Genomic DNA, 288,358 nt, shown 5'->3' with positions numbered 1-288,358 from the left:
TGTAATTCCACCCACAGCACCACTTTCCCAGTCATCCTTACACTCCCAGGCCAGTCTGCAGCCATCGTTAGCACAGGCATGGGAGAAAAGGCGCCCATACTCGGCAAACCACCCCCGAGCACAGGCTCTGAATGCTGGCATTGCTAAACTACTGGCCCTTGAAATGCTATCATTCAGGCTGGTGGAGACTGACACATTCCGTAACTTTATGGCATTGGCAGTCCCACAATACAACGTGCCCAGCCGCTTTTATTTCAGCAGGCAAGCCGTCCCTGCCCTGCAACATCATGTGGAGGGAAAAATTAAACATGCGCTACAAAACGCCGTCAGTAGCAAGGTCCACCTGACCACCGATGCGTGGACCAGTAAGCATGGACAGGGATGATACCTTTCCCTCACTGCCCATTGGGTAAATGTTGTGGAGCCGGGTACAGATCTTGAGAGTGGCGCTGTACGTGTTCTGCCAACTCCAAGGATTGCAGAAATCCAGTCTGTGCACATTGACTCCTCCTCATACTCCAGTTCCTCTGAATCAGTGCTGCAGGAGCCGTCACGGTCTACCTCCACATCGACCCGTGAACGGTTACCTGTTATGGTGACCAATATGAGCACAGCCGTGGCCAAACGTCAACAGGCCGTATTAAAATTAATTTTTTGGGGAATCGAAGCCACACAGCGCAGGAGCTCTGGAATGCCATCAAGCAGCAGAGCGACGTATGGTTTGTGCCAGCGAATCTCCAGCCAGGCATGGTAGTGTGTGACAATGGCCGAAATCTGGTGGCAGCTCTGGGCCTAGGCAACCTCACTCACATCCCATGTCTGGCACATGTGCTCAACTTGGTCGTGCAGAGTTTTTTGAGGGACTATCCAGATCTTGATGCACTGCTTCACAAGGTCCGCATAGAGTGCGCTCACTTGCGGCGTTCCAGCAATGCAAGATCACGCATTGCAGCTCTGCAGCGCCGATTACGTCTTCCGGAACATCGCATCATATGTGACCTACCCACAAGGTGGAATTCAACGTTACATATGTTGGAGAGGTTGTGTGAGCAGCAGGCAGCAGTAATGGAGTACCAGCTGCAGCAGGCGCAAACAAGTCGCAGTGCGCGCCGTTCACACTTCACCACCACTGAGTGGGCCTCTATGAAGGACATTTGCCACGTTTTGCGTGCCTTCGATTATTCCATGCGGATGGCGAGTGCAGATGATGCACTAGTCAGCATGACTATCCCCCTTATCTGCCTGCTTGAAAAAACACTGCAAGCACTAAGGGACGAGGTTTTGGAAGAGGTGGAGGATGAGGAGTCACAAATGCCATCTGCTTCTCTACAGTCTGCGCATCGTGGTTCCTCACAAAGGCCTAGGCAGGGGACACTTTGTGAGGTGGATGAGGAGGAGTCAATGGATGAGGAAGACATCTGTCCAGAGGAGGGAGGTACACAATGCTCTAGTAGTCAGTATCTAGAGCGAGGGTGGGGTGATGCAGAGCAGGCAGAGATCACGCCTCAAGCAGGGGACAGCGTTTCTTGGCCAGTTACCAGTCTGCAGCACATGGTTGATTTCATGCTGCAGTGCCTGAGAAACGACCACCGCATCGCCCACATTCTCAACACAGCTGATTATTGGGTGTCCACCCTCCTAGATCCTCGCTACCGGGACAACTTACAAAGCCTCATAACACCGTTGAACCGGGAGCGTAAAATGCGGGAGTACCAAGACGCACTAGTGCATTCCATCATGTTCTCCATTCCAACCGAGAGCAGTGCTGCTAGTGCTTTACAAAGCAGCTCAGTGCGTCGAGGCAGTGGAGGAAGCTCTGCACAAAGTGGGAGCAGAAGCAGCGCCTCAGCACAAGGCAAGACCAGTATGGCCGAAATGTGGCAAAGTTTTGTGTCCCCACCGCCACAAATGTCTACACCATCACAGACGGCTCCAGTCAGCAGGAGGCAACGTTTCCGTCAGATGGTGACAGACTACATGTCTTGCCCTCTTAGTGTACTCCCAGACGGCTCTTCTCCCTTCAAGTTTTGGGTCTGTAAGCTGGATACATGGCCAGAGCTTAGTCAGTATGCATTGGAGGTGCTAGCTTGCCCTGCTGCTAGTGTATTATCGGAATGCGTCTTTAGTGCCGCAGGTGGTGTACTAACAGACCGTCGCATGCGACTATCCTCCGATAACGTTGACCAGCTTACTTTTCTCAAAATGAACAAGGCCTGGATCTCTCATGAATTTGCCAGTCCTCTTCCAGAATAAATAATTGGTTGGCAACAGTATCCAGGTCTCCTGTTCTGTTCATGTTTCTACCACCTGAACTGTAATCCCTGAGCTCCAACACCGCCAGTTGGCGCTCGGAAGTGCCGTCTGCACAGTCAACACTTGCTGCCATGTTATTGGGGTTCAGTAACGTCAGCCGTTCCCCTGCTGTGCGGACGGCAATTTCTCCTGCTCTGTCCACATTCTCACTACTACAGATTTTAAAGTTGCTCCAATTACACCTCTGGCTCCTCTGTTTTTAGTATTTACCCTGGGCTCCAATACCGCTAGTTGCTGCTCAGAAGTGCCGTCTGCACAGTCAACGCTTGCTCCAGTGTTATTGGGGTTCAGTAATATCAGCTGTTCCCCTGCTGTGTGTCCGGCAAATTCTCCTGCTTTGTCCACATCCACTGTACTACTGATTTTATACTTGCTCCAATTACACCTCTGGCTCCACTCTGTTTTTAGTATTTACCCTGGGTTCCAGCACCGCCAGCTGGTTCTCGGTAGTTCCATTTGCTCTTGTACCTTCTACTACCCATCCGGGTTCCAGTACCGTCAGCTGGTTCTCGGCAGTGCCTTTGGATTAGGTGCCTCCTTCTCGGTATCCAAGTTCCACCAACGTCTGCTGGTCCTTGGTAGTGCTTTCTGGCACAGGTACCTCCTGCTTAGTAACCGAGTTCCAGTACCGTCAGCTGGTCTTCGGCAGTTCCATTGGCTCTTGTACCTTCTACTACCCCTCCGGGTTCCAGTACCGTCAGCTGGTTCTCGGCAGTGTCTTTGGCACGGGTACTCCCTCCTGCCCAGCCTGGTTCCAGCACGCCAGCTGTTTCCGGGTAGTGTCAATGTCACTTTGCCTCCAATGCGTTGTCCTGTCGTGTTGCGGTCGGGTTAGCCGACTCTATGGTGCCTGCAGTTTAGGTGACTCCTATGTGGGCTGCGGGATCTGGCAATGAAGGCTGGTTCCATAGTGCCAATAGGACAAGCACCCCCTGTAGGACTGTGGGTTTTGGTAACTGCGGCCGGCTCGCAGCCTTGAACTTTTTTTTACATGGGTACCTTCTGCTACCCATCCGGGTTCCAGTACCGTCAGCTGGTTCTCGGCAGTGCCTTTGGATTAGGTGCCTCCTTCTCGGTATCCAAGTTCCACCAACGTCTGCTGGTCCTTGGTAGTGCTTTCTGGCACAGGTACCTCCTGCTTAGTAACCGAGTTCCAGTACCGTCAGCTGGTCTTCGGCAGTTCCATTGGCTCTTGTACCTTCTGCTACCCATCCGGGTTCCAGTACCGTCAGCTGGTCCTCGGTAGTTCCATTTGCTCTTGTACCTTCTACTACCCATCCGGGTTCCAGTACCGTCAGCTGGTCCTCGGTAGTTCCTCAGCTTTCTTGTACCTTCTGCTACATTTCCAATTTCAAGCTTTTTAAAATGGTTCTTGGTAATCACTCTGGATCTCCCTGACGAGGACCCTGAAGACGAGGACCCTGAATACCAACCCTAAGAAGACGAGGACCCCGAAGATGAGGACCCTGAAGACGAGGACCCTGAAGACCACCCCGAAGAAGACGAGGACCCTGAAGACCACCCCGAAGAAGACGAGGACCCCGAAGACGAGGACCCAGAAGATCAACCCAAAGAAGACGAGGACCCCGAAGACGAGGACCCCCGAAGACGATGACCCTGAAGACCACCCCGAAGAAGACCAAGAAGATGACCCTGAAGAAGTTGACCAAGAGGACAAAGAAGAGAAGACAAGCACCAAGATACAGAAGAACAAGAGACAGAAAACCAAGAAGCAGAAATACAAGAAGCTGCAGAACAAAAAGCGGAAGAACATTAAGCATAAGACTAAAAATCAGAGCAAAAGATAATATCTAAATTATAAGCAGAAGATGACTAAGCAGTGTATGGGGGTGAGTCCGTTCCTCCTCGTGGTGGCCCTGGAAAAGACCTGCTGCTGCAGGCCAAACTGAACGCGGACAAATCCTGTTGTAAATCTTTTGTGACGGGCAGAACGAAAGGTGTAATGTCCAACCTTTTATAGATAACAACTACAGGAATGCCTGTCACAAATAAGAATATGATGAAGAAGAAGAATATGAAGAAGTAGAATATGAAGAATGAAAAAAAAAGAATAATACGAAGAAGGTGAAGAAGAAGAAGATGAAGAAGGTGAAGAAGAAGTGGATGAAAAAGATGCTGAGGATGATGAAGGAGAAAGTGTGGGAGAAGTAAAAAAGAAGGTGAAGAGCATGGAAGTAGTGAAACATAAATATCTGACAAAATATAAAAATACTTAACATAGTCAATATTTCCGTAACTCAGAACGTCTTAAAAAAAATATTAATTCCTGCTATTCCATTTGATTGGGCTAAACCTCTATGCCTTTATTGTCTCCCCCACCTCCCCCAATACATTCTACATTATTCTTAGTTGTTTTCCTTCATGTAGAATTAACCTACAAGGAAAGAAAGGGTTTATTTTCATTCCGAGATTTCTGTCCCATTGACTTGCATTGGTTTCCGGTATCGGAATCGGCAATATCCGATACTTTTTCAGTATCGGTCCGATCCAATCCGATATTTCCCGATATCGGAAGGTATCACTCAACACTACTTCTCTGGCATAACGGCAAAACAAAAGATAATTGATAGCACAGTCCATATGTGTGTGTTGGCTTTGCCTGCACAGGTTATAGCACACCCTTCAGCTTATCGTTTTCTGGAGCTTTGCAGTCTGGAGACTTGCCTCTCCAGACACACAACCACAGAAAAAAAAAATAGTGACTGAGCATTTAACCTTGCTCAGCCACACCCTGAGGTGGAGGTAGGGTGAATGACTTCCCTCCTATCTCTATGTCATTCACACAAACTACTCCTTTTAGGTGATTTAACCCCCCAACACATAACAGGAAAGTTGTAGGTTCAGTTCTCTAAGGCTAGCAGCCATGGCAAAACATGCCTCCCCTCACATATAACACCAGTGACTCTGTCACAATATATATATAGTAGGAAAGACAGTTAGGTTAGGGGTAAATCCTAGCAAATACAGATCCAGATTATATGCACCTGGATAGCTATGACTAGAAGAGGCCATTACTGTTCACTGTTGTCAGTCAACTGAATGAAGCTGTGCGAAGTAGGATGTGATGGAGCGGGAGATATTAGAGCCAGAATCTCTCTGAGAAGAGACTGTACAGGTTGTGTACATCAAACTGAAAGTATCAGTGGTAGCTGGTTTGTGTGAACAAGCTGTGGCTAGCTGAGCAGGGTCTATATTGTTTAGTTAGTGCCTGGACAACGCTAGGGATTTTATGTTTATGGTTTTGTTTTCAGTACTGTACAACCAATGGAAATAAACACTATTTTGTTTGTGATATAAAAAAACCCTGTGGCTTCAGTTTCCATGCTGCCACCTGAGAGAGTGAACTCCTACACTATATATGTACAGTGTGTGAAATAATTATTGAACAATTGACTAATTTTCTAAGCAAATATACAGTGGCGACCAAAAGTTTTGCATTTTTTTTGAGAGTGTGATTACTTATGTCTGGTTGTTGTGATTAGAGATGAGCGTTGTTCTACTCGAACTGTTCGCCAATCTCAAATTCGAGCTGTTTTGGGCGGTGTTCGAACCGTTCGGCGAACACGAACAATTTGAGAAAAATTCGGCTGTTCGAGGTTATGTTCGATAACTGTTCGTGCACCAAAATCATAACTGGATTTTTTCTCAGTAATGATGAAAATTAATGTTAATACGCAGTTTGAGTGTACAGCGGGGTGAGGGGAGGGGCAGGGGATGGATCTCTGCAGGAACAATGAAGATCTCCATTTTTTTTTCTCTTTCCCGCATTTACAGTGGGGAGGTGGAATCTGTCAGCCTAACAGCAGCGCACACACGGAGCGAAGTGCTTTTTTTCACACAAGCAAGGGCATGTGTCATTGGCAGTGTATGTCACATGTCCTTGCCCTATAAGACCAAGCCATTTTCCCCGTCGCCACCATTTTCTCACTGCTGCAGCTGCGTGTTAGACGGCACCGCTGTTGCTGTGTGCGCTATACCTTGTTAATTTCAAGCCAATTTTCGCACAAATATACAGATAGCTTGGGAGTAGGGAATAGTTGTGATTGCAGTCCTTTTAAGGACTAGGTTACAGCATTTCCTACGACTTTTATCAGGCAGGTCTGTGCTCTTAAATAGATAGGTTGTGGGAGTAAAGACTAATTGTAATTGGAGTCCTTTTCAGGACTAGGTTACATCAGTTCCTATCAGTTTTTGCCAGGCAGGTCTGTGCCAGTGCTGTGCAAGTTTTTTTCACAGCATTTGGCTGAATCTAGCAAAGCTAATCCTTTTTGGCCTATTGCAGAGTGTGTTAGTCAGTGGAGTAGCCTATCTGTGTTGCAAGATATACCACCTGTGTATAGAATACCAATTTTTTTACTGCACCTAGTGAAGTAAAATCTTTTGGGCATAGCATCATTCTATTAGTCCATCTATACTGACCTCCATCAGGTTGCAAACTGAATCTAATTTTTTTCTGCATCTAGCTCTGAAAAAATATTTGGCCTTCTAGCAGTGTGTGGGACTTGTTGTATTAGTCCACCTATACTGACCTCCATCAGGTTGCAAACTGAATATATTTTTTTCTGCATCTACCTCTGAAAAAATATTGGGCTTCTAGCTGTGTGTGGGACTTGTTGTATTAGTCCATCTATACTGACCTCCATCAGGTTGCAAACTGAATATATTTTTTTCTGCATCTAGCTCTGAAAAAATATTGGGCTTCTAGCTGTGTGTGGGTCTTGTTCTATTAATCCATCTATACTGACCTCCATCAGGTTGCAAACTGAATATAATTTTTTTCTGCATCTAGCTCTGAAAAAATATTTGGCCTTCTAGTAGTGTGTCGGACTTTCTCTGTTAGTCCATCTATACTGACCTCCATCAGGTTGCAAACTGAATATATTTTTTTCTGCATCTACCTCTGAAAAAATATTTGGGCTTCTAGCTGTGTGTGGGACTTGTTGTATTAGTCCATCTATATTGACCTCCATCAGGTTGCAAACTGAATATATTTTTTTCTGAATCTACCTCTGAAAAAATATTGGGCTTCTAGCTGTGTGTGGGACTTGTTGTATTAGTCAATCTATACTGACCTCCATCAGGTTGCAAACTGAATATATTTTTTTCTGCATCTACCTCTGAAAAAATATTGGGCTTCTAGCTGTGTGTGGGTCTTGTTCTATTAGTCCATCTATACAGACCTCCATCAGGTTGCAAACTGAATATAATTTTTTTCTGCATCTACCTCTGAAAAAATATTGGGCTTCTAGCTGTGTGTGGGACTTGTTGTATTAGTCCATCTATACTGACCTCCATCAGGTTGCAAACTGAATATATTTTTTTCTGCATCTACCTCTGAAAAAATATTGGGCTTCTAGCTGTGTGTGGGACTTGTTCTATTAATCCATCTATACAGACCTCCATCAGGTTGCAAACTGAATATATTTTTTTCTGCATCTACCTCTGAAAAAATATTGGGCTTCTAGCTGTGTGTGGGACTTGTTGTATTAGTCCATCTATACTGACCTCCATCAGGTTGCAAACTGAATATATTTTTTTCTGCATCTACCTCTGAAAAAATATTGGGCTTCTAGCTGTGTGTGGGACTTGTTGTATTAGTCCATCTATACTGACCTCCATCAGGTTGCAAATTGAATATAATTTTTTTCTGCATCTAACCCAGCCAATAGTTTTGGCCTAATACCACAGTTTGGCCACTCAGCTCTGCTCGGTTACCATCCATTGTTTTTTTGTGCAAACAACTCCAGAGTTGTGAATTAGTTAACCACCAAAATGAGTGGAAAAAGGCCTGCTGCTGGTGGAAAGGGAAATAGGCGTGTTGGGAAGGGGAAAAAAGGTTGTGTCCGTGGGGTAGGTGTTAAAGCAACAGTAACATCTGCAGAAGAAAGACCATCTTCCAGCCAAACTAAAATGTCTACTTCTTTTAGCGGACAATGTGATGAATCCCTTTCTTACGGCCACGCCAATCGCTACAAATTCCAGATGAGGCACAAAAACAGCAGGTGCTTCAACGGATATCAAGTGCTCCTTTAAGTGGGCTCTCCTCCACATCAACTTCAACATCACAAATACTCCAGTCCTCAAAGGTGTCACCCAAATCGCACTTGCTTCCTCACAGCTCCCAAATCTCCAGCTGCCCGTCTGAGTATGAGGTAGAACAGATGGTTGAGTCTGCAGAGCTGTTTACTCATACTATAGCCTGGGAATCAGAGGTCGACTCCAGCGCTTCTGTGAATCCAGACGAGGAAATGATCTGCACTGATGCCCAGAATCTTTATGAGTCGGATCCAGGACCAGACGCAGAAGGTTCTGACCATAATGTAGACCCTCATTCCCAAACTGTAACTCCTGTTGGTGGAGACAATGAGGAAAACGATGATAAGATTCAAATACCTGATTGGAGCGACAACTTTAGTTTTTTGTCAGGGCAGGAACAGGTTGGCTCTGAGGACGACGGGTGTGATAACACACAGGGTGATGATGATGAGGTTGGAGATCCCACTTACTGTCAACCCACAGTCAGCCAAGAGATGAGGTCAGCAGAGGAGGTGGAGGAAGATGCTAGTGACGACGAGGTCAGGTTGCGCCTTCCTGGACAGAGACGTAGTACTGGAAGCACGTCAACAACTGCATCCTCAAACACAACTCTGCCTCTCACCACAAGTCGTGGTGGCTCTTCAGGTCGCATGGGTGCTAAGACTTGCATAGCCTGGGCATTTTTTCAGATCGATAAAGATGACCCAACTCGTGTTATCTGTAACATTTGTCAGCAAAAGCTAAGTAGAGGCCAAAAAATACATAGTTTGAGTACTTCATGCATGAACCGGCACATGGACATGAAGCATAAGTTGCAGTGGGAAGCTCAGTGTGCTACAATGCGGCCTAGCCGGCCGGGCCAACCACCGTCTGCCATATCTTGTGCATCCGCGGCCTCTTCATCCTCTGTGACTGGGGGGACAGCAGTCACACCTGTTTTGGGGCGCAGACCTGCCACCTCTTTACCCGCAACAGGCAGCGTGATTGGCAGGTCATCATTTTCTTTGGAGGTGGTAACACCAGCTGGTGTTGAGCGCTGTCCGACATCGATAGCACCACCTTTGGATCAAGGCAACCTAACATGTCCGCCTGCATCTTCCTCACAGACCGGCAGTTTGCCGGGGACACCCTTATCAACCCCGTCTAAGCACAATAGCCAGCCCTCGGTCCCTCAGATGTGGACAAGTAAAAGACCATTTCCTCCTAGCCATGAGAAAGCTAAGAGGTTGAATTTCACCATCTGCAAGCTCTTGGCTACAGAAATGCTGCCTTTCCGCCTGGTGGACACAGAGGATTTTCGAGACCTTATGTCCGTCGCAGTGCCCCAGTACCAGATGCCCAGTCGGCACTATTTCTCAAAGAAAGGTGTGCCTGCGCTCCACCAGCATGTCGCACACAACATCACCGCTTCTTTGAGAAACTCTGTGTGTGACAGGGTGCATTTCACCACAGACACTTGGACGAGTAGGCATGGACAGGGGCGTTACATGTCGCTGACTGGGCACTGGGTAACTATGGTGACAGCAGGACAAGGGGCTGCTGTCCAAGTCTTGCCGTCCCCACGAGTTGTGCGTCAATCCTCTTTATGTCAAAGTTCCTCCACTGCTTCTGCCTCCTCAACCTCCTCTCGGTCTTCCACCTGCACCCAAAGCCTGTCTGGTCATGCCACAAGCTTTCTAACTGCGCAGAAGGGATCCTGCACACCTCCTTACTATGCTGGCAGTAGGGCTCAACGTCATCAGGCGGATTTTACTTTGAAATGTCTGGGAAATGTGAGTCTCACAACTGAGGAGTTGTGGTCAGCTCTGGAGAACCAATTTCATGAATGGCTGTCTCCACTGGACCTGAAACCAGGGAAGGCCGTGTGCGACAATGCTGCAAACCTGGGTGCGGCCCTTCGCCGGGGCAATGTCACACACGTGCCTTGCATGGCTCACGTGTTGAACCTGGTTGTCCAGCAATTTTTAGCCCACTATCCCAGACTAGATGGCCTTCTGCAGAGGGCACGGTCGCTGTGTGCTCACTTCCGCCGTTCGCATCCTGCAGCTCAGCGACTTACATCTCTACAGAAGTCATTGGGCCTGCCACTTCACCGGCTAAAATGCGATGTGCCTACCCGGTGGAATTCAACTCTGCACATGTTGCAGCGACTGTGGCAGCACCGACAAGCCCTGGTGCAATACGTTCTGACGTATAGCCTGGGCCAACGAGATCCAGAGGTGGGGCAAATCACGCTGGAGGAGTGGTCTCAGATCAGGGACCTATGCACCCTTCTGCACAGTTTTGAAATGGCGACGAAGATGTTTAGTGCTGATGATGCCATTATCAGCATGACTATTCCGCTGATTTACATGCTGGAGCACATGTTAAACAGAATTCGGAGTCAGGTGGTGGCACAAGAGAAGGTGGAGGAAGTAGAGGAGGAGGAGTTGTATGCGGAAGGGCTAACATCTGCAAGGTCCAGACGGTCGGCAGCACCAAGGCGGCAGGCATGTGAGGGTGGGGGAGATGGTTTTACCAGGGCGCATGGTAGCAGCCAAACTAGTGAGGAAGGTGCAGGAGCCCAGGAAGAAGTGGAGGACGAACTGATGAAAGACTCATCAGATGAGGGAGACCTTGATCACATTTCTGTTGTGCGAGGTTGGGAGGAGAGGACAGAGGAAGGAATCATGATTGTTACCTCGCCACCAACACAACAGGGACTTGGTGCTCCTGGATGCGCAACACACATGAGTGCCTTCTTGCTGCACTACCTGCAACATGACCCTCGAATTGTGAGAATTAGAAATAATTCTGACTACTGGGTTGCCACACTGTTAGATCCCCGGTACAAAAGTAAATTTGCCGAAATTATTCCTGCCATAGAAAGGGATGCACGCATGCAGGAGTATCAGCAGAGACTGTTGCAGAATCTTACATGTGCTTTTCCACAAAACACCAGTGGTGCACGTAGTGAATCTCACAGTTCCAACTTGCCAACCGTGGGACCGTCAAGTGTTCAGCACTCAAACCGTAACAGAACCACAGTATCTGCTGGTAACATCAATTTTGCGGAATCATTTCACCACTTTTTTAGCCCATCCTTTGCAAGGCCACAGGAGACAAGAAGTCTGACACATAGTCAACGCCTAGAGACAATGGTACAGGAGTATCTCCAAGTAAACATTGAAGCCACGACTGTGTCACTGGACCCTTGCTCTTTTTGGGCTTCCAATCTGGATAAATGGCCGGAGCTAGCCACTTACGCCTTGGAGATCTTGTCATGCCCCGCAGCCAGCGTTCTGTCTGAACGTGTGTTCAGCACTGCTGGTGGTGTGCTGACAGATAAGCGCACGCGGCTCTCCACTGATAATGTAGACAGACTCACGTTCATAAAGATGAACAAATCATGGATCCGAAACGACTTTTCTACCCCTGTGTCATCCTGGGGAGAGTAAAAGCTTGATGATTGGTTAAAATCACCCTACCAACCGTTTTAAGCTTTCAAATTACTAATCATGTTTATCTGTATCTTGACTGGAAAATAATTTGGGCTTTGTAGCAGTGTGCAGCACTGATCCTATTAGGCCATCTATAATAAGCTCCACCAGATTTAAAATTAAAAATAATTTTTAGCTGCATCTAGCCCGGAAAATAATTTTGGGGCTCCGAGATGCGCAAGACACATAAGTGCCTTCTTGCTGCACTACCTGCAGCATGACCCTCATATTGTCAGAATTCGAAGTAATCATGACTACTGGGTTGCCACACTCTTAGATCCCCCAAACTTTTCGATCAACCTTTTCATTTTAATAAAGACCAAAAAAATGGTCATTTTTGAAATTATAAGCATTAGCAGGTTGTTAGAAACTGAAATCAAACAGTTTTCAACTCAAAACTTTATTCTAGGTGATGTTACATTTTCACATAGGACCCCTTGTTCGAAAGGAGCTTCTGAACTCTCTCGTCCATTGAATTTGTCAGGTTTTGGATGGTTTCTGCTTCAATTGTTTTGCATGAGGACAGAATACCCTCCCAGAGCTGTTGCTTAGATGTGAACTGCCTCCCGCCATCATAGACACTCCTTTTAATGATGCTCCAAAGGTTCTGAATGGGGTAGAGGTCAGGGGAGCATGGGGGTCACACCATAAGTTTGTCCCCTTTTATGCCCATATCAGCCAGAGATGCAGATGTTTTATGTGCAGCATGAGATGGTGTATTATCATGCAGAAAAATGATCTTGCTGTGAAATACACGGTTCTTCTTCTTGAACCATGGCAGGAAGTGCTGTTTGAGAAAATCCACATACATTATGGAGTTCATCTTTAGCGCCTTCAGGGATCCTAAAGGGGCCGACAATCTCTCTCCCCATGATTCCAGCCCAAAACATTACTCCACCTCCTCCTTGTTGGCGCTGTAGCCGTGTTTGCGTGGGGTGTCCATCAACCAGCCATCCTCCACTCCATCCATCTGGACCATCGAGCGCTGCACGGCACTCATCCGTGAACAAAACAGTTTTGAAATCAGTCTTCATGTAATGTTTGGCCCACTGGAGCCGTTTCTGCTTGTGTGAAGTGGATAGAGGAGGTCGACAGGATGGCGTATGCACAGCTGCAAACCTCTGAAGGACCTTGCATCTTGTTGTTCGGGGGACGTTGGAGGCACCAGCAGCTTCAAAAACTTGTCTGCTGCTATGACAAGGCTTTTTTGCCGCTGCTCTTTCAACCTGACGTAATTGCCTGTAGGAAAGAGTCCTCAATTTGCCCTTATCAGCACGCACACGTGTGTACTGTGAATCAGCTACATACTTCTTGATTGCCAAGACACTTCATTCTGATCATCGCACAATGTTGATTGTAGTCATGCCTTGACCTAAACACTCCACAATTTGTTGCTTCTCAGCAGCCGACACATCCTTTTTCTTTCCCATTTTGGCAGAAAATGTAGGCTGCTTAATAATGTGAGAGAGCCTTCTTAAGTAGTCTTGCCTTTCATTGGACACACCTGCCAAACTAATTAGCACAGGTGTCTGCAATTGCTTACAGTGATATAAAGAGCCTTGACACACATCACCATCAATGAGTTTAACTGACAAACAAATTCTTCCCTTATCACTCCTAAACACTTTTTGCATAATAATTTGGAACGCATTGTACATGTGCTTTTCCACAAAACACCAGTGGTTCACGTAGTGAATCTTACAGTTCTAACTTGCCAACCGTGGTCTGTATGGAATTGTTCAATAAAGGGCCCAAAATTAAGATAACATAGATGGGAGAGGTCTCTATGAATAGGAATTCCTAAGTATTTGATACCCTGTGAGGGCCAGGCAAAGGGAAAGTTGGACTGGATGGAATCCTATATGGATTTGGGGAGGGAGACATCGATGGCCTCAGACTTCGCTGCATTGATTTTAAAATTTTACCATGTAACAAAATGATCTATTTCAGCCATAACAGCAGGGATGGATATATGTGATTGAGTGATATATACTAGGACATCATCAGCAAATAGAGAGCACTTGTACTCGGTGCCTCCCACCTCAATCCACCTAATATTGGGGTTATGGCGAATTGATGAGAGCAGGTGCTCCGTCACTAGGATGTATAAGAGAGGGGACAGAGGACATCCCTGCCTTGTCCCATTGGTGATTGTGAAAGGTGATGAAAATGTTCTGACGCACCCCCTGGGCCTTGGGACACCCGGAGCCGGACCCTTTTTGGTGGATGCTGGTGGTTGTAGTCTTCGTGGCGGCGACCCGGTTCCGTGGCTCAGGGCGGTCAAACCAGTGGCGGAACTATTTATGTGGTTTTGATGTTTAAATGTCCTACGCCACCCGTGGATTGCGGTCAGAGTGAACCGCCGCTACAGGGCAGACCTCTGAGGCTGGTGTTGTGGGTGCAGCAGAGCGTAGCATAACACCCCACGGGAGGAGTATAGCCTCAGGGCAGTGTATGCGGAGGATGGGGGTGATGGTGCAGGGCAGCAGCAGTAACGACACGGAGTCAGTGATGCAGTCCAGGGCCTTTACTCACAGTTCTTATTATCCAGACCACGTCTGCAGGTAACGGCTGCCCACGTCGTACTGTGCTCACCAGGTGAGGGGCTCAGACAACTCCCAGATAACTTTGGAGCACTTCACAGGACCCCCTTTGTGTGTCCTTTGTCTGGCCTTTCTTACCAACACTTCTGTCCGGCTGCCTCGGGCCTCCTCTTGGTAAACTTGGCGCCAGTTTCCCTGACCCTATGTGGTGCCTTCCTAGCGGGTGTAGCGAGGGGCTGCGCCACATAAAATGTCAGAGCCTCCGGTTTCTAGCTGAGGGTCGTTTCCTGCCTCCACTAGTTCGGGGACCGGTCTCCCCCTTTGGCCTGACCCCTCCACGCAGGTGGATTCGGGCGTGCGGTGGCGACTCGCCCGTCCGCACCCCTGGGATCCCTTCATTCCTCGTTCCTGGAGCCTTCTCCGCTCCTCTTCCTTCCTTCTCCCTCTTCCAGGCCTGGGCCTCTGTTACTAGGCCCGCCTCCGGAGCAGAGCTCATGCCACTTCTGCTCAGACTTCTCTGCACTGAACTAAGATGGTGCCCACCTTTTATACTCCCTTCTCAATGCACCCAGGAACTGCTTCCTCCCTGCTCCTGCACTACAGGGTTCCCCTTCCTCAGTGTTCCCTCCCCCCACTCCAGCCAGGGACAGGGACTGTCGTGCCCATCTCAGGGGCATATTGGTCGCCCTGCCCCACGGCAATGTGGTGTAATGCATGCAGGTGTCGGGTCCTGATCCACACTCCATCCTTACCTGAGAGTGAGATATCACACCTCTGGGTGAGGTGCAATACGTCTGTAGCAACCGAGCCCTCAGGGTGCTACAGTTCCATTTATCTTCAGCCTAGGTGACGTATTGCGATACAGGGCTGTGATTTTGGCTATAAAAGGGTCCCCTAGACCCCTACCCCAAGCTTTTTAAGAGAATCATATATGGCGTGCCAGGAGACTCTATGGAATGCTTTCTCAGCATCCAACGAGAGTATCTAATTACAAATTTTTAACTGCATCTAGCCCAGGAAATACTTTGTGCCTAGTAGCAGTGTCTGCTAGTCAGCGGATTATCCCGGCTGTTAAGCAAGCTACACCACCTGTAGTTTAGACACTTAATTTTTTCAAAGGAAATGCTTCGGGACCATGGGATACTTAGTGAAGAGCATCAGGAGGCACCCCAAGGCATAGGGGCTGGGACTGGCAGTAGGATGCCTTGCGGTGGACAGCCGAGCTCGATTCTTATAAAAGCTTTTTAACTGCAGCAGCTTTAGTGGACGCTACTGGAGCTGGAATTACCGCGGCTGCTGGCATGAGACTTGCCCTCCAATAGATCCTTGTAAATGGATTTAAAGTGTATTCATTCAAATTAGAGAGACAATTTAAATTAAAAAGCTTAGAGCTGCCTCCACCACAGGGGGGCTCGCTCGACCCACCAGCGGACAGGCACCAGTATTGGGAGAGGGGGGCTGGCCGTCAGGGTTTACCGCGGCTCTGGCACAAACCCGGCGACACGGAGGTGGCACGGGCAGGAGCGGACTGGCCGTGTCGGCTTCTCACTTTTTGGATTTTAGAAGGGCATGACATGCCTATATCTGTGTCTCCACCTCCTTTTACTCCTCCACCTCTTTTATTTTCGCATGACTATATGTACTTGTCACTTTTCCATGTGTTAGTTATGTCTTCTGAGCAGTTTGTCAGCTTTTGGACACCTTTGAAGGTGTTTTCTATGTGTTTCTATGTGTTTTTGTTTGCCTGCCATTGGTTTTAACGGTGTTCGACGAACAGTTCGACGAACAGTTCGGCGAACACACGGGTGTTCGACGAACCGAACCGAACTCGAACACTACGGGGGTGGCTCAACACTAGTTGTGATGCCATCTCCCTGGTGATGAATTGAAAGTGCACTAAGTTGTCATCATGCAAGACCTTAATTTTAACCAAAATGCTTTTGAATATAGGTATGGTCATTTAATTAAAGAAAACTGACTGCCAAAAGTTTAGCATCTACTGTTTATTGATCACAACATAGAGAGTAATTCATTGCTTACAATTCCTTAACTTAGTATTTTGTAGCATAACCTCTTGCTTTAATTACTGCACCACACCGAAGGGGCATTGAAGCCACTAGGGTATTTGAAGACATTTTGAGGGATCTTGCTCCATTTCATTTGCAAATCTGCAAACAATTCATCTTTATGGCTATGGGTACGGGCCCCAACTCATCACCCTGACTCATACCAGATGTGCTCTGTAGGGTTTAAATCAGGTGACTGGCTTGGCCATTGTAATAGGGGAACATTTTTATTTCCTAACCAATTTTTTGCTAAATTGGATGTGTGCTCAGGATCATTGTCTTGCTGGAATTTTCATCCCCTGCCTACTTTGGTTTTGCCATGTGGCAGTGTAGCACCCTGAGGATTCGGCTGCTACAGGGGTATTGCACCTCAACCCAGAGGTGTGATATTCCACTCCCGGGTAAGGATGGAGTGTGGAACTGAGCTCGGTAGGCTGCATGCACTACACACATCCCATTTCCGAGGAGCAGACCGACGGTACTCCCACTTAGAAATGTGCAGGTACGACCGAGTCTGTTCCTGGCTGGAGTGGGAGGGGGGTGGTACATCCCAAGTAGTGTAGGGGCAGATAGGGGGAGCAGCCTGGGTAAAGATAGGAGCTCATTGGGTGCTGGTCACCTGAGCTCACACATAGAGGGTGTATATAAGGTGAGCACCAACTAAGAACAGGGTCAGTTGCAGAGAGAAAGTCAGCGAGCAGAGGAGAAGAGAGACCCAGAGTGAGAGAGGAGAAGAGAGAGAGACCCAGAGGGGGAAACAGAAGAAGAGGACTCTAAGACCCCAAACTAAATCCCCGGGTGAAGAGTCGGCACCGGGTACCGGAACCCAAGCTGGTGGGGGCAAAAACACTCCCCAGCCAGAGACCGGAGACCGTGGGCAGCGTTTGTCACGGTCACCCACCACATCCACCACGAAGGCATACCACAAGGAGGGTCAGGGAACCCAAGGCCAAGGGTCTCCCAACAGAAGGCCCGAGGGAGCTGGACCTGGGTGGATCAATAGTGGGGACAGCCAGAGAAAGGACAGAAGGAGAGCTCAGGGTCACGCTCCGGACTTATTTGGGGGTTGGCTGGATCCAGAACCTGGTGGACGCAGCACGGCTCGGGAGGTCACTCGAAGCTGGAGTGACCAGAACATCAGCAGTGAGTAAACATCCTAAACTGCATAACCCGACTCTGTCTCTGATTGCCGTCTACACTGCATCACCACAACTCCCATCCTCTGCACCTGATCCCCCTGAGGCTATACCCCACCCGTTGGGGGTTATACCATCAATAGCTGCACCTACACCATCAGCCTCAGCGGACCCTGCTGCAGCGGCGGCCATAGTGACCGCAATACAACGGGTGGCGTAGTCGACATTAAGAACTTAGTAACATCTGTAGGACTGCCACATACAACTCAGTTTGACACCCTGGGCACGGACCGGGTCACAGCCACTCGGAAGACTACAACTCCCATCTGATCCGGCTCCGGATATTCCCCCAAAAGAATATGGCCCAGGGGGCGCGTCAACTTTGGCGTAGTCGGCAGGATTACGTGCCCACAACACCCGGGTACTGCGTGCCTGAAGAAAAGTGCAAGTTTACCTCAAAAAGAAGTCTCCTGCCGGTTCCGGAGGGTCCCCGCCATCGGACCCCATCACCAGTCGATTCCTGCCGGTTGTCCGCCATTAACAGCGTTTTCCCGCCATCTGCAGAGTTTCCCGCCACTGGGAAGCGATTCCCGCCATTTCCTAAGGTTTCCCGCCTTGGAAGAGCGGACGCCATTATGGGCGTGCCAGAGGGTGGCGAGAGGCCACCTCCCATCGTGGGCCAGGACCGAAAATGGCGCCAAAAGTGGAAACCGCCCCCACCAACAGAGACTGTGATGCTAGAGGTGTCTGTCAGCGTGAAAGAACCGCCCCTGGAGCTGACAGTCACCCAGTGGCCCCGGGACCGCCCTCGAAGTGGGAGGAGACGAAAGAAAAGAACGAAGATGGGTGCCGCCTGGAGCAGTCTGGAGCGAGCGCACCCGGAGGCAGGAAGCCTGGAGAAGAGTAGCAGAGAAGCTCACCCGGAGATGGCGAGAGAGCAGAGCAGCACCGGCCCGCTGGCCAGGAGCCTGCTGGAAGAAGAGCAGAGCAGCACCGTCCCGTTGGTCAGGAGCCTGCTGGAAACCACGACCCCACTAGGCCTAGTGGAGGTCCTTGCACAGCTCCCCCGAGACCGGGAGTGTGCACAGACTGCCCTGGAGGGCCTCGCACGGAGGATGGCCCGGGTACAGCGAGAGACATTGGCGGAGTGGAGCCGAGAGATGGCCCAGCAAACCAAGACCCGGAGCACGCCAGCCAAGATGAGGAGACAGACCGCCTCTGAGGATGGCGCGGGAGGACCCAAGGCCGGAGACGGCGCCGAGAAGGGAGCCGAACGCATGGAGGCAGGTAAAGGGGACGTCTATACCCCAAACCGGGACACCGCGTACCTGCCCCAGCTCCCCGTCGCAGAGCCCGAAAGTCCCCCTGCTGTGCCCGAAAACGCCATGTCACCGACGCAGACTAGGCCCCAACCGGAAGCCGCCGCCGCGACCCCTGTGACGCCATGCGCACCGACCCCGAGCGTGGCAAAACAGGAAGCAACACCAGCCTGGTCGCAGGGCCTAGAATTTCCGGGCGTCGCATCACCAACAGCGCCCCCTACCTCCGCGGAGCCTCCGGCCTGGCCGCAAGGCCAGGTAGCCCAGGGCGCCGCCGTCCTAACGGTGCCCTTCACCTTCCAGGTGCCCCAGGCCTGGCCGCAAGGCCTGGGCAACCCGGGCGCCACCACCACCGCGCCCGCACCCGTAAAACCAAGGGTGCCGCGTCTGGGAGAGGACTTGTTTGCCCAGCACACGTGGCCGGACGGGCAGCCTTTCATCTGGCCCCAGAAATATTATGAACTGGAGCACCAGAGGAGAGTTGGGGCCATGTGTGCACCCCTGATTCCGGCTCCGAAGCCCGTGATAAGGATCTCGCCCCCGCTTGAAGAGACCCAATTTGAGTGGGACCCCACCGGAGAAGACCTAATGGGGTTCACTCAAGAAACCAGGGCAGCTGCAGCGGAGCGTGCTGAGTGCTGCCGACAGCAGCTCGAGGAGTTTGCGAGGGAGCGGAGAGAGAGGCGGGTCCGGGAACAACAGGCCCAAATAAGGAGCGCTGAGCAGAAGAGCCGGACCAGGAGGGACCCCCGTGCAGCGCACAGTCCCCGCACCACCGGGACTGTAATTAAGTTCAATATGCAGCATGGGTGGGGCTTCATCAGAGACCACAACACCCCCGGCGACGTCTTTGTCACGCGCAGAGATGTGGAGTCCCATCTGCCGGAGGGGCACAGAGGTCGTGACCTTTATATCGGGGACGAGGTCACCTTTACCCGGCACAAGTGTGCCAAAGGACCTTACGCCCTCCATGTGCATCGCCTGACAGAGGAGGAGCTGCGATGTGAGGAGGAAGAGCAAGAGGATCCGGACGGGTCTGAAGCTGAGATCCCCAAAGAAGGAGCAGGAGGAAGACGTTGTTGAGTACAGCGGAGTAGGTGCTGTAAATAGTTACCCGATCGGGGTATAAAGAAACTGTTATTGCTAATATAGTCCCCGTTGGGACCAGCTGAGTGAACTGTTTACCCGTTTACCTTAATCCCACAGGCTGAGGACTGTGAGCAGCCATTCCCTTTCCCTCCTTAACTGGCCGAGGACTGAGAGCGGCCATATCCCTGTATATAGTTGCGCGTCCTAAAGCGCCCCCTACCGGTTTTATAGGAAAACCATTTTTCTAGAAAGACTGTCGCACTTTGCCCGGTCAACAGTTGCCCAGTGACCGTAGGAGGAACAAGAGACGACGAGAATGTTTATTATAAAAAGTTTTATTGATGCTGCTAATTTATATGATGTTTTATATGTTTTATATGTTTATGAAAAAAAAAAAAAAATGTATGTATGTGGTGTTGTTTATGTCTTACAGCCCGAGGACGTGCTGTGATTTACCAGGGGGGAATGTAGCACCCTGAGGATTCGGCTGCTACAGGGGTATTGCACCTCAACCCAGAGGTGTGATATTCCACTCCCGGGTAAGGATGGAGTGTGGAACTGAGCTCGGTAGGCTGCATGCACTACACACATCCCATTTCCGAGGAGCAGACCGACGGTACTCCCACTTAGAAATGTGCAGGTACGACCGAGTCTGTTCCTGGCTGGAGTGGGAGGGGGGTGGTACATCCCAAGTAGTGTAGGGGCAGATAGGGGGAGCAGCCTGGGTAAAGATAGGAGCTCATTGGGTGCTGGTCACCTGAGCTCACACATAGAGGGTGTATATAAGGTGGGCACCAACTAAGAACAGGGTCAGTTGAAGAGAGAAAGTCAGCGAGCAGAGGAGAAGAGAGACCCAGAGTGAGAGAGGAGAAGAGAGAGAGACCCAGAGGGGGAAACAGAAGAAGAGGACTCTAAGACCCCAAACTAAATCCCCGGGTGAAGAGTCGGCACCGGGTACCGGAACCCAAGCTGGTGGGGGCAAAAACACTCCCCAGCCAGAGACCGGAGACCGTGGGCAGCGTTTGTCACGGTCACCCACCACATCCACCACGAAGGCATACCACAAGGAGGGTCAGGGAACCCAAGGCCAAGGGTCTCCCAACAGAAGGCCCGAGGGAGCTGGACCTGGGTGGATCAATAGTGGGGACGGCCAGAGAAAGGACAGAAGGAGAGCTCAGGGTCACGCTCCGGACTTATTTGGGGGTTGGCTGGATCCAGAACCTGGTGGACGCAGCACGGCTCGGGAGGTCACTCGAAGCTGGAGTGACCAGAACATCAGCAGTGAGTAAACATCCTAAACTGCATAACCCGACTCTGTCTCTGATTGCCGTCTACACTGCATCACCACAACTCCCATCCTCTGCACCTGATCCCCCTGAGGCTATACCCCACCCGTTGGGGGTTATACCATCAATAGCTGCACCTACACCATCAGCCTCAGCGGACCCTGCTGCAGCGGCGGCCATAGTGACCGCAATACAACGGGTGGCGTAGTCGACATTAAGAACTTAGTAACATCTGTAGGACTGCCACATACAACTCAGTTTGACACCCTGGGCACGGACCGGGTCACAGCCACTCGGAAGACTACAACTCCCATCTGATCCGGCTCCGGATATTCCCCCTAAAGAATATGGCCCAGGGGGCGCGTCAGCAGCATTACATTCTCCAGTGTATCCTTCTCCATGGGAGCATTCATGTTTTCCATCAATTCTATGCAGAGGGCCAATGGCAGATGCAGAAAAGCAGCCCCAAACCATGACATTGCCACCACCATGTTTCATTGTATGTGTTTGGTAATTTACATCATTATATTTTCCAATTGGGCGGTATATATATTGCTTGCCATCACTACCAAGCAAATTGAATTTGGATTCATTTGACCACAAAACTTTACACCAATCTGTCTCTTTCCATTGGCTGTGTTATTTGCCAAATTCAAGTCAGACTTTCTGGTTCTTTGCAGAGATTAAAGGCTTTTTGACTTGAACTAGTGCATTCAATCCTACTACTTTTAGCCATCGTACCACAGTTTGGGAACTCACCCCATATTCTTTGTTCATTTTGAGCGAAATCTGTACAGCACTTCTATGGACATCAGATACTGACTTTTTCTTAATAATGTGATCAACTCTGGAGGAAATTTTCCTTGGTTGTCCACTTCTAGGTTTGTCAGCTGTTCCATAACCTTCTTTATCTTTCTTTAATATATGTGACACTTGACTTTGAGAACAGTTGAATTCCATAGTTACCTCTTTTTAGCTTTTTCCTGATTTCACTCTCAGAATCATACGTTTTCTAACATCTGGTGATAAATTTGGCTTTGTGTTTGCCATGTTTTAACCTAAAAAAACACATAACAAAAAATATATATATTTTAGGCAAAATTTGAGTACCCATGACAAAATATGCAAAACATTTGGCCCAGCAAATGTTGAAAACTAGCGCATAAAGGGATAAAACAATGTCAAACACAATTTCCGTCCTTATAGCAACAATTTGCCGGTTTACTAAAATCACTAGGAAAATGGCATCACAACAACCAGACAGAAATAATCACTCTTACAAAAAAAATCCAAAACTTGTGATTGCCACTGTATGTCTGAAGGTGCTATTGACATGAAATTCTCAGCAGATGTCGGTAACAACCCATCCAGTCTACACAGGCAAAGAAATCAATCTATAGATGTCCATAAATTAAATTATGTGTAATAATGAGAAATGATGCCATTGGTTACAGAAGAATTTCTAAACTACTGAAGGTTCCAGAGAGCACTGTTGGGGCCATAATCTGGAAGTGGAAAGAACATATTATTTCACCATAAACCGGCCACGATCAGGTGCTCCCCGAAAGATTTCAGACAGAAGAGTCAAATGAATTATTACAAGAGTTGTCCAAGAGCCAAGGACCACATGAGGAGAGCTACATAAAGACCTGCAATCAGCAGGTACAATTGCTTCAAAGAAAACTTTAAGTAATGCACTTAGTCTCCATGGCCTGTATGCACTCTAGCCCGCATGACTCCATTGCTGAAAAAAAGCATGTTCAAATGCGTTTAAAGTTTGCTCAACAACATTTAGACAAGCCTGTGAAATGCTGCGAGAACATTATCTGGTCCGATGAGACCAAAATTGAACTCTTTGGATGCCATAATACATGTCTAGTTTGAAGGCCAAAAGGCACTATATATCAACCCAAAAACACCATACCTACAGTGAAGTTTGGAAGTGGAACATCATGTTGTGGGGCTGTTTCTCAGCATACGGCACAGGAAAGCTTCATATAATTGAAGAAAGGATGAATGTACAAATGAACTGAGACATTCTTGATAAAAATCTACTGCCATCTTCCAGGATGATGAAGATGAAACGAGGGTGAACATTTTAGCAAGATAATGATGTTAACAACACAGTCAAGGAAACTCTCAATTTGCTTCAGAGAAAGAAAATAAAGTTGCTTGAATGGTCCAGCTAATCACCTGACCTAAATTCAATAGAAAATCTATGGAAGGAACTAAAGCTTAGGGTTCATAGAAGGAACCCATGGAACCTTCAGGATTTGAAGAGTGTTTGTGTAGAAGAACGGGCCAAAATCATACAAGCAATGCACACGACTAATTTTTCCATACAGGAGGCGTCTTGAAGCTGTCATCACCAACCAATTCCTAACACCGTGTTCATCAGACGTGATCCGATATTACTACCATAATAATCATGACATTTTTGGGAGTGTGCCAGATATTACACTCCATTTAAAGTTTGCCAGTTGTGTGTTGTTCAAACCTATTTACACTTGGCCGCTGATCAATAGCATATCTGTGAACAATGCTGTTTTTCCTGGAAGAAATGTAAAGAAACATTATTTTCAGGGTCATTACTTGTATATAAAGCCAAACAAAAAGAAAAGAAAAAGGTATGGACTGTGGAAGAGATTTATGGGACCAGAATGAACACTCATCTCGAGCTGATTATATCACCTAGCAAAACTTGTCCCTATTGTAAATGCATCTGACAGTGGTATCAATAGGGAATAGAATAGATTTGTATTTTTTTCTGCAGCACCAGCAGCACGCAGTATAAGGCAATAAGACCTGGCTGGATTGGTGTAATATGCTATCCATACTGCGATAGCTCACCCATAAATGAATTTCAGATAAGATAGGTAACATTCTAGACTATAGAATCTATTTAAATTGTCCTTCCCATTATTAAGGAGTGGGTCTCTTATACTGTTATTGCATATGCAGCAATTTCAAAGGCTGCCAAAAATTAGGACGCACTCCAATACACATTTGAAGAGACATAAAAAAACCCCGATAAAAACACAGCAGGATCTTTAGTAAAAAAAACAGACATGCCAATGTAACCTATTAATCCTTGCAAGCTTCAACACAATGTCCAGAAGGTGGACAGCAGCAGTGGTCGGTCTCCTAGACAACGAGCAAACTCCTTCATGATGAAAAGGCCACCATCTCCTTAGCTTACTGATACTTTTCTGTGGGAATGAGCTTGTCTCCAACCTGCCAGGAATATCAAGTGAATGGCACACCATGGTTTGGCATTAACACCCAGTACCAGAAGCGAAGCCATCCACAATTTCCATATCTCAGGAATTTTATTTCGTAGACTGGCTGCCCAAACATTAGTTTTAGTAGGTGAAAGTTTCTCCAGCATTACTTGTTTGTTAGATATCAGAGGGAGAACAGAATTGGCTTTTGCCAAGATGCCATATTGCCTCTTATGTCTTATAGATTGCTGGAGCTAGTCCACAGTAAAAAAGCAGCCTTAGAGTGTTCGGGAAACTTCACACAGACTTTTCTTATCCAGGGCTGCTTCTCGGTGAGAGTTGTATTTCACCACAGATATATTCTTTAGGTCCGTGTTCTCCTCCTCATCTTTCAACTCCTCATTACCCTCAATCTGCGTTGAGATGAGGCAGAGCTGTGTAGCATCACCCTGTTTAGTTCCTTACTCCGCCTGCAATGCCTCTTCTTTAAAGATGAGCAGCAAGCATTTCAGTAGACAGAGAAACGGGATGGTGATGCTAATTATGGCATCATCGCCGCTCACCATCTTGGTGGAGTCCTCAAAGTTTTGGATGAAGGCACAGATGTCAGACATCCATGCCCACTCATGTGTGGAGGCTGACCTGAATTCCAATGGGTGTGTTGAAGCTGGTACTCAACAACTGCCCTCTGCTGCTCACAAATCCTTCCCAATATCTGCAACAATGATTTCCAACGTGTAGTGACATCGCACACCAGTGGGTTAGCTGGAAGCTGCAAACGCTGCTGAAGCACTGCCAGGGTGGTGGAAGCTGTAGCTGACTTTCTGAAATGGGCACACATGCAGCATACTTTCACAAGCAGCTCTGGCAGATCTGGGTAGGTTTTGAGAAACCGCTGAACCACTAAGTTGAGCACAGGGGCCAGCCATTATACATCTGCGAGGTTGCCAAGCCTCAGAGCAACCACCAGGTTCCGGCCATTGTCACACATGACCATGCCGGGCTGTATGATCAGCAGTGAGAGCCACAGATCTGCCTGCTCTGTTACAGCTTTCAACAACTCTGCAGCAGTGTGCAGTTTGTCACCTAACTATATTATCTTCAGCACAGCCTGTTGCTACTTGGCCGAGGCAGTGCTGCAGTGCTTCCAGCTTGAGACTGATGTGGTCATTTCGGAAATGGAGGCCAAAGAAGAGGAGGAGGTGCAGGAGCTGTAGAATGTGGGGGCAACCCTGATTGACCCAAGGCCTGCAATCCTCTGCGTCGGGAGGACGTGTTCCATCCCAGGGTCCGATTGGGTCCTGGCTTCCACAATATTAACCCAGTGTGCCATCAGTGAGATATACCATCCCTGGCCACAAGCACTTGTCTAGGTGTCTTTGGTTAGGTGGTCCTTCCCAGTAACTGCATTGGTGAGGGTACGGATAATGTTCTGGGACTCGTGCTTGTATAAGGCGGGGACCGAGTACTGAGGGGCAGCCGCCACCATGAGGTTGCGGAAAACTTCCGCCTCCACAAGCCTAAAAGGCAAAATTTCTAGTGCAAGCAGTCGAGAAATGTGACAGTTTAGTATTGTGGCCGTGCTTAGCTGTGTATTTGCTCTTGCTTTTCAAGGACTGGGGTAGGAATAGCTGAATGCTGCGCTGGGACAAGGACGTGGACAAGGTTGCTGACTGTGATGGTTGGAAGTGTGCAACGACAGGTGCAGGGTGGGAGGCATCTTTGCCTGCATCCTGGACGGAGGCTTGGAGTGCACGCACAACAGTGGACCAAGCAGTGGTGTCACCCGCAGACACTGTTGCTGGACCCTGGCGTTTGGCCAAACTAGTCAGGTGCTTTGCTGTCATGTGCCTGAGCATTCTGGTCAGGCTGGTAGCTTTGCTGCCCCTGCTGATGCTGGCATGGGAGATGTTGAAAATGGCCTTTTTTTGGTATAACTGGAGAGTCTTTAAAAAAGACCAGACTTGGGAAGACCTAGCAGTTGGACTGGCAACTTCCCTGGTATTGGTTTTTTGGGGAACAGTTGCCCGCCTTGAGTCTGTGGCCACTCCACTTCCTGCCTGTTGTGGTGCTACCTCTCCCTCCCCCTCTGCGCTGCTTTACTCGCTGTGCATCTCACCTTACTAGGTTGGGTCGGTGAATTCATCACCCACCACCTTGTCTTACACTCTCGCACCCTGGTCCTCCTTCCGATTTTCTGTGTATTTTGTGTCATCATCATCCACCTTTTGCGACAGTAATTGCACTTTCCCACCATCACCTATGGCTGCTGAAATATTTGGGCATTTCTACATGTGATCTCCTGTTTCCCCTGTTGAAGCGGACCGAGCAAGAGGCCAGAATCTATAAATAGAAGATGAACAAAACAGCTCTTCGGAGTGTCCAAGTGTGGGATCAGTTTCTCGGCATGGTGGGAGGAAGGAGGATCAGGGTGAGGAATACGCCGACTCCAAATAAAAAAAATCTCCAGAATCCGCACATTCCTAAAACAAGAATTTGCAAAAACAATTGTGCATGCCCTCATCATCTCCCACCTTGACTACTGCAACCTCCTGCTCTGTGGCCTCCCTTCTAACACTTTTGCACCCTTCCAATGTATCCTATACTCTGCTGCCAGACTAATTCACCTGTCCCCCCTCTATTCCTCAGCCTCTCTTCTCTGTCAATATCTTCACTGGCTCCCAATTTCCAGAGACTCCAGTTCAAAATTCTATCCTTTGCATGCAAAGCCATCCACAACCTGTCTCTCTCCATACATCTGTGACCTAGTCTCCCGGTACTTAACTGCATGCAACCTCCGATCCTTACAAGATCTCCTTCTCTACTCCCCTCTTATCTCCTCTTCCCACAATCGCACACAAGATTTCTTTCATGCATCGCCTACCATGGAAACCTTCAAAAACCTTCAAAAGGAACCTGAAGACCTGCCTCTTCCGACAAGCTTACAACCTGCATTAACCACCGCTTCACCATACCGCTGCACGACCAGCCTCACCTACTGTTTCCTCACCCATCCCTTGTAGACTGTGAGCCCTCGTGGGCAGGGTCCTGTCTCCTCCTGTACCAGTCACCGTCACTTTTGTGTTCATGATTATTGTAATTATTTTTGCTATGTATACCTCTTTTTCACTTGTAAAGCGCCATGAAATAAATGGCACTATAATAATAATAATAATAATAATAATAATAATAATCTGGTCCAGACTCGTGACTACTGAGACTAGACAGTGAGGAAGACAGGTTGGTTGTGATGGTTGCAAACTGATTGGATGCATCATCTACTTATCTGCTATCCTACCAACAACCTTTTCACACTGGGCTGGCTTCAAGAGTGGTTTTCAGCGGCCCCCTAGAAAGTGGGACAGGAAGCTAGATCGACATGATGTGGGTGCTTGTTGCGCTCCCTCAGCAGGTACAGTTTCATCTTGCTCACGGCCTCTGCCTCTGCGTGCACCATCACCATAACGTCCACATCCCCGTCCCTTGCCACACACCTTGCCCATTTTAAAAGTAGTTTAATATTTGTCACATCTGAAGACCACGGTTTTAGGCAGTGACCTGGGATGCAGATATGCTTCCAAGGGTCTTCCCCATGCTGTTCCCATGTTATTTCAGCACTGTTTGGATGTGTTTGATCATGTCTCACACACCACATGACTAGATAAGTTAGTAAAATGTTAAAATTACATTTACTGGTGAATGTATTTTTATTTATTTTGCTCCATATACAAGTCATTACCCTGGAAAGAATGTTCCTTAACATTTTTTCCACGAAAATCCATTTTGGCTTTGTTTTTGTATGTTTTATTGTGAGTCCATAAAAGTGGCGTAATACTCTGATAACATTGTTGACAGCAGTGATCTGAGAGTCAGAGATGCTTCCAGGGGTCTTCCCCATGCTGTGCCCATATCATTTTAGCACTGTTCCCATCGATTTGGCCAATTTTTAGGCCCTCTGCAGACCTCCGGGGGCCGCCGGAAAAATGCTTGAGTATCCCATTGACTTAAATTGGGCTCATTGCTCAGGTCGAGCACTCGAGCATTACGATTTGTTCAACCTGAGCAACGACCTCCTGAGAATTCTAGTTCATCACTAGAACTGCTCCATGTCTGATTATTTTTGGCAAATATAGAGCTTTCCAAATGTGTGTAGGATAACCTGGTCTACTTGGGCGTGATAAAGCCACTGGCCAAACTAAAGACTTTGTCTAACAGTATTCTGTAGGCTGGAGATGACAGTATGCCAATAGCAAACTGTGCCAATTCTTGCATCTGGTCCGATCTGCTGAGCCAGATGTCCATGGGATCATGGATCAGGGTATCTGCTAGAAAAATGATAAAGCCCAGGTACAAATGAACCTACTGTGACAAAGTCACTGGCAAAGTAATAGAGGGGAGTTTTGTGGCACTGATCTTTATAGAAACAGTAATTGTACATAGGAAAAAGGTCCCAGCACACAAGTGGGTTAAACAGCCATCTTTGGTGCTGGGATGATTGATCATCTGTAGAGAGGGAGGAACTCAAAGGATAAAATTCACAGCCTTTCAGAGCATTTGGTGTGGGGAGGGCCTGGAGGTGAAAGCTTTGAGCTGTTTGTATCACACGTGCTGGATGTATGGAGATTGCAGGTCTCCTGGTTTTGAATCCCTTTGTTAAAGGACATGGAAGCAGGACTCTAAGCCAGATGGGCTAAATAGCACTATTGTATGGACTTGTTATTTTATGTTTACCCATCTGCCGGACAAAGGCTGTATTTATGTTTTCTGGTGACGTGGTTTGTGAAGATTTCAATAAATCAGCCCCACTTTAAATAGAAGCGGTTCCTGTGTCTACCTCTTTAAGAAGCCGAGTGAGTTAACCTACCACACTACCTATTTAGCCCATGTATCTCTATTTGCTGATGTGCGTCAGTTGGCACAGCAGTAGATAAAACATTTCACAAGTGACTGCTCGGTAAAAACTTCATCGACGAGGGAGCACAGCTTATTCTGTAATATGTCAATTTGGACTCTTTTTTGATGAAGGTTTAAAAGCATAGCCATTCAATTGTGATTCCTTTCATTTATGATAATGATAAATATGTCATCTCACAAGCATTCTAACATACAGCTTGCTATTCTAACCAGCGCAACCAAAGGTCTTGTTGCTTCACATTCTGCACCTCATTGCAATGCTTGATCATCATGATCAGCATCATCATTGTCATCTTCATTTTCACTGTTTCTGTCTCTATCCACGCATGTGCCTGGGATAACTTGATGTTTCTCCACACATCTACCTGGTGCTGCTCATCCTCCTCCCCATGTAACAATGGTTGAAATGAGAGGACACTTTCCAGGCAATAGCCGACTCCTTTGCCAAGCATTTATAAAAGTGCATGATTAAATTTTAGAAACATGCCATGCAGGAAGCATACGTTACCTTGCTCTATCATAAGGAAGCCAGGATATATGGGCATTGTCACTCACAACAGTGCCCAGCTGCAGTTGACAGTCAGCCATTAAGCGTACACAATAGCAACTCATATTTTATGTCTTTTGTCCAACATGCTTTCAAGCTATATAGCCATGTGACAATGCTTTACTTTGCATAAATGATGAGATTAATGTGTGGAATCAAAGCTGTGATCTTTCATTGAGATTTCACTACCTGTCATGGTTTATGTCGTGCATCGCTGCTGCTAAACATATTAACCCAGTGGGCCATATAACTCATGTACTGTCCCTGACCATAGTTGCTGCTTGAGGTGTCAACATTGCAGTGCACTTTGGAGCTCAAAGACAAGTCGAGAGAGTGGCTTATGTTCTTCTGCATGCGAGGCCACAGAGCAGCAACCCTTTCTCTTAGAAATTATGGCAGGTAGGTATTTTCCATTGCAGCTGAATGCACACCATCATTTCTCGAAAAGCAGCATACTCCATTAAGAGCTACAGTGGGGAAAAACGTATTTAGTCAGCCACCAATTGTGCAAGTTCTCCCACTTAAAAAGATGAGAGAGGCCTATAATTAACATCATAGGTAGACCTCAAATACGAGAGACAAATTGAGAAATCAAATCCTTAAAATCACATTGTCTGATTTGGAAAGAATTTTTTTTCAGATTTTGCTGGAAAAAAAGTATTTGGTCAATTACAAACAATCATTACCTGTAGTACTGGCACCTGTTTGAACTTGTTATCAGTATAAAAGACACCTGTCCGCAACCTCAAACATTCATACTCCAAACTCCACTATGGTGAAGACCAAAGAGCTGTCGAGGGACTCCAGAAACAAAATTGTAGTCCTGCACCAGGTTGGGAAGACGGAATCTGCAATAGTCAAGCAGTGTGAAGAAATCAACTTGGTGTGAAGAAATCAACTGTGGGAGCAATAATTAGAAAATTGAAGACATACAAGACCACTGATAATCTCCCTCGATCTGGGGATCTACAAAAGATCTCACCCCGTGGGGTTAAAATGATCTCAAGAACGGTGAGCAAAAATCCCAGAACTACACGGGGGGACCTAGTGAATGACCTGCAGAGAGCTGGGACCAATGTTACTCAGGCTACCATCAGTAACACACTACGCCGCCAGGGACTCAGATCCTGTAGTGCCAGGCATGTCCCCCTGCTTGAGTTATTACATGTCTGGGCCCGCCTGAAGTTTTCTAGAGAACATTTGGATAATCCAGAAGAGTTTTGGGAGAATGTCATATGGTCAGATGAAAACAAAGTAGAACTGTTTGGTAGAAACACAACTCGGCGTGTTTGGAGGAGAAAAAATGCTGAGTTGCATCCAAAGAACACCATATCTACTGAGAAGCATGGGGGCGCCAAAATCATGCTTTGGGGCTGTTTCTCTGCCAAGGGACCAGGATGATAGATCCGTGTACGTGAAAGAATGAATGGGGCCATGTATCCTGAAATTTTGAGTGCAAACCTCCTTTCATCAGCAAGGGCATTGAAGATGAAACGTGGCTGGGTCTTTCACCATGACAGTGATCCAAAGCACACAGCCATGGCAACAAAGGAGTAGCTTCGTAAGAAGCATTTCAAGGTCCTGGAGTCGCCTAGCCAGTCTCCAGATCTAAACCCTATAGAAAACCTTTGGAGGGAGTTGAAAGTCTGTGTTGCCCAGCGACAGCCCCGAAACATCACTGCTCTAGAGGAAATCTGCATGGAGGAATGGGCCAACAGACCAGCAACAGTGTGTGCCAACCTTGTGAAGACTTCCAGAAAACGTTTGACCTCTGTCATTGCCAGCAAAGGATAAATAACAAAGTATTGAGATGAACTTTTGTAATTGACCAAATATTTATTTTCCACCAAAATTTGAAAAAAAATTCTTTCCAAATCAGCCAATGTGAGTTTCAGGATTTGTTTTCTCATTTTGTCTCTCATAGTTGAGGTCTACCTATGATGTTAATTACAGGCATCTCTCATCTTTTTAAGTGTCAGAACTTGCACAATTTGTGGCTGACTAAATCCCTTTTTTCCCCACTGTACATCAGTGACTGCACCACCAGCAACTTGAGCAGGTGTGAGTTTAATTGACGCACAAGCAAATAACTGGAAGAATATACCTGTTCCTGAAGTGGGCGGTTACCCGTAGCAACAAGGACTGTGCAATTTGCTGTGTTTAGCGAACGTGCTCTCCACTACTCGGTACTCACCCGAGCATCAGGATGCTCGATAAGCTCAGCGCTGGGTATTTCTGGGTTGCTAGGGCGGGAGCTCGGATCCCCGCCCTGCATGTTTGACGCTCTTAAGAGAGCCAATGAACATGCAGGGATTGCTTGCCACGCACTGTAATGCAGTAGCAATGTTGGTTGTGGGCATTACAGTGATTGGCTGGCCGCACAGCGTCATCGCTAGGCTCGTCACAATCTACCCTGGAAACAGGCAGAGTAGGGAGAGCTGCTGCTGAGTCAGGGAGAGATTTGCTTGTTTATAGTTAGTAAAAGTATTCCACAGCATATCTAGAAAACCATCTGAACTAACAGTCCTTCTGAGGACTAATCCAGCTGCATATATTCAGTGATGATAGCAGGAGTTAGGTAGCCAAGCAGAGTTTGTGGCAGACCGCAGTGCATACAGCACAAGAGGGTCCATTGCACGTTCTGTCTGCTGCTGCTGCTGTTGTTACAGATATTTGTAGACATAGCCCCAGATATCAATCCAGAGTACACCATTTTTCTTCTCCATTTGCTTGTTTGCACTGCAGAATACAGCCAGATTTTTTCCATATTACAACGATAAAAAGCCATAAATTTCTAATGAACATGGAAAATATTTACCTCCATTTACAGTTTGTTGTATTGAGTCAGTGAAGCTATTCATATGTGGTCGCTGTGAAGAATAGTAACCTAGAGGCCCGCTATTTAAAATCGTGGTTGTCCGTCAGACGTATCACATATAACTGCAGTACAAAATCAGCCATTTCTGGCCTTCATTTATATTTTGTTGCAGTGTGTCAGTGAAGCTATTCACACGAGGTCGCTGTGAAGAATAGTATTAATAAACTACAGGCCCTCTATTTAAAATCATTGTTGTCCGCCAGATGTACTACATATAGCTGCGTTCCAAAATCAGCCATTTCTGGCCTCAATTTAGATTTTTTTGCAGTGTGTCAGTGAAGCTATAAACACGATTTCACTGTGAAAAATAATATTAGTAAACTACAGGCCCGATATTTAAAATCGTGGTGGTCCGTCAGGTGTATCACATATAACTGGGGTTCAAATCCAGCCATTAGTAGTGAACATGGAAAATAATGTCCTTTATTTAAAATGGGCAAGGCGCATGGCAAGGGACCGGGAAGTGAATGTGATGGTGATGGTGCATGCAAAGGCCGAGGCTGTGGGCTAGCTGAAATTGTGCCACAACAAACACTCATATCTTGTCGCTCGACCTTCCTGTCCCAATTACTAGCAGACCGCAGAACTCCACTATTGAACACAGAACAGTGTCAAAAGGTTATTGTTTGGATAGCAGAAAATGCTTCCAGTCACTTTGCCACCACCACCCTGTCTTACACACGGTCAAGTCTCAGTAGCCGGGAATATAGACCGCATAGTCCTCTCCCTGATCCTCCTTCCTCATGACCAGCTCATATAATGGGTGTGTGCTATTGCTCTTTTTTGCCAAACACTTCTTCTGAATTCTTTTCTCCACTACCGCCTCAAAAGTGGCAAGATGGCGTCTAAGAGCGGAGCTTGCCTTCTTGATAAGCTTATTTAGCTTATTAACCTCAGATACCAGCATATTACTTCCCCAGCATATGATAGTGAAAAAAATGGCACTTGCCACTATGAACTGGTAATTATAAAACCCAAACAACAATTGTGGAATTTTACTGTTTTTGCAATGTCACCGCATTTGGAATTTTTTTCCATTTTCCAATGCATTATATGGTAAAACAATTGTTGTCATTCAAAATTACAACTCATCTTCCAAAAAAAACAGTCCTCATATGACTATATTGACAGAAAAGTAAAAAAGTTATGACTCTTAGAAGAAGGGGAGGGAAAAATGAAAAATAAAACGGAAAATGGCCCATTGGTGAATGGGTTAAACAGAAACTGCAAAGTTAAATTGTAGCAGGCAGAAGGTAGGAACTGAATTCCCACAAGCACCTTTCACCAAATTATTCATGTTGAACTGGATACACAATGTCATGTTAGCTGCAGAGTGGAACAAGGCTTTTTTTTTGTAATTTCGCCTCTCCATTGCAGAGAAACAGTATAAGGCCATGGCCCCACTATCAGTATGTAGTCAGTATTCGGTCAGTATTTTTTTCTCAGGAATGGGAGCCAAAACCAGAAGTGGGTGATAAATGCAGAACTGCTGCACTTGTTTCTATTATAACTTTTCTCTGATTGTTCCTCACCTTGTTTTGGCTCCCACTCCTGAGAAAAATACTGACCGAATACTGACAAAATACTGATAGTGGGGCCGTGGCCTAAGGACTCATACCCATCAGTGTTAAAAAAATGGTGCAATATTGTTCCTGAAAAGTTGGCCGAGTGTCATGCAAGTGTCATGTGAGTACAATGTGGTTTTTCATACCTAGCATCCGAATGACATGCAAATGCAATCCATATTCAATGCGATTTTAACATTCGCTTTTACATACAGAAAGTCTCTATGGCATTAAAAGATAATTTTCAGAGGAAATATTTGTCTAAACATAGATAGATAGAAATGTGTGAGATATATAATACGTGCTTTGAGTGTGTAGCTTACTGTACATGTATTTTATTATTAAATTAATAAATTTCTGAAAAAATGGGATCCTCCAAATTTTTATTAATCAGCAGAGGGAAAGCGGACAGCTGAGGGCTTGTGTTTATAGCCTGGGAAGAGGGTAATACACATGGAGCTTCCCAGGCAATTATTATCAGCTCACATTGTATACTTAGCCTTTACTGGTTATTAAAATGGGGGACACCAAAAAAATGACTTGGGGTCCCCCTTATTTTAATAACCAGCAAAGGCTAGGCAGCCAGCTGGGGCCTGATATTAAAAGCCTAGGAAGTGGCCAGGGATATTGGCGCCCTCCCAGACAAAAAACATCAGATCTCAGCAACCGCAAAAAAGGCGCATCCATAAGATGCGCCAATTCTGGCACTTATCCTAGACTTTTCCCACTTTGCCTTGGTGCATTAGCAAGTGGAGTAATAGGGTTGGGGTTAATGTCAGCTTTGTATTGGCAGATGACATCAAGCCCAGGGGTCAGTAATTGAGAGGCATCTATAAGATGCCCAAATTACCAACCCCATAGTCAAATTGTAAATTAAATCCACCCAGAATAAAGTATTTTATTTGAAATAATGACACAGACTACTTCACGGAAATAAAAATCAAAAATAACAGTTATACTTACCGTTACACATGTGCCCATGTTCCCTGTAAAAGAATAAAAATAATTAACCATCATAATCCTCACCTGTCCGATTTGAAGATAATCCTCTGATGCCCTATCTATCATGCAATCAATCAGCCTTCCATCTAGATGTAGTAGAGCTAGACGCATCAAGAGACAAATGGAAAATCTTCTCGTTGGACAGGTGAGGATTATGACGGTTAATTATTTTTTTTTTTTACAGAGGACTTTGGCTTCAGTGGATTATCTTCTTGTCGCAAAGGTGAGTATAAGTTTGTTTTTTTATTTTAAATTTTTCAAATTAAATGGGGAGAAGAGGGATGGGGAGTGTTTATTTCAATAAAGGTGTCTGTGTCATTATTTCAAATAAAGGACTTTATTCTGTTTTTTTTTTTTACAATATGACGATGGGGTTAGTAGTGGGGGCTTCTTATAGACGTCTCTCCATTTCTAACCCCTGGGCTTGATGTCAGCTGTCAATACAAAAAATTAACTCCAACCCTATTACCCCACTTGCCAATGCCCCATGGTAAGTGAGAAGAGTGGAAGCTAAGTGCCAGAATTGGCGCATCGTATGGATGTGCCTTTTCTGGGGCAGCTGAGAACTGATGTTTTTAGTCTAGGAGTGGGGCAATATCCATGATGCTTTCCTAGGCAATTAATAACAGCCCGCAGCTGTCTGTGTAGCCTTTGCTGGTTGTTAAAATATGGGGGAACACATTGTTTTTTTGGGGGGTGTTTCCTATTTTAATAAACAGTAAAGGCTAAGTATACATCTGTGAAATGATATTAATAGCCTGGGAAGCTCCATGGGTATTACCCTCTTCCCAGGCTATAAGCATCAGCACCCAGCTGTCCGCTTTCCATCATCTGGTTAATAAAAATTTGAGGGACCCCACGCCTGTAATTTATTTATTTATTAATAAAATACATTTACAGTAAGCTACACATACACTGTACTAATTATATATGTCACTGACATATTTCTGTCTATCTATTCTATGAATAAATATGTATTCTATCTACTCTATTGTGATGGATGACACTGTGATTTTACTGTACACGGCTGATGAATTGTTGGGTTTCTATGAGATGGATGAGTAAAAATGGGATGGCACTCGCATGGTTCAAGTACCATGCAATTTTTTTATCGCACCCATTGACTTGCATTAGCGAGTCCCATCCGTTAAATATGGCAAAACGCAGCATGCTGCGATTTTTTTCTCAGTCTGATTTGAGCTGAGAAAAAAATCACAGATGAGTAGGCAATCATAGATTAACATTAATCAGAGTGCAATCCGATTTTTTATTGGATTGCACTCGTCTGTTTTTCTCACAGATCAGTATGAGCATTTAGCAATCAAATTATTATCAGATAGCAACTCATACAGTGAGAAGTACATGTTCTTCATTAAAAGTATCTTACAAAACCCGTTTGGACTTAGCTAAAGTTAACTCATTAAGTGTCCCTAATACTTTGATTGATAATATCTATGGAATGGAGAGGTGAAATTTAAATAAAACAAAAAAAAAACATTTAATTCTGCTCTGCAGCCACTATTAGATCCTGTGTCCAACTCCAAATAAAATATTTGGTGAAAGGTTTATTATGGGTGTCTCTTATCCATAAATCACATTGCAGTAGATGCAACATTTTGAGTATATCACCCTTCATCAGGCAGGACACAATCCTACATCCTGTTTATTTAGAAAGATTCTGTCCTGTCAGATGAAAGTTGTAATAACTGAATTATTGCACAACTTTTTGTCTGTAGCTCCTGCAGTGTGATTCATGGATATGAGATTCCCACATTAAATTATATTTAAAGCATCTCTTGTGTGTGCCTCTTAGTGTGCAGTTCCTACCGTCTTCCTGCTACAGCCTAATCTACACTAATTCCTAAGGTTGTGTCACATACTCTACAATTGATTTAACAATGTCTTTTGAGATTTTTGGCTAAGTTGAATAATTACCCTTGCCAAAACAGGATAACAAATGCAAGATATGTACACAGATTCTAAATTCAGCAACAGCCCTCAGCATAGTTTTGAGTTGGAATCGAAAGCAGGTATGCGAAAAGTAATTTGTAAAAGGGAACCTAAAGTGCCTTACACAGCCCAATTGGCTGTGTAAGGCACAAAAAATAGCTTTTATTACACTTACATCCGTTCCGATGGGAGTCTTGGGTCTTGATTCGGTGTCTCCTCACTTCTTAAAATCGCCGTCCGCCTTCCCTGCTTCACGTGGATGACTTATCCTACGTCATCCACACAGTGTCCTCTATTGTGCTCCTGTACAGGCGCACTTCTCTCTGCCCTGCCAAGGGCAAAGCAAAGTTCTGAAATTCGCAACGCTCGGTTAAAGGTCAAAGAGATCCGGCGTATGTACACTGCATTATTTTGCACTGCCCTGGGCAGTGCAGAGAAACGTATGCCTGCCCCCTCAGGCTAAAATTTGCCATCAGAACCTGACCATGATATCTGAATCAGCAGATTGGGCTAGTAGTGAGAACTAGCCCAGTTTGCTATAGGTGAACTGTTTTGTTTGGCCTCCATTAAACTGTCAGTGAGGGCTTTTATGATTACATCTAATGGCATTTACATCATATTCTATACTTTTTTGCTACTGCCAGGGCTGCCAGTAGAAGTCCTACAAATTCGCACATCTTCTGCCTGTCCATCGGATTGTATACTGTAAAGTTGCTGTCACTACCATCAGACAGCCATACAGCCCGCGTCTATTAAGTTCTTTAAATATACTGCACTGTTACTGCTCAGGCTGCCAGTGATGGTTCTATATAGCGGGTCTTCTCCTTGCCTGTCCATCATATTCTATACTGTGCTATTGCTACCAATGCCACAAACACTCCCATTAGAGAGCCACACATCTCCTGCCTACCCTTTGTGTTCTATATCTATTTTTTACTACTGGTGAGAATTTTACACTGCACAGGGAAAATATAAGAAACTTGAAATTGCTACCCAAAAAGGAATAATTTTTGAATGACTTTATTTTCCAAACAGCAAACCTGTTACTGATCCCCAAAAGAGATAATTTGGGAAAGCTTGCTAAAAGCAATTTAATTTTGACTTTTAAAATAATAAATATGTTGCTAATCCTAAAAAAAGAACATTTTGGAAGGTTTGGTAAAAAACATTGTTTTTTTACTCATTATAATAGTTTTGTGCTGTGGGCAAGAAATTTCACATTTTAACAAAAAAAAATATTACTCCTGCCGAAAAAATGCTCAAGTATGTTTTTACTGCTGAATTAAGCTATGGCTTCTTAAATTCTTTCACCCACCAAAACCAAACTACAAGTTTGCTTTCACTAATTTTTGTGAACTTACTGCTTCTCAAAAACGTTTTTTAAATGCTCTTACAGGCTGGCTAAAATGAGCTATCTGTGCTCTTGACACACAAATGGTGATTTCCCATTACTTTTTCACCAAACCTCTCGCTATTTCAGAAATACAACTAAAAAGTGTTTGGTGGTTAAAAGAAGCCAAGCCATTGCTTCTTCAGTTTGCAAACACTAAACCAGTTGCTTCACCCCAAAAAGGGATAATTTTTGGACCACCCCTTATCAAAAAGCCATGACTTCTTTCTTATACTTTGGTATGTAAACATTGGAATAGCAGATGTCTGCCTCCAAAAAGAGGAATATTTTGTGAATACTTTTTTAATTTTTTAAAAGCATAACATGTCTGGAAGTGCAGTGATGTTGGATTCCATTGGTCACCATCCATTTACCCACAGCCATATATGTTAACATCAATTTTATTTTACTGTATTTGCAATAAAGAGCTTAAAAGAGGTTGGATATCATTCTACAAGACCCCAGAGTGACGTACACATATTTTCAGAGCAATTAGAGACTTTGCAGTACTTCAGATTTGCAGAGAATTTTTTGCAAAATATTTGGAGAAGCTAGTAATTTTGAATTTCAAAAGATTCCATGATTTCTAACATATCAAAGAGTAGCCAGTCACTCACCATGTAGTATGATAAGAAAGCTGATTTTTTTATTTGCATTGTCGAAAAGTATCCAAAAAAAACAACCTACGGCCATTTCACGTACAAATCACTTTCTCAAGATGAGTGCCAATCTACTTTTTGATAAGTTACATTTAGGCTATGTGCCCACAATGCAGAAATGAAGCATAACATTTCTGCAGCGTTTCTGCATGATCTTGGCAGTCAAAAACGCTTGCCGATTTTTCATGCATTTTTAACCCGTTTTTGCAGCGTTTTAACATGCGATTTGACTTGCGTTTTTCAAGTCCATTGGGACCTCAAATCCACATGCAGAAACGCACAAACAATGGACATGCTGCGGATTTTTCTGCAGGGAAAATCTACAGCAGAAAATTCTGCAGCATGGGCACAGAAGATGCAGATTTTCATTGGGGATCATGGGGCATTCCGCATCAAAAACTCTTGAAAAATGCATAGTAGGCACACAGCCTTAAACTCTCTCAGATATTGTGCACCACATGTGTGAATATTGTCTCTATCCCGATCGTTTTTGTTCTGTCTTAGGGAGCAGTGCTAACCGTATTTTCTATTATATGGACTTTTTGCTCATCTTTACTGCTCATGCATGAGTGGAACATACATTATTTAGCATCAGATAAAATAATATTACTAATTTTAATAACTATTAATTATATAAATAATTGAGATTATAAACACAAAAAAATGAACAACAGCAATCTTTATACAATTCAAAACTCACTGCCTACTCAATTATAGAAAAACAGCTATTTTTAAATCTTTCATTACAAAAATGAATATTGCCAGATTGCTTTGTATATAACTACAGCCTTGAACAGACTTCAGTTATTTGTGGATAATCAATACCGTGACCAACCTTGAACCGCTTCCTCCTTTATCATGTTTCATAGCCTATTACTTTTCTTTGAAATGTTTTATTCCTCTTTACGTTTTATTAGCCTTGGACTGATGTTTTGAAACATCCAAATTTGATCTTTCCTTTTCGCTGTTCAGTATATATATATATATATATATATATATATATATATTATATATATCCCTGTGTTTATAATTGTCCAGTCAAGTTAAAAGTAAGTTTATATTCATATGGCTCAAAAAAATAAAGCAAACACTTCAATCACATATCAGATCTTGTTGAATTATAGATTCAATGTGAAAATCTTTACTGATATAAATTATGTAATTCATTGGGAACAAAAACAGTGGTTAATGAAAATAAAAAGCATCAACCAATTGAGATCTGGATTCCACATCACCCCAAAAATTAAAGTAAAAAATTTAAATCACAGACTGAATCAATGTGTGAATTTCTTTACAGCAACTCATAATGAGACTCTGTTGTGCATATAGCCCCAATTAGCCTATATGCAGTCTCAACAATGTCTGTGCATGCTCCTAATGGATAGAATCTTATGAGATCTCTTCACAGACTGGGATAATAGCATCAACAAATGCAGAAAAGTCTGTAGTACTACTTGGTGAAGAGGATGAACTGATACATATTGTCCCAGTGAGTCTCAATAGGATTGAAACCTGGAGCATGAGAATCAGTAAATAGCATCAATGCCTTCTTGATGTGCTCCCAGGAACCATGCACATACTCTAGCCACACGATGTCTGACATTGCTCTGCACCAAGAGGATTACAGGGTTCAGTACACCAGTGTAAGGTCCAACAATGGCTCTGAGGATTTAATCGCAGTACCAAAATGCAATCAGGGTACTGTTGGCTATAATGTGGAAATATATGCAATTCACAAACGGTATGCTTCCCCATGTCATCACTAACCCACAAGCCAACTGGGCATGCTGGATAATATTGTGACTAGCTGGCAATGTTCCTCATGGAGTTGCTAGACTCTTTATTAAAGAGTCTTTAATGTCTGCCACATGTGCTCAGTGTGAGCTTACTCTCATATTTGAAGAGAATACAGTGGACCTAGCAATTCTGGTGTTGTTTGGCAAATTGCCATCAAGCTGCAAGTTGCTGGACGGTGAGCATAGGTTCTACTACAATACATCATGCCTTCATACCACCATCAAAGTCACTGCAGTCTTCTCCCTATTTCTCCTCAAAAAAAAGAGGAGAAAATGGTCCTGCTAGTGGGTTAATGCCTGTCTGTAGCTCCCTCTGGTTTTTCTCGAGTAACATCCCATGTTCTGGTATCTGCTAAATTCCATTGAGAATATGTTCAGAGACACAACAAATCTTGCAATAATATACATGGATGTGCCATCCTGGAGCCACTGGACTAAGTATACAAGTATCTGTATGGGCTGCAGGTAGACTTAATACTACCCGTAGTGACACAGTAGCTAACAAAATGCAAAGCTAAAGAAGAATTAGTGTAATAGTTTCATAGTTTTTAAGGTTGAAGGTAGATATAGATCCATAAGATAACCTAACATTTTGATCCAGAGAAAGGCAAAAACCCCATGATGCAGTTGCTAATTGCTCCATATCAGTGAGCAAATTCTGTTACCACATAAAGCAATTAAACTAGTAACTAGTTCACTGAATCAATGTCGCATCACCGAATCTAGTACTCATAAGCTGTAATATTATATTGTTCAATAAAGACATCCAGGTCCTCCTTATTCTTTTTTATTGAATTAACAATAGAGATGAGCGGTGTTCGACTAGAACTGTTCGCCAATCTCAAATTCGAGCTGTTTTGGGCGGTGTTCGAGTTGTTCGACGAACCCGAACGATTTGCAAAAAATTCGGCTGTTCGAGGTTATGTTCGATAACTGTTCGTGCACCAAAAGCGTAACTGGATTTTTTCACATCATGCAGGGATTGTCTTCCACTCACTGTAATGCCACAGCCATGGTGGTTGTGGCATTACAGTGATTGCCCAAATCGATGGGAACAGTGCCAACAGTGAAACATGAAAAGCCGGCAATTCAGCAGCGGCATACACCGGTACCCGACAATTTAGAACCGAAAGAATAGAGCTTCACACATAGATTAGATAGATATAAACATGTCAGTCACATATATATGAAGTACAGTGACAATGTTGCTTACTGTACTTGTCATTTAGCGTAAAGGATTTATCAAAAAAAATAATAGTGTTTTCATGCACCGTCTCTTTAAAAAAGCCGGCCGGCAATTCAGCAGCGGTACCCGACAATTTAGAATAGAAGGAATAGAGAATCACACATAGATTAGATAGATAGAAACATGTCAGTCACATATATATGAAGTACAGTGACAGTGTTGATTACTGTACTTGTCATTTAGTGTAAAGGATTTATCAAAAAAAATAATAGTGTTTTCATGCACCGTCTCTTTAAGAAAGCCGGCCGGCAATTCAGCATCTGTACCCAACAATTTATAACAGACAGAATAGAGCTTCACACATAGATTAGATAGATAGAAACATGTCAGTCACATATATAATAAGTACAGTGACAGTGTTGGTTACTGTACTTGTCATTTAGTATTAAAATAAAGGATTTATTATTAAAAAAATTGGCGTGGGGTTCCCCTTAATTTTAGGCTCTAGCGGAGGTTAAGCAGACAGCTGGGGCAGATGTTTGAAGCCTGGGAAGGGGGTAATACCCACGGAGCTTCCCAGGCAACTAATATCAGCCCCCAGCTGAATACATAGCCTTTACTAGCTATTAAAATGGGGGACCCCCCAAAAAAAATGACGTGGGATCCCCCCTAATTTAATAGCTAGCAAAGGCTAGGCAGACAGCTGGGAGCTGATATTAATAGCCCAGGAAGGGAGCCATGAATATTGGCCCCCTCCCAGGCTAGAAACACCAGCCGTCAGCCGCCCCAGAAATGGCGCATTCATAGGATGCGCCAATTCTGGCACTTAGCCTCGCTCTTCCACGCTGCCCTGGTGCGGTGGCAGGGGGTAATAGGGTTGGGGTTGATGTCAGCTTATCAAGCCAGCTGACATCAAGCCCAGGTTAGTAATGGAGAGGCGTCTATAAGACACCCCCATTACTAACCCCATAGTCAAAGTTAAAAAAAACACAAACACCCAGAATAAAGTCCTTTAATTGAAATAAAGACACAATTCTTTATTGTTCTAAATTAAACCATACTTACCATCACGCCCATTCCAGCTGAAGCCAACGATCTCCTGCAATAAAAGAAAAATAATAAAGCAACCTCATCCTTACCTTTCCATGGTTCCCACGACAGCTTCAGCTCTGCTACATCGAGATGACAGGCTGGACCGCAGCAGAACGCCGCCATCCAGCCTGTCATCCCGCAGACACTGAGAAGAGCAGGCTTGCTTGCGCTCCACATTGTCTCTCTGTGACGGCATAAAGATGAGCTCATCTTTATGCCGTCACAGCGAGACACTGAGGAGCGCAAGCATGCCTGCTCTTCTCAGTGTCTGCGGCATGACAGGCTGGATGGCAGCGTTCTGCTGCGGTCCAGCCTGTCATCTCGATGTAGCAGAGCTGAAGCTGTCGTGGGAAACATGGAAAGGTAAGGATGAGGTTGGTTTATTATTTTTCTTTTATTGCAGGAGATCGTTGGCTTCAGCTGGAATGGGCATGATGGTAAGTATAGTTTAATTTAGAACAATAAAGAATTGTGTGTTTATTTCAATTAAAGGACTTTATTCTGGGTGTTGTGTTTTTTTTAAATACTTTACTAGAAATTCATGGCGGTCATGTCTAATACTGGCGTGACCCCATGAATTTTGGGCTTGGGGCCAGCTGATAATACCAAGCTGGCCCTAACCCCTTTATTACCCAGTGAGCCACCGCACCAGGGCCCTGGATGAGTTGGGTACAGCGCCAGAAGATGGCGCTTCTATGAACGCGCCATTTTCCGGGGTGGCTGCAGACTGCAATTTGCAGCGGGGGGGGGGCCCAGAAAGCTTGGGCCTCCCTGCGCTGCAGATTCCAGCCCCCAGCTGCCTAGTTGTACCTGGCTGGACACAAAAATAGGGCGAAGCCCCACGTATTTTTTTTTTAATTATTTCATGAAATTCATGAAATAATTAAGAAAAAAAGGCCTTCCCTATATTGTTGTGTCCGGCCAGGTACAAATAGGCAGCTGGTGGTTGGGGGCAGCCCATTCCTGCCTGCTGTACCTGGCTGGACACAAATATAGTGCGAAGCCCCACTTCAATTTTTTTAAATTATTTCAGGAAATTCATGAAATAATTAAAAAAAAATTGACGTGGGGCTTCGCACTATATTTGTGTCCAGTCAGGTGCAGCAGGCAGGAACGGGCTGCCCCCAACCACCAGCTGCCTATTTGTACCTGGCCGGAAACAACAATATAGGGAAGCCCTTTTTTTCTTAATTATTTTATGAAATAATTTAAAGAAAATTGACGTGGGGCTTCGCCCTGTTTTTGTGTCCAGCCAGGTACAACTAGGCAGCTGGGGGCTGGAATCCGCAGCGCAGGGAGGCCCAAGCTTTCTGGGCCCCCCCCCCGCTGCAAATTGCAGTCCGCAGCCGCCCCGGAAAATGGCGCGTTCATAGAAGCGCCACCTTCTGGCGCTGTGCCCAACTCATCCAGGGCCCTGGTGCGGTGGCTCACTGGGTAATAAAGGGGTTAGGGCCAGCTTGGCATTATCAGCTGGCCCTAAGCCCAAAATTCATGGGGTCACGCCAATATTAGACATGACCACCATGAATTTCTAGTAAAGTATTTAAAAAAAACACAACACCCAGAATAAAGTCCTTTAATTGAAATAAACACACAATTCTTTATTGTTCTAAATTAAACCATACTTACCGTCACGCCCATTCCAGCTGAAGCCAACGATCTCCTGAAACAAAAGAAAAATAATAAAGCAACATCATCCTTACCTTTCCATGGTTCCCATGACAGCTTCAGCTCTGCTACATCGAGATGACAGGCTGGACCGCAGCAGAACGCCGCCATCCAGCCTGTCATCCCGCAGACACTGAGAAGCGCAGGCTTGCTTGCGCTCCTCAGTGTCTCACTGTGACGGCATAAAGATGAGCCGAGGTCATGTCCAATGAACTCGGCACACCTCATGCACGTCACTGACAGCGTGGGAAAATTCTCCTGCACTCAGCGCTTCAGCGTGGGAGAATTCTCACACTGAAGCGCTGAGTGCAGGAGAATTCTCCCACGCTGTCAGTGACGTGCAGGAGGTGAGCTGAGTTCATTGGACATGAGCTCACCTTATGCACGTCACTGACAGCGTGGGAAAATTCTCCTGCACTCAGCGCTTCAGCGTGGGAGAATTCTCACGCTGAAGCGCTGAGTGCAGGAGAATTCTCCCACGCTGTCAGTGACGTGCAGGAGGTGAGCTGAGTTCATTGGACATGAGCTCACCTTATGCACGTCACTGACAGCGTGGGAGAATTCTCCTGCACTCAGCGCTTCAGCGTGAGAATTTTCCCACGCTGTCAGTGACGTGCATGAGGTGCGCCGAGTTCATTGGACATGAACTCGTCTCATCTTTATGCCGTCACAGCCAGACACTGCAGAGCGCAAGCATGCCTGCGCTTCTCAGTGTCTGCGGGATGACAGGCTGGATGGCAGCGTTCTGCTGCGGTCCAGCCTGTCATCTCGATGTAGCAGAGCTGGAGCTGTCGTGGGAACCATGGAAAGGTAAGGATGATGTTGCTTTATTATTTTTCTTTTATTGCAGGAGATCGTTGGCTTCAGCTGGAATGGGCGTGACTGTAAGTATGGTTTAATTTAGAACAATAAAGGATTGTATCTTTATTTCAATTAAAGGACTTTATTCTGGGTGTTTGTGTTTTCTTTTAACTTTGACTATGGGGTTAGTAATGGGGGTGTCTTATAGACGCCTCTCCATTACTAACCTGGGCTTGATGTTAGCTGGCATTATAAGCTGACATCAACCCCAGCCCTATTACCCCCTGCCACCGCTACAGGGCAGCGTGGAAGAGCGAGGCTAAGTGCCAGAATTGGCGCATCCTATGGATGCGCCATTTCTGGGGCGGCTGACGGCTGGTGTTTCTAGCCTGGGAGGGGGCCAATATTCATGGCTCCCTTCCTGGGCTATTAATATCAGCCCCCAGCTGTCTGCCTAGCCTTTGCTAGCTATTAATTTAGGGGGGACCCCACGTCATTTTTTTGGGGGGGTCCCCCATTTTAATAGCTAGTAAAGGCTATGTATTCAGCTGGGGGCTCATATTAGTAGCCTGGGAAGCTCCGTGGGTATTACCCCCTTCCCAGGCTTCAAACATCTGCCCCAGCTGTCTGCTTAACCTCCGCTAGAGACTAAAATTAAGGGGAACCCCACGCCAATTTTTTTTAATAATAAATCCTTTATTTTAATACTAAATGACAAGTACAGTAACCAACACTATCACTGTACTTCATATATATGTGACTGACATGTTTCTATCTATCTAATCTATGTGTGAAGCTCTATTCTGTCTGTTATAAATTGTCGGGTACCCTGCTGAATTGCCGGCCGGCTTTTTTAAAGAGACGGTGCATGAAAACACTATTATATTTTTTAATAAATCCTTTACACTAAATGACAAGTACAGTAAGCAACACTGTCACTGTACTTCATATATATGTGACTGACATGTTTCTATCTATCTAATCTATGTGTGAGGCTCTATTCCTTCTTGTCTAAATTGTCGGGTACCGGTGTATGCCGCTGCTGAATTGCCGGCCGGCTTTTTTAAAGAAAGCGTCTTCTGAGCAGTTTGTCAGCTTTTGGACACCTTTGAAGGTGTTTTCTATGTGTTTCTATGTGTTTTTGTTTGCCTGCCATTGGTTTTAACGGTGTTCGACGGTGTTCTAAGGTGTTCGACGAACAGTTCGACGAACAGTTCCTCGAACATCCCGGTGTTCGACGAACCGAACCGAACCCGAACACTACGGGGGTGGCTCAACACTAATTAACAATTTCAATACCATATTGGAGAGAGTTCCATACAATCACTTGTCTTACAGAATGGAATTTGCATCTGTGATTATGATTAAACATTCTTTCTGTTATGTCATAGATACACAACCAGGGGGGGAGTCTTTTTGAACCCACCACTGCTACCAATTTGTCACAGATGGCACTAGAGAGGTTACACAGATCCCACCACTGCCACCAGTTGTCAGGGGAATGAAACTCCGCTGCCTCCAATAGTCCGACGAGTGATTGTCAAGAACGAAGCTGCTTCCACTACTAGACTGGTTATTGGAGAACTAACAGTGAGTGTATACACCACACACCTCTGATTCCAACACATGAAATATATATATAAATATGTACCTCCAGTACGGTTACTACCAGCTCCGCAATAACAAAAAGAACCCACTAGCTGCCACCACCAGTCACTTATACAGGCTGATTGGGCACCCATTACAAGTAGTTTATGGCTTCAGAGGAGTGGTTTACAGAGCAAGAGGAGCAGAGCTATTAAATTTTATATTTAATCCAGAAAAATAGGCAGTGCTTATAAAAATATACAAGATGATGCAAAATCGGAACAAACAATGCGGTATATACAATTACATGAAATAAAAAGGAATAACAAAAAAGAATAACTAAACCTGATGTCAATGAAATGGCTCAGAGCTTACCGGAGGGAGGATCTCCAGTAAAATGAACAAAAATTACAGGAAGCGTAACCTTCCAAGAATTGACAAAGACTCAAAACCAGTTTATGCTTTTTATTAGCTCTAGAGTATACCCTTACACCTCTCCTTGATGAGGTCATGTGGGGTGGATTGTGGGATGTGCTAGGCTGTTAGAATTTTATGAGATCTCCAACTTACAAGAAATCTTTGCCTCTGAAGGTCCAGGTATTAGATACTGAAGTCATATTTTCTACCATGATTTTACCTTTACATAGAGACCAAATATGACCTGTTTCGTATCACCTATCAGTCCGATAACAAGTTGGGGGCATTCTAGTGGTCCCATGGCCCTAAAAGTAAATATGTTCTGTTTGTCCCTTCTCTACTACGCTGAAAATCTATATCCCATAAATATCGGATCTATACAATCCCTAATATTTCTATCTGGACCCCAGAGCCGGGCAGTCAACAATCTGTGCTGTGTGAAAGAAAGCTTTGTGCCTGGAAAAGCACTTCTCCAATGGTAAAAAAATCTCCTTTTTGTATCTGGTTCCCAGAGAAGACCTTTCCTGCTTAATTACCTGTCCACCGCAGGGAGTCACGGCCTCAAAAGGAGCTTGAATTGTTAGCTCTTCCTATGTCTTAATTATGCAAGAACCAAAAGGGGAGAGGCCCCACTAGATGTCCCTCACTAACAGGTCATAAAACTTAACTTTGAATGTGTAAATACATAAATGAGGGTATAGAAATTAAATAGTTAAAAAGATATGCCTCTATTTTGCTAGTATAATGTTTGTATAAAGAGTTATTAATGCTGCTAATTAACAGTCGATAGCATCCCAGGGTGCCATCATTTATGAGCAAAGCAGGGCATGATTATTAAAATAACAAGTCCCCCTTACATGTTTCACCATTTATACTGCGTCATAAGGGGAAGGGACACAATCAATAAGATGAAAAGATGTACAGTTAGGTCCAGAAGTATTTGGACAATGACACAAGCTGTGGCATTTTAGCTGTTTACCAAAACATATTCAAGATACCGTTATATAATCAATATGGGCTTAAAGTGCCAAGTCTCTGCTTTAGGGTTCACTCAGATCTGCATATAAATTGGACAAATACAATGCAAGAACATATCACATTGCTCTCTGACCAATGTTATTCAATAAGTCAATGCTGATCAACAAGCTTTTCCTCAGCTGTATTCAGGCTGAGAAAAAATTTGCAGCATGCTGCAAGTGACCGCGTATAGCTAATCAATTGGTACGAGAAAAAAAATGGACGACACACGGACCATGCATATGCCGTCCGATTTTTATGCTCAAAAAATTGCATCAGCCAAGTTCACAGCCAGAACCCACATTCACAACTAGAACCCTGAGAATACATGAATATATTAGATAAGTAAATTAGATTAGATAGATAGTAATGATGAGCGAGCCTGCTCGCCACTACTAGGTACTCGCCAGAGCATTACTGTGCTCGAGATGCTCGGCACTCGGCGAGTATTTCCAGGTTGCTCAGGTGTGAGCCCTGGTCCCCACCCTGCATGTTTGGGGCTCTTTCGAGAGCCAATGAACATGGGAGAATTGTCTGCCACGTGCTGTAATTCCGTAGCCATGTTGGTTGAGGCATTACAGTGATTGGCTGGCCGTACAGCATCATCAGGTATATATAAGACCAGGTGACATACACTGTGTTCCAAATTATTATGCAAATAATATTTTCTCAGATTTTCCCAAATTAAGTATATGAATTGCAGTCATTGCAATTTTCCAGTCAAATAACTATTAGAGTACAATTGAAAGGTTTTTGTACAAACTGCCTATGATAACAGTATATTCTTAAAAAAATAAAAAACTCAAACTGCACTCAAAATGCATGTTCCAAATTATTATGCACAGCAGAGTTTTCAACCTTTTCATTTTAATAAAGAACAAAAAAATTGTCATTCTTGAAATTATAAGCATTAGCAGGTTATTACAAACTGAAATCAAACAGTTTTCAACTCAAAACTTTATTCTAGGTGATGTTACATTTGCACATAGGACCGCTTGTTCGAAAGGAGCTTCTGAACTCTCTCGTCCATTGAATTTGTCAGGTTTTGGATGGTTTCTGCTTCAATTGTTTTGCATGAGGACAGAATACCCTCCCAGAGCTGTTGCTTAGATGTGAACTGCCTCCCGCCATCATAGACACTCCTTTTGATGATGCTCCAGAGGTTCTCAATGGGGTTGAGGTCAGGGGAGCATGGGTGCCACACCATAAGTTTGTCCCCTTTTATGCCCATAGCAGCCAGAGATGCAGATGTGTTATGTGCAGCATGAGACGGGGCATTATCATGCATGAAAATGATCTTTCTGCAGAATGCACGGTTCTTCTTCTTGAACCATGGAAGGAAGTGCTGTTTGAGAAACTCAACATACATTATGGAGTTCATCTTTACCGCTTCAGGGATCCTAAAAGGGCTGACAATCTCTCTCCCCATGATTCCAGCCCAAAACATTACTCCACCTCCTCCTTGTTAGCGCCATAGCCGTGTTTGCATGGGGTGTCCATCAACCAGCCATCCTCCTCTCCATCCATCTGGACCATCGAGATCATTTCATGCATGATAATGCCCCGTCCCATGCTGCACATAACACATCTGCATCTCTGACTGCTATGGGCATAAAAGGGGACAAACTTATGGTGTGGCACCCATGCTCCCCTGACCTCAACCCCATTGAGAACCTCTGGAGCATCATCAAAAGGAGTGTCTATGATGGCGGGAGGCAGTTCACATCTAAGCAACAGCTCTGGGAGGGTATTCTGTCCTCATGCAAAACAATTGAAGCAGAAACCATCCAAAACCTGACAAATTCAATGGACGAGAGAGTTCAGAAGCTCCTTTCGAACAAGGGGTCCTATGTGCAAATGTAACATCACCTAGAATAAAGTTTTGAGTTGAAAACTGTTTGATTTCAGTTTCTAATAACCTGCTAATGCTTATAATTTCAAAAATGACCATTTTTTTGTTCTTTATTAAAATGAAAAGGTTGAAAACTCTGCTGTGCATAATAATTTGGAACATGCATTTTGAGTGCAGTTTGAGTTTTTTATTTTTTTAAAAATATACTGTTATCATAGGCAGTTTGTACAAAAACCTTTCAATTGTACTCTAATAGTTATTTGACTGGAAAATTGCAATGACTGCAATTCATGTAGGTAATTTGGGAAAATCTGAGAAAATATTATTTGCATAATAATTTGGAACACAGTGTAGAGGAAGGTCTCAGTAAAAAAAAATGTTCCCATTATAAAGAAACGGGGCTTCTATAGGGGTAATGCCCATGCTGTGACTGCAAGGGCTGCCAAAATTTGGGAAAAACCACACTAACAATTTAAAGACACATAGAGCAGGGCCACAGTAATGAGTACGACATGTTCCTATTAGAAAGGAGAGGTTCTGCTATACAGTTAAAGGGTATGCAGTAAGTCCAATGGCTGACCAAGTTTGGGAAAAAACCCACTAAGAATTTAAAGACACATAGAGCAGGGCCACAGTAATGACAAATTACCATTAAAAAGGAGAGAGTCTGCTATACAGTTATTGGGTATGCAGTGAGTTCAACGGCTGACCAAATTTAGGAAAAACCCCACTAAGAATTTAAAGACACATAGAGCAGGGCCACAGTAACAAGTATGATATGTTCCCATTAGAAAAGAGAGAGTCTGCTATACAGTTATAGGGTATGCAGTGAGTCCAAAGGCTGACCAAATTTGGAAAAACCCCACTAAGAATTTAAAGACACGTAGAGCAGGGCCACAGTAATGACAAATTCCCTATAGAAAGGAGAGGGTCTCCCATAGTGTTGGCCTATTAAGGGAATGCAAGGGCTACCAAAAATTGGGAGGCACTCCAATGCCCCTTGGAAGAGACGTGGAGGAGGGCCTCCTAAAAAAATGTTCTCATTAGAAAGGAGCGGGTCTCCTATACTTGTAATGCCCATGCACTAAGTGTATGGGCTGACAAACATTTACCCCTTGGGGGTACACATGAACATACTATATAATTTTTTTTTCTTACGGGCATCATAAACACCCTTTAAAAAAATTATGTGGGTGTTGCATCACAGACCATGGTCACCCTGGTGATATGGTGGTGGAGGATGAGGATGAGGAGAAGGAGGAGGACAGGAGCAAATAGCCAAAATCAGGAAGGGTATACCCATGTGTGGGTGTGAAGAGGTGCATGGGAATACACCTCCCAAAAAAAGACACTGGATTTGAGTTTATGTTACGCTGCTTTCATTCGGTGGTGTTGAGAAGTCTGGCCAATTCCAGCACTTGTTCATTTTTATAAGAGTCAGCCTGTCAGCATTTTCAGTTGACAGGCAGATGCGCTTATCAGTTATAATTCCACCAGCGGTACTAAAAACCCGCTCTCATAAAACACTAGCGGCAGGGCAGCCCAGGACCTCCAAGGCATAGAGAGCCAGTTCATTCCACGTATCCAACTTGGATACTCAATAATTATGAGGCACAGAGGAATCACAGAGGATGTTGGTAGGGTCGGCAAGGTACTCTCTCAGCATCTTCCCAAACTTTGCACTCCTTGTGAGAGAACCCCGCACCTCAGGGCCTGTGCGATAGGAGGGTCTGAGAAAACTGTCCCAGCACTTTGACAGTGTTCCCCTGCCTCTGCTGGATTGCATTTGTGTTTATCTCGCCTGTACTCCTTGGTTGTCCAACGAACTGTGACCTCTGGCGCCAGTGTTTTCAGATGGGAATTTTTTTAATAGTTCCGCAACAAGGGCCTTCTGGTACTGCCCCATTTTTGTAGACCTATCCGCCTCAGGAATAAGAGATATAACGTTCTCCTTGTAGCGTGGGTCTAGAAGTTTCACCAACCAGTAATGACTGTCACCCAAAATTTTGAGAACCCGAGGGTCATGGGAAAGGCAGCATAACATAAACTCTGCCATGCGTGCCAGACTGCTAACAGGTAAGAATTCCGTGTCCTCACCAAATGGATGACTGACCATTCTCTCCTCTTCTTCCTCTGGCCATCCACGCTGAACAGACGGTATGACAGTTGTGAAGGTAGTACCATCTATAGCGCATGAATCAATCTCCTGTTCTTCCTCCTCCTCTTCCTCTTCCTCATTGTCATTGGGATGAGATGAGGCTGGGCTGAGTGTAATCACCCTGTATGATTCCTAGCTCCATCTCATCATGCTCTGCCTGCAATGCATCTTCTTTGATTGTGAGCAGAGAGCGTTTCAGAAGACAGAGAAGCGGGATGGTGACGCTAAATATGGCGTCATCGCCGCTCACCATCTTGGTGGAGTCCTCAAAGTTTTGGAGGATGGTACATATGTCTGACATCCATGTCCACTCCTGAGGTCTTATCTGTGGAGTCTGAACTGAATACCTACGGCCTTGTTGATGCTGGTACTCAACAACTGCCCTCTTCTGCTCACAAATCCTTCCCAACATCTGCAGTGTAGAGTTCCAATGCTTGGGGACATCACATACCAGTCTGTGAGCCGGAAGCTGCAAACGCTGCTGAAACACGGCAAGGGCGGTGGAAGCTGTAGGTGACTTTCTAAAATGGGCACACAGGCGGCGTACTTTAACAAGCATATCCGGCAGCTCTGGGTAGGATTTGAGACACCGCTGAACCACGAGGCTATGCACATTGGCCAGGCATGGTACGTGTGTGAGCTCGCCTCAGAGCCGTCACCAGGTTCTGGCCATTGTCACACATGACCATGCATGGCTGTAGGTTCAGCGGTGTGAGACACAGATCTGCCTGCTCTTTCAGACCTGTCCACACCTCTTCAGCATTGTGCGGTTTGTCACCTAAGCATATTAGCTTCACCACAGCCTTTTGCCGCTTGGCTGAGAAAGTGCTGCAGTGCTTCCAGCTTGTGACTGATGTGGTCATTTCGGAGATGGAGGCTGAAGAGAAGGAGGAGGATGAGGAGAATGAGATTCAGAAGCTGTAGACTGTGGAGTCAACCCTGATTGACCTAGGGCCCGAAATCCTTGGCGTAAGGAGGACATATTCCGTCCCAAGGTCCAAATGAGTCTTGGCTTCCACTATGTTAACCCAGTGTGCCGTCAGCGAGATGTACCGTCCCTGCCCACAAGCAGATTAGGTGTACTTTCCCGGTAACTGCGTTGTTGAGGGCAAGGCTAATGCTTTGGGACACGTGCTTGCGCAATGCGGGGATGGCACACCGGGAGAAATAGTGGCGGCTGGGGACCAAGTACCGAGGGATGGCTGCCGCCATCAGGTTGCGGAGTGCTTCCGTCTCCACGAGCCTAAAAGTCAACATTTCGAGTGCAAGCAATCGTGAAATGTGGGAATTTAGTAGTGTGGCCTTTGGGCGTTGGCTGCGTATTTGTGCTTGCCTTCCAAGGACTGGAGTATGGACAACCGAACGCTGCGCTGGGACAAGGATGTGGACATGCTTCCTGATGCTGCTACTTGAGAGTGTACAACAACAGGTGCTGGGCAGAAGGCATCTTCGCATGCACCATGGACAGGGGATTGGCTTGCATGCCCAACAGCGGAGGAAGTAATGGTGCCACCCGCAGACACTGTTCCTGGACACTGGGGTTCGGCCCACCAAGTCAGGTGCTTTGCTGCCATGTGCCTGATCATGCTCGTGGTGGTCAGGCTGGTCGTTTTGTCACCCCTGCTGATGCTGGTCTGACATGTGGTGCAAATGGCCTTTTTGGGGTGATCAGCAGAGTTTTTAAAAAACAACTAGACTCGGGAAGACCTAACAGTTGTACTGGCAACTTCCTTTGTGTTGGTGTTATGGGGAACGGTTGCCTGCCTTCTTTCTGCGGCCACCACACTGCTTCTTCCTGTTGGGGTGCTTTGCCTCCATCGCCCTGTGTGCCGCTGTCCTCGCTCTGCATGTCCTCCAGCCAGGTTGGGTCAGTTACTTTATCATCCACCACCTCGTCTTCCACTTCCGCATCCTGGTCCTCCTCCTGACTTTCTGGTAATTGTGTCTCATCATCGTCCACCTCTTGTGACACTTTCCCACCATCGCCTTTGTGTGACTGTGGCTGCTCAAATATTTGGGCATTGCTGCATTCGATCTCCTCTTGCCCTTCTTCAAGTGGACCAGGCGAGAAGCCCGAATCTTTAAATGGAAAAGTGAACAGCTCTACGGAGTGTTCAAGTGTGGGATCAATTGTCTCTGGGCACTCGGCATGGAGGGAGGAAGGAGGTTCAGGGTGAGGAATATGCGGTCCAGACTCACAGCTACTGAAACTTGACCGTGTGGAAGACAAGGTGGTGGTCTTGGTGGCTAAGTGACTGGAAGCATTATCCGCTATCCAACCAATAACCTTTTCACACTGCTCTGTGTTCAATAGTGGTGATCTGCGGTCCCCTATTAATTGGGACAGGAAGGTCGAGCGAGAGGATGTGGGTGTTTGTTGTGGCACAATTTCAGCTTGCCCTCGGCCTCGGCCTCTGCATGCTCCATCATCACCATCACGTCCAGTTCCCCGTCCTTTGCCACAAGCCTTGCCCATTTTAAATGGAGGACAATATCTTCCACACACACTACAAATGACTGAATTTGGAGCGAACTTATGTGTGATCCATGTGATGGACAAAGACAGTTTTAAATACCTGGCCTGTAGGTAACTATTTTGAACAGCAAACTGGTGTTATTTGCTTCACTAACATACTGAAAATTTTTTTAATGGAGGTCAGAAATAGCAGTATTTTCTGAAAATGTATATGTGATCCGTGTGACGGAGAAAACACAATTTTAAATACCTGGCCTGTAGGTAACTATTTTGAACAGCAATCTGGTGTCAATTGCTTCACTGACACGCTGAAACAAATTTTTAATGGAGGTCAGAAATGGCAGTATTTTCTGAAAACTTATATGTGATCCGTGTGACTGAGAAAACACAGTTTGAAATACCTGGCCTGTAGGTAACTATTTTGAGCAGCAAACTGGTGTCAAAAACTTTGCTGACACACTGAAATTTTTTTTTAATGAAGGTCAGAAATGGCAGTATTTTCTGAAAACGTATATGTGATCCGTGTGTTGGTGAAAACACAGTTTTAAATACCTGACCTGTAGGTAACTATTTTGAACAGCAATCTGGTGTCAATTGCTTCACTGACACACTGAAGCAAATTTTTAATGGAGGCCAGAAATGGCAGTATTTTCTGAAAACGTATATGTGATCCGTGTGATGGAGAAAGCACAGTTTTAAATTCCTGGCCTTTAGGTAACTATTTTGAACAGCAATCTGGTGTCAATTGCTTCACTGGCACACTGAAACAAATTTTTAATGTAGGCCAGAAATGGCAGTATTTTCTGAAAACGTATATGTGATCCGTGTGATGGAGAAAACACAGATTTAAATACCTGGCCTGTAGGTAACTATTTTGAACAGAAAACTGGTGTCAATTGCTTCACTGACACACTGAAAAAATGGCAGTATTTTCAGCGCAATTATATGTGATCCGTGTGTTGGACAAACCTCAGTTTTAAATAGCTGGATTTTTAGCGCTGTAATATGGAATGGACCTGGCTGTATTCTGCAGTGCCAACAAGCAAATGGTGCAGAAAAACTGTGTTCTCTGGATTGCTTTTTAAGCAAATAATGAGGATTAAGTTCCAAAAAAAATTATTCCTGGCCACTGAGACCTGGGCCTATTTCTAGAAATATCTAACAGCAGCAGCAGACAGAACTGGAATGGAGCCTCTTGTCCTATGTGTACTGCAGCCTGCTATATACCCTGCCTGCTTGTATACACTGCCTGCCTGATATCTCTGCAGATGGATTAGTCCTCAGAAGGACTGTTTGTTGCGATGGATATGTGTCTCTAATATATTTTGGTACACCTACACTAACTAGAAACAAGCAAATCTCTCCCTAGCTCAGCAGCACCTTTCCCTACACTGTCTGATTCGGGAGTGACTGTGACGAGCATGGCGGCGCCAGGTCTGATATAGACCTGATGACGCTGTGCGGCCAGCCAATCACTGTAATGCCACAACTAACATGGCTATAGCATTACAGTGAGTGGCAGGCAATCCCTGCATGCTAATTGGTGCTCTAAATAGCGCCAAACATGCAGGAAAGGAGACCCCAGCTCCCGCCAAGCAATCCCGGAAATACTCGACGAGCGTCTCGAGCACTGAGATGCTCGGGAGAGCACCAAGCAGTAGCGAACTTGCTCGCTCATCACTAGTGACCAATCAAAAAACGCCTACTCAGCTTTGTTGATATCCTAATTACAGTTGAATCACCTACTTTTATTAATGCTCCCTGTGTAAGGTATACAGTTTTAGGATGTTTTAGCTTAGTTTCTTAACATACTCACTTGTTTCCAATTGTTTTTTCAGATATGCTTCGTTCTTGCATTAACAAAGTTTTTGCTACATATGCGGAGAAGTCAATTTTATGCCACAAAGACGAAACTTAACTACAATGATAAGGAAAGCTTACAATCTGTATTTTGGCTGCAGAATAGGAGATCAGGACAAGAGTTTGGCTTCACACATATGCTGCAATAGATGTGCATCTCATCTTACCTAGTGGTGGCAATAAGTGATAGAAGTATGTCAGCATAGGTAATTTTAATAATGTAAAGGTACATATAACCAATGATAAGGTATATGTCATACTTTGATCTATGTGGAAATGTAATTGCTGATATCCCAGACAGTCGGTAAATTAAATAATGAGAAAAAAAGGCTTCATTCACTTCAGCCAGGGAGTAAAAATGTCCTGCATCCACCACTTGTTGACCCACATAAGATTTTGTTACCACCATTGCATATCAAGTTGGGCCTAATGAAGAATTTTGTAAAGGTAAAGGATAAAAATGAAAAAGCATTCAAGTATCTCATTGATAAATTTTCAAGATTGAGTGAATAAAGGAAGAAGGCTTTATTGCACCTCCGATTTGTAATCTTTTTCAAGATGAAGAGTTTTTCCACTTGTTGCTGGGCAAGGAAAAGGCTGCCTGGATAGCATTCATATTAGTGGTACTAATTTTTTGGGAAAATCAAGAGCAGATAACTATGAAGAGTTGGTGGAAAATCTCTTCAAAACTTTTTCAGGATCTTGAATGTAAAGTGTCCTTAAAGATTCAATTTTTACATTCGCATATAGATTTTTTTCCACCAAACTGTGGAGCACTAATATATTAGCATGGCGAGAGATTTCGCCAAGATATTGCTGCTACAGAGAAAAGATGTCAAGGAAAATGGAATCCATCAATGCTTGCCGATTACTGTTGGACAATTGTTAGAGATGATCTGATGCAGGAGTACAAGACACAACCAAAATAGAGTTGTCACTGAATGAGGCCCAAATTTTATAGTGCAACTTCTGTAACTGTTTATAATTAGTGTTGAAACATGTTAGAGTGACTTTAATTATTGCTAAGTTTCAGAATATCAGAAAATATGCAAAATATTCTGCAACTTTATATTTGCAAAAATAATAATGTTTAAAAGAACTGAAACTTTTATGCATTATTTATATGTAGCAGTAAAAGGAAAACTCTTTGATATCGCAGAAACAAGAGCCAACTAAAAATGTCAGTGTCAGATTTGAACTCAGGAGGTTAAAATTATTAAGAAATGACTAATTTTATAACTAAGTCTGACAACTTTTGAAAAAATTTAGAACATGGATTTGGACAATCATCTCAAAAACTTTTTAATGGACTGCACGGGCTATTTTCTCATTAATCCAACATCAATTAAGCTGATAAAAGGTCTGGAACTGATTCAAGGTGTGGCATTTGCATTTGGAAACTGTTGCTGTGAACCTACAACATTCGGACAAAGGAGCTCTCAAAAGAACAGAAACAGACCATAATCAGGCTGAAAAAAATATAAAATCCATCAGAAAGATAGGAGAAATGTCAGGAGTGGCTATATCAACAGTTTTGTACTTTACATGCTGCAAAAAAAAACACACTGGTGAGCTTGGGACCTCAAAAATGCCTGGATGTCCACAGAGCACGACAGTGGCGGATCATCCCAGAATCCTTTCCATGATAAAAAAAAACCCCTTCATACTTCCATCCAAGTGAAGAATACTCTCCAGGAAGTAGGTGTTTCAGTATTTAAGTCTACCATAAATAGAAGACTTCAAATGAGCGAATACAAAGTGCTCACCACAAGGTGTAAACCATTAATCAGCCTTAAAAAATAGAAAGGCCAGATTAGACATTGCCAAAATAAACATCTAAAGAAACCACCCCAGTTCCGGAAAAGCATTGTTTGGACAGATGAAACTAAGATCAACATGTACCAGAATGATGGAAAGAAGAAAGTATGGGGAAGACTTGGCTTATCTAAAGCACACCACATCCTCTGAAATACATGGTGGAGAAAGCATGATGGCATGACCATGCATGACTTTCATTGGCACTGGGTCACCAGTGGTAATTGATGATGTGACTGAAGACAGAAGCATCCAGATCAATTCTGAAGTGCACAGCGCAATACTTTCTGCTCAGATTCAACCAAATGCAGCAAGGTTTATTGGATGGCGCTTCACAGTACCGATGGACAATGACCCAAAACATACTTCAAAAGCAACCCAGGAGTTTTCTAAAGCAAATAAGTGAAATATTTTGCAATGACTGAGTCACTCACCAGATCTCAATACCATCGAGCATGCAATTCACATGCTTAAGACAAAGCTTAAGGCAGAAAGAACCACAAACAAGCAACAACTGAAGACAGCTGCAGTAGCGGTCTGGCAAAGCATCACAAAGGAGGAAACCCAGTGTTTCGTGACATTCCATGGCTTCCTAACGTCAGGCAGTCATTCCCTGCAAAGGACTGTCTACAAAGTACTAACAATTAACATTTCATTTAGAACTGAAATGGAAAGAAAGGGTTTATTCTGCTCTGCCGGTGAATCAAGGATTGAAGATAAGAGCGGTATCCAGGAATGTGGTTTATTTGTCAACACGTTTTGAAGTTATACGGTGCCGAAGTCATCCAATGCTCACATGATAATGGCATCATTGTGAAGGCTGGGGCCAAGTCTCACCCTGGCACAACACAGGTGCTACAGATGCTGAGGATATCTGTCCGTACTTCAATCAAGGTCTCCTACACCTCCTACACCAGTTCTTGCACCCCCTCCTGCTCCTCATCCTCCATCTCCGATGTGGGCATGGATGTCTGACATTTGTGTGGTTCTCCAAGACTTTGAGGACTCCACAAAGATGGTGAGCAATGATGATGCCATAATCAGTGCAGCGATCCCACTTCTGTGTGTACTTAAACAGTCACTGCTCACAAATAAACATGATGCTTTGCATGCAGACCAGGTGGAGATGAAGAATGACATGAGACAGGGAGATGCTACCCAGCCTGATCTCATCTGCTCAGCGCGGATTGGGTAACAAAAAATAAATGGAGGCTGAGGAGGAGGAAGAGGAACAGGAGCTGGTTGCTAGTGAAATTCAGGCTAGTACCCACACAACCTTCATCCCATCTCTCCTACGTGGATGGGCTGAGGAGGGGGATGAGAGGAAGGAAGGGAGGAGTAGATGGAGAGTTGTGTCATGCATGGTGGAGACAGGGAAGTGTTGGCTGTAGGGAGCATGGCGCATATGGCCAACTTTATGTATCCAGTGTGTTTTTTATGTTTCTAGTGACCCTCGTATTATATTCATCTTGGCCAAAAAAAGAGTACTGATTGTTCACCTTGCTAGACCAACACTACAAGGAAAACTTTGCATCTCTCCTTCGTGAGGTGGAGAGGTCTACTAAAATGGTGCTGTACAAGAAGGCCATTGTGGAAAATATTTGAAAAAATTCCCATCAGACAATTCTAGTGGCAGGGGGAAAGCTTCCTTGACCAACTAACGAGGACAAGTGAGGGAGACAGACAACTGGTACAGCAGAGGCAGGGGTACACTGTAAAAGGCCTGGTCTAATTTTATGACACCCTCTCAGCATCCAGGCCCTGATGACTGGGTATTTTTGACAAGGAGGGAAAAGTTTTTAAAGATGGTCAAGCAATACCTGGCCAACAAAACCAGCATACTCTGCGACCTTCAGCTATTGTGTCTCAAAGCTGAACACTTGGCATGAGCTGTTCCTCTATGGCGTCGAGGTGTTGTGCTGCCCTGCTGCTAGTGTGTTGTCTGAACATGTTTTTAGTGCCACAAGGGGTGGATCAAAACAGACAAGGGCTTCTGCCTGTCAACAGAAAATGCTGACAGGCTCACTCCAATAAAAATGTAGAAAGCCTGGATTAACCCTGACTTTTCCACACCACCAGATGATAGCAGTACAAAGTGTTTTTAATCTTCAATATTTGATTGAGTTTCTCCAGTTGTTGCCTTCAATGGTGCATGGATGACCCTCCTTAGAAATGTTTTCTGGCTTTGTACTGTGTGAAGAGCCTTTATGAGTGTAGAAGTACCACAACTACATTTTCTTAATTTTTTTATGAGGCACTCCAGTTGTTGCCTTCAAATATGTTTGGATGATCCTCCTTGTAATTGTTGGCAGGTTTTGCACTGTGTACAGAGCTTGTAGGAGCATAGGAGTACCACAACTACACTTTGTTTACAATATTTGAATGAGGCACTACAGGGGTGCCTTGAAGGGTGTATGGATAACCCTGCTTGTAATTTTTGGCATTCTTTACACTTAGTGCATATCCTTTATGAGTCTAGGAGTACCACTACATGACAATTTGAACAGAATGTGTATGAGACCCTCCTTTATGTCTAATACATGGTATATCTGAGTCCCTCTTCTATCAAAATTTTGTCAGATCTTGTTTCCTTCATAAATTACAATGAAATTTACAATTTTTGAATAAACATTTCAAATTTGGTTTACTTATTATTTTTTTTAAATGCTTTTTACATTTAATATATACAAGTCATTGTACAAGAAAAAATGTTTCTTAACATTTTTTTCCCTGTAAACTCCACTTTCACTTCGATTTTGAAAGTTTTATTGTCAGTCCTTAAAGTGGAGTAAAAGTGACACCATTGTTCTCAGCAGCAATCAGGGAGCTCTCCAGCCTATCGCCTCTCACTCCTTATGCGAGCCCTGGTGACTGGGATAGCATGGAATGCCGGGCGCTTCTGTGCTGTGTCTTCCAGCTGCATCCCATGCTGAAGCGATGACACTCACCGGGGCGCCAGAAGTGATGTCAGATGCCAGGCGCCTGCTTATGACGTTTCTTATGCTTCGCATTCCACGCTGGAAAGCAGGATCGCTAATGTGGCTGCTTACTGGTGATTTGGTGGGAGATGGAAGTGTCTGCATGGGTACACTTCTTGCTTCACAGTTGGACAAAGGGGGAGGACTCCTTCTGAAGAGAGGAAGGGCTGGGTTCGGACAGCCTGAAGTAGTTTTTTTGTGAATACATGGAGGGCTTAAGTTCTTCCTGCTTCGTGTCTGCAGAGTCCAGCGCTGTTCCAGTCACAGTAAGTTCCTGGCATTGGGGGTCCTCTCCGTGGTGCAGATCAATGTATGTACTAGCGTTATTTCCTTCTCCCTCTCTTCCATGGAGACAAGGATCTTGTACCAAGGAGTTAAACTAAATTATCAAGCAGCAAAGGCACCAAATGTACCAAAAATCTGTCATCATTCCATAGAAAACCACTCTGCCAGGGATGTACAGAAAAAAATCATTAAGGAGGAGCAGCCTTCCTAAATAGAAGAGATCAAGGGGATAGTTCGCCAAGAAGTCCAATCCCAGTATCTCTCCAAAGGCTAAGAAAAGGAATATTTGCCTTGAAGAGGAGATAGACTTAAACTTCCAAGAAGAGATGTCCATACTGGAATATCTCCTGGAAGAGGGTGAACTAAGCCCAGTCCCAGAAGGAGTCCAGGAAAATAAAAAATATTATTTTTCTTCCAAAGACATGGACGCACTCCTTACAGCCGTAAGGAAAGCCATGGATGTGGAAGAAGAGAAAACAACACAAACAGTTCAGGGAGAAATGTTCAATGGCCTCTGGTCAAGAAAGAAAATGGTATTTCCCATGCATAAAAACATCCAAGACTTAATCTTGGATGAATAGGAATCCCCAGAGAAGCGACTGAATATCCCCACGGAACGAAAAGACAGATTCCCTGTGGACAAGGAGACTTTAAAATGTTGGTCTGAAATACGCAATATTGACATTCAGGTAGCAAGAGTTGCCAAAAAGACAAAATTACCATTAAAAGACTCCTCACAGCTGAAGGATCCTCTGGAATGTAAGATTGACAGTCTGCTAAGGAAATCCTGGGAGACTTCAGCAGCCTTACTGAAGACAAATGTAGTCTCCACATGTGTTGCACAACCTATGTCCCGATGGCTTGATCAGCTAGAAGAACACCTTAGTTTGGGCACTCCCAGAAAGGATATACTTACATTCTTACCCCTCCTGCAGGAAACCACGGGTTTTCTGGCATACTCATCGGCAGAATCAGTGAGGGTGGTGGCAAGATCATCGGTTCAATCTAATTCCGTAAGACATGCAAACTGGCGAAAATCTTAGAGGGGAGATATAACTTCTAAAGTAAAGCTCTGTTCTATTCCCTTCTAGGATAAATATATGTTTAGACTGGTGTTATGGTAAATATTTATACTTTTCCTTGATTATCATTTTAGACAATTAAATATACACATATATCTCTTATAATTTTGTATTTTAATATTTGTTATAAGTGTTATTCATAAAAGCAAATAACATAAGGCATATCTAATACAGAGCTGTCTTTGCATTAAAGCCTTCCTATGTTCTGAAAGTATAGTAAAACTAGATATAGCCAGTTTCCAAGGTGGTATTCTCTGAAATACTACCGGTATCATGTGTAGAGTCCCAGTGGGAGGAGATAAGGGGAGGGGGAAAAAATAATAAATTACTGATAGGGGTTTGTTATAAGTCTCCAAAAATAATGGAAGTAGCGGAGAATATCCTCGTAAAGCAAATAGATGAAGCAGCGACTCAAGGAGAAGTCATTATTATGGGAGACTTCAACTACCCTGAAATACATTGGGGGACAGAAACATGTAGTTCAAGCAAAGGTAATAGGTTTTTGACAACTATGAGAGACAATTACCTTTCACAACTGGTTCAGGACACAACAAGAAGGGGGGCACTGCTAGACCTAATATTAACCAATAGGCCAGACCGTATATCAAATATACGAGTTGGGGGTCACTTGGGTAATAGTGATCACAAAATAATACGTTTTCATGTAAACTTTAATAAGATGTGTAGTAGAGGGGTTACAAGGACACAAAACTTCAGGAAGGCAAATTTCCAACGGTTGAGAGATGATCTTAGTGCAATAAACTGGGACGATATCCTGAGACATAAAGCTACACAAAGGAAATGGGAGACATTTAGTAACATCCTGAATAGGACCTGTGCACAATATATACCCTTTGGGAATAAACATGCTAGAAATAGGAGGAAACCACTATGGCTAAATAAAGCTGTAAGGGGCGCAATAAGTGACAAAAAGAAAGCATTTAGAGAACTAAAGCAAGTAGGTAGTGATGAGGCATTAAATAACTATAGAAAATTAAATAAAATATGTAAAAAACAAATCAAGGCAGCAAAGATTGAGGCAGAGAGAATCATTGCCAGAGAAAGTAAAAATAACCCCAAAATATTCTTTAACTACATAAATAGTAAAAAACTAAAATATGATAGTGTTGGCCCCCTTAAAAATAGTCTGGGTGAAATGGTGGATGAGTATGAGGAAAAAGCCAATATGCTAAATGTTTTTTTTTCAACCGTATTTACACAAGAAAATCGCATGACAGAAAACATGATTAGTGATAACAAAAATTCTCCATTAAATGTCACTTGCTTAACCCAGCAGGAAGTACGGCGGCGTCTAAAAATCACTAAAGTTGACAAATCCCCGGGACCGGATGGGATACACCCATGAGTACTGCAGGAATTAAGTAACGTCATAGATAGACCATTATTTTTAATCTTTAAAGATTCCATAATAACAGGGTCTGTACCACACGACTGGCATTTAGCAAATGTGGTGCCAATATTCAAAAAGGGGACAAAAACTGAACTTGGAAATTATAGGCCAGTAAGCTTAACCTCTACTGTGGGAAAAATCCTGGAGGGTTTCCTAAGAGATGCTATAATAGAGTATCTGAAGAAGAATAACCTCATGACCCAATATCAGCATGGGTTTACGAGGGACCGTTCCTGTCAAACTAATCTGATCAGTTTTTATGAGGAGGCAAGTTCTGGACAGGACGAAGGAAATGCAGTGGATGTTGTGTATATGGACTTCTCAAAAGCTTTTGATACGGTTCCACACAAAGGTTGATACAGAAAATGAGAACAATGGGGATAGGGGAAAATATATGTATGTGGGTTAAAAATTGGCTCAGTGATAGGAAACAAAGGGTGGTTATTAATGGAAAACACTCAGACTGAGTCTCAGTTAACAGTGGGGTACCACAGGGGACAGTATTGGGCCCCATTCTTTTTAACATATTTATTAATGACCTTGTAGGGAGCATGCAGAGTAATATTTCAATATTTGCAGATGACACTAAACTCTGCAGGGTAATCAATACAGAGGAGGACAATTTTATATTACAGGAGGATCTATGTAAACTAGAAGCTTGGGCTGATAAATGGCAAATGAGCTTTAATGGGGATAAATGTAAGGTAATGCACTTGGGCAGAGGAAATAAAATGTATAATTATATGCTTAATTGTAAAACACTGGGCAAATCTGTAACTGAAAAAGACCTGGGTGTATTGGTGGACGACAAGCTCACGTTTAGTGGCCAGTGTCAGGCAGCTGCTGCAATGGCAAATAAAATAATGGGATGCATTAAAAGAGGCATAGATGCTCATGAGGAGAACATAATTTTACCTCTATACAAGTCATTAGTGCGACCACACTTAGAATACTGTGTGCAGTTTTGGTCTCCGGTGTATAAGAAAGACATAGCTGAACTAGAGAGGGTGCAGAGAAGAGCGACCAAGGTTATTAGAGGACTGGGGGGTCTGCAATACCAAGACAGGTTATTACACTTGGGGTTATTTACTGTGGAAAAAAGAAGGCTTAGGGGTCATCTTATTACTATATACAAGTATATGAGGGGACAGTACAAAGACCTTTCTACTAATCTTTTTACTCTGAGGCCAGAGACGGGGACAAGGGGGCATCTTCTACGTCTGGAGGAAAGAAGGTTTAATCATAATCACAGACGGGGATTCTTTACTGTAAGAGCAGTGAGACTATGGAACTCTCTGCCGCATGATGTTCTAATGAGTGATTCACTATTAAAATTTAAGAAGGGCATGGATGCCTTTCTTGAAAAGTATAATATTACAGGTTATAAATACTAGATTCCTTGATAGGGCGTTGATCCAGGGAACTAATCAGATTGTCGTATGGAGTCGGGAAGGAATTTTTTTCCCCAATGTGGAGCTTAGTGTTTGCCACATGGGTTTTTTTGCCTTCCTCTGGATCAACATGTTAGGCTATGGGTTGAACTAGATGTTAGTTAGTCTTCCTTCAACCTTAAAAACTATGTTACTATGTTACTATAATTTACGACTTTGTTATTTCCAACTTAAATATCTCCCTTTTAAGGTGATGAAATGTAAACCATTCCCACTTTCCTTATCTCTTGTGGTTAGTAATAAAAACGTGTGACCAGGCATCTGAGTGCTGAGAAGCCTGGGACACAGACAGATTTGGTTGTGCTTCTCTTGTCTCCAATCGATCGACTCCTTAATTTAATCAAAACTGGCAAACGTGTGAAACCTCTTGAGTTTCTCCTAAAACTTTTCATACTGGTTTCCACATCACTGACTCTTGATGATTTACTAGAGAAGGCCACAGACAAGAAAAAAACCTCTACCTGAGCCAAAAAGCTTCAGGATGAGATGCTTTTGACCTCCTCAAGAACAAGCTCCTCAATACAAAGGCAAAGTAAAAAGTCTGGCCGGTGGAGCTATCCAAAAGGAGGAAGTAGCTGAAATATATTTCTTTCTCAAGGCCAGCGACAGAACAAGCCATGACATTAGAATAGTAGGGGGTCACATTTCAAAATTTCTCCTCAGTAGCGCAAAATTTGCTCCAACCCATGGATCCTGAAAATGGTCCAGGACGGAGTAAAATAGAATTTTCCTTTTATCCTCCACAGAGGTTAAGGACCACTCATCTCTCTCCTCTAAGGCTACGAGGTGCCCTGATGTCCGGTCTGAGAGACTTGCTGTCCTTGCGGGTAATCTCCCCAGTTCTGGAAGCAGAAAAAAGCAGGGGGTCAATGCTCCCACCATTTTCTTATTAAGAAACTAAGCGGCATCTACAGAATGATAATAAACCTGAAACCTCCAAACCAGTATATTGTATACAGGAGATTCAAAATGGAGTCCATCAAGACAACGGTCCCCCTGATAACACAAGATTTCATCATGTCAACTATCAATTTACAGGACGCTTATTACCTCTTCCCCATCCATCCAGCCTATTGAAAATTCTTAAAGTTCAAGGTTACCCAAGCAAGACAGGTGTTATATTACCAATTCAATGTCTTACCATTCAGAATATCTTCGGCACCCCAAATCTTCACAAAGATTATGGCAGAAGTCATAGATTCCACCAGGAAAGAAGATATTTGTATAATCCCTTATCTCTACGATTTCCTGCTTGCGGCTCTGTCTGTACTGTTACCTCTAGAATATCGACAAACAACAACCCAAATTCTAACATCCCTGGGATGGATGATGAACCATCAGAAGTCAGACATGGTTCCCTCCATGATGAAGATGTTCCTAGGTATTCTACTAAACTCTCACAAACAAACATCCTTCTTAACAGAAGTAAAACAGATCCTATTAAGATCCAGAATAGCCTTCCTATAGAGTCAAAAAGTAGTACCAGTAACATTCGCGATGTTGGACCTTGGCTTCATGACATCGTGCATACATGCGGGAACCTGTGCCCAAGCACCTACCAGAGACATGCAGACCCATATCCCTGCAAATTGGGACAGATCCCCAGAATTCCTAAACAGAAAAATTCTAGTACCTGCTCAGATAAAAATCTCTCAAACCTGGTGGCTCAGTCCAGGGAACCTAAAAAGAGGAGTCCCTTGGATCCAAACCCCTCTAGTAACAGTAACAGAAGATGCCAGCAAAAGAGGATTTGGAGCTATGGTCTCCCAAACTTCCTTCCAGGGGCTCTGGACAAAAGAAATAAGCCAGCAATCCTCCAATTTCAGGGAGCTGAAGACTGTAGAAGTACTCAGATGAGCAACATCAATGATTCTAGGCACCCACAATAAAGTCTACTCAGACAATATGACTACGGTCGCTCACCTCTGCCATCAAGGAAGCACAAAGCATGAAGACCTGAAAACCATCTCAGCAAGAATAGGGCAGAAGAACACCTTCTCTCCCAATCGGCACTCCACATAAGAGGTTCAAGCCGATTTCCTGAGCAGGAAAGATATTCATCCAGGCGATTGGGAATTAAATTTAGAGGTCTTCAAGATGCTAACCAGATGGTGGGGTTACCCAGAAGCAGATCTGTCTAGGCATAGACACATTTGCCCACCCTTGGAAGTTCAAACTGACATACGCCTTTCCGATCCTACTGAGAGCACTCCAAAAAATAAGAACACAAAGGGCCAAGGAAATCCTGATTGCTCCTTTCTGGCTGAAGAGAAGCTGGTTTAGCACCCTGAACAGCCTGAGTATAGAGGGTCCCTTAATGCTGCCACCAATCAGAAATCTCCTTCACCAGGGTCCAATCCACCACCTAGACACTGGAAGTCTTAGTCCAGCAGCCTGGCTTCTGAATTCACAATCTGAAAAACTAAAGGCCTCTCAGAGAGAGTCATTCAGACCCTCCAGAAGAGTAGAAAGCCGGTGACACATACCATATATCATAAGATATGGAACATTTTTGTGTCACGGTGCGCGCCTAATTCTCAAATCAAAAAGCACTTTTGCCAACTGGATCAAAAAAGCAATTATCAAGACATATCAAAACCAGAACCTCTCACCTCCATAAAAACTTACGGCTCACTCCATTAGGCGGAGAAAGCCAGCACTTCCATCGAGCAGATCTGCAGCTCTGCTACCTGGTCCTTGGTCCATACTTCTGCAAACATTATAGGCTAGACTTATTGTCAATTAAAGATTTGGCCTTTGGGAGAAAAGTTCTCCAAGTTATTGTCTTTGGTATTCCTCCTGTGGTACTGTCGTGAAGGGTTATTGGAGAAAATAGAATTAGACTTACCTATAATTTAGTTTCTAATAACCCTCCACGACAGCACGGGGATTTGGGTGATAATAAATATAATTTGTTCATTCATACTCTTGTGGTCCTTTAGAAAAACACTGGAGGAATGATGAGGGAGAGGCAATGTGACCTCTTTGTGTTAACTTTCCCTATCAGGGTGGAATGACATCCCCCTGTGGTGCTTTCATGGAGGGTTATTAGAAACTGAATTACCGTTAAGTTTAATTCTACTTTTGTGCCAAACTTTGATGGTTTTTACATTAATAATTAAGACCTTGTTCTCATGTCCATGTTGCATGTGCGATTTCTATCTATTCCCATGTCTGTGGTTTTTCATAGACCGTGTGTTCGTGCAAAAGTCACGAACACATGTCCATTTTATTCCGGCATTACAGACGAAAAGTGCCAATAAAATCTATAGGTCCATGGAAAACATGTACAGCACCCAGCTGGCATCAATCTGTCATCCCTGTACTGTCGGTATTTAAAATTGCAAAGTATAGGAGAAGCTTTGTAACTTATTGATTTATTTTTCCATCAATGAAAAACACTGAGTAAAAATGGACACACAGACCAGACCACACACTGAAGACACACTGACCCAAAACAATGAAGATACCAATACACTTTTTTGTATATCTGTTTAAACACGGATGTGTGAATGAGGCCTAACATGAAGTATAAAACATACTATTTGTTGTTTAGACATGTTTTATTCTACAAGTTTTAAAGATTTTAAGATTTAGTTTGAAACATAAACAAAATATGTGAAAAGGGAAAAATACACTTCAGAAAAAAATGATACAAGACGCAAGCATCTGATATCTACTTATTATCACTCTATTTTTCAACACATTCACATGTATGCTTCAATGATGACCTCAATAAATCTAAATACTTCTGCAGATACTTTGATTTATGATTGCTGAGCAGCATGTTTTCTTAGAAAAGAATGGTATAGTACAGCATAAATAATAACAATAATAATAATAGTAATAACATACAAAGCTCTACAAAAAGGTTCTCTGGATTTGCTTTCAGGTTCAACAAGAAAACAGTTCACTTTAGTGTGAATAGGAGAAATCAGCTGGGTGCATAGAAGACGGTTGTTGAAAAAACTGGTGCTCCCTCACACAATTTACAATCCAACTGAATTCATTTGCATCACAAAATTGGCTCAGCTATTCATGTGTTGCGGCAAGACAAGTGTAACATTACACAGAACAAGTAACCATGGGAAAGGTTAATTCTGACAATATAGAGACACAAAAGCATGAATTGTGTTCTTCTTTTGCCAACTTTCATGTGTTGTACCATAAAAAAGGATATGTTTGTAACAGAAAAAATTGTAAAAGCTTGCCAAATGACTGCATTTAATGGGGATCAAGTAGGAGAATGTCCTTTGTTAATTTTAAAATGATACCTAATACAAATATGTATTAAAAATAAATGCAAATTAAGTTATGTGATATCTGACACCTATTTAATGCTGAAGAAGACTTCTGTCATCTAAAATTAAATATTTGAGCTATTTAAAAAAACTATTTCAGTTCTTTAAAATTTAAAGATTATCCATATTTACCAAAATTTTGCGCTCTCTGATAACCATTCTTCTTATGATTTTACTAAATAAATCTGACAAAACAAGCTATACCACATCTTCTCAAACAGCAGACAACATAAATCTCATGGGTAGAATATCACAATGTGCCTTTGATAAGAGGTAAAGAGGAGCACATTTTCAAAATTCTAAATATATTTTGAGTTCAATTTATCCAAGTTGAGCAAAACTATTAGTTTTGAATGCATCTCTAATAACAGGCTTTTCATTAAATGTAATAGCAGAACTTGACTTTGGTAATGGCTGGTTTTCCATAGCTTTTTTATGTGGTCCTTTCAATCAATTTTCTCCCTCAAGCCAGAATGAAGTTTCAAAGTCTATAATTGACCTTTTTATCTACAGAATGTGGGACATAGAGATACTTGCTATAACTGCTTCTCTTCTTTATACTTTTGCTATGGTGTCAAATTGTGGTTCATCAGAATTTAGATGTCTCTGGCTATTGCTGAAACTCTTAAGACTATGTGCTCACGATGCAGAAATGCTGCATATTTTTTCCGCTTCTCCATGGCAGGAAAAACGCATGCGGATTTTACATGTGTTTTTCTCGCCAGGTAGAAGCGTTTGTCAAGCGTCTTTGCATGCATTTCTGCATGCGGGTTATCAAGTGCTTTTCCAAGCGATTTTAGCATCACTTGGAAAAGTGCTTGACAACTTTTTCACACTATAAAAATCCATGCAACCGGCATGGATTTATAGTAGTGTGACCAAGTTAGTTTAAAAAAAAGAATATGAATGGTAAAAAATAAAAAATAAAGCTTATACTTACTTTCCGATGTCCTCCCGGTGTTTTCTCCGCCGCATCCAGTCCCTTGCACTGCTCGCGGTGGTGTGAAGGATCTGCGGTGACGTCATTCAGTCATGTGTCAGGTCAAACGTTTTGTATATAATGGACTGTAATAAATTTTCACTATTTGAACATACTTTCGAGTGCCAAGGTTATTCCTACTAGATTCAGGGCCCGGTCCCTTCTTGAGCACCACATCACGGGAGTGCAGCGATTTAATTATAATTTAACATGACTCAATGACGTCATGGCAGGTCCTTCACAACACCGCGACCCATAGAGCAGACCAGACGGAGGGGAGAAAACACCGGGAGGACATCGGAAGGTGAGTATAAGCTTTATTTTTTATTTTAAATTCTTTTTTAACAGGGTCTATGGTACCTGGGTCTGGAGGAGAGTCTCATCTTCTCCAATCCCAGGTACTATCCACAAATAGAAACGCATAATATCCATGTGTACAAATGTACTGACACGAATATTATGCGTTTCAATGCAAGTCAATGGCGGCAATTACGCTAAGTGTCCGCAAAATTAATGGACGTGCTGCGTATTTTTCCGCAATGATAGTCCGCAGCGGAAATTTCAGCAGCATGTGCACGGCACATGCGGATTATCATTGGGGACCATTTGGGCATGTATTACCAAGCGTTTTTTAAGCGTTTTCACTGCCGAAATTCAGCGGCAAAAACGCTTGAAAAACGCATAGCGGGCACGCAGCCTAAAGAGGACCTTTAACCAAGTTAAGATGGACACATGATGCCATAGTGGTTGTAGAGTGCACTATAATTTTTATTTTTTTTTCTTGAGGTATTAGCCATTAGTTATTTGGCAGCCCATGAGTTAACTTTAGTTAAGTCCAAGTGGGTGTTATTTAATACTTTTCACTGTGAATTACACAGTAAAAGAGCAAAATAAACCTGCAAGCTTGCAGTAAACTTACTTTTTTTTATTCATAACAATGCAAATTCAGAGATTTGACAATGCATTTTGAGCGCAACTGTTCTTGGTCACAGCTGTGTCCAAAATCAGTAACCATATGGGATCTTGCTTACTTGGATATGATTATGCAACATGTTGTAAATCTCACCCAACCAAATTGGGAAAGTTGGTTCACCACTTACTTGCTAATCTTTATAATTGTTTAATTCTAAACTTTACAGAATCTTAGCTATCTAGTCCATCTTCATGTTAAAAGTTAAAAAATATATAAACAAGTGAGTTCTCTTTGAGTCTATGTTATGTTATGGTATGTGCACACAAAATCTGTTTCATCAAACCCGCATGAAAAAGCACCTTAAAAGCGCTCAAAAGATTGAACATATGCAGTTCTATGGAAAAATAATTTGCTGTTTATATGTTTTGTTTGCTGATCCTCTTTTAACAGCTGTAGGTTTCAAAAGATGTAAAACAAGTGTAAGAAGTGACCTGGCCCTTCTTTTGGCATCTGCTTGCATCATTTGGAAAATGACACAAACCAAACAAAGAAGTCTTTGGAGAGACCACAAAGCCAAATGGTAGATGACTGACATCTTTTAAACTTTTTAAAAACATCATATAAAGTGTGGTGCTTCCCAAAGCGGATTCCAATTAAAAAATTTAGTGGCATCACCTGAGTTTAAAAATGTTTGCACATACCCCAAGATTAGAGCAACATTTCATAATGATTTTCTTACAAAAGTGAATGACTTAAACGGTTACAAGATTAACGCAACCACATTTTCTACGCAAAGATTAGTGAATCAACTTGATTCAAATTTTGTGAAGTTCACAGGTCCTGGAGAATTTGAACAATTTGTGATTTGATTAGGGTGAATCATCAAATAAATTCCTATTAACTTTTTATATATTACAGAACACTACCGTATATCAGCCACAAATTACTGAGAGAGTCCTCAAGTGTGATCTCTTGGCCTTCCCCATAATACCTTTCAACTATCATATTACATGGTATAGCACAGCCAATCAGGAGGAACTATCATAGAATGTATAATAACCAAGGCAGGGAATACAGCAGACATTTTAGAATGATTTAGAAAAAGATCTATGACTAAGGGCTTCCGCCAGTAACACGTCAGAGGGAACATGATTTTACACCTACACCATGGACATCCTATTTTTTAATTGGATGGAATAAAAACTGTATTTTTACATTTTCTATGGCAGTCAATATTTTTCTTTTTGTAACACTGAGAGGACATCAGAGCCCACAGATCAGCAATGGAGAGAAGAAAAAAAAGCCCTAAAACTTTAGATAAATAATCCAGACCGAAATGTATTGTACAACTGCAGAAATAAAAAAAGACTGTAGTAGTATGTGAATGATACAGAGATTCAATTGATAGGTAGAGAAAGAGATAGGAGGATGTACCAGCAGCATCTGCAGTGGGATTGATCAGTAATATGGTAGAGCTGGCATCTGTCTTATTGCAGTTGAATTAGAATTACCCTTATTTTCTTCATTCTATAAATACTAGAAAGCATTAAATAAGGAGAAAGAAAGGAGTTTCTTGTGAACAATAAAAGCTTGATGTTTATTGATAGAAAATGCTAAAAACATATAAACAGGTTAATGATGGAGCTCAACAATGAGTTCCTACAAGGACGCACAAAGTGTAGGAATAGGAAAATTAAAAGCAAAAAACAGACATTAAAAGGAGAGGAGCCCCACCGCAGAGTAGATGTTAATCAAAAATAGAAGAGCTTAGAGAAGTACAAATGGAGACCTTAGAAAATCACATGGTAATATACAAGTATGGGGCACAGCTCTCTCATTGGGCCACAAAAAAACCTCAGACAATGTCAAACAGTAATAGCTAGTGCTTGCAGAAGGGCAGTACACACATACCCATTGAGTGCAGGGCCCTTCTCCAGGGTGGAACGCTGCCGCCAAGATGCATTTTGGATTCTTTGTCAAGGGGGAAGTGGTAAGTATTGTCAAACTGCACACCTTCCAGGACCTTCAAGTCACCTGATTAAGGTCACGTGTGCTGTTTTAACAAATGAAACGTCAGATCAACGGCGCATGCGTCAATATCCCGACACATCATCCGCCCGCCCCCAGCTGTCAGGGAGACAATGCCCGTGGCCGGGAGCAAGGACGCATTGCCTGGGCTCCAGACATGCACAGGGGGAGAAAGGCGCATGCACACCTCAGACGAACATGCTGGGTAAGTAAAGCACAATGCATGAATTTTAAAGGACACGGGGCCTTAACTAATGGTAATCAGAGAGAAAAAAAAGAAAGAAAGCAGAGCCAACATTGCCAGTGTTTACAGGTGCCCAAAAATTGTGAAGTAGAATGTACAAATATAAAAAAATACTTAATATTAAATACATAGTAATTTAGCAACCCATGAAAACACAATCATCATTATTGGATAATCGCCTTTGCAGCAGCAAGGCAACACAATATTTTTAACAGAAAAATAAAACAAATCAGTGGTAGTCTGAGACAGTGTGCTTGAAAGTCACAAATGACTTTACTAAGTTTTTGCTTTTCTTGTGAAGGAGGAAAAATTTAATTGTTTTTTTAAAATATAAAGGCAAATTCCCAAAAATCCACGCTGTCTATCTCTCAAAGTGTGTGCTGCAAGCAATTTTTTTCGCATCTCTTCTACTAATGAAAATTTACATCTTTAAATGCCACTCCAATGCAGCATTCTGTTGCTGGAGCTGTTTTTTTTTAGATGTGCACGTACCTAGTATTTTTCATCATGCTATTTTTTGGGAAGGTGGTTTAATTTTGAAAAAAAAAATACAAAAAAATAATTTGAAAAATGTAGATATTTAACTGTGCATGTCTGTTTTTGCCACATAGTTTACTAGTACAATTTGAGAAGTCATTATTTACATTTGTACATTTTCAACAATTATTTCCCTGAACTCAGCAATGTTTTATGTCTTTAGCTTATAAAAAAATATGATGTCATAGTCTGCTGGCACATTTTGCTTTCTGTACATTTACTCATCTAGCATTTTGTGTTACATCTGTTTGGGAAGGGTTGAATAATTGGTGTTCAAAGGATAAAAATGTAAAGTGTTGTACAAAATGTATGGTAAAAAAGGCAATAAAAATGGATGGAGTAGTGTAAAAGCATTAAAAAAATAGCTAGGAATGTGAGAGTGGCTAGTTGCAGAAGCACCATCACCAAGATTAGTACCAGCTGTCCGGGCAGTAGTACTAGTAGACACAGGCCACAATCTCTCTCCTTTGCCTTCAGCAAGCATATTAGGGGTGAAGAAGTGGTGAGCAATATATGGCACATCACTCATCTCAGTCAACACAGTTAGTTTGAGTCTGTGTTCTACAAAGAAAACAGATCACAGATGACTAAGTGGGATAATTTTTGAATAGTTTTTAATTTAAAACACAAGAAAAATCTGTTAGTGAACTGAGTTATTAAATGGGCTGTTGGTTACTATCGGTTACTGCCCGTTTCTATAGTGATGTCATTTTAACATTACTAAGGCTGTGTTTGTGTTAAAGAGCTTAAAGGGTGTTAGAAACAGTCCTATGAGACCTTCTAGAGCAACAAATGTCTTTTCAGGAGAAATGGAGGCTTTGCAGAAATGCCAATGTGGACCAAATGTTTTTGATAAAGTTGACAAATCAGATGAATTTTTGAAATTCGAATTCGCCAGATTCATCAAATTTTTCATCTCTACTTATAATTGTTTGTTTTCCCAGTACCACCTGTAAGTATTATGGAAATTCTGTGTTAATGCAATATTTCTGGAAGCCACTTCATGGTAAAATTGCACTGAGGCTACAGTTTTGAGATGTGTTTGTTCTTCTGTGTTGTTTCAGTAACAATGGGAATAGATGTCAGCATTTGACAAAATGGAAATTATTACAGAAGTAAGACAGGTATTCTTAGTCAGCAATAGAGAATTCCAATTTATATTGCATGTAGCATGCAACAATTATTTTAATTGTTACTGTTTTCGACTAATGTGGATTTTTATGTATCTAATTTATCTACATTTGTACATTTTAAATAAATATTTTCCTGATCCAAGCAGTTTTATATCTTGAGTTTGTAAAAAATAACATGATAACCTTAGTTTAAGCTCTCAAGGGGTGGTGACCCAGCCAACCAGTATCCTAATCAATACTAAGGAGGGGCACAAAGTCTGAAACAGTTTTCTTACAGGTGGATGTCTCTGGCTTGACTAATAGCTTTAGTCATGTTTCAAGGCTGTTTAAATGGTTGGACAGTGATTTGAAGAGTAGAGAAAGTTTTCTTCCTTCTGGAGGAGAGCTAATATATATATTCTCAGGGAACGGTTCCTTTAAACCTCTCTATACCATTGGATCTTTGCAAAGAGACCTAGTACCCTCAAGAGCTTCATACTCATGCAAAACCTTGTTACTTCATTTTTTTTAATCGGGGAAGAAGGCTAACTTAATATTTTTATCAGATTTAATTTAAAGGAGCATGGTCTCCTTTAAAATGTAGTCTATTTCTATGAACACAAACTTGCAACTCATAAGATGTGCAAATATATTTCTTAGTTTAGACGTTTTCTAGAGGCAAGCTTCAGGAATGGAGCAATCAATACAGAGTCAATGTTGGTCACTTCAGTATAAGCTTTCTTTATATTTATTGTCGGCATTTGAAGTAAATAGGTCTTAAGCTTGTGGCATGTCATTATAACTTTTTCAAAATAATGATGCTGCCCTCGGTCCTTTTTTTAGCGATAATTTATGCTCAATGCTCTAGTCCTAGCCACACAATACTGTAGAGTCTGCAGAGGTGGAGATAGCCCTTAATGAGAAGAGGTTTCGCCTTTATCTCTTTTATACTTCAACCATTATCTTCCCCTGTCTATAAGCATGCGGTTACCACTGACAATAATGCTCACAGGCAACAAATGCTGATGAGTTTTCTATGCAGTCCTCACAATAAGTCTATCAAAACAACCTCGAAAAATTATGAACCACAGTGACAGACAAATAGAACCAGCTCCGGCATGAATTTACAGCCCAAATGCAATGTCCCTTTTAATTCTTCAGGCTTTTCTTATCTCTGCTGTTGCTCTTCTGGCTAGGAGATAACAGTAATTCTTGTGTGTGCTATTTTTTTTCCAACTGAGTAAGATGTTCCTTGTGTCTTTCTGCTTGCTAAAGATAAAGGGTTAAAGACCAACTTGTGTTGGTCGCTTTGTGTTGGGAAAAAAAAAGTAATCAGTATTCAAGAGATTGTTATCAGTGGTACAGCGCACAGAACAGTAATTTTGCCTGCTTCAGTTAGGTTTTTTTTTTTATGAATGCACATAATGCCTGGAGTGTTGGGGCCAGATAAAAGAATTAGTGTTAGCAGAGGAGGACGGAGGCACAAAGTACAGCAGAGAATTAGAATGTCTATCTTTGTCTCTTGCAGCTCATCCAGCCAGCCAGGGTTCTGAGCTCGTAAACAATTTAATCTTTTTGCTGCAGTTAAAACATAAAGACAGCAACCTTCTTACCAATTGTAGAGGAAGGGGAATGAAAAGAGACGACGATAACTTTTTGCAACCGATTTAACCCTTTTCAATGGTAAACGCTGGACATTACAATGAGGTTACACTTTCAATTTATTCTTGGACTTATTTTTTTTTTGTATAATAAAAACAATTATTTAATTGAAATTTGATGAAAAGTAATACCTGAAAAAAACAGTAGCTTTGGTATTAAACCTGATATTATTGGGAGCACACTGTGATCAAACTCTTTGGGAAGAGTCAATGTGAATGATGACAGAGGAAATATTGATTTCTGCACTGATTAACTAGTTTTATTCAACCTCCAACATAGTAATATCATAATGGGATTGACATCAGTTGGCTTTGGGAACTTAAGACAGGCAACAGAAACATCACAGTAGTTATTTTACCATGAATATTAAATGATAGCAAAATTAATAGAACTAAGAATTCACAGACGGCCAAAGCTATTTAGAGACCTATTAGTTATCTATCTACCCATGTCTTACTGATGTGTTCTATATTTCTATCATTATTTTAGTATAAGCAATACTACTTATATCATTATTATTATTATTATTATTATTATTATTATCATTATTATTTTTATTGCTATTAAAATCTTCATGCACTTTTGAAAGTGTCATCATTATTTTCTCTGAACTAAGTTATGACGGCAGTAATGCAGGATTTCACCCACACTCAATGGGGAAGATTTATCAAAACTGCAAAAAAAAATGTCTTTGCTGCCCACATCAATCCATCACAGCTCAGTTTTTAGTTTACCACTTTTTTCATTATGTTTCTATTTTTCTAAATGTCACTACAGTTTGTAAAGCCAAAACTAGAAGTGGATCCACTAGGAAGAAGTCCTTGCCTTATATACTTTATTCCTGACCATTGGTTCAGTAGTTTCTCCTCCTTTATGCCCCCTTTGATTATTAGTATGTTTGCATCTTACTTGCTTCAGCTATGCCTCTGGTGGTTCAACATATCTTTTTTAAAATCAAAGCATTTTTATTAAACAGAATCATTTCTTACAGATTAGCTGATACAGAAATTACAGCAAAGTAATAAGTCCAACAATAACAATTACAAGATTCCTGGATTTTTTCCCTTTTTTTAATCCCAACTCCCACCGTGCCTCCCTTGCCCATCTGACCACATTCATATTAAAAACATAAAAACAGTGAAATTTCTTTCATCTGACATAGCATACTATTATTAAAGAACAAATATATTGAAAATAATGTCTCAGGCCAGCTCTTCTAACACTACCATTAAGCATTTAATCAAATCCCCCCCCCCACTGTTTCCGAAATGTAGCAGTTGCCCCCATTTTGATATAAACCCTTTTTTCCATTAAAAAGTGTTATTCAAACAGCTCACCACCTCATCTTTTAAGGGGGCAGTTTTCTCCATCCAATGCTTAGCTGTAGTCTTTTTGGCTTGACACAACATTTTGACTATTGTCAGTTGTTCAGGGGTGAACCTCTAGTCTCACTCACATAGCCTAGCGCACACACCTTTGAATCTAGAGCTATATAACATAGTAACATAGTCTTTAAGGTTGAAGGAAGACTAACTAACATCTAGTTCAACCCATAGCCTAACATGTTGATCCAGAGGAAGGCAAAAAAAACCCATGTGGCAAACACTAAGCTCCACATTGGGGAAAAAAATTCCTTCCCGACTCCATACGACAATCTGATTAGTTCCCTGGATCAACGCCCTATCAAGGAATCTAGTATTTATGACCTGTAATATTATACTTTTCAAGAAAGGCATCCATGCCCTTCTTAAATTTTAATAGTGAATCACTCATTAGAACATCATGCGGCAGAGAGTTCCATAGTCTCACTGCTCTTACAGTAAAGAATCCCCGTCTGTGATTATGATTAAACCTTCTTTCCTCCAGACGTAGAAGATGCCCCCTTGTCCCCGTCTCTGGTCTCAGAGTAAAAAAGATCAGTAGACTGGTGTTTGTACTGTCCCCTCATATACTTGTACATAGTAATAAGATGACCCCTAAGCCTTCTTTTTTCCACAGTAAATAACCCCAAGTGTAATAACCTGTCTTGGTATTGCAGACCCCCCAGTCCTCTAATAACCTTGGTCGCTCTTCTCTGCACCCGCTCTAGTTCAGCTATGTCTTTCTTATACACCGGAGACCAGAACTGTACACAGTATTCTAAGTGTGGTCGCACTAATGACTTGTATAGAGGTAAAATTATGTTCTCCTCATGAGCATCTATGCCTCTTTTAATGCTTCCTATTATTTTATTTGCCTTTGCAGCAGCTGCCTGACACTGGCCACTAAACATGAGCTTGTCGTCCACCAATACACCCAGGTCTTTTTCAGTTACAGTTTTCCCAGTGTTTTGCAATTAAGCATATAATTATACATTTTATTTCCTCTGCCCAAGTGCATTACCTTACATTTATCCCCATTAAAGCTCATTTGCCATTTATCAGCCCAAGCTTCTAGTTTACATAGATCCTCTTGTAATATAAAATTGTCCTCCTCTGTATTGATTACCCTGCAGAGTTTAGTGTCATCTGCAAATATTGAAATATTACTCTGCATGCCCCTACAAGGTCATTAATAAATATGTTAAATAGAAGGGGGCCCAATACTGACCCCTCTGAGACCAGTCTCCCACATCTTCCCACAGCCAAGCCAAATGAGTGCAGGACCAAAACATATGGACTAAATCTGACTCATCTTCCCTGCAACGTGGACAACAATCATTATTGATGAGCGAGTGTATTCGTTAATATTCACTATTCGCACGGATAGTACGGTGTTCGGGTTACTCGTTATTCTGCGAGTATTTGTGTACTCTCCTCGCTGTATTCGGATGTCCCGTCCTGTAGTTTTGGCGCCTTCTTTGCAGCCACTAAACATGCTGAGCTTCTTAACCAATCACAGTACTGCCGCAGACATTTTGGTTGTGGCATTACTGTGATTGGCTGACCGCCCAGCGTCATAGGGTCTATTTAAACCCTGCCGCCGCCATATTGTGCACATTGCATTGTTGTAATAGCCTAGGAAGAGATCACTGAGCTGCTAGGGAGAGTGTTTAGGCCTCTTGATAAAACAAAAGCCATTTTAAGGGCTACCTGCACTGTATACTAGTTCTGTGTTTAAAGGAGCCGCTCACTAGCTCCAGAATACCACCAAAAAATAGCTCTTTTCAGAGCTGAAGACTCACAACAAAGTCAGAGTACAGGGGAGAGCTCGTGTATTAGCTAGGGAGAGGATAACGTATTCTTCCAGTGTCCATCTTAAAACAGCTCTTGTCAGAGGCAAAGCAATATTTTTCCAACACACAGAATTAGCATTGTGTGCTGCCTTTTTTTTTTAGCACCGGTCTATTTTCCCTGCTGTTTTAAGGGTCAGAGCCTGACTTCTGCTGTCCACATTAGTCCATTTAAAAAGGTGTTTGGTGCCCTATGCAAAGCAGTAGTCCAAACATTTCCTACTGCCTGCTACCAAGCAAGCACCAGGCCATTTTAATCACTATTTTGGGGTGTCAGCCTGCCTTCTGTCCATATTAGTCCACTTAAAAAAGCCTTTAGTGCCCTACACAAAGCAGTAGTCCAAACATTTCCTACTGTCTGCTACGAACCATGCACCAGCCCATTTTAACTACTATTTTGGCGTGTCAGGCTGCCTTCTGTTCATATTAGTCCACTTTTAAAATCATTGAGTCCCCTGCACAAAGCAGTTTTCCAAACGTTTCCTACTGCCTGATACAAAGCACGCACCAGCCCATTTTAAACACTATTTTGGGGTGTCAGCCTGCCTTCTGTCCATATTAGTCCACTTAAGAAATCATTGAGTGCCCTGCACAAAGCAGTAGTCCAAGCATTTCCTACTGCCAATTACAAAGCATGCACCAGTCCATTTTAACCACTATTTTGGGGTGTTAGCCTGCCTTCTGTCCATATTAGTCCACTTAAAAAATCATTGAGTGCCCTGTACAAAGCAGTAGTCCAAACATTTCCTACTGCCTGCTAAAAAGCATGCACCAGTCCATTTAACCACTATTTTGGGGTGTCAGCCTGCCTTCTGTCCATATTAGTCCACTTAAAAAAGCCTTTAGTGCCCTACACAAAGCAGTAGTCCAAACATTTCCTACTGCCTGCTACGAACCACGCACCAGCCCATTTTAACTACTATTTTGGGGTGTCAGGCTGCCTTCTGTTCATATTAGTCCACTTTTAAAATCATTGAGTCCCCTGCACAAAGCAGTAGTCCAAACATTTCCTACTGCCTGCTACAAAGCATGCACCAGTCCATTTAAACCACTATTTTGGGGTGTCAGGCTGCCTTCTGTCCATATTAGTTCACTTAAAAAATCATTGAGTTCCCTGCACAAAGCAGTAGTCTAAACATTTCCTACTACATGCTACAAAGCATGCACCCACCCATTTTAACCACTATTTTGGCTGTGGCAGCAAGCTTGGCTTGTGCCATCAAGACCTGAAAAACTGTCAACGAAACCCAAAATGCCAAAAAAGCCTGTTGTTAAGGGACGTGGACGTGATGTCAGTGGTGCAAGAGAAAGCACTCAGTCTGTGTCAGGTCAGAAGAAGCTTGATGCTTCCACTTTGTTCCTGGAAAAATTTCCCGGTCTGGAACGTAAACATGTGTGGAAGCCAGAAGAGCGAGAGCAGATTCTGTCTTGGATAGCAGACAAGCCCTCTACGCATTTGTCAAGCAGCATCAAATCTTCCACGACCACACAGTCTACTGTAGATACACAGAAGGCTAGCCCATCCAATCCTGAAGCTGGTTCTCCTTCCTCCCACCATTATCAGTCACAGGAGACATATGACCCCAAGCTTGGCCACTCAGAGGATCTGTTTGGTACATATCCTTTGGCTGGCTCTGGCCTATCACAGTGCAGCTTTGAAGAGGGACAAGAGGAGGTGGCGTGCGTCGATGCTCAAGTATTTGAGGACCTACGGCCAGAAGAAAGCCACTTGGTGGAATATCATTTACTGTCTCCAGAGGTGGAGGCTGATGATGATGAGACACAGTTGCCATCAGGTCAGCCTACAATGTCAACTGGGAAGGAGGATGAGATGGAAGATGAGGTGGTCGATGATGAGTCCACTGATTCGACCTGGACCATTGGCATGCATAGCCATGACAGCAACACAGAGGAAGATGGATATGTAGCACCAACACAGGCAGCAAGGGGTTGTGGTTTGCCCAGAGTGAGAACTGGGTCAACTGTTCCCAAGAGCACCCCCGCTGTGCGCCAATTCAGGACAAGCTGCTGTGTGGAATTTTTTTTTTAAAAGTCCTTCAGACAAAAACATTGTAGTCTGTAGCAGCTGCCATGCCAAGTTGAGTAAAGACCGATCAGTGGCTCTCCCCACTGTACCTCCAACCTGGTCTGGTCGTCTGCCATAATGGGCGTAACCTGGCAGTGGCTTTAAAGGTCGGCAAGCTGGTACACGTGCCATGCATGGTTCATGCGCTGAACCTAGTTGTACAGAAATTTCTGAAAACTTACCGTGACTTGCTGTACCTACTTGAGAAGGTGCGCCATATTAGCACCTATTTCTACCATTCCTATACTGCTTTTGTTGCTCTTACAGTGCTGCAAAAGTGCTTGAATTTGCCAAGCCACCGACTCATTTGCGACCTGCCCACGGGGTGGAACTCCACCTATCATATGTTGGCAAGGATTGAACAGCAGAGCGCAGTAGCTGAATACCAGCTTCAGCATGCCCATCAGACTGAGAGTCAGCCAGTCTGGCTGAAATTTGTGAGGTTCTTGAGAACTTTGAATACTGCAACAACCTCATGAGCGGTGATCAGGCGGTGATCAGGCTATTATCAGCGTAACCATCCCGCTGCTGTGTCTCTTGAAACAATCACTGCATAATCTCAAAGAGGAAACTTTGAGTGCCCAGCATGTTGGTATGGAGCCAGATTCCCCAATGGGTGTTACTACCCTGCCCAGCCAATATTCTGAGGCAACAATGGGTGATGAGGAGGAAGATGAGGAGGATGAGGAGGGAGAGGACTTGTTTTTCTGTGCTACCAAGGGGACTCCTAATGCTACAGAGGGGACACCCAACCCAAGCTTCATATCATTCCTGGCTGGATGGGCTTGGAAGGAGGATGAGAAGGTGGAGGAGGAGGAGGAGGCGAGTCAGCGTGAGGAGTGGATGGGTACTTTTTCTACTGTTGGGGACACAAAACATTTGCATTTTTGCAGCTTGGCCCACATGGCACAGTTCATGTGTAAGTGTCTGTGGCAAGACCCTCGCGTGATACACATTTTATCCAACAACCTATACTGGTTGGCCACCTTTCTCGATCCACAAGGAAACTTCCTTCTCTCCTTTTGGAGTGACCAAAGAGTTTAACAATGGAATCGTTCAAGAGGGCTATTGTAGATCAGTTCCTGAAAACATCACCCTCAGACAATGCTGGTGGCAGAGTTACCGGCTCTTTTCAATACCAAGGGATAAAGAGGAGAGACACGAACACCAGCTCCAACAGAGGTGGGGGGAAAATGTGCACAAATTGGGCAATTTTCAATAAACCAGCACAACAGCAAGGGCTATCTGTGCCTGTAACAATGTAAAGGAGGGATAAGTTTAAGAACATGGCCAAGGGGTACTTAAGTGACCATACGTGCGTCCTTTCTGACGCTTCAGTTCCCTTTAATTATTGGGTGTCTAAGCTGAACACTTGGCCCGACCTCTCCTTATATGCCTTGGAGGTGCTGGCCTGTCTGGCTGCTAGTGTGGTGTCTGAGCGTGTTTTCAGTTCTGCTGGGGCAATCATCACTGATAGGCGCACACGCCTCTCCACGGAAAATGCAGACAGACTTACTCTGATTAAATTCAACAAGGACTGGATATCTCCACAATTTGTAATCCCTCCAGATGACAGCAAGCCAACCTAAATTCACCAAAAATGCAGATTCATACTACTTCTGTTAACGTCACCCCCTTCCCATAAAAACCCATTTCCTTCATTCGTCAACCATGACTCAGCCCATAGGGCTAATTTTTACAAACCCTATGCACATTGTGCAGTGGACAAACCAGGACAGTATTCCTACTCCAGCCTAATTACTATTTTTGATTGGAGGCCCTTGGGATGATGTATGGCAGAGGGATCAACAAAATGTCTAAGTCAGGGCCCTCCCAATTGTAAAAGGCAAAAAAAAGCCACAACAGTATGTGTGAACAAAGGCTAAAAGGGATATTTTTTTGGTTTCTCTGTTTTATTTAGAGCTGTATACAAGTGATTGTGCAGCAAAACCTGTTTCTTAACCTTTTTGGCCTGTTAAATGCAATTTAGGTTAGGTTTGGTAGTTGTTCTTGTGTGTCTGTAAAAGTGGCGTAATACTGCAACAAACTAATTCCTAGAAACCATATGTGAGTCTGAAATGCATGCAGGCACATTCTCCAGGCTCTTCCTATTCTGTTTCATCACTTTCCCATCCATTTCAGGCTTTTTCTCAGGCCCCCAGACCCCTTTGTAGGGTCCAGCAGAAAATTACTTGCATTTCCCATTGACTTACAGTACATTGTACTCACTATTCGGAACGAATATGCGATTATTACAAAGTACTCATTACAAGTATAGCGATTACGAATATTACGGTACTCGCTCATCACTAGCAATCATCTGCCCTAAGGCCCATCCTATATAATATTTTAGGCGTTCTGTATACTCTATGTATAAGAAATAATTGGGATCTTCTTTGAGTTGTAGTTATTGATACTTTTCCTGGTGACTCCAGGATATCTTCTCACTCATCTTGAGTAATTAATCCCATATCTCTTTCCCATTAAGGCTTAATTGTAGCCATAGGGTCTCCCAGGATCTTTAATAACAAAGCATTTTACAAAAGAGAGATAAGGACCTTGGTAGTTTTAGCAGTCACCACCGAGTCCAGTATCCCATTAAATGAAATGGTTAAATCTGAGATAGATTTCTGGGCTCTTACAGCATGCTGCAATTGTAAATATCGGAAAAATTCAGGGTTATCCCAATTGAAAGTTTGTATTAAATGTTCAAATGAACAGAAGTGTCCTTCCACTTATAATTTATGCAAGTCATTCAATAAATTCCTTTTCCATTTCCCAAAACTTTCCTAACTTTGCATTTCCCCCAAACAGACATTATTCCAAATAGGAGTATATTTAGAGTATTCCCAACCACTTCTTACAGGACCACAACATTTTATAAACATGAGTTAGAGTCAGAAAACCGTTAGAACTGATCTTAAACTTACCTGTGTCTAGAATATCTATCAGATTTCCACCCCTACCCAGACATTTTAGTACAAGAACCCCTGCCTCTTCAATCCCATCCAAAGCCCACCCACTAAAATGCAGGAAATGAGAGGCTAGAAGTATTCCAAGGTGTGCAGTAACGCTAATACACCCAGGTTTTTAGGCAGCTCCAACTTTTCCAGCTTTATCCTTGGTACTTCTCTCCTCCTGGCTAAATCCCTGAAAATATTTTGTATCTTTGTAAAGCAATATTTAGGAATCCAAGTAGGTGAATTATGTAGTACATAAAGAATGCTATGCAGAAGGCACATTTTAACAAGATTTGTCCTAACCAAGGCCAATAATGGCAATTTCCCACAAGTGCGCTCCTTACGTCTGGCTCTAGTTATCAGTGGACAAAGATTCAAAGAGTTATAACCTTTTGCTTCTTTTGGAACATAATTTCCAAGAAATTGTTTGAATTTTTAAACTATTGGAGTTTTTAAGAAAGTATTTGTCCCAAGGAAAAAATATAAAACGATCCAGCGGGAACTGCTAAAAAGTTAGTAAAATGTAGCTTTTATTTAATCTTTAAAACATAATACTCCACCATATGCTGGCATTAGTGCACAATAAGAGTTATGACCTACGTGTTTCGACGTTAGTCTTAATCATGGTCTGAGACCAAGCTAAGTTCTACTAACTTTTTAGCAGTTCCCGCGGGATTGTTTTGTATTTTTTCCTAGTCCTCATCACAGCTGCTCTGACTGGATCAGTACAGGATTGCACACACTCCACACCCCTTAAGGTGAGCAGACTTGTTCCTAGTTTTTTCTTTTATTTGTCCCAATGTTATCAATTCTCTCAAAAAGACAACAAAGCAGACTTTGACCAATTTATAATCAATTCTGAGAAAGTCCCTAAAGTCTTCAAAATTTCCATTATAATTGGAAGTGAATTGGTCATCTTCTTAACAAATAATAAAAGGTCGTCCACATATATAGCATTTCTTTCTTATTTATTTCCATATTTAAAACACGGGGAGAACATACAGATGTTGTCCTTGGTGGTATCTGAACCCAGGACCCCAGCTCTGCAACGCTGCAGATGAAAGCATTTTCTTTTTCGGCCTTTGCCATCTTTGCAAGTAATCGGCCAGTTATCTCTCCCTCCTCATAAATTTGCTGTTTTAAAAACATACCTTTATTGTCGGCTTGCTCCACTTTGAAAAGACTTTAGTTGCTTTAGAGTCTCCTTCCAACGTGTTACGTTTTCAGGGCTATTATTCAAAATGTATGATGTCTAAGTCTATATGCTTCTGTTGAGAATTATCTTTAACGATCTTTATCTCTCTAATCAATACCTCCTCAGAAAGGCCTTCATAGCATCCCATACCACATTAATTGGTGCTGAACCACAATTAATAGCAAAAAATTCCTCCAATCTTCCTCTAACATTATTGTAATCTATCATTTTCGGCCAGAACAGATTTAGCTTCCAGCCTTGCAAAATTCTATCTCTTATCGGGTTCACTTGCATTTTGAACAACAGAGTACAGTGGTCTGATAAAGATCTAGGGGAATATTCAATATCAGTAAGCACAAGGATAATAAGAGAGTTATATAACAATAAGTAAATTCTGGAGAGGGAGTGATAGATTGAAGAGGCGCAGGATAAATCTTTGAGTTGGGAAACCTCTCCCTCCAGGTGTCAACCAAGCCCGCCTCAGCTATATGATGGCCAAATGGGGAAATGGAGTTCTCGCCTCCAGGAAATTTGTCCCTAAATGAGTTAAAAATATTATTAAAGTCTCCTATGATTATTAAAAGGATATCTGGCCAATTCGCAAGTTTAATTAGACTTTTCCTGTGTGGAACATTCGAGTAAGGAGGAGAAACATATACTACGACGAAGGCACATTCAAAATGGGAGATTAAACAATAAGCACCTACAATCCTCCCCTCATCATCCCGAAATGTAAATGTATACATGTAAAGGGAATGCTTTTATGCACTATAGGCTATGTGCCCACGATGTAAAAATGCTCAGGATTTTTTCCTGAGCGTTTCTGCATCTCCCTGGCAAAAAACGCATGTGGATTGTACATGCGTTTTTTCCTGCCAAGGACATGCGGATGTGAAGCGTTCTTCACATGCATTTCCGCATGCGAGTTGACAAGCGCTTTTCTAGCGATTTTAGCATCACTTGGAAAGTGCTTGTCAACTTGGTCACACTATATAAATCCATGCAAACGGCATGGATTTATATAGTGTGACCTTAAAGAATGTTTAAAAATAAATCTATACTTACCTTCCAATGGCCCCCGCAGTCTTGCTTCGCTCCGTCCTGGCGTGCCGGCAGCTCGCGGTACACTACACTGAAGGACCTGCCGTCACATGACTATGACGTCAGTGCAGGTCCTTCAGTCCACCGCGATCTGCCGGCAAGGGAGGACAAGCGCAGCGGGGGCCATCAGAAGGTAAGTATAATATTTATTTTTTATTTTATTCTTTTTTTTACAGGTTCTATGGTACCCAGGTCCGCAGGAGAGTATCCTGTTCTCCCCACCCGGATGCCATCCGCACATTGAAATGCTTGGATTCCGCATCTACAGATGCAGTGATGCTGCGTTTTTTTCTGCAATGATTATCCGCAGCGGAAATTTCCACAGCATGTGCACAGCACATGCGGATTATCATTGGGGGACATGGCAGGCCTTCTACTATGCATTTTTTAAGGGAAGGGAAAAAATCCTGAGCATTTCTGCATCGTGGGCACATAGTCTTAAGATGTCTCTTGGATGTAGCCTACCTGGCCTTTTAGCATAGCCAGTGTGGTATTTGATTTATTAACAATCTTTAGAACATCCAAAAGAGAAGCGGAGTTCCCAGGGAATTTTTATCAAGGACACTTACTGTGTTCTTAAGGGTTAATGATGCAGTATTGTGACCCTTAGCAGCAGATGTTATGGCTTGAGGAATGTCCTCTCGTCCCTCCTCCTTCTTTAGTGCTGGTGCTGCAAACCGCGACCCTTTTGTGGACATCATCCTGTTCCTCCGCTTGTCTGTCACTGACCTCTGGACCTTTGGGCTGTGGGGTGTCACTCTATAATCATATTGCTCTAGTCTGGGATGCAGCTTCTCCTCATACATCGCTCTGTCTCCGACAACAGGATTCGCGGGTGCCATCTGGATTCCTGCTTCTCGTCATTTCACCACCGCAGCCATAAAATAGTGCCCACAGCCTCCTGATATCTTCAGGCACTGGGTAAGTAGCTTTCTGCATGAAATTGCACCCCAGGGTTGAGTTTTCTGGATGAGTACAGTGGGAGCTCTCTGGAGTCACGTCTGCACTGCATGCCCCCTAGTTCAACAAACCTTTAAAAAGTCACGTGCCTGCTGCATGGTGCTTTTTCACTATACCACCTGTTTGTTGCTTTTCTTTGTTATTGAAAAATTAAAATGTACAAGAAAAAAAGATTTAAAAAAAACTTACAAAAAAACTACAGCATTTTTCCAAAAAGTGCATGTATAAAATTACTATTTATACTTAAAGGATTGGTCAGTCTTTAAATATAGAACTATACTTTCAACAAAATTCTTAAATCAATAGTACATGCATATAAACAAAACTTTGCAATATATCTTTCAAATGATTCTTTCTCCACTTATGAGACACGTTGTTACGGTACTGGTGTAGCACTGCTGGAATCCAGTGGCACGAGTAAGAAATGGCAGGCAGTAGTAGAAGTTCTTGTAAGTAGCAATAGGAGCTGTAGCAACAATCCATAGAGAAGTGGGAGCAGTCTGGGTAAGATAGTTCTCAGAACAAGGGGCTGGAGACTGAACTAGACTAAACAGCTAGACACAATACTCAAGCAATGAGTGAGGGATCCATGTAGCTTCAAGTAGGCCCAAACAGGAAACAAGATGGATTTCACAGGTTTAGAATCTGCCATCTTAGTAAAGGGCAATTGTAGGACACAACAGCAACCTCCAGTGGTAAGAGGTGAAATTGCAGCAGGTGAACAATAGCAGCCACTAGTGGTCAAAATGTAGAAGGACTACAGGAATTCTGACATTACTCCCCCCTTTCAACAGTGGCCTCTGGACGATGCTTGAATTGGTTTATCTGTTTTTTTGGGGGTGAAACCCTTTGTACGCCATCGAGGAGCATTGATATTACTTACGGGTTCCCAGGAGTTATCATAGAATCATAGAATCATAGAATGGTAGAGTTGGAAGGGACCTCCTGGGTCATCTGGTCCAACCCCCTGCTCAAAGCAGGATTCACTAGATCATCTCAGACAGATGTCTGTCCAGCCTCTGTTTGAAGATGTCCATTGAAGGGGAACTCACCACCTCTCGTGGCAGCCTGTTCCACTCATTAATCACCCTAACTGTCAAAAAGTTTTTTCTAATATCTAATCTGTGTCTCCTCCCATTTAGTTTCATCCCATTGCTTCTAGTCTTTCCTTGTGCAAATGAGAATAAAGATGACCCTTCTACAATGTGACAGCCCTTGACATATTTGTAGACAGCTATTAAGTCTCCTCTCAGTCTTCTTTTTTGCAAGCTAAACATTCCCAAATCCTGCAACCGTTCCTCATAGGACATGGTTTGCAGACCAGTCACCATTCTGGTCGCTCTTCTCTGAACTTGCTCCAGTTTGTCTATGTCTTTTTTAAAATGTGGTGCCCAAAACTGTACACAGTATTCCAGATGAGGTTTGACCAAAGAGGAGTAAAGACCGATAATGACTTCACGTGATCTAGACTGTATGCTTCTGTTAATACATCCCAGAATTGTATTTGCCTTTTTTGCTGCTGCATCACACTGTTGACTCATGTTCAGTCTATGATCTATTAGTATACCTAAGTCTTTTTCACATGTACTGTTGCTTAGCTCTATTCCTCCCATTCTGTATATGCTTTTTTCATTTTTATTGCCCAGATGTAGTACTTTGCATTTTTCCCTGTTAAAAACCATTCTGTTGGTTGCTGCCCACTGCTCCAGTTTATTTAGGTCTTTTTGAATCCTCTCTCTCTCTTCTCTAGTATTAGCTATCCCTCCTAGCTTTGTGTCATCAGCAAATTTAATCAGTTTACCCTCAATTCCTTCATCTAAATCATTGATAAAGATGTTGAACAATACAGGTCCCAGGACGGAGCCTTGTGGTACCCCACTTGAGACATTCATCCAGCTGGATGTGAAGCCATTTACAACCACCCTTTGAGTCCGATCACTAAGCCAGTTATGAATCCACCTAACAGTTGCCTGGTCCATTGCATACTTGGTCATTTTTTCAATAAGGATGGTGTGAGATACTTTGTCAAATGCTTTGCTGAAGTCAAGATATACTATATCTACAGCATTTCCCTGATCCACCCAGTCAGTGATTCTGTCATAGAAGGAAATTAAGTTAGTCTGACATGACTTGTTAGTTACAAACCCATGCTGACTCTGGTTAATCACTTCATTCTTATCCATGTACTTACATACATGTTGTTTAATAATTTGTTCAAAGATCTTTCCTGGTATAGAAGTCAGACTCACCGGCCTATAGTTCCCTGGGTCCACCTTCTTCCCCTTTTTGAAGATAGGAACAACATTTGCTCTTCTCCAGTCTTCTGGGACTTCTCCTGTTCTCCAAGAATTTTCAAAGATTATGGAGAGTGGTTCTAAAATTTCTTCTACGATCTCCTTCAGTACTCTGGGGTGTAATTCATCTGGACCTGGTGACTTGAACTCATTTATGTTAGCTAAATATTCCCTCACAATCTTTCTGTTTACAGATAACTTGGATTCCTCTATTCCTTTAAAAGGACAGTGAAGATCAGTTGATGTTACATTTTCTTTCTGAGAGAAAACAGATGCAAAATAGGAATTAAAAAGTTCGGCCTTCTCAACATCCTCTCTTACCATTTCTCCATTTTCATCCTGTAAAAATCCTATAGCATCTTTGACTTTTCTTTTACTTTTGACATACCCCCAAAATCCTTTTTTATTGCTTTTGACATCTCTTGCAAGCCTTAATTCATTGTCAGCTTTAGCTAACCTGATACGTGCCCTGCAGGATCTGCAGACTGCATTATAATCTTCTTTAGATATGCCTCCCTCTTTCCATTTAATAAACATTTCTTTCTTTCTTTTTAGCATGTGTTTAAGTTCTGTGTTCATCCATCCTGGTTTCCTTAAATGCTTCCCATTCTTCCTACTTTTCGGGATTGTTAACGATTGTGCTTTGAGAATCTCATTTTTAAAAATTTCCCATCCTTCCTGGACATTTTTGTCCTTAAGGACATCCAGCCATTGGATCCCTCCTATTCTCTTTCTGAGTCTCTTAAAATCTGCCTTTCTAAAATCTAACCTTGAAGTTTGAGTCTTCACATGTCTTCCTCCTCTAGTTATCCAAAATTCTATAATAGCATGATCGCTGCCTCCTAGGGTCCCAGCCACCTTTACCTCCTCAAACATTTCCTCCCTGTTTATAAGGATTAGATCCAAAGTAGCAGATCCCCTTGTTTTCTCCCCTACCTTTTGGAAGATAAAGTTGTCAGCAAGAGAGGATAAGAATTTGCTTGACCTGTTAGTTTTACTTGAGAGAGATTCCCAACAAATGTCTGGATAGTTGAAATCTCCCATGACCACTACGTCATATTTTTTGGAGAACTTGGTCATTTGATACATAAAGAGTTCATCCATATCTTCAGCTTGCCCAGGTGGCCTGTAGTAAATGCCTACAATGGTGTCCTTTCCGTTGTTCTCTCCTTGTATTCTTACCCAAACAGTTTCCACAGAACTCCCAGTCTCTGAAGCTTCCATCTCTGTGCAGATTTACGCTTTTCTAACATACAATGCAACACCTCCTCCTCGTTTATCAAGTATGTTTCTTGCAAATAAGTTGTATCCTTTTAGCCTTTTATTCCAATCATGTGTATCGTCCCACCAAGTTTCAGTGATTCCAATGACATCATATTCCTTTTCCTGCATTAGTAGTTCCAATTCTCCTTGTTTGTTGCCCATGCTTTGTGCATTTGTATAAAAACATTTTAGTTTGTGATTGGTTTCTCTTCCTCCCATATTTTTATTATTTAAATTGTTTTGTCTTTGTTCTTCCTTTCCACTTCCAGTAGCAGAGATCTCAATAGTATTTGTCAGCTGTATGGCTTTTTCTGGCCTTTTGCTTCCTTTCCCACATTGTTCTAGTTTAAAGCTCTTCTGATGAGTGTAGCAAGGCGACTTCCAAATACATGTTTTCCAGTCTTCGTAAGGTGCACCCCATCTCTAGCAAGTAGTCCATCGTATAGGTAATTCATTCCGTGATCCAGAAATCCAAATCCTTGTTGACGGCACCATCGACGTAGCCAGTTGTTCACCTGTAGAATCTTATTCCACCTCATTGTTCCATGGCCATCCACTGGGAGGATGGATGAGAAGACCACCTGCGCTCCCAATTCTTTCACTTTCTTGCCTAAGTCTTCAAAGTCACTGCAGATGGTTTCCAGGTCCTTTCTTGCGGTGTCATTTGTCCCCACATGTATTAGCAGGAATGGGTAGTGATCTGTAGGTCTGAAGAGTCTTGATATCCTGTCAGACACATCTTTAATTTTTGCTCCTGGAAGACAGCACATTTCTCTTGAGGTTATGTCTGGTCTGCAGATAGCGGCCTCTGTTCCTCTTAACAGGGAATCCCCCATGACCACCACTCTCCATTTTTTCTTCACAACATTCTTCTTTCTCCATCCAGGAGGATTCTGAGGGCTTACAAGGTTATTCATTGCTGGCAAAGTCTTATCTTGCTGTATTTCTTCATGGTGCTCCTGCGAGAGAGCCTGGTACTGGTTCCTGAGCAGTATGGGTGCTGACTGCCTCTCGATCCTCCTGCTTCGGTGGGTCACATGCTTCCATTCCTCTGTTTCGTCAGGTGCAGTTCGAATTTCTTCTCTTTCTGAATCATGAAGAGATAATTCTGCTCTGTCTAAGAACTCTTCACCTTCCTTAATGATTTTCAAGGTAGTTAACCTCTCTTCTAGATTTCGCAACTTTTCCTCCAACAGGGACACAAGCTTGCATTTCTGGCATGTGAAGTTTGGCTTTTCCACTGGCAAGTCTGTGAACATGTAGCAGGATATGCAGCTCACCAAATGGCTCCTGGACTCTTCCATGTTCTTATTGTTAATGTTCTGAAAACAGAGAAAAAAGCTTAAAAAAAAAGCTTCAAAATGCGCGCGCGGTTTACCGATGTCCTCTTTTCAGCTCCAACAGCCAAAATCCAGTGTTCTTTGAGCTCGCGGAGACTCTTCACTTACCCCAAAATGCAGTGGGAATATGCAAATTATCTCCTCAGGACTCCTCCCCTGGTTATCTTCAGGGTCGTATCCTTGCCACTTTATTAAGTATTTCAACTTGTTTCGGAATATTTGGGAGTCCAGGACCTTTTCAACTGAGTAATATTCTTGATCATCCACTTTAATAGGATCAGAAGGAGGTAGACGACGCCCTGGAAAATTATTTGGAACAAATGGCTTTAATAAAGAGATATGGAATACTTGATGTATCTTCATTGTTCTGGGCAGTTGAAAGCAAAAATCTACTGAGCTAATTTGTCCAATGATTTTGAAAGGACCAGTACATTTTTGGCCCAGTTTTGGTGAGGGAAAATGGAGTTTCAAATTCTTGGTGGAAAGCCATACTTCATCAACCACTTGGAAGCTTGGAGAAGATCTGCGAGATTTATTCGCTGCTTCTTTATATTTCACCTGGGCAATTCTTAAAGTATCTTTTAGCATTTCCAGATTCTGTTGCAGTGATTGTATTCTGTCAGTGACAGCAGGAATAGGCATTTCTCTTGGAAAATTAGGAAGAATATTTGGATGTTAACCCAATTTTCGAAGAATAGTGTTTGTTTGGTCGAAGCATTTTGAGAGATGTTGTCTAAAAATTCTGCCTTGGGAAGCAAATCAACCCAGACATCCCGAAGATGACAATTGTAGGAAGTTTTGTACATGGCACAGGTGCTACAGGAAGACACATATTTTTTAACATCTTTTTGGCAATAAGGCCACCAAAAGAAGCGCGACAGAAATTCTTGTGTTTTATGAATTCCTTTGTGTCCTGCTAACTTGGAGTCATGGATCAGTTTTAATACCTTTAGTCTCACAGTTTCTGGAACATATATGCTATGATTGTAAGTCCATACTTTATTTCGAAAGGTAAGAGATATATCATCTGGTGGATGCAGAAGAATTGGGTCTGTCTCATATGCTTCCCATATATCGTTCAGCAAATCTGTATTATGTATCACCCCTAGGAAGTTGGACAATTGGCAGAATAGTTGTTGGTGGTGCTGCTGTAGAAGAATCCTTGGAGAACATTCTAGATAAGGCATTAGCCTTTCCATTAATGGAGTCATGTCTGCAAAAGATAACAAAGTTGAATCGGTTAAGAAAAGACTCCATCGAGCTTGGCGGGGGGACAAACATTTGGCAGACCTGATAAATTCAAGGTTACGATGGTCTCCATTGCTTGAAAGTGGAAATGATAGCTTAGAGCTCTTTGTTCCCCACATCAAAATTATTTTCTGAGACGGTCAAACTTTGGGAGAAATAGACACAAGGATGTAGCAAATCTTTTGTTCCTGTTCTTTGTAATAGAATGGCCCCAAACTGCACTATCTGAAGCATCCACTTCTACAGTAAAGTCATGTTAAGGATTGGAATGAATCAGTATAGGAGCTGTTGTGAACTTCGTCTTCAAGCAAAAAAAAGCAACTTGTGCTTGGGGAGACCAAGCCAATGATTTGCCTTTCTTTGTTAATTCGGTGATTGGAGCAATTATACCTGGAAAATTCTTAGTGAAAGATCTGTAAAAATTGGCAAATCACACAAATCGTTGGACTTCTTTCACATTTTTTGGCCTGGGCCACTCAATGATAGCTTGAATCTTGCTAGAGTCCATTTGCAGTCTTTGAGTAGAGATTTTGTAGCCGAAGAATTGGATCTCTGTTTGATGGAACTCACATTTCTCCAGCTTAATATAGAGATGGTGGGTCCTTACATGCTCCAGCACAGTTTTCACATGATAATGATGTTCTTCTGCAGAATTAGAAAAGATTAGTATATCATCCAGATAAATGACTAAAAATTGATCAAGCAAGTCTCTGAAAATGTCATTAATGAAATGCTGAAACATTGAGGGAGCATTTCCCAAATGCCATGACTAAGTGCTCATAGTGTCCATAACGTGATCGAAATGCCGTTTTCCATTCATCACCTGGTCTAACACGAACCTAGTTATATGCCCCTCGAAGACCTAGTTTGGTCAATAACTTTGCATGATGAACTCTGTCCAGCAACTCAGGGATCAAAGGCAGAGGGTAATGATTCTTTACAGTATTTTTATTCAATCCTCTGTAATCAACATAGGGTCACAAGGAACCGTCTTTCTTTTAAACAAAAAATATAGGCACAACTGTTGATGATGAAGATGGACGAATAAACCCTCTAGCTAAATTTTTATCAATGTATTCCTTGAGTGTTTTTAAGTCCTGCTCTGCCAGTGGGTAAATGATTCCAAATGTTATTGCTGCTTCAGACAATAGATCAATTGGACAATCATATGGACGACAAGGAGGGAGTTTGTAGCCATTTTTCTTGTCACATACATTAACAAATTCCTTATATATAGATGGTAGTTTAGAAGATTATTCAGGATAAGTGTTGAGCGAACATGCTCGACACTGCTCGGTACTTGCCCTTCTGTATTATCCACTTTTGGGCCATTTGTATCTAAAAAAAAACAGTTTGAGTGTGTCGCTCACTGTTCAGCCACAAATATATATATTTAAAAAAGTCTGGTATTCACCAGTAAATTATAACTGTGGTTTTGCTGTTCCACGGTAAAAAATCTCTATTATACCTGCTTTTGGCATTTTTTGCCGTACAAAAAAACCTGTAATAGTGTCTCCCTGATTGTTCAGACACAAATATAACTGTTGAAAATAGTCTGGTGTAGGCCGAGAAATAGAACTGTGGTTTTGCAGTTCCACGGGTCAAATATCTGTATTATCCTGCTTTTGGCATTTTTTGTCGTAAAGAAATACAGTAATAGTGTCTCCTGATTGTTCAGACACAAATATATCTGCTGAAAATAGTCTGGTGTAGGCCCGAAAAATAGAACTGTGGTTTTGCAGTTCCACGGGTCAAATATCTGTATTATCCTGCTTTTGGCATTTTTTTCCGTAAAGAAAAACAGTAATAGTGTATCCTGATTGTTCAGACACAAATATATCTGTTGAAAATAGTCTGGTGTAGGCCCGAGAAATAGAACTGTGGTTTTGCCGTTCCACGGGTCAAATATCTGTATTATCCTGCTTTTGGCATTTTTTGCCGTAAAGAAAAGCAGTAATAGTGTCTCCTGATTGTTCAGACACAAATATATCTGTTGAAATTAGTCTGGTGTAGGCCCGAGAAATAGAACTGTGGTTTTGCAGTTCCACAGGTCAAATATCTGTATTATCCTGCTTTTGGCATTTTTTGCCTTAAAGAAAAACAGTAATAGTGTCTCCTGATTGTTCAGACACCAATATATCAGTTTAAAAGATTCTGGTATGCACCAGTAAATTATAACTGTGGTTTTGCCGTCCCACAGTAAAAAATCTCCATTATCCAGCTTTTGGTATTTTTTCCGTAAAGAAAAACAGTAATAGTTTCTCCCTGAGTGTTCAGATTGTTTAAAAGAGTCGGGTGTAGGCCAGAGAAATAGAACTGTGGTTTTCCTCTTCCACGGTTCTAATCTACTTTTTATTACCCTTTTTCCATTGATAGTGCAAGTGTAAGCTATTTTACTTCCTTTACAATAGGCAAGGCGCGTGGCAAGGGATGTGGAACAGGACGTTCTGGTGATGGTGCGTGCAGAGGACGGGGCCGTGGCCAAGGTGAAAATGTGCCACAACCAACAGCCACATCTTCTCGCTCCCACTTCTTGACCGAATTACTAGGGAAGCACAGAACAACACCAGTATTGCGAACTGATCAGTGTGAACAGGTTATTAATTGGATTGCAGATAATACTTCAAATTACCTGGGCACCACCTCCGGTCTGTCTTCCACACGGTAAACTCTTAGTAGCCATGAGTCTCGACCGCATACTCCTCCTCACCCTGATGCTCCTTCCTCCCACCATGCCGAGTGTCGTCAGACAGCAACTGATCCCACACTTGGACACTCTGAAGAGCTGTTCACTGGTCCATTTCCAGATTTGTGCCCCTCGCCTGCTCCACTTGAAGTGGTGGAAGAGGAGATCCCATGTAGCGATGCCCAAATATTTGAACAGCCACGGCCACAGGAAGTCGACCCTGGCAATTTGTCACAAGAGGTGGACGATGACGAGACACAATTGCCAGGAAGTGAGGAGGAGGATCATGTTGCGCAAGTGGAAGAGGAGGAGGAGGAGGTGGATGATCTAGTAACTGACCCAACATGGCAGGAGGACATGCAGAGCGAGGCCAGCAGCACACAGGGTGAGGGAGGCAGAGTACCCCAACAGGCAGGAAGAAGCAGTGTGGTGGCCGCACACAGAAGGCAGGCAACAGTTCCCCGTAACACCAACACGAGGGACGTTGCCAGTTCAACCTGTGGGTCTTCCAGAGTCTGGAATTTTTTTAAAGACTCTGCTGATAAACCCAAAAATGCCATTTGTACCACCTGCCATGCCAGCATCAGCAGGGGTGACAAAACTACCAGCCTGACCTCCACCAGCATGATCAGGGCCATGTCAGCAAAGCACTCGACTTTGTGGGGCGAACCCCAGGGTCCACCACTGCTTCTTCCACTGTTGTGCGTGCAATAGAATCCCCTGTTGTGTGTGCAAGGCAATCCCCTGTCCATTCTGCATGCAAAGATGCCCCCTCCTCTCAGTCTTCACTTGTTATGGCAGTTTCTCAAGAAACAACATCAACGTCCACGTCCATGTCCCACCGCAGCGTTCAATTGTTCATATCCCAGACCTTTGAACAAAAGTGGAAATTCGCAGCTCACGCCCCACAGTCCACAGTCCTAAATTCGCACATTTCACGACTGCTTGCGTTAGAAATGCTGCCTTTTAGGCTGGTGGAGACGGAATCCTTCCGCAACCTTATGGCGGTGGCCATCTCTTGGTACTCGGTCCCCAGCTGACACTATTTTGCCCGGTATGCCATCCCCGCACTACACAAGCACGTGTCCCAAAACATCTGCCGCGCCCTCAACAACGCAGTTACTGGGAGAGTCCACCTGACAACGGACACATGGACAAGTGCTTGTGGCCAGAGACGGAACATCTCCCTGACGGCACACTGGGTAAACATAGTGGAAGCCGGGACCCATTCGGACCTTGGGACAGAACACATCCTCCCCACACCGAGGATTGCAGGCCCTATGTCAGTCAGAGATGCCCCCACAGTGTACAGCTCCTGCGCATCATCATAAAGTAAAATCCATTGTGTTATTTCGGGAGGTGTATTCACATGCACCGCTTCACACCCACACATGGGTATACGCTTCCTCATTTCGGCTGTTTTATGTTCTTCTTCTTATCCTCAGCCTCCACCACCCCTATACCACCAGGGTGACGGTGGTCCGTGTTGCCATTATTGAAAGTTCCTCCGTTCTAATTTTTGTCATCTTTTGCTTGGAAGGCATAGGCAAAGACTATGGGAGACCAACTCCCCAATAATGAGAATAATGTTTGTAATATGCTGTACTGCATGGCTCTTGTAAGGGGCATTGCAAGTTCCTCCGTCCTAAATTTTGGCAGCTTTTGCTTGGAAGGCATAGGCAAAAACTATGTCAGACCCACTCCCCAATAATGGAAATAATGTTTGTATTATGCTGTACTGTATGGCTCTTGTAAGCGGCATTAAAACCGTCTTGTTAAGCTACTGTGACCTCCACCACTTTTCCAAGGGGCATTAAAACCGTCTTGTTAAGCTACTGGGACATCCACGTCTCTTCCAAGGGGTATTAAAACCGTCTTGTTAAGCTACTGGGACCTCCCCCACTTTTACAAGGGGCATTAAAACCATCTTGTTAAGCTACTGTGACCTCCACATCTCTCCCGAGGGGCATTAAAACGGTCTTGTTAAGCTACTGTGACCTCCACCACTTTTCCAATGGGCATTAAAAACATCTTGTTAAGCTACTGTGACCTCCACCACTTTTCCAAGGGGCATTAAAACTGTCTTGTTAAGCTACTGGGACCTCCATGTCTCTTCCAAGGGGCATTAAAACCGTCTTGTTAAACCATTCTGAACTCCACAGCTCTTCCAAGGGGCATTGAAATGTTGTTTTTAATTAACTCTAACCTCCACGACTCTTCCAACGGGCATTGCATTTCCTCCTAATTTTAGTCAGCTTTTGCTTTTCAATGCATAGGCGAACACTAAGGGAGACCCACTCCCCAATAATGGGTAGAAGGTTTTTAGTATGCTGTAATCCACGTCTGTTTCAAGGGCCATTGCAGTTCCTCATAATTTTTGGAAAGCCTTCCATTCACTGCTTAGGCCAACAGTGCACAGGAGACCCAGTTGCTATAAATGGAAAAAATGGTTTAGTTAAGGCCCTCTGACCTCCATGTCACTTCCAAGGGACATTGGAGTGCCTCGAAATTTTTGGTAGGCATTTTACTCACTGTATGCCCTATAACTGTGTAGCCGAACCGCTCCTTTTGGTACAGAAATATATCCTACAAGTCATGTGTGGTTGACTGGCCTGATATTGATGTGAATGGTCCCTGTTCCTCCTGCTCTTTCTCCTTTGCCATCAACTCATCCATCATTCATCACCTGAAGCTTTGTTTTAACGGGAGTCAAAGAACTGGGATAGTAGCAGGAAAACATCCAGCAATCCTTGGAGGAGGTAGGATATGCGCCAAAACGCTGACCACCTCAGTCCTAGCCGCTACTGCATACATGCCCTTGCATTCCAAGAAAACAAAGCAGATGCTAACTTCTATCATCATCATCATGCTCCTCACCTTGGCACTCTCAACTCCCCTGATGGAGAAGCCAGGGCCCACAGGAGGAGTCTGGTTCTCTGGTGGGCTCGTCCAATGCTGCCCTAAAGCAGGCCAGGCTAAGAAAAGTGTGGGGGGAAGTTCCAAGGAGAAATAGAGGCGGCTGGGGACCGTTTATGGACACCCGGCCGCCCCTAGGCGGCTGGGAACCGTGTGTGGACACCTGACCGCCGGGTGGCTGGGGACCGAGTATGGACACCCGGCCGCCCCCTGGCGGCTGGGAACCAAGCGTGGACACCCGGCCGCTGCGCGGCTGGGGACTGAGTATGGATACCAGGCCGCCGACGCAGCCATGACATGGTGGCCGGCATCTGCCTCCACATGCCTAAAAGGCCCAATTTCAAGTGCAAGCAAGCTAGCAGTATGGTATTGCAGCCTGGGGGTGGGTGGGTGGCACTTTGCACACTTACGCTTGCATTCCAAGAAAACAAAGCAGATGCTAACTTCTATGATCATCCTCATGCTCCTCACCTTGGCACTCTCAACTCCCCTGATGGAGAAGCCAGGGCCCACCGGAGGAGTCTGGTTCTCTGGTGGGCTCGTCCAATGCTGCCCTAAAGCAGGCCAGGCTAAGAAAAGTGTGGGGGAAGTTCCAAGGAGAAATAGGGGTGACTGGGGACCGTTTATGGACACCCGGCCGCCCCGAGGCGACTGGGGACCGTGTGAGGACACCCGGCCGCCGGGCGGCTGGGGACCGAGTATGGACACCCGGTCGCCCCCCTGGCGGCTGGGAACCGAGCGTGGACACCCGGCCACCGGGCGGCTGGGGACTGAGTATGGATACCAGGCTGCCGACGCAGCCATGACATGGTGGCCGGCGTCTGCCTCCACATGCCTAAAAGGCCCAATTTCAAGTGCAAGCAAGCTAGCAGTATGGTATTGCCGCCTGGGGGTGGGTGGGTGGCAGGTTGCACACTTACGCTTGCATTGCAAGGAATGGGGGAGGTCCAATTGAGGGACAAGGACTTGCACGGGGATAGTTGCAAGTCTGCATCTTCTGATGCGGCAAGGATCACTTCTGATGGGCACACTTTTAGGCAGTGACCTGGGTGTCAGAGATGCTACCAGGGGTCTTCCCCATGTTGTTTCCATGTCTTTTCAGCACTGTATGCATGTGTCACACAGCACATGGCCAGATAAGGTTGTAAAATGTTAAAATGAGATTTCCCTGTGAATGCATTTGTCACGGTTGAAAGCAATACAAAAGTGCAAAAACCATAAAAAATGCTACTTGTGAACATAGCCCAAGGTGTGGAGGAGTATTATTGTTTTTGGTTATTTATTTTACCTTATACACAAATCTTTACCCTGGAAAGGAAGTTCCTTAACATATTTCACAGGAAAACCGTTTCAGTTTCGTTTTTGAACGTTTTATTGTGAGCCTGTAAAAGTGGCCTAATACCTCTCACCACGTTGTTGACAGCAGTGACCTGGGGGTCAGAAATGCTTCCAGGAGCGATGCCCATGCTGTCCTCATGTCATTTGAGCACTGTCACTATCGTTTTGGGCACTTTTTAGGCTTTCTACAAACTGCCGGGGGTGCCACCGCAAAAATGCTCGGGTCTCCCATAGACTAACATTTGGCTCGTTGCTCGGGTCGAGCACCCGAGTATCACGGCGAGCTCAGCCCGATCTTCGAGCACCCGAGCATTTTAGTGCTTGCTCAACACTAATCATTGTATATCTGTGTTACTGATATGGGTTTTCTTCTGCATTATGCATACAGTACTGATGACATATTGATGCATTACAGATAATATAGTGTATTGCATATGAATACACTATTATTTTGATCACTTGCCATACACTTTGATGGGCATTTTAAAGCTGCAAAATGAATGAAAGTGTATCCTATTTTTTAATACACAGACATAATTATTCTGAAGTGAATAACTCCATATTACCCACCGAGAAAAACAGACATAATATTTGTATTCCAGCTGAAAGGTCTACTACTCTGATATTGTCAGTTTTAAAACAGTGAGGATATTTTCTAAATAAACTTCACAGCATGGCCATATTGGTTCTGTGTTTGGTGTCAGGTCAGGTAGGCCTGTTTGATCTTCTTTGTTCTTCAGCAGCCAGATGGGAGGTGGAGTAGGGTCAGCTTTGGCAGGCTCACACTCTATAGTGTGATCACTCCAGCGTGAAAAATGTCACCCTTGTTGGTGTTTCACACAGCTGTTAATGAGATGGTTTGCTGCAGCTAAACAAATGCACAGTACTGCTTCAGGCTTACAGCACAATAGAAGAGACAGACCAATGTGGCACCTCTGGTGTAAACCTGTGTAAGGTTAGTGTGCAGTGCTTGGTAGGTGGCCTGGGTTTGTTTTGACATATCTTGTCAAGTTCATTTATAAATTGCCAGTATTTTCATACACCCACATAGCATTTTAACAGACAATTAAAAAAAATAATTAGTAGGAAAATAAGGATAATTGCTTTTATAGTAATCCTGAAAAAATCTTCAGTAAACACAACTAAATTATGCAAAGTCTGCTGATTTCTTTCTCAGTCGCACTTTATTAAGTTTTATCTGCATAATAACAACAAAATAAATGTGAGGTATATATAAACCATACAAGTATGTATGTAACAAAATACCATTTAATCTTAAAGGCCATCTAATCAGGGTCGACATACAGTAGCGACCAAAAGTTTTGGAACTTTTTTAAAACTGTGATTACTTCTGTCTGGTTGTTGTGATGCCATTTTCCTGGTGATTTTAGTAAACCGGAAGCAAATGGTTGTCAGCTATAAGGACGAAAATTGTGTTTGACATTGTTTTATCCCTTTATGTGTTAGTTTTCAATGTTTGCTGGGCCAAATGTTTTGCATATTTTGTCATGGGTAGTCAAATTTTGCCTACATTTTTTTGTGTTTGTTTTTAGGTTAAAACATGGTGAAGACAAAGCCAAATTTATCACGAGATGTCAGGAAGCTTATTATTTTGAGAGTGAAGTCAGGCAAAAGCCAAAAAGAGGTAACTATGGAATTCAACTGTTCTCAGAGTCAAGTGTCACTTATACTAAAGAAAGAAAAAGAAGGTTATGGAACAGCTGACAAACCTAGAAGTGGACGACCATGGAAAACTTCCTCCAGAGTTGATCACATTAAGAAAAAGTCAATATCTGATGTCTATAAAAGTGCTGTACAGATTTCACATTAAATGAACGAAGAATATGGGGTCAAAGTGAGTCACCTAACTGTGGTGAGATGGCTAAGAGTTCCAGTCAAGAAGCCTTTCATCTCTGCAATGAACCGGAAGGTCCAACTTGAGTTTGCCAAAGAACACAGCCAATGGAAAGGGACAGAGGTCTAAGATATTGTGGTCGGATGAATCCAAGTTCAGTCTGTTTGGTAGTGATGGCAAACACTTTATATACCACCCAATTGAAAAACGTAATGATGTAAGGTACCAAACTCCTACAGTAAAACATAGCGGTGGCAATGTCATGGTTTGGGGCTGCCTTTCTGCATCTGCCTTTGGCCCTCTGCATAGAATTGATGAAAATATGAATGCTACCATGTACAAGGATATACTGGAGAATGTAATGCTGCCACATGGTAAAACCAAGGTAGGGGATGGAAATTCCTGCAAGACAATGATCCAAAGCACACATCCAATTTAGTAAAAAATTGGTTAGCAAAGAAAAATGTTCGCCTGTTGCAATGGCCCAGCCGATCACCTGATTTAAACTCTATAGAGCACCTTTGGGATGAGTCAGGATGATGAGTTGGGGCCCGTACCCCTAGCAATAAAGATGAATTGATTTGCAAATGGAATGGAACGATGCCCCATCGGTGTGGTACAATAATTAAAGCAAAATGCTACAAAATACTAAATTACGGCATTGTGAACAATGAATTACTCTCTATGTTGTGATCAATAAATAGTATATGCAAAACTTTTGGCAGTCAGTTTTCTTTAATTAAATGACCATACATATTTGCAAAAGCATTTTGGTTAAATTTCTACACTTTATTCGTCGTATGTGGTATGTCTTATCAGATGCCCGTGCGGTCTCAGATAAGTTGGGGAAACTGCCAAAAACAATCTGAATAGAGGTAACCAAAACCTTGTGTAAACATACAAATCCTCTAAAACATTATCATTTTTATTTAGATACTATTAAAAATACCAAAACCCATGTGATCAAAGAGTCAGAAATATGTCACTCAATGGTGATCGTGCTAGAAAACCAGTGTCCCTATGGGACTTAATAGAGTCAAAACAATAGATAAAGACGTGGACACAAATGTATTATATAAGATAAAAACCTTAACTTGCCCTGTCTGTAGCCTGTACTGATGCTGCCTAACGTGGTGATTGGCTCCCTAGATAGCGAAAATGGTACCCCCGTTCTTCAGTGGCTGTCCCTCACTATCCCTGTTTTGCCCTGATAAGGTGAGCTATATACAGGGTATGAGTGATTGCCTGCTCTAATATATATGTAACACTGTGCTAGTGCATATATAAATAAATAGACATATCCTGATAATAGAACTTATCTCGTATTCTGGAAACCACCTCGACGCGTTTCCCCGTCCTGACGGTTCATCAGGAGGCCAGGTGTAGAAAGGTCCAGAGAGTTGTCAGTATGGATGCATAGTAGATAAAGGTGGCATGCATAGCACCGTTTCTGTGCTTCAATGTGAGAAGCGATCATCATTTCTGGATCGGAGGTGATGTTTGAGTGCCAGAAACTTTATTGAAGGTGCAGCCTCTAGTGTCCAAAGGGTTGTGGTACGCACAGTCTGGACCTAGGGACAGGAGACTGTCATGCCGAGGGGGAGTACTGGAGGAAATGGGCATGTGGGACTTAGTAAAGAGTAATTGATGAATCCATTTAAATACAGCCACCCAAAGAACTAATACATCCTGCCTTTATCTACTATGCATCCATACTGACATCTCTCTGGACCTTTCTTCACCTGGCCTCCTGATGAACTGACAGGATGGGGAAACGCGTTGAGGCGGTTTCGAGAATACGAGATAAGTTCTATTATCAGGATATGTCTATTTATTTATATATGCACTAGCACAGTGTTACATATGTATTAGAGCAGGCAGTCACTCATGCCCTGTATACAGATCACCTTATCAGGAACGGGGGTGCCAAATTCGCTATTTAGGTAGCCAACCCCCACATTAGGCAGCATCAGTACAGGCTACAGACAGGGCAAGTTAAGGTTTTTATCATATATAATACGCTTGTGTCCATGTCTTTATCTATTGTTTTAACTCTATTAAGTCCCAAAGGGACACTGGTTTTCTAGCACGATCACCATTGAGTGACATATTTCTTACTCTTTGATCACATGGGTTTTGGTATTTTTAATATTATCTAAATAAAAATTATAAAGTTTTAGAGGATTTGTATGTTTACACAAATGTTGGGGAAACTATCCAACATATCCAAGACCATATCTCGCAACGCAACTTTAACATCTGTTTTAAACATACAATGCTGCCCATTCCAGTGCAATTCATAGCCTTTGAACATTCCGTATCACAACTGTTACGGATCCGGGTGGTGGAACTTCTGTGCTGCGGTGCAAGGAGGGACCAGAGGGGCGTAATTAGGCATCAACTCGGACCGACCAAGGCCGTACGGCAGCTCAATCGACTCCGTAACCAGGGAAGGACCGAGCAGAGGGACCAGGTGCTACTCTGGGGACCGACCTTGTATGAGAGCAGGTGACTTCCACAGGTCAGAAGGCAGGGACTGACCAGTACAGCAGATGAGCATGGCAGGCAGGCTGATGGGTGATTCGGGCAGACGGACTGGCAGGCACGGCAGGTAACAAGCAGGAGCCTCCAGGTAGGCGGGCTGGTAGGCACGGCAGGTAACAGGCAGGTGCTTCTAGGTAAGCGGGCTGGCAGGCATGGCAGGTAACAGGCAGGAGCCTCCAAGTAGGCTGGCTGGTAAGCACGGCAGGTAACAGGCTGGTGCTTCTAAGTAAGCGAGCTGGCAGGCACGACAGGTAACAGGCAGGAGCCTCCAGGTAGGCTGGCTGGTAGGCACGGCAGGTAGCAGGCAGGTGCTTCCAGGTAAGCAGGCAGACAGAGCCCATAGACAGACTGGCGGACTGGACTGTAGACAGACTGTCGGGCTGGAGAGTAGACAAGCAGACGGACTAGACTTGTAGTCTGGCTGGCGGGCTGGACTTGTAGTCAGGCTGGCGGGCTGGACTTGAGGTCTGGCTGGCAGGCTGGACTAGTAGTCTGGCTGGCGGGCTGAACTTGTAGTTAGGCTAGCAGCGGGACCTGAGGGCTGAAGCAGAGTATCACACACAAAGCTACAGCCTTGCATGGGCACCTCCATATTAGAGGAAGTGCCTCTTATAGGGGAAGTCCTCCGGCCATTGGCCGGGGACTTTTCAGGACGGCACGCGCGGCCCCTTTAAAAGGAAGGGACCGCGCGCTCGCCCTAAGCACAGAGCAGGGGAGGCTGCGTGCACCAGCAGCAGCTGCAGGGAGGCCAGAAGATGCCGGAGCAGGACCACGGCGGTAAGGGAGACGGCGTCTCTGCCGGGCAGGAGGCAGAGACGCCGATGCTACAACAACTCAGATATCAAGTCCTAGTGCATATACCAATAGCTAGAAAAGGTGGTGACCAGGTTTAAAAACTGAAAGAACTTGAGGCCTTTTGGATGCACATTCTACAAACAATGGAAAGCCACGGGCGTAATAGGGCAGACAAAATTTTTTATTAAAGGATTTATTACTTATGTAATATGCATGTATCATTGTATTCATTGAGGTCCTGTGTGTGTTCACCCCACCTCTTTTTTTGTCTGCTTACTGTGTTTCAATTATTTATTTCCCCTCCCCTTTCCTCTCTCCCCTTTTTTTGATTCATTCCAGTCACCTAATTTAATTTTATTTTTTCTAACATATTTCACCTTTATTCTCATTTTGACCTTATTCGTATCATCACTTGTTTGGTCTCCTTTTTTTCCTACATTTTCATGTATTTCTTCCATATATATGTTTTTTTCCTTTTTTTTCTAATTTTTCCATATCTTTCTCATATACCTTTTTCCATGTATTTTAATCCCTTGTTGATGTATTTCTCATCTTTCAATTTTTATATTTTAATCCATCTCATTTTCCCTTTTAGATCCAGTAGCAGAAAAAAAGGTGGTGACAACCAACAAATTACCAGCTGTTACCCCCATCTCTGTTATATTCTTTCTTTACTTCTTTTTCCTTCTTATTCTCTCGTTCTCTACCCTTCCTTTTGAGCCTCTCTCTTAGTTATACTTTCTTTTTTACCTCTTTTTTTCTGGTTCTCCCCACTGCTATTCCTGTCTCTCATAAACTTTGCACTACTGTCTATTTCCCTTCAGCTCTTTCCACCTTTCTCCGATCTCCTGACTCTGCACACATGCGCAGATCATCGCACCAGGCATAGGGAATCCCCTTGCTGCATCATCACACACATTACTATGACTCATGTCTTAGTCCCGCCCCTCCCTCATACACTAATGAACAAAAGGGTAACAATGTTTTGAACTTTTGACTTTCAGGCTCCATATCTCACGAGCCACTGCAGCGAACATGGGCCTACCATCACTTTATAGACCTTCATCATGGCTATCTCATACATGGATTTGACTTGCAACTATTTTGCATATGATTAGTTATGCAGATTCTGGTCATAATAAGAATAATAATCTTTTTATATATATGGCGCCAACATATTCCGCAGCGCTTTACAATTCAGACAATTTACAGACATTATCGTCACTGTCGACATTGGGGCTCACAATCTAGATTCCCTGTCAGTGTGTCTTTGGAGTGTGGGAGGAAACCGGAGAACCTGAAGGAAACCCACGCGAACACGGGGATGTCACTGCATTGCTACTGTTTTGCTCCTGGAGGTGGAAAAATCTTTTTCTTCCTGTATACTGCAAATTACAACCTGTTCTCACATTTGCAAATAGCTCAGTGTGCTATTAGGTTGATTCCCATGCGAAAGGTCACTATTTCAAATTAAGGAGCAGCAATGAAGAAGATTTCACAAGAAAAGGGAAACATCATCAAGCACATCGATAGTGGTCTATCAGCCAAGAAATTTGCCAAAACGCATCATCTGAGTACCATGCCAGTTGGAAAGAGATGAAATGAAGTCTGTCCATCCACTCAAAAGTCAAGAGGTGGATGTCCAGGCAAAATATTGGAGACAACAAGTCAGCTCATCACAAGATCAACCAGTTCTGGTGCTTCAAACATGGCAGTGGAGGTGGCTTGTATGCTACGTAATAGTGAGATCACAGATGTCCATTTAAGCTCAGCACCGTGCGATGCATGTCACACAAATCTGAAATTGTGGCCAGAAAAAAGGTGAAGAAGCCTCGACTTCAATATCATCATAATAAGCATTGGCCTGAGTTTGCAGAAAAGTACAAAAAGTGGACAGTAGAAGATTGAAAACGGGTAATTTGGAGCTATGAGACAAAAGTCAATAGACTCTTATGGATGCAAATGGGTCTGGAAGAAGCAAGGGAAATATAGGCTAGTGGATCAAGAAATTGAAGGAACTGTCAAGCTCGGTGGAGTAAGCCTGATGATATGGGGTTGTTTCACAGCCAAATACGTTGGATACTTGACCATGATTGATGGTGGTCTAAGAGCTGAGCTATATGTGAAAATCGATGAGTTACTTTGTACATTCAAGTACTCTGGGTATGAAAAGGACATAGCATTCCAGCAGGACAACAACCCAAGCATAAGTCGATATTGGCAAAGAAATGGTTCATTTACAATGAAGTAGAGGTGCTGTATTGGCCCCAACAGTCCCCAGACTTCAACCCAATCAAACACTTGAGGGCAGAGATGAAGAAAAAGCTGTATACATACCCAAGTAAGTCGACCAGTATGCATCAATTTTGGCAATGTGTAGAAGAGACCTGGGATCAGATTTCGGTCGAGACATGCTTGAATTTGATCAAGACCATGCCCAGAAGGATTCAGGCAGTGTTGAAAGCCAAAGGTGGATTTACAAAATACTAACAAAATAATAAAATCTAGATTTTTTTAGGAGAAAAACAGTAACAATGCAGTGACATTACAAGATTCTGCATAGCAAATCATAGGCAAAATAGTTGCAAGTCGAATTCATATATGAAACAGCCAAGATGATTGTCTATAAAATGATGGTATTCTCACATTCAAAGCAGTAGTGGATGATGAGATATGGGGCCTGAAAATCAAAAGTTCAAAACTTTGTTACTCTCTTTCTGATCAGTGTATAAGGCAATGCCAGTATCCTTACTGACAAGTCCACTATGCAGGTAATTATCTATGTCCTCCCACTGAGTCTTTATTTGTTGTAAGTCACTCCACACATCAGTAAGTGTTATTTGCATTTCACAAGCTGTCTCTACACTGTTATCTATATCCACCTACTATTTAAAGCATATCCATTTTACCTGTCTTGTAACCTCTCACATATTATTGATTTTTATTCATTAGTCTATGTACTCTCACATTTACATATCCTCCAATGCTTACCATTTTCTTAGTCTGTTTTTCTTTTTTCTTTTCTTCTTTCTTCTTTTTCTTGTTTTCTTTTTCTTTATTTTTTTCTTCTTTTTCTTTATTTTTTTTCTCTTTTCTTTTTCATTTCCTCTTTCTTTAATTCTCTTTTCTTTTTTCATCTCTTTTTTTTCTTGTTTTTTTTTCATTTTTTCTCTTTTACTTCTTTTCCCGTTTTCTTCTTTTCCTCCTTTTAATTTTATTACATTACATTCCTTCTATTACTTCACCATATTACATACTGTTATACTTTTTCTTTTTTTCACAGGTATTTCATGATTGCTATATTATGATATCCTGAACTCACTCCTATTGCATTCATCTTCTTTATGATATTCGTATACCATATTGTTCTTAATTTAGACTTATGGTTGAGACCTCTTGAATGTATCCCTCCTGTTCCTGATGCATATAAATTGTATATACCTGATTTAAATGTAGCTTATATTTTAATGTGTATTGGCTTATATGACCTTATAGTTATTTTGTTTTAACTATGAAAATAAAACTTGATAAAAGCCCACACAAGCAAAAATGTTGATACATTTCTGCCATTGGGAAATAAATCACCAGACTGCATCATTTTGTTGTGTGTGCTGAAGAATTTTTCAGGATTGATTCATGTACTTTTCTTATGGGCTCCTATTTATAAAAGAGGTGAGTTGTCATATCCAATCATTTTACTTTTAAAGAAAGAGTTATTAAATATTTTGTAACATTTCATTCATAAACATAAAGTTATTATTTGAATTCATGAACAATCACAAACCATGACTTTTAGTATGGCTCTGCTCGATTGCAATGTTGACAGTGATTATATGTCTTTCATAAGTCTGGTATATACTTTATAGCAATATCATATCAGTGAACTTGGTAACATGTACATTCCCTGACAAAAGTTAAAAAATCACCAGGCTAATACAGTTTTTACTTAAAAGTAAATACGTAAATAACAGATACTAAAAAAAAAAAAATGTTTCATTAATTGTCGAACATTCGTGTTCCTGATACACACTGTAGTTTAAAACCAATCAATTATTTTAGTTATTGACTAGTGATGAGCGAGCACTAAGATGCTTGGGAACTCGTTACTCGGGTCAAGTAAAACGTAATGCTCAGGTGCTCGAACCAAGTAAGTCAATGGGAAACCTGAGCATTATTCCGGCAGCCCCCCTGTAGGTGTGGAGGGGGCCTCAAAATTGGTCAAATCAATAGAATCAGTGCTGAAATAACATGGGAACAACACGGGGAAGACCCCTGGAAGCATCTCTGAATCTCAGGTCACTGCTGTGAACAATGTTGTCAGAGTATTAAACCACTTTTACGGACTGACAATGAAACATACAAAAACAAAGCTAAAATAAATTTTCCTGGAAAAAATGTTAAGAAACATTCTTTTCAGGGTAATAACTTGTATACAAGGAAAAATAAAAGTAAAGTTTGAAATTTGGATGATCAGCAGGCGGCCCTCACAATTTATGGATGTCCAGCAGGTCAGCCTTCAAAATTTATAGCGTGCCAGCAGGTGGCCTCCACTATTTTTAGGGGGCCAGCAGGCATCTTGGGGACAGATGAGACCAAGATAGAGCTTTTTTGGTAATGCACATCATTCAACTGTTTACTGTAAATGGAATGTGGCTTACAAATAATAGAACACAGTACTTCTAGTCAAATTTGGTGAAGATTTAGGATAAGATTTTTAGGGGATGGTTTCGTGACTCTGGCATAGGGTGCCTTGACTGTGTGCAAGGCATCATGAAATGTGATGATTTCCAAAGGATTTTGGTTTGCAATGTAGTGCCCAGTATAATAAAGCTGGCTTTGCATCCTAGGTCGTGGGTCTTCAAGCAGGACAATGACCCCAAACATAATTCAAGAAGCACCCTGAAATGGATGGAAACAAAGCACTGGAGAATTCTGAAGTGGTAATTCCTTCTCCAGTAGCGTTAAGTCTCCCAACACTCCCTCTTAGATACAGAAGTTGCAGTGAAACTGTAAATGACACATTAAATCATAAAGAAAAAGTGGGAAAAGTCTCCAATAAAAATTAATTCTCACTTTATTTGTGCAAAATATTAAAATATATAAAGGTCCATGATAGTGGAAATGCAATCTCAACGCATTTCTGGTTTACGCCCTTAGTCAGTGACAACAGAATGCATCATGGTACAAGCTTAAAAACATGCAGCAGCCAATCATGGTACAGATTTAACAAACTAATAACTTGAAACATATGGACAGGGAATCAGATATAACATAAGTGTAACACACATAAATACAGAGGATATAACATTCGTCCTTTTTTAACCATAAGGCATATCAGAAATAACACAGAAAAACAACCGCAAAAACTGACCAATTACAGAGGAAAATATCAAGATGTATAAATAAAAAATCTGCATACAAAAAATCAGAATGTTCAAATGGAAAATCTGTATGCAGAAAATCAGGATATTCAAATGGAAAATCTGTATTCAAAAATCAGGATGTTCAAATGGAAAATGTATATGCAGAAAATCAGGATGTTCAAATGAAAAATCTACTCGCAGAAAATCAGGATGTCCAAATGGAAAATCTGTATGCAGAAAATCAGGATGTTCAAATGGAAAATCTGTATGTAAAAAATCAGGATGTTCAAATGGAAAATCTGTAATAAAAATCAGAATGTTCAAATGGAAAATGTATATGCAGAAAATCAGGATGTTCAAATGAAAAATCTACTCGCAGAAAATCAGGATGTCCAAATGGAAAATCTGTATGCAGAAAATCAGGATGTTCAAATGGAAAATCTGTATGCAGAAAATCAGGATGTTCAAATGGAAAATCTGTATGTAAAAAATCAGGATGTTCAAATGGAAAATCTGTAATAAAAATCAGAATGTTCAAATGGAAAATGTATATGCAGAAAATCAGGATGTTCAAATGAAAAATCTACTTGCAGAAAATCAGGATGTTTAAATAAAAAATCTGCGAAAAAAACTATTTAAATTAAAAATCTACATACAAAAATTAGGGAAACCAACAAAATTACCTAATAAATATATAAGGTGTCGGATTTATAGTTCATGCCATTGGGAAATTTTGTATTAAGTTTTTATTTTCCAGTATGTGTCTCTTAACAATATTTTTTTTCTCCAATCACCTCCACGCACTGGACAAAAAACTTTTTCTACCCCATGAAAAGCAAAAAATTCTGTTTCCCCGTTATGATGTTCGACAAAGTGTTTTACTGCACCAGAGTAAGTTGCATTTTTATTTTTTATATTGGCTAGATGTTCTGCAACTCTTTTTTGATTTTTCTTATAGTGCAACCTATATATCTAATATTACAATGTCTGCATTAAAAACAATTAACAACATATTTACTGTTACAATTAATAAAAGATTTAATATCCATGTTGTTACTAATTTGTTTTGTTTGATGACAGAATTTGCAGACATTGCATTTACTCTGAACACACTTAAAGAAACCCCTACTAGACAACCAGACATTACTTTTTTCTGGGGGGCAATATAAACTGGGCGAGATCATATCACCCAAAGATTTTCCTCGTTTGGCAACACATGTTATGCCTTTCTCCAAGATACCATTTAGGGACACATCCTGACATAGTATATGGGTATATAGCTCGACTATGTTTTTTATTTGATTAAACTGCCTACTGAACGGGGTACTGAAAACAACATTAGGGGCCTCTCTCTTTTTGTTTTTATCAAGAAATTTCTTTTTTGGTTGCTTAATTTTCCCTCTATTCTCCACCTTATCCAAGGCAATTTTTATTTCACACTCCCTATATCCTTGTTTTATTAGTCTTTTAGTAGTTATTTTACTTTCCTCTTTGAAAAGCACAAGATCCGAGCAATTCCTTTGAACCTGTAGTAATTTCCCATAGGGAATCGAATGAATAGTATGAGATGGATGGTTGCTATCTGCTCTTAAGATAGTATTCCCACTGATGGGTTTTCGATAATTACGACATACAATCCTTCCAGACTTGATGTCTCCAATAAAGGTGACATCTAAAAAATTAATTTCTTGGCTAGGTTCAGAAAATGTGAACCGTAAGATTGTTGTTATTCATACAAACTTTAAATTGTTCAAAATTATTTATGTCCCCTATAAGGATCTTTATAATATCATCCACATACCTGCCGTAAAAAAGAATTTGGTCTTTAAAAGGATTGCAGTCAGAAAAAATAATTTTCTCCTCCCACCATGCAACGTAAAGATTTGCCATTGAGGGGGAGAAACGTGAGCCCATTGGGGAACCCGTTACCCGTATAAAATACTCTGAATTGAACATAAAGAAATTATGTACAAGTAGGTATTCTGTACTGTATTATCATCTCTTTTATTTCATCGGTGTAAGCACTATATCTCTGGAGATGGTAGGTTATTGCTTCTATAGCAAGCTCATGTGGAATACATGAAAATAGATTTACTATATCACATGTAACAGAGTACATGTTTTTTTCCACTGAAATTTCTTGATGGATTCAATCACTGCAGTAGTGTCTTTTAAGTAGCCTGGTGTTCTCGGTATAAGTGGTTGCAAATGGAAATCAACCCATTTACTAAGTCCTTCAGTGAATTTATACTAGCTATAATTGGGTGAAGAGGTGGGGGAAAGACCCCCTTGTGCGTCTTGGGAAGACCATGAAAGATGGGCATAATAGGATTCTGTGGGAGCAGAGTTTTTTTTTACTCTATCTGAAAAAACTCCCATTCTCTCATCATCCTCCACAAGATGCACTAGAGCTCGCCTGCAATCATCGGTGGGATCTGACATGACCTTCCTATATGTATGATTATCATCAAGAATATCATAGACTGATTTTTCATACAACAGAGAGTCCATCACAACAATACAGCCAGCCTTATCTTATTTTTTGATAGCTAAATATTTATTGTTCGACAATTTCTTTATCGCAGACCATTCATCTACAGAAAGGTTATGGCTACTCTGCTGTGATGACTCAATACTTTATTGCAATTTCCTTAGATCTTTTTCTACCAATTGCTAGAATACAGTGATAGCTTCCACTCCTGATTCTTTTGGGTAATAACTTGGGTTAGGTGTTTGGAATTCGCTCATCTATTGTAATCAAGTTGCTTTATTTATTTTCATAACTTAAATGCTCTAACACAAGATATGCACATTGTTCACTATTGGTAAATCAATTAATCATATCACTCTGGTCAAGAACATTATCAGATTTTTTACTAAACAAGTCTGAAGATTTTCACTCAACTTGTGAGTCACTTGGAACAATAACAATATTATTAATATCAATGTTATCAAAGACTTCGACTGTACTTTCAGTTTCACAACCGGAACTATCTCAAGAAAAAAAATGTTTCTTAACAGTGAGAAGACGGGCCAATTTATTAACATCGAGCATAGTCTGAAACAAGTCAAAATCTTGACATGGCACAAAATTCATACCTCTGCTGAGAATTTTTAATTCTGGTTGTGTAAGTACAGTGGGAGTTAACACCATTACACTTGATATATTATCATCCATCAATGATATTTGACTCCCCTCGTATTGTATCTTGGTGGATCCTGGCCGATTACCACATTTCCTCGGCCTCCTCCTCCATCGTTTTTGGATGTTGTAGAGGAAACATCACCAAATGTCGCTAACTATGGAAAAGTCAGTGGGAGGGTCAGTTGTTTCTCCAATCTGTAGTTGTGAAACTGACTTTTCGCTGTGATTTCTCACCGTTTCTCAGAATTGATTTAGGAACAGGAGTGCGCAGTGTATTAGTCCTTTTGAAAATGTATCCCACTGAAATTTTCTTTTCTTGGTCGTCATTATAGTTGACTCCAATTTTTCGATATTTTTCAGCAGTTTCGCTTGTAACTGATCATATTTATCAGTGTTGTTATCAGTGGAAAGATCAGTTTTTACTTGCTCAATTTCTTTATCAAGATGCATTAGTCTCTCCTCCTCCTCTACAATAAGCTTGATAAGGTCAGTATAAGATTGTGTTAAGCTCTTATTCCACTTTTGCATAAATAACTTTGAGAAAGCACAAGTGGGTACCTTTTTGATGCGCTGACCACTTGGTATCATTGATTTCTCGATGTAGGTACTCAAGGTGTTTCTGTCGCACCAGGTGTGAAGCTGTCGATTTTGCAGCTTTTCCAGCCAGTGCATTAACCCTTTAATGGATCGGTTAGAATCAGATTCAGCTTCTGTTCCTCCAAAGACTTGGAATAATTTAATCCTCCGTTGCTCCATTGCAAAGAATGATTAGGAAAAAATGTCCATAGAAACAAATCTTTAAATAAAGTTTCCAATAAGAATATGCAGAACATCAGGGTATTCACATATTCCAACGGATCAGCAATTGATTCATACGTAGCATGGTGCATGAGTCCAAAGACAATTCCTTACATAAAAACAATATATGCCTCACCATGCATTTAATCCATCCTGCTGCTCATATCTTCTGAGCTCAGACCCACAGTGCCCTGACTCTTGGCCAGTATACATAAAGAAAAAGTGGGAAAAGTTTCCAATAAAAATTAATTCTCACTTTATTTGTGCAGAATATTAAAATATATAAAGGTCCATGATAGCGGAGATGCAATCTCGACACGTTTCTGGCTTACGCCCTTAGTCAGTGATAATAGAATGCATCATGGTACAAGCTTAAAAACTTGCAGCAGCCAATCATGGTACAGATTTAACAAATGAATAGATTTGAAACATATTTACAGGGAATTTGTAAAGACACATTAAATCAGTAAATTTTTTAAGTTTGATTCATTTCTGTCAAATTTTAAAAATTTATGCTAACTTCGATAAATTTCTGTCAACCTTAATTAATTTTTCAGTACAGATCACTGTAGAAATTATGAATTGGTCAATGAGTGCATGGAAAACATCAATCAACTTATGAATTGTGGAAGATATGTATGCAACCAGAATGAACACTCCTTTCCATCTGATGGTACCATCTAGCACCTGTCCCTATTCTAAAAGCAATTATCAGCGTTATCAAAAGGGAATAGGAATCCCAACTGTTATAAGTCACCCGTACACAAATCTCAAATAAGAGAGGTAATATAGTACAATAAAAAATAGAATTTAACCATCTCCGAAGAGGTTTTACTGGTACCTTGCACCACCAAACTGTAAAGGAATGCAAGCAACCCTCCCTGCTTTCATCAAATTCTACTTAGAGATCACCACTAAAATTTATGAATAGGTCAATGAGTGCACGTAAAAAATCTATCAAGTTATGGATTGTTCTAGGGATGTATGCAATTATAATGATCACTCATTTCCAGCTGATAATACCATCTAGCACCTGTCCCTATTTTAAAAGCAGCTAACAGCCTTATCAATAGGAAATAGGATTTTTTTTCAGCACAGAGTATAATACAATGATCCCTGACTAGATGCCTGTAAGACGCTATCCGAACTACTATAGGTCACCCGTATATGAATCTCAGATAAGAGAGGTAATATAGTACAATAAAAAATAGAATTTAACAAGCTCTGAAGAAGTTTTTTTGGCACGCTGCCTCACTAAACTGTTAAGGAACCCAAGCAACCCTGCCTGCTCTCACCAATTTCTACTTACAGATTACCGTTAAAAATTATGAAACAGTCAACGAGTGCATGGAAAAGATTAATTAAGTTATGCACTTTGGAAGATATGTATGTGACCAGAATATGAACACTTATTTCCAACTGATGATACCTAGCACCTGTCCCTATTCTAAAAGCGGCTAACAGTGGTATCAATAGGGAATGGATTTTTTTTGTTTGTTTGTTTCAGTGTCAAGAGTATAAGGCAATAATCCCTGTCTGGATGCATGTAATATGATATCCATAGTGCGATAGTTCACCCGTGCTCAATTTTCAGAAAAGAGTTAATATTGTTGAATATAAAATCGATTTGAATTGGCATTCCCATTATTAAGGAGTGGGTCTCCTATACTGTTATTGCATATGCAGCAAGTTCAAGGGCTGCCAAAAATTAGGGGGCGCTCCAATACCAATTTGAAGAGACTTAGTGAAGAGTAGTGTTGAGCCACCCCCGTAGTGTTCGGGTTCGGTTCGGTTCGTCGAACACCGGGATGTTCGAGGAACTGTTCGTCGAACTGTTCGTCGAACACCTTAGAACACCGTCGAACACCGTTAAAACCAATGGCAGGCAAACAAAAACACATAGAAACACATAGAAAACACCTGCAAAGGTGTCCAAAAGCTGACAAACTGCTCAGAAGACACTCTCTTTAAAAAAGCCGGCCGGCAAATTCAGCAGCGGCATACACCGGTACCCGACAATTTAGACAAGAAGGAATAGAGCATCACACATAGATTAGATAGATAGAAACATGTCAGTCACACATATAAGAAGCACAGTGACAGTGTTGGTTACTGCACTTGTCATTTAGTGTAAAGGATTTATTAAAAAAAATATTAGTGTTTTCATGCACCGTCTCTTTAAAAAAGCCGGCCGGCAATTCAGCATCTGTACCCGACAATTTAGAACAGAAAGAATAGAGCTTCACACATAGATTAGATAGATAGAAACACGTCAGTCACATATATATGAAGTACAGTGATAGTGTTGCTTACTGTACTTGTCATTTAGTGTAAAGGATTTATTTAAAAAAATAATAGTGTTTTCATGCACTGTCTCTTTAAAAAAGCCGGCCGGCAATTCAGCAGCGGTACCCGACAATTTAGAACAGAAAGATAGAGCATCACACATAGATTAGATAGATAGAAACATGTCAGTCACATATATATGAAGTACAGTGATAGTGTTGGTTACTGTACTTGTCATTTAGTATTAAAATAAAGGATTTATTATTAAAAAAATTGGCGTGGGGTTCCCCTTAATTTTAGGCTCTAGCGGAGGTTAAGCAGACGGCTGGGGCAGATGTTTGAAGCCTGGGAAGGGGGTAATACCCACGGAGCTTCCCAGGCTACTAATATCAGCCCCCAGCTGAATACATAGCCTTTACTAGCTATTAAAATGGGGGACCCCCCCAAAAAAATGACGTGGGGTCCCCCCTAATTTAATAGCTAGCAAAGGCTAGGCAGACAGCTGGGGGCTGATATTAATAGCCCAGGAAGGGAGCCATGAATATTGGCCCCCTCCCAGGCTAGAAACACCAGCCGTCAGCCGCCCCAGAAATGGCGCATTCATAGGATGCGCCAATTCTGGCACTTAGCCTCGCTCTTCCACGCTGCCCTGGTGCGGTGGCAGGGGGTAATAGGGTTGGGGTTGATGTCAGCTTATAATGCCAGCTGACATCAAGCCCAGGTTAGTAATGGAGAGGCGTCTATAAGACACCCCCATTACTAACCCCATAGTCAAAGTTAAAAAAAACACAAACACCCAGAATAAAGTCCTTTAATTGAAATAAAGACACAATCCTTTATTGTTCTAAATTAAACCATACTTACCGTCACGCCCATTCCAGCTGAAGCCAACGATCTCCTGCAATAAAAGAAAAATAATAAAGCAACCTCATCCTTACCTTTCCATGGTTCCCACGACAGCTTCAGCTCTGCTACATCGAGATGACAGGCTGGACCGCAGCAGAACGCTGCCATCCAGCCTCTCATCCCGCAGACACTGAGAAGCGCAGGCTTGCTTGCGCTGCTCAGCGTCTCTCTGTGACGACATCCAGATGAGCCGAGTTCATGTCCAATGAACTCGGCTCACCTCATGCACGTCACTGACAGCGTGGGAAAATTCTCACGCTGAAGCGGTGAGTGCAGGAGAATTCTCCCACGCTGTCAGTGACGTGCATAAGGTGAGCTCATGTCCAATGAACTCAGCTCACCTCCTGCACGTCACTGACAGCGTGGGAGAATTCTCCTGCACTCAGCGCTTCAGCGTGAGAATTTTCCCACGCTGTCAGTGACGTGCATGAGGTGAGCCGAGTTCATCGGACATGACCTCGGCTCATCTGGATGCCGTCACAGCGAGACAGTGAGGAGCGCAAGCATGCCTGCGCTTCTCAGTGTCTGCGGGATGACAGACTGGATGGCAGCGTTCTGCTGCGGTCCAGCCTGTCATCTCGATGTAGCAGAGCTGGAGCTGTGGTGGGAACCATGGAAAGGTAAGGATGAGGTTGGTTTATTATTTTTCTTTTATTGTAGGAGATCGTTGGCTTCAGCTGGAATGGGTGTGATGGTAAGTATGGTTTAATTTAGAACAATAAAGAATTGTGTCTTTATTTCAATTAAAGGACTTTATTCTGGGTGTTGTGTTTTTTTTAAATACTTTACTAGAAATTCATGGCGGTCATGTCTAATACTGGCGTGACCCCATGAATTTTGGGCTTGGGGCCAGCTGATAATACCAAGCTGGCCCTAACCCCTTTATTACCCAGTGAGCCACCGCACCAGGGCCCTGGATGAGTTGGGTACAGCGCCAGAAGATGGCGCTTCTATGAACGCGCCATTTTCCGGGGTGGCTGCGGACTGCAATTTGTAGCGGGGGGGGGCCCAGAAAGCTTGGGCCTCCCTGCGCTGCAGATTCCAGCCCCCAGCTGCCTAGTTGTACCTGGCTGGACACAAAAATAGGGCGAAGCCCCACGTACTTTTTTTTTAATTATTTCATGAAATAATTAAGAAAAGAAGGCCTTCCCTATATTGTTGTGTCCGGCCAGGTACAAATAGGCAGCTGGTGGTTGGGGGCAGCCCGTTCCTGCCTGCTGTACCTGGCTGGACACAAATATAGTGCGAAGCCCCACTTCAATTTTTTTTAATTATTTCATGAAATTCATGAAATAATTAAGAAAAAAAGGGCTTCCCTATATTGTTGTGTCCGGCCAGGTACAAATAGGCAGCTGGTGGATGGGGGCAGCCCGTTCCTGCCTGCTGTACCTGGCTGGACACTAATATAGTGCGAAGCCCCACTTCAATTTTTTTAAATTATTTCATGAAATTCATGAAATAATTAAGAAAAAAAGGGCTTCCCTATATTGTTGTGTCCGGCCAGGTACAAATAGGCAGCTGGTGGATGGGGGCAGCCCGTTCCTGCCTGCTGTACCTGGCTAGACACTAATATAGTGCGAAGCCCCACTTCAATTTTTTTAAATTATTTCAGGAAATTCATGAAATAATTTAAAAAAAATTGACGTGGGGCTTCGCACTATATTTGTGTCCAGCCAGGTACAGCAGGCAGGAACGGGCTGCCCCCAACCACCAGCTGCCTATTTGTACCTGGCCGGACACAACAATATAGGGAAGCCCTTTTTTTCTTAATTATTTCATGAAATAATTTAAAGAAAATTGACGTGGGGCTTCGCCCTGTTTTTGTGTCCAGCCAGGTACAACTAGGCAGCTGGGGGCTGGAATCCGCAGCGCAGGGAGGCCCAAGCTTTCTGGGCCACCCCCGCTGCAAATTGCAGTCCGCAGCCACCCCGGAAAATGGCGCGTTCATAGAAGCGCCATCTTCTGGCGCTGTACCCAACTCATCCAGGGCCCTGATGCGGTGGCTCACTGGGTAATAAAGGGGTTAGGGCCAGCTTGGCATTATCAGCTGGCCCTAAGCCCGAAATTCATGGGGTCACGCCAATATTAGACATGACCACCATGAATTTCTAGTAAAGTATTTAAAAAAAACACAACACCCAGAAAAAAGTCCTTTAATTGAAATAAACACACAATTCTTTATTGTTCTAAATTAAACCATACTTACCATCACGCCCATTCCAGCTGAAGCCAACGATCTCCTGAAATAAAAGAAAAATAATAAAGCAACATCATCCTTACCTTTCCATGGTTCCCATGACAGCTTCAGCTCTGCTACATCGAGATGACAGGCTGGACCGCAGCAGAACGCTGCCATCCAGCCTGTCATCCCGCAGACACTGAGAAGCGCAGGCTTGCTTGCGCTCCACAGTGTCTCTCTGTGAGGGCATCCAGATGAGCCGAGTTATTGTCCAATGAACTCGGCTCACCTCATGCACGTCACTGACAGCGTGGGAAAATTCTCCTGCACTCAGCGCTTCAGCGTGGGAGAATTCTCACACTGAAGCGCTGAGTGCCGGAGAATTCTCCCACGCTGTCAGTGACGTGCAGGAGGTGAGCTGAGTTCATTGGACATGAGCTCACCTTATGCACGTCACTGACAGCGTGGGAGAATTCTCCTGCACTCACCGCTTCAGCGTGAGAATTTTCCCACGCTGTCAGTGACGTGCATGAGGTGAGCCGAGTCCATTGGACATGAACTCGGCTCATCTGGATGTCGTCACAGAGAGACGCTGAGCAGCGCAAGCAAGCCTCCGCTTCTCAGTGTCTGCGGGATGAGAGGCTGGATGGCAGCGTTCTGCTGCGGTCCAGCCTGTCATCTCGATGTAGCAGAGCTGAAGCTGTCGTGGGAACCATGGAAAGGTAAGGATGAGGTTGCTTTATTATTTTTCTTTTATTGCAGGAGATCGTTGGCTTCAGCTGGAATGGGCGTGACGGTAAGTATGGTTTAATTTAGAACAATAAAGGATTGTGTCTTTATTTCAATTAAAGGACTTTATTCTGGGTGTTTGTGTTTTTTTTAACTTTGACTATGGGGTTAGTAATGGGGGTGTCTTATAGACGCCTCTCCATTACTAACCTGGGCTTGATGTCAGCTGGCATTATAAGCTGACATCAACCCCAACCCTATTACCCCCTGCCACCGCACCAGGGCAGCGTGGAAGAGCGAGGCTAAGTGCCAGAATTGGCGCATCCTATTAATACGCCATTTCTGGGGCGGCTGACGGCTGGTGTTTCTAGCCTGGGAGGGGGCCAATATTCATGGCTCCCTTCCTGGGCTATTAATATCAGCCCCCAGCTGTCTGCCTAGCCTTTGCTAGCTATTAAATTAGGGGGGACCCCACGTCATTTTTTTTGGGGGGTCCCCCATTTTAATAGCTAGTAAAGGCTATGTATTCAGCTGGGGGCTGATATTAGTAGCCTGGGAAGCTCCGTGGGTATTACCCCCTTCCCAGGCTTCAAACATCTGCCCCAGCCGTCTGCTTAACCTCCGCTAGAGCCTAAAATTAAGGGGAACCCCACGCCAATTTTTTTAATAATAAATCCTTTATTTTAATACTAAATGACAAGTACAGTAACCAACACTATCACTGTACTTCATATATATGTGACTGACATGTTTCTATCTATCTAATCTATGTGTGAAGCTCTATTCTGTCTGTTATAAATTGTCGGGTACCGCTGCTGAATTGCCGGCCGGCTTTTTTAAAGAGACGGTGCATGAAAACACTATTATTTTTTTTGATAAATCCTTTACGCTAAATGACAAGTACAGTAAGCAGCACTGTCACTGTACTTCATATATATGTGACTGACATGTTTCTATCTATCTAATCTATGTGTGATTCTCTATTCTTTCTATTCTAAATTGTCGGGTACCGCTGCTGAATTGCCGGCCGGCTTTTTTAAAGAGACGGTGCACGAAAACACTATTATTTTTTTTGATAAATCCTTTACGCTAAATGACAAGTACAGTAAGCAGCACTTTCACTGTACTTCGTATATATGTGGCTGACATGTTTATATCTATCTAATCTATGTGTGAAGCTCTATTCTTTCGGTTCTAAATTGTCGGGTACCGGTGTATGCCGCTGCTGAATTGCCGGCTTTTCATGTTTCACTGTTGGCACTGTTCCCATCGATTTGGGCAATCACTGTAATGCCACAACCACCATGGCTGTGGCATTACAGTGAGTGGCAGACAATCCCTGCATGATTGGTGCTCTAAATAGCGCCAGACATGCAGGACACGCTTTTGGTGCACGAACAGTTATCGAACATAACCTCGAACAGCCGAATTTTTTGCAAATCGTTCGGGTTCGTCGAACAACTCGAACACCGCCCAAAACAGCTCGAATTTGAGATTGGCGAACAGTTCTAGTCGAACACCGCTCATCTCTAGTGAAGAGCGTCAGTGAATTTGTTTTTTCCATTATTAAGGAGTGGTTCTCCTATACTGTTATTGCGTATGCAGCAAGATCAAGGGCTGCCAAAAATTAGGACGCACTACAATCCCCCTTGAAGAGGGCCTCAGTCAAAAATTTTTTTCCCATTATTAAGGAGTAGGTCTCAGAGACTGGTAATGCCCATGCACTAAGTGCATGGGCTGAAAAGCATTTGCCCCTGGGGGGTATACATATATATTATATAGAATGTTAGAGTTAGGCCTCTAAAAATAGTTCCTATGAGCATCATAAACTCCCTTAAAAAAATTCTGTGGGCATTGCATGATGGTAACCCTGGTGAAATGGTAGTGGAAGATGAGGAGAAGGATAAGGAGGAGGATAACATGAAATAGATGAAATCCTGAAGCGTATACCAATGTCTGGGTGGGAATGGGAGCATGGGAATAGACCCTACAAAAAAACCCCCACTAGATTAGAGTTCATGCTCCGCTGCTATCATCCTGTAGTGTTGAGAAGTATGGCCCAATCCAGCCCTTCTTCATTTTGATAAGAGTCAGCCTGTCAGCATTTTCAGTTGACAGGCAGATGCGCCTATCAGTTATAATACCCCCGGCGGCACTAAAAACCCGCTCTGAAAAATTGCTAGTGCTAGGGAAGACCAGGACCTCCAAGGCATAGAGAGCAAGTTCATGCCACATGTCCATCTTGGATACCCAATAGTTGTAAGGCATAAAGGAATCACGGAGGACACTGGTGCGGTCAGCAAGGTACTCCTTTAGCATCTTCTAAAACTTTTCCCTCTTTGTCAGAGTACCCCACACATCAGGACCTGGGCACTGTGAGGAGCTGAGAAAACTGTCCCACACCTTTGACAGTGTTCCCCTGCCGCTGCTGCATCATATTTGTGTCTCCCTTGCCTGTACTCCTTGGTTATCCAAGGAACTGTGACCTCTGCCACCAGATGGGAATTTTTTAAGAATTCATGGACAAGGGCCTTCTGGTACTGCAACATTTTATTAGACCTAGCCACCACGGAAGGAGAGATAGAAAGTTCTCCTTGTATTGTGGGTCTAGAATTGTGCCCAACCAGTATTTACTGTTGCCCAAAATGCTTACAATGCGGGGGTCACAAGAAAGGCAGCGGAAAATATACTCAGCCATGTGTACCAGACTGCCAACAGCCAAGACTTCCCTGTTCCCACCAAGAGGACAACTGTCCAAGTTTTCCTCCTCATCCTCCTCCTTGTCCTCCCCCTCTTAAGGCCAGCCGCGCTGAACAGACGGTATGAATGTGGTGTGGATAGTACAATCTGAAGAGGAGGAAACCAGCTCCTGTTCCTCCTCCTGCTCCTCCTTCTCATTATCAATAAATCCGTAGAGCATTGAGATGAGATGAGGCTGGGCTATGTAGCATCACCCTGTATAGTTCCTTACTCCATCTCATTGTGCTCCGCCTGCAATGGCCCCTCTTTAATTGTGAGCAGCGAGCATTTTAGTAGACAGAGAAGTGGGATAGTGATGCTAATTATGGCATCATCGCCGCTTTTGTTAGAGTCTTCAAAGTTTTGGAGGACGGCACAGATGTCTGTCATCCATGCCCACTCATCAGCTCTTATGTGCAGAGGCTGACCTGAATACCGATGGACATGTTGAAGCTGGTACTCAACAACTACCCTCTGCTACTCACAAATCCTTCCCAACATATGCAACGTTGAGTTCCAATGCGTGGTGACATCGCACAACAGTTTGTGAGCTGGAAGCTGAAAAAGCTGCTGAAGCACTATCGGGTCTGAGGAAGCTGTAGCTGACTTTCTTAAATGGGCACATGCATGGCGTACTTTTATAAGCAACTCAGGCAATCCTGGGTAGGTGTTGAGAAACCTCTGAACCACTAGGTTCAGCACATGGGCCAGGCACGGTACGTGTGCAAGGTCACCAAGTTTCAGAGCCACCCCCAGGTTCCGGTCATTGTCACACATGACTATTCCTGGCTGTAAGTTCAGTGGTGAGAGCCACAGATCTGCCTGCTGTGTTCCAACTTTCAACAACTCTGCAGCGGTGTGCGGTTTGTCGCTTAAGCAGATAAGCTTCATCAAAGCCTGTTGCCGCTTGGCTGAGGCAGTGCTGCAGTGCTTTCAGCTTGTGACTGATGTGGTCATTTCAGAGATGGAGGCTGAAGAGGAGGAGGACAAGATGCAGGAGCTGTAGAATGTGAGGACTATTCTGATTAACCCAGTGCCCGCAATCCACTGCGTCGGGAGGACATATTCTGTCCCAGGGTCCGACTGGGTCCCGGATTCCACAGTATTCACCCAGTGTGCCGTCAGTGAAATGTACCGTTCCTGGCACAAGCACTTGTCCATATGTCCATGGTTAGGTGGACCTTCCCAGTAACTGCGTTGGTGAGGGCACAGGTAATGTTCTGGGATACAGAACATTGTGTAAGGTGGTGATGACACACCGGGAGACTAGGGACCGAGTACCGAGGGATAGCAGCTGCCATGAAGTTTCTAAAAGCTTCCATTTCCACGAACCTAAAAGGCAACATTTCTAGTGTAAGCAGTCTACAAATGTTGGCTCCTGGAGCAGTGTAAAACAGTGAATCAGAATATTCTGGATGGCATGTAAAATAGAGTAATGCAGCACAGCTGGATATGCTACAAAAAATGTGAAACAGCATGGAACAGCAGAGCTAGTTTTACCAGGAGCCAGGAATCAAATTTGAAGTATTGAAGCAGGGCCTAACAGAAGAGCTGGGTTTGTCAGGGGACTCAATGGAGTAAAGCACAGCACAACAGGAGAGCAGACTTTATCAGGAGACACACTTGAAATAATGAAGCAGAGCCCAGTGAAACAGCAGAGCTGGGTAGGTCAGAAGATTCAATGCAAGAGAGCACAGCAGAACAGCAGAGCTGAGTTTGTCAGCAGGCATACTTCAAGTAATGTAGCAGACTCCAGCAGAACAGAAGAGCTGGGTTTGCCATGAGACTTACTTTGCCAGTTGGTAGCAGTAAATAGCAGAGTCAAGCAGTGTGGTAACGACAAACACCAATTACTAGGCAGATCTCAGTAGGTTTTTTCAAACCGCAGAACCACTAAGTTGAGCACGTGGGCCAGACATGGTACGTGTGCGAGGTACCAAGCTTCAGATCCTCCACCAGGTTATGGCCATTGTCACACATGACTAGTGTTGAGCCACCCCCGTAGTGTTCGAGTTCGGTTCGGTTCGTCGAACACCCGTGTGTTCGCCGAACTGTTCGTCGAACTGTTCGTCGAACACCTTCGAACACCGTTAAAACCAATGGCAGGCAAACAAAAACACATAGAAACACATAGAAAACACCTTCAAGGGTGTCCAAAAGCTGACAAACTGCTCAGAAGACACAACTAACACATGGAAAAGTGACAAGTACATATAGTCATGCGAAAAGAAAAGAGGTGGAGGAGTAAAAGGAGGGGGAGACACAGATATAGGCATGTCATGCCCTTCTAAAATCCAAAAAGTGAGAAGCCGAGACGGCCAGTCCGCTCCTGCCCGTGCCACCTCCGTGTCGCCGGGTTTGAGCCAGAGCCGCGGTGAACCCTGACGGCCAGCCCCCCTCTCCCAATACTGGTGCCTGTCCGCTGGTGGGTCGAGAGAGCCCTCCTGTGGTGGAGGCAGCTCTAAGCTTTTTAATTTAAATTGTCCCTCTAATTTGAATGAATACACTTTAAATCCATTTACAAGGATCTATTGGAGGGCAAGTCTCATGCCAGCAGCCGCGTAATTCCAGCTCCAGTAGCGTCCACTAAAGCTGCTGCAGTTAAAAAGCTTTTATAAGGATCGAGCTCGGCTGTCCACCGCAAGGCATCCTAGTGCCAGTCCCAGCCCCTATGCCTTGGGGTGCCTCCTGATGCTCTTCACTAAGTATCCCGTGGTCCCGAAGCATTTCCTTTGAAAAAATTAAGTGTCCAAACTACAGGTGGTGTAGCTTGCTTAACAGCCGGGATAATCCGCTGACTAGCAGACACTGCTACTAGGCACAAAGTATTTAGTGGGCTAGATGCAGTTAAAAATTTGTAAGTAGATACTCTCGTTGGATGCTGAGAAAGCATTCCATAGAGTCTCCTGGCACGCCATATATGATTCTCTTAAAAAGCTTGGGGTAGGGGTCTAGGGGACCCTTTTATAGCCAAAATCACGGCCCTGTATCACAATACGTCACCTAGGCTGAAGATAAATGGAACTGTAGCACCGAGGGCTCGGTTGCTACAGACGTATTGCACCTCACCCAGAGGTGTGATATCTCACTCTCAGATAAGGATGGAGTGTGGATCAGGACCCGACACCTGCATGCATTACACCACATTGCCGTGGGGCAGGGCGACCAATATGCCCCTGAGATGGGCACGACAGTCCCTGTCCCTGGCTGGAGTGGGGGGAGGGAACACTGAGGAAGGGGAACCCTGCAGTGCAGGAGCAGGGAGGAAGCAGTTCCTGGGTGCATTGAGAAGGGAGTATAAAAGGTGGGCACCATCTTAGTTCAGTGCAGAGAAGTCTGAGCAGAAGTGGCAGGGAGCAGGGGCTCTGCATGAGCTCTGCTCCGGAGGCGGGCCTAGTAACAGAGGCCCAGGCCTGCAAGAGGGAGAAGGAAGGAAGAGGAGCGGAGAAGGCTCCAGGAACGAGGAATGAAGGGATCCCAGGGGTGCGGACGGGCGAGTCGCCACCGCACGCCCGAATCCACCTGCGTGGAGGGGTCAGGCCAAAGGGGGAGACCGGTCCCCGAACTAGTGGAGGCAGGAAACGACCCTCAGCTAGAAACCGGAGGCTCTGACATTTTATGTGGCGCAGCCCCTTGCTCCACCCGCTAGGAAGGCACCACATAGGGTCAGGGAAACTGGCGCCAAGTTTACCAAGAGGAGGCCCGAGGCAGCCGGACAGAAGTGTTGGTAAGAAAGGCCAGACAAAGGACACACAAAGGGGGTCCTGTGAAGCGCTCCAAAGTTATCTGGGAGTTGTCTGAGCCCCTCACCTGGTGAGCACAGTACGACGTGGGCAGCCGTTACCTGCAGACGTGGTCTGGATAATAAGAACTGTGAGTAAAGGCCCTGAACTGCATCACTGACTCCGTGTCATTACTGCTGCTGCCCTGCACCATCACCCCCATCCTCCGCATACACTGCCCTGAGGCTATACTCCTCCCGTGGGGAGTTATGCTACGCTCTGCTGCACCCACAACACCAGCCTTAGCGGTCTGCCCTGTAGCGGCGGTTCACTCTGACCGCAATCCACGGGTGGCGTAGTCGGACATTTAAACATCAAAACCACATAAATAGTTCCGCCACTGGTTTGACCGCCCTGAGCCACGGAACCGGATCGCCGCCACGAAGACTACAACCACCAGCATCCACCAAAAAGGGTCCGGCTCCGGGTGTCCCAAGGCCCAGGGGGTGCGTCAGAACATTTTCATCACCTTTCACAATCACCAATGGGACAAGGCAGGGATGTCCTCTGTCCCCTCTCTTATACATCCTAGTGACGGAGCACCTGCTCTCATCAATTCGCCATAACCCCAATATTAGGTGGATTGAGGTGGGAGGCACCGAGTACAAGTGCTCTCTATTTGCTGATGATGTCCTAGTATATATCACTCAATCACATATATCCATCCCTGCTGTTATGGCTGAAATAGATCACTTTGTTACATGGTAAAATTTTAAAATCAATGCAGCGAAGTCTGAGGCCCTCGATGTCTCCCTCCCTAAATCCATATAGGATTCCATCCAGTCCAACTTTCCCTTTGCCTGGCCCTCACAGGGTATCAAATACTTAGGAATTCCTATTCATAGAGACCTCTCCCATCTATGTTATCTTAATTTTGGGCCCTTTATTGAACAATTCCATACAGACCACGGTTGGCAAGTTGGAACTGTGAGATTCACTACGTGCACCACTGGTATTTTGTGGAAAAGCACATGTAAGATTCTGCAACAGTCTCTGCTGATACTCCTGCATGCGTGCATCCCTTTCTATGGCAGGAATAATTTCTGCAAATTTACTTTTGTACCGGGGATCTAACAGTGTGGCAACCCAGTAGTCAGGATTATTTCTAATTCTCACAATTCGAGGGTCATGTTGCAGGTAGTGCAGCAAGAAGGCACTCATGTGTGTTGCGCATCCAGGAGCACCAAGTCCCTGTTGTGTTGGTGGCGAGGTAACAATCATGCTTCCTTCCTCTGTCCTCTCCCCCCAACCTCGCACAACAGAAATGTGATCAAGGTCTCCCTCATCTGATGAGTCTTCCATCAGTTCGTCCTCCACTTCTTCCTGGGCTCCTGCACCTTCCTCACTAGTTTGGCTGCTACCATGCGCCCTGGTAAAATCATCTCCCCCACCCTCACATGCCTGCCGCCCTGGTGCTGCCGACCGTCTGGACCTTGCAGATGTTAGCCCTTCCGCATACAACTCCTCCTCCTCTACTTCCTCCACCTCCTCTTGTGCCACCACCTGACTCCGAATTCTGTTTAACATGTGCTCCAGCATGTAAATCACCGGAATAGTCATGCTGATAATGGCATCGTCAGCACTAAACATCTTCGTCGCCATTTCAAAACTGTGCAGAAGGGTGTATAGGTCCCTGATCTGAGACCACTCCTCCAGCGTGATTTGCCCCACCTCTGAATCTCGTTGGCCCAGGCTATACGTCAGAACGTATTGCACCAGGGCTTGTCGGTGCTGCCACAGTCGCTGCAACATGTGCAGAGTTGAATTCCACCGGGTAGGCACATCGCATTTTAGCCGGTGAAGTGGCAGGCCCAACGACTTCTGTAGAGATGTAAGTCGCTGAGCTGCGGGATGCGAACGGCGGAAGTGAGCACACAGCGACCGTGCCCTCTGCAGAAGGCCATCTAGTCTGGGATAGTGGGCTAAAAATTGCTGGACAACCAGGTTCAACACGTGAGCCATACAAGGCACGTGTGTGACATTGCCCCGGCGAAGGGCCGCACCCAGGTTTGCAGCATTGTCGCACACGGCCTCCCCTGGTTTCAGGTCCAGTGGAGACAACCATTCATGAAATTGGTTCTCCAGAGCTGACCACAACTCCTCAGCTGTGTGACTCACATTTCCCAGACATTTCAATGTAAAAACCGCCTGATGACGTTGAGCCCTACTGCCAGCATAGTAAGGAGGTGTGCAGGATCCCTTCTGCGCAGTTAGAAAGCTTGTGGCATGACCAGACAGGCTTTGGGTGCAGGTGGAAGACCGAGAGGAGGTTGAGGAGGCAGAAGCAGTGGAGGAAAAATGACATAAAGAGGATTGACGCACAACTCGTGGGGACGGCAAGACTTGGACAGCAGCCCCTTGTCCTGCTGTCACCATAGTTACCCAGTGCCCAGTCAGCGACATGTAACGCCCCTGTCCATGCCTACTCGTCCAAGTGTCTGTGGTGAAATGCACCCTGTCACACACAGAGTTTCTCAAAGAAGCGGTGATGTTGTGTGCGACATGCTGGTGGAGCGCAGGCACACCTTTCTTTGAGAAGTAGTGCCGACTGGGCATCTGGTACTGGGGCACTGCGACGGACATAAGGTCTCGAAAATCCTCTGTGTCCACCAGGCGGAAAGGCAGCATTTCTGTAGCCAAGAGCTTGCAGATGGTGAAATTCAACCTCTTAGCTTTCTCATGGCTAGGAGGAAATGGTCTTTTACTTGTCCACATCTGAGGGACCGAGGGCTGGCTATTGTGCTTAGACGGGGTTGATAAGGGTGTCCCCGGCAAACTGCCGGTCTGTGAGGAAGATGCAGGCGGACATGTTAGGTTGCCTTGATCCAAAGGTGGTGCTATCGATGTCGGACAGCGCTCAACACCAGCTGGTGTTACCACCTCCAAAGAAAATGATGACCTGCCAATCACGCTGGCTGTTGCGGGTAAAGAGGTGGCAGGTCTGCGCCCCAACACAGGTGTGACTGCTGTCCCCCCAGTCACAGAGGATGAAGAGGCCGCGGATGCACAAGATATGGCAGACGGTGGTTGGCCCGGCCGGCTAGACCGCATTGTAGCACACTGAGCTTCCCACTGCAACTTATGCTTCATGTCCATGTGCCGGTTCATGCATGAAGTACTCAAACTATGTATTTTTTGGCCTCTACTTAGCTTTTGCTGACAAATGTTACAGATAACACGAGTTGGGTCATCTTTATCGATCTGAAAAAATGCCCAGGCTATGCAAGGCTTAGCACCCATGCGACCTGAAGAGCCACCACGACTTGTGGTGAGAGGCAGAGTTGTGTTTGAGGATGCAGTTGTTGACGTGCTTCCAGTACTACGTCTCTGTCCAGGAAGGCGCAACCTGACCTCGTCATCACTAGCATCTTCCTCCACCTCCTCTGCTGACCTCATCTCTTGGCTGACTGTGGGTTGACAGTAAGTGGGATCTCCGACCTCATCATCATCACCCTGTGCGTTATCACACCCGTCGTCCTCAGAGCCAACCTGTTCCTGCCCTGACAAAAAACTAAAGTTGTCGCTCCAATCAGGTATTTGAGTCTTATCATCGTCTTCCTCATTGTCTCCACCAACAGGAGTTACAGTTTGGGAATGAGGGTCTACATTATGGTCAGAACCTTCTGCGTCTGGTCCTGGATCCGACTCATAAAGATTCTGGGCATCAGTGCAGATCATTTCCTCGTCTGGATTCACAGAAGCGCTGGAGTCGACCTCTGATTCCCAGGCTATAGTATGAGTAAACAGCTCTGCAGACTCAACCATCTGTTCTACCTCATACTCAGACGGGCAGCTGGAGATTTGGGAGCTGTGAGGAAGCAATTGCGATTTGGGTGACACCTTTGAGGACTGGAGTATTTGTGATGTTGAAGTTGATGTGGAGGAGAGCCCACTTAAAGGAGCACTTGATATCCGTTGAAGCACCTGCTGTTTTTGTGCCTCATCTGGAATTTGTAGCGATTGGCGTGGCCGTAAGAAAGGGATCTTATCACATTGTCCGCTAAAAGAAGTAGACATTTTAGTTTGGCTGGAAGATGGTCTTTCTTCTGCACCTACCCCACGGACACAACCTTTTTTCCCCTTCCCAACACGCCTATTCCCCTTTCCACCAGCAGCAGGCCTTTTTCCACTCATTTTGGTGGTTAACTAATTCACAACTCTGGAGTTGTTTGCACAAAAAAACAATGGATGGTAACCGAGCAGAGCTGAGTGGCCAAACTGTGGTATTAGGCCAAAACTATTGGCTGGGTTAGATGCAGAAAAAAATTATTTTTAATTTGCAACCTGATGGAGGTCAGTATAGATGGACTAATAGACCAAGTCCCACACACTGCTAGAAGCCCAAATATTTTTTCAGAGCTAGATGCAGAAAAAAATTATATTCAGTTTGCAACCTGATGGAGGTCAGTATAGATGGACTAATAGAATGATGCTATGCCCAAAAGATTTTACTTCACTAGGTGCAGTAAAAAAATTGGTATTCTATACACAGGTGGTATATCTTGCAACACAGATAGGCTACTCCACTGACTAACACACTCTGCAATAGGCCAAAAAGGATTAGCTTTGCTAGATTCAGCCAAATGCTGTGAAAAAAACTTGCACAGCACTGGCACAGACCTGCCTGGCAAAAACTGATAGGAACTGATGTAACCTAGTCCTGAAAAGGACTCCAATTACAATTAGTCTTTACTCCCACAATCTATCTATTTAAGAGCACAGACCTGCCTGATAAAAGTCGTAGGAAATGCTGTAACCTAGTCCTTGAAAGGACTGCAATCACAACTATTCCCTACTCCCAAGCTATCTGTATATTTGTGCGAAAATTGGCTTGAAATTAACAAGGTATAGCGCACACAGCAACAGCGGTGCCGTCTAACACGCAGCTGCAGCAGTGAGAAAATGGTGGCGACGGGGAAAATGGCTTGGTCTTATAGGGCAAGGACATGTGACATACACTGCCAATCACACATGCCCTTGCTTGTGTGAAAAAAAGCACTTCGCTCCGTGTGTGCGCTGCTGATAGGCTGACAGATTGCACCTCCCCACTGCAAATGCGGGAAAGAGAAAAAAAAATGGAGATCTTCATTGTTCCTGCAGAGATCCATCCCCTGCCCCTCCCCCCGCCCCGCTGTACACTCAAACTGCGTATTAACATTAATTTTCATCATTACTGAGAAAAAATCCAGTTATGATTTTGGTGCACGAACAGTTATCGAACATAACCTCGAACAGCCGAATTTTTCTCAAATTGTTCGTGTTCGCCGACCGGCTCGAACACCGCCCAAAACAGCTCGAATTTGAGATTGGCGAACAGTTCGAGTAGAACAACGCTCATCTCTACACATGACCATGCCAGGCTGTAGGTTCAGGGGCGAGAGCCACAGATCAGATTGGTCTGTTAGACCTTTCAACAATTCTGTGGCGAAGTACGGTTTGTCTTCTAAGCAGACATATTGTACTGGTACACAGAGATACATATCTATATACCAGTGCTTTTCTATACACCGGTATGCTAAGGGTAAAGTCAAAGTAAGAGATTTTCTTTGCTCCTTTAAAATTACTAAAAAGCAATAAAAAGCCAATACAATAGTGACATTTTTAATGCACTTAAAAATGACATAAAATATCAGCAAATAACAGTCAAATTTGGTATCCTTGCCAGTGTTCAAGAGTTTTTCACTCGAAACGCATATGGTATATTTTATACACACCACCTCATAATATATGCTTTGTCATCTGAGATGTCCATTTTTTGTCTTCTCTACAAGTTTTTAAAAGGATTTGCCAATAAAGATTGTTGAATTTTAATTAATTGCCCGGTGTGTTGAGCTGGATCCATCATCACTTCATCATCCTTGTAAGTGTAGAAGCCTGTACAGTCATGGCCAAAAGTACTGAGAATGAAACAAATAGTAATTTTTCCAAAGTTTACTGCTTCATTTTTTGTAATGGCAATTTGCATATACTTCTGAATGTCAAAGAGTGATTAGCTTAACAGCAATTACTGTACTTGCAAAGTCAATATTTGCCCAGAAAATGAACTTTAACCCCCAAACACATTTCAACATCATTGCAGTCCTGCCTTAAAAGGAGCAGCTAACATCGTTTTAGTGATTGATCCATTAACACAGGTGTGGGTGTTGATGAGGACAGGGCTGGCGATCAATCAGTCATGATTAAGTAAGAATGACATCACTGGACACTTTAAAAGGAGGCTGGTTCTTGGTATCATTGTTTCTCTTAAGTTAACCATGGTTATCTCTAAAGAAACATATGCAGCCATCATTGCACTGCACAAAAATGGCCTAACAGGGAAGAGTATCGCAGCTACAAAGATTGCACCTCAGTCAACAATCTATCGCATCATCAAGAACTTCAAGGAGAGAACTTCCATTGTTGTCAAAAAGGCTCAAGGGCGCCCAAGAAAGACCAGCAAGCGCCAGGACCGTATCTTAAAACTGTTTCAGCTGCGGGATCGGACTACCAGCAGTGCCGAGCTTGCTCAAGAATGGTAGCAGGCTGGTGTGAGTGCTTCTGCACGCACTGTGAGGCGGAGACTCTTTGAGCAAGGGCTGGTTTCAACGAGGGCAGCAAAGAAGCCACTTCTCTCCAGAAAAAACATCAGGGACTGACTGATATTCTGCAAAAGATACAGGGAGTGGACTGCTGAGGACTGGGGCAAAGTCATTTTCTCTGATGAATCCCCTTTTCGATTGTTTGGGACATCTGGAAAACAGCTTATTCGGAGAAGAAGAGGTGAGCGCTACCACCAGTCTTGTCTCATGTCAACTGTAAAGCATCCTGAAACCATTCATGTGTGGGGTTGCTTCTCAGCCAAGGGAATCAGCTCACTCACAGTCTTGCCTAAAAACACAGCCATGAATAAAGAATGGTACCAGAATGTCCTCCAAGAGCAACTTCTCCCAACCGTCCAAGAGCAGTTTGGCGCCCAACAATGCCTTTTCCAGCATGATGGAGCACCTTGCCATAAAGCAAAGGTGATAACTAAATGGCTCATGGAACAAAACATAGAGATTTTGGGTCCATGGCCTGGAAACTCCCCAGATCTTAATCCCATTGAGAACTTGTGGTCAATCATCAAGAGACGGGTGGACAAACAAAAACCAACAAATTCTGGCAAAATGCAAGCATTGATTATGCAAGAATGGACTGCTATCAGTCAGGATTTGGTCCAAAAGTTGATTGAGAGCATGCCAGGGAGAATTACAGAGGTCTTGAAGAAGAAGGGGCAACACTGCAAATATTGACTTGCTGCATTAACTCATTCTAACTGTCAATATAACCTATTGGTACTCATAATATGATTGCAATTATATTTCTGTATGTGATATAACATCAGACAAGCACCAATAAAAACCAGAGGCCAGCAGATCATGTGAAAATATAATTTTGGTGTCATTCTCAAAACTTTTGGCCATGACTGTACAGTGCAGTGAACAGATTATTTATAGTGATTGGTATATGATGTAAGAAATGATGTGAGTGATTTTTTTCCATTAAACCCATAAAATATAATAAAAAAGTAACACTAAGGCCGTATTGACATGTAGAGTAAATACAGCACTTTTGCAGCTGCTTTTTATTTGCACATTGCACATTCTGCAGGTTATCCACACCACATTATTCAATAACAATCTTCTCAGATGATTGCATTTTTGTTGCGTTTTTGTATGGCTTTTCCCTTTTATTTGATGCATTTTTGGTGCAAATTGAAGCAGCTTTTTTAATGTTTTTATTTAATTCTAAATAGTACTGAAAAGCTATGATTCTTCACTTAAAAATGAAATTCAGCATTTTTAACGTGTATTTTCAGGCTCTCCATGGAAGCCTAAAAAGAAAAAATGCATCAAAACTGCACAGTTCAAAAGCATCTTCAGACACACATTGGGCAGGAGATTTCATGAAACCATACCCATTTTGCTTGAACAGTTAGCCTGATTTCACACGTAGCATAAATGCTGCGTTTTCTGACAATAACATTTATATGACCACAAGGGACTGTGTTGCTTCTAATTTTTGCTAAATATATATCCGGGTTTTGTTATAATTGCTATTATCAAAAAAAAATTCAGGTCTGATATATTATATTTATATTGAGTATTTTTAATTATATAATAATAATAAAAATTTAATATGTTTATATAAATGATTTATCAAACCAAACCACCTTTATCCATTGCTCCATGGCCAAGTTCTGATGCTGGGGTCAGCATTGCCACTCTGACCAGTCTGCTGCTATGCAGATCCATGACTAGCAAGGTGTTATATGATAAAGTAGCTCTTCTGTGGTATTAAACTAAACTGGCTAGCTTTTGTCCTTCCACAGGAGCAGGGGGAGTTCATGACACTGTTGCTGGTTCATTAAATGCACTTCTCTGGACCACTTTTGGCCGGTACTAACCTCATACATATTTACATACCTGGAGCACTATACAAGACCTAAACGCCATAAAAACAAAACCCCCCAAAAATTAGGAATTGCTTTTTTTGCCCAAATTCACCCCATTTGGAATTGTTTTCCCATTGTCCAGTACAATGAATGATGTCTTACAAAACTACATATTATCCGACAAAAAACAAGCCATCATACGGCTATAAGGATGGAAAAATAAAAAAAAGTTATGGCTCTTAGAAGTAGGGGAGGAAAAAATGAAAGTGCAAAACATGGGAAATCACCCAGTCAGGAAGGGGTTAATAGTAGAACTGATGATAATAATAATTACAATAAGAAAAATAACAATAATTAATACAAATGAAATAGTACCGATAATGGTAGTCATAAGGAAAATGCAACTTTGGTCTTTAGATATTTTGGAAACAAACAAGACGGACAGACCCAAAATTACTAACACAGCTAGTTGCTATTTACTAGGGCTGCATTTCTCCTATATTGCAGAACAAAATTAAACAAAAAGGCTTTACTTTCCACGTTAAGTGCATATTGAAGATTTAAGTAGCAATTAAGGTTGTGGATGAAGATGGGAAAACAGCATGTTTATTTCCACAGTAGGAAAAAAAAGAAGAGACATCAATTAGGAGAATACAGTGAAGTTTAAAAAAAAAAAGAAATATTTTAAAGCATGTGTCGGTAAAGAAACAGTGCTGAGAGCATTTCAAGTCTTGTAAGAGAGAAATTACTGTAACATGCTGTTTACATAGCAAAAATCGGAGGAAATTATGCTGTCACACTGACATCTGTAGAAGACGGACGATTTTAAAATTACACCGTTCAACACCTTTAATGATTTGTAACACAAGAGGTGTGGCTATTCCTATTAAATGTGTTGCCAAATCAATAAAAGGCATAATTGGAGTTGTTAGAGCAAATTATAGCACCACAGTTATGTTGCAATACAATGTTCAGTTGTAAACTGCTATTACAAGCAAAGCTGTATTTCTCTCATATTTGGCTGTTTTGAAATGAGTTGGCATTTTGCTCCATAATAGTTCCTCTTTCTTTTATAGAGCTTTCACTTTTACTTTCCTCTTTTGTAAAGGCTATAATTTCCTATCTCTTCTTATTTCTAGACATGTTTTGAAAGTTGTTTGGAGCTGGTGTAATAGCCATGATGTTGTCAGCTACATTACTTAACCACTTGAATGCCATTCTTGGATCTTTTGAATTCCCCCCTATTGATTTTATCGCATTTACTGGAACACCCATTGAATTATGTTAACATAATCATAAATGTGAAAGCTTTTTCTGGAACTTGAATTTAATGGCAACTTTTTGGATAACGCAGTCTTATATTTTAAGACTAAAATGCTAAGAAGGCACTACATTTTTTCATAGCTTCTGGATAGTAAAAAACTTCATCATACATCTGAGTAGTTTAAGAGGTAACATTTCTCCTTGTGGAAAATGACAAGCCAAGCCTGGCATGTCAGAGTGAGGAGACTTATAAGCCATGCATGCTTCTCTGGGAAATGAAATATTCAAATTGTCTCTTCAGAGAGGAAGTGTTATGATCTGCAACATGTACTAAGGAAAGGTAGAGGAAAGCTGTCCCTACAGTAAGACTAAACTGAATTCCTTCGATGTAGCGGGCTGCCTGTTCCTAGCGCCTTAGTCCTCGGCTAGTCTGAATGATGACCTATAACATTAAGGGCGGGGTCCCTAAAAGAACTAAGACTGGGACAAAAATGGGACACCTCCTAAACAGAGAAGCTAGTGCAGAACACAAAAAGGCAAACTGACAAAAAATACTAGAGGTCCCAGAAGAACCAAGCGAACTGACGGAGAAAGGCACCGAAGCACCAGGCTAGAGAAACAGTCAAACACTGAAGTCCAGCACAGCCAGAAGGGCGGAGCTGGGATATAAAGGCAGATGGTCACGTGACTGCAAAACACAAGATGGAAAAAACAAACAGAAGGGTTCTAACAGTACCCCCTCTTTTATGAGGATCCTCCGGATCCTCCAGGCCCAGGCCAATCCGGAAACCTCCTGTGGAAAGCTTTAACAAGCCTAGGAGCAGAGACATTATCCGTCCTTACCCAGGAGTTGTCTTCGGGACCGAAACCCTTCCAGGAGGCAAGATACTGTAATCTCCCTCTATGCCATCTAGAATTCAAGATACGCGAAATTTCATATTCGCCGTCTTCCACCACAGGAGGAGCTGTGACAGTGGTGTCCCTATCAGATATATCAGCCTTTTTCAACAAGGAAACATGAAATACAGGATTAATCTTCCAGGAAGTAGGGACATCCAACCTAACAGCAGACAGGTTAACAACCTGAAGCACTTTAAATGGACCCACAAACTTAGGACCCAGTTTTTTAGAGGGAATCCTCAACCGCAGATTCCTTGAGGACAAACAAACCATGTCACCCACAGTAAACAAAACCTCCTTACGTTTCCTGTCAAAATACTTCTTCGACTTCTTGTTAGCCTCTTGAAGGTTGCAATGTACATTAGTCCAAACTCTCTCCAAATCACCAGAAAAATTCTCCTCCTCCGGCACCACCGACCCCAATTTGGAGAACGAACCAAAAGATGGATGTCTCCCAGTGCAACGAAAAAAAGGAGAACACCCAGCAGAGGAGGATGTATGATTGTTAAGAGCAAATTCTGCGAGAGGCAGAAACTCAGACCACGCCTCTTGATTAACCGCCATAAAACAATGCAAAAACTGTTCAACATCCTGGTTCTTTCTTTCAGTCTGTCCATTAGACTCAGGATGATAACCAGACGAAAATGACAAATGGACTCCCAACCTGTCACAAAAAGCATGCCAAAAGCGAGCCACAAACTGAGGTCCTCTATCAGAAACAATATCCGTGGGAACGCCATGGAGCTTGACAATCTCCTTAACAAACACCTTAGCGAGTGTCTTGGCGCAGGACAACTTAATGAATGGAACCAAATGACACATCTTACTAAAACGGTCCGCGACCAACCAGATGACAGTAAAACCCCCGGACACAGGAAGACCAGTAATAAAATCCATTTTGAGATGCGTCCAAGGTGCACTAGGAACCTCCAGAGGGCAAAGAAACCCTGCAGCAGGAGTATGTGAAGTCTTTGACCTAGCACACACAGTAAACTGACTCATCCACTTGATGATTTCTTTCTGCCATCCAGGCCACCAAAAACTGCGACTGATAAGTCTCTTAGTCTCAGGAATTCCTGGATGACCTGCCAACCGAGACTCATGACACTTCACAAACAAATCTCTCCTAAAGGCTCTAGGCACAAACAACCTCCCATGGGGAATGTTAGATGGAGCATCATCTTGAGCTTTCAGAATCCCATTCTCCAAAACAGAGTCCAATGCTGCCACCACAACTCCTTTCTGTAAAATGCTCTCCTCCTCCTCGTCACCGACCGTAGGAGAGAAGCTGCGAGATAAAGCATCGGCTTTAACATTCTTAGTACCAGGGATATTGGTAACAGAAAAATGAAACCGAGAAAAAAAAAAGTGCCCACCTAGCTTGACGGGCATTCAAGTGCTTGGCAGCATCCAGCTAGATCAAATTCTTATGATCTGTGAAAACCTGAATAGGAAATCTAGCGCCTTCCAAAAAATGACACCAATGTTCAAACGCGAGTTTAATAGCCAGCAACTCCCGATTTCCAACATCATAATTCAGTTCAGTTTCCGAAAAGTTTTTCGAAAAGAAAGCACAAGGATGTACTCCACCCTTTTTCTCCTGAGACAAAACTGCTCCGACCCCCACCGATAAAGCATCGACCTCGACCAATAAAGGCTTGGTCTCATCAGGCTGCATAAGGATGGGGCAGAACTGAACCTCTCTTTGAGATACTCAAATGCTTTAATGGCCTCAGTAGTCCACTGGGCATTATTCGCACCTTTCCTGGTGAGATCGGTTAGAGGTTTAACAATTACAGAAAAATTCTTAATGAATTTCCTGTAATAATTGGCAAAACCCAAAGAATTTCTGTATAGATTTCAAACCAAAAGGCCTAGGCTATTCCTGCACAGCCTTAACCTTCACAAGGTCCATCTCAAAGCCCTCGCTGGAGACAATGTACCCCAAAAAACAAATTTTCTGCACTGCGAACTCACATTTCTCCAGCTTAGCAAAGAGTGAATTATCACTCAATAACTGAAAAACTTCACGTACACTCTGTCAATGGGACTTTAGATCTGGTGAGTAAATCAAAATGTCATCCAAATACACAGCCACATTCTAACCAATCAAAGGTCTCAGCATGTCATTAATAAGGTTCTGAAAAAATGCAGGTGCATTAGTAAGACCAAAAGGCATCACCAGATTCTCAAAATGACCTACCGGAGTGTTAAAAGCAGTTTTCCATTCATCACCCTCCTTCAATCGTAACAAATTGCATGCCCCCCGGAGATCAATCTTAGAGAACCACTTGGCCCCCACTAACTGATTAAGCAAGTCAGGAATTAATGGCAATGGGTAGGAATTGCGTACGGTAATCTTATTAATTTCACGAAAAAACAGACATGGACGTAAACCCCCTTCCTCTTTTTAAACAAAGAAAAATCCAATTGCCACAGGCAACTTAGAAGGTCTAATGTGACTAGCAGCCAAGCTAGTCTGTATGTATTGCTCCAAGGCCTTTTTTTCAGGGATAGTCGGATTAAACAAGCGACTCTTGGGAAGAGTAGCTCCCGGAATAAACTCAATGGTGCAATCATAATCCCTATGAGGAAGTAAAACTTGCGACTGCTCCTCCAAAAAAACCCTCCAAAAATCTTGAATAGGTACAGGTAATTCCCCTTTTTCCACAGCCGCAATTCGACCATTACAACATTTATCATAGTACTTCAGACTCCAAGACTTAATCACATTAGTAGACCAGTCCAGCAAAGGATTGTACAGTTTTTACGAAGGCAATCCTAGAACAACCAGAGAGGGTAAATTATCTAAAACAACCAAGTCCAACATTTATTGGTGAACTCCATTGATAGTGAGGGGAAATGCAGCAACCTTGTGAGTAATACATTTCAAAGGAGTGTTATCAATTGCAATCACAGAAATAGTTGATGACAAAGGATTGGATTTCAATTTAAGGTTTTCCAAAAACCCTTTATCAATCACATTAAGTGTTGAACCACAATCCACAAATACCTGAAATTCAATTAAATCTCCCTGTAAAGTAGTACTCCCAGAAAGAAATACTCCTGCAGAGCGTAAACAAGCTATACGGGAGTAACTGACCTTTTTTTATTCTTTACTTAAACAATACTTAATCAAATGGTCAGCTTTACCACAATAAAGACACAATCCCGGTTCTCCGCCGTCTGAGCAGATTTTCTGGGGACTAGAAACTGACGTTACAGGAGTCTTTACCTCATTCAGCCTTCACCTCAGCCTCCTGTCCACATGAACAGCTAATTGCATGGCATCCTGCAGAGTCTCAGGTGCAGGCAATGCAATTAGCAGATCCTTTACCCTTTCACTCAGACCAGCAAGAAATAAACATTTTATCGCAGGATCATTCAAGAATTAACTTCTGAGGTCCATCTCCTGAAGTGTGTGCAATAATTTTCAACATCACCTGACCCCTGATTCAAGCGCCTGAGTTCTGCTTCAGCAGATGAGATTCGATCAGGAGCGTCATATAATAGCCCCATAGCAGAAAAAAATTCTTAAACAGACCTTAAAAACGGATCATTAGGTTGGAGAGAAGATGCCCACCGCTGTGGTTCATTGCACAAAAATAACATAATAAAACCAATGCGCTGTGATTCATTCCCAGAGGACCTTGATCTCATACGAAAATATAAGAAGCAAACATTTTTAAAGGAAAAAAAATCTTGCTGTTTACTATAAAAAACATCAGGCAGTCCTACCTTGGGTTCAAAATGCCCTCCAGAACAGCTACTCACATGTTGCTGAAGCTCGGCCACCTCCAGAGACAATCCCTGCAGGTGTTGAGCCAAATCCTGGATGGAAACCATACTGATCCCCGAATTTCTTTCCTTTTAGTTTTTTGGGCTGGACTTACTGTTATGATCTGCAACATGTACTAAAAAAAGATAGGGGAAAGCTGGCCCTATAGTAAGACTAAACTGAATCCCTACGATGTAGCAGGCTGCCTGTTCCTAGCAAACAGACCCGCCTTAATCCTCGGCTAGTCTGAACGAAGACCTATAGCATTAAGGGAGGGGTCCCTAAAAGAACTAAGGACTGGGACAAAAATGGGACACCACCTAAACAGAGAAGTTGTTGCAGAACACTAAAAGACAAACTGACAAAAAATACTAGAGGTCCCAGAAGAACCAAGCGAACTGACAGAGAAAGGCACCGAAGCACCAGGCTAGAGAAACAGTCAAACACTGAAGTCCAGCACAGCCAGAAGGGCAGAGCTGGAATATAAAGGCAGATGGTCACGTGACCGCAAAACACAAGATGGAAAAAACAAACAGTAGGGTTCTAACAGGAAGAGGACTATAACTCTGGCATCACCTATTGGAAGCAGCAATCCTAAAAGTCAATATCGACTTTTTAACATTCCAGATCCTCTTACCTAGCTAAATCAGATCTCATACTTTCCACTGAGGGGCAACATCCCAAAACACTGTGTTTGCAAATTAAGATTCTGGTTTGGCTTTTATCCTAAGTCATATTGCAAGGCTCGTTAACGAGTCGATATTGACTTTTAGGATCACTGCTTCCAACAGGTGGCACTAGAGTTCTAGTCTTCTTCCTCTCTGAAGAGACAATTTGCATATCTGAGTAGTTTGGAACTTTTAGGCCATGTCCACATGTTGGTGAGCTTTTATCTCCATATATGTAAGCCAAAACCAGGTGTGGGTAAAAAAATGCAGAAGTGGTGACGTGTTTCTATTATACTTTTCCACTCCTGGTTTTAGCTTACAAATACTGAAGTAAAAAAACAGGCTATGATGAGCTTTTTGGTGAGTTTCTGATGGGATTTTGTGAACCCATTAAGTAAGTATTCATCCAAACTGAAAAAAATCATACAAAGAAGAGATTGTAAGGCTGTAAGCCACAATATAACCTACCAATGCGAGGGGGAAAAAAACTCCTAACACTGAATGTATAGCCTACAAAACAGGCACGGAGTTAAAGATCCACCAATTATAACAAACAATAATAAACAATAGCGTTTATTGAAAATTACAAAAAATGAGAAAAAACATATGTACTGTATATTGTGGTAATATCAGAGATGAAGACTCAGGCATGCAAAGAAGATGAGGGCCGCACATACTAAGTAAGGGGTGGCAGCATAAATGGAAATAGTATAGTACATACACTGATGATAGTAAGGAATAATTTGAACCAAAATTAATATAGAAGAAAACCATCAACACTAGTGAAAAAGTAAAAAATTGCATAGTAGACGATTAGTATATGAAGCCACGTACCAACCACCCCAATGTGCGCTCCACATGGGCTTCCTTTGGGGGATGTGATAAAATCTCTTATTTTACCTCTATTTATATATGTTTTTAGCAATTTTTGTAATTTTCAATAAACTTTACTGTTTAAAATAATTGATTGATCCTTGGCTACATGCCTTTCTTGTAGATTATACACCCATTAGGTAAGATAGGTTATTTGCATTTTTTCAAAAATATGCAGCATCAAAAACTCACTAAAAAGCTCATCATAGGCATACAGCCTTGAACTGTAATCAAACTGGAGCTTTGTATCGTCAACCACACCTCAATAACTGGTGAATGCACTTGTCCAAGTGTAGCTGATTCTTATACCGTTCACACATTTTTGTCTTTTTGAAGCAGAGTTTTGTACCCCAATAATAGTAGCTAAAAAACTTCTGACATAATACACAATATCTGGTTTTGAAGGCAGTTTAGGTTGGCACCACATTGTCTTAACGAAGACAAAGATGATTGTTAGCTCACCCTGTGTAGTTTTATACATGGCAAGGATCTGAACTAATGATAATCAGACAAACAAGTGAATTCGCTGCACAATTAAAAAAATATAAGTTTTCTTCATTTTGGTAAAATCATGAGTCATTGCAAACAAATCAGAAAAGGAATCCACCATCGATATTATTATGTCATTAACAGTGCCTTAATGGTATTAAAAAAAACATAACTGACAATAATTTTCAATATCATAATATTCAACTGTCTACAGGGTGGTCATTTTTAAACATTTTTTTAAGAGGTAATTGTTGATTTACTTAATTGTTTAGGATTACCATTGCATGTATCTGGGTCATATATTACGAGAAGTATTTTAAGGGTTCGCTCACATCTGCTTATAAATACGCAGAGTGCAATGTGATTTAAAAATTGCATTGCATTTGCACCAATGTAATTCACTGAGGAAGTGAGTTTTTGCTCAGCTGAAATCAGGCTGAGGAAAAATGCTGCATATGGCCTCGTAAAACGGCCGAGACTCTCCAATGCAAGTCAATGGGTGTGAGAAAAAAATTGGATGGCACATGGACTATTCGTATGACGTTTGATTTTTACGCACAAATCTCAAAGAAAAAAAAATCATATAAAGATATAGATACAGGGCCAGATTGACCTGGCAGGGTGCCGGGGAAATGCGTGGTAGGCCCTTGCTCAGGAGAGAGAAGGGAGAAGAAAAAAAATATATATATATACATAAATAAATAGTAGCTATGGCCCTTTTAAAAGCTCAGGGCCGCGCACAGTATTTATTTACTGCAGCGTGCAGACAGTGGCGGGTGGGCTGAGCAGGGGAGCAGAGGACACACTGGACTCACCGAACACACCGGTGCACGCGCTGTCGAGTCACAGGTAGCAAACATGGCGGCAGCCACGCCTGCTAAAAGTGATGTCACTCAGCGCGCCCTGCACTGCTGCTTCCTACCCTAGAAGCGCTTCAAAAGCATATGGGCTGGACCGGAAATAAGCCAAGGTAAGTTAATATGTGTGTAGGTTTATATGCATTTTTGTGTATATGCCTGCATTGGTATGTATATCTGTGTACAGTGCTGGCCAAAAGTATTGGCACCCCTGCAATTCTGTCAGATAATACTCAGTTTCTTCCTGAAAATGATTGCAATCACAAATTCTTTGGTATTATTCTCTTCATTTAATTTGCTTGCAAGGAAAAAACACAAAAGAGAGTGAAGCAAAAATCAAATCATTGATCATTTCACACAAAACTCCAAAAAAGTGCCAGACAAAAGTATTGGCACCCTCAGCCTAATACTTGGTAGCACAACTTTTAGCCAAAATAACTGCGAACAACCGCTTCTGGTAACCATCAATGAGTTTCTTACAATGCTCTGCTGGATTTGTAGACCATTCTTCTTTGGCAAACTGCTCCAGGTCCCTGATATTTGAAGGGTGCCTTCTCCAAACTGCCATTTTGAGATCTCTCCACAGGTGTTCTATGGGATTCAGGTCTGGACTCATTGCTGGCCATCTTAGAAGTCTCCAGTGCTTTCTCTCAAACCATTTTATAGTGCTTTTGGAAGTGTGTTTTGGGTCATTGTCCTGCTGGAAGACCCATGACCTCTGAGGGAGACCAAGCTTTCTCACACTGGGCCCTACATTATGCTGCAAAATTTGTTGGTAGTCTTCAGACTTCATAATGCCATGCACACGGTCAAGCAGTCCAGTGCCAGAGGCAGCAAAGCAACCCCAAAACATCAGGGAACCTCTGCCATGTTTGACTGTAGAGACCGTGTGCTTTTCTTTGAATGCCTCTTTTCTTTTCCTGTACACTCTATGTTGATGCTTTTTCCCAAAAAGCTCTACTTTTGTCTCATCTGACCAGAGAACATTCTTCCAAAACGTTTTGGCAAACTCCAGCCTGGGTTTCTTATGTCTCGGGGTAAGAAGTGGGGTCTTCCTGGGTATCCTACCATACAGTCCCTTTTCATTCAGACGCCGACGGATAGTACGGGTTGACACTGTTGTATCCTCGGACTGCAGGGCAGCTTGAACTTATTTGGATGTTAGTCGAGGTTCTTTATCCACCATCAGCACAATCTTGCGTTGAAATCTCTCGTCAATTTTTCTTTTCCGTCCACATCTAGGGAGGTTAGCCACAGTGCCATGGGCTTTAAACTTCTTGATGACACTGCGCACGGAAGAAACTGGAACATTCAGGTCTTTGGAGATGGACTTGTAGCCTTGAGATTGCTCATGCTTCCTCACAATTTGGTTTCTCAAGTCCTCAGACAGTTCTTTGGTCTTCTTTCTTTTCTCCATGCTCAATGTGGTACACACAAGGCCACAGGACAGAGGTTGAGTCATCTTTAATCCATGTTAACTGGCTGCAAGTGTGATTTAGTTATTGCCAACACCTGTTAGGTGCCACAAGTAAGTTACAGGTGCTGTTAATTACACAAATTAGAGAAGCATCACATGATTTTTCAAAGGGTGCCAATACTTTTGTCCACCCCCTTTTTTAGGTTTGGTGTGGAATTATATCCAATTTGGCTTTAGGACAATTCTTTTTGTGTTTTTTTCATTGAAGACAAATTAAATGAAAAGAATAATACCAAAGAATTTGTGATTGCAATCATTATCAGGAAGAAACTGAGTATTATCTGACAGAATTGCAGGGGTGCCAATACTTTTGGACAGCACTGTATGTGTTTGTGTAAATGTTTGTGCATTTGTGTGTGTGTCTGCCTGGGTGTGCATTTGTGCGTCTGCCTGGATGTGCATGTCTACATGTGCGTGTCTGCGTAAGCATTTCTGTGTGTGTGTGCCTGCGTGTGCATTTCTGTGTGTATGTGTATGTCTGCATGTCTGCGTGTGTGTACATGTGCATTTCTGTGTATATGTGCCTGCATTTATGTGTGTGTGTGCTTTTCTGAGTACATATCTGCGTGTGTGCTTCCTTGAGTGTGCGTATCTGCATGTGTGTGCGCTTGTCTGAGTGTGTGTATGCATGTATGTGCACTTGTCTGAGTGTGCGTATCTGCGTGTGTGCATGTCTGAGTGTGTGTATTTGTGTGTGCGCTTGTCTGAGTGCGTATCTGCATGTGTGCTTGTCTGAGTGTGAGTATCTGTTTATGTGTGCTTTTCTGGGTGCGTATCTGCATGTCTGCTTGTCTGAGTGTGCGTATCTGCATGTCTGCTTGTCTGAGAGTGTGTATCTGCTTGTGTGTGCTTGTCTGAGTGTGAATCTGCCTGTGTGTGCTTGTCTGAGTGAGTATCTGCGTGTGTGCTTGTCTGAGTGTGCATATCTGCTTGTGTGCTTGTCTGAGTGCATATCTGCATGTGTGCTTGTCTGAATGTTTGCATCTGAGTGTGTGCTTGTCTGAGTGTGTGTATCTGCGTGTGTGCTTGTCTAAGTGTGTATCTGTGTGTGTGCTTGTCTGAGTGTGTATCTGCATGTCTGAGTGAGTATCTGCGTGTGTGCTTCTCTGAGTGTGCGTATCTGCATGTGTGTGCTTGTCTGAGTGCATATCTGCATGTGTATGCTTGTCTGAGTGAGTATCTGCGTGTGTGCTTGTCTGAGTGTGCATATCTGCTTGTGTTCTTGTCTGAGTGCATATCTGCGTGTGTGCTTGTCTGAATGTTTGCATCTGCGTGTGTGCTTGTCTGAGTGTGTGTATCTGCGTGTGTGCTTGTCCACGTGTGAATCTGCGTGTGTCCTTGTCTGAGTGTGTATCTGCATGTGTGTGCTTGTCTGAGTGAATATCTGCGTGTGTGCTTGTCTGAGTGTGCATATCTGCTTGTGTGCTTGTCTGAGTGCATATCTGCATGTGTGCTTGTCTGAATGCTTGCATCTGCGTGTGTGCTTGTCTGAGTGTGTGTATCTGCGTGTGTGCTTGTCTAAGTGTGTATCTGCGTGTGTGCTGGTCTGAGTGCGTATCTGCATGTCTGAGTATCTGTGTGTGTGCTTGTCTGAGTGTGCGTATCTGCATGTGTGTGCTTGTCTGAGTGTATATCTGCATGTTTATGCTTGTCTGAGTGAGTATCTGCATGTGTGCTTGTCTGAGTGTGCATATCTGCTTGTGTGCTTGTCTGAGTGCATATCTGCATGTGTGCTTGTATGAATGTTTGCATCTGCGTGTGTGCTTGTCTGAGTGTGTGTATCTGCGTGTGTGCTTGTCCACGTGTGAATCTGCGTGTGTCCTTGTCTGAGTGCGTATCTGCATGTCTGAGTGAGTATCTGCGTGTGTGCTTGTCTGAGTGTGCGTATCTGCATATGTGTGCTTTTCTGAATGTACATTTGTGTGCAGGTCTGCGTGTGTGCATTTGTGTGTGTGTCTGAGTGTGTATCTGCATGTCTGTGTGCTTCTCTGTGTGCATGATTGTCTAAGTGTGCATTTCTGTGTGTGTATCTACATATCTGTGTATAACTGTGTACACACAATTGTCTGTACACACGTATATATGTGCATGTATGAGTGTGCATATCTGCATGTGTGTACTTGCCTGAATGTGCATTTCTGTGTGTATCTGCATCTGGTTGTGCATGACTGTGCGCACACATATGTGTGTTCATGTGTCTGAATGTGTATTTCTGTGTGTGTGTGCGTTTCTGCATGTCTGGGTATGCGTGTCTGAATGTGTGTATATGTGCGTGTCTTCATGTGTGTATGCGCACTTCTGCATGTTTGTGTGTGCATGTGTGTCTTTGTGCATGCCTATGTGCTCTTCCAAAGATTTATTATAATTTGGGAGAAATGGGGGAGAAATTTGAGGAGAGAGTATGGGCAGAATGTGTGAAGAAACAGTGAATAGGTGGGGGAACAAAATGGGGATACAGTGAGGAGACAGTATGGAGAGTGTGGGGTGTGTGAGGAGACAGTATGGAGATTGAGGGGGAAAATGTGTGAGGAGACAGTATGGGGGGAAAAAAGTGTGAGGGGAAACAGAATAGAGACTGGGCAGTGTGGGGGAAGGTATAGAGAGGGGGCAGTATGGGGGGACATGTGAGGCCACAGCAAGGAGGAAACAGTATGCTGAGGAGGGGTAGTGTGATGAAGGGGCACAGTATAGAGACTGGGCAGTATAGGAGGGAACACAGTGTGAGAGGACAGTCTGAATAGGGGGCCTAGTATAGAAAAGAAATGATAGTGTGGAGGATATTTGCAATAAAAGGGGTAGAGTGTGAGGGTCATATATTGTGCAGGGAGCATTAAGGGTTAATAGTTTATACAGGGGTTCAGAGTAGGGCAGATTTTTTTTATTCAGGAGCATTATAATGACACTGCTATCTTTAAGGGCATCATGTGGGGATGTGCAACAGAAGACCAGAGAAGATGGAAGTCTGCAGAGATGGAGCTGTCGGTGTGAAAAGGCATCATGAAGTCTGGACAAGATGAAGCCGAAAATAAAGAAAACAACTTTAATTAGAGAAGACGTTACAGGTAAGATTTCTGGATGTAAAAGATTATTTGTGATACTGGCTGCGTCTCATCAGTACAGTGCTTCCTGTATGGTCTGCAGTCTGATGACTGGTAAAACAACTCCCAGTATCTCCATTGTTAAGAACATAATGGGAGTTGTAGGTTCTTGTGATACAAAGGTATATGGGGTTGACCTGACATTAAAATTGATGCACCATGTAGTGATGAGTGCGAGTGCTCATTACTTGAGTTTGCCTAGGGTGCTCAGGTATGCACCCAGTATCGTGGGTGCTCAAGTAACATGTTCGCATCCCTGCCCCTCATGTTTTACAGCTGTTTGACAGTCACCAAACATGCAGGGATTGCCTAACAAACATGACACTCGAGCACCCGCAATACTTGGTGCGTATCCGAGCACCCTAGGCAAACTCCAGTAACGAGCACTTGCCCTCATCACTAGTACCATATACTGATGGTGGTTCAGGTGATATACGAGTATTCATGTACTGATGTGTTTGTGCGTGTCTGCGTGTTTGTGAGGGTCTGCGTATATGTCTGCATATCTGGAATTATATGTATTTTTGCAACATGCGTGTGTATAACAGTGTATTGTGGGGTGTAAAACATTCATATGCTTGGGGCATAGATTTAGCAACTGTTAGTGGTCTTTCACATGTGTTAGGGAATTCCATCTGTCTTTCCACAGTTAGGAACAGACAAGTGAAATTTTCTATCCTTGATATAACTTTCACCATAGGGATGTGCTTGTATGGAGCGGGTTCAGGAGCTGTGCCTGCCCCATTCCACGCAGATGTCAACTGTGACGCATAGCCGGCGTATGCCTGTAACAGTAGTGACCAGAGCTCGGTTTGACTGCTGCTGTTTTAAGTATTTAAATGCCCTTGTCAATCACTGATATCGGCATTATACGAGGGGCGATCCAAAAGTAATGATAATCGGTTATTTCTATTGCACACAGAAATTAAAATAAAATGTTTTCTTCTCTCTTAGGTACCCACTAGTCCAGGAAAAAAAAATCACTTAAATAGGCCACGATTCCCGGGAGCTACATTCATTTGAATAGGAACTGCCCTCGTATAACACAATGGCCGGTGTAAGCACTCACAAGCTCCCCTCAGACCTCTGTGACGCAGTTGTGGGTTGCATGTGTTGCTGGCATGTTAGTTGTTCAAAGAAGCCCAACCTGAGGTTGGGTTCCATGGAAGATGTCACAATCAAGATGCCGGGACGTTATTACAGCATACTCACTTTGTAGTAACTGTAATGTCTCCCTCTTTGCACCGACCCTATGACAGGAAGCGAGTGGCGGCAGAGAGAATAAAACATAATTTTCCCCCTGTAGCCAACCCTTTTCCATTAAGCCGGCTAACCAGGCTTTAAACCTGCAGGTTAACCCTATATCTGCAGATAAATAGCATTTCTCAAGGTGACAAGTTATCCTTAAAGGGACTCTGTCAGCACAGACTGTTCAAGCTAAGTCCCGCTGCTTGGTGCTTCACGATGCGGCCAATCATGTACATTCTGTTATGATCTGCAAACAAGAATTAATGAAAGAAGGGGAAAGCTTTCCCTACAGTAAGACTAAGCTGAATCCCTACAATGTAGCGGGCTGCCTGTTCCTAGTGAACAGAGCTGCCTTAGTCCTAGGCTAGTCTGAATGAAGACCTATAGAATTTATGGAAGGGGTCCCTAAAAGAACTAAGGACTGGAACAAAAATGGGACACCTCCTGAACAGAAAAAATTGTTGCAGAGAACAAAAGAAAAACTGACACAAGGTACTAGAGGTCCCAAAGGACCAAGCAAACTGAGAGATATAGGCACCGAAGCACCTGGCTAGTGAAACAGTCAAACAACACTGAAGTCCAGCACAGCCTAAAAGGCGGAGCTGGAATATAAAGGCAGATGGTCACGTGACCGCAAAACACAAGATGGAAAAAACAAACAGGAGGGTTCTAACAGTACCCCCTCTTTTAAGAGGATCCTCTGGTTTCTCCAGGCCCAGGCCTATCCGGAAACCTCTTGTGGAAAGCTCTAACAAGCCTAGGAGCAGAGACATCATCCGCCCTTACCCAGGAGTTATCTTCAGGACCGAAACCCTTCCAGTAGACGAGATACTATTCTCTCCCTCTATGCCATCTAGAATTCAAGGTACGTGAAATTTCATATTCGCCGTCTTCCACCACAGGAGGAACTGAGACAGTGGCATCCCTATCAGATGCATTTGCCTTTTTCAACAAGGAAACATGAAACACAGGATTAATCTTCCAGGAAGTAGGAACATCCAACCTAACCGCAGATGGGTTAACAACCTGAAACACTTTAAATAGACCCACAAACTTAGGACCCAGTTTTTTAGAGGGAATCCTCAATCGCAGGTTCCTTGAGGACAAACAAACCATGTCACCCACAATAAACAAAACCTCCTTTCGTTTCCTTTCAAAATACTTCTTGGACTTCTTGTTAGCCTCTTGAAGGTTGCAACGTACATTAGTCCAAACTCTCTCCAAATCACGGGAAAAATTCTCCTCCTCTGGCACCGCCGACCCCAATTTGGAGAACGAACCAAAAGACGGATGTCTCCCAGTACAACAAAAAAAAAGGAGAACAGAAACTCAGATCACATCTCTTGATTGTCCCCCACAAAACATCGCAAAAACTGTTCTACATCCTGGTTCTTTCTTTCAGTCTGTCCATTAGACTCAGGATGATACCCAGATGAAAATGACAAATGGACTCCCAACCTGTCACAAAAAGCACGCCAAAAGAGAGCCACAAACTGAGGTCCTCTGTCAGAAACAATATCCATGGGAATGCCATGAAGCTTGACATTCTCCTTAACAAACGCCTGAGCTAGTGTCTTGGCGCAGCGCAACTTAATGAATGGAACCAAATGACACATCTTACTAAAACAGTCCACGACCAACCAGATGACAGTAAAATCCTTGGACACGGGCTGATCAGTAATGAAATCCATTGTGAGATGCGTTCAAGGCGCACTAGGAACCTGCAGAGGGCAAAGCAACCCCGCAGCAGGAGTACGTGAAGTCTTTGACCTAGCACACACCGTACATTGACGCACCCACTTGATGACTTCTTTCTGCCATCCAGGCCACCAAAAACTGCGACTGATAAGTCTCTTAGTCTCAGGAATTCCTGGATAACCTGCCAACCGAGACTCATAACACTCCACAAACAACTCTCTCCTAAAGTTTCTTGGCACAAACAACCCCCCCGTTGGAAGTGTTAGATGGAGCATCATCTTGAGCTTTTAGAATCCCATTCTCCAAAACGGAGTCCAATGCCGCCACCCCAACTCCTTTCTGTAAAATGTTCTCCTCCTCCTTGGCACCAACCGCAGGAGAGAAGCTATGAGATAAAGCATTGGCTTTAACATTCTTAGTACCAGGGATATAGGTAACAGAAAAATGAAACTGAGAAAAAAAAGTGCCCACCTAGCTTGACGGGCATTCAAGCGCTTGGCAGCATCCAGATAGATCAAATTCTTATGATCTGTGAAAACTGAATAGGAACGCGAGTTTAATAGCCAGCAACTCCCGATTTCCAACATCATAATTCAATTCGGTTTCCGAAATTTTTTTCGAAAAGAAGGTACAAGAATGTACTCCATCCCAGTTATCCTGAGACAAAACTGCTCTGACCCCCACCGATGAAGCATCGACCTCGACCAAAAGAGGCTTGGTCTCTGTAGTATCGGCGTCTCTGCCCCCTGACAGGCAGAAACGCCGTCCCACTTACCGCCGCGCTCCCTGCCCGGCGTCCTCTGGCGCTCCTGCCTCTGTTGCTGCTGGCACGTGTAGCTTCCCGGGCACTGTGCTTAGGGCGCACGCACGCTCCCTCCCGCTTAAAGGGGCCGCGCGCGCCCTCCTAAGGAGTCCCTGGCCAAAGGCAGGAGGACCTTTCATATAACAGGCACCTCCTCCAAAATGGAGGTGCCCGTGCAAGGTTGTAGCTTTGTGTGTTATACTCTGCTTCAGCCCTCAGGTCCCGCTGCTAGCCTGACTACAAGTCCAGCCCGCCAGCCTGACTACAAGTCAAGCCCACCAGCTTGTCTACTCTCCAGACCGACAGTCTGTCTACAGTCCAGCCCGCCAGTCTGTCTATGGGCTCTGTCCACCTGCTTACCTGGAAGCACCTGCCCGTAACCTGCCGTGCCTGCCAGCCTGCTTACGTAGAAGCACCTGCCTGTTACCTGCCGTGCCTGCCAGCCTGCTTACCTAGAAGCACCTGCCTGTTACCTGCCATGCCCACCAGCCAGCCTACCTGGAGGCTCCTGCTTGTTACCTGCCGTGTCTGCCAGTCCGTCTGCCCGGATCACCCGTCAGCCTGCCTGCCGTGCTCATCTGCTCTACCGATCAGTCCCTGCCTTCTAACCCGTGAGAGTCACCTGCTCTCATACAAGGTCAGTCCCAGAGTAGCACCTGGTCCCCCTGCTCGGTCCTTCCCTGGTCACGGAGTCGATTGAGCCGCCATATGACCTTGGTCTGTCCAAGTTGATACCTAGTTACGCCCCTCTGGTCCCTCCTTGCACCGCAGCACAGAGGTTTCTCCACCCGGATCCATAACAGTTTGCACGGGCCATGTAACCCGGTGGCCCCCCAGGCCCCTTCGCTTGCTGACCTGTACCAGGAGGTTTCTCATCAGAGATCCCAACAGGAAACCATCCTGACCTACTTGCGGTCTGTCAACTCTCGCCTGGACACACTGTCTGTTCCACCTGTGTCTACCCCAAGTCGAGCAACACCCGCTCCGGCAGCGCCGCTGCCTACCAATACCATGGCATCCAGCCTAAGACCCCGGCTTTCTGCGCCTCCTCATATTGGAGGTGACCTCGTCCTATGTCGGGGCTTTCTGAACCAGTGCACGCTGCACTTTGAACTTCTGCCACATCAGTTTCCCTCCGACCGGGCCACGGTAGCGTTTGTCATGTCTCACCTCACAGGGGAAGCATTGGCATGGCTTAACCCTCTATGGGAGAGAGGGGATTCCCTGGTGTCCGATCTTATGGCTTTCCTCACTGCCTTCCGGAAGGTCTTCGATGAACCCGGATGAAGGATTTCTACTGCCTCCTCATTGCTGCGTCTCTGCCAAGGGAGTCTCACCATGGCCCAGTATGCCATACGGTTCCGTACCCTCGCTTCTGAGCTTGCCTGGGACAATGAAGCCCTGGTGTCCACCTTCTGGTAGGGCCTTTCCGGTCAGATTAAGGACGAGTTAGCCGGCCGGGACATTCCTACCACCCTGGATGACCTGATGTCACTAGCAACCCGGATTGACATCCGTTTCCTAGAACATGCTAATGAGACTACCCGGGAGAGATGATTTCCTCGTCTTGCTCCTGTTTTCCAGAAACCGGCTTCGCAATCAGGAACTCCCCGAGCATGTTTGCCCAAACCTATGCAGGTCGACCAGACCAAGATTGTCAAGTCTAGCCAAGAAACACGCCGAGCCGAGGGGAGCTGCTTCTACTGTGGTAGTAAGGAGCACCTCATCCGTTCCTGCCCGGTGAAGCCGGGAAACTCCAGTGTCTAGGACCGCTCGGACAGGTCGTCCTGGGCAAGAGTAAATCCTCTCCGTTCTTGACTTTGTTCGTCTCTATCTCCTGTGGAGAGAACCGCTTCTTTGAGACCGCCCATCTGGACTCCGGAGCTGCTGGGAATCTCATTTCCCAGTCCCTTGTACAGAAATATCAGATTCCTACCAAATCTCTGGCTGAACCATTGGCAGTAGCTTCCGTGGATGGAAGACTCTCATCACAGAGCCCGTAACCCTGCAGGTGGGAATGCTGCACTCAGAGAGGATCTCCTTCCATGTGCTTTCCGGACTCTCTCACCCTCTTTTGCTAGGTCTACCCTGGCTACAGAGACATGAACCCGTTCTGAACTGGCAATCCGGTGAGGTGCTCCGTTGGGGGCAGGATTGCCATAAGACCTGCCTGGTTCTGGTTCGCACGGCTTGACTTCCATCTACTCCGATTAATTTACCCGGTCTACCGGCAACTTACTGGTCCTATGCCGATGTCTTCGACAAGAAGGAGGCAGAGACACTGGCACCTCATAGGCCGCATGACTGCCCTATCAAGCTGATACCCGGTGCCACTCCACCCCGTGGGCGTATTTACCTGTTGTCGTTGGCTGAAACCCGGGCCATGTCAGAGTACATCGAAGAAAATCTGGCTAGGGGATTCTTCCGGAAATCTTCCTCCCCGGCTGGAGCCGTATTTTTCTTCGTAAAAAAGAAAGACGGTTCAATACGCCTATGTATCGATTATAGAGGTCTCAACCAAATCACTATCAAAAACAAATACCCCCTGCCGCTCATCTCTGAGCTGTTCGACCGCCTTAAAGGCGCGAAGATCTTCACCAAGCTCAATTTTCGTGGGGCGTATAACTTGGTCCAGATCCGCCAAGGAGACGAGTGGAAGACGGCATTCAATACACGGGACGGTCACTATGAATACCGTGTGATGCCCTTCAGCCTCTGTAATGCTCCCACCGTCTTCCAAGAATTAGTTAACGACATCTTCCGTGACCTCTTATATTCTTGCGTGATGGTGAACCTGGATGACATCTTGGTCTTCTCTCCGGATCTTCCCACACACTGGAGGGATGTTCGTCAAGTCCTGCTTAGACTCAGGCAGAATCACCTTTATGCAAAATTTGAGAAATGCCTCTTCGAGCAGACCTCCCTTCCATTCCTGTGCTATATTATCTCTAAGACTGGTCTGCGGATGAACCCCGAGAAGGTCTCTGCCGTCTTAAAGTGGCCCCGTCCGGAGGGGTTGAAGGTGATTCAGCGATTCTTGGGCTTCGCCAACTATTACCGTCTCCTCATTCCACATTTCTCTTCCCGGACTGCTCCCATATCTGCGCTCACCTGAAAGGGAGCAAATCCTAAGGAATGGCCGTCCGAAGCGGAGGAGGCCTTCCTTTCCTTAAAACAAGCCTTCTCTTCCGCCCCTGTGCTGCACCGTCCAGATAGCAACAAACAGTTCTTTCTGGAAGTTGATGCTTCCTCTTCCGGAGCCGGAGCGGTGCTCACCCAGAAATCTCCATCCGGGAGAATGGTAACCTCCGGCTTCTTCTCCAAGCTCTTCTCCTCATCTGAGCGCAACTACTCCATAGGAGACCGAGAACTGCTAGCCATCAAATTGGCGCTGGAGGAGTGGCGTTGCCTGCTCAAGGGGACTCTGCACCCAGTGGTCATCTATACTGACCACAAAAACCTGGCTTATCTACAGAATGTCCAAAGACTCAATCCGCGTCAGGCCCGGTGGTCTTTGTTCTTCGCCCGCTTCAACTTTACCCTACATTACCGCCCGGCGGACAAGAACATTAAAGCCAACGCCTTGTCCCGATCCTTCCTGTCTTCCGATCAAGAGGAGGAGCCTATGCATATCATCGATCCCTCCAAAGTGATGAATGTGGCCCCCTTGGACCTTTCTCGTCTCCCACCTGGTAAGACGTTTGTAGCGGTTCCGGATCATAAGAAGGTTCTTCACTGGGGTCATTCATCCAAACTAGCCGGCCATGCTGGCCAGAAGAAGACCTTCCTGCTCATTACCCGGCATTACTGGTGGCCTACCTTGCGCCAGGATGTGGTAGACTTTGTCACGGCCTGTTCGTCCTGTGCTCGCAATAAAGTTCCCAGACAACTTCCAGCCAGCCATCTCCTGCCTCTTCCCGTACCTGCTGCCCCATGGCAACACATTGCTATGGACTTTATTACTGATCTCCCTGTTTTTGCCGGTTGTACGGTCATTTGGGTGGTTGCTGACCGCTTTTCTAAAATGGCCCACTTCATCCCTCTGCCTGGTCTCCCATCTGCATCTGTGCTGGCTAAGGATTTCATCCATCACATCTTTCGTCTCCACGGCCTACCCCTCCTCATAGTGTCTGATCGAGGGGTCCAGTTCACTTCGCGCTTCTGGAGAGCTACGTGTAAACTGCTGGATGTCACCCTGGATTTCTCCTCTGCTTACCATCCGCAGTCCAATGGCCAAGTGGAACCTATCAATCAGATCCTTACCAGCTACTTCTGACACTTCGTCAACGCTCACCATACCGATTGGGTGGAGCTCCTACCATGGGCTGAGTTCTCCTACAACAACCATGAGAGCGAATCTTCTTCCAAGTCCCCGTTCTTTGTGGTCTATGGTCAACATCCCAGGATTCCGTTTCCCATTTCCGCTGCTGTGGACAACCCTGCCGCGGAGTCTCTGGTCAGCGAATTTTCTACCATTAGGTCCGCACTTCTTCAATCCTCCGAGCGGATGAAGAGACATGCTGATAAGAGACGTCTGGATCCACCTCAATTCCATCCAGGAGACAAGATTTGGCTCTCCTCCAAACATGTTCGCCTCAAAATACCCTCCTATAAGTTGGGTCCATGGTTCATCGGCCCATTTGAAGTCCTCCAGCGAATCAATACAGTAGCTTACAAGTAAAAACTCCCGGCCACCTTACGGATTCCCAACTCCTTCCACATATCTCTCCTCAAACCAGTTGTGCTTAATTCTTTTACCGACAATCCAGGTACCTCCACAGCTCCCGTCTCCGCTGAGGACGTCTATGAGGTAGGGAAAATTCTGGCCACCAAGAGGGTAAGAGGAGAAAACTTTTTTCTGGTGGATTGGAAGGGGTTTGGCCCAGAGGAGAGAATTTGGGAACCCAGGGAGAACATTCACGCCCCGTTTTTCCTTAAAATATTTCTTTTAGGCCTTAAAAAGAGGGGGCGTAAAGGGGGGGAGGGTACTTTAGCATCGGAGTCTCTGCCCCCTGACAGGCAGAGACGCCGTCCCACTTACCGCCACGCTCCCTGCCCGGCGTCCTCCGGTGCTCCTGCCTATGTTGCTGCCGGCACGTGCAGCTTCCCGGGCACTGTGCTTAGGGCGCGCGTGCGCTCCCTCCCTCTTAAAGGGGCCGCGCGTGCCATCCTAAGGAGTCCCTGGCCAAAGGCAGGAGGACCTTTCATATAACAGGCACCTCCTCCAAAATGGAGGTGCCCGTGCAAGGTTGTAGCTTTGTGTGTTATACTCTGCTTCAGCCCTCAGGTCCCGCTGCTAGCCTGACTACAAGTCCAGCCCGCCAGCCTGTCTACCAGTCCAGCCCGCCAGCCTGACTACAAGTCCAGCCTGCCAGCCTGATTACAAGTCCAGCCTGCCAGCCAGACTACCAGTCCAGCCCACCAGCCTGACTACCAGTCCAGCCCGCCAGCCAGACTACAAGTCCAATCCATCAGCCTGACTACAAGTCCAGTCCGCCAGCTTGTCTACTCTCCAGACCGACAGTCTGCCTACAGTCCAGTCTGCCAGTCTGTCTATGGGCTCTGCCCGCCTGCTTACCTGGAAGCACCTGCCCGTTACCTGCTGTGCCTGCCAGCCCACTTACCTAGAAGCACCTGCCTGTTACCTGCCATGCCTGCCAGCCTGCTTACCTTGAAGCACCTGCCTGTTACCTTACCGTGCCTACCAGCCTGCCTACCTGGAGGCTCCTGCTTGTTACCTGCCGTGTCTGCCAGTCAGTCTGCCCGGATCACCCGTCAACCTGCCTGCCGTGCTCATCTGCTGTACCGGTCAGTCCCTGCCTTCTGACCCGTGGGAGTCGCCTGCTCTCATACAAGGTCGGTCCCAGAGTAGCACCTGGTCCCTCTGCTCGATCCTTCCCTGGTCACGGAGTCGATTGAGCCGCCGTACGACCTTGGTCGGTCCGAGTTGATACCTAGATACGTCACTCTTTTCCCTCCTTGCACCGCAGCACAGGGGTTCCACCACCCAGATCCGTAACAGTCTCATCAGGCTGCATAAGGATAGGGGATGAACTGAACCTCTCTTTGAGATACTTAAACTATTCAATGGCCTCAGTAGTCCATTGGACCTTATTCGCACCTTTCCTGGTGAGATCGGTTAGAGGCTTACCAATTACAGAAAAATTCTTAATGAATTTCCTGTAATAATTGGCAAAACCAAAAAATTTCTGTATAGATTTCAAACCAATAGGCCTAGGCCATTCCTGCACAGCCTGAACCTTCACCGGGTCCATCTCAAAGCCCTCACTGGAGACAATGTAGCCCAAAAAACAAATTTTCTGCACAGCGAACTCACATTTCTCCAGCTTAGCAAAGAGTTAATTACCACTCAATAACTGCAAAACTTCACGTACACTCTGCCAATGGGACTCTAGATCTGGTGAGTAAATCAAAATGTCATCCAAATACACAGCCACATTCTAACCAATCAAAGGTCTCAAGATGTCATTAATAAGGTTCTGAAAAAATTTAGGTGCACTGGTAAGACCAATAGGCATGACCAGATTATCAAAATGACCTACCGGAGTGTTAAAAGCAGTTTTCCACTCATCACCCTCCTTCACTCGTAACAAATTGTATGCCCCCCGGAGATCATTCTTAGATAACCACTTGGCCCCCACTAACTGGTTAAACAAGTCAGGAATTAACGGGAATGGATAGGAATTGCGTACGGTAATCTTATTAATTTCACGAAAATCCAGACATGGACGCAAACCCCCGTCCTTTTTTTTAACAAAGAAAAATCCAACTGCCAAAGGTGACTTAGAAGGTCTAATGTGACAAGCAGCCAGCCTAGTCTGTATGTACTCCTCCAAGGCCTTTCTTTCAGGGATAGTTAGATTAAACAAGCGACTCTTGGGAAGAATAGCTCCTGGAATAAACTCAATGGCGCAATCATAATCCCTATAAGGAGATAAAACTTGGGGCTCGTCCTCTGAAAAAACCCTCCAAAAATCTTGAATAGGTACAGGTAATTCCCCTTTTCCCACAGCCGCAATTCGACCATTACAACATTTATAATAGCATTTCGGACTCCAAGACTTTATCATATTAGTAGACTAGTCCAGCAAAGGATTGTGCAGTTTTAACCAAGGCAATCCTAGAACGACTGCAGAAGGGTAAATTATCTAACACAACCAAGTCCAAAATTTCTTGGTGATGACCATTGATAGTGAGGGGAAATGCAGCAACCTTGTGAGTAATACATTTCAAGGGAGTGTTATCAATTGCAATCACAGAAATAGGTGATGACAAAGGTTTGGATTTCAATTTAAGTTTTTCCAAATACCCTTTATCAATCACATTAAGTGTTGAACCACAATCCACAAATACCTGAAATTCAATCAAATTTTCCTGCAAAGTATTACTCCCTGAAAGAAATACTCCTGCAGAGCGTAAACAAGCTATACGCGTGTACCTGACCTTTTTTTTTTCTTTAACAAAAAAGAAGCTAACAATACTTAATCAAATGGTCAGTTTTACCACAATAAAGACACAATCCTTCGGCAAACCTCCGGTCTCTTTCCTGAGAGCGGAGCGACATCGCCCCAACCTCCATCAGTTCACCTCCATCTGAGCAGATTTTCTGGGGACTAGGACCTCGCATTACAGGAGTCTTTACCTCATTCTGCCTAGATCTCAGCCTCCTGTCCACACGAACAGCTAATTGCAAGGTTTCCTGCAGAGTCTCAGGTGCAGGGAATGCAATTAGCAAATCCTTAACCCTTTCACTCAGACCAGCAAGAAATAGACATTTCAGAGCAGGATCATTCCATCTGACTTCAGAAGCCCACCTTCTAAAGTGTGTGCAATAAATCTCAGCATCATCTGACCCCTGATTCAAACGCCTGAGTTCTGCCTCAGCAGATAAGATTCGATCAGGATCATCATATAATAGACCCATAGCAGAAAAAACTCTTCTACCGACCTCAAACATGGATCATTAGGATGAAGAGAAAAGGCCCACCCTTGTGGTTCATTGCGCAAAAGTGACATCATAAAACCAATGCACTGTGATTCATTCCCAGAGGACCTTGGTATCAAATGAAAATATAACAAACAAGCATTTTTAAAGGAAAAGAATCTTGCTGTTTACCATAAAAAACATCCAGCACTCCTACCTTGGGTTCCACAAAATGCACTCCGGAACAGATACTCACGTGATGCTGGAGCTCGGCCACCTCCAGAGTTAACACCTGCAAGCGTTGAGCCAAATCCTGGACGGAAGCCATACTGATGCCCGTATAAAAATTTCCTTATTTTCTTTGAGCTGGACTTACTGTTATGATCTGCAAAGAAGAACTAAGGAAAGAAAGCTTTCCCTTCAGTAAGACTAAGCTGAATCCCTACGATGTAGCAGGCTGCCTGTTCCTAGTGAACAGACCCGCCTTAGTCCTAGGCTAGTCTGAACGAAGACCTATAGAATAAAGGGAAGGGGTCCCCAAAAGAACTAAGGACTGGAACAAAAATGGGGCACCTCCTGAACAGAGAAAGTTGTTGCAGAAAACAAAAGAAAAACTGACAAAAGGTACTAGAGGTCCCAAAGGACCCAGCGAACTGAGAGATATAGGCACCGAAGCCCCTGGCTAGCAAAACAGTCAAACAACACTGAAGTCCAGCACCACCAAAAAGACGAAGCTAGAATATAAAGGCAGATGGTCATGTGACCTTAAAACACCACAAGATGGAAAAAACAAACAGGAGGGTTCTAACACATTCACCTTGCCACTTTCTTGTTTTCCCTCAATTTCCATCTCCCTCCCTCCCTCTAATTTGATTGAGAGCTCTGGATTCATAGAGCCAGAGAAGGGATGAGATAAATGGAAACCAGCAGGTGGGAAGGTGTATGTAAATGATAGGCCACCGTGAAGCACCCAGCATCTGTTCTTGGGTTGAACAGTCATTCTGTGCGGACAGAGTCACTTTAAAGCAGTTTCTAATACACTTGAAGGATTTCTCTCTGACTCATAACATTGAAAATAATGAACCTGACCTTAGATAGGAGTATATATTATTATAATGCCGGTACAATCCTCCTCCAGGGCGGATCCACTGCAGGATACAACCAGCTTGTTTAACGTAGTGGACTCGCTTGTGTGAATCTACCCTAATGGTGTTATCCATGGATTTTTTCTTAAAGGGAATCTGTCACTGGTTTAGGGTGTCCTAACTAAGGGTAACAAACTAGTGACAGATCCTCCTAGTAAAATGCTGGGTCATTTTGTGCCAAAATCTAGTATTGGACTGCTCCAGCACATAATGATGAGTCCTGAATATTCATGAGTTCCTGACTTTCTCTGTCTGCCGCTGCTAATTCAGTTTAAAAAAAACTGTAAATTAGGAGCAGGGTGTAGAGAAAGCCATGGGCTCAGGAACATCAGGACTCGTCATTGGCTGCTGACAAAAACTTATTTTCCTAATGTTGTATATTACGAATATGTTTAACATCCCTGTCCTTATATTTTATTCAAAATAAGTAATAAAACCATTTATGGTGGCTATATTGTGGGCCCCTAGAGTCAATTCCCCTGGTGGGCCCTAGGCACCCCAGTCTTACCCTGTATAAATAGATAGATGACAGAAATATATTAGATAGGTAGAATATGTAGATAGGTAGACTAGATAGAATGGATAGATATCCTGCTAATATATAATTTCACAACCCCCCCTACATATTATAAACTTGCATTCTTTAGTTATAATCAGCAAAGGTAAAGCAGACAGCTGAGAGGTGATATCAGATTTGGAAGGTCCATGGTTATTAGGCCCATTCCTGCCTAAAAATACCAGCCCACAGGCACCCCAGAAGTAGCACATTACATTAGATGCCCCAATTATGATGCTTTGCCTCTCCATTATTAACACACAGCTGACATCTAGCCCTGGTGTTAGCAATGGAGAGGTGTGTTTCAGACACCACCATTACTAACTCAGTACTAAAAAGAAAAAAAAAACACAAATATTTCATTTTAAAAAACACTCCCCCGCACTTTCCCTGGTTCATCAATTTATTTAAAAAAAAATCCATGCAGTGTCCAACATAATCCATGGAATCTTTCGTAGTCAACAAATAGAAACCTGAAAAACATAAAAAGAGAGAAATAAAAACAAGAGACTGTCCCTCATTCACCAATTTATTAGAAAGCCAAGTTCCCACGCAGATTTGACATAGTCCAGCGCTTCCCACAATGTTCCTCGATTCCGATGATCAAAGGCTATGAAGCCTCGTTCTGTGCCTGCATAGGAACAGCAGCCACTCCTGGCTCCTGCTGTGCTCCACCCAGCGACTGTGATGAGTGGAGACATCAGTAAAGTTACTGATGTCACCACTCATCTTAATCGCCAGGTGTCGATCTATCAGTCTTCAAAAGTTTTCCAAGTTTTTGGCTGTATCGAAACGGACCCTAAATGTGTATACATAGATAACTGTCAATCAATAACTAGGACTGCCCACATAGCTAAAAATCCCAGAATAAGCAAAGATTTAGATTAATAAAATACAACTGATTTGGACTATTTTCACCAAATTTGTATATCAATCTGTTCATCTCGTGAAGCACAATATCATGAGCATTTTTTAAATGTCCTTTATATGTTTACAGAATTTCTTTAATGTGTATATTACATATAATCTATATATTATGTATGTATTATACAAATAAAATATCTAAAATACTTTCCTGTCACTGACGCACAAAATTGCTGCTGTTTCATACATGATTTACTTCATCATTACTTCTGGGACTATCAGAGTGATTTTTAAGTGAAAGCCTCTTATACAACATTATACAAATAGAAATCATACAAATGACTAAATAAATAATACAAATGTTTCTAGCATTGATTCAATGTGCAGTGTCAAGGGCTGTCCTTTTAGTCATTGCTGCTGTCATGATTTCTACAGTGCGCTTCTAAAATATAAGATTTTAAATATGCGCTAGAAGATATTCTGAGTTTCAGGATGCATATCAATTTATCGTTTACTGCCTGGGAGATATTGTCAGCCCTTTTCATCTACTTCACATACCTCCTTATTTTCTGCCTCTTATATTTCTTCTAGCCACCATTTGCAAGCCTATGAAAAATCAGCAAATAAAAAGTTACATTAACCCCACCCTGACCTCTCTAACATAATACACTGTGGGCTGATAGGCTGCCTTTGGAGCTCTGTTGAAAAGCTGTCACTCTTTACCATCCCAAGTGCAGCCAAGGGAGCATTTACTGGATAATTAATATATTAAATGCATGAAAAATAGTTACACAGGGTCCACTCCCTGCACCGTGATCTTTTCAAGGAAGGGGACACATGCAAAAGATAGATACAGCATGTACACCATCAATATAGAAGCATCCCCTGAATAGCCATCATAAAAACTGTTCATAATTTTATAGCTTCATTCGTGGTAGAGCACCATAAAGGCAGGCCATATTTTTTACACTCTGGATGCCTCGTAAAAAAAGCTGGCAAAAGCATCAAGAGACAGCAGTACACCATAGGGTGAAGGATGAAGAGGGCATACAGTTGTCCTTGATGACCTGAGTAGCTTTGAATCTTGATGAAACCTTCAGGATAATTATTAATTGGCAGGCATTATCACTTTTTATTTGCTGACTGCATATTTGCCTTTTATAAAGATGATGGAAGGATAACAAAACACTCCTGCCCTACAGTACATCAATGTCCTTCATTCTTGTAGGAACAGAGAGCGCTGGTCTGAGCTTAAGCATTATTTTACACTTCATTATTACATATTTTATATTAAATTGCAATATATTTTATACACAATGAATAAGCAGATTAAACATATAATCCTTTTAACATACAGAAGGATAATTAATTATCATTTTACATTATTAATATTAACTATTTATGTTTTACTAAGAAGTCTGAAGAGGTAATATTTATTAAATTTCTTATAGCAAGAGGTTGCCGTGTTTTACAACATAGTGACAAATTACATTTTTTTGCTGCATCTTGTATCGATTGATATAATATTTGCCTGCAAATACAAACCATTTCTGCTAAATTTTGTATATATTGGTATTTCTGCTTCATGCTGGAATATTACATAGAAACTATTTTATATTTTAGCAAAATAACCACAGCTTCATCTCTTTAACATCTCAATACAAACGCAGTCATATTACTTGGGAGCACAATATTTCTGAGGTGGCTTCCAGTGCTGGAAAATAAATGAATGAATATAGAGTGTGCAAGCATAGTAGAGGAAACCAAGGCCAAACTCTGTCCCAGTAGAGAATTAGAAGTTTCTCTAGGAGCAGGTTATGACTTAATAATCATCCCAAAATGTCCAACAAGGACTAGTGATGAGCGAGCACTAAAATGCTCGAGTACTCATTGCTCAGGTCGAGCAAATTGGAATGCTCGAGTGCTCGGTCCGAGTAACGAGCCCAATGTAAGTCTATGGGAAACTTGAGCATTTTTCCGGCAGCCCCTTCCCTCGAAAGTCTGCAGAGGGTCTAAAAATTGCCCAAATCGATGATAACAGTGCTCAAGTGACATGGGAACAGAATGGGGAAGACCCCTGGAAGCATTTCTGACTCCCAAGTCACTGCTGTGAACAATGTTGTCAGAGGTATTACGCCACTTTTACGGACTCACAATAAAACAAACAAAAACGAAACCAAAATGGATTTCCCTGGGAAATATGTTAACATCCTTTCCAGGGTAATGACTTGTATATAGGCCAAAATAAATAACCAAAAGCAAAAATGCTCCTCCAAACCTTGGGCTATGTTCACACATAGCGTTTTTGATGCTTTTTTTCACTTTTGCATTGGTTTCAACCAAGAAAAATGCATTCACCGGGAAATGTCATTTTAACATTTTTCAACCTTATCTTGCCATGTGGTGCATGACACATCATCAGGCACATCCTGTTTCATTTATGAAGGAGGGATTGTGAAAGTGACAAACACTATTTTTACAGTCTTACTATTTTTAAAGGGCCAGCAGTCGGCTATGCTTTGTTGTTCCCTTATTAAAGAGTAGAGATGAGCGTTATTCTACTCGAACTGTTCGCCAATCTCAAATTCGAGCTGTTTTGGGCGGTGTTCGAGCCGTTCGGCGAACACGAACAATTTGAGAAAAATTCGGCTGTTCGAGGTTATGTTCGATAACTGTTCGTGCACCAAAATCATAACTGGATTTTTTCTCAGTAATGATGAAAATTAATGTTAATACGCAGTTTGAGTGTACAGCGGGGTGGGGGGAGGGGCAGGGGATGGATCTCTGCAGGAACAATGAAGATCTCCATTTTTTTTTCTCTTTCCCGCATTTACAGTGCGGAGGTGCAATCTGTCAGCCTATCAGCAGCGCACACACGGAGCGAAGTGCTTTTTTTCACACAAGCAAGGGCATGTGTCATTGGCAGTGTATATCACATGTTCTTGCCCTATAAGACCAAGCCATTTTCCCCGTCGCCACCATTTTCTCACTGCTGCAGCTGCGTGTTAGACGGCACCGCTGTTGCTGCGTGCGCTATACCTTGTTAATTTCAAGCCAATTTTCGCACAAATCTACAAATAGCTTGGGAGTAGGGAATAGTTGTGATTGCAGTCCTTTTAAGGACTAGGTTACAGCATTTACTACGACTTTTATCAGGCAGGTCTGTGCTCTTAAATAGATAGATTGTGGGAGTAAAGACTAATTGTAATTGGAGTCCTTTTCAGGACTAGGTTACATCAGTTCCTATCAGTTTTTGCCAGGCAGGTCTGTGCCAGTGCTGTGCAAGTTTTTTTCACAGCATTTGGCTGAATCTAGCAAAGCTAATCCTTTTTGGCCTATTGCAGAGTGTGTTAGTCAGTGGAGTAGCCTATCTGTGTTGCAAGATATACCACCTGTGTATAGAATACCAATTTTTTTACTGCACCTAGTGAAGTAAAATCTTTTGGGCATAGCATCATTCTATTAGTCCATCTATACTGACCTCCATCAGGTTGCAAATTGAATATAATTTTTTTCTGCATCTAGCTCTGAAAAAATATTGGGCTTCTAGCTGTGTGTGGGACTTGTTCTATTAATCCATCTATACAGACCTCCATCAGGTTGCAAACTGAATATATTTTTTTCTGCATCTACCTCTGAAAAAATATTGGGCTTCTAGCTGTGTGTGGGACTTGTTGTATTAGTCCATCTATACAGACCTCCATCAGGTTGCAAACTGAATATATTTTTTTCTGCATCTACCTCTGAAAAAATATTGGGCTTCTAGCTGTGTGGGACTTGTTGTATTAGTCCATCTATACTGACCTCCATCAGGTTGCAAACTGAATATATTTTTTCCTGCATCTACCTCTGAAAAAATATTGGGCTTCTAGCTGTGTGTGGGACTTGTTCTATTAATCCATCTATACAGACCTCCATCAGGTTGCAAACTGAATATATTTTTTTCTGCATCTACCTCTGAAAAAATATTGGGCTTCTAGCTGTGTGTGGGACTTGTTGTATTAGTCCATCTATACTGACCTCCATCAGGTTGCAAACTGAATATATTTTTTTCTGCATCTACCTCTGAAAAAATATTGGGCTTCTAGCTGTGTGTGGGACTTGTTCTATTAATCCATCTATACAGACCTCCATCAGGTTGCAAACTGAATATATTTTTTTCTGCATCTACCTCTGAAAAAATATTGGGCTTCTAGCTGTGTGTGGGACTTGTTGTATTAGTCCATCTATACTGACCTCCATCAGGTTGCAAACTGAATATATTTTTTTCTGCATCTACCTCTGAAAAAATATTGGGTTTCTAGCTGTGTGTGGGACTTGTTCTATTAATCCATCTATACAGACCTCCATCAGGTTGCAAACTGAATATATTTTTTCTGCATCTACCTCTGAAAAAATATTGGGCTTCTAGCTGTGTGTGGGACTTGTTGTATTAGTCCATCTATACTGACCTCCATCAGGTTGCAAACTGAATATATTTTTTTCTGCATCTACCTCTGAAAAAATATTGGGCTTCTAGCTGTGTGTGGGACTTGTTCTATTAATCCATCTATACAGACCTCCATCAGGTTGCAAACTGAATATATTTTTTTCTGCATCTACCTCTGAAAAAATATTTGGCCTTCTAGCAGTGTGTGGGACTTTCTCTATTAGTCCATCTATACTGACCTCCATCAGGTTGCAAATTAAAAATAATTTTTATCTGCATCTAGCTCTGAAAAAATATTTGGCCTTCTAGCAGTGTGTGGGACTTTCTCTATTAGTCCATCTATACTGACCTCCATCAGGTTGCAAATTGAATATAATTTTTTTCTGCATCTAACCCAGCCAACAGTTTTAGCCTAATACCACAGTTTAGCCACTCAGCTCTGCTCGGTTACCATCCATTGTTTTTTTGTGCAAACAACTCCAGAGTTGTGAATTAGTTAACCACCAAAATGAGTGGAAAAAGGCCTGCTGCTGGTGGAAAGGGGAATAGGCGTGTTGGGAAGGGGAAAAAAGGTTGTGTCCGTGGGGTAGGTGTTAAAGCAACAGTAACATCTGCAGAAGAAAGACCATCTTCCAGCCAAACTAAAATGTCTACTTCTTTTAGCGGACAATGTGATAAGATCCCTTTCTTACGGCCACGCCAATCGCTACAAATTCCAGATGAGGCACAAAAACAGCAGGTGCTTCAACGGATATCAAGTGCTCCTTTAAGTGGGCTCTCCTCCACATCAACTTCAACATCACAAATACTCCAGTCCTCAAAGGTGTCACCCCAATCGCACTTGCTTCCTCACAGCTCCCAAATCTCCAGCTGCCCGTCTGAGTATGGGGTAGAACAGATGGTTGAGTCTGCAGAGCTGTTTACTCATACTATAGCCTGGGAATCAGAGGTCGACTCCAGCGCTTCTGTGAATCCAGACGAGGAAATGATCTGCACTGATGCCCAGAATCTTTATGAGTCGGATCCAGGACCAGACGCAGAAGGTTCTGACCATAATGTAGACCCTCATTCCCAAACTGTAACTCCTGTTGGTGGAGACAATGAGGAAGACGATGATAAGACTCAAATACCTGATTGGAGCGACAACTTTAGTTTTTTGTCAGGGCAGGAACAGGTTGTCTCTGAGGACGACGGGTGTGATAACGCACAGGGTGATGATGATGAGGTTGGAGATCCCACTTACTGTCAACCCACAGTCAGCCAAGAGATGAGGTCAGCAGAGGAGGTGGAGGAAGATGCTAGTGACGACGAGGTCAGGTTGCGCCTTCCTGGACAGAGACGTAGTACTGGAAGCACGTCAACAACTGCATCCTCAAACACAACTCTGCCTCTCACCACAAGTCGTGGTGGCTCTTCAGGTCGCATGGGTGCTAAGCCTTGCATAGCCTGGGCATTTTTTCAGATCGATAAAGATGACCCAACTCGTGTTATCTGTAACATTTGTCAGCAAAAGCTATGTAGAGGCCAAAAAATACATAGTTTGAGTACTTCATGCATGAACCGGCACATGGACATGAAGCATAAGTTGCAGTGGGAAGCTCAGTGTGCTACAATGCGGCCTAGCCGGCCGGGCCAACCACCGTCTGCCATATCTTGTGCATCCGCGGCCTCTTCATCCTCTGTGACTGGGGGGACAGCAGTCACACCTGTTTTGGGGCGCAGACCTGCCACCTCTTTACCCGCAACAGCCAGCGTGATTGGCAGGTCATCATTTTCTTTGGAGGTGGTAACACCAGCTGGTGTTGAGCGCTGTCCGACATCGATAGCACCACCTTTGGATCAAGGCAACCTAACATGTCCGCCTGCATCTTCCTCACAGACCGGCAGTTTGCCGGGGACACCCTTATCAACCCCGTCTAAGCACAATAGCCAGCCCTCGGTCCCTCAGATGTGGACAAGTAAAAGACCATTTCCTCCTAGCCATGAGAAAGCTAAGAGGTTGAATTTCACCATCTGCAAGTTCTTGGCTACAGAAATGCTGCCTTTCCGCCTGGTGGACACAGAGGATTTTCGAGACCTTATGTCCGTCGCAGTGCCCCAGTACCAGATGCCCAGTCGGCACTACTTCTCAAAGAAAGGTGTGCCTGCGCTCCACCAGCATGTCGCACACAACATCACCGCTTCTTTGAGAAACTCTGTGTGTGACAGGGTGCATTTCACCACAGACATTTGGACGAGTAGGCATGGACAGGGGCATTACATGTCGCTGACTGGGCACTGGGTAACTATGGTGACAGCAGGACAAGGGGCTGCTGTCCAAGTCTTGCCGTCCCCACGTGTTGTGCGTCAATCCTCTTTATGTCAAAGTTCCTCCACTGCTTCTGCCTCCTCAACCTCCTCTCGGTCTTCCACCTGCACCCAAAGCCTGTCTGGTCATGCCACAAGCTTTCTAACTGCGCAGAAGGGATCCTGCACACCTCCTTACTATGCTGGCAGTAGGGCTCAACGTCATCAGGCGGTTTTTACATTGAAATGTCTGGGAAATGTGAGTCACACAGCTGAGGAGTTGTGGTCAGCTCTGGAGAACCAATTTCATGAATGGTTGTCTCCACTGGACCTGAAACCAGGGAAGGCCGTGTGCGACAATGCTGCAAACCTGGGTGCGGCCCTTCGCCGGGGCAATGTCACACACGTGCCTTGTATGGCTCACGTGTTGAACCTGGTTGTCCAGCAATTTTTAGCCCACTATCCCAGACTAGATGGCCTTCTGCAGAGGGCACGGTCGCTGTGTGCTCACTTTCGCCGTTCGCATCACGAAGCTCAGCGACTTACATCTCTACAAGTCGTTGGGCCTGCCACTTCACCGGCTAAAATGCGATGTGCCTACCCGGTGGAATTCAACTCTGCACATGTTGCAGCGACTGTGGCAGCACCGACAAGCCCTGGTGCAATACGTTCTGACATATAGCCTGGGCCAACGAGATCCAGAGGTGGGGCAAATCACGCTGGAGGAGTGGTCTCAGATCAGGGACCTATGCACCCTTCTGCACAGTTTTGAAATGGCGACGAAGATGTTTAGTGCTGACGATGCCATTATCAGCATGACTATTCCGGTGATTTACATGCTGGAGCACATGTTAAACAGAATTCGGAGTCAGGTGGTGGCACAAGAGGAGGTGGAGGAAGTAGAGGAGGAGGAGTTGTATGCGGAAGGGCTAACATCTGCAAGGTCCAGACGGTCGGCAGCACCAAGGCGGCAGGCATGTGAGGGTGGGGGAGATGGTTTTACCAGGGTGCATGGTAGCAGCCAAACTAGTGAGGAAGGTGCAGGAGCCCAGGAAGAAGTGGAGGACGAACTGATGGAAGACTCATCAGATGAGGGAGACCTTGATCACATTTCTGTTGTGCGAGATTGGGGGGAGAGGACAGAGGAAGGAAGCATGATTGTTACCTCGCCACCAACACAACAGGGACTTGGTGCTCCTGGATGCGCAACACACATGAGTGCCTTCTTGCTGCACTACCTGCAACATGACCCTCGAATTGTGAGAATTAGAAATAATCCTGACTACTGGGTTGCCACACTGTTAGATCCCCGGTACAAAAGTAAATTTGCAGAAATTATTCCTGCCATAGAAAGGGATGCACGCATGCAGGAGTATCGGCAGAGACTGTTGCAGAATCTTACATGAGCTTTTCCACAAAATACCAGTGGTGCACGTAGTGAATCTCACAGTTCCAACTTGCCAACCGTGGGACCGTCAAGTGTTCAGCACTCAAACCGTAACAGAACCACAGTATCTGCTGGTAACATCAATTTTGCGGAATCATTTCACCACTTTTTTAGCCCATCCTTTGCAAGGCCACAGGAGACAAGAAGTCTGACACATAGTCAACGCCTAGAGACGATGGTACAGGACTATCTCCAAGTAAACATTGAAGCCACGACTGTGTCACTGGACCCTTGCTCTTTTTGGGCTTCCAATCTGGATAAATGGCCGGAGCTAGCCACTTACGCCTTGGAGATCTTGTCATGCCCCGCAGCCAGCGTTCTGTCTGAACGTGTGTTCAGCGCTGCTGGTGGTGTGCTGACAGATAAGCGCACGCGGCTCTCCACTGATAATGTAGACAGACTCACGTTCATAAAGATGAACAAATCATGGATCCGAAACGACTTTTCTACCCCTGTGTCATCCTGGGGAGAGTAAAAGCTTGATGATTGGTTAAAATCACCCTACCAACCGTTTTAAGCTTTCAAATTACTAATCATGTTTATCTGTATCTTGGCTGGAAAATAATTTGGGATTTGTAGCAGTGTGCAGCACTGATTCTATTAGGCCATCTATAATAAGCTCCACCAGATTTAAAATTACTAATCATGTTTATCTGTATCTTGACTGGAAAATAATTTGGGCTTTGTAGCAGTGTGCAGCACTGATCCTATTAGGCCATCTATACTAAAGCTTCACCAGATTTAAAATTAATAATAATTTTTAGCTGCATCTAGCCCGGAAAATAATTTTGGGGCTCCGAGATGCGCAAGACACATAAGTGCCTTCTTGCTGCACTAACTGCAGCATGACCCTCATATTGTCAGAATTCGAAGTAATCATGACTACTGGGTTGCCACACTCTTAGATCCCCCAAACTTTTCGATCAACCTTTTCATTTTAATAAAGACCAAAAAAATGGTCATTTTTGAAATTATAAGCATTAGCAGGTTGTTAGAAACTGAAATCAAACAGTTTTCAACTTAAAACTTTATTCTAGGTGATGTTACATTTTCACATAGGACCCCTTGTTCGAAAGGAGCTTCTGAACTCTCTCGTCCATTGAATTTGTCAGGTTTTGGATGGTTTCTGCTTCAATTGTTTTGCATGAGGACAGAATACCCTCCCAGAGCTGTTGCTTAGATGTGAACTGCCTCCCGCCATCATAGACACTCCTTTTAATGATGCTCCAAAGGTTCTGAATGGGGTAGAGGTCAGAGGAGCATGGGGGTCACACCATAAGTTTGTCCCCTTTTATGCCCATATCAGCCAGAGATGCAGATGTTTTATGTGCAGCATGAGATGGTGCATTATCATGCAGAAAAATGATCTTGCTGTGAAATACACGGTTCTTCTTCTTGAACCATGGCAGGAAGTGCTGTTTGAGAAAATCCACATACATTATGGAGTTCATCTTTAGCGCGTTCAGGGATCCTAAAGGGGCCAACAATCTCTCTCCCCATGATTCCAGCCCAAAACATTACTCCACCTCCTCCTTGTTGGCGCTGTAGCCGTGTTTGCGTGGGGTGTCCATCAACCAGCCATCCTCCACTCCATCCATCTGGACCATCGAGCGCTGCACGGCACTCATCCGTGAACAAAACAGTTTTGAAATCAGTCTTCATGTAATGTTTGGCCCACTGGAGCCGTTTCTGCTTGTGTGAAGTGGATAGAGGAGGTCGACAGGATGGCGTATGCACAGCTGCAAACCTCTGAAGGACCCTGCATCTTGTTGTTCGGGGGACGTTGAAGGCACAAGCAGCTTCAAAAACTTGTCTGCTGTTATGACAAGGCTTTTTTGCCGCTGCTCTTTCAACCTGACGTAATTGCCTTTAGGAAAGAGTCCTCAATTTGCCATTATCAGTACGCACACGTGTGTACTGTGAATCAGCTACATACTTCTTGATTGCCAAGACACTTCATCCTGATCATCGCACAATGTTGATTGTAGTCATGCCTTGACCTAAACACTCCACAATTTGTTGCTCCTCAGCAGCCGACACATCCTTTTTCTTTCCCATTTTGGCAGAAAATGTAGGCTGCTTAATAATGTGAGACAGCCTTCTTAAGTAGTCTTGCCTTTCATTGGACACACCTGCCAAACTAATTAGCACAGGTGTCTGCAATTGCTTACAGTGATATAAAGAGCCCTGACACACATCACCATCAATGAGTTTAACTGACAAACAAACAAATTCTTCCCTTATCACTCCTAAACACTTTTTGCATAATAATTTGGAACACAGTGTACATGTGCTTTTCCACAAAACACCAGTGGTTCACGTAGTGAATCTTACAGTTCTAACTTGCCAACCGTGGTCTGTATGGAGTTGTTCAATAAAGGGCCCAAAATTAAGATAACATAGATGGGAGAGGTCTCTATGAATAGGAATTCCTAAGTATTTGATACCCTGTGAGGGCCAGGCAAAGGGAAAGTTGGACTGGATGGAATCCTATATGGATTTGGGGAGGGAGACATCGATGGCCTCAGACTTCGCTGCATTGATTTTAAAATTTGACCATGTAACAAAGTGACCTATTTCAGCCATAACAGCATGGATGGATTTATGTGATTGAGTGATATATACTAGGACATCATCAGCAAATAGAGAGCACTTGTACTCGGTGCCTCCCACCTCAATCCACCTAATATTGGGGTTATGGCGAATTGATGAGAGCAGGTGCTCCGTCACTAGGATGTATAAGAGAGGGGACAGAGAACATCCCTGCCTTGTCCCATTGGTGATTGTGAAAGGTGATGAAAATGTTCTGACGCGCCCCCTGGGCCTTGGGACACCCAGAGCCGGACCCTTTTTGGTGGATGCTGGTGGTTGTAGTCTCCGTGGCGGCAACCCGGTTCCGTGGCTCAGGGCGGTCAAACCAGTGGCGGAACTATTTATGTGGTTTTGATGTTTAAATGTCCGACTATGCCACCCGTGGATTGCGGTCAGAGTGAACCGCCGCTCCAGGGCAGACCGCTGAGGCTGGTGTTGTGGGTGCAGCAGAGCGTAGCATAACTCCCCACGGGAGGAGTATAGCCTCAGGGCAGTGTATGCGGAGGATGGGGGTGATGGTGCAGGGCAGCAGCAGTAATGACACGGAGTCAGTGATGCAGTCCAGGGCCTTTACTCACAGTTCTTATTATCCAGACCACGTCTGCAGGTAACGGCTGCCCACGTCGTACTGTGCTCACCAGGTGAGGGGCTCAGACAACTCCCAGATAACTTTGGAGTGCTTCTCAGGACCCCCTTTGTGTGTCCTTTGTCTGGCCTTTCTTACCAACCCATCTGTCCGGCTGCCTCGGGCCTCCTCTTGGTAAACTTGGCGCCAGTTTCCCTGACCCTATGTGGTGCCTTCCTAGCGGGTGTAGCGAGGGGCTGCGCCACATAAAATGTCACAGCCTCCTGTTTCTAGCTGAGGGTCGTTTCCTGCCTCCACTAGTTTCGGGGACCGGTCTCCCCCTTTGGCCTGACCCCTCCACGCAGGTGGATTCGGGCGTGCGGTGGCGACTCGCCCATCCGCACCCCTGAGATCCCTTCATTCCTCGTTCTTGGAGCCTTCTCCGCTCCTCTTCCTTCCTTCTCCCTCTTCCAGGCCTGGGCCTCTGTTACTAGGCCCGCCTCCGGAGCAGAGCTCATGCAGAGCCCCTGCTCCCTGCCACTTCTGCTCAGACTTCTCTGCACTGAACTACGATGGTGCCCACCTTTTATACTCCCTTCTCAATGCACCCAGGAACTGCTTCCTCCCTGCTCCTGCACTACAGGGTTCCCCTTCCTCAGTGTTCCCTCCCCCCACTCCAGCCAGGGACAGGGACTGTCGTGCCCATCTCAGGGGTATATTGGTCGCCCTGCCCCACGGCAATGTGGTGTAATGCATGCAGGTGTCGGGTCCTGATCCACACTACATCCTTACCTGAGAGTGAGATATCACACCTCTGGGTGAGGTGCATTACCTCTGTAGCAACCGAGCCCTCAGGGTGCTACAGTTCCATTTATCTTCAGCCTAGGTGACGTATTGCGATACAGGGCCGTGATTTTGGCTATAAAAGGGTCCCCTAGACCCCTACCCCAAGCTTTTTAAGAGAATCATATATGGCGTGCCAGGAGACTCTATGGAATGCTTTCTCAGCATCCAACGAGAGTATCTAATTACAAATTTTTAACTGCATCTAGCCCAGGAAATACTTTGTGCCTAGTAGCAGGGTCTGCTAGTCAGTGGATTATCCCGGCTGTTAAGCAAGCTACACCACCTGTAGTTTGGACACTTCATTTTTTCAAAGGAAATGCTTCGGGACCACGGGATACTCAGTGAAGAGCATCAGGAGGCACCCCAAGGCATAGGGGCTCGGACTGGCAGTAGGATGCCTTGCTGTGGACAGCCGAGCTCGATCCTTATAAAAGCTTTTTAACTGCAGCAGCTTTAGTGAACGCTACTGGAGCTGGAAATACGCGGCTGCTGGCATGAGACTTGCCCTCCAATAGATCCTTGTAAATGGATTTAAAGTGTATTTATTCAAATTAGAGAGACAATTTAAATTAAAAAGCTTAGAGCTGCCTCCACCACAGGGGGGCTCGCTCGACCCACCAGCGGACAGGCACCAGTATTGGGAGAGGGGGGCTGGCCGTCAGGGTTCACCGCGGCTCTGGCACAAACCCGGCGACACGGAGGTGGCACGGGCAGGAGCGGACTGAACGTGTCGGCTTCTCACTTTTTGGATTTTAGAAGGGCATGACATGCCTATATCTGTGTCTCCCCCTCCTTTTACTCCTCCACCTCTTTTCTTTTCGCATGACTATATGTACTTGTCACTTTTCCATGTGTTAGTTGTGTCTTCTGAGCAGTTTGTCAGCTTTTGGACACCTTTGAAGGTGTTTTCTATGTGTTTCTATGTGTTTTTGTTTGCCTGCCATTGGTTTTAAAGGTGTTCGAAGGTGTTCGACGAACAGTTCGACGAATAGTTCGGCGAACACACGGGTGTTCGACGAACCGAACCGAACTCGAACACTACGGGGGTGGCTCAACACTATTAAAGAGTGGGTCTCCTAAACTGTTATTGTGTATGCAGTAACTGCAAGGGTTGCTAAAAATTTTGGAGGCAACCCAATACCCCTTTGAAGAGACATAGAGGAGGGTCTCAGTAAAAAATAATGTTCCTTTTTATAAAGGAGTGGGTATCCTATAGTGGTAATGACAATGCTGTGATTGCAAGGGCTGCCAAAGTTTGGGAAAAACCGCAATAACAATTTAAACATACATAGAGCTGGGCCACAGTAACGACATGTTTCCATTAGAAAGGAGAGGGTCTGCTATCCTGCTATAGGGTATGCAGTGAGTTCAACGGCTGACCAAATTTAGAAAAAACCCCACTAACAATTTAAAGACACATAGAGCTGGGCCACAGCAATGACATGTTCCCATTAGAATGTAGAGGGTCTGCTATACAGTTGTAGAGTATGCAGTGAGTTCAACGGCTGCCAAAATTTGGGAAAAAAACTACTAACAATTTAAAGACACATGGAGCTGGGCTAAAGTAACGAGTGCGACATGTTCCCAATAAAAAGGAGTCGGTATCCCATACTGTTTGCCTATGCAGTGAGTCCAACAGCTGCCAAAAAAGGGGAGAAATTCCAGTGTCCCTTGCAAGAGACGTAGAGGTCGAAGGGCCTCCTGAAAACAGTGTTCCCATTATTAGGAAGTGAGTCTCCCATACTGTTTGCCTATGCAGTGAATGCAACGGCTGCCAAAAATTTGGATGAACTCCAATGCCCCTTGCAAGAGAATTAGATATGGTGATATGCTAGATATGGTGGTGATATGGAGGAGGATGTGGAGGATGAGGAGAAGGAGGAGGACAAGAGAAAATAGACAAATATCAGGAAGCGTCTACCCGTGTCTGGGTGTGAAGACAGAGATGCATGGGAATAGAGTTAGACCTCCCAAAAAAAGACACTGTATTTGAGTTTATGTTACACTGCTATCATTCGGTGGTGTTGAGAAGTCTGGCCCAATCCAGCCCTTGTTCATTGCACGGATGCACCTATCGGTTATAATTCCACAGGCGGCACTAAAAACCTGCTCTGACAAAACGATTGCGGCAGGGCAGACCAGGACCTCCAAGGCGTAGAGAGCCAGTTCATGCCACGTGTCCAGCTTGGATAATAATTATAAGGAACAGAGTAATCATGGAGGATGTTGGTACGGTCAGCAAGGTACTCCCTCACCATCTTCTGAAAATTTTCCCTCCTTGGGAGTGTACCCTGTGCCTCTGGGCCTGTGCGATGGGAGGGTCTGAGAAAACTGTCCCAGAACTTTGACAGTGTTCTCCTGCTTCTGCTGGCTTGCATTTGTGGCTCTCTCGCCTGCACTCCTTGGTTGTCCCACAAACTGTGACCTCTGTCGCCAGCGTTTTCAAATGGGAATTTTTAAAATAATTCCACAACAATGGCTTCTCGTACTGCCCCATTTTGTAGGCCTGTCCTGCAAGGGAATAACAGACAGAAAGTTCTCCTTGTAGGTTGGGTTTAGAAGTTTCACCAACCAGTAATGACTGTTGCCCAAAATTTGGACAATGCTAGGGTCACAGGAAAGGCAGCATAGCATAAACTCAGCCATGTGTGCCAGACTGCTAACAAGCAAGACTTCCGTGTCCTCACCAAGAGGATGACTGACCATGCTCTCCTCCTCATCCTCCTCCTTTTCCTCCTCCTCTCTGTCCTCAGGCCATCCACGCTGAACAGACGATATGACAGTTGTTCAGGTAGTACCCTCTATAGCGCAGGAAACTAGCTCCTGTTCTTCCTCCTCATCCTCCTCTTCCTCATTGTCACCCAATCCATGCTGGGATGAGATGAGGCTGGGCTGTGTGGAATCACCCTGTATGGTTTTTGGCTCCATCTCATCATTCTCCACCTGCAATGCATCCTCTTTAATTGTGAGCAGAAAGCGTTTCAGAAGACAGAGAAGCGGATGATGACGCTAATTATGGCATTATCGCCGCTCACCATCTTGGTGGAGTCCTCTAAGTTTTGGAGGATGGTACATATGTCTGACATCCATGTCCACTCCTGAGGTCTTATGTGTGGATTCTAACCTGAATACCGATGGTCTTGTTGATGCTGGTAGTCAACAACTGCCCTCTTCTGCTCACAAATCCTTCCCAATATCTTCAATGCAGAGCTCCAATGCGTGAGGACATTGCAGATCAGTCTGTGAGCCAGAAGCTTCAAACGCTGCTGAAGCACGTCAAGGGCAGCAGAAGCTGCAGCTGACTTTCTAAAATGGACACACAGGCGGCGTAATTTGAAAAGCAGATCCGGTAGCTCCGGGTAGGTTTTGAGAAACTGCTGAACCATGAGGTTAAGCACATGGACCAGGCATGGAACATGTGTGAGCTCGCCTCGCCTCAGAGCTGCCACCAGGTTCCGGCCATTGTCACACATGACCATGCCTGGCTGTAGGGTCAGCGGTGCTAGCCACAGATCTGCCTGCTCTTTCAGAGCTGTTCACAATTCTTCAGAGTTGTGCGGTTTTGTCACCTAAGCATATAAGCTTCAGCATAGCCTGTTACCGCTTGGTCAAGGCAGTGCTGCAGTGCTTTCAGCTTGCTACTCATGTGGTCATTTCGGAGATAGAGGCTGAAGAGGAGGAGAAGGAGGAGGAGGAGGTGCAGTAGCTGTAGAATGTGGGAGAAACCCTGATTGAGTCAGGGCCCGCAATCCTCGGCTTCAGGAGGATGTGTTCCGTCCCAAGGTCCGACTGGGTCCCGGCTTCCATTTTGTTAACCCAGTGTGTCGTCGGCGAGATGGCCATCCCTGCCCACAAGCACTTGTCCGCGTGTCCATGGTTAGGTGGACTTTCCCAGTAACTGCTTTGTTGAGGGCACAGCTAATGTTGTGGGTCATGTGCTCGCAAAATGCAGGGATGGCACACCGGGAGAAAAAGTGTCGGCTGGGACCGAGTACCGCGGGACAGCCACCACCATCAGGTTGCGGAAAGCTTCCGTCTCCACGTGCCTAAAAGACAACATTTTGAGTGCAAGCAGTCGCAAAATGTGTTAGTTTAGTAGTGTGTCCTGTGGGGCGTTGGCTGCATATTTTTGCTTGCTTTCCAAGGAGTGGAGTAGGGACAACTGAACGCTGCGCTGGGACAAGGACGTGGACAATGATAGTTGAGAGTGTTCAATGACACGTACGGGACGGGAGGCATTTTCACATGCGCCATGGACAGGGGAATGGCATGCACGCACAACAGTGGAATAAGCAGTGGTGTCACCCGCAGACACTGTTTTTGGACCCTGGGTTTCGGCCCACTTAGTTGGGTGCTTTGCTGCCATGTGCCTGATCATGCTGGTGGTGGCCAGGCTGCTAGTTTTGCTAATATTGCGTATGCTGGCCTGGCAAGTGGTGCAAATAGCCTTTTTGGAGTTATTTGCAGAGTCTTTAAAAAACAACCAGACTCGGGAAGACCTAACAGTTGTACTGGCAACTTCCATTGTGCTGGCGTTACGAGGAACACTTTCCCGCCTTGTGTTTGCGGCCACCAAACTGCTTCTTCCTGCGTGTTGCGGTGCTACTCCTCCCTACCCCTGTTTGCTGCTGTCATCGATCTGTATGTACCCCTGCCAGGTTGGGTAAGTTACTATATCATCCACCACCTCGTCTTCCACTTCTGCACACTGGTCCTCCTCCTGACTTTCTGACAATTGTGTCTCATTATCATTATACACGTCTTGCAAGAGTAATTGCACTTTCCCACCTTGCCTTCATGTGACCGTGGCTACTCAAATATTTATACACGCGTTCTCCTCTTGACTTGCATGAAGTTGGCTGGGTGAGAGGCCTGAATCTACAAATGGAGAAGAGAACAGCTCTTCTGAATGTCCAAGTATGGGATCTGTCTCTCCGGGCACTCGGCATGGTGGGAATAAGGAGGATCAGGGTGAGTAATATGCAGTCCATACTCACGGCTACTGAGACTTGACCATGTGGAAGACATGGTGGTAGTGGTGGTGGCAAAGTGACTAGAAGCATTATCTGCTATCCAACCAACAACCTTTTAACACTGCTCTGGGTTCAATAGTGGAGTACTTCAGTCCCCTAGTTATTGGGACAGGAAGGTCAAGTGACATGATGTGGATGTTTGTTGTGGCACAATTTCAGCTTGCCCACGGCCACGTCCTCGGCCTCGGCCTCTGCATGCACTATCACGTCCACTTCCCTGTCCCTTGCCACACACTTTGCCCATTTTAAATGGAGGACAATATTTTCCACGTTCACGAGAAATGGCTGATTTTGGAACGCAGTTATATGTGATATGTCTGAGAGAGAACCACGGTTTTAAATAGCAGTCCTATAATTTACTAATATTATTCTATACAGAGACCTAGTGTGAATAGCTTGACCGACACACTGCAACAAAATGAAAATGGAAGAAGAGGCTGATTTTGGAATACTGTTATAGGTGATATGTCTGACAGAGAACCACGGTTTTAAATAGCAGGCCTGTAATTTACTAATATTATTCTACACAGAGACCTAGTGTGAATAGCTTGACCGACACACTGCTGCAGAATGGAAAAAGAGGCCAATATTTTCCACATTCAGTTCAAATTTCTGGATTTTTATTGCTGAAATCTGGAATAGATTTGGCTGTATTCCGCAGTGCTAACAAGCAAATGGAGCAGAAAAATGGTGTACTCTGGATTTCTCTTTAAGCAAATAACCAGGATTAAGATAAAAAACAAAATTGCCCTAGCCCCTGATATCTGGGGCTATGTCTACAAATATCTATAATTATTACAGCAGCAGACAGGATGTTCAATGGACTCTCTTGTGCTGTATTATACACTGCAGTCTGACACATACACTGCCTGCATGCCTAGCACTGATTACATGCCGCTGGATTAGTCCTCAGAAGGACTGTTAGTTCAGAATGATATATGTATGTTGTGGAATACCTATACTAACAGGACATTCAATGGACCCTCTTGTGCTGTATCATGCACTGCAGTTTGCCACATACCCTGTCTGCCTGCCTAAATCCTGCAATCACCACAGAATATATGCAGCTGAATTAGTCCTCAGAAGGACTGTTAGTTCAAATGGATATATATATATATATATATATATATATATATATATATATGTTGTGGAATGCCTATACTAACTATAAAAAATCAAATCTCTCCCTGACGCAGCAGCACCTCTCCCTACTCTGCCTAATTCTGGGGTACACTGTGAGGAGCATGGCGGCGCCCAGTCTTATATAGACCTAGTGACGCTGTGCGGCCAGCCAATCACTGTAAGGCCCACAACCAACATGGCTACGGCATTACAGTGCATGGCAGGCAGTCCCTGCATGTTCATTGGCTCTGTAAAGAGCGCCAAACATGCAAGGAGGGGACCCGAGTTCCCGCTTGAGCAACCCGAAAATACTCGCCGAGCTTGTCGAGCACTGGGATGCTCGGGTGAGTACCGACTAACAAGGACCTCTTTGAAAACAATGAATAGGTTCATTTCACAGAAAAAAAATATTATTCAGATTGTAAAAGTAGATGAAAAGTAGAGATGTGTTGTGTCTTTTGACAGAAAGCCCTGAAAATATTTGGAAGGTGTGCCAATCAATTTATGGGAAAACATAACATACAATATTTGCTTGACCTAAAGTGATCCCACAGAGTTTATTAATCCTTTTATGACAGGACCAATTTTTATTTTTTGCTCTTTTGTTTTTCCTAACCCTTTTTCCAAGAGCCATAATTTATATTTTCATCCCAAGTAGTAATATCAGGGCTTGTTTTGAACCACCTGATTCAAGTTATTTTTTAAAGATTTTACAATAAAATGCACTGAGAATACAGGAAACAAATTCCAAATAGTTCCAGAATGGAGAATAGCTCTTGTGGTACCGATATTCAAGATGGAAAAGAAGGTTAATTCATGCAACTACTGTCCAAAAAATTTGACATCAGTGGTGTGCTAAAGATTAGAAGGTATTATAAGAGATGACCTTCAAAAGTATATTACATAGTAAAATGGAATAACTGACAACCAGCATAGATTCATGAAGGAAAGGTTGCGTCTAACCAACATGCTCGGTTTCTATGAGGACGTAAGTGCAAATCTGGATGTTGGTCTGATTTATGTGATATTTGACTTTGCAGCACAGCAGCCGTGTACTAAAGCTTCAGCAGCAGGAACTAGGGGAAACTATATACAAATTGGTAAAATACTGGTAGAGGGACATGAAACTAAAAGTCATTGTAAATGGTAGATTCTCTAAACAGACTAAGGTTAGCAGTGGGGACCACAAGAAACTGTGTTAGGCTCAATTATTTTAAATCTCTTTATTAATTCACTTGTTGATGAAATTGAGAATATTGTGGCTGATTCATTAAGACTGGCATACACTCTTCACTCTACACTAGTTTCTCTGGAGTGAAAGGTGCTGAGTTTATTAAGAGATGCACTCCATTTAATAACTTTGACACATTGTATCACCGGCGCATCAGAACGCCCCCCTCCTCCCCAGGCATGGGCACCGACTTACTCACCACTGGACTTCCCTCCTGCACTTCCTTCTCCTCATCCTCTGGCTGCTGGCCAGGATCTGTGCATGGCTCACAGATTCCCGGGCACCGTGCTTAGGGCACCTCGTGCGCTCTCTCCCTCTTCAAGAGACAGCACACGCCATCCTAAAGTGTCCCCAGACAATGGTTAGGAAACCCTTAATATTTAGGACACCTCCACCTGATGGGAGTTGCTTGAGCAACGTGGTTAGTCTGTTCACTGAATGCTTGCTAGTTCTCAGGTCCCCAGTTTGTTAGTACCTGCCAGTACCCACTGGGTCTCTCTAGTGTCTGCCTGAATCTGCCCATACCCGCTTGTTCTTGCCTCGTTCATGCCAGTCCTTGCTTGTGCCTTGCAGTGTACCTGCCCACATTAGTCGTGCCAGTCTGTATACCAACCTTACCTGCATGAACCTGCCTGTGCCCATCTGTATACCAGCCGTACCTGCCTGCACCTCTCTGTGCCCACCTGTATCCCAGCTGTACCTGCAAGCACCTGCCTTTGCCCACCTGTAAACCAGCCAGGCTCGCCTGCACCTGCCTGTGCCCACCTGTATACCAACCGCACCTGCTTGCACCAGCCAGTGCCAACCTGTCTACCAGCCATGCCCATCAGCACCTGTCTCTCCTGGGTTCCTGCCGTGCCTGCCTGTACCAGCTGAACTTTCTCTTCTTAGCAGTTCCAGCTTCCTGTCCCTTGGGGGTCAGCTGCTGTGCATCCAAGGCCAGTCCTGGTTTAGCACCTAGTTATGCCCCTCCAGGCGCTCCTCAGATTGCAGCACAGTGGTTCCACCACTCCCGTTACACGCATCTAGAGAACGTTCTCCTAGTTTGCACTAAGTCACATGGATGGAGAGGATGATTACTTAAGAAATGGAACTCTGAAATTCTTTTTCCCGATGTCTGGACATCATGTTACCCATGGAAAGTAGGATTCAAAGTTGCTAAGATATATAGTCACAGAATGTTGCCATAAGAATGGATGGCTGTCATCAAGTCCAACACCCTATGTGCATTATTAATAAAATGCATGGTCAGTCAGGTTTGGCATACATCACAGGCCTAGGCATGTGAATTCCATGTTCTCATGGCAACAAAATAATGGTATGTCTCTCCACAAGTAAAAGGCATAATTTTTGGACAGTTTTTTTATTTTAAAAAAGCATGAATAGTCTGTGCTGTATTTTATTAAATGGGATGTTGGATACCTAAGGTTACATTACCAACCATTTGCCCATAGCCTTATATAGTGAGGTCACTTTGACAGTTTTAATGTGTTTGCATTAAAGAGCTAGAAAGGGTTTCAATACAGTCCTATGATACCTCAGAGTGATACACATCTTTTCTGGGCATTATAGGCATAGCAGCACTTGAGATGTAAACATTTATTTCAAAAGATCTGATTTTCTCTACTGGGTATGAATCATTGTGGTATATTGCAAGCATGTGTAACAGTGAGCAAGAAACATCAAGATTTCAAAAATTTGTTCAGAGTTACTATGAAAAGGGACAAGAGAGCAGTTTGCCCTTGTGCATCCATCTTTAACCTCTGTGACAATATACTTTTACTCATACCTCAGATGGAGTTGTTAAAGGGAAAGCAATATATTAAAAGCAAAGTCTTATCAGTGTGCAGGATATTATAGAGAAAGAGAAGATTGATGTAAAGATCTAGTAATTTATTTATTTAAACCTCAGCTCCTTCTGGATTTAAGAGTCTAGTGGGTGATCATACTGAAGGACTCTAAATCAGTGGTGTGCACCTCTGTGGACATCGCCAAAATTGTTAGGTTCCCTACCCGGCTCCACTTATTTTACCGAAGCTGCCTGAGACTGACATGAAAATGTCAAAAGTTGCAAAGTTGCAAATTTTTTACACAAATTCTTGTTAAACCAAACAATTGCCACTTTTCAGAGTGTCTTACACCAGTTTACTATGCCATTTGTCAGCACATTGCGATAAATAAATACATGAATCCCACTATTGCTATACGCATTAAAAACATAAGGTACTCCATTTTTTTATCAAAAAGTGCAAAAACATTCCAGCCCCGTCAAATAATGTTTTATATGTATGATCCCCCTCAATTATGTTCTCACCATCCTTTCACTTCCTGAGGTGAGATGAGGCCTGGTTTGGCACATAAAGAGATGAGACATAAGTGATAGGGATTTATGCTCAATAGCACATTTCCTGGCTGTCTATATCACTGGTCATTTGACTTGTGCACTATTATTATTGTTGATATTTTGCATTTCCAACATTTCGTTTTTTTTCTGTCATTGTTTTTAATGTGCCTTTTTCTCATTTAGCATTATGTGGATTATACTAAAAAGTAGAATTACCAGATACTAAGGATATAACTAGTTACATCTGCATACACAATTTCCTGTAATTGTGCAAACACTGGTTGTAGGTCTGAAAAAGTTGACTTGCTGGGAATCATTTAACTCAGCTCATGTGACTGATTCTGAATTTTCAAACCTTTAATTCTGGAAAAGTGGTGTAAAAGCTTTGAAACGTTGCCAAAAATCGGCACAAATTGGAGTTGCGACAACATTTTTTGCATTTTCACGCCATTTTCTCCCAGCTCCGCTGAAATAGGCAGAAATGGGGAGGAATGGGTGCAGCAGGGGCCTGATTCTCCAGCTTGTCTAATTCATGAAGAGCTGTGGCGTCCTGCATGCCAAAATCTCAGTCAAATCTCTGAATGGAGTAAGATTTCTGGCATGGCGCACAGAGGCACACACAGTCATGTAAGAAACTCATCAGATGCTCCAGATTCATGAAGATGAGTAGAACTCATAGTAGAGATAAGCGAACACGAACTTAAAAGTTCGGTGTTCGTACCAGACAGTTAGTGTCTGGTGCTAAATGCTGAACACAGACTTTCCATGGAGTTCTGAGGGAAGTCCGTTGAAGAGAGAGAGAATTTTTCAGGTGTTTTCAATGGGGTACAGGTTAAAGTTCGGGTCAAGTTCTGGTACCAGAACTGAACTTTGGACTAAAGTACCAGAACCCAAATTTCCACCGGTCCGCTCAACCCTATCATCCCTTTCATTGAAAATGTGTGTACTTCTTCATGAATCAGAAGACTCAAAAATGTCCTTTCATCAAGACAGGAAAGAAAATCGCAGCGCTTGATGAATTGGGGCCTATGTTTTTATCTTGGATTCTAAAAAAAGTGTCTTATTTTACTTAAGCTCTGCTGGTCCTCCTTTGTCAATTTCATGCCTAGCACACATGCAAATACTATGAGAGTATATGATTTGGTTGTATCAGATCTTTTTCATTGAGAGTTTAATGAAGCAAGTTTAAAAAAATGTTGCATTCCCTCTTTGAAAATGAAATAGATAGATAGATGATAGATAGATAGATGATCAATAGATAGATAGATGATAGATAGAAAGATAGATAGATAGATAGATAGATAGATAGAATAAGCTTCTAGCAGCTCAATGAATAAATGAACCCTTTTTTCTAACTCCATTTTTCATGCTTTTCACCAAGCACTGCTTCATAATTACATTGTACTGCCTGCTATTGTCATGGATCATTAACTTGAAATCAGGTGACTCCAAGAACGCCTATATTATGCCCAATAGACCCCCATGGACCTTGACATTATTAATAGTCCAATTCATTAAATATTACTCTTCAAGATTTAATAGCATAATATTGGCCTGGAGATAGGAACAGTGAAAAGGAATAAGTTAAATTAATTCTGCAGCACAAGCACCCCAATTCAGTAAATTATATTTTATATATTGAACAATTGAAAGGTGACATGAATGGAAAAAAATACTTTCTGAAAGCAAAATAGTACAAGGTGTGACTAAATATAAAATGGCACAGAGAAATTACATATTATTCATTACATGATTAAATAGGGCATATGATGTGAAAATGAAAACATGTAGAAGCAAGAAAGAAATCAGAAATGAAGACTACCACATATATTATGAATAAATGAATAAATAAATATGCCTGTTGTAACATTATTGAAAATGTATGAATAGGAGTATGTACAAATGTACCATAGGTACCTTTATAACAATTTATTGAGTCTTTAGATATTTATTTTAACAGCAGGGTGAAATAAAGGATGATCTGTTGTAAGGTGGACAGGCAGTAAACACATTTGGACAAGTGGTGCCATTTACAATTTTTTTACTTAAAGGGGTTGTGCTGCAGCCCTTTCTCTTCCCTCTTCTCAGATATCTGGGTGAGTCCCAAGATGGAAACTTTTTTATGTATACAGCAGTCGCAGTGTCTCCTATATAAGGTATATACAGCAGCTGCAGTGTCTCCTATGTGATGGATAAATAGAAGTCGCAATGTCTCCTATATGATGTATATGTAGCACCCTGAGGATTCGGCTGCTACAGGGGTATTGCACCTCAACCCAGAGGTGTGATATTCCACTCCCGGGTAAGGATGGAGTGTGGAACTGAGCTCGGTAGGCTGCATGCACTACACACATCCCATTTCCGGGGAACAGGCCGACGGTACTCCCACTTAGAAATGTGCAGGTACGACCGAGTCTGTTCCTGGCTGGAGTGGGAGTGGGGTGGTACATCCCATGTAGTGTAGGGGCAGATAGGGGGAGCAGCCTGGGTAAAGATAGGAGCTCATTGGGTGCTGGTCACCTGAGCTCACACATAGAGGGTGTATATAAGGTGGGCACCAACTAAGATCAGGGTCAGATGCAGAGGATCAGATGCAGAGAGTCAGTCAGCTGCAGAGAACAAGTCAGGAGCAGAGGAGAGAAGAAAGACAAAGACCCAGAGTGAGAGAGGAGAAAAGAGAGAGACCCAGAGCACAGAAGAGAAGGACTCTGAGATCCCAACTAAAAGCACCGGGTGAAGAGTCGGCATCAGGGTACCGGAACCCAAGCTGGTGGGGGTAAAAACATTCCCCAGCCAGAGACCGGAGACCGTGGGCAGCGTCTGCCACGGTCACCCATCACATCCACCCCGAAGGCACACCACATGAAGGGTCAGGGAACCCAGGGCCAAGGGTGTCCCAACAGAAGGCCCGAGGGAGCTGGACCTAGGTGGATTACTGGTGGGGACGGCCAGAGAACGGGACAGAAAGAGAGCTCAGGGCCACGCTCCGGACTTGTTTGGGGGTTGGCTGGATCCAGGACCTGGTGGACGCAGCACGGCTCGGGTGGTCACTAGCAGCTGGAGTGACCAGTACAACATCTGCAGTAAGTAAACACCCTTAACTGCACAACCCGACTCTGTCTTCACTGCCGTCTGCACTACACCACCACAACCCCCATCCTCTGCGCCTGTCCCCTCTGAGGCTATACCCCTCCCGTTGGGGGTTATCCCACCAAGCTGCGCACCCACCATCAGCCTCAGCGGACCCTGCTGCAGCGGCGGCCACAGTGACCGCATCACAACGGGTGGCGTAGTCGACACAAAAGAACTCTTAATAACATCTGTAGGACTGCCACATAACACTGAGCTTGACGCCCTGGGCACGGGGCCGGGTCACAGCCGCTCGGAGACTACAACCCCCCATCTGATCCGGTGCCGGGTATTCCCCTCAAAAAGGAATATGTCCCAGGGGGCGCGTCAACTTTGGCGTAGTCGGCAGGATTACGTGCCCGCAACACCCGGGTACTGCGTGCCTGAAGAAAAGTGCAAGTTTACCTCAGAAAGAAGTCTCCCGCCGGTTCCGGAGGGTCCACGCCATCGGACTCCATCACCAGTCGTTTCCCGCCGATTGTCCGCCATTTCCAACTTGTTCCCGCCATCTGCAGAGTTTCCCGCCACTGGGCGACGCTTCCCGCCAAAACCGCAGATTTCCCGCCTTGGAAGAGCAGCGGACGCCATTATGGGCGTGCCAAAGGAGGGCAAGAGGCCACCTCCCATCGTGGGCCAGGACAGAAAATGGCGCCAAAAGTGGAAACCGCCCCCACCAACAGAGACTGTGATGCTGGAGGTGTCTGTCAGCGTGAAAGAACTACCCCTGGAGCTGACAGTCACCGAGTTGCCCCGGGACCGCCCTCGAAGTGGGAGGAGACGAGAGAAAAGAGCAAAGATGGGTGTCGCTTGGAGCAGTCTGGAGCGAGCGCACCCGGAGGCAGGAAGCCTGGAGAGGAGCAGCAGAAAAGCTCACCTGGAGATGTCCAGAGAGCAGAGCAGCACCGGCCCGCTGGCCAGGAGCCTGCTGGAAGAAGAGCAGAGCAGCACCGACCCGTTGGTCAGGAGCCTGCTGGACACCACGACCCCACTAGGCCTAGTGGAGGTCCTTGCACAGCTCCCCCGAGACCGGGAGTGTGCGCAGACTGCCCTGGAGGGCCTCGCACGGAGGATGGCCCGGGTACAGCGCGAGATATTGGCGGAATGGAGCCGGGAGATGGCCCAGCAAGCTGAAACCAAGACGCAAGCTGAAACCAAGACCCGGAGCACGCCAGCCGAGATGAGGAAGGAAACCGCCTCTGAGGATGGCGCGGGAGGACCCAAGGCCGGAGACGGCGCCGAGAAGGGAGCCGAACGCATGGAGGCAGGTAAAGGGGACGCCTATACCCCAAGCCGTGACACCGCTTACCTGCCCCAGCTCCCCGTCGCAGAGCCCGAAAGTCCCCCTGCTGTGCCCGAAAACGCCATGTCACCGACGCAGACTAGGCCCCAACCGGAAGCCGCCGCCGCGACCCCTGTGACGTCACGCGCCTCGACCCGGGGCGTGACAAAGCAGGAAATACCACCAGCCTGGTCGCAAGGCCTAGTACCCCCGGGCGCCGAATCACCAACAGCGCCCCCTACCTCCGCGGAGCCTCCGGCCTGGCCGCAAGGCCAGGTAGCCCAGGGCGCCGCCGTCCTAACGGTGCCCTTCACCTTCCAGGTGCCCCAGGCCTGGCCGCAAGGCCTGGGCAACCCGGGCGCCACCACCACCGCGCCCGCACCCGTAAAACCAAGGGTGCCGCGTCTGGGAGAGGACTTGTTTGCCCAGCACACGTGGCCGGACGGGCAGCCTTTCATCTGGCCCCAGAAGTATTACGAACTGGAGCACCAGAGGAGGGTTGGGGCCATGTGTGCACCCCTGATTCCGGCTCCGAAGCCCGTAATAAGGATCTCGCCCCCGCTAGCGGAAGCACAGTTTGAGTGGGACCCCACCGGAGAAGATCTAATGGGGTTCACTCAGGAAACTAGGGCAGCTGCAGCAGAGCGTGCGGAGTGCTGCCGCCAACAGCTCGAGGAGTTTGCGAGGGAGCGGAGAGAGAGGCGGGTCCGGGAACAACAGGCCCAAATAAGGAGCGCCGAGCAAAAGAGCCGGACCAGGAGGGACCCCCGTGCAGCGCACAGTCCCCGTACCATCGGGACAGTGATCAAGTTCAACCAGCAGCATGGGTGGGGCTTCATTCGAGACAACAACACCCCCGGCGACGTCTTTGTCACGCGCAGAGACGTGGAGTCCCATCTGCCGGAGGGGCACAGAGGTCGTGACCTCTACATCGGAGACGAGGTCACCTTTACCCGGCACAAGTGTGCCAAGGGACCTTATGCCCTTCACGTACACCGCCTGACGGAGGAGGAGTTGCGGTGCGAGGAGGAGGAGCAAGAGGACCCGGACGGGTCTGAAGTAACAACCAGCTGTAAGCAAAGAGCAGGAGGAAGACGCCGTTGAGTGCGGCAGAGCAAGTGATGTAAATAGTTACCCGACCGGGTACCAAAGAAACTGTTGATACATATATATATAGTCACCGTTGGGACCAGCTGAGTGAACTGTTTACCCGTTAACCCCTTAATCCCACAGGCTGAGGACTGTGAGCAGCCATTCCCTTCCCTCTACCTGGCCGAGGACTGAGAGCGGCCAACTTCCCCTGTATATAGTTGCGCTTCCTAAAGCGCCCCCTACCGGTTTTATAGGAAAACCAGTTTTTCTAAGAGACTGTCGCACTTTTCCCGGACACACGTTGCACAGTGTCCGGAGGAGGAACCTGAAACAAGAGACGACGAGAATGTTTATATGAAAAGTTTTATATATATAATGTTTTATATGTTTTATTATGTTTTTTATGAAAAAAAAAAAAAAATTGTATGTTTTGGTGTTATTTATGTCTTACAGCCCGAGGACGTGCTGTGATTTACCAGGGGGGAATGTAGCACCCTGAGGATTCGGCTGCTACAGGGGTATTGCACCTCAACCCAGAGGTGTGATATTCCACTCCCGGGTAAGGATGGAGTGTGGAACTGAGCTCGGTAGGCTGCATGCACTACACACATCCCATTTCTGGGGAACAGGCCGACGGTACTCCCACTTAGAAATGTGCAGGTACGACCGAGTCTGTTCCTGGCTGGAGTGGGAGGGGGGTGGTACATCCCATGTAGTGTAGGGGCAGATAGGGGGAGCAGCCTGGGTAAAGATAGGAGCTCATTGGGTGCTGGTCACCTGAGCTCACACATAGAGGGTGTATATAAGGTGGGCACCAACTAAGATCAGGGTCAGATGCAGAGGATCAGATGCAGAGAGTCAGTCAGCTGCAGAGAACAAGTCAGGAGCAGAGGAGAGAAGAAAGACAAAGACCCAGAGTGAGAGAGGAGAAAAGAGAGAGACCCAGAGCACAGAAGAGAAGGACTCTGAGATCCCAACTAAAAGCACCGGGTGAAGAGTCGGCATCAGGGTACCGGAACCCAAGCTGGTGGGGGTAAAAACATTCCCCAGCCAGAGACCGGAGACCGTGGGCAGCGTCTGCCACGGTCACCCATCACATCCACCCCGAAGGCACACCACATGAAGGGTCAGGGAACCCAGGGCCAAGGGTGTCCCAACAGAAGGCCCGAGGGAGCTGGACCTAGGTGGATTACTGGTGGGGACGGCCAGAGAACGGGACAGAAAGAGAGCTCAGGGCCACGCTCCGGACTTGTTTGGGGGTTGGCTGGATCCAGGACCTGGTGGAAGCAGCACGGCTCGGGTGGTCACTAGCAGCTGGAGTGACCAGTACAACATCTGCAGTAAGTAAACACCCTTAACTGCACAACCCGACTCTGTCTTCACTGCCGTCTGCACTACACCACCACAACCCCCATCCTCTGCGCCTGTCCCCTCTGAGGCTATACCCCTCCCGTTGGGGGTTATCCCACCAAGCTGCGCACCCACCATCAGCCTCAGCGGACCCTGCTGCAGCGGCGGCCACAGTGACCGCATCACAACGGGTGGCGTAGTCGACACAAAAGAACTCTTAATAACATCTGTAGGACTGCCACATAACACTGAGCTTGACGCCCTGGGCACGGGGCCGGGTCACAGCCGCTCGGAGACTACAACCCCCCATCTGATCCGGTGCCGGGTATTCCCCTCAAAAAGGAATATGTCCCAGGGGGCGCGTCATATACAGCAATTGCAGTGTCTCCTATATAATGTACATATAGTTGTTGAAGTGTTTCCTGTTATATATACACAGCAGTCACAGTGTCTACTATCTGAAATATATTTTTTTACTAAGAGAAAAACAGAGTCATCATGGTTTTTTAGAAAGAGACACATATTTTATTAACAATCAGTTAAGACAAATCTTATAATCAGAAAAACAAAAGAAAATTGATAAAGAACAAGTGAAAAGGCAAGGTGGACAATGAATTATCCACATAAGCCCAAACGGACCTGCCCCAATATTAGATGCTATAATCAGAAGTAAGCACAACTCTTGTAGCTAAAAATAAGAGGGGATTTCTCCACGAGAAAATGGAAAACCCGCTGCACCTAGAATTTCCAACCAATACGATTAAAATAGCATAAATGATGGACCAATAATTTATCTCAATGGAATAACAAGATTGAGGGACTGTCATTAAATTTAAACGCCTAGTGGCGCCCTATAGTATAATGAAAAACAGGCATCAAAGACAGACCCATCAATTAAGGTGCAGCGTGCATATTAATGTAAACTGTAGAGTTGAACAAATAGAAAAGCATCTCCACATATTTCCTCCCATCCCCCAAACGCCCACTCCTACAAAATAAAAGGAGGGGAGAGTGACCTCTTAGACATTTCAACATAAAGTGCCATAAAGGGCATGACACTCAAATAAACAATGAGGGAGATGTTACTCTTACCAGGGGTGGTGGTGGTGGTGGGCAGTCAAATGGGCTCTGGGACAAATGGTACGTCCCCCGACGCGCGTTTCGCGGCGATTACGGCCGCTTTCTCAAGGGGCAGTGCCTTTTTTTTTTTTTCTGTAAAACCAAACAAAAAAAGAAAAACATGAAGACAGATATAACCCCAGACAAACATATATATCCCTCGAACACAGTGAGGGTAACAGGGAGAGGGTAAATTGTATAAATTAAAATCAACCAGAAAAGACCAACATCACAAAAAGGAGGAAAAAGAGAGGGACTCATTAAGTCCACGGGGCGACAATGTCCCAAGTGTTACTATCCACTTAGCTTCAACCTGCGCCAAAATCTTTTTGACATTGCCGCCCCGTGAACCCAAATGTATCACGTCTATCCCCCGCACTTGGAAACAGCGAGGGTCGCAATTGTGGACAGCCCTAAAATGCCTAGGAATACTTTTAAGTTCGCTAACATCGGTCGCTGTCCTGGCCGCACCAATGTCACGCACGTGCTCACGCACACGTATTCTCAGTTCTCTGGAAGTAAGGCCAATATAGATTAGGGGGCAATCACATGTGGCATAATAGATGACATTACTAGTGCCACATGAAATATAGTGTCTTATTTTAAAGAGTCTGTTGCCATCTGAGGACGTAAACGTGTTGCAGCGTGCGACATTGGTGCAGGCAAGACAACGACCGCAGGGAAAGGTTCCAAGGGTCGGTCCACGAGAGCCAAAGGGATTTGGTTGTGTCGGAACATAATGGCTCGACACTAAAAAATCTTTAAGATTCTTGGCCCGTCTCGGTGTCATAAGGGGACGATCCCCAAGAATTGGTCCCAGGGAGGGGTCGGTTGCCAAAATGTCCCAATGCTTGGTCATAATCCTCCTCATATTCTCCCACTCATGGTTATAATTCAAAATATACCGAATTTTTGCCTGTCCGGTCTCCGATCCTCTAATAACGTTGGAATATAATAAATTGTTGCGTGGGGTTCGTCTAGCCCTGTCATATCCATGCTTGATACATCTGTTACTGTAACCTCGTTGTTTGAATCTGAGCCTCAAATCCACGGCCTGACGCTCAAATCTAAGGTCAGAGGAGCAGATCCGCCTCGCCCTCAGGAATTGCCCGACGGGGACGGCCCTTATAGTGGTAGGGTGGTGAGCTGTATCAGCGTGTATTAGGGCATTAACTGACGTAGATTTTCTAAAAATGTCGGTCTGGAGGCACCTCCCACCATCAACCTCCAGCTCGACATCCAGAAAATCAATTTTAGTAGTATGAAATCTATATGTCAGTTTAATGCCCCATGTATTCTGGTTCAATTGGACCATAAATTCATCGAGCTCCTGCACCGTCCCTCGCCAAAAAAACAAAATATCATCAATATAGCGGAGCCAGCATAAAATTTGGTCCGTGGCCCCCGCGCCCTCATCGCCAAAAACTTGTCTTTCCCATGCCCCTAAAAAAAGGTTAGCATACGAGGGCGCGCAGGCCGCCCCCATCGCTGTGCCCCGCCTTTGCAGATATACTGCATCTTTAAACAAAAAATAATTATGGGTCAGGACAAATTGCAAGAGCTCGATGATTAACCCACACAAAGGGCCGCCCAGGTCGGACGCCCCGAGGAAGAGACGTACCGACTCCAGACCAATGGTATGCTCAATGCAGGTGTACAGACTTTCAACATCTGCTGTAACAAGCAAAACCCCACTGTCCAAAAGGACACCATCGACCCGCGTAAGGACGTCCGCCGTGTCTCTGATGTACGAAGGAAGCGTCTCAACAATTGGCTTCAAATAAAAGTCAATAAATCTGCATATGGGTTCACATAGACCACCCAGACCTGACACGATCGGACGTCCCGGCGGGTCGACGGGGTCCTTATGGATCTTGGGTAAAAGGTAAAGGGTCGGTGTTTTTGGAAACCGGACAGTCAGGGCCTCCACCGTTTTCTTATCTACAATCCCACCCTCACAGGCATTGGCTAAGATCAACTGGAGTGCTGCGGAGAAGGAGGTTGTGGGGTTATAACAAAGTTTAGAATAGGTGTTAGCATCCTTAAGTTGACGGAATGCTTCTTTCTCATATTTCTTGCAAGGCCAAATCACAATATTTCCCCCTTTGTCCGCTGCCTTGATTACAATGTCACTATAGGACTGCAGAGTGCTGATTGCTTTCCGTTGAGATGCTGTAAGATTGTCAAATCTCCTAGAGGTAGACAGCCTTCCAAAGTCCTCAGATACAAGCCTCGAGAAAATTTCCACGGCCGGACACAAGGACAAAGGGGGAAAGCGTGTAGATTTAGGCCTTGCACATGGGGGTAACCCACCTCGTTGGAGAGATCCTTGTTCCTGCAATAAATCCTCCAAATTTGAAATTGCCTCCTGCTCCGCAGAACTCCAGGATTCACAAGGTGCCATGCTCTTCGAGTGTAATTTATGGAGGATGAGTTTGCGTGTAAAAAGGTGAAGGTCCTTTAAGGCTGTAAAATAATTAAAACCATTAGTGGGAGAGAAGGACAACCCCCTGCTTAGAACCTCCAACTGCTCTGCAGAGAGAACATGGGAGGACAAATTGACAACCTGTAACTCCCCCCGGGACCCACTCACCCATTGTTGCGATGAGCCTTTGTTTTTGCTAGTCTGTCGGGTCTGGACCCTTCTAGAGTTCTGTCCCAGAGCGCCCGGGTTATCCAAAAATTGCGTTTTTTCGTGAGGGTCCTCCACAGACGTGGTGGATGACATAGACGTTGATCTTGATCTTGAAAAAGAGCCTCCTCTCTGTTGAGGTCGAGACCGTCTATTTGAATGTCCCCATCTATACATACGTTGTAATTGCTTATCTTGTAAATCACGTGAGAATTTCTTAGACTTAAACGTCTGGACCTCATTAGCCAGTTCCTGAGCTAAAGTTTCAATGTCTTCATTAAATTTTTTTAAAGATTCGTTAGACATCTCTTTCTTCAATATGAGCTGTAATTGCTCAATTTCGGTCTCGATTGATGTTAGAGATTTCTGGTTCATCTCAATAAGTAAGTGCATGTATCCAATTGAGCATATGTTGGAATGCTGTTCCCATCTAGTCTTGATAGAATCATCCTCTACATGAAAGGAGGGAAAGATCTGTACTCTCAGACCCCGGGGTATAAGACCCCTCTCAATATATTTTTTTAGGAAAGCCACATTCCACCATAGCCGTGTTCTCTTTCTGATGAGATCCTTAAATTTGTTGGTGTGTTCATTAACACAAATCCCCCCCCCCTACATTACTATCATTGTCCTCCTTGCATGCATCATTAAGTTGTGAGAGCCAGGTTCCGTCCCGGGCTCGGAAGTCCATAGCAGGCCTGAAATAAACTGTGTAAACCACAGAAATAAATATAATTAGAAAAATAGCCCAAATACTATAAATTGAGCGTAGGCAAGGGAAAATAATCCCCCCCAACACCCTCAAATACCGACTCCAAGGCAACATTTTTTTACTAAGAGAAAAACAGAGTCATCATGGTTTTTTAGAAAGAGACACATATTTTATTAACAATCAGTTAAGACAAATCTTATAATCAGAAAAACAAAAGAAAATTGATAAAGAACAAGTGAAAAGGCAAGGTGGACAATGAATTATCCACATAAGCCCAAACGGACCTGCCCCAATATTAGATGCTATAATCAGAAGTAAGCACAACTCTTGTAGCTAAAAATAAGAGGGGATTTCTCCACGAGAAAATGGAAAACCCGCTGCACCTAGAATTTCCAACCAATACGATTAAAATAGCATAAATGATGGACCAATAATTTATCTCAATGGAATAACAAGATTGAGGGACTGTCATTAAATTTAAACGCCTAGTGGCGCCCTATAGTATAATGAAAAACAGGCATCAAAGACAGACCCATCAATTAAGGTGCAGCGTGCATATTAATGTAAACTGTAGAGTTGGACAAATAGAAAAGCATCTCCACATATTTCCTCCCATCCCCCAAACGCCCACTCCTACAAAATAAAAGGAGGGGAGAGTGACCTCTTAGACATTTCAACATAAAGTGCCATAAAGGGCATGACACTCAAATAAAATATATAAAGCAGTCGCAATGTCTCCTATGTGATGTATATATAGAAGCTGCAGTTTCCTATGTAATGTACAGTAAATACAGCAGTTGCAGTGTCTCCTGTATGATGTACATACCTCAGCCTCAGTGTCTCTTAAGGGATGTATGTACAGAAGTAAAAAAAAAAGGGCTAGTTGTTCCAGCGTCTGGTAAAATAATTCTTTCTTTATTTTTCTTCCATTAAAAACTTGCAAAAATTACGGAGCAAGACGTGTTTCGAACGCTCACTTGCGTTCTTTATCACTGTTGCAGTTTGACTGTTCAGACACAAATATATCTGTTTAAAAGATTCTGGTGTAGGCCAGAGAAATAGAACTGTGGTTTTCCTCTTCCACGGTTCTAATCTCCTTTTTATTACCCTTTTGCCATTGATAGTGCGAGTGTAAGCTATTTTACTTCATTTACAATGGGCAAGGCGCGTGGCAAGGGACGTGGAACTGGACGTTCTGGTGATGGTGCGTGCAGAGGACGGGGCCGTGGCCAAGGTGAAAATGTGCCACAACAAACAGCCACATCTTCTCGTTTCCAGTTCCTGACCGAATTACTAGGGAAGCACACAACACCACTATTGCGAACTGATCAGTGTGAACAGGTTATTTATTGGATAGCAGATAATACTTCCAGTCACCAGGGCACCACCACCTCCGGTCTGTCTTCCACACGGTCAAGTCTTAGTAGCCGTGAGTCTCGACCGCATACTCCTCCTCACCCTGATGCTCCTTCCTCCCACCATGCCGAGTGTCTTCAAACAGCAACTGATCCCACAGTTGGACACTCTGAAGAGCTGTTCACTGGTCCATTTCCATATTTGGGCCCCTCACCTGCTCCCATCTGTCTGCCTAGCCTTTGCTAGCTATTAAAATAGGGGGGACCCCATGTCATTTTTTTTGGGGTCCCCCATTTTAATAGCTAGTAAAGGCTAGGTATTCAGCTGGGGGCTGATATTAGTAGCCTGGGAAGCTCCGTGGGTATAACCCCCTTCCCAGGCTTCAAACATTTGCCCCAGCCGTCTGCTTAACCTCAGCTAGAGACTAAAATTACGGGGACCCCCACGTCAATTTTTTTAAAAATAAATCCTTTATTTTAACACTAAATGACAAGTACAGTAATCAACACTATCACTGTACTTCTTATATATGTGACTGACATGTTTCTATGTATCTAATCTATGTGTGATGCTCTATTCTTTCTGTTATAAATTGTCGGGTACAGATGCTGAATTGCCGGCCGGCTTTTTTAAAGAGACGGTGCATGAAAACACTATTATTTTTTTTAATAAATCCTTTAACACTAAATGACAAATACAGTAAGCAACACTGTCACTGTACTTCTTATATATGTGACTGACATGTTTCTATCTATCTAATCTATGTGTGATGGTTTATTCTTTCTGTTCTAAATTGTCGGGTACCGGTGTATGCCGGCTTTTTTAAAGAGAGTGTCTTCTGAGCAGTTTGTCAGCTTTTGGACACCTTTGAAGGTGTTTTCTATGTGTTTCTATGCGTTTTTGTTTGCCTGCCATTGGTTTTAACGGTGTTCGACGGTGTTCGACGGTGTTCTAAGGTGTTCGACGGACAGTTCCACGATCATCCTGGTGTTCGACGAACCGAACCGAACCCGAACACTACGGGGGTGGCTGATCACTAATTTCAAGTTAATCCATCCTAATTTTTGGCAGCTTTTGCTTGGAAGGCATAGGCAAAGACTATGGGAGACCCACTCCCCAATAATGGGAATAATGTTTTTAATATGCTGTACTGCATGGCTCTTGTAAGGAGCATTAATATCGCCTTGTTAAGCTACTGTGACCTCCACGTCTCTTACAAGGGTCATTGACATTGTCTTTTCATTCCACTGGGACCTCCACGTGTCTTCCAAGGGGCATTGATATTGTCTTTTTATTCCACTGTGACCTCCATGTCTCTTCCAAGGGGCATTAAAACCGTCTTGTTAAACCACTCTGAACTCCACGTCTCTTCCAAGGGGCATTAAAACCATCTTGTTAAGCTACTGTGACCTCCACGTCTCTTCCAAGGTTAATTGATATTGTCCTTTTAATCCACTGGGACCTCCACCACTCTTCCAAGGGGCATTGATATTGTCTTTTTATTCCACTGCGACCTCCACCACTCTTCCAAGGGGCATTGATATTGTCTTTTTATTCCACTGTAACCTCCACCACTCTTTCAAGGGGCATTGATATTGTCTTTTTATTCCACTGGGACCTCCACCACTCTTCCAAGGGGCATTGATATTGTCTTTTTATTCCACTGGGACCTCCACGTCTCTTTGAAGGGGCATTAAAAACCATCTTGCTAAACCACTCTGAACTCCACGTCTCTTCCAAGGGGCATTAAAACCATCTTGTTAAGGTACTGTGACCTCCACGTCTCTTCCAAGGGGCATTAAAACCGTCTTGTTAAAATACTCTGAACTCCACAGCTCTTCCAAGGGGCATTGAAATGTTGTTTTTAATTACCTCTAACCTCCACGACTCTTCCAACGGACATTGCTTTTCAGACTAATTTTAGTCAGCTTTTGCTTTTCAATGCATAGGCGAACACTAAGGGAGACCCACTCCCCAGTAATAGGTAGAAGGTTTTTAGTACGCTGTAATCCATGTCTGTTTCAAGGGGCATTGCAGTTCCTCATAATTTTTGGAAAGCCTTCCATTCACTGATTAGGCCAACAGTGTACAGGAGACCCAGTTGCTATAAATGGAAAAAAACAGTTTAGTTAAGGCCCTCTGACCTCCATGTCACTTCCAAGGGGCATTGGAGTGCCTCGAAATTTTTGGTAGGCATTGCACTACCTGTATACCCTATAACTGTGTAGCCGAACCGCTCCATTTGGTACAGAAACATATCCTACAAGACATGTGTGGTTGACTGGCCTGATATTGATGTGAATGGTCCCTGTTCCTCCTGCTCTTTCTCCTTTGCCACCACCTCATCCATCATTCATCACCTGAAGCTTTGTTGTAACGGGAGTCATAGAACTGGGATAGTAGCAGGAAAACATCCAGCAATCCTCGGAGGAGGTAGGATATGCGCCAAAACGCTGACCACCTCAGGCCTAGCCGCTACTGCATACATGCACTTGCATTCCAAGGAACAGAAAGCTAAGGAGATGGATGGCCTCATGATCATGAATAATTTACTGAGGCCGACCACTGCTGCTGTCTACCTTCTGAAGTTTGTGTTGAAGCCTGATTGACCCAGGACCCACAATCCTCTATGTCTGGAGAACGTGTTGCATCCCAGTGTCCAACTGTGACCCGGCTTCCACAATACTAACCCAGTGTGAAGGCATCAGTGAGATGGACCATCCCTGGCCACATTCACTTGTCCACGTGTTTGTGGTTAGGCTGTCCTTCCCACTAAATGCACAGGGGAGTGCACAGGTAATGTTTTGTTATGCGCGCTTGTGTAAAAGGCACAACGGGACAAATAGGGGCGGCCGGGGACTGAGTATGGACACCCGGCTTCCCCCTGGTGGCTGGGGACCAAGCGTGGACACCCGGCCGCTGGGCGGCTGGGGACTGAGTATGGATACCAGGCCGCCGACGCAGCCATGACGTGGTGGCCAGATTCCGCCTCCACATGCTTAAAAGTCCCAATTTCAAGTGCAAGCAAGCAGTATGGTATTGCAGCCTGCGGGTGGGTGGTTGGCAGGCTGCATACTTGCGCTTGCATTGCAAGGAATGGGGGAGGTACAATTGAACACTGCCCTGGGACAAGGACTTGAACGGAGATAGTTGCAAGTCTGCAACGACAGGCATCTTCGCATGTGCCATGAACAGGGGGTTGGCATGCACACACTACAGCGGAATAGGCTGTCCTTCCCACTAAATGCACTTGGGAGGGCACAGGAAATGTTTTGGTATGCGCGCTTGTGTATAAGGCGCACCGTGACAAAGAGGGGCGGCTGGGGACCGAGTATGGACACCCGGCCGCCCCCTGGAGGCTGGGGACCGAGTGTGGGTGTGGCACGCCAGAGGGTCTGGTTGCCACAGTGGTAGTAATACCATGTCTGGGAGCAAAGCAGGAGTTTCCTGGTCAGGAACACAATACATGCAACACTTCCTGCCCCAGACCAGAAAGGGGAGGATCCTGCCCTTTATAACTGGATCTGGAGGCGGGGTTAGGGGAAGTCTGAGTCTAGAGCTCAGTGTGTGGAGTCAAGTAGGACACGAAGGAGTAAAGAGCCAAGGACTGGAGCAGGAGTTAGCTCGTCCTGGATAGTATCCACAGAGGACCGGACGCCGGAGTCCAAGTCCTGAGATACCGCAGGGCAGGAGATTGCAGGTCTCCTGGCCCAACAGAAGCCCGGAGGCTCAGCCACACGAAAGGACCCATACCGCCACAGAGGAGCAAGGAATACACAAGGCCCGAGTCGCCAGCCATACGGGTGAGCACAGCACGTTACACTCAGGGACGTGGGCTACAACACGACTATAAGCGCGATAGCCAAAGAGTATAGTCAGAACGGCAGGCCTACAATGTCACCTGGCCAGGAGGACTCTAGGCCCAGACTGATCAGGCCCTCATCACTAGCCGGTACTCCCGTTGTGGCCCATATAATTGCCAACAGTAAAGACCCTGGGACTGCACTGCAAAGACTCCGCGTTGTTATTACTGATACCTTGCACTACCACCACCATCATCCATACACGCTGCCCTGAAGCTCCACTCTTCCTGTGGGGAGTTACATCACCTTGCTGCACATACCAACAGCTTCAGCGGACTGCTCCGCAGTGGCGGTTCCCAATAACCGCATTCCACAGGTGGCGTATTCGGACTATACATAACAGATATACATAAATTACCCTTAGATTGACCACCTGGGTCACCGACCGGGTCACCGTCACAGTGACTACAACCCCCAGCATCTACAGGCCCGGCTCCGGGTACCCCATAGCCCAGGGGGCGCGTCAACTTTGTCAAAGTCGGCAGGATTGCGTGCCCGCTACCACCGGGTACTGCGCGCCTTCACAGACTGTGTCGCATACCGTGGTGAAGATTTCCCGCCATTTGTCGCCGTTTTCCCGCCGTTGTCCGCCATTTTCGAGTCACCGTGCGGAAAGAAGAGGGGCGTGATCGCTGGAAACGCGCAAAGTCCAAAGCCCCACCCCACGCACGGATGCAGCGCCTGGTCCTGGAAGGAGCCACAGTGAACGCTGACGTCAGATGCGTGCGACAGAGACCATCGCCTGTGGAACTGCGGCCTACAGAAGAAAAGAGAAGGAAGGTAGGCCACGGTTCACTAGGGGGGAGGAAGACGCCCGATATGGAGGGAACTTCATCCACCGGTGCGGCCGCTGCCGCGGTAATGCCATTCTCCATGCCATATATACCGGGGGCGGCGTGGTTGCCCCAGTACTCAGGAGAGTCGGACACCCTGAGTGACTTCAAGGAGAGACTAAGCAGTTTATTTAAAGTATACCCCCTGTCCGAGGAGCAGAAAGTGAGCATCCTCGTAGGCCAGTTGATTGGTGCAGCCCAGAGAGAAGTAAAATCCTGGTCAGCCAGAGAAAAAGGGACTGTAAAAGAGATACTGGCCCGCCTAAAGGACTTTTGACACCCGTACTACGGCAGAGATAAAGATGAAGTTTTATGTGTGCAAACAACGAGCATAGGACAGTGTACAGGACTATGCTTTAAACCTGCAGGAGGCGCTGAGGGCCATCAAACAGTTAGACCCTGACAGTGTGCGTGATGAAAACAGACTGTTAACTGAGCAATTTATTGAGGGTTTACTGTCCGGCGCCCACCGAACCCAGCTGCGCATAATGGCTCTGCAAAACTCTGACTTGGACTTTGCTCAATTTAAGGACAGGGCCATCTGGGTGCTACGGGAACCAGCGCTACAGCTCACCAGCGCCCAGCTATCAACTACCACCAGGAGGTGGCACCCTTTTCCCCGGAGCCTGTAGGAGCTGATGCACAGACTCTGGACAATGCCCCGTCTACAGACCTGCACCATCAGATCCAAGAGTTAACTAAAAGTGTAGCTGCGCTAACCAAAACTGTGCAGTCCTTGCAGGTGTATCCCAAAGAAAAGATCCAGCTGGCTTCCAGTCCGGAGGAAGTCCCGTGGCGCCGACAGAAGAGGATTCCACCATCCAGAGGGAGGAACAGCGACCGCTACGACCAGGACGGGCATCCCATCTGCCGCCGCTGCAACCAGCCAGGACATTATGCAAGGTACTGTCATTTAAACGAGCAAAACCTGGGTCAGAGGCCAACCCCCAGGCGTCAGACCACCAGGCCCATCAAGCTGGCGAGACAAATATGTGGGAGAATGACCAGTAGAGATGAGCGTTGTTCTACTCGAACTGTTCGCCAATCTCAAATTCGAGCTGTTTTGGGCGGTGTTCGAGCCGTTCGGCGAACACGAACAATTTGAGAAAAATTCGGCTGTTCGAGGTTATGTTCGATAACTGTTCGTGCACCAAAATCATAACTGGATTTTTTCTCAGTAATGATGAAAATTAATGTTAATACGCAGTTTGAGTGTACAGCGGGGTGGGGGGAGGGGCAGGGGATGGATCTCTGCAGGAACAATGAAGATCTCCATTTTTTTTTTCTCTTTCCCGCATTTACAGTGGGGAGGTGCAATCTGTCAGCCTATCAGCAGCGCACACACGGAGCGAAGTGCTTTTTTTCACACAAGCAAGGGCATGTGTCATTGGCAGTGTATGTCACATGTCCTTGCCCTATAAGACCAAGCCATTTTCCCCGTCGCCACCATTTTCTCACTGCTGCAGCTGCGTGTTAGACGGCACCGCTGTTGCTGTGTGCGCTATACCTTGTTAATTTCAAGCCAATTTTCGCACAAATCTACAGATAGCTTGGGAGTAGGGAATAGTTGTGATTGCAGTCCTTTTAAGGACTAGGTTACAGCATTTCCTACGACTTTTATCAGGCAGGTCTGTGCTCTTAAATAGATAGATTGTGGGAGTAAAGACTAATTGTAATTGGAGTCCTATTTGGGCTTCTAGCTGTGTGTGGGACTTATTCTATTAATCCATCTATACAGACCTCCATCAGGTTGCAAACTGAATATAATTTTTTTCTGCATCTAGCTCTGAAAAAATATTTGGCGTTCTAGCAGTGTGTGGGACTTTTTCTATTAGTCCACCTATACTGACCTCCATCAGGTTGCAAATTCAAAATAATTTTTTGTCTGCATCTAGCTCTGAAAAAATATTTGGCCTTCTAGCAGTGTGTGGGACTTTCTCTTTTAGTCCATCTATACTGACCTCCATCAGGTTGCAAACTGAATATATTTTTTTTCTGCATCTACCTCTGAAAAAATATTGGGCTTCTAGCTGTGTGTGGGACTTGTTCTATTAATCCATCTATACTGACCTCCATCAGGTTGCAAACTGAATAAAAAAATTTTCTGCATCTACCTCTGAAAAAATATTTGGGCTTCTAGCTGTGTGTGGGACTTGTTCTATTAGTCCATCTATACTGACCTCCATCAGGTTGCAAATTGAATATAATTTTTTTCTGCATCTAACCCAGCCAATAGTTTTGGCCTAATACCACAGTTTGGCCACTCAGCTCTGCTCGGTTCCCATCCATTGTTTTTTTGTGCAAACAACTCCAGAGTTGTGAATTAGTTAACCACCAAAATGAGTGGAAAAAGGCCTGCTGCTGGTGGAAAGGGGAATAGGCGTGTTGGGAAGGGGAAAAAAGGTTGTGTCCGTGGGGTAGGTATTAAAGCAACAGTAACATCTGCAGAAGAAAGACCATCTTCCAGCCAAACTAAAATGTCTACTTCTTTTAGCGGACAATGTGATAAGATCCCTTTCTTACGGCCACGCCAATCGCTACAAATTCCAGATGAGGCACAAAAACAGCAGGTGCTTCAAGGGATATCAAGTGCTCCTTTAAGTGGGCTCTCCTCCACATCAACTTCAACATCACAAATACTCCAGTCCTCAAAGGTGTCACCCCAATCGCACTTGCTTCCTCACAGCTCCCAAATCTCCAGCTGCCCGTCTGAGTATGAGGTAGAACAGATGGTTGAGTCAGCAGAGCTGTTTACTCATACTATAGCCTGGGAATCAGAGGTCGACTCCAGCGCTTCTGTGAATCCAGACGAGGAAATGATCTGCACTGATGCCCAGAATCTTTATGAGTCGGATCCAGGACCAGACACAGAAGGTTCTGACCATAATGTAGACCCTCATTCCCAAACTGTAACTCCTGTTGGTGGAGACAATGAGGAAGATGATGATAAGACTCAAATACCTGATTGGAGCGACAACTTTAGTTTTTTGTCAGGGCAGGAACAGGTTGGCTCTGAGGACGACGGGTGTGATAACGCACAGGGTGATGATGATGAGGTTGGAGATCCCACTTACTGTCAACCCACAGTCAGCCAAGAGATGAGGTCAGCAGAGGAGGTGGAGGAAGATGCTAGTGACGACGAGGTCAGGTTGCGCCTTCCTGGACAGAGACGTAGTACTGGAAGCACGTCAACAACTGCATCCTCAAACACAACTCTGCCTCTCACCACAAGTCGTGGTGGCTCTTCAGGTCGCATGGGTGCTAAGCCTTGCATAGCCTGGGCATTTTTTCAGATCGATAAAGATGACCCAACTCGTGTTATCTGTAACATTTGTCAGCAAAAGCTAAGTAGAGGCCAAAAAATACATAGTTTGAGTACTTCATGCATGAACCGGCACATGGACATGAAGCATAAGTTGCAGTGGGAAGCTCAGTGTGCTACAATGCGGCCTAGCCGGCCGGGCCAACCACCGTCTGCCATATCTTGTGCATCCGCGGCCTCTTCATCCTCTGTGACTGGGGAGACAGCAGTCACACCTGTTTTGGGGCGCAGACCTGCCACCTCTTTACCCGCAACAGCCAGCGTGATTGGCAGGTCATCATTTTCTTTGGAGGTGGTAACACCAGCTGGTGTTGAGCGCTGTCCAACATCGATAGCACCACATTTGGATCAAGGCAACCTAACATGTCCGCCTGCATCTTCCTCACAGACCGGCAGTTTGCCGGGGACACCCTTATCAACCCCGTCTAAGCACAATAGCCAGCCCTCGGTCCCTCAGATGTACACAAGTAAAAGACCATTTCCTCCTAGCCATGAGAAAGCTAAGAGTTTGAATTTCACCATCTGCAAGCTCTTGGCTACAGAAATGCTGCCTTTCCGCCTGGTGGACACAGAGGATTTTCGAGACCTTATGTCCGTCGCAGTGCCCCAGTACCAGATGCCCAGTCGGCACTACTTCTCAAAGAAAGGTGTGCCTGCGCTCCACCAGCATGTCGCACACAACATCACCGCTTCTTTGAGAAACTCTGTGTGTGACACGATGCCATTATCAGCATGACTATTCCGGTGATTTACATGCTGGAGCACATGTTAAACAGAATTCGGAGTCAGGTGGTGGCACAAGAGGAGGTGGAGGAAGTAGAGGAGGAGGAGTTGTATGCGGAAGGGCTAACATCTGCAAGGTCGGCAGCACCAAGGCGGCAGGCATGTGAGGGTGGGGGAGATGGTTTTACCAGGGCGCATGGTAGCAGCCAAACTAGTGAGGAAGGTGCAGGAGCCCAGGAAGAAGTGGAGGACGAACTGATGGAAGACTCATCAGATGAGGGAGACCTTGATCACATTTCTGTTGTGCGAGGTTGGGGGGAGAGGACAGAGGAAGGAAGCATGATTGTTACCTCGCCACCAACACAACAGGGACTTGGTGCTCCTGGATGCGCAACACACATGAGTGCCTTCTTGCTGCACTACCTGCAACATGACCCTCGAATTGTGAGAATTAGAAATAATCCTGACTACTGGGTTGCCACACTGTTAGATCCCCGGTACAAAAGTAAATTTGCAGAAATTATTCCTGCCATAGAAAGGGGATGCACGCATGCAGGAGTATCAGCAGAGACTGTTGCAGAATCTTACATGTGCTTTTCCACAAAATACCAGTGGTGCACGTAGTGAATCTCACAGTTCCAACTTGCCAACCATGGGACCGTCAAGTGTTCAGCACTCAAACCGTAACAGAACCACAGTATCTGCTGGTAACATCAATTTTGCGGAATCATTTCACCACTTTTTTAGCCCATCCTTTGCAAGGCCAGAGGAGACAAGAAGTCTGACACATAGTCAACGCCTAGAGACGATGGTACAGTAGTATCTCCAAGTAAACATTGAAGCCATGACTGTGTCACTGGACCCTTGCTCTTTTTGGGCTTCCAATCTGGATAAATGGCCGGAGCTAGCCACTTACGCCTTGGAGATCTTGTCATGCCCCGCAGCCAGCGTTCTGTCTGAACGTGTGCTCAGCGCTGCTGGTGGTGTGCTGACAGATAAGCGCACGCGGCTCTCCACTGATAATGTAGACAGACTCACGCTCATAAAGATGAACAAATCATGGATCCGAAACGACTTTTCTACCCCTGTGTCATCCTGGGGAGAGTAAAAGCTTGATGATTGGTTAAAATCACCCTACCAACCATTTTAGGCTTTCAAATTACTAATCATGTTTATCTGTATCTTGGCTGGAAAATAATTTGGGCTTTGTAGCAGTGTGCACCACTGATTCTTTTAGGCCATCTATAATAAGCTCCACCAGATTTAAAATTACTAATCATGTTTATCTGTATCTTGACTGGAAAATAATTTGGGCTTTGTAGCAGTGTGCAGCACTGATCCTATTAGGCCATCTATACTAAAGCTTCACCAGATTTAAAATTAATAATAATTTTTAGCTGCATCTAGCCCGGAAAATAATTTTGGGGCTCCGAGATGCGCAAGACACATAAGTGCCTTCTTGCTGCACTACCTGCAGCATGACCCTCATATTGTCAGAATTCGAAATAATCATGACTACTGGGTTGCCACACTCTTAGATCCCCCAAACTTTTCGAGCAACCTTTTCATTTTAATAAAGACCAAAAAAATGGTCATTTTTGAAATTATAAGCATTAGCAGGTTGTTAGAAACTGAAATCAAACAGTTTTCAACTCAAAACTTTATTCTAGGTGATGTTACATTTTCACATAGGACCCCTTGTTCGAAAGGAGCTTCTGAACTCTCTCGTCCATTGAATTTGTCAGGTTTTGGATGGTTTCTGCTTCAATTGTTACCCTCCCAGAGCTGTTGCTTAGATGTGAACTGCCTCTCGCCATCATAGACACTCCTTTTAATGATGCTCCAAAGGTTCTGAATGGGGTAGAGGTCAGGGGAGCATGGGGGTCACACCATAAGTTTGTCCCCTTTTATGCCCATATCAGCCAGAGATGCAGATGTTTTATGTGCAGCATGAGATGGTGCATTATCATGCAAAAAAATGATCTTGCTGTGAAATACACGGTTCTTCTTCTTGAACCATGGCAGGAAGTGCTGTTTGAGAAAATCCACATACATTATGGAGTTCATCTTTAGCGCCTTCAGGGATCCTAAAGGGGCCGACAATCTCTCTCCCCATGATTCCAGCCCAAGACATTACTCCACCTCCTCCTTGTTGGCGCTGTAGCCGTGTTTGCGTGGGGTGTCCATCAACCAGCCATCCTCCACTCCATCCATCTGGACCATCGAGCGCTGCACGGCACTCATCTGTGAACAAAACAGTTTTGAAATCAGTCTTCATGTAAAGTTTGGCCCACTGGAGCCGTTTCTGCTTGTGTGAAGTGGATAGAGGAGGTCGACAGGATGGCGTATGCACAGCTGCAAACCTCTGAAGGACCCTGCATCTTGTTGTTCGGGGGACATTGGAGGCACCAGCAGCTTCAAAAACTTGTCTGCTGCTATGACAAGGCTTTTTTGCCGCTGCTCTTTCAACCTGACGTAATTGCCTGTAGGAAAGAGTCCTCAATTTGCCCTTATCAGCACGCACACGTGTGTACTGTGAATCAGCTACATACTTCTTGATTGCCAAGACACTTCATCCTGATCATCGCACAATGTTGATTGTAGTCATGCCTTGACCTAAACACTCCACAATTTGTTGCTTCTCAGCAGCCGACACATCCTTTTTCTTTCCCATTTTGGCAGAAAATGTAGGCTGCTTAATAATGTGAGACATCCTTCTTAAGTAGTCTTGCCTTTCATTGGACACACCTGCCAAACTAATTAGCACAGGTGTCTGCAATTGCTTACAGTGATATAAAGAGCCCTGACACACATCACCATCAATGAGTTTAACTGACAAACAAACAAATTCTTCCCTTATCACTCCTAAACACTTTTTGCATAAAAATTTGGAACACAGTGTACATGTGCTTTTCCACAAAACACCAGTGGTTCACGTAGTGAATCTTACAGTTCTAACTTGCCAACCGTGGTCTGTATGGAGTTGTTCAATAAAGGGCCCAAAATTAAGATAACATAGATGGGAGAGGTCTCTATGAATAGGAATTCCTAAGTATTTGATACCCTGTGAGGGCCAGGCAAAGGGAAAGTTGGACTGGATGGAATCCTATATGGATTTGGGGAGGGAGACATCGAGGGCCTCAGACTTCGCTGCATTGATTTTAAAATTTGACCATGTAACAAAGTGATCTATTTCAGCCATAACATCATGGATGGATATATGTGATTGAGTGATATATACTAGGACATCATCAGCAAATAGAGAGCACTTGTACTCGGTGCCTCCCACCTCAATCCACCTAATATTGGGGTTATGGCGAATTGATGAGAGCAGGTGCTCCCTCACTAGGATGTATAAGAGAGGGGACAGAGAACATCCCTGCCTTGTCCCATTGGTGATTGTGAAAGGTGATGAAAATGTTCTGACGCGCCCCCTGGGCCTTGGGACACCCGGAGCCGGACCCTTTTTGGTGGATGCTGGTGGTTGTAGTCTCCGTGGCGGCGACCCGGTTCCGTGGCTCAGGGCGGTCAAACCAGTGGCGGAACTATTTATGTGGTTTTGATGTTTAAATGTCCGACTACGCCACCCGTGGATTGCGGTCAGAGTGAACCGCCGCTCCAGGGCAGACCGCTGAGGCTGGTGTTGTGGGTGCAGCAGAGCGTAGCATAACTCCCCACGGGAGGAGTATAGCCTCAGGGCAGTGTATGCGGAGGATGGGGGCGATGGTGCAGGGCAGCAGCAGTAACGACACGGAGTCAGTGATGCAGTCCAGGGCCTTTACTCACAGTTCTTATTATCCAGACCACGTCTGCAGGTAATTGCTGCCCACGTCGTACTGTGCTCACCAGGTGAGGGGCTCAGACAACTCCCAGATAACTTTGGAGCGCTTCACAGGACCCCCTTTGTGTGTCCTTTGTCTGGCCTTTCTTACCAACCCTTCTGTCCGGCTGCCTCGGGCCTCCTCTTGGTAAACTTGGCACCAGTTTCCCTGACCCTATGTGGTGCCTTCCTAGCGGGTGTAGCGAGGGGCTGCGCCACATAAAATGTCACAGCCTCCTGTTTCTAGCTGAGGGTCGTTTCCTGCGTCCACTAGTTTCGGGGACCGGTCTCCCCCTTTGGCCTGACCCCTCCACGCAGGTGGATTCGGGCGTGCGGTGGCGACTCGCCCGTCCGCACCCCTGGGATCCCTTCGTTTCTCGTTCCTGGAGCCTTCTCCGCTCCTCTTCCTTCCTTCTCCCTCTTGCAGGCCTGGGCCTCTGTTACTAGGCCCGCCTCCGGAGCAGAGCTCATGCAGAGCCCCTGCTCCCTGCCACTTCTGCTCAGACTTCTCTGCACTGAACTAAGATGGTGCCCACCTTTTAAACTCCCTTCTCAATGCACCCAGGAACTGCTTCCTCCCTGCTCCTGCACTGCAGGGTTCCCCTTCCTCAGTGTTCCCTCCCCCCACTCCATCCAGGGACAGGGACTGTCGTGCCCATCTCAGGGGCATATTGGTCGCCCTGCTCCATGGCAATGTGGTGTAATGCATGCAGGTGTCGGGTCCTGATCCACACTACATCCTTACCTGAGAGTGAGATATCACACCTCTGGGTGAGGTGCAATACCTCTGTAGCAACCGAGCCCTCAGGGTGCTACAGTTCCATTTATCTTCAGCCTAGGTGAAGTATTGCGATACAGGGCCGTGATTTTGGCTATAAAAGGGTCCCCTAGACCCCTACCCCAAGCTTTTTAAGAGAATCATATATGGCGTGCCAGGAGACTCTATGGAATGCTTTCTCAGCATCCAACGAGAGTATCTAATTACAAATTTTTAACTGCATCTAGCCCAGGAAATACTTTGTGCCTAGTAGCAGTGTCTGCTAGTCAGCGGATTATCCCGGCTGTTAAGCAAGCTACACCACCTGTAGTTTGGACACTTAATTTTTTCAAAGGAAATGCTTCGGGACCACGGGATACTCAGTGAAGAGCATCAGTAGGCACCCCAAGGCATAGGGGCTGGGACTGGCAGTAGGATGCCTTGCGGTGGACAGCCGAGCTCGATCCTTATAAAAGCTTTTTAACTGCAGCAGCTTTAGTGGATGCTACTGGAGCTGGAATTACGCGGCTGCTGGCATGAGACTTGCCCTCCAATAGATCCTTGTAAATGGATTTAAAGTGTATTCATTCAAATTAGAGAGACAATTTAAATTAAAAAGCTTAGAGCTGCCTCCACCACAGGGGGGCTCGCTCGACCCACCAGCGGACAGGCACCAGTATTGGGAGAGGGGGGCTGGCCGTCAGGGTTCACCGCGGCTCTGGCACAAACCCGGCGACGCGGAGGTGGCACGGGCAGGAGCGGACTGAACTTGTCGGCTTCTCACTTTTTGGATTTTAGAAGGGCATGACATGCCTATATCTGTGTCTCCCCCTCCTTTTACTCCTCCACCTCTTTTCTTTTCGCATGACTATATGTACTTGTCACTTTTCCATGTGTTAGTTGTGTCTTCTGAGCAGTTTGTCAGCTTTTGGACACCTGTGAAGGTGTTTTCTATGTGTTTCTATGTGTTTTTGTTTGCCTGCCATTGGTTTTAACGGTGTTCGAAGGTGTTCGACGAACAGTTCGACGAACAGTTCGGCGAACACACGGGTGTTCGACGAACCGAACCGAACTCGAACACTACGGGGGTGGCTCAACACTAATGACCAGTCCTACCTATCGTGCTGGATGGCTTTCCAGTGAGCGCGTTGCTGGACACTGGGTCCCAGGTGACCACCATCCCCTACATTCTTTTCAAATGGTACTGGACTGATTCAGACATTACCCTTCATCCAGACGAACATTTGAGTATTTATGCTAGTAATGGTCAACCCGTACCTCAGGTGGGGTACAAAGAAGTGACCATAAAGGTTGGCAAAGTCGAACTGCCAGCACAAGGACTGATTATTGTCGACATTGATCGCCGAGAAAGTCATCCCATGATAACCTTAGGCACTAATGTCATTGAAAATTGTCTTGCAGAAATAATTGTCTTGTTACAGCAGGTTGCGGAGAACGCCAATTCCAGCCAGCAGCGGGTTCTACAAAGAGAGATCAGAGCCCTGATGAAAAGACACCAGGTAGAACTGTCTGGTGGTGAAATTGGCAGTGTCAGGATGAGTGACCCATTCCCTATTGCCATGCCCCCAAGAAGTGAAATGCTGATATGGTGCCGGGCAGCAATCGGTCTCCGTGGTAGAGATTACCATGCCCTGGTAGAGCCCGTCTACTCTGACAGTAGGCCCACCATTTTGACAGCCAGGGGGGGTGGTTGATGTTCGCCATGGGAGATTGCCAGTCCGCATCCTGAACATTGGGGAAAAAGAAGTCCATTTGCCCCGGTATGCCACCCTAGCCAAGCTATTTACCGTCAATCAAAATGCTATAAAAACAGTGGAACCCTTACCTCCATCCATACAGGCGGAGGGTAATGGTTCCGAGGGACAGATGGAGGACTGGTGTCAGAAGCTGCATGTGGGCACTGACTCCACCCCTCAACACCAAAAACAAGGAGTATACCGGGTGGTCCAAGAGTATGAAAAGGTCTTCAGTAAACACCAGCTCGACTTTGGGCAGGTAAAGGGGGTTCAACACCATATCCCCATGGGAGACCATCCACCCATTAAAGAAAGGTACAGGCCTGTACCGCCAGCACACTACCAAAATAACAAAGGGATGTTGCGAGAGATGAAGGAGGCTGGGGTAATAAGAGACAGTTGTAGCCCCTGGGCAGCTCCACTAGTTCTTGTAAAAAAAAAGGATGGCACAATGAGAATGTGTGTAGACTACAGGCAAATTAACCGCATAACACATAAAGATGCATACCCGCTACCCAGGATAGAGGAGTCACTAGCTGCTTTAAAATCTGCTAATTATTTCTCTACTTTGGATCTTACTAGTGGGTATTAGCGGGTTCCTGTAGCAGAGGCGGATAAGGAAATCCCGCATTCACCACCCCAATGGGCCTCAGCGAGTTCAACTGCATGCCATTCGGGCTCTGCAATGCCCCAGGAACCTTCCAGCGGTTGATGGAGTGCAGTCTGGGGCATAAGAATTTCGAGACAGTCCTGCTGTACCTGGATGATGTCATAGTATACTCCAAGACATATGAGGATCATCTGAAGCACCTGGCGGAAGTGTTTGAAGCCCTTGCTGGCTTTGGCCTGAAGGCGAAACCGTCTAAGTGCCACCTGCTGAAGCCCAAAGTACATGTGGTAAGCGCTGACGGTGTAGCACCAGACCCCAATAAGATGGCCGAGACCTTCCACCATCAAAGAAGTGCTGCAGTTCCTCGGGTTGGTAGGCTACTACCGAAGGTTTATACCAGGCTTCACCAAGATGGCGGCATCCATGCAGGGCCTCCTGATAGGCCAGTCCAGGAAGGCCAAGAACCAGAAGCCACCTTTCAAATGGGACAAGCTGGAAGATGAGTCCTTCACCAGGTTGAAGATGACCCTAACAGGAGACGAGGTCCTGGCCTACCCTGATTATGGCCAACCCTTCATCCATCACACGGACGCGAGCAACGTGGGACTAGGGGCGGTGCTGTCCCAGATCCAGCAAAGCAGAGAAAGGGTGATAACCTACGCCAGCAGGAAGCTCCGGCCCACAGAAAGAAACCCAGAAAACTTCAGCTCCTTCAAGTTGGAGTTCCTTGCCATCGTCTGGGCTGTGACTGAGTGCTTCAAACATTATCTCGCCTCGTCCAAATTCACTGTGTACACAGATAATAACCTGCTGACACACCTGGACACTGCAAAACTTGGTGCCCTGGAACAAAGATGGATGGCCCGACTGTCTAATTACGAATTCACCATCAAGTACCGGGCTGGGCACAAGAATGCAAACGCAGATGCGCTGTCCAGAGTGCCTAACTTGCCAGACGGGGGAGAAGACCCAGAGGAGCTGGAAGAGATAGAAATCCCCGCGTTTCACCGCCATGGGATAAAGCAGTGCTCCCATTGTGTGAAGAACAGGTGCTCTGCCAACAGAGAAGCCACGTTCAATCCATTGCCCCACCATGGGTGGGCAGAAACACAAGACAGTGACCCGGCTGTTCGCCTAGTCAAAGAGTTGCTGACACAAGCTGACTCATACCCTGATTCAGATCCTCCACAAGAAACCAAACAGCTGTGGAAAGAAAAGAGCAAGCTGTTCATCTATGAAGGGAAGCTGTGTCGAAGAACTGTCAACTCCCGGACGCATGAGCTGGTCTGGCAGGTGGTACTCCCGAGGCGAGATGCTTCTATGGTCCTGGAAGCGTACCACGATGGATCGGGACATTTTGGATGGAAGAAGCTTGAAGTTCTGCTACGTGAACGGTTCTATTGGGTTGGCATGAGGAAAGCAGTCGAGAGGTGGTGTCGAGAATGCGGACCATGCAACCTGAGAAGAAAAGACCGTGACAGCCAGAGGGCTCCCCTGCAGCCCATCATCACCAAGCAGCCACTCGAACTGGTATCCCTGGACCATGTGAAGCTATCCTCGAGCAGGTCAGGCTATGTCTACACTCTCACCATCGTAGACCACTACTCCTGGTTCCTGGTAGTAGTGCCAGTCAAGGACCAAATGGCTCAGACAGCAGCCAGAGCTTTCCAACAGCACTTCTGCCGCCCGCATGGTTACCCAGAACGTGTGCTAACTGACCAAGGCCTGGCCTTCGAAGCAGAAGTATTCCAGGAATTCTGCAACCTGTACGGCTGAAAGAAGATCTGTACAACGCCTTATCATCCCCAGACCAACGGGAAGTGTGAAAAGATGAATCAGGTGGTGATAGACCTACTGAACACGTTGCCCCTGGAGGAACGCAGCCTGTGGCCAGAAAAGTTGCCAGACCTGGTGGATCTCTTCAATCACATCCCAGTGAATTCCACCAACTGCACACCTGCTTACCTGATGAGAGCAAGACCTGGTAAGCTGCCCATCGATCTGGATATCGGAGTTCTGACACCAGAGGATGCCTCACCAGATGCGGATTGGTATACTGAGCGGCAACAGCAATACCGTAAGGTACAGGAAAGTGTTGAAAGAAGTCTGTCCCAAGCAAGAAAAAGGCAAGAGAGGACTTACAATCAAAATGCACCTGCTGCCCCCTTGTCACCTGGAGAGCAAGTCCTAAAGAGAAAAAGGCGGCTCCATAAATTGGATGACCAGTGGGAAAAAGAACCGTACACCATTCTACCATCAAGGCATGATAACACCAAGGTGTACCTCATAAGTAAGGATGGAGGAGAAACGACAGCAACAGTTTCCAGAGACCACCTGAAGAAATGTCCCGAGCAGCTACAGCATGCTGAAGAAGGCCAAGATATCCCTCAAACCGCAGAGGAAGTGGAAGAAATGGTCAGCACAGTACTCAGAGAATTTCCCCTCTCATGGACGCAAGTGAATAATGCCATTGTTGTGCCAGTCCTTACATTTCTCCAACCAGCCCCTCAGGGAGCTGTAGAAGTCCCAGTAGAGATGTAAGAACCATCGGCACAAGAGACAGAAGATTCCTCATCAGCAGACCAGGAGAATCTACCCTCTGCTAGTAGCGAGCCTGTCGTACCCACGGTAAGCCAAAGGATCCATAGGAAGCTGCCCAACCTACCAGAGACACCTCCAAACACCTATAGTGTGGTGAACATTGAACCCACCACACCAGGGGTAGACACAAGGAACCATGGTAGAGCACTGACAGAAAGTGTACTCCGTAGATCCACCAGAAGTACAAGAGGTCAGCCCCCTGCCCGTTGGAGAATTTAAAAATCTAAAGTTTAAAGTAAATGTATGATGTATATAGTTATAGTAAGGGTATGCCAGAGACAATGCTATTTTGAAATGTTTTATATGAGTGCATTTAACCTGTTTATCCCGTTACCCGAAAAGGGTCCAAAGACTTTTAGGTTATGGACAGTGAATAACCAAGAACTTTCCCTTATAAATAGTTGCACCTATAAAGTGCCCCCTTTGTGCCAGACCACAGAACAAAAACCTGTGGAGGTGGCTGAAGACGTGGTCCAACATCCGATTCATCGATGCCCTGTAGCCACCCAAGGGCCCCCGTGGAGGGTTTGGGACGGGTCCCTCAAACTACATCTTCTTCAGTGGAATGGACACCTGGTTACGGATGATACCGTGACCTAAAAAGACAGCAAAGCCTGTAAATATGTTCATGTATTGTTATTGCTATTGTTATCTGTTATATTTTTGCAAAATATGCTCAGTCCCGGAGTACTGAAATTTACTAGGGGGGAATGTGGCACCCCAGAGGGTCTGGTTGCCACAGTGGTAGTAATACCATGTCTGGGAGCAAAACAGGAGTTTCCTGGTCAGGAACACATTACATGCAACACCTCCTGCCCCAGACCAGAAAGGGGAGGATCCTGCCCTTTATAACTGGATCTGGAGGTGGGGTTAGGGGAAGTCTGAGTCTAGAGCTCAGTGTGTGGAGTCAAGTAGGACACGAAGGAGTAAAGAGCCAAGGACTGGAGCAGGAGTTAGCTCGTCCTGGATAGTATCCACAGAGGACCGGATGCCGGAGTCCGAGGCTGTGGGGATTATATACCCAGCAGCAGATACTGCAGGGCAGGAGATTGCAGGTCTCCTGGCCCAACAGAAGCCTGGAGGCTCAGCCACACGAAAGGACCCGTACCGCCACAGAGGAGCAAGGAATACACAAGGCCCGAGTTGCCAGCCATACGGGTGAGCGCAGCACGTTACACTCAGGGACGTGGGCTGCAACACGACTACAAGCAGGATAGCCAAAGAGTATAGTCAGAATGGCAGGCCTACAACGTCATCTGGCCAGGAGGACTCTAGGATTGTTCCCAGACTGATCAGGCCCTCATCACTAGCCGGTACTCCCGTTGGGGCCCATATAATTGCCAACAGTAAAGACCCTGGGACTGCACTGCAAAGACTCCATGTTGTCATTCCTGATACCTTGCACTACCACCACCATCATCCAAACACGCTGCTCTGAAGCTCCACTCTTCAAGTGGGGAGCTACATCACCTTGCTGCACATACCACCAGCTTCAGCGGACTGCTCCACAATAACCTCATTCCACAGGAGACATAGTCGGACTATACATAAGAGTTATACATAAATTACCCTTAGATTGACCACCTGGGTCACGGACTGGGTCACGGCCACGGTGACTACAACCCCCAGCATCTACAGGCCCGGCTCCGGGTACCCCACGGCCCAGGGGGCGTGTCATGGGCACACCGGCCACCGGGCGGCTGGGGACTGAGTATGGATACCAGGCCGCCGACGCAGCCATGACATGGTGGCCGGCGTCTACCTCCACAAGCCTAAAAGGCCTCATTTCAAGTGCAAGACAGCTAGCAGTATGGTATTGCAGCCTTGGGGTGGGTGGGTGGCAGGCTGCACACTTATGCTTGCATTCCAAGAAAACAAAGCAGATGCTAACTTCTATCATCATCATCAAGCTCCTCACCTTGGCACTCTCAACTCCCCTGATGGAGAAGCCAGTATGGAGACCTCGCCGCCAACGCAGCCATTAGGTAGTGGCCAGCTTCGGCCTCCTCCAAACTAAAAGGCCCCATTTCAAGTGCAAGCTAGCAGTATAGTATTGCAGCCTGTGGGTGGGTGGGTAGTTGGCTGCATACTTGCGCTTGCATTGCAAGGAATGGGGGAGGTACAATTGAACACTGCCCTGGGACAAGGACTTGCACGGAGAAAGTTGCAAGTCTGCATCTTCTGATGCGGCAAGGGTCACTTCTGATTGGCACACTTTGAGGCAGTGACCTGGGTGTCAGAGATGCTTCCAGGGGTCTTCCCTATGCTGTTCCCATGTCTGTATGCATGTGTCACACAGCACATGGCCAGATAAGGTTGTAAAATGTTAAAATGACATTTCCCGGTGAATGCATTTGTCACGGTTGAAAGCAATATAAAAGTGCAAAAACGCATAAAAAATGCTACTTGTGAACATAGCCCAAGCTGTGGAGGAGCATTTTTGTTTTTGGTTATTTATTTTACCTTATACACAAGTCTTTACCCTGGAAAGGATGTTCCTTAACATATTTCACAGGAAAACAGTTTCAGTTTCGTTTTTGAATGTTTTATTGTGAGTCCATAATAGTGGCTTAATACCTCTGACCACATTGTTGACAGCAGTGACCTGGGGGTCAGAAATGGTTCCTGGGGCAATCCCCATGCTGTCCCCCTGTCATTTGAGCACTGTCACTATCGTTTTGGGCACTTTTTAGGCATTCTACAGACTGCCGGGGGTGCCGCCACAAAAATGCTCGCGTCTCCCATAGACTAACATTGGGCTCGTTGCTCGGGTCGAGCACCCGAGTATCACGGTGCACTCGGCCCGAACTTCAAGCACCCGAGCATTTTAGTGCTCGCTCAACACTATTGGTAATCTAATAAACATCTCTCCATCTTTATTGTCAGCAGTGTTTCTGGCAATTCACAGCTGACATCAACCTCAAGTCTCATTAACCCGATTGCCAACGTACCTGGCCAATTGGGAAGAGCCAGGCAAAGCTCCAGAATTGGCTGCTGCAGGCTGGTATTTTTAAGCTAGCAAGAGCCCAATAACCATGGACCTTCTCAGCCTGTCTGCTTTACCATTACTGGTCATCAAAAATGGGGAGGACAACTTCACATCATTTTTTTTTATTTTTTATTAGCTTAATACATGTACAGTAAGTTACACATGCAAGGCACTAATTATATACCTCACGTACAGTATATCTATTTGGCTACTTATCTACCTACCTTCTATGTATCTATCTATCTATCTAGAATAAGAAAAGCAGGGAGTACTCCAAAACTAGTCAGTGAAAAAATTGGCTTTATTAGTCCATCTGGTGTGGCTGCACGTTGCCACACCAGATGGTCTAATGAAGCCACTTTTTTCTCTGAATATTTTTGGAGTGCTGCCTGCTTTTCTTATTCAATGTACTGTATATAACAACGGGATAGTTGTTTGGAGGCCTTGCACCCAATTTTATCCTTATGGTGCTGTTCCAATTTTAACCACATACAATACTACTTCTCCTGCTCTGTATACTGGAGGTAATTCTCAGTATCTCTGCTGCTCTCTCTCTCTCTCTCTCTCTCGCTATATATATATATATATATATATATATATATATATATATATATATATATATACAGTGCCTACAAGTAGTATTCAACCCCCTGCAGATTTAGCTGGTTTGATAAGATGCAAATAAGTTAGAGCCTTCAAACTGCAAACGAGAGTAGGTTTTATGAACAGAAGCATAAATCTTACAAACCAAAAAGTTATGTTGCTCAGTTGAATTTTATTAAATTTTAAACATAAAAGTGTGGGTCAATTATTATACAACCCCTATGTTTAATATTTTGTGGAATAACCCTTGTTTGCAATTACAGCTAATAATCGTCTTTTATAAGACCTGATCAGGCCGGCACAGGTCTGTGGAGTTATCTTGGCCCACTCCTCCATGCAGATCTTCTCCAAGTTATCTAGGTTCTTTGGGTGTCTCATGTGGACTTTATTCTTGAGCTCCTTCCACAAGTTTTCAATTGGGTTAAGGTCAGGAGATTGACTAGGCCACTCCAACACCTTGACTTTTTCCCTCTTGAACCAGGCCTTGGTTTTCTTGGCTGTGTACTTTGGGTCGTTGTCTTGTTGGAAGATGAAATTATGACCCATCTTAAGATCCTTGATGGAGGAGCGGAGGTTCTTGGCCAAAATCTCCAGGTAGGCCATGCTATCCATCTTCCCATGGATGCGGACCAGATGGCCAGGCCCCTTGGCTGAGAAACAGCCCCACAGCATGATGCTGCCACCACCATGCTTGACTGTAGGGATGGTATTCTTGGGGTCGTATGCAGTGCCATCCAGTCTCCAAACGTCACGTGTGTGGTTGGCACCAAAGATCTCGATCTTGGTCTCATCAGACCATAGAACCTTGAACCAGTCTGTCTCAGAGTCCTCCAAGTGATCATGAGCAAACTGTAGACGAGCCTTGACATGACGCTTTGAAAGTAAAGATACCATAAAGGCTCGTTGGGAACGGAGACCATTGCGGTGGAGTACGTTACTTATGGTATTGACTGAAACCAATGTCCCCACTGCCATGAGATCTTCCCGGAGCTCCTTCCTTGTTGTCCTTGGGTTAGCCTTGACTCTTCGGACAAGCCTGGCCTCGGCACGGGAGGACACTTTCAAAGGCTGTCCAGGCCGTGGAAGGCTAACAGTAGTTCCATAAGCCTTCCACTTACGGATGATGCTCCCAACAGTGGAGACAGGTAGGCCCAACTCCTTGGAAAGGGTTTTGTACCCCTCGCCAGCCTTGTGACCCTCCACGATCTTGTCTCTGATGGCCTTGGAATGCTCCTTGGTCTTTCCCATGTTGACCATGTCTGAGTGCTGTTCACAAGTTTGGAGAGGGTCTTAAATAGTCAGAAAAGGCTGGCAAAAGAGATCTTTAATCCACACATGTGAAGCTCATTATTCTTGGTGCCTGAACTACTTCTTAATACTTTAGGGGGACCAAACAGAATTCTTGTGGTTTGAGGGGTTGAATAATAAATGACACTCTGAATTAACTTTTAATGTTTAAAAAAAACAAAAATTTGCTGCAGCGCATTTCCCACTTCCAGGCTGATCTACAGTACAAATGTCACAATGCCAAGTTAATTCCGCATGTGTCAACCAGCTAAATCTGCAGGGGGTTGAATACTACTTGTAGGCACTGTATATATACTGTGTACAGTATTACTTCTCCTATCTATACAATGGGTGTAAGGGCTAGGGCAGACAACAGCAGACCAAGCGATCCGAGTAAAAAAATTGAAGCATGCATGATTTGCTTCCGAGAATCGGATGGCACTCGCCCATTCATGTCTATGGGTCCAAGTGTGGTCAAGTTTTCACGGACTGAGATAATGAAAAAGGTGGAGAAACTTTTTTTTTTCTCTCCACTTCTGAGAAAGTTGGATTCCACTCTGATCACACTTTGATCAAACTCTGATCAGAGTATGATTAGAACAATTGGACCAATTTTCTCTAATGAAGAGAATACTGTTATCTGCACCTGTCCTTATTCTCAGTATCTATATTATTCTGAATTTACATACTGCACCGCACCACTTCTCCTGTTCTGTACAATGGCTGGAATTCTCAGTATCTGTATTATTCCATATATACTCTGCACATACTACTCTTCTCCTGTATATTGGGAGAAACTCTCAGTATTTGAAATAGGGCTCACTCACACAAGCACATAACTCGGACGAGTGCTCTTCGATGTTTTATTGGATAGCACTCGGATCAATGGTATACTATGGGGCAGTGCAGATCTGGGAAAAAAAAGGCAGCATGCTGCAAGTGGCTCCGCAAATCAGACTAAGCGCACCCATTCATGTCTATAGCTGAATGTAAAACATCAGACTGCACCCGGATTTCATCTGAGTGCAGTCCGATTTACACAGACACAGACAATGGAGAAGTTGGAGAAATTAAGTTATCTGTTTTCTCTACACCTGTGATAGGATTCTCTCATCCAGGATGATCTGATCACATTAAAAAATCCCCTCTCTTCTCTTGCTTATAGTAAACTGACACTCAGCTCAAACTCTACCAGAGATTAAGCCAAAAGGCATTTACATAATCTGATGCTCCTGGAAGAGAGAATGATTGGCTTGTGTTACTTTAGCCTTGTTCTGTATATATACACTGCACTGCATGGTACCATTTCTCTTTCCTTGTATGATGGGTGTAATTTTCAATATCTATATAATTCAGTGTGTGTACACTGCACAGTACCACTTCTACTGTCCTGTGTACTGGGGGTAATTCTCAGTATTTGTATTATTCTGTATATATTGTGGTGCATCGGCTCACCTGGTTGCACATAGAGGTTCACAAGAACACTGTCTCTTTAAATCTTCTGCTGGGTTTATTAAGAGTGCTGCATAAACCACAGCAACGTTAGCAAAAACAAACACGACCTTTCTGGCCTAACAAGGAAATACAAAACATAACGTATTGCACAATCCTTGTTGCTACTAGTAGCCACCCGCTTCAGGAACAAACAATCCAATGTTATCTTTCCTTCACATGACAAAACAGCTCAGAGTTTTCACCTCTAGGCCCACCCCACAGAAAAATGCTTTAAAAGGCCAGGATATTATACTCTGACCTCCTCCCTCTCTACAGGTGTTTAATCACCCTAGCACTAAAGATGTCTGATTAACCCCTCATCACTTCATGTGCTGGGACATTTTTCTTATGTTTATATTACTGGAGCTAACAAACTCAGTGCTACATATCTCACCTCCAGTACTTTGCCAGTGACTTTGTCACATATTCCCCCCTCTGCTCAACGCCATAGGTTTGGCACCTTCAGTCACCAAAGAGGAAAGTCTAAACAGGGCGTCTGCGTTACCGTACAGCTTGCCAGGCCTGTATTCCACATGAAAGATGAAGGTCTGTAGCCCTGAGTAGTGATGAGCAAATATGTTCGAAAAATGATCACAAATTTCAAATTCGGCACGAATATGGCACATTCGGATTCGTGATCAGAAACCCGAGCATTTTTTCTTAAAATCGGCTAAAATACGGTAAAGCCCTGAGTAGTGATGAGCAAATATGTTCGAAAAATGATCACAAATTTCAAATTCGGCACGAATATGGCACATTCGGATTCGTGATCAGAAACCCGAGCATTTTTTCTTAAAATCGGCTAAAATACGGTAAAAGTGCGGGAAATGATTGCTTTGCAACTAAAGTATTTTTATCACTTTGGCTAGGATACTAGTGGTGTATGATGAGTGGGGGGACGTGTTTGATGAGACAAGAGGCAAGGGAGAGCTCAGAGGAGCTTACAGCATGACCGTGCTTGTAATCTTTTTTCTCTCCTAACTTTATGTGTGCAAAATGCAGCTAGCCAATCAGGGCACAGGAAGCATCCACACTGTCCAGACACAAGGGCTTGTGCCATTGGCTGCTGAAATCACATGTTCCTCTCTATATAAAGAGCGGACATGTTGTGTTAGCGCCATTTTGTGATTATAACAGGTCACAGGCTGCTGCTGACGGTGCTCCTGGACTCATTAGAGATTTTAGCTAGTTAGCAAGGCGGTTGCGTCTAAATCAGATAGTTTAGGTAACTAGTGTCTAATGTGGCTGTGAAATCGAGAGCTGTATGCAGAGTAAAAAAAATAAAAAATTTTCTGTGAGTAATGTGACACAACATGCCATAAGCCACCTTGTCATTTTATGGCTTTAAAATTCATCTGTATGCAGAGTAAAAAATCTATTTTTTTCTGTGAGTAACGTGACGTAGCACACCATAAGCCATCTTGTCATTTTGTGGGGGTGAAATTCAGCTGTATGCAGAGTAAAAAAATCTATTTTTTTCCGTGAGTAACATGACGCAGCATGCCACAAGCCATCTTGTCATTCTGTGGCGTTGAAATTCAGCTGTATGCAGAGTAAAAAAAATTTTTTTTTTCTGTAACGTGACACAGCACACCATAAGCCACCTTGTCGCTTTGTGGTGTTGAAATTCAGCTGTATGTAGAATAAAAAAATATATTTTTTCTGTGAGTAACGTGACCCAGCACGCCATAAGTCACCTTGTCATTTTATGGCGTTGAAATTTAGCTGTACACAGAGTAAAAAATTATTTATTTTCTGCAAGTAACATGATACAGCAAGCCATATCTCACCTTTTCATATAGTGATGCTGAAATTCAGCTGTGTGCAAAGTTGTTGCAGAGTAAAAAAACAATTTTTTTTCAGTTGCTAACTAGTGATGAGCGAGCATACTCGCAAGTACTCGGTACTCGCCCGAGCATCTTAGTGCTCGAGAAACTCAGAGCTCGCTGGTACCCTCCCTGCATGCTTGGCGCTCCTTAGAGAGCCAATCAACATGCAGGGATTGTCTGCCACACACTGTAATGCTGCAGCCATGTTGATTGTGGCATTACAGTGATTGGCTGGCGGCACAGTGTCATCAGGTCTTTTTCAGACCTGGCGCCGCCGTGCTCGTCACAATCTAATCCACAATCAGGCAGTGTAGGGAGAGGTGCTGCTGAGCTAGGGAAAGATTTGGTTGTTTTTTAGTTAGTGTAGGTTTTCCACAAGATTCTCTAGATATCCATCTCAACTAACAGTCCTTCTGAGGACTAATCCAGCTGCAGATATATCAGTGCTAGGCAGGGTATATAGCAGACTGCAGTGCATACAGCAAGAGGGTCCATTCCAGTTCTGTCTGCTGGTGCTTTTACAGATATTTGTAGAAATAGCCCCAGGTATCAGGGGCCAGGAATAATTTTTTTTTATCTTAATCCTGATTATTTGCTTAAAAAGAAATCCACAGAGCACCGTTTTTCTGCTCCATTTGCTTGTTGGCACTGCAGAATACAGCCAGGTCCTTTCCATATTACAGCGCTAAAAATCCAGCTATTTAAAACTGTGGTTTGTCCGTCACATGGATCATATATAAGTGCGCTGAAAATTCTGCCATTTCTGGCCTCCATTTAAATTTTGTTGCAGTGTGTCAGCGAAGTTATTGACACCAATTTGCTGTAAAAGATAGTTACCTACAGGCCAGCTATTTAAAACTATGGTTTGTCCATCACACGGATCACATATAAGTTCGCTCCAAATTCTGCCATTTCTGGCCTCCATTAAAATTTTGTTTCAGTGTGTCAGCGAAGTTATTGACACCAGTTTGCTGTTGAAAATAGTTACCTACAGGCCAGCTATTTAAAACTGTGGTTTGTCCATCACACGGATCAAATATAAGTTTACTCAAAATTCTGCCATTTCTAGCTTCCATTAAAATTTTGTTTCAGTGTGTCAGCGAAGTTATTGACACCAGTTTGCTGTTAAAAATAGTTACCTACAGGCCAGCTATTTGAAACTGTGGTTTGTACGTCAAACTGATCACATACAAGTCTGAAAATTCTGCCATTTCTGACCTCCAATAAAATGTTGTTTCAATGTGTCAGTGAAGTTATTGACCCCAGATTGCTGCTAAAACTAGTTACCTACAGGCCAGCTATTTAAAACTGTGGCTTGTCCGTCAAACGGATCACATATAAGTTTGCTCCAAATTCAGCCATTTGTAGTGAGGTTGGAAGATATTGTCCTCCATTTAAAAAGGGCAAGGCACGTGGCAAGGGATGGGGAACTGGACGTGATGGTGATGTGACGGTGCATGCAGAAGCTGATGCCAGGGCAAGCTGAAATTGTGCCACAACAAACACCCACATCTTCTCGCCCGACCTTCCTGTCTCAATTGCTTGGAGACCGCAGCACACCACTATTGAACCCAAAGCAGTGTCAAAAGGTTGTTGGTTGGATAGCCACCACCACCACCACCTTGTCTTCCACACGGTCAAGTCACCCTGATTCTCCTACTTCCCACCATGCCGAGTGCCCGGAGACAACTGATCCCACAATTTTACACTCCGGAGAGCTCCTCACTTTTCCATTTATAGATTTGGGCCTCTCGCCTGGTCCACTTGAAGCGGGGCAAGGGGAGATCGCATGTAGTGATGCCCAAATATTTGAGCAGCCACGGTCATACGAAGTCGACGGTGGGAAAGCGTCACAAGAGGTGGATGATGATGAGACACAATTGCTAGAAAGTAAAGAGGAGGACCAGGGTGAGCAAGTGGAAGACGAGGTGGTGGATGATATAGTAACTAAGCAACCTGGCAGGAGGACATGCAGAGCGAGGACAGCAGCACTCAGGGACATGGAGGCAGAGCACCCAAACAGGCAGGAAGAAGCAGTGAGGTGGCCACAGACAGAAGGTGGGCAACCGTTCCCCGTAACACCGACACGACGGAAGTTGCCAGTACAACTGTTAGGTCTTCCCGAGTCTGGTTGTTTTTTAAAGACTCTGCCGATAACCTGAAAAAAGGCCATTTGAACCACCTGCCAGGTCAGCATCAGCAGGGGTGGCAAAACTACCAGCCTGACCACCACCAGCATGATCAGGCACATAGAAGCAAAGCACCCGACTTTGTGAGCCGAACTCCAGGGTCCAGAAACAATGTCTGCGGGTGACACCACTGCTTCTTCCGCTTTTGTGGCTGCAAGCCAATCCCCTGTCCATGGTGCATGCGAAGATGCCTCCTGCCTTGCACCTGTCATTGCGTCATTGCACACTCTCAACTAGCACCATCAGCAAGCACGTCCTTGTCCTAGCGCAGCGCTCAGTTGTCCATACCCCAGTCCTTGGAACGCTAGTGCAAATACGCAGCCAACGCCCCACAGGCCACACTACTAAATACCCACATTTAGCGACTGCACCTTTCAGGCTCATGGAGACAGAAACATTCCGCAACCTGATGGTGGCAGCCGTCCCTCGATACTCGGTCCTCCACTTTTTCTCCCGGTGTGCCATCCCCGAATTACACAAGCACGGTCCCAAAACATTAGCCGTGCCCTCAACAACGCAGTTATCGGGAAAGTCCACCTAACCAAGGACATGTGGACAAGTGCTTGTGGGCAGGGACGTTACATCTCGCTAACGGCACACTGTGTTAACATAGTAGAAGCAGGGACCAAGTCAGACCTTGAGACGGAACACATCCTCCTGACGCCGAGGACTGCGGGCCCTAGGTCAATCAGGGTTGCCCCCACAGTCTAAATCTCCTGCACCTCATCCTCCTCAGTCTCCTTCTCCTCTTCAGCCTCCATCTCCGAAATGACCACATCAGTCACAAGCTGGAAGCACAGCAGCACTGCCCTAGCCACTGCCTCAGCCAAGCGGCAAAATGCTGTGCTGATGTTAATATGCTTAGGTACCAAACCGCACAATGCTGAAGATTTGTGGACAGCTCTGAAATAGCAGGCAGATCTGTGGCTGACACTGCTGAACCTACAGCCAGGCATGGTGGTGTGTGACAATAGCCGGAACCTGGTGGCGGCTCTGAGGCGAGGCGAGGCGAGCTCACACTTGTACCATGGCTGGCCCATGTGCTTAACCTCGTGGTTCAGTGGTTTCTCAAAACATACCCGGAGCTGCCGGTTCTGCTTGTCAAGTGTGAGCCCATTTTAGAAAGTAAGCTACAGCTTCCGCCACCCTTGCCGTGCTTCAGCAGCGTTTGCCGCTTCCAGCTCACCGACTGGTGTGTGATGTCCACACGCGTTGGAACTCCACACTGCAGATGTTGGGAAGGATTTGTGAGCAGAAGAGGGCATTTGTTGACTACCAGCATCAACAAAGCCGTCGGTATTCAGTTCAGACTCCATACATAAGACCTCAGGAGTGGACATGGATGTCAGACATATGTACCATCCTCCAAAACTTTGAGGGCTCCACCAAGATGGTGAGTGGTGATGACGCCATAATTAGCGCCACCATCCCACTTCTCTGTCTTCTGAAACACTCTCTGCTCACAATCAAAGAGGATGCATTGCAGGCGGAGAACGATGAGATGGACCAAATAACCATATAGGGTGATTACACACAGACCAGCCTCATCTCATCCCAGGGTGGTTTCGGTGATAATGAGGAAGAGGAGGAGGAAGAACAGGAGCTAGTTTCATGTGCTATAGATGTTACTACCTGCACAAATGTCATACCGCCTGTTCAGGGTGGATGGCCTGAGGACCGGATGGAGGAGGAGTAGAGCATGGTCAGTCATCCTCTTGGTGAGGACACGGAAGTCTGGCCTGTTAGCTGTCTGGCACGCATGGCTGAGATTATGTTATGCTGCCTTTCTCGTGACCCTCATGTTCTCAAAGTTTTGGGTGACAGTCAATACTGGTTGGTGACACTTCTAGACCCAAGCTACAAGGAGAACTTTATATCTCTTATTCCTGAAGTGGACAGGTCGACAAAAATGGGGCAGTACCAGAAGGCCCTTGTTGCGGAACTATTAAAGAAATTCTCATCTGAAAACACTGAGGGCAGAGGTCACAGTTCGTTGGACAATCAAGGAGTACAGGCAAGAGAAACACAACTCCAATATAGCAGAGGCAGGGGAACTGTCAAAGTTCTGGGACAGTTTTCTCAGCCCCTCCCATCGCACATGCCCTGAGGCACGGGGAATTCTCACAAGGAGTGCAAAGTTTGGGAAGATGCTGAGGGAGTACCTTGACGACCGTACCAACGTCCTCCGTGATTTCTCTGTGCCTTATAATTATTGGGTATCCAAGCTGGACACATGGCATGAACTGGCTCTCTACGCCTTGGAGGTTCTGGCCTGCCCTGCCACTAGCGTTTTGTCAGCACGGGTTATCAGTGCCGCTGGTGGAATTATAACTGACTAGTGCATCCGCCTGTCAACTGAAATTGCTGACAGGCTGACTCTTAAAAAAAATGAACAAGGGCTGGATTGGGCCAGACTTCTAAACACCACCAAATGATAGCAGCGTAACATAAACTCAAATCCAGTGTATATTTTTGGGAGGTGTATTCTCATGCACCTTTTCACACCCATACATGGGTATATGCTTCCTGATTTTGGCTATTTGCTCTTGTCCTCCTCCTTCTCCTCATCCTCATCCTCCACACCCATATCACCAGGGTGACTGTGGTCCGTGATGCAACACCCACATAATTTTTTTAAATGGTGTAAATTTTTTTATACAGAATGTTCATGTATACCCCGCAGGGTTAAATATTTGTCAGCTCATACACTTAGTGCATGGGCATTACAAGTATAGGAGAGGCGCTCATTTCTAATGGTAACATTTTTTTATGAGGCCCTCCTCCACGTCTTTTCCAAGGGGCATTGGAATGCCTCCCAAACTTTGGAAGCCCTTGCATTCACTGCATAGGCCAACACTATGGGAGACCCACTTTCTAATAATGGGAACATTGTTATCTGAAGGCCCTCTGACCTCCACATCTTTTCCAAGGGGCATTGGAGTGCCTCCAAATTTTTGGCAACCCTTGCATTCATTGCATAGTCAAACACAATGAGAGACCCACTTCCTAATAAGGCCCTCCTCTACGTCTCCTACAAGGGGCATTGGAGTAGGTCTAAATTTTGGCAGCCCTTGCATTCACTGCATAGGCCAACACTATGGGAGACCCACTTCCTGATAATGGGAAATTTTTTTCATGAGGCCCTCTGACCTCTATGACTTTTCCAAAGGGCATTGGAGTATCTCGAAATTTTTGGCAACCCTTGCATTCATTGCATAGGCAAGCACAATGGGAGACCCACTTCCTAATAATGGTAACATTTTTTTCAGGAGGCCCTCCTCTAAGTCTCTTCAAAGTGGTATTAGGGTGCATCCAAATTTTGGGCAGCCGTGCCACTCACTAAATACAAAATATTAGTATAGGAGATCCACTCTTTAGTAATGGGAACAGCAAAGTATAGCTGGCTAAAGGCTCTCTAAGAATAGTGAGGGCAGACTGCTGGCCCTTTAAGAATAGCAAAGGCCATCTGATGGCCCTATAAAATAGGCTTTGTGACTTTCAGAGTCCCTCCTTCACAAAGGAAACAGGATGTGTCTGATCATGTCTCACACACCACGTGGCCAGATAAGGTTGTAAAATGTTAAAATGACATTTCCCGGTGAATGCATTTGTCAAGGTTGAAAGCAATGCAAAAACACATCAAAAACGCTACATGTGAACATAGCCCAAAGTGTGTAGGAGTATTTTTGCTTTTGGTTATTTATTTTGCCTTATGTACAAGTCATTACCCTGGAAAGGATGTTCCTTAACATATTTCTCAGGAAAATCCATTTTGGTTTTGTTTTTGCATGTTTTATTGTGAGTCCAAAAAAGTGGCGTAATACCTCTGACAGCATTGTTCACAGCAGTGACCTGGGAGTCAGAAATGCTTTCTTCCCCTTGCTGTTCCCATGTCATTTGAGCACTGTTCCAATCAATGTCTGCAATTTCCAGTGACTCTGCAGACCGCCGGGGGGGCCGCCGGAAAAATTCTTGAGTTTCCCATAGACTTACATTGGGCTTGTTGCTCGGGTTGAGCACCCGATTATTCCAATGTGCTCGACCCGAGCAACGAGGACCCGAGCATTTTAGTGCTCGCCCATTACTATTGCTAACGTGATACACCAAGCCATATCTCACCTTTTCATATAGTGATGCTGAAATTCAGCTGTGTGCAAAGCTGTGGCAAAGTAAAAAAAAAATTTTTTTTCAGTTGCTAACGTGATACATCAAGCCATATCTTACCTTGTCATTTTGTGGCAGTGAAATTCAGCTGTATTCAGCTCATGCAGAGTAAAAAAAAATTTCTTTCTGTGACAAACGTGATACAGCAGGCTAGATTTCAGTTTGAAATTATTTTGGAGCATATCTTCAATGTTATACAGGCCTCACCCACACTAAAAAAAATTCTTTCTTCTGTTACTAACGTCATACAGCAGGCCAGATATCAGTTTAAAATTTTTGGGTGCTGATATTGTTCTCCACACTAGAGATGAGCGGTGTTCGACTAGAACTGTTCGCTAATCTCAAATTCGAGCTGTTTTGGGCGGTGTTCGAGTCGTTCGACGAACGCGAACGATTTGCAAAAAATTCGGCTGTTCGAGGTTATGTTCGATAACTGTTCGTGCACCAAAAGCATAACTGGATTTTATCACATCATGCAGGGATTGTCTGCCACTTACTGTAATGCCACAGCCATGGTGGTTGTGGCATTACAGTGGTTGCCCAAATCGATGGGAACAGTGCTCACAGTGAAACATGAAAAGCCGGCAATTCAGCAGCGGCATACACCGGTACCCGACAATTTAGAACAGAAAAAATAGAGCATCACACATAGATTAGATAGATAGAAACATGTCAGTCTCATATATAAGAAGTACAGTGACAGTGTTGGTTACTGTACTTGTCATTTAGTGTTAAAGGATTTATTAAAAAAAATAATAGTGTTTTCATGCACCGTCTCTTTAAAAAAGCCGGCCGGCAATTCAGCATCGGTACCCGACAATTTAGAACAGAAAAAATGGAGCATCACACATAGATTAGATAGATAGAAACATGTCAGTCTCATATATAAGAAGTACAGTGACAGTGTTGGTTACTGTACTTGTCATTTAGTGTTAAAGGATTTATTAAAAAAAATAATAGTGTTTTCATGCACCGTCTCTTTAAAAAAGCCGGCCGGCAATTGAGCATCGGTACCCGACAATTTAGAACAGAAAAAATGGAGCATCACACATAGATTAGATAGATAGAAACATGTCAGTCACATATATAATACGTACAGTGATAGTGTTGATTACTGTACTTGTCATTTAGTGTTAAAATAAAGGATTTATTAAAAAAAAAATTGACGTGGGGATCCCCGTAATTTTAGTCTCTAGTAGAGGTTAAGTAAACCGTGCATGAGGAGAGCTGAGTTCATTGGAATGTCTGCCATCTTAGACCTCAGTTCACATTGTCTGGTTTTTTGACTTGTTTGCATTCTGTGCAATTTAAGGGTGTGGCATGCCCTTTGTTGAGCTGATTGGTATATATGTAGCTTACCACGGGCCTAGGTGGTCTGGAGTTGGGACCCGGTCCTATTTGTCTACCCTTTTATATGCATTACTTCAACTTTGATATACAGTAAGGTTTTTAATATAGGCAGTATAGGTACCGTCCCAATTTAGGGTCACCTTGCCGCTGGTGGGACGGCTTGTATACTTTTTTTGATCAAAAATAGTTCACTAAGTACCCTATATTTATTATGCAACTTTGCTTTACATTTATATATAATTATGGTAGGGTATGAGATATATTTTTGTCTTGCTTCTTTTTTGCTAGTGTGAACATGCCTCTGTTTCTTGTATGTCTGCCATCTTAGACCTCAGTTCACATTGTCTGGTTTTTTGACTTGTTTGCATTCTGTGCAATTTAAGGGTGTGGCATGCCCTTTGTTGAGCTGATTGGTATATATGTAGCTTACCACGGGCCTAGGTGGTCTGGAGTTGGGACCCGGTCCTATTTGTCTACCCTTTTATATGCATTACTTCAACTTTGATATACAGTAAGGTTTTTAATATAGGCAGTATAGGTACCGTCCCAATTTAGGGTCACCTTGCCGCTGGTGGGACGGCTTGTATACTTTTTTTGATCAAAAATAGTTCACTAAGTACCCTATATTTATTATGCAACTTTGCTTTACATTTATATATAATTATGGTAGGGTATGAGATATATTTTTGTCTTGCTTCTTTTTTGCTAGTGTGAACATGCCTCTGTTTCTTGTATGTCTGCCATCTTAGACCTCAGTTCACATTGTCTGGTTTTTTGACTTGTTTGCATTCTGTGCAATTTAAGGGTGTGGCATGCCCTTTGTTGAGCTGATTGGTATATATGTAGCTTACCACGGGCCTAGGTGGTCTGGAGTTGGGACCCGGTCCTATTTGTCTACCCTTTTATATGCATTACTTCAACTTTGATATACAGTAAGGTTTTTAATATAGGCAGTATAGGTACCGTCCCAATTTAGGGTCACCTTGCCGCTGGTGGGACGGCTTGTATACTTTTTTTGATCAAAAATAGTTCACTAAGTACCCTATATTTATTATGCAACTTTGCTTTACATTTATATATAATTATGGTAGGGTATGAGATATAGTTTTGTCTTGCTTCTTTTTTGCTAGTGTGAACATGCCTCTGTTTCTTGTATGTCTGCCATCTTAGACCTCAGTTCACATTGTCTGGTTTTTTGACTTGTTTGCATTCTGTGCAATTTAAGGGTGTGGCATGCCCTTTGTTGAGCTGATTGGTATATATGTAGCTTACCACGGGCCTAGGTGGTCTGGAGTTGGGACCCGGTCCTATTTGTCTACCCTTTTATATGCATTACTTCAACTTTGATATACAGTAAGGTTTTTAATATAGGCAGTATAGGTACCGTCCCAATTTAGGGTCACCTTGCCGCTGGTGGGACGGCTTGTATACTTTTTTTGATCAAAAATAGTTCACTAAGTACCCTATATTTATTATGCAACTTTGCTTTACATTTATATATAATTATGGTAGGGTATGAGATATATTTTTGTCTTGCTTCTTTTTTGCTAGTGTGAACATGCCTCTGTTTCTTGTATGTCTGCCATCTTAGACCTCAGTTCACATTGTCTGGTTTTTTGACTTGTTTGCATTCTGTGCAATTTAAGGGTGTGGCATGCCCTTTGTTGAGCTGATTGGTATATATGTAGCTTACCACGGGCCTAGGTGGTCTGGAGTTGGGACCCGGTCCTATTTGTCTACCCTTTTATATGCATTACTTCAACTTTGATATACAGTAAGGTTTTTAATATAGGCAGTATAGGTACCGTCCCAATTTAGGGTCACCTTGCCGCTGGTGGGACGGCTTGTATACTTTTTTTGATCAAAAATAGTTCACTAAGTACCCTATATTTATTATGCAACTTTGCTTTACATTTATATATAATTATGGTAGGGTATGAGATATATTTTTGTCTTGCTTCTTTTTTGCTAGTGTGAACATGCCTCTGTTTCTTGTATGTCTGCCATCTTAGACCTCAGTTCACATTGTCTGGTTTTTTGACTTGTTTGCATTCTGTGCAATTTAAGGGTGTGGCATGCCCTTTGTTGAGCTGATTGGTATATATGTAGCTTACCACGGGCCTAGGTGGTCTGGAGTTGGGACCCGGTCCTATTTGTCTACCCTTTTATATGCATTACTTCAACTTTGATATACAGTAAGGTTTTTAATATAGGCAGTATAGGTACCGTCCCAATTTAGGGTCACCTTGCCGCTGGTGGGACGGCTTGTATACTTTTTTTGATCAAAAATAGTTCACTAAGTACCCTATATTTATTATGCAACTTTGCTTTACATTTATATATAATTATGGTAGGGTATGAGATATATTTTTGTCTTGCTTCTTTTTTGCTAGTGTGAACATGCCTCTGTTTCTTGTATGTCTGCCATCTTAGACCTCAGTTCACATTGTCTGGTTTTTTGACTTGTTTGCATTCTGTGCAATTTAAGGGTGTGGCATGCCCTTTGTTGAGCTGATTGGTATATATGTAGCTTACCACGGGCCTAGGTGGTCTGGAGTTGGGACCCGGTCCTATTTGTCTACCCTTTTATATGCATTACTTCAACTTTGATATACAGTAAGGTTTTTAATATAGGCAGTATAGGTACCGTCCCAATTTAGGGTCACCTTGCCGCTGGTGGGACGGCTTGTATACTTTTTTTGATCAAAAATAGTTCACTAAGTACCCTATATTTATTATGCAACTTTGCTTTACATTTATATATAATTATGGTAGGGTATGAGATATATTTTTGTCTTGCTTCTTTTTTGCTAGTGTGAACATGCCTCTGTTTCTTGTATGTCTGCCATCTTAGACCTCAGTTCACATTGTCTGGTTTTTTGACTTGTTTGCATTCTGTGCAATTTAAGGGTGTGGCATGCCCTTTGTTGAGCTGATTGGTATATATGTAGCTTACCACGGGCCTAGGTGGTCTGGAGTTGGGACCCGGTCCTATTTGTCTACCCTTTTATATGCATTACTTCAACTTTGATATACAGTAAGGTTTTTAATATAGGCAGTATAGGTACCGTCCCAATTTAGGGTCACCTTGCCGCTGGTGGGACGGCTTGTATACTTTTTTTGATCAAAAATAGTTCACTAAGTACCCTATATTTATTATGCAACTTTGCTTTACATTTATATATAATTATGGTAGGGTATGAGATATATTTTTGTCTTGCTTCTTTTTTGCTAGTGTGAACATGCCTCTGTTTCTTGTATGTCTGCCATCTTAGACCTCAGTTCACATTGTCTGGTTTTTTGACTTGTTTGCATTCTGTGCAATTTAAGGGTGTGGCATGCCCTTTGTTGAGCTGATTGGTATATATGTAGCTTACCACGGGCCTAGGTGGTCTGGAGTTGGGACCCGGTCCTATTTGTCTACCCTTTTATATGCATTACTTCAACTTTGATATACAGTAAGGTTTTTAATATAGGCAGTATAGGTACCGTCCCAATTTAGGGTCACCTTGCCGCTGGTGGGACGGCTTGTATACTTTTTTTGATCAAAAATAGTTCACTAAGTACCCTATATTTATTATGCAACTTTGCTTTACATTTATATATAATTATGGTAGGGTATGAGATATATTTTTGTCTTGCTTCTTTTTTGCTAGTGTGAACATGCCTCCGTTTCTTGTATGTCTGCCATCTTAGACCTCAGTTCACATTGTCTGGTTTTTTGACTTGTTTGCATTCTGTGCAATTTAAGGGTGTGGCATGCCCTTTGTTGAGCTGATTGGTATATATGTAGCTTACCACGGGCCTAGGTGGTCTGGAGTTGGGACCCGGTCCTATTTGTCTACCCTTTTATATGCATTACTTCAACTTTGATATACAGTAAGGTTTTTAATATAGGCAGTATAGGTACCGTCCCAATTTAGGGTCACCTTGCCGCTGGTGGGACGGCTTGTATACTTTTTTTGATCAAAAATAGTTCACTAAGTACCCTATATTTATTATGCAACTTTGCTTTACATTTATATATAATTATGGTAGGGTATGAGATATATTTTTGTCTTGCTTCTTTTTTGCTAGTGTGAACATGCCTCCGTTTCTTGTATGTCTGCCATCTTAGACCTCAGTTCACATTGTCTGGTTTTTTGACTTGTTTGCATTCTGTGCAATTTAAGGGTGTGGCATGCCCTTTGTTGAGCTGATTGGTATATATGTAGCTTACCACGGGCCTAGGTGGTCTGGAGTTGGGACCCGGTCCTATTTGTCTACCCTTTTATATGCATTACTTCAACTTTGATATACAGTAAGGTTTTTAATATAGGCAGTATAGGTACCGTCCCAATTTAGGGTCACCTTGCCGCTGGTGGGACGGCTTGTATACTTTTTTTGATCAAAAATAGTTCACTAAGTACCCTATATTTATTATGCAACTTTGCTTTACATTTATATATAATTATGGTAGGGTATGAGATATATTTTTGTCTTGCTTCTTTTTTGCTAGTGTGAACATGCCTCCGTTTCTTGTATGTCTGCCATCTTAGACCTCAGTTCACATTGTCTGGTTTTTTGACTTGTTTGCATTCTGTGCAATTTAAGGGTGTGGCATGCCCTTTGTTGAGCTGATTGGTATATATGTAGCTTACCACGGGCCTAGGTGGTCTGGAGTTGGGACCCGGTCCTATTTGTCTACCCTTTTATATGCATTACTTCAACTTTGATATACAGTAAGGTTTTTAATATAGGCAGTATAGGTACCGTCCCAATTTAGGGTCACCTTGCCGCTGGTGGGACGGCTTGTATACTTTTTTTGATCAAAAATAGTTCACTAAGTACCCTATATTTATTATGCAACTTTGCTTTACATTTATATATAATTATGGTAGGGTATGAGATATATTTTTGTCTTGCTTCTTTTTTGCTAGTGTGAACATGCCTCCGTTTCTTGTATGTCTGCCATCTTAGACCTCAGTTCACATTGTCTGGTTTTTTGACTTGTTTGCATTCTGTGCAATTTAAGGGTGTGGCATGCCCTTTGTTGAGCTGATTGGTATATATGTAGCTTACCACGGGCCTAGGTGGTCTGGAGTTGGGACCCGGTCCTATTTGTCTACCCTTTTATATGCATTACTTCAACTTTGATATACAGTAAGGTTTTTAATATAGGCAGTATAGGTACCGTCCCAATTTAGGGTCACCTTGCCGCTGGTGGGACGGCTTGTATACTTTTTTTGATCAAAAATAGTTCACTAAGTACCCTATATTTATTATGCAACTTTGCTTTACATTTATATATAATTATGGTAGGGTATGAGATATATTTTTGTCTTGCTTCTTTTTTGCTAGTGTGAACATGCCTCCGTTTCTTGTATGTCTGCCATCTTAGACCTCAGTTCACATTGTCTGGTTTTTTGACTTGTTTGCATTCTGTGCAATTTAAGGGTGTGGCATGCCCTTTGTTGAGCTGATTGGTATATATGTAGCTTACCACGGGCCTAGGTGGTCTGGAGTTGGGACCCGGTCCTATTTGTCTACCCTTTTATATGCATTACTTCAACTTTGATATACAGTAAGGTTTTTAATATAGGCAGTATAGGTACCGTCCCAATTTAGGGTCACCTTGCCGCTGGTGGGACGGCTTGTATACTTTTTTTGATCAAAAATAGTTCACTAAGTACCCTATATTTATTATGCAACTTTGCTTTACATTTATATATAATTATGGTAGGGTATGAGATATATTTTTGTCTTGCTTCTTTTTTGCTAGTGTGAACATGCCTCCGTTTCTTGTATGTCTGCCATCTTAGACCTCAGTTCACATTGTCTGGTTTTTTGACTTGTTTGCATTCTGTGCAATTTAAGGGTGTGGCATGCCCTTTGTTGAGCTGATTGGTATATATGTAGCTTACCACGGGCCTAGGTGGTCTGGAGTTGGGACCCGGTCCTATTTGTCTACCCTTTTATATGCATTACTTCAACTTTGATATACAGTAAGGTTTTTAATATAGGCAGTATAGGTACCGTCCCAATTTAGGGTCACCTTGCCGCTGGTGGGACGGCTTGTATACTTTTTTTGATCAAAAATAGTTCACTAAGTACCCTATATTTATTATGCAACTTTGCTTTACATTTATATATAATTATGGTAGGGTATGAGATATATTTTTGTCTTGCTTCTTTTTTGCTAGTGTGAACATGCCTCTGTTTCTTGTATGTCTGCCATCTTAGACCTCAGTTCACATTGTCTGGTTTTTTGACTTGTTTGCATTCTGTGCAATTTAAGGGTGTGGCATGCCCTTTGTTGAGCTGATTGGTATATATGTAGCTTACCACGGGCCTAGGTGGTCTGGAGTTGGGACCCGGTCCTATTTGTCTACCCTTTTATATGCATTACTTCAACTTTGATATACAGTAAGGTTTTTAATATAGGCAGTATAGGTACCGTCCCAATTTAGGGTCACCTTGCCGCTGGTGGGACGGCTTGTATACTTTTTTTGATCAAAAATAGTTCACTAAGTACCCTATATTTATTATGCAACTTTGCTTTACATTTATATATAATTATGGTAGGGTATGAGATATATTTTTGTCTTGCTTCTTTTTTGCTAGTGTGAACATGCCTCTGTTTCTTGTATGTCTGCCATCTTAGACCTCAGTTCACATTGTCTGGTTTTTTGACTTGTTTGCATTCTGTGCAATTTAAGGGTGTGGCATGCCCTTTGTTGAGCTGATTGGTATATATGTAGCTTACCACGGGCCTAGGTGGTCTGGAGTTGGGACCCGGTCCTATTTGTCTACCCTTTTATATGCATTACTTCAACTTTGATATACAGTAAGGTTTTTAATATAGGCAGTATAGGTACCGTCCCAATTTAGGGTCACCTTGCCGCTGGTGGGACGGCTTGTATACTTTTTTTGATCAAAAATAGTTCACTAAGTACCCTATATTTATTATGCAACTTTGCTTTACATTTATATATAATTATGGTAGGGTATGAGATATAGTTTTGTCTTGCTTCTTTTTTGCTAGTGTGAACATGCCTCTGTTTCTTGTATGTCTGCCATCTTAGACCTCAGTTCACATTGTCTGGTTTTTTGACTTGTTTGCATTCTGTGCAATTTAAGGGTGTGGCATGCCCTTTGTTGAGCTGATTGGTATATATGTAGCTTACCACGGGCCTAGGTGGTCTGGAGTTGGGACCCGGTCCTATTTGTCTACCCTTTTATATGCATTACTTCAACTTTGATATACAGTAAGGTTTTTAATATAGGCAGTATAGGTACCGTCCCAATTTAGGGTCACCTTGCCGCTGGTGGGACGGCTTGTATACTTTTTTTGATCAAAAATAGTTCACTAAGTACCCTATATTTATTATGCAACTTTGCTTTACATTTATATATAATTATGGTAGGGTATGAGATATATTTTTGTCTTGCTTCTTTTTTGCTAGTGTGAACATGCCTCTGTTTCTTGTATGTCTGCCATCTTAGACCTCAGTTCACATTGTCTGGTTTTTTGACTTGTTTGCATTCTGTGCAATTTAAGGGTGTGGCATGCCCTTTGTTGAGCTGATTGGTATATATGTAGCTTACCACGGGCCTAGGTGGTCTGGAGTTGGGACCCGGTCCTATTTGTCTACCCTTTTATATGCATTACTTCAACTTTGATATACAGTAAGGTTTTTAATATAGGCAGTATAGGTACCGTCCCAATTTAGGGTCACCTTGCCGCTGGTGGGACGGCTTGTATACTTTTTTTGATCAAAAATAGTTCACTAAGTACCCTATATTTATTATGCAACTTTGCTTTACATTTATATATAATTATGGTAGGGTATGAGATATATTTTTGTCTTGCTTCTTTTTTGCTAGTGTGAACATGCCTCTGTTTCTTGTATGTCTGCCATCTTAGACCTCAGTTCACATTGTCTGGTTTTTTGACTTGTTTGCATTCTGTGCAATTTAAGGGTGTGGCATGCCCTTTGTTGAGCTGATTGGTATATATGTAGCTTACCACGGGCCTAGGTGGTCTGGAGTTGGGACCCGGTCCTATTTGTCTACCCTTTTATATGCATTACTTCAACTTTGATATACAGTAAGGTTTTTAATATAGGCAGTATAGGTACCGTCCCAATTTAGGGTCACCTTGCCGCTGGTGGGACGGCTTGTATACTTTTTTTGATCAAAAATAGTTCACTAAGTACCCTATATTTATTATGCAACTTTGCTTTACATTTATATATAATTATGGTAGGGTATGAGATATATTTTTGTCTTGCTTCTTTTTTGCTAGTGTGAACATGCCTCTGTTTCTTGTATGTCTGCCATCTTAGACCTCAGTTCACATTGTCTGGTTTTTTGACTTGTTTGCATTCTGTGCAATTTAAGGGTGTGGCATGCCCTTTGTTGAGCTGATTGGTATATATGTAGCTTACCACGGGCCTAGGTGGTCTGGAGTTGGGACCCGGTCCTATTTGTCTACCCTTTTATATGCATTACTTCAACTTTGATATACAGTAAGGTTTTTAATATAGGCAGTATAGGTACCGTCCCAATTTAGGGTCACCTTGCCGCTGGTGGGACGGCTTGTATACTTTTTTTGATCAAAAATAGTTCACTAAGTACCCTATATTTATTATGCAACTTTGCTTTACATTTATATATAATTATGGTAGGGTATGAGATATATTTTTGTCTTGCTTCTTTTTTGCTAGTGTGAACATGCCTCTGTTTCTTGTATGTCTGCCATCTTAGACCTCAGTTCACATTGTCTGGTTTTTTGACTTGTTTGCATTCTGTGCAATTTAAGGGTGTGGCATGCCCTTTGTTGAGCTGATTGGTATATATGTAGCTTACCACGGGCCTAGGTGGTCTGGAGTTGGGACCCGGTCCTATTTGTCTACCCTTTTATATGCATTACTTCAACTTTGATATACAGTAAGGTTTTTAATATAGGCAGTATAGGTACCGTCCCAATTTAGGGTCACCTTGCCGCTGGTGGGACGGCTTGTATACTTTTTTTGATCAAAAATAGTTCACTAAGTACCCTATATTTATTATGCAACTTTGCTTTACATTTATATATAATTATGGTAGGGTATGAGATATATTTTTGTCTTGCTTCTTTTTTGCTAGTGTGAACATGCCTCTGTTTCTTGTATGTCTGCCATCTTAGACCTCAGTTCACATTGTCTGGTTTTTTGACTTGTTTGCATTCTGTGCAATTTAAGGGTGTGGCATGCCCTTTGTTGAGCTGATTGGTATATATGTAGCTTACCACGGGCCTAGGTGGTCTGGAGTTGGGACCCGGTCCTATTTGTCTACCCTTTTATATGCATTACTTCAACTTTGATATACAGTAAGGTTTTTAATATAGGCAGTATAGGTACCGTCCCAATTTAGGGTCACCTTGCCGCTGGTGGGACGGCTTGTATACTTTTTTTGATCAAAAATAGTTCACTAAGTACCCTATATTTATTATGCAACTTTGCTTTACATTTATATATAATTATGGTAGGGTATGAGATATATTTTTGTCTTGCTTCTTTTTTGCTAGTGTGAACATGCCTCTGTTTCTTGTATGTCTGCCATCTTAGACCTCAGTTCACATTGTCTGTTTTTTTGACTTGTTTGCATTCTGTGCAATTTAAGGGTGTGGCATGCCCTTTGTTGAGCTGATTGGTATATATGTAGCTTACCACGGGCCTAGGTGGTCTGGAGTTGGGACCCGGTCCTATTTGTCTACCCTTTTATATGCATTACTTCAACTTTGATATACAGTAAGGTTTTTAATATAGGCAGTATAGGTACCGTCCCAATTTAGGGTCACCTTGCCGCTGGTGGGACGGCTTGTATACTTTTTTTGATCAAAAATAGTTCACTAAGTACCCTATATTTATTATGCAACTTTGCTTTACATTTATATATAATTATGGTAGGGTATGAGATATATTTTTGTCTTGCTTCTTTTTTGCTAGTGTGAACATGCCTCCGTTTCTTGTATGTCTGCCATCTTAGACCTCAGTTCACATTGTCTGGTTTTTTGACTTGTTTGCATTCTGTGCAATTTAAGGGTGTGGCATGCCCTTTGTTGAGCTGATTGGTATATATGTAGCTTACCACGGGCCTAGGTGGTCTGGAGTTGGGACCCGGTCCTATTTGTCTACCCTTTTATATGCATTACTTCAACTTTGATATACAGTAAGGTTTTTAATATAGGCAGTATAGGTACCGTCCCAATTTAGGGTCACCTTGCCGCTGGTGGGACGGCTTGTATACTTTTTTTGATCAAAAATAGTTCACTAAGTACCCTATATTTATTATGCAACTTTGCTTTACATTTATATATAATTATGGTAGGGTATGAGATATATTTTTGTCTTGCTTCTTTTTTGCTAGTGTGAACATGCCTCCGTTTCTTGTATGTCTGCCATCTTAGACCTCAGTTCACATTGTCTGGTTTTTTGACTTGTTTGCATTCTGTGCAATTTAAGGGTGTGGCATGCCCTTTGTTGAGCTGATTGGTATATATGTAGCTTACCACGGGCCTAGGTGGTCTGGAGTTGGGACCCGGTCCTATTTGTCTACCCTTTTATATGCATTACTTCAACTTTGATATACAGTAAGGTTTTTAATATAGGCAGTATAGGTACCGTCCCAATTTAGGGTCACCTTGCCGCTGGTGGGACGGCTTGTATACTTTTTTTGATCAAAAATAGTTCACTAAGTACCCTATATTTATTATGCAACTTTGCTTTACATTTATATATAATTATGGTAGGGTATGAGATATATTTTTGTCTTGCTTCTTTTTTGCTAGTGTGAACATGCCTCCGTTTCTTGTATGTCTGCCATCTTAGACCTCAGTTCACATTGTCTGGTTTTTTGACTTGTTTGCATTCTGTGCAATTTAAGGGTGTGGCATGCCCTTTGTTGAGCTGATTGGTATATATGTAGCTTACCACGGGCCTAGGTGGTCTGGAGTTGGGACCCGGTCCTATTTGTCTACCCTTTTATATGCATTACTTCAACTTTGATATACAGTAAGGTTTTTAATATAGGCAGTATAGGTACCGTCCCAATTTAGGGTCACCTTGCCGCTGGTGGGACGGCTTGTATACTTTTTTTGATCAAAAATAGTTCACTAAGTACCCTATATTTATTATGCAACTTTGCTTTATATTTATATATAATTATGGTAGGGTATGAGATATATTTTTGTCTTGCTTCTTTTTTGCTAGTGTGAACATGCCTCTGTTTCTTGTATGTCTGCCATCTTAGACCTCAGTTCACATTGTCTGGTTTTTTGACTTGTTTGCATTCTGTGCAATTTAAGGGTGTGGCATGCCCTTTGTTGAGCTGATTGGTATATATGTAGCTTACCACGGGCCTAGGTGGTCTGGAGTTGGGACCCGGTCCTATTTGTCTACCCTTTTATATGCATTACTTCAACTTTGATATACAGTAAGGTTTTTAATATAGGCAGTATAGGTACCGTCCCAATTTAGGGTCACCTTGCCGCTGGTGGGACGGCTTGTATACTTTTTTTGATCAAAAATAGTTCACTAAGTACCCTATATTTATTATGCAACTTTGCTTTACATTTATATATAATTATGGTAGGGTATGAGATATATTTTTGTCTTGCTTCTTTTTTGCTAGTGTGAACATGCCTCTGTTTCTTGTATGTCTGCCATCTTAGACCTCAGTTCACATTGTCTGGTTTTTTGACTTGTTTGCATTCTGTGCAATTTAAGGGTGTGGCATGCCCTTTGTTGAGCTGATTGGTATATATGTAGCTTACCACGGGCCTAGGTGGTCTGGAGTTGGGACCCGGTCCTATTTGTCTACCCTTTTATATGCATTACTTCAACTTTGATATACAGTAAGGTTTTTAATATAGGCAGTATAGGTACCGTCCCAATTTAGGGTCACCTTGCCGCTGGTGGGACGGCTTGTATACTTTTTTTGATCAAAAATAGTTCACTAAGTACCCTATATTTATTATGCAACTTTGCTTTACATTTATATATAATTATGGTAGGGTATGAGATATATTTTTGTCTTGCTTCTTTTTTGCTAGTGTGAACATGCCTCCGTTTCTTGTATGTCTGCCATCTTAGACCTCAGTTCACATTGTCTGGTTTTTTGACTTGTTTGCATTCTGTGCAATTTAAGGGTGTGGCATGCCCTTTGTTGAGCTGATTGGTATATATGTAGCTTACCACGGGCCTAGGTGGTCTGGAGTTGGGACCCGGTCCTATTTGTCTACCCTTTTATATGCATTACTTCAACTTTGATATACAGTAAGGTTTTTAATATAGGCAGTATAGGTACCGTCCCAATTTAGGGTCACCTTGCCGCTGGTGGGACGGCTTGTATACTTTTTTTGATCAAAAATAGTTCACTAAGTACCCTATATTTATTATGCAACTTTGCTTTACATTTATATATAATTATGGTAGGGTATGAGATATATTTTTGTCTTGCTTCTTTTTTGCTAGTGTGAACATGCCTCCGTTTCTTGTATGTCTGCCATCTTAGACCTCAGTTCACATTGTCTGGTTTTTTGACTTGTTTGCATTCTGTGCAATTTAAGGGTGTGGCATGCCCTTTGTTGAGCTGATTGGTATATATGTAGCTTACCACGGGCCTAGGTGGTCTGGAGTTGGGATCCGGTCCTATTTGTCTACCCTTTTATATGCATTACTTCAACTTTGATATACAGTAAGGTTTTTAATATAGGCAGTATAGGTACCGTCCCAATTTAGGGTCACCTTGCCGCTGGTGGGACGGCTTGTATACTTTTTTTGATCAAAAATAGTTCACTAAGTACCCTATATTTATTATGCAACTTTGCTTTACATTTATATATAATTATGGTAGGGTATGAGATATATTTTTGTCTTGCTTCTTTTTTGCTAGTGTGAACATGCCTCCGTTTCTTGTATGTCTGCCATCTTAGACCTCAGTTCACATTGTCTGGTTTTTTGACTTGTTTGCATTCTGTGCAATTTAAGGGTGTGGCATGCCCTTTGTTGAGCTGATTGGTATATATGTAGCTTACCACGGGCCTAGGTGGTCTGGAGTTGGGACCCGGTCCTATTTGTCTACCCTTTTATATGCATTACTTCAACTTTGATATACAGTAAGGTTTTTAATATAGGCAGTATAGGTACCGTCCCAATTTAGGGTCACCTTGCCGCTGGTGGGACGGCTTGTATACTTTTTTTGATCAAAAATAGTTCACTAAGTACCCTATATTTATTATGCAACTTTGCTTTACATTTATATATAATTATGGTAGGGTATGAGATATATTTTTGTCTTGCTTCTTTTTTGCTAGTGTGAACATGCCTCTGTTTCTTGTATGTCTGCCATCTTAGACCTCAGTTCACATTGTCTGTTTTTTTGAACAGTTCCATGAACATCCGGGTGTTCGACGAACCGAACTGAACCCGAACACTACGGGGGTGGCTCAACACTACTCCACACTGAAGTACATATGATTAAATGGAAATTGTATAGACCGCCTAACTTTCATCAAGATGAACATGTCATGGATCTCCAAGGACTTTTTCACCACAATCGCAGACTGTACAGACTAGGCGATGCTGTAGTTTTTAGTGTGCTGCACTGATCTTGCGTAATTGCAGTCTATGATATGTTAAGTGTGGCTTCTGTGTCTTCTGTTGGTGCTGCTGCAGATGTTAACACTAATTTTTGGAAATGTGAACACTCCTGTTTGGGTCTCCATCTGCTGAGTTGGCTGAAGTGGAAAAGATGTCAAACCCATTATAATAGTTATACTGTAGTGAAATTAATTCTTTGGTGCTGTCGCGGGTCTATCAGAGGTGACAGATAGTCGCCCTGCAGTGGTTTGCAGGAGGTGTCCACGTTTGGCAATGCAGACAGCTGCCTAGATAGGAGGCTGTGTTTAGGACCCTGCGACTACCTCCCTTTAGTCTGGGTATATATATACCTGGTGCGTATAGTTGGGCATCGCCGGTTATACTCATTTCTACTTGGAACTTGCTTGAATCAGCCTCACGTCCTCTTTGAGGTCTTGAGGCTGTGTGCCCTGTTGGAGTTCTTCTAAAGCTAAGTTTTTATTTCCCTGTATTGTCTTCCCCTTTTGTCTTTAGAATGCTAGCGGAGGTTGACTAGTGCTCATCTCCTTCCATCCCCAGCTATAGCCTTACGCCAGGGATAGTAGGGAAAGGCATGTGATCTGCGACAGCTGCGGAGGCTGTATAGGGAAGTTAGGGGGAGACAGGGTGACGCTAGTCCAGATTAGGAGGTCACCTCTTCCCCCTTTCCCTAGTGTCTGGGCTCCCTTTCCCTTTCCCCTCTGTATTGCACTCACACCTGGCGTGACTCTCTGTGTTGCACTCACACTTGGCATGACAGGTGCAGGCTACATTTCATCTTTTAATTCTTTGGTGCAGATTAGTGATAAGTGAGTATGCTCGCTACTGCTCGGTGCTCAACAACTATTTCCGGGGTTGCTCAGCGTGACCTCGGGTCCCCTCCCTGCATTTTTGGCGCTCTTTAGAGTGTCAATCAATATGCAGGGATTGTCTGCCACATACTGTAATGCCGCAGCCAGGTTGGTTGTGGCATTACAGTGATTGGCTGGCCGCACAGCGTCATCAGGTCTATATCTGACCTGGTGCCACCGTGCTCGTCACAGTCACTCCGGAATCAGACAGTGTAGGGAGAGCTGCTGCTGAGCTAGGGAGAGATTTGCTTGTTTCTAGTTAGTGTAGGTATGCCAGACTATATTAGAGACACATATCCATCTCAACTAACAGTGCTTCTGAGGACTAATCCAGCTGCAGAGATATCAGTGCTAGGCAGGCAGGCAGGGTATATAGCAGACTGCAGTGCACATAGAAAGAGGGTCCATTCCAGTTCTGTCTGCTGGTGCTTTTACAGATATTTGTAGAAATAGATCCAGGTATCAGGGGCCAGAAATCTTTTTTTTTATCTTAATCCTGATTATTTGCTTAAAAAGAAATCCAGAGAACAACGTTTTTCTGCACCATTTGCTTGTTGGCACTGCAGAATACAGCAAGATCCTTTCCAAATTACAGTGCTAAAAATCCAGCTGTTTAAAACTGGTTTGTCTGTCATACGGATCACACATAATTGCGCTGAAAATATTGCCATTTCTGGCCTCCTTTAAAATTTTGTTTCAATGTGTCAGTGAAGCTATTGACAACAGTTTGCTGTTAAAAATAGCTACCTACAGGCCAGCTATTTAAAACTGTGCTTTGTCTGTCACACGGATCATATATAATTGCGCTGAAAATATTGCCATTTCTGGCCTCCATTTAAATTTTGTTGCAGTGTGTCAGTGAACTGATTGACACAAGGTCGGCGCTGTTAAAAATAGTTACCTACAGGCCAGCTATTTAAAACTGTTGTTTGTCCATCACACGGATCACATATGATTGCGCTGAAAATATTGCCACTTCTGGCCTCCATTGAAATTTTGTTGCAGAGTGTCAGTGAACTTATTCACACGAGGTCGGCGCTGCTAAAAATAGTTACCTACAGGCCAGCTATTTAAAACTATGGTTTGTCCATCACACGGATCACATATAAATTCGCTCCAAATTCAGCCATTTGTAGTGAGCGTGGAAGATATTGTACTTCATTTAAAATGGGCAAGGGACGGGGAACTGGATGTGATGGTGATGGTACATGCAGAGGCTGAGGCCGTGGCAAGCTGAAATTGTGCCACAACAAACACTCATCTTCTTGCCCAACCTTCCTGTCCCAATTAATAGGGGACCCAGAGCAGTTTGAAAAGGTTATAGGTTGGATAGCGGATAATGCTTCCAGTCACTTAGCCACCACCACCACCCTGTCTTCCACACGGTCAAGTCTCAGTAGCCGTGAGTCTGGACTGCATATTCCTCACCCTGATCCTCCTTCCTTCCACCATGCTGAGTTCTCAGAGACAACGGATCCCACACTTGGAAGAGCTGTTCATTTTTCCATTTATAGATTTGGGCATCTCGCCTGGTCCACTTGAAGCGGGGCACGAGGAGATCACATCTAGCGATGCCCAAATATTTGAGCAGCCACGGTCATACGAAGGCGACGGTGGGAAAGTGTCACAAGAGGTGGACAATGATGAAACACAATTGCCAGAAAGTCAGGAGGAGGACCAGGGTGCGGAAGTGGAAGACGAGGTGGTGGATGATATAGTAACTGACCCAACCTGGCAGAAGGACATGCAGAATGAGGACAGCAGTACAAAAGGGGAGGAAGGCAGAGCACCCCAACAGGCAGGAAGAAGGAGTGTGGTGGCCGCAGACAGAAGGCAGGCAAGCACTCCCCGTAACACCACCACAACGGAAGTTGCCAGTACAACTGTTATGTCTTCCTGAGTCTGGTTGTTTTTTAAAGACTCTGCCGATAACCACAAAAAGGCCATTTGCACCACCAACCAGGCTAGCATCAGTAGGGGTAGCAAAACAAGCCTGACCACCACCATCATGATCAGACACATGGCAGCAAAGCACCCGAACCCCAGATTCCAGGAACAGTGTAGTGTAAACATAAATCCTCTAAAACTAAATTTTATTAAGCAATATTAAAAACACCAAAAAACTCTTTTGTGATTGAGAAGATCTATTTCCGTCACTTAGACGTGACTAGTCAAAAGACAATAATAAAAAAACCGCATCCCTACGGGATTTGATTAAGCACTGATGATATATAATATATTTAACTGGCCCTGGTAAACGCCTGATAAGTTCCTGCCTAACATGGGGGTTGGCACCCTATGACAACGATTTTGACGCCCCCATTCCTTGGCGGCTCTCCCTACCTTGCCCTATTCCGCCCTATGATGGTGAGCTAGTCATAGAAATAGGTGACTGCCTATTCTAGTACATTGTAGTTACAGCACTAATGTAACACATAAATAGAAGAGTCCATGCATAATAATAGAACTTATGTCATAAATCCTGGGACTGCTTCGACGCGTTTCCACGTCCCATCAGTTCATCAGGAGGCCAGATAATGGAGCATCCAGAAGGAGAACAGTGATGCTTGATTCAGTAGTGCATAATAGATTTTGGCAGGCTATGGTCCTTCGCCATATGGTTCTATTTAAATATGCACACAGATTGGATACTCATCATTAACATTCGCTCATTCATAACAGACACACATCCCCACTATATGGTCTTCGGTCCCTCCGGGCTCAATTGTGCATGTCAGTACCGCAAGCACTAGAGGCTGTGTTGTTAATATAAAACGCGCATGCGCTATTGCATCACTTCCGGGCCAGAAATAGCGGTTGTAGCGTCGGCGTCCCTGCCTCCTGCTAGGCAGGGACGCTGTTCCCCTCACCTCTCCACTCCGTGCCCGGCGTCCTCCTCCCACTCTGCTGTTAGCGCGCGCTGCTTCCCGGCCACTGTGCTTAGGGCGCGCGCGCTCTCCCCCTCTCTTAAAGGGGCCGCGCGCGCCGTCCTAAGGAGTCCCCGGCCAATGGCCGGAGGACCTCACCATATATAAGGCACCTCCTCCAAAATGGAGGTGCCCGAGCAATGTTGTTGCAAAGCCTTCACTCTGCTTCAGCCCTCAGGTCCCGTTACCAGTTACCTGCCAGTCACCTGTCAGATTCCTGCTTGATACCTGCCTGATATCCGTTTACCTGCTTGCAAGCCTGCGGTCCGACGGTCTGCCTTCCGACACCTGTCAGTCTGTCTATGGACCAGCCTGCCTGCTCACCTGGGAGCGCTCACCTGCTACCTGTCTGCTAGCCTACCTGGAGGCTCCGCCGTCACTTGCCGTGACCACCTGCCTGTCCAGAGACTCTTGCCTGCTCACCTGGGAGCGCTCACCTGTTACCTGTCTGCTAGCCTACCTGGAGGCTCCGCCGTCACTTGCCGTGACCACCTGCCTGTCCAGAGACTCTTGCCTGCTCACCTGGGAGCGCTCACCTGCTACCTGTCTGCTAGCCTACCTGGAGGCTCCGCCGTCACTTGCCGTGACCACCTGCCTGTCCAGAGACTCTTGCCTGCTCACCTGGGAGCGCTCACCTGCTACCTGTCTGCTAGCCTACCTGGAGGCTCTGCCGTCACTTGCCGTGACCACCTGCCTGTCCAAAGACTCTCGCCCGCTCACCTGGGAGCGCTCACCAGCCACCTGCCTGCTGTCCTTCTACCCAGAGACTGTCCCTGTCACTTGCCATGAGGACCTGTCCTTCTACCCAGAGACTGTCCCTGTCACTTGCCGTGAGTACCCGTCCTTCTACTCAGAGACTGTCCCTGTCACTTGCCGTGACTACCTGCCCTTCTACCCAGAGACTGTCCCTGTCACTTGCCGTGACTACCTGCCCGTCTCCCCTGGGAGCCACCCACTTCCTTACAAGGACCGCCCCCTTGCATAGTTGCCCAGAGGTTCCGCCTCCCAGACCCGTTACAGTTTGCTCAGGCCATGGAACCCGGTGGCACCCAAGCTCCCTCGCTCTCGGACCTATGTCATGAACTGTCCCGTCAGAGGTCCTAACAGGAGTCCATCCTGAGTCATCTGCGGAATGTCAACTCTCGCCTGGACACTCTGACTGCTCCACCAGCAACCACCGCTAGTGTCATGACTCGCAGCCCAGCAGCGCCGCTGCCCACCAATACCATGGCTTCCTGCCCCGGACCCCGGCTTTCTGCACCTCCACACTTCGGAGGCGACCCCACTCAAGCTCGGGGCTTCATAAACCAGTGCACCCTGCACTTTGAACTCCTGTCCCACCAGTTTATCTCCGACCGGGCCAAAGTATCCTTCATCATGTCCCATCTCACGGGGGAGGCACTGGCTTGGCTAAATCCTCTATGGGAGAGAGGAGACCCCCTGGTGTCCAACCTGCCAGCCTTTCTCACGGCTTTCCGGAAAGTCTTCGACGAACCCGGATGGAAGACCTCATCCGCATCATCTCTGCTACGCCTCCATCAAGGAAATCTCACCATGGGCCAATATGCCATACGGTTCCGTACCCTTGCTTCGGAGCTGGCCTGGGATAACGATGCCCTGGTGTCTGTCTTTTGGGAGGGTCTGTCCGGCCGAATTAAAGATGAACTCGCCGGTCGGGACATACCTACCACTCTCGACAACTTAATAACTCTTGCCACCCGGATTGACATCCGGTTCCCGGAACGCGCCAAAGAGGTCACCCGTGAGCGGAGGTTTCCACGTCTAGCCTCTACCTTTCAGAAACCTGTCACTTCTCCCGCTACTCCCCAGGCGCACTCACCCGAGCCTATGCAGGTCGACCAGACCAAGATGGTCAAAACCAGTCAAGAGCTACGCCGTGCCGAGGGGAGCTGCTTCTACTGTGGCAGTAAGGAGCACCGGATCCGTTCCTGCCCGGAGAGGTCGGGAAACGCCTGAGTCTAGGATCGCTCAGAGAGGTCGTCCTAGACAAGAGTAAACCCTCTCCATCTCTGTGCTGTCGGTCTCTATCATCTGCGGGGAGAACCGTTATTTTGAACTAGCCCAACTTGACTCTGGAGCTGCCGGAAATCTCATTTCTCAGTCTCTGGTAGAGAAATACCACATTCCCACCAAACCTCTAGCTGTACCCTTATCTGTCGCTGCCGTGGATGGGGGCCTCTTACCACATCCCATCCAACTCATCACCGAATCCATAACCCTGCAGGTGGGAATGCTGCACTCTGAGAGCATCTTCTTTCATGTTCTGCCTGGACTCTCTCACGCTCTCTTACTAGGTCTACCTTGGCTTCAGAGACATGCACCCGTGCTTGACTGGCAGACCGGAGAAGTCCTTCGCTGGGGACAGGACTGCCATAAGACTTGTTTAGTTCCCGTCCATCCTGTCCGTCCTTCTCCTACTCCAGCCAATCTACCTGGTCTTCCGGCTCCTTATTGGTCGTATGTGGACGTCTTTAATAAAAAGGAGGCAGAGACATTACCCCCTCATAGACCATACGACTGCCCAATCGACCTGATGCCCGGCGCTACTCCTCCCCGTGGGCGCATTTACCCTTTGTCCGCTGCTGAGACCCGATCCATGTCAGAATATATTGAGGAGAATCTGGCCCGGGGATTCATCCGGAAATCTACTTCCCCGGCAGGAGCAGGCTTCTTCTTCGTCAAAAAGAAGGATGGCTCACTCCGTCCCTGTATAGTGTTGAGCCACCCCCGTAGTGTTCGAGTTCGGTTCGGTTCGTCGAACACCCGTGTGTTCGCCGAACTGTTCGTCGAACTGTTCGTCGAACACCTTCGAACACCGTTAAAACCAATGGCAGGCAAACAAAAACACATAGAAACACATAGAAAACACCTTCAAAGGTGTCCAAAAGCTGACAAACTGCTCAGAAGACACAACTAACACATGGAAAAGTGACAAGTACATATAGTCATGCGAAAAGAAAAGAGGTGGAGGAGTAAAAGGAGGGGGAGACACAGATATAGGCATGTCATGCCCTTCTAAAATCCAAAAAGTGAGAAGCCGAGACGGCCAGTCCGCTCCTGCCCGTGCCACCTCCGTGTCGCCGGGTTTGTGCCAGAGCCGCGGTGAACCCTGACGGCCAGCCCCCCTCTCCCAATACTGGTGCCTGTCCGCTGGTGGGTCGAGAGAGCCCCCCTGTGGTGGAGGCAGCTCTAAGCTTTTTAATTTAAATTGTCCCTCTAATTTGAATGAATACACTTTAAATCCATTTACAAGGATCTATTGGAGGGCAAGTCTCATGCCAGCAGCCGCGTAATTCCAGCTCCAGTAGCGTCCACTAAAGCTGCTGCAGTTAAAAAGCTTTTATAAGGATCGAGCTCGGCTGTCCACCGCAAGGCATCCTACTGCCAGTCCCAGCCCCTATGCCTTGGGGTGCCTCCTGATGCCCTTCACTAAGTATCCCGTGGTCCCAAAGCATTTCCTTTGAAAAAATTAAGTGTCCAAACTACAGGTGGTGTAGCTTGCTTAACAGCCGGGATAATCCGCTGACTAGCAGACACTGCTACTAGGCACAAAGTATTTCCTGGGCTAGATGCAGTTAAAAATTTGTAAGTAGATACTCTCGTTGGATGCTGAGAAAGCATTCCATAGAGTCTCCTGGCACGCCATATATGATTCTCTTAAAAAGCTTGGGGTAGGGGTCTAGGGGACCCTTTTATAGCCAAAATCACGGCCCTGTATCACAATACGTCACCTAGGCTGAAGATAAATGGAACTGTAGCACCGAGGGCTCGGTTGCTACAGACGTATTGCACCTCACCCAGAGGTGTGATATCTCACTCTCAGATAAGGATGGAGTGTGGATCAGGACCCGACACCTGCATGCATTACACCACATTGCCGTGGGGCAGGGCGACCAATATGCCCCTGAGATGGGCACGACAGTCCCTGTCCCTGGCTGGAGTGGGGGGAGGGAACACTGAGGAAGGGGAACCCTACAGTGCAGGAGCAGGGAGGAAGCAGTTCCTGGGTGCATTGAGAAGGGAGTATAAAAGGTGGGCACCATCTTAGTTCAGTGCAGAGAAGTCTGAGCAGAAGTGGCAGGGAGCAGGGGCTCTGCATGAGCTCTGCTCCGGAGGCGGGTCTAGTAACAGAGGCCCAGGCCTGCAAGAGGGAGAAGGAAGGAAGAGGAGCGGAGAAGGCTCCAGGAACGAGGAATGAAGGGATCCCAGGGGTGCGGACGGGCTAGTCGCCACCGCACGCCCGAATCCACCTGCGTGGAGGGGTCAGGCCAAAGGGGGAGACCGGTCCCCGAACTAGTGGAGGCAGGAAACGACCCTCAGCTAGAAACCGGAGGCTCTGACATTTTATGTGGCGCAGCCCCTTGCTCCACCCACTAGGAAGGCACCACATAGGGTCAGGGAAACTGGCGCCAAGTTTACCAAGAGGAGGCCCGAGGCAGCCGGACAGAAGTGTTGGTAAGAAAGGCCAGACAAAGGACACACAAAGGGGGTCCTGTGAAGCTCTCCAAAGTTATCTGGGAGTTGTCTGAGCCCCCCACCTGGTGAGCACAGTACGACGTGGGCAGCCGTTACCTGCAGACGTGGTCTGGATAATAAGAACTGTGAGTAAAGGCCCTGAACTGCATCACTGACTCCGTGTCGTTACTGCTGCTGCCCTGCACCATCACCCCCATCCTCCGCATACACTGCCCTGAGGCTATACTCCTCCCGTGGGAAGTTATGCTACGCTCTGCTGCACCCACAACACCAGCCTTAGCGGTCTGCCCTGTAGCGGCGGTTCACTCTGACCGCAATCCACGGGTGGCGTAGTCGGACATTTAAACATCAAAACCACATAAATAGTTCCGCCACTGGTTTGACCGCCCTGAGCCACGGAACCGGATCGCCGCCACGAAGACTACAACCACCAGCATCCACCAAAAAGGGTCCGGCTCCGGGTGTCCCAAGGCCCAGGGGGTGCGTCAGAACATTTTCATCACCTTTCACAATCACCAATGGGACAAGGCAGGGATGTCCTAAGTCCCCTCTCTTATACATCCTAGTGACGGAGCACCTGCTCTCATCAATTCGCCATAACCCCAATATTAGGTGGATTGAGGTGGGAGGCACCGAGTACAAGTGCTCTCTATTTGCTGATGATGTCCTAGTATATATCACTCAATCACATATATCCATCCCTGCTGTTATGGCTGAAATAGTTCACTTTGTTACATGGTAAAATTTTAAAATCAATGCAGCGAAGTCTGAGGCCCTCGATGTCTCCCTCCCTAAATCCATATAGGATTCCATCCAGTCCAACTTTCCCTTTGCCTGGCCCTCACAGGGTATCAAATACTTAGGAATTCCTATTCATAGAGACCTCTCCCATCTATGTTATCTTAATTTTGGGCCCTTTATTGAACAATTCCATACAGACCACGGTTGGCAAGTTAGAACTGTAAGATTCACTACGTGAACCGCTGGTGTTTTGTGGAAAAGCACATGTACACTGCGTTCCAAATTATTATGCAAAAAGTGTTTAGGAGTGATAAGGGAAGAATTTGTTTGTTTGTCAGTTAAACTCATTGATGGTGATGTGTGTCAGGGCTCTTTATATCACTGTAAGCAATTGCAGACACCTGTGCTAATTAGTTTGGCAGGTGTGTCCAATGAAAGGCAAGACTACTTAAGAAGGCTCTCTCACATTATTAAGCAGCCTACATTTTCTGCCAAAATGGGAAAGAAAAAGGATGTGTCGGCTGCTGAGAAGCAACAAATTGTGGAGTGTTTAGGTCAAGGCATGACTACAATCAACATTGTGCGATGATCAGGATGAAGTGTCTTGGCAATCAAGAAGTATGTAGCTGATTCACAGTACACACGTGTGCGTGCTGATAAGGGCAAATTGAGGACTCTTTCCTACAGGCAATTACGTCAGGTTGAAAGAGCAGCGACAAAAAAGCCTTGTCATCGCAGCAGACAAGTTTTTGAAGCTGCTTGTGCCTCCAACATCCCCCGAACAACAAGATGCAGGGTCCTTCAGAGGTTTGCAGCTGTGCATACGCCATCCTGTTGACCTCCTCTATCCACTTCACACAAGCAGAAACGGCTCCAGTGGGCCAAACATTACATGAAGACTGATTTCAAAACTGTTTTGTTCACGGATGAGTGTCGTGCAGCGCTCGATGGTCCAGATGAATGGAGTGGAGGATGGCTGGTTGATGGACACCCCACGCAAACACGGCTACAGCGCCAACAAGGAGGAGGTGGAGTAATGTTTTGGGCTGGAATCATGGGGAGAGAGATTGTCGGCCCCTTTAGGATCCCTGAAGGCGCTAAAGATGAACTCCATAATGTATGTGGATTTTCTCAAACAGCACTTCCTGCCATGGTTCAAGAAGAAGAACCGTGTATTTCACAGCAAGATCATTTTTCTGCATGATAATGCACCATCTCATGCTGCACATAAAACATCTGCATCTCTGGCTGATATGGGCATAAAAGGGGACAAACTTATGGTGTGACCCCCATGCTCCCCTGACCTCTACCCCATTCAGAACCTTTGGAGCATCATTAAAAGGAGTGTCTATGATGGCGGGAGGCAGTTCACATCTAAGCAACAGCTCTGGGAGGGTATTCTGTCCTCATGCAAAACAATTGAAGCAGAAACCATCCAAAACCTGACAAATTCAATGGATGAGAGAGTTCAGAAGCTCCTTTCGTACAAGGGGTCCTATGTGAAAATGTAACATCACCTAGAATAAAGTTTTGAGTTGAAAACTGTTTGATTTCAGTTTCTAACAACCTGCTAATGCTTATAATTTCAAAAATGACCATTTTTTTGGTCTTTATTAAAATGAAAAGGTTGATCGAAAAGTTTGGGGGATCTAAGAGTGTGGCAACCCAGTAGTCATGATTACTTCGAATTCTGACAATATGAGGGTCATGCTGCAGGTAGTGCAGCAAGAAGGCACTTATGTGTCTTGCGCATCTCGGAGCCCCAAAATTATTTTCCGGGCTAGATGCAGCTAAAAATTATTTTTAATTTTAAATCTGGTGAAGCTTATTATAGATGGCCTAATAGGATCAGTGCTGCACACTGCTACAAAGCCCAAATTATTTTCCAGTCAAGATACAGATAAACATGATTAGTAATTTGAAAGCTTAAAACGGTTGGTAGGGTGATTTTAACCAATCATCAAGCTTTTACTCTCCCCAGGATGACACAGGGGTAGAAAAGTCGTTTCGGATCCATGATTTGTTCATCTTTATGAACGTGAGTCTGTCTACATTATCAGTGGAGGGTCGCGTGCGCTTATCTGTCAGCACACCACCAGCAGCGCTGAACACACGTTCAGACAGAACGCTGGCTGCGGGGCATGACAAGATCTCCAAGGCGTAAGTGGCTAGCTCCGGCCATTTATCCAGATTGGAAGCCCAAAAAGAGCAAGGGTCCAGTGACACAGTCGTGGCTTCAATGTTTACTTGGAGATACTCCTGTACCATCGTCTCTAGGCGTTGACTATGCGTCAGACTTCTTGTCTCCTGTGGCCTTGCAAAGGATGGGCTAAAAAAGTGGTGAAATGATTCCGCAAAATTGATGTTACCAGCAGATACTGTGGTTTTGTTAGGGTTTGAGTGCTGAACACTTGACGGTCCCACGGTTGGCAAGTTGGAACTGTGAGATTCACTACGTGCACCACTGGTATTTTGTGGAAAAGCACATGTAAGATTCTGCAACAGTCTCTGCTGATACTCCTGCATGCGTGCATCCCTTTCTATGGCAGGAATAATTTCTGCAAATTTACTTTTGTACCGGGGATCTAACAGTGTGGCAACCCAGTAGTCAGGATTATTTCTAATTCTCACAATTCGAGGGTCATGTTGCAGGTAGTGCAGCAAGAAGGCACTCATGTGTGTTGCGCATCCAGGAGCACCAAGTCCCTGTTGTGTTGGTGGCGAGGTAACAATCATGCTTCCTTCCTCTGTCCTCTCCCCCCAACCTCGCACAACAGAAATGTGATCAAGGTCTCCCTCATCTGATGAGTCTTCCATCAGTTCGTCCTCCACTTCTTCCTGGGCTCCTGCACCTTCCTCACTAGTTTGGCTGCTACCATGCGCCCTGGTAAAACCATCTCCCCCACCCTCACATGCCTGCCGCCTTGGTGCTGCCGACCTTCTGGACCTTGCAGATGTTAGCCCTTCCGCATACAACTCCTCCTCTTCTACTTCCTCCACCTCCTCTTGTGCCACCACCTGACTCCGAATTCTGTTTAACATGTGCTCCAGCATGTAAATCACCGGAATAGTCATGCTAATAATGGCATCGTCAGCACTAAACATCTTCGTCGCCATTTCAAAACTGTGCAGAAGGGTGCATAGGTCCCTGATCTGAGACCACTCCTCCAGCGTGATTTGCCCCACCTCTGAATCTCGTTGGCCCAGGCTATACGTCAGAACGTATTGCACCAGGGCTTGTCGGTGCTGCCACAGTCGCTGCAACATGTGCAGAGTTGAATTCCACCGGGTAGGCACATCGCATTTTAGCCGGTGAAGTGGCAGGCCCAACGACTTCTGTAGAGATGTAAGTCGCTGAGCTGCGGGATGCGAACGGCGGAAGTGAGCACACAGCGACCGTGCCCTCTGCAGAAGGCCATCTAGTCTGGGATAGTGGGCTAAAAATTGCTGGACAACCAGGTTCAACACGTGAGCCATACAAGGCACGTGTGTGACATTGCCCCGGCGAAGGGCCGCACCCAGGTTTGCAGCATTGTCGCACACGGCCTTCCCTGGTTTCAGGTCCAGTGGAGACAACCATTCATGAAATTGGTTCTCCAGAGCTGACCACAACTCCTCAGCTGTGTGACTCACATTTCCCAGACATTTCAATGTAAAAACCGCCTGATGACGTTGAGCCCTACTGCCAGCATAGTAAGGAGGTGTGCAGGATCCCTTCTGCGCAGTTAGAAAGCTTGTGGCATGACCAGACAGGCTTTGGGTGCAGGTGGAAGACCGAGAGGAGGTTGAGGAGGCAGAAGCAGTGGAGGAAAAATGACATAAAGAGGATTGACGCACAACTCGTGGGGACGGCAAGACTTGGACAGCAGCCCCTTGTCCTGCTGTCACCATAGTTACCCAGTGCCCAGTCAGCGACATGTAACGCCCCTGTCCATGCCTACTCGTCCAAGTGTCTGTGGTGAAATGCACCCTGTCACACACAGAGTTTCTCAAAGAAGCGGTGATATTGTGTGCGACGTGCTGGTGGAGCGCAGGCACACCTTTCTTTGAGAAGTAGTGCCGACTGGGCATCTGGTACTGGGGCACTGCGACGGACATAAGGTCTCGAAAATCCTCTGTGTCCACCAGGCGGAAAGGCAGCATTTCTGTAGCCAAGAGCTTGCAGATGGTGAAATTCAACCTCTTAGCTTTCTCATGGCTAGGAGGAAATGGTCTTTTACTTGTCCACATCTGAGGGACCGAGGGCTGGCTATTGTGCTTAGACGGGGTTGATAAGGGTGTCCCCGGCAAACTGCCGGTCTGTGAGGAAGATGCAGGCGGACATGTTAGGTTGCCTTGATCCAAAGGTGGTGCTATCGATGTCGGACAGCGCTCAAGACCAGCTGGTGTTACCACCTCCAAGGAAAATGATGACCTGCCAATCACACTGGCTGTTGCGGGTAAAGAGGTGGCAGGTCTGCGCCCCAAAACAGGTGTGACTGCTGTCCCCCCAGTCACAGAGGATGAAGAGGCTGCGGATGCACAAGATATGGCAGACGGTGGTTGGCCCGGCCGGCTAGACCGCATTGTAGCACACTGAGCTTCCCACTGCAACTTATGCTTCATGTCCATGTGCCGGTTCATGCATGAAGTACTCAAACTATGTATTTTTTGGCCTCTACTTAGCTTTTGCTGACAAATGTTACAGATAACACGAGTTGGGTCATCTTTATCGATCTGAAAAAATGCCCAGGCTATGCAAGGCTTAGCACCCATGCGACCTGAAGAGCCACCACGACTTGTGGTGAGAGGCAGAGTTGTGTTTGAGGATGCAGTTGTTGACGTGCTTCCAGTACTACGTCTCTGTCCAGGAAGGCGCAACCTGACCTCGTCGTCACTAGCATCTTCCTCCACCTCCTCTGCTGACCTCATCTCTTGGCTGACTGTGGGTTGACAGTAAGTGGGATCTCCGACCTCATCATCATCACCCTGTGCGTTATCACACCCGTCGTCCTCAGAGCCAACCTGTTCCTGCCCTGACAAAAAACTAAAGTTGTCGCTCCAATCAGGTATTTGAGTCTTATCATCGTCTTCCTCATTGTCTCCACCAACAGGAGTTACAGTTTGGGAATGAGGGTCTACATTATGGTCAGAACCTTCTGCGTCTGGTCCTGGATCCGACTCATAAAGATTCTGGGCATCAGTGCAGATCATTTCCTCGTCTGGATTCACAGAAGCGCTGGAGTCGACCTCTGATTCCCAGGCTATAGTATGAGTAAACAGCTCTGCAGACTCAACCATCTGTTCTACCTCATACTCAGACGGGCAGCTGGAGATTTGGGAGCTGTGAGGAAGCAAGTGCGATTTGGGTGACACCTTTGAGGACTGGAGTATTTGTGATGTTGAAGTTGATGTGGAGGAGAGCCCACTTAAAGGAGCACTTGATATCCGTTGAAGCACCTGCTGTTTTTGTGCCTCATCTGGAATTTGTAGCGATTGGCGTGGCCGTAAGAAAGGGATCTTATCACATTGTCCGCTAAAAGAAGTAGACATTTTAGTTTGGCTGGAAGATAGTCTTTCTTCTGCACCTACCCCACGGACACAACCTTTTTTCCCCTTCCCAACACGCCTATTCCCCTTTCCACCAGCAGCAGGCCTTTTTCCACTCATTTTGGTGGTTAACTAATTCACAACTCTGGAGTTGTTTGCACAAAAAAACAATGGATGGTAACCGAGCAGAGCTGAGTGGCCAAACTGTGGTATTAGGCCAAAACTATTGGCTGGGTTAGATGCAGAAAAAAATTATTTTTAATTTGCAACCTGATGGAGGTTAGTATAGATGGACTAATAGACCAAGTCCCACACACCGCTAGAAGCCCAAATATTTTTTCAGAGCTAGATGCAGAAAATTTTTTTATTCAATTTGCAACCTGATGGAGGTCAGTATAGATGGACTAATAGACCAAGTCCCACACACTGCTAGAAGCCCAAATATTTTTTCAGAGCTAGATGCAGAAAAAAATTATTTTTAATTTGCAACCTGATGGAGGTCAGTATAGATGGACTAATAGACCAAGTCCCACACACCGCTAGAAGCCCAAATATTTTTTCAGAGCTAGATGCAGAAAAAAATTATTTTTAATTTGCAACCTGATGGAGGTCAGTATAGATGGACTAATAGACCAAGTCCCACACACCGCTAGAAGCCCAAATATTTTTTCAGAGCTAGATGCAGAAAATTTTTTTATTCAATTTGCAACCTGATGGAGGTCAGTATAGATGGACTAATAGACCAAGTCCCACACACTGCTAGAAGCCCAAATATTTTTTCAGAGCTAGATGCAGAAAAAAATTATTTTTAATTTGCAACCTGATGGAGGTCAGTATAGATGGACTAATAGACCAAGTCCCACACACCGCTAGAAGCCCAAATATTTTTTCAGAGCTAGATGCAGAAATTTTTTTTATTCAATTTGCAACCTGATGGAGGTCAGTATAGATGGACTAATAGACCAAGTCCCACACACTGCTAGAAGCCCAAATATTTTTTCAGAGCTAGATGCAGAAAAAAATTATTTTTAATTTGCAACCTGATGGAGGTCAGTATAGATGGATTAATAGACCAAGTCCCACACACCGCTAGAAGCCCAAATATTTTTTCAGAGCTAGATGCAGAAAAAAATTATTTTTAATTTGCAACCTGATGGAGGTCAGTATAGATGGACTAATAGACCAAGTCCCACACACCGCTAGAAGCCCAAATATTTTTTCAGAGCTAGATGCAGAAAAAAATTATATTCAATTTGCAACCTGCTGGAGGTCAGTATAGAAGGACTAATAGAACAAGTCCCACACACTGCTAGAAGCCCAAATATTTTTTCAGAGCTAAATGAAGAAAAAAATTATTTTTAATTTGCAACCTGATGGAGGTCAGTATAGATAGACTAATAGACCAAGTCCCACACACTGCTAGAAGCCCAAATATTTTTTCAGAGCTAGATGCAGAAAAAAATTATTTTTAATTTGCAACCTGATGGAGGTCAGTATAGATGGACTAATAGACCAAGTCCCACACACCGCTAGAAGCCCAAATATTTTTTCAGAGCTAGATGCAGAAAATTTTTTTATTCAATTTGCAACCTGATGGAGGTCAGTATAGATGGACTAATAGACCAAGTCCCACACACTGCTAGAAGCCCAAATATTTTTTCAGAGCTAGATGCAGAAAAAAATTATTTTTAATTTGCAACCTGATGGAGGTCAGTATAGATGGACTAATAGACCAAGTCCCACACACCGCTAGAAGCCCAAATATTTTTTCAGAGCTAGATGCAGAAAAAAATTATTTTTAATTTGCAACCTGATGGAGGTCAGTATAGATGGACTAATAGACCAAGTCCCACACACCGCTAGAAGCCCAAATATTTTTTCAGAGCTAGATGCAGAAAAAAATTATATTCAATTAGCAAACTGCTGGAGGTCAGTATAGAAGGACTAATAGAACAAGTCCCACACACTGCTAGAAGCCCAAATATTTTTTCAGAGCTAAATGAAGAAAAAAATTTATTTTTAATTTGCAACCTGATGGAGGTCAGTATAGATAGACTAATAGACCAAGTCCCACACACTGCTAGAAGCCCAAATATTTTTTCAGAGCTAGATGCAGAAAAAAATTATTTTTAATTTGCAACCTGATGGAGGTCAGTAAAGATGGACTAATAGACCAAGTCCCACACACTGCTAGAAGCCCAAATATTTTTTCAGAGCTAGATGCAGAAAAAAATTATATTCAGTTTGCAACCTGATGGAGGTCAGTATAGATGGACTAATAGAATGATGCTATGCCCAAAAGATTTTACTTCACTAGGTGCAGTAAAAAAATTGGTATTCTATACACAGGTGGTATATCTTGCAACACAGATAGGCTACTCCACTGACTAACACACTCTGCAATAGGCCAAAAAGGATTAGCTTTGCTAGATTCAGCCAAATGCTGTGAAAAAACTTGCACAGCACTGGCACAGACCTGCCTGGCAAAAACTGATAGGAACTCATGTAACCTAGTCCTGAAAAGGACTGCAATTACAATTAGTCTTTACTCCCACAACCGATCTATTTAAGAGCACAGACCTCCCTGATAAAAGTCGTAGGAAATGCTGTAACCTAGTCCTTAAAAGGACTGCAATCACAACTATTCCCTACTCCCAAGCTATCTGTATATTTGTGCGAAAATTGGCTTGAAATTAACAAGGTATAGCGCACACAGCAACAGCGGTGCCGTCTAACACGCAGCTGCAGCAGTGAGAAAATGGTGGCGATGGGGAAAATGGCTTGGTCTTATAGGGCAAGGACATGTGACATACACTGCCAATCACACATGCCCTTGCTTGTGTGAAAAAAAGCACTTCGCTCCGTGTGTGCGCTGCTGATAGGCTGACAGATTGCACCTCCCCACTGCAAATGCGGGAAAGAGAAAAAAAAATGGAGATCTTCATTGTTCCTGCAGAGATCCATCCCCTGCCCCTCCCCCCGCCCCGCTGTACACTCAAACTGCGTATTAACATTAATTTTCATCATTACTGAGAAAAAATCCAGTTATGATTTTGGTGCACGAACAGTTATCGAACATAACCTCGAACAGCCGAATTTTTCTCAAATTGTTCGTGTTCGCCGACCGGCTCGAACACCGCCCAAAACAGCTCGAATTTGAGATTGGCGAACAGTTCGAGTAGAACAACGCTCATCTCTATCCCTGTATAGACTATAGAGGCCTTAACCAGATCATGGTGAAGAATAAATACCCCCTTCCGCTCATTCCGGAATTATTTGACCGTCTGAGGGGGGCTAGAATCTTCACCAAGCTGGACCTCTGTGGGGCGTATAACCTGGTCCATATCCGTCAGGGGGATGAATGGAAGATGGCATTCAACACCCGGGACGGCCGCTATGAATACCTGGTAATGCCCTTCGGTCTCTGTAATGCTCCCGCCGTCTTTCAAGAGTTGGTCAATGATATCTTCCGGGACCTTCTCTACTCCTGCGTAGTGGTGTACCTGGACGACATCTTGGTCTTCTCTCCGGATCTCCCCACACACCGGAGGGATGTTCGTCAGGTTCTGCTCAGGCTCAGGCAGAACCACCTCTACGCTAAATAAGAGAAGTGCCTCTTTGAGCAGACCTCGCTTCCGTTTTTGGGCTACATAATTTCTCAGACCGGCCTACAAATGGATCCTGAGAAACTGTCTGCTGTAACGGGTCTGGGAGGCGGAACCTCTGAGCTACTATACAAGGGGGCGGTCCTTGTAAGGGAGCGGGTGGCGACCAGGCAGGCAGTCACAGCAGGTGACCGGGACAGTCTCTGGATGAACGGGCAGATGGTCACGGCAAGTGACCGGGGCAGTCTCTGGATGAACGGGCAGATGGTCACGGCAAGTGACCGGGGCAGTCTCTGGATGAACGGGCAGATGGTCACGGCAAGTGACCGGGGCAGTCTCTGGATGAACGGGCAGATGGTCACGGCAAGTGACCGGGGCAGTCTCTGGGTAAAGGGTTGGTACGACCTGTGGCGGCTGATGGTAGACGTGAGCTCCCAGGTGAGCAGGCGAGAGTCTCTGGATAAACGGGTGGTCACGGCATGTGACGGCGGAGCCTCCAGGAAGACCAACAGACAGGTGGCAGATGAGCGCTCCCAGGTGAGCGGGCAGAAGTCTCTGGACAGGTGGGTGGTCACAGCACGTCACGCCAGAGCCTCCAGGTAGGCTAGGAGACAGGCAGCAGATGAGCGCTCCCAGGTGAGCGGGCAGGAGTCACTGGACAGGCAGGTGGTCACAGCACGTGACGGCGGAGCCTCCAGGTAGGCTAGCAGGCAGGTAGCAGATGTGCGCTCCCAGGTGAGCGGGCAAGCTGGTCCATAGACAGACTGACAGGAGTTGGAAGACAGACCGTCGGACCTCAGGCTAGCAGGCAGGTAGCAGAATATCAGGCAGGAATAAGACAGCAAGCTGGCAGGAATCTGGCAGGTATCTGGCAGGTAACTGGCAACGGGACCTGAGGGCTGAAGCAGAGTAGTGAACAGTGCAACAACATTGCTCGGGCACCTCCATTTTGGAGGAGGTGCCTTATATATGGTGAAGTCCTCCGGCCATTGGCCGGGGACTCCTTAGGACGGCGCGCGCGGCCCCTTTAAGAGGGAGGGAGAGCACGCGCGCGCGCCCTAAGCACAGTGGCCGGGAAGGAGCGCGCGCTGCCAGCAGAGCGGGAGGAGGACGCCGGGCACGGAGCAGAGAGGTGAGGGGAACAGCGTCCCTGCCTAGCAGAGGGCAGGGACGCCGGCGCTACAGTACCCCCCCCTTTAGGCCCCCCTTTTTTAGGCCAGACAGAAATTTAGCAAGGATAAGAGGGGCATGGATGTTCTCCCGGGGCTCCCACGTTCTCTCCTCAGGACCAAACCCCTTCCAATCTACTAGAAAAAAGGTCTTTCCTCTTACCCTTTTGGTGGCAAGAATGTTCTCTACCTCAAACTCGTCCTCAGCAGAAACCGGAGCAGGAGGCGTACCTGTAGACTTGGAAAAAGAGTTAAGTACCACAGGTTTGAGGAGAGATACATGGAAGGAGTTAGGGATCCGTAAGTTGGCCGGGAGTTTCAATTTATAGGCCACTGGGTTGATCTGACTGATGACCTCCAGAGGACCGATGAACCGAGGCCCTAACTTGTAAGAAGGTATCTTGAGTCGGACATATTTAGATGAGAGCCAGACTTTATCTCCAGGACGAAATTGTGGAGGATCCAGGCGTTTTTTGTCAGCGTGTTTTTTCATCCGTTCGGACGACTGAAGGAGTGCGGATCGGGTACTCTCCCAAATGGAGGAAAATTTGCTAACGAGAGATTCCGCAGCCGGGTTGTCCACAGAGGTGGAGACAGGAAAAGGAATCCGAGGATGCTGACCGAAGACTACAAAAAACGGGGATTTGGAGGAGGATTCGCTCTCGTGATTGTTATAAGAGAACTCGGCCCATGGTAGGAGATCCACCCAGTCTGAATGATGAGCATTAACGAAGTGCCGGAGGTAACTGGTCAGGTTCTGATTGATCCGCTCCACTTGATCATTGGACTGAGGGTGGTAAGCGGAAGAGAAGTCCAGGGTGACGTCTAGCAGTTTACAAGTGGCTCTCCAGAAGCGTGAGGTGAACTGTACCCCACGATCCGACACGATGTGGAGGGGCAGGCCATGAAGACGAAAGATGTGACGAATAAAGTCTTTAGCTAGCTCGGGTGCAGACGGGAGGCCTGGCAGGGGAATGAAATGAGCCATCTTGGAGAAGCGGTCAGCGACCACCCAAATGACCGTACAACCGGCAGAGACTGGGAGGTCAGTTATAAAGTCCATTGCTATATGCTGCCAGGGGGCAGCAGGTACAGAAAGCGGAAGGAGGCGACCGGCTGGCAGATGTCTCGGAACCTTGTTGCGGGCGCAGGACACACAGGCAGAAACAAAGTCTATTACGTCCTTGTGCAGGGTAGGCCACCAGTAGTGCCGGGTAAAAAGCTGGAGGGTCTTTTTCTGACCGGCATGGCCAGCCAGTTTAGACGAGTGACCCCAGTGAAGGATCTTCTCCCGATCAGGTACTGATACGAACGTCTTTCCGGGAGGGAGACGATTTAGACTCACGGGAGCCACCTGCATTACTCTGGCGGGATCGATGATGTGTTTCGGATCTTCCTTGAGATCAGACACCAGAAAGGATCGAGACAAGGCGTCCGCTTGACGTTTTTGTCAGCCGGGCGAAAATGAAGAACAAAATCAAAGCGAGCAAAAAACAAGGACCACCGGGCTTGGCGCAGGTTAAGTCTCTGGGCATGCTGGAGGTAAGCCAAGTTCTTGTGGTCAGTGTAAATTATTACCGGGTGAAGAGCCCCCTCGAGCAGGTAACGCCACTCCTCCAATGCCAGTTTGATGGCCAATAACTCTCGGTCTCCTATGGAATAATTGCGCTCTGAGGAGGAGAAGAGTTTAGAGAAGAAGCCACAAGTTACCATCCTCCCGGAAGATGATTTTTGAGTAAGTACCGCTCCGGCTCCAGAGGAGGAGGCGTCAACATCCAGGAAGAACTGCTTGTTGCCATCCGGGCGATGCAGCACCGGGGCGGAAGAAAAGGCCTGTTTTAAGGAAAGAAAGGCCTCCTCTGCTTCGGGCGGCCACTCTTTGGGATTAGTACCCTTACGGGTGAGCGCGGAAATTGGGGCAGTCCGGGAAGAGAAGTGTGGTATGAAGAGGCAGTAGTAGTTGGCAAAGCCCAGGAACCGCTGAATGGCCTTCAACCCCTCCGGTCGAGGCCATTTCTCGATGGCAGACAGTTTCTCTGGATCCATTCGTAGGCCGGTCTGAGAAATAATGTAGCCCAAAAACGGAAGTGAGGTCTGCTCAAAGAGGCACTTCTCGTATTTAGCGAAGAGGTGATTCTGCCTGAGCCTGAGCAGGACCTGACGAACGTCCCTCCGGTGAGTCTGGAGATCCGGAGAGAAGACCAAGATGTCGTCCAGGTACACCACTACGCAGGAGTAGAGAAGGTCCCGGAAGATGTCATTGACCAACTCTTGAAAGACGGCAGGAGCGTTACAGAGACCAAAGGGCATTACCAGATATTCATAGTGGCCGTCCCGGGTGTTGAATTCCGTCTTCCATTCATCCCCCTGACGGATACGAACCAGGTTGTACGCCCCACGGAGGTCCAGTTTGGTGAAGATTCTAGCCCCCCTCAGACGACCAAATAACTCCGGAATGAGCGGAAGGGGGTACTTATTCTTCACCGTGATCTGGTTAAGGCCTCTATAGTCTATACAGGGACGGAGAGAGCCGTCCTTCTTTTTGATGAAAAAGAAGCCTGCTCCCGCCGGGGAGGTAGATTTCCGGATGAATCCCCTGGCCAGATTCTCCTCAATATATTCGGACATCGACCGGGTCTCAGCAGCGGATAATGGATAAATACGCCCACGGGGAGGAGTAGTACCGGGTAACAGGTCGATAGGGCAGTCGTATGGTCTATGAGGGGGTAGTGTCTCTGCCTCCTTTTTATTAAAGACATCAGCATAAGACCAATAAGGAATCGGAAGTCCAGGTAGATTAGCTGGGGTAGGAGAAGGACGGACGGGATGGACGGGAACCAGACAGGTCTTATGGCAGTCCTGTCCCCAGCGAAGGACCTCTCTGGTCTGCCAGTCAAGCACGGGTGCATGTCTCTGGAGCCAAGGTAGACCTAGCAAGAGGGCGTGAGAGAGTCCAGGCAGAACATGAAAGGAGATACTCTCAGAATGCAGCATTCCCACCTGCAGAGTAATGGATTCGGTGATGAGTTGGATGGGGCGTGGTAAGAGACCCCCATCCACGGCAGCAACAGACAAGGGTACAGCCAGAGGTTTGGTGGGGATGCGGTATTTCTCTACCAGGGACTGTGAAATAAGATTCCCGGCTGCTCCAGAGTCAAGTTGGGCTAGTTCGAAATAACGGTTCTCCCCGCAGACGATTGAGACTGACAGCAGCAGAGATGGAGAGGATTTATTCTTGTCTAGGTTGACCTCTCTGAGCGAACCTAGACACAGGCGTTTCCCGACCTCTCCGGGCAAGCACGGATCCGGTGCTCCTTACTGCCACAGTAGAAGCAGCTCCCCTCGGCACGGCGTAAGTCCTGACGGGTTTTGACCATCTTGGTCTGTTCGACCTGCATAGATTCAGGAGAGTGTACCTGGGGAGAGACGGAGGGAGTGACGGGTTTCTGAAGAGTAGGAGCTAGACGTGGAAACCTCCTCTCACGGGTGACCTCTTTGGCACGCTCCTGGAACCGTAGGTCAATCCGGGTGGCAAGAGGTCATCGAGAGTGGTAGGAATGTCCTGACCGGCAAGTTCATCTTTAATACGGCCGGACAGACCCTCCCAGAAGACGGATACCAGAGCGTCGTTATCCCAGGCCAGCTCCGAGGCAAGGGTACGGAACCGTATGGCATATTGGCCCACGGTGAGACTTCCCTGACGGAGGCGTAGCAGTGATGATGCGGATGAGGTCTTCCGTCCGGGTTCGTCGAAGACTTTCCGGAAAGCCGTGAGAAAGGCAGGCAAGTTGGACACCAGGGGGTCTCCTCTATCCCATAGAGGATTTAGCCAGGCCAGGGCCTCCCCGGTGAGATGGGACATGATGAAGGCAATTTTGGCCCGGTCGGAGTTAAACTGGTGGGACAATAGTTCAAAGTGCAGGGTGCACTGATTTATGAAGCCCCGAGCCTGGGCGGAGTCGCCTCCGAAGCGAGGAGGTGCAGAAAGCCGGGGTCCGGGGTAGGATACCATGGTATTAGTGGGCAGCGGAGCTGCCGGATTGCGAGTCATGGCACTGGCGGAGGTTGCTGGCGGAGCAGTCAGAGTGTCCAGGCGAGAATTGACATTCCGCAGGTGACCCAGGATGGACTCCTGTTGGGACCTCTGACGGGACAGTTCATGACACAGGTCCGAGAGCGAGGGAGCTTGGGTGCCACCGGGTTCCATGGCCCGAGCAAACTGTAACGGGTCTGGGAGGCGGAACCTCTGAGCTACTATACAAGGGGGCGGTCCTTGTAAGGGAGCGGGTGGCGACCAGGCAGGCAGTCACAGCAGGTGACCGGGACAGTCTCTGGATGAACGGGCAGATGGTCACGGCAAGTGACCGGTGCAGTCTCTGGATGAACGGGCAGATGGTCACGGCAAGTGACCGGGGCAGTCTCTGGATGAACGGGCAGATGGTCACGGCAAGTGACCGGGCCAGTCTCTGGATGAACGGGCAGATGGTCACGGCAAGTGACCGGGGCAGTCTCTGGGTAAAGGGTTGGTACGACCTGTGGCGGCTGATGGTAGACGTGAGCTCCCAGGTGAGCAGGCGAGAGTCTCTGGATAAACGGGTGGTCACGGCATGTGACGGCGGAGCCTCCAGGAAGACCAACAGACAGGCGGCAGATGAGCGCTCCCAGGTGAGCGGGCAGAAGTCTCTGGACAGGCGGGTGGTCACAGCACGTGACGGCAGAGCCTCCAGGTAGGCTAGCAGGCAGGTAGCAGATGTGCGCTCCCAGGTGAGCGGGCAAGCTGGTCCATAGACAGACTGACAGGAGTTGGAAGGCAGACCGTCGGACCTCAGGCAAGCAGGCAGGTAGCTGATGTGCGCTCCCAGGTGAGCGGGCAAGCTGGTCCTTAGACAGACTGACAGGAGTTGTAAGGCAGACCGTCGGACCTCAGGCTAGCAGGCAGGTAGCAGAATATCAGGCAGGAATAAGACAGCAAGCTGGCAGGAATCTGGCAGGTATCTGGCAGGTAACTGGCAACGGGACCTGAGAGCTGAAGCAGAGTAGTGAACAGTGCAACAACATTGCTCGGGCACCTCCATTTTGGAGGAGGTGCCTTATATATGGTGAAGTCCTCCGGCCATTGGCCGGGGACTCCTTAGGACGGCGCGCGCGGCCCCTTTAAGAGGGAGGGAGAGCGCGCGCGCCCTAAGCACAGTGGCCGGGAAGGAGCGCGCGCTGCCAGCAGAGCGGGAGGAGGATGCCGGGCACGGAGCAGAGAGGTGAGGGGAACAGCGTCCCTGCCTAGCAGAGGGCAGGGACGCCGGCGCTACATCTGCCATCGAGAAGTGGCCTCGACCAGAGGGGTTGAAGGCTATTCAGCAGTTCCTGGGCTTCGCCAACTACTACCGCCTCTTCATACCGCACTTCTCTTCCCGGACTGCCCCAATCTCTGCGCTCACCCGTAAGGGCACTAATCCCAGAGAATGGCCGCCAGAAGCTGAGGAAGCCTTTCTTTCCTTAAAACAGGCTTTCTCTTCCGCCCCGATTCTGCATCGTCCGGACGGCAACAAGCAATTCTTCCTGGAAGTGGACGCCTCCTCCTCTGGAGCTGGAGCGGTACTTACCCAAAAATCGTCTTCCGGGAGAATGGTAACTTGCGGCTTCTTCTCCAAACTCTTCTCCTCTTCCGAGCGCAACTATTCTATAGGAGACCGAGAGTTATTGGCCATTAAGCTGGCATTGGAGGAGTGGCGTTACCTGCTCGAGGGGGCTCTTCACCCGGAAATAATTTACAAGGACCAAAAGAACTTGGCTTACCTCCGGAGTGCCCAGAGACTTAACCCGCGCCAAGCCCAGTGGTCCTTGTTTTTTGCTCGCTTTGATTTTGTTCTTCATTTTCGCCCGGCTGACAAAAACATCAAAGCTGACGCCTTGTCCCGATCCTTCCTGGTGTCTGATCTTGAGGAGGAACCTAAACACATCATCGATCCCGCCAGAGTAATGCAGGTGGCCCCCGTGAGTCTAAATCGTCTCCCTCCCGGTAAGACGTTCGTAACGGTAACTGATCGGGAGAAGATCCTACACTGGGGTCACTAGTCTAAGCTTGCTGGCCATGCCAGTCAGAAAAAGACCCTCCAGCTTATCACCCAGCACTACTGGTGGCCTACCCTGCACAAGGACGTAATAGACTTTGTTTCTGCCTGTGTGTCCTGCGCCCGCAACAAGGTTCCGAGACACCTGCCAGCCGGTCGCCTCCTTCCTCTTCCAGTACCTGCTGCCCCCTGGCAGCATATAGCTATGGACTTCATAACAGATCTCCCTGTCTCTGCCGGTTGTACGGTCATTTGGGTGGTCGCTGACCGCTTTTCCAAAATGGCTCATTTCATTCCCCTGCCAGGCCTCCCGTCTGCACCCGAGCTGGCTAAAAACTTTATCCGCCACATCTTCCGTCTCCATGGCCTGCCCCTCCACATCGTGTTGGATCGTGGGGTTCAGTTCACCTCACGCTTCTGGAGAGCCACATGTAAGCTGCTAGACGTCACCCTGGACTTCTCCTCCGCATACCATCCACAGTCCAATGGTCAAGTGGAGAGGATCAATCAGATCCTGACCAGTTACCTCCGGCACTTCGTTAATGCCCACCATTCAGACTGGGTGGATCTCCTGCCATGGGCCGAATTCTCTTACAATAATCACGAGAGCGAATCTTCCTCCAAATCCCCGTTTTTTGTAGTCTTCGGTCAGCATCCTCGGATCCCATTTCCCGTCTCCACCTCGGTGGACAATCCGGCTGCGGAATCTCTCGTTGGCAAATTTTCCTCCATTTGGGAGAGTACCCGATCCGCACTCCTTCAGTCGTCCAAGTGGATGAAAAAACACGCTGACAAAAAACGCCTGGATCCTCCACAATTCCGTCCTGGAGATAAAGTTTGGCTCTCGTCCAAGTTAGGGCCTCGGTTCATTGGCCCACTAGAAGTTATCAAACAAATCAACCCAGTGGCCTATAAATTGAAACTCCCGGCCAACTTGCGGATCCCTAACTCCTTCCATGTATCTCTCCTCAAACCCGTGGTACTTAACTCTTTTTTCCAAGTCTACAGGTACGCCTCCTTCTCCGGTTTCCGCTGAAAACGAGTTTGAGGTAGAGAACATTCTGGCCACCAAAAGGGTAAGAGGATAAACCTTTTTTCTGTTAGATTGGAAGGGGTTTGGTCCTGAGGAGAGAACGTGGGAGCCCCGGGAGAACATCCATGCCCCTCTCATCCTTGATAAATTTCTGTCTGGCCTAAAATAGGGGGGGCCTAAAGGGGGGGGTACTGTAGCGTTGGCGTCCCTGCCTCCTGCTAGGCAGGGACGCTGTTCCCCTCACCTCTCCACTCCGTGCCCGGTGTCCTCCTCCCGCTCTGCTGGCAGCGTGCGCTACTTCCCGGCCAGTGTGCTTAGGGCGCGCGCGCACGCGCTCCCCCTCTCTTAAAGGGGCCGCGCGCGCCGCCCTAAGGAGTCCCCGGCCAATGGCCGGAGGACCTCACCATATATAAGGCACCTCCTCCAAAATGGAGGTGCCCGAGCAATGTTGTTGCCAAGCCTTCACTCTGCTTCAGCCCTCAGGTCCCGTTACCAGTTACCTGCCAGTCACCTGTCAGATTCCTGCTTGATACCTGCCTGATATCCGTTTACCTGCTTGCAAGCCTGCGGTCCGACGGTCTGCCTTCCGACACCTGTCAGTCTGTCTATAGACCAGCCTGCCTGCTCACCTGGGAGCGCTCACCTGCTACCTGTCTGCTAGCCTACCTGGAGGCTCTGCTGTCACTTGCCGTGACCACCTGCCTGTCCAAAGACTCTCGCCCGCTCACCTGGGAGCGCTCACCAGCCACCTGCCTGCTGTCCTTCTACCCAGAGACTGTCCCTGTCACTTGCCGTGAGTACCCGTCCTTCTACTCAGAGACTGTCCCTGTCACTTGCCGTGACTACCTGCCCTTCTACCCAGAGACTGTCCCTGTCACTTGCCGTGACTACCTGCCTGTCTCCCCTGGGAGCCACCCGCTTCCTTACAAGGACCGCCCCCTTGTATAGTTGCCCAGAGGTTCCGCCTCCCAGACCCGTTACAGCGGTTGAGTTTCAATGTGGAGCGCAACGCATCTGGACAAAGCGCATGCGCAGGCGCACAACCCCCAGCACATAGTGACCATCCTGGACGCAAGCGCTGGAATGTTAATATTGTCACTGCATTTCATCATGGAACGCAAGACCAATTTCTGTGATACCCATAGTATAAACGCTGCGGAGGTCTATGGCATAGTTATGGTGGTTGCCCTGATAGAAGGCACATAGCATTCAGTTCCTGATGGTATGATAGTACAGTTTGTCATGTTATAAGAGTTTGCTGCCCAGTTATGGCAATTAACCACATTGCCTGGGGCTGACATAAAACATTAATATATACACAAATTGACATGCCATATTAATCAGGGTGATTCTGTCTGTGGGGGAGGCATTTGTCAAGGTCTATTTGTACCATGTATGGGGTGAGGATGTTAAGACAAATCATAAGGGGAGCTAGTTAGGTATCCATCTAAGTAAAGATGTAACGGTGGATACACATTACCAGAATTAGATGTAGGATATATATATTTATTCCATAATAGAAATTCCTCAAAGCTGAGGACATAGAGACAGACAATTCATAAAAATAAGCCCATAATGAGGCATAGGTCAAAGAGACCATCAGACTTGAGGATCAGGGTCATAAAATAGGGGAAGTATGTCCAGTGGGAGATATGGCGAGGAGATACTTCACTGAAAGCACACATATGAAAGTTGTTCATTTAATCCTTTCGGAGACACTGACTGTAGTCTAAACATCTACTCAGATTCTATTCTCAGAATTGTTTTATCCAAATCTCCACCTCTTATTTTAGGTCTAATCAATTCAATCATATTGAATGATATTTCTTTTAGTCATCCCCCATGGATTTCATTCATATGGCAAGCAATCGGTGTCACGTTTGTTTCTAATGTCTCCCAAGTGCTCACCCACACGTGTCTGCATCTCCCTTAGAGTCTTGCCTACATAATCCTTGGGGCATGTACATGTCACCTTGAAGACCACCCCATTAGATCTACAATTGCCAAAATCCCTAATTGACAAGGGTTTACCCGTAACCAAACTTGAGAAGGTTTTTCAGACTGCCATCCAATCACATTTAATGCAGCTTCCACACCTATAGTAGCTGCAAGTTTTTCTCTCCAGCCAAGTCATTGTTTGTGGAGGTCGTTAGTATAGGCTATGGACCAGGCAGTCACCTATTGATCTGCCCCTCCTGTATGAAATACTGGTGGAAGATTAGATAAGACCCAGGAGAATGCCAGGAGAATCCCCCAGTGTTTCCTTAGTATGCGTGAGACTCTCTCAGATTGATTGTCGAAAGTACCTATTATAATCAATACATCCATCCCATGATTTTCATCATCATTGGAACTGGCCAATAGGGACCATCTATCCCTCCTTAATTCCTTTGAGTAGGATTTTTCCAGGACTTGACACCGGTATCCTCTCTCACGGAACCTGTGATATAGATCATTGGCCTGCTCTCTGAAAACTCCGGTCCAGGAACAGTGTCTGCAGTGACACCACTGCTTCTTCCGCTGTTGTGCGTGCAAGCCAATCCCCTGTCCATAGTGCATGAGAAGATGCCTCCTGCTCTGCACCTGTTGTTGCACATTCTCAACTTGCACCATCAGCCAGCATGTCCATGTCCCAGCGCAGCATTCAGTTTTATTACCCCAGTCCTTGGAACGCAAGCGCAATTACGCAGCCAACAACCCACAGGCCACACTACTAAATTCTCACATTTCGTGACTGCTTGCGCACGAAATGTTGCCTTTAAGGCTTGTGGAGACGGAAGTTTTCCGCAACCTGATGGCGGTGGCTGTCCCTCGGTCCCCAGCCGTCACTATTTCTCCCGGTGTGCCGTCCACGCATTACACAAGCATATGTCCAGAGAACCAGAGAAAAACATATACCCAATAAAAATTAACTTTTAATTAATTACCATTAAAAGTGTCCTTAATAGTCCAAATGGGACACATCATAACTAAACATATTAGATAAAAGTAGATAGGGGAGAGGTAAGGATGCCAGAATTTTCAGACAAGCTAGCCCTATATGGCCCTTGTAAGGTAAATACCCTACCTATTATAATCTGCAACATAAACTAAGGAAAGAAAGGGGAAAGCTGTCCCTACAGTAAGACTAAGCTGAGTCCCTACGATGTAGCGGGCTGCATCTTCCTTGTGAACAGACCCGCCTTCATCCTCGGCTAGTCTGAACGGAGACCTATAGAATTAAGTGAGGGGTCCCTAAAAGAACTAAGGACTGGGATAAAGATGGGACACCTCATAAACAGAAGTTGTTGCAAAGCAAAAACGACAAACTAAAAAAAAGTACTAAAGGTTCCAGAAGACCAAGCGAACTGACAGAGATAGGCACAGAAGCAGCTGGCTAGAGAGACAATCAAAACAACACTAAAGTCCAGCAAAGCCAGAAGGGCGGAGCTGGAATATATAGGCAGCTGGTCACGTGACCACAAAACACATGATAGCAAAAACTAACAGGAGAGTTCAACAATACACCCTCTTCTATGAGGTTCTATGAGGTTCCTCCGGATCCTCCAGGCCCAGGCTTATAAGGAAACCTCCTGTGGAAAGCTTTAACAAGCCTAGGAGCACAGACATCATCCGTCCTTACCCAGGAGTTGTCTTCGGGACCGAAACCCTTCGAGGAGACAAGATACTGTAATTTCCCTCTATGCCATCTAGAATTCAAAATACGAGAAATTTCATATTCGCCGTCTTCCACCACAGGGGGAACTGTGTCAGTGGTGTCAGACTTTTTCAACAAGGAAACATGAAACACAGGATTAATCTTCCAGGAAGTAGTGACATCCAACCTAACAGCAGACTGGTTAACAACCTGAAGCACTTTAAATGGACCCACAAACTTAGGACCCAGATTTTTAGAGGGAATCCTCAACCGCAGGTTCTTCAAGGACAACCAAACCATGTCACCCACAGTAAACAAAACCTCTTTACGCTTCTTGTCAAAATACTTCTTGGACTTCTTGTTAGCCTCTTGCAGGTTACAACGTACATTAGTCCAAACTCTCTCCAAATTACCGGAAAAATTCTCTTCCTCCGGCACCGCCAACCCCAATTTGGAGAACGACCCAAAAGACGGATGTCTCCCAGTACAACAAAAAAAAGGAGAACACCCAGCAGAGGAGGATGTATGATTGTTAAGAGCAAATTCTGCGAGAGGCAGAAACACCGACCACACCTCTTGATTAGAGATGAGCATTGTTCTACTCGAACTGTTCGCCATTCTCAAATTCGAGCTGTTTTGGGCGGTGTTCGAGCCGTTCGGCGAACACGAACAATTTGAGAAAAATTCGGCTGTTCGAGGTTATGTTCGATAACTGTTCGTGCACCAAAATCATAACTGGATTTTTTCTCAGTAATGATGAAAATTAATGTTAATACGCAGTTTGAGTGTACAGCGGGGTGGGGGGAGGGGCAGGGGATGGATCTCTGCAGGAACATTGAAGATCTCCATTTTTTTTTCTCTTTCCCGCATTTACAGTGGGGAGGTGCAATCTGTCAGCCTATCAGCAGCGCACACACGGAGCGAAGTGCTTTTTTTCACACAAGCAAGGGCATGTGTCATTGGCAGTGTATGTCACATGTCCTTGCCCTATAAGACCAAGCCATTTTCCCCGTCGCCACCATTTTCTCACTGCTGCAGCTGCATGTTAGACGGCACCGCTGTTGCTGTGTGTGCTATACCTTGTTAATTTCAAGCCAATTTTCGCACAAATCTACAGATAGCTTGGGAGTAGGGAATAGTTGTGATTGCAGTCCTTTTAACGACTAGGTTACAGCATTTCCTACGACTTTTATCAGGCAGGTCTGTGCTCTTAAATAGATAGATTGTGGGAGGAAAGACTAATTGTAATTGGAGTCCTTTTCAGGACTAGGTTACATCAGTTCCTATCAGTTTTTGCCAGGCAGGTCTGTGCCAGTGCTGTGCAAGTTTTTTTCACAGCATTTGGCTGAATCTAGCAAAGCTAATCCTTTTTGGCCTATTGCAGAGTGTGTTAGTCAGTGGAGTAGCCTATCTGTGTTGCAAGATATACCACCTGTGTAAAGAATACCAATTTTTTTACTGCACCTAGTGAAGTAAAATCTTTTGGGCATAGCATCATTCTATTAGTCCATCTATACTGACCTCCATCAGGTTGCAAATTGAATATAATTTTTTTCTGCATCTAGCTCTGAAAAATTATTGGGCTTCTAGCTGTGTGTGGGACTTGTTGTATTAGTCCATCTATACAGACCTCCATCAGGTTGCAAACTGAATATATTTTTTTCTGCATCTACCTCTGAAAAAATATTGGGCTTCTAGCTGTGTGTGGGACTTGTTGTATTAGTCCATCTATACTGACCTCCATCAGGTTGCAAACTGAATATATTTTTTTCTGCATCTACCTCTGAAAAAATATTGGGCTTCTAGCTGTGTGTGGGACTTGTTCTATTAATCCATCTATACAGACTTCCATCAGGTTGCAAACTGAATATATTTTTTTCTGCATCTAGCTCTGAAAAAATATGTGGCCTTCTAGCAGTGTGTGGGACTTTCTCTATTAGTCCATCTATACTGACCTCCATCAGGTTGCAAACTGAATATAATTTTTTTCTGCATCTAGCTCTGAAAAAATATTTGGCCTTCTAGCAGTGTGTGGGACTTTCTCTATTAGTCCATCTATACTGACCTCCATCAGGTTGCAAATTAAAAATAATTTTTATCTGCATCTACAGTACCTCTGAAAAAATATTTGGGCTTCTAGCTGTGTGTGGGACTTGTTCTATTAGTCCATCTATACTGACCTCCATCAGGTTGCAAATTGAATATAATTTTTATCTGCATCTAGCTCTGAAAAAATATTTGGCCTTCTAGCAGTGTGTGGGACTTTCTCTATTAGTCCATCTATACTGACCTCCATCAGGTTGCAAATTGAATATAATTTTTATCTGCATCTAGCTCTGAAAAAATATTTGGCCTTCTAGCAGTGTGTGGGACTTTCTCTATTAGTCCATCTATACTGACCTCCATCAGGTTGCAAATTAAAAATAATTTTTATCTGCATCTACCTCTGAAAAAATATTTGGGCTTCTAGCTGTGTGTGGGACTTGTTCTATTACTCCATCTATACTGACCTCCATCAGGTTGCAAACTGAATATATTTTTTTCTGCATCTACCTCTGAAAAAATATTGGGCCTTCTAGCTGTGTGTGGGACTTGTTGTATTAGTCCATCTATACTGACCTCCATCAGGTTGCAAATTAAAAATAATTTTTATCTGCATCTACAGTACCTCTGAAAAAATATTTGGGCTTCTAGCTGTGTGTGGGACTTGTTCTATTAGTCCATCTATACTGACCTTCATCAGGTTGCAAATTGAATATAATTTTTATCTGCATCTAGCTCTGAAAAAATATTTGGCCTTCTAGCAGTGTGTGGGACTTTCTCTATTAGTCCATCTATACTGACCTCCATCAGGTTGCAAATTAAAAATAATTTTTATCTGCATCTAGCTCTGAAAAAATATTTGGCCTTCTAGCAGTGAGTAGGACTTTCTCTATTAGTCCATCTATACTGACCTCCATCAGGTTGCAAATTAAAAATAATTTTTATCTGCATCTACAGTACCTCTGAAAAAATATTTGGGCTTCTAGCTGTGTGTGGGACTTGTTCTATTAGTCCATCTTTACTGACCTCCATCAGGTTGCAAATTGAATATAATTTTTATCTGCATCTAGCTCTGAAAAAATATTGGGCCTTCTAGCAGTGTGTGGGACTTTCTCTATTAGTCCATCTATACTGACCTCCATCAGGTTGCAAATTGAATATAATTTTTATCTGCATCTAGCTCTGAAAAAATATTTGGCCTTCTAGCAGTGTGTGGGACTTTCTCTATTAGTCCATCTATACTGACCTCCTTCAGGTTGCAAATTAAAAATAATTTTTATCTGCATCTGTGGCACCCCAGGGGTCTGGTTTCCACAGTAATAGCAATATTATGTCTGTGAGCAGGTGGGATGTTTCCTGGTCAGACATCCTATGCATGCCACACCTCCTGTCCAGTCCTGGGAGGGGAAGAACTTCCCCTATATATAGCTGGGGCTGAGGCAGGGTTAGTGAGTAGAGAAAGAGAAGAGAACACAGACAGAGACACAGTCTGGTCTGTAGTGGAGCAGCTATAGGGAAAGAAAGATCAGGAGCTCTGTGGGAGCTGTACTAAAAGAGGTCAGGGGCTGGAAGCTGTAGAGCTCGCCCTGATTGAAGAGTTCTTACCGGACCCGGAGTCCGAGGCTGTGGGGACTAATCCTTACCCCGCAGCAGAAACCGCCCGGCAGGGGATTTCAGGTCCTCTGGCCAAGAAACCCGAAGGCACGGTCACACGCAAGGGACCAGCACCGCGACGTGGAGCGGAAGCTACCAAAAGGCCCCGAGTCACCGGCCATACGGGTGAGCACCACACGGTACACTCAGGGACGTGGGCTACTTTTATCAGCCTCTAGCAAGGTAGCCAGAATTTTACGATTAGTTGGGGAGGCCTACAACTCCGCCTGGCCAGGGGAGATCCCATCAGCTCACGGACTGACCAGGCCCCGATCGCTAGCCAGTACTCCGGGAGGGTCTACTTTGTCACCAGTAAAGACCCAGAACTACACCGCACCGTCTCTGAGTGGTTCCTGCTACCCCTTTCAAACACGTCGGTTGCCCTGAGGCCATACCCCTCCAGTTGGGGGTTCTACCAGCTACGCTGCACGACCTTACCACCGGCCTCAGCGGTCTGCCCTGCAGCGGCGGCTTCATAGCCGCATTCAATGGGTGGCGTAGTCGAACACCGTACCATCTTCTGCTAAAGACTGCCACTCAGCTTGGCTCCCTGGGCACGGACCGGGTCACCGCCACGAGACTACTACCCCTATCAGATCCGGCTCCGGGTAGGCTCCCGCGTGCGCAACGCTACTCAGCACAGGCCCAGGGGCGCGTCAACTTTGGCGTAGTCGGCAGGATTTCGTGCCCGCAACCACCGGGTACTGCGTGCCTGAAAAAGAGACTTTTCAACTTACCTGTGGTGAAGATTCCCGCCATCCGACGCCATCTTCTACCTTTTTCCCGCCGTTGGACGCCATCTTCTGCCTTCTTCCCGCCATCCGTGGAGTTTTCCCGCCGTTGGACGCCATCTTGAAGACGCCGCGCGGGAAGAAGAGGGGCGTGGACTCCGAAAGCGCGCGAGAACTGAAGCCCCGCCTCACGTCCGGACATTGCGTAAGGTTCTGGAAGGAGCCCAGCAGACGCCAACGTCATAGGAGCGCGACGGAAGGTCCTCGACCCTGACGATCCACTGCGGAGCCGCGGCCTACGGAAGAGGATCATCGCAAGGTATGCCACGGTCCACTAGGGGGGAGGAAGATGTCGGATACGGAGGAGAGCTTCACTGCCACAGCCACCGCCAGCGCCACCGCTGCAGCGGTCATGCCTTTCACGATGCCCTATATCCCGGGGGCAGCCTGGTTACCCCAGTACTCAGGGGAGTCACATACCCTGAATGACTTTAGAGAAAAGCTGGATAGCCTCTTCCAGGTGTACCCCCTCACAGAAGAGCAAAAAGTGAGCATCCTGGTGGCCCAACTAACCGGGGCAGCCCAAAGGGAGGTAAAGTCCTGGCCACCTGGGAGGAGGACTGTAGCAGGGATATTAACCCGACTGAAGGACACCTTTGATACCCGCACCTCAGCTGAGATTAAGCTTAGATTCTACGGGTGCAAACAGCGAGCACATGAGAATATAAGGGACTATGCACTAAACCTACAAGAGGCCCTGAGAGCCATTAAGCAGACCGACCCTGACGGCGTGGGAAACGAGGACAGGCTGTTGACCGAACAATTTATAGAGGGACTATATTGCAATGCCCACCGAACCCAGTTGCGGGCAATGGCCTTACAGGATCCTCATCTGGACTTTGCACAGTTCAAGGACAGAGCCATTCGGGTGCTCCGAGAACCGGCACCGGGTGGCCTTGTGGCCCACAGGCGCCCTACTACCGCTTACCACCAGGAGGCGGCGCCCTTGTCGGCAGGGCCTGTGGGAGCTGATGCGCAGGCTTTGAACAATGACTTGGCTCCAGACCTGCACCATCAGGTCCAAGAGCTAGCTAAAAGCGTAGCTGCGCTAACCCGAACTGTGCAGTCGTTACAGGTTTCTGCTCCAGGGAAGATCCAGCTGGCATCCGGTCCGGAGGACATCCCGTGGCGTCGACCAAGGAGGACCCCACCGGCCAGAGGAAGACCCAGCGACCGATACAACGAGGACGGACAACCCATCTGCCGCCGCTGTAATCAACCCGGACATATGGCAAGGTACTGTCCTTTAAACTGGCACAACCTGGGGTAGAGGGCCAACCCCTAGGAATAAGATCACCAGGCCCATCGAACTGGCGTGACAAATATGTGGTAGGACGTCCAGTCTTGCCTGTGGTACTGGATGGCATTCCTATGAGTGCCCTACTTGACACCGGGTCACAGGTCACCACCATCCCATACGTGCTCTTTAAGCAGTACTGGAATGACTCGGATATAACCCGCTACCCTGATGACGACTTGAGTATCATCGCCAGCAATGGTCAACCCGTGCCACAGATCGGATTCAAAGAGATGACCATTAAAGTCGGTAGAGTCGAACTGGCAGCACAGGGACTGATCATTGTAGACATTGACAAGCGCGAGAGTCACCCAAAGATAACGCTAGGAACTAATGTGATTGAAAATTGTCTTGCAGAGGTGATTTTCATTTTACAGCAGGTTGCCAAGAACGCCAGCTCCGGCCAGCAGCGAGTGCTCCAAAAAGAGATCCGGGCACTGATGCGGCGGCAACAGGTGGAACTCTCCGGTGGTGAGATTGGAAGCGTGAGAATGTGTGACCCTTTCCCAATTGCCATGCCCCCAAAAAGTGAAATGATGATTTGGTGCCGGGCAGCTATTGGTCTAAGAGGTAGAGACTACCAAGCAATGGTAGAACCCGTCTACTCAGACAGTAGGCCCACCATTTTGACAGCACGGGGGGTGGTTGATGTACGCCATGGGAGGGTGCCCGTTCGCATAATAAACATCGGGAAGAGAGAAGTACACCTGCCCCGGTATGCCACGATAGCTAAATTGTTCACCATAAACCAGAATTCTGTACAGGCCGTGGAACCCTTGCCTCCATCTCAACCAGAGGAAGGTAACGGCTCTAAGAAAACAATAGAGGACTGGTGTCAGCAACTACATTTGGGTACTGACTCCACTCCCTCACACCAGAAACAGGGAGTCTATCGGGTGGTTCAAGAGTACGAGAGAGTGTTTAGTAAACACCCGTTAGACTTCGGGCGAGTAAAGGGGGTAGAACACCACATCCCCACGGGAGACCATCCTCCCATAAAGGAGAGATACCGACCCGTACCCCCTGCACACTACCAACACGCCAAGGGGATGCTTAGAGACATGAAGGAGGCTGGGGTAATCAGGGATAGCTGTAGCCCCTGGGCAGCTCCACTAGTCTTGGTTAAAAAGAAAGACAACACCATGAGAATGTGTGTAGATTACCGAAAAATCAACCGTATCACACACAAAGATGCGTACCCCTTACCAAGGATAGAGGAGTCTTTGGCTGCTTTAAAATCTGCTAACTTCTCTATTTTGGATCTCACTAGCGGGTACTGGCAGGTTCCTGTAGCAGAGGCGGACCGGGAGAAGACCGCATTCACCACCCCGATGGGACTTAGCGAGTTTACCTGCATGCCGTTCGGACTCTGCAACGCACCAGGAACCTTCCAACGGTTGATGGAATGCTGTCTGGGACACCGAAACTTCGAGACGGTCCTGTTATACCTGGACGATGTCATCGTCTACTCCAAGACCTACGAGGACCACCTGAAACACCTGGCAGAAGTGTTCGAAGCCCTGGCAAACTACGGCCTAAAGGTGAAACCCTCCAAGTGTCACCTCCTGAAACCAAGGGTGCAGTACCTGGGACACGTGGTGAGTGCTGACGGAGTGGCTCCCGACCCTGATAAGATCACCGCAATTAAGGAATGGCCAAGCCCCTCCAGCATAAAGGAAGTGCGGCAGTTCCTCGGGTTGGTAGGCTACTACCGAAGATTCATTCCCGGTTTCACCAAAAAGGCAGCTCCTATGCAGGACCTCCTGATAGGCCAGTCCAGGAAGGCCAAGAACCAGAAGCCGCCCTTCAGATGGGAGAAGCTGGAAGAAGAGTCCTTCCGCCAGCTGAAGATGGCCCTTACGGGGGATGAAATCCTGGCGTACCCGGATTACAGCCAGCCCTTTATCCTCTACACCGACGCAAGTAACATCGGGCTAGGAGCCGTACTGCCCCAGATCCAGCAGGGGAAGGAACGGGTAATTGCTTACGCCAGCCGAAAACTGCGACCCACCGAAAGAAACCCTGAGAATTACAGCTCATTCAAGTTAGAATTCCTGGCAGTGGTGTGGGCAGTCACCGAACGCTTTAAGCACTACCTCGCCTCTTCTCGGTTCACCGTGTACACGGATAACAACCCGTTGACACACCTGGATACGGCAAGACTCGGTGCCCTGGAGCAGAGATGGATGGCCCGCCTGTCCAACTATGAGTTCACGATCAAATACCGGGCAGGACGCTCCAATACCAACGCGGATGCCCTGTCCAGAATGCCAAACCTACCGGACGTAGGGGAAGATCCAGAGGAATTGGAAGAAGTTGAACTCCCCGCGTTCCACCGTCATGGGACTATCCAGTATTCCCACCGTGTAAGGAGTAAGCAATCCGCTACGTTCAATCCCTTACCTCATTACAACTGGGCGGAAACGCAAGACAGTGACCCCGCCGTCCGACTGGTGAAGGAGATGCTGACTCAGCCAGATGCCCACCTTGACCCAGACGCTCCGGAGGAGGCCAAGCAACTGTGGGCTGAGAAGAGTCGACTGTTCCTTTACAAGGGGAAGTTGTGCCGCAGAATGGTTAACTCCCGGACGCATGAACTGATCTGGCAAGTAGTGGTGCCAAGAAGAGACGCGGCTATGGTACTGGAGGCATACCACGACGGAGCTGGGCACTTCGGATGGAAGAAGCTGGAGTTCCTGCTGCGCGGGCGGTTCCACTGGGTAGGCATGAGGGGAACCATCGAGAGGTGGTGCAGAGACTGTGGACCGTGCCACCTAAGAAGGAAGGACCGTGCCAGCCAGAAGACTCCCTTGCAGCCCATCATCACCCGACAGCCACTGGAACTGGTAGCCCTGGACCATGTGAAACTGGCTCCAAGCAGATCTGGGTATGTCTACGCCCTCACAATCGTAGATCATTACTCCCGGTTCCTGGTGGTGGTCCCGGTCAAGGACTTAACGGCTCAAACAGCAGCTAGAGCCTTCCAGCAGCACTTCTGCCGCCCACACGGATACCCAGAGCAGGTGCTGACGGACCAAGGACCTGCCTTTGAAGCGGAAGTCTTCCAGGAGTTCTGCACTCTGTATGGCTGCCGGAAGATAAGAACAACACCCTATCATCCGCAAACCAATGGACTCTGTGAGAAAATGAACCAGGTGGTGATAGACCTTCTGAAAACATTGCCCCTGGAAGAACGCAATCTGTGGCCTGAGAAACTGCCTGATCTGGTGGACCTATACAACCACATCCCGGTAGGTTCTACCAACTGTACCCCGGCTTACCTAATGAGAGCAAGACCTGGTAAGCTCCCTGTTGATCTGGAGATGGGAGTCCTGACACCCGAGGACACTTCACCAGAAGCAGACTGGGACACAGAAAGGCAGCAGCAGTACCGGAAAGTACAGGAGAGCGTGGAGCGAAGTCTCTGTCAAGCTAGAGAGAGACAGGAGAAGACTTACAACCAATATGCTCCCGCTGTTCCCCTGGTACCTGGAGAGCAGGTCTTGAAGAGGAAGAGACGGCTCCACAAGTTGGACGACCAGTGGGAGAAGGACCCGTACACCGTACTACTCTCAAGCCATGAGAACCCGAAAGTCTGCACAATCAGTAAGGACGGAGGAGAAACCACAGCCATTGTATCCCGAGATCACCTGAAGAAGTGTCCCGAACAGCTACGGGACCCTGAAGAAGAACAAGAAGACCCTCGACCCGCAGAGGAAAGGGAGGAGATGGTTAGTACTGTACTCGGAGACTTCCCTCGGTCTTGGACTCAAGTAAATGGCGCTGTTGTGGTACCCGTCCTCACCTTCCTCCAACCAGCATCCCAAGTGCCTACGGAGAAACAGGTAGAGCTGGAAGAGCAGCCGGTCCAGGAGGCAGAAGACCCCACACAAGCAGACCAGGAGGATCAACCCTCTGCTTATAGTGAGCCTGCCGTACCCCTAGTGAGCCAAAGAGCCCGTAGACAGCTGCCCAGTTTATCTTTGACAGCTCCTACAACCCGTAGCTCAGGACCAGTCAGTCAGCTCTGTAGGTCCACTAGAGCCACTAGAGGCCAGTTGCCCGTATGTTGGAGGATCTAAGTGTTTAGACTGTTTATTTGTATTTACCTGTTTTCTGTTACTTGTAAATAATTGTGTATTTCTAGTTAGTTTATAGGTGTCGTTTATGGATTATCCGGAATCCTTTGTACATATGTTTGGAG

The sequence above is a fragment of the Phyllobates terribilis genome, unplaced genomic scaffold (genome assembly GCF_046119375.1).
Source record: "Phyllobates terribilis strain yellow unplaced genomic scaffold, ASM4611937v1 Scaffold_2__4_contigs__length_985480577, whole genome shotgun sequence".
NCBI classification, from domain to species: Eukaryota; Metazoa; Chordata; class Amphibia; order Anura; family Dendrobatidae; genus Phyllobates; species Phyllobates terribilis.
This window is presented reverse-complemented; position numbering follows the sequence as displayed.